Genomic DNA, 263,596 nt, shown 5'->3' with positions numbered 1-263,596 from the left:
AAAATCGAACGTAACCATTCTTCTTCATTACTAAAGGGACAGGAGAATCCCAGAGGCTCTGGATTACGCTGCTGCGAATCATTTTGTTGACCTGTATGATAACGACATGGCGCTCCGGACCAGACACGCGATAAAGTATTTGGAGCAGTGAGTGTTGTGGGCCAGTATTGACGCGGTGCTTCACAGTGAATAATCGTCCTGAAAAAAGGCTGCGCAATTCGAAGGATGAACGAAACTGATGCAGCACACGAAGCAGCTGAATACATTGTTTACGCATGCGGTTGGCGGTAATGGAAGGACTGAAGGCATCCGTAGATATTTCATGGGGGGGGGGGGGGGGGGTAGTGTGGTGAGGGAACTGATTTTGACGTAGAAGGAGGAATCCAGCATTGCATTTTTCAGTGACTCGATGGGCTGGATGGGACCAAGGCATTCATGACGAAACACTGGAAAGGCAAGTGCGTTATGGACAGTATTGAGTGCGCTAGAAGCATTGGCAACGATGAGTGTGGAGGAGCGTAGCAGCAGCGAAGGGCATCTTTTCGAATGACAAAAGCGTGGACTGGCGTGAAGAGGACCGTGATGTTACTGAGAGCGGCACAAGGTCGTATGAGTTCCTCATGTGTCATCAGTGACCTCAGTGTTATCATCAGTGTCATGTTCATCAATATCCTCATGCAGAACCATCTTCGATGCAACAGGAGCAGGCGCCTCAGAACGGGGGAAAAACGACCACGGCACGGGTGCAATCATTAACGGCTTTGGGGCATGAAAGAAAGTCCCACCCCAGAATGACTTCATGAGAACACAAAGACTGCACGGTGAACTCGATGGTGTACTGCACGTATTCCGGCTGTACACATCCCTGAAGGCTGAATTTGCTGCGTTTTGGCCCTGCCAAGAGACACGCTAGAAATAGTCGTGTCTCTTGCATTGTCCTTTTTCTTAAGAAAGCGCAGAATGTAGGGTCCATAATGGAAACTACAGTGGCTCTGTCCGCAAGACTAAGTTGAATAATACCTACGACGAATACATTTGTCATGGTTTGATTGAAGCGCAGTTCTCACCTCAGGAAATGCGGCGTTTAGCTTTCCTTATCTCAGGGCAGTAGACGGCTGGCATAGGTTATCTGTCTGGAAGGAACTCGCGGTTCAGGGGCGTACGTAGCGGTAGGTTGGTTGAACAACGTACTGTGGTGCCCATGGAAAATCTCCAGTTGGCGGTCTGCGACAGCGACAGAAACGCAGTAGAGTGTTTTAGCTGCGCGCTTGCTATCCGCTCCGCTCAGACCGGCATATACTAGCAAATGCCACACAACCGCCTAGCGGGAACGCTATTGCGCTTGCGCACAACGCTCACACCGGCCGCGGAACGAAGACCGCATCCCTCGCTCCGCTACAAAGCCGACTGAGCGAAGCGTGACAGCGTGTCTACTTGACCTCTTCGTCGTTTTGCATCCGAGTTGATAGCGCGTCGCTCGCGTCTCGGCAGGACGCGCTTTTTAAATGTGAAATCTACGCAGTTCCCCGCGGTATCTCAGAGCGTGAAATCTGAGCGGAGCGGAGCGTAAACGGCGCTCTGCTAAAACTGTCTAGTATCATGTCCAGACTCGCCATACGCAGAGCATATTGGACAGTTGTACGATGTGTGCCAACGACTTGCGGCGGAAATGCGCGACCGGGGCAGAGCGCATACTGGAGCTTGCGCAGGACATTGGAAGGAGGGGCAGCTCTGCTATCTAGGTCGAGGTATCGAGATTCTTTCCGCATACGTGCGTGGAGCGTCCCCACGTGGAGCGTCCCCGATGCAATACTGGCAGTACTTCGGAGACCTTCTCATCAAAGACAGTCCGGAGCATTGGCTGAAAACGACGTGTTGGATCTTGCGTAAATGATACTAGAGATAGTTCATGAGCTACTCCGTCCTACAAAAAAAAGTGAACCCAGTTCCACCCAATGTTATATCTGCTGGAACAGCGGAGCTGTGGTTCTCCTGTGTGTCTCTGTGATTTTGTGTGATTTTCTGTGATTATCTGTGGATTTCTATGGGTTTCTGTCGATTTCTGTGATTGTTCGTGAGTTTCTGTGATTATGTTTGTTTTAAAGTAGTTGTCGTGTGATTATGGGTGATGTTTTGACTTCTACTGCTTAATATTCCCTGCTAACTCCCGGTCGAGGAAATCTGTTGCACCGTCGGTCAAAGAGAGCTCTCGGCGCTTACGTCTTTGTTCTGCCTCTTGCTAGGACAATTCAGGGATCATTTTCCCCCACGTACGCTTGACTTGCGTTTCTTTCTTGCGTAGCTCCGGATTAGCCTCCCGCCGCTGCCGTTGCCTTTGCACTTCCCGCCGACGATCCTCGTTGGTAGCGGTCTCCCGGCGTTAACTACTCGCTTGCGCTTCCTTCTTGCGTAGCTCCGGATTAGCCGCCCGCCGCTGCCGTTTCGCTGCCGATTCCCGTGTTCGAAACGTAGAATTCGCCCGGCGACGGCACTACCGCTTTCGGGCGAACTCCCGCAGCAGCTCGCGCCGAGCAGATTCTTAGGGCGCGCGATCCACCTGCCCCTCCCCGTTCGCGCGCTCTTCAGCCGGCGTGGCCTCTGATTGAACTCAGTGCTGGGTCTGGGAACCTGCCCCTGCGTGACACCGGCGGACACCGGCGGACAGTCGGACTGCGCAGCCTCGACCTGTCCACCGGTGTCACGTCGGTAGTCTCGTCCGCACAGACTACCAGATGGGATTCAGAGGAGACGCGCAATCAACGTGATCCCAAGACTACTTTAGTGGGGTTGCGCCATCTAGTTCGGGCGCCTGCAAACGCATTCTTTCACGCACCAAAAATTTTACATCGAAAATTTGTGAACAGCCATCGAACCTTTCTGCAAAATATACGGAATGAACTTCAAACGTTGTCCATGCCACCTGTGCTACCTGTAAATGCTTTTTTGTGCATCCTAATTTTATTATCTTTAGTGTTACAAAAATGAGAGGTAGCAACAGAGCAACATAGCGGCACCTTTGCGGTTGCCGCTTTTCTCGCCCATATTTTCCTCCAGAGTTAGTATACTAACTCTATGGCCGAGCCAATAGCAGCCAATAAGCGGGCGCATGTTACTGCGTGCACATCAGCGACAACATGCGTGGCTTAGGATGGCCTTGCGTTTAACTTTGGCTCCGACTAAGCAAAGAAGTGCTTCGCATTTAAGATGCCTTTATTTATGTAAGCAAGGACGAGTTATCGGGGATCATGGCGATACTCGAGAGTGGCTCGTCGGGCGCAGATAGATGGACGGGGAGTTAAACTTCGCTTCTTTCGAAGCTTGTTGAAGCTTTGACACAAATTGATCCCATCAGCCACTCTGCTTTGGGTTGTTCCCGAGAACTAGCGGGAACCCGGGTCATTATCTATCTATTTCATAATGTGCCTTATTTTACCAGCTTCTGCCACGGAGACATTCATACGCTTATACACAAGTATGCCAGTGTGCATGGTTTGCGAACGCTTCGCCTACGTTCTGTGCGCGTCCACGCAAACCTGGTCCTCCACGGACACAATATTAACGGGGTGACGAAACACTTCTATAAAACTAGTTTTGAATGCTGACCTAGTTTGAATGTGGGCTCCATGGTTTCTGAACCACAGGTTAGCAGCGCCTGAAATGTGACATATCACGTTGTTCAGCTTCGTTGAATCATTCCGTTTCTTGCGGAGGGAAAGCCGATGCAGGCCAATCTTCTACGTCGGTGTCGTCCGTGCCACTGAACACGGCAGGGTCCCGCTAGAGGAATACACCATGCAGATGACGGTTTGAGGCAATAGAGCTCGTCGGGTGCTGTTGTCTAACATGATTGACATGGTTGGTGGTAGTGTGCGGGTGCAGAGGTCCAGGATGCACCAGTTGTGGTTGCCCAGCGCCCCCAGCATTTATAAAGACGTTTATTGGCAAAAGGCATTCACTGCTGGACGTATATCTGCCCGAATACGTTGCGATGACTCGAGCACCTACTACTCGACAACCAGTGTCGATGACACTGGTTCGGATGCTCGTCTCCTTCCTTACAATATTCATTATCACGGTATGTACGAAATGCTTTCAGGACCTAGCTGTGACCAAATATTTACCAGGGCCAACGCGGCCATCTCAAAGGAACCATGCAGAAAGAGGACTGATGAGTGATCGCAGTTAGTACGTTGTGAACGGTAAGTACGGGAGATCTTTTTTTTTGTATGATGCCGTATTCACGATGAGCTTCTATGCTTTCGCACTCAAAAAATTTTGCGTGCACGTACGCATTTATTATCCTTATCTTAACTTGTTTTTTGTGGACTCATTTTGCGCATAGCCAAACTTACAAGCACCGTGAAGCTGTGCACCTATCAGACGTGCGATACTTTTGTTGCTGTATCATGTAATAGAAGAGGTTCATTATTAGTGCCTTCTCGTGCACTCTAACATATGTCCTACTTCCTTCTGACAACATTTAGTAACGCAATAGAGGCTAAATATATCTCGAGTATACTATCTTTGGTAAAAACGAAAATTGTGGTTTCCAACCCGCAGTCATTCGTGCGGAAGTCGCAATGCCAGGAAAAGTAATTATTACACAAGGTGCTTTTAAACGTATTTTCGTTACTGATTAGGCGTCCACCTTTGATGAGTTTGCGCATTCATTCATGCAACGTCGCCATGCCACGAAAAGTTAGGATTAAACAAGGTGCTTTTAAACGTATTTTCGTGACCCAATAGGCGTATACGTTGGACATGTCTGCTACTTTAAGAGACAATTACTTATTTCCGTCGGGCCAACGCCACCCTCAAAACGTCCAATTTTGGCGATGTTTGCGAACATAAAAAAATTACGAGGATCCCACGCACTGTGGGAATCGATGTAAGCGAAGCTTTCTGTGCGGTTTGCTTTCATTGACAATAAGTAGTGGTGATGGTGACGGCGAATGATTAATATTTCTTTGACGTTTAGTGCAATACGAGAGTGGTGAGTTGATGTTAAAAGTTACCTTGCGTGCACAATTTCTGTTTGTCTGCGTAGTACATAGAACACACAGTAAGCACACGCCTGTTTTCTTCAGGCGCTGGTATGCACTATTGTTCGTAACCTCCGAGTAGGTTAGCATTGTCATCGTCTTACTAGTCTCTACTGGTGAATGAGGCAGCCGATGCCTTCACCCGAGCTTACGTTCACCGGGATTTCTCACAGGACGTACCATGGAGAACGGATGAAGTCCCGAAAATAGTACCGTGATATTCTGCAACACTACAGGGTCGACAGGAGAGCTTGCTCGCCACCTCACCCCAGCATAACTAGGGAAGACGCAGTAATCCTCAGGAAACTGCAAACCAACAGCTACGTCCACGGTATTCTAATGCACCGAATCTCACCTACTCAGCATTCATACTTCTGCACGTACTGTGATGTCCCACACATCCTATGCCATATGGTATGGGGATTTGTCGGAAAACATGGCCCCATAGACACCCAAACAGTAATTTAAGAGCACTGCGAGGCCAAGCTATCTGACCCGAACAGGCATGTGAGATGGCCATGGCCCGAGGCTACCAGGAATAAGGTGGCCGCCCACCTAGGGCGCAGACTGCGCTTGCTCAGAATAAAAGCTTATTCTCTCTCTCATTGCCTTACATGGCAGATCGAATCATGACAAAATTGTTACACTTTAATTTAAATACGGGTCTGTACGCGCCAGAACCACGATGTCATTATGAGGCACGCCTAAATGGCGGACTCCAGAATAATTTTGACACCCCTGGGTTCTTAACGTGCACAAAATCTAAGTAAACGAGCGTTTTTGTATTTCGTTCCCGTCGAAATGCAGCTGCCGTGGTCGGAATGGAATACGCAACCTAGAGCAGTGCCATAGCCGCAATGATACCGCGGCGGCCACATAAGTGTTGATTTGACTTGCGACCTATTCCGTAGTGTCGCCTAGACGCTACTGTGCTTTAAGGCGGCGTCTCGTCGGCGCACCATGCGTCAGTTGTCCGTTTCACAAATTTGTATGGTGTGTATTTTTCAGAAATAGCAGAAACGTACCGTACCATACCTTTAACTTCAATATCTCAAGTTGGTCTGCAACCACTCTCGTGTCTAGTAGTAGCGTTTCCTCGCCTTCTCGCGTCATGTTTTCTCTCTCACTCACTCCCCGAATGTATGGGAACTGCGAGCGATGAGTGGCAAGGTTGTATTTCACTCCTTTCACGACAGTGTCAATTCTACTCATTCTAAGCCTCCATTCAATACAGGTAAGCGCTCCGGTTTCCGTAACGCTTTTGCAGGAGGCCACCGATAATTTCAGCTGTCAAGAGGGTATTGTGGCATGGAGCTCCAGAGGGCATTGTGCACATACGACAGGATGCAAAGGTACAAACGAGTTTCTCGCGTCGCCTTTCCTCTCTGCCACGCTCCTTCCATGTATATATACTGTTGCGTCCCGAATCGGCCGGGCGCATTCTTTGATTGTTTCCCATCGAGGCCGGTCCTTTCATCAGCGTCGCCCAGACGGCGACACTTCCCGACACCGACGAGACGAGCAAACAAGCGCCCCAACTCGGCAGTGCGCATTCTTTGGGTACTTCCCCCGATGCCACCCCCTTCATCAGCGGCCGCCTACCTGGTGACGCGGCCCGACACTTGCGCTGACGCCAGAACAAAGAAGCTCACTTAGAAGCGACCAACCACAACCGCCACCCTTCGTTAGAAGCGGGGATTAGCGTGAAGGCCATTCTCCCGACCCTGGCAAAATGACCGTCGGAGGGCAAGAAATTAAGCCACCGACTTTCGTGGAAGGAGTGGGAACTCCCTGTTTGCGGATTGCCTCGTCCTTGCTTCGAAGGTGCAACATTAAAGCAGAGTTCAGTGAACAATACGACCCCTCTGATTGGCCGCATCAAGGTCATCTGGTCATCAAGGTCAAGGAAAACGAATGTTTTATAAGGAGACACCTTCGTGTTCTGATATGTGTTCTGATATGTGCTCAGACATGTAGTGAGCTGAGACTTTCAAAGTGCTCTCCCATGGAGTGGGCTTCCATATTTGGAGCCACTGTAAATATGTAGAATAAACACTTTTTTCTATCGCTCTTACTCCCGGACGTACTCATCCCTCTGGCTGAAGGATCACCGGCCTAAACGCTACCCGAGTCCCAACAAACTGGATGGCAGTGGTGAGAGGAATCATTCATTTATTTCATTTCAGTTTTATTTTCCAAAAAAAAACAAAATACACATTTCTGGCAGGGATACCTGGGCTAAAAGCTGTTTTTTACTGCTTGACTGGGCCCTGGCAACCTAGAAACTTTTAGCAGTGGTGACGAATCCTAACCCCGAGCCGCGAGCAACTGGATGGCCCCGGTGAGATCGACCCTTCAAACAACGACAGTCGCCAGCATCTCGTTCGCGACCAACTGGATGGCAGCGGTGAGATGAATCCTAACCCCGAGCCGCGAGCAACTGGATGGCCCCGGTGAGATCGACCCTTCAAACAACGACAGTCGCCAGCATCTCGTTCGCGACCAACTGGATGGCCGCGGTGAGATGGACCCTGCAGCCAACGTCCGTCAACAACAACTGATTCACGAGCCACTGGATGACAGCGACAAGATGGAGCCTGCAGCCAACGCCAATCGCCAACTGATTTGCGAGCGGCTGGATGAACGCAGCGCATCATGACTGCACGGTACAGGGTGAGTGCCTGGCTTTGCGCTTAAGTCATCGGATCTTTTAGCCTAGACTTTCCACAAACCGATGGAGCGTATACAACTGCCCATTTTGATACTGTGGTTGCTGCGCATCTCAGCAGAAAGCAGCTTTCAGCATAGATCTGAACGAGCTACTAAAGCCAGACCTCATACTTGTGCGGGAGTAATTGGGACGTAGAGACCTACCGGTATTCTTATCAATTAAAGGCGGCCCAGGATTTACGTCTTCTTTGAATAGATGCCATGCGGTGGAGGAGAACTTGGGGACTTGGTGCTACTTTTGTGTATAGGCGTTTGGTTTCTGCTATATTTTCCAGGCTTCAATTTCTCTTGGGAAAACAGAATTGAACCACTGGTAGATTTTTTTACTTGCATTGCATTTTTGCGGGTTTCGCAGCAAGTATTGTGAATAGCTGAGCCAAAGCCTAAAGTAGTGACCATAGACCTCATGAGTTTGACGAGATCTAACCTGTTGCAGTTGTGTGAAGAGCTCGACGTAGAGGTAGAGGATGACAGGTCAGAAGCTGAAATTAGAGCCATTTTAGAATGCAACCGTGATCAGAAATACTTTGAATACTTCGGCAACTTAATTCTAAAAGAACAAGAAAACGAGGAGCGTGAAGAGCGAGAAAGGCAGGAGTATGAACGAATTAAGCAGGAACGAATCAAAATTGCAGAGGAACAAAGTAGGCAGGTACGGAAAGAGATAGATGCTCTCAATCAAGAGATTCAAAGATTAGAGCAGGGTTTTAAAGTGGAGCAGCAGGTATGTCAGGCACCCGCAGAAATATCGCACAGAAAGTGTGAAGAAGTTGCGCGCACGGTTCTACCGATGCTAGGAAGAGAGGCTGATCCCAATGAGCCTAAATGTACGTTCATAGGTGATGCCAGATCCGTAGACCGTGGCGTAGTTGTTGAGAAACCCGTTGATGGGGACCGGATTGAGCGCGACGAGATACTGTGCCAATGGAATGCTAGAGAAGCAGCTAGGCCAGCTGTGGACAATTTGGCACAGTTGTCCAGGGAGTACGTCGCGAAGGTAGCTTTTGCAGAAGTCCGAAGTGGCCCCGATTCGTCAGACAAGAGCACCAGTGTAGAGTCCAATCGGTCAGAAAAGTGCGCTAAAGCACAATGTGGGCAGGGAAATGCAGTTGTGGACAGCTCCAATGAATACGAGCTATGTTTCGCAAAGGAAAATAGCTGCATTGTCCCTAAGTGTTTGAAGCTCTCCGCCAGTCGAGGTAGCACTGAGAGGAATGATTTACCCGCAAATCATTCACACTGTGCGGTTGAGACGGAAATTATGACCGATGATATAAGTGCCGGTCAGCAAGAGATGCGAGCGGAAGGTTTGAAAATGAGCACTAGAAAACGTGCTCGGATGAAGCGGCGTCGCAAAGTTGGGAATGCGGCAGACAGGGCAACGCGGCCGAATAAAGGCGCAAAAACCAGTGGGGAGCGCCGTCAAAGGGTTCGAACGGCGCGTTTGTTCCTTGGAATGTTTCCAGACAGAGCGCGTCCGAACCACCAAAGGAGGAAGAATAGAAAGGGCCGTTCGGCACGAAAGTGGACAAAAGCGAAGGTGGCGCGAAGAGGGCAATTATGTTCCCCCTCGTTGAGTTCTTTTCGAGGTGTGACACAGGAGAGCGAGCTGACAAGGCGACGCAAATTTGTCATGTGCGGCAGTGAAATCGCAGTCCGGTGCGTAGAAGGCACGTTGCTTGTTTGCAAAGTGTCGGCGGTGGGAAGCAAGGAGAATAACCTATGTGTCCTTTTTATTCTCTTGTTAACTCGAAGAGCCCTCAGACCGCGCCCGCCTCGAGTACGGCTTAAAGATATGGCGCCACCCTAGGCTACTCCGAATGAAAGCGACGCAGGTTTTGTGGAAACATCGTTTTGTTTGTTTGTTTCTTTATTTGAGTGTTTGGTTATACGTTTTGAGATCTCCGAGACTAGATGATCAATTCGATATGCAAGTTTCGCGCTTTGTTTAGTTTGTTTAGTTTAGAAACTCAGCAGACAGTCAGTCTTGTTTTTTTGTATGTGAGATACGCTTGCAGTGTCAGGTCCAAGCTATTTGTTTGAAGCCTGTAGTGGCGCGCTTGATTATCACTTCACTTTTTAGAAATGTTCGCGAGTCTTATAGTGTTAGCGTCTAACTTACGCAAGATTTTTTTTGTGTTTCTTTAGTGTGTGTCCTATATGGACAAGAGGAAGAAATAGTTAGTGCGTGATTCGCACGTATTACATGTGAGTTTGTCCACAAAGTTAAAGCGGCTCTGACAGTACATCCATGATGCAAATGTGGCTCTCAATGGCTTGCGATACTACGGATGTAAAACTGTTCAACGCGTTTGTGCTGCGTATGATACTTCATTTATAATTTATTTAGAGCATTTTCGAGTATTCTACCTTTGCTCCCTGCAGAACGAAGATCTGGTTTTGGTGAACTCAGACGTTCATGAGAGCTCGCTTTGGCGGCACAAAATTTTGGGTCCAAATTATTGGGTCAAGTCAAGCCTAGTGGATTGAACGAATTTCGGGGGCTTGAGTGCTATGTGGTGCTTTGTCACTAAGAATGCTCTTCTCTATCGGAAGTTGTGAGCAAGATGTGAATCCTGGTCTAATCTCACAATTGTGGGCTTCAGCGAAGGTTTAGTGATATGATGACTGCTTTGCTGCTATTATTAGATAAGGGCAGGTGCAGTTGATCTGTTCGCTAGACCCGATGGCTCTCGTTGCGAGCAAGGCGCTTTCCTGTGGTTTGTGTGTGTGATTGTGTATTCCCAGGGAGAAGGCCACAACGAGGTTAATGCTGGGACCTCATGCTGGAGTTTGTCATCGGCCATCATTTCAAGAAGAAACCCCGAGTTCACAACTGACCACTGATGCTTCTGCGACCTGACAGCTGGTCACCCTCAGGTCAGATCTTCCGGCGGGGGAGGAGTCTGTTGCGTCCCGAATCGGCCGCGCGCATTCTTTGATTGTTTCCCATCGAGGCAGGCCCTTTCATCAGCGTCGCCCAGACGACGACAGTGCCCGACACCGACGAGACGGGCAACCAAGCGCCTCCACTCGGCAGTGCGCATTCTTTGGGTGCTTCCCCCGATGCCACCCCCTTCATAAGCGGCCGCCTACCTGGCGACGCGGCCCGAGACTTGCAGTGACGCGAGGACAAAGAAGCTCATTTAGAAGCGACCGACCACAACCGCCACCCTTTGTTAGAAGCGGGGATTAGCGTGAAGGCCATTCTCCACTCCCTGGCAAGTTGACCGTCGGAGAGCAAGAAACTAAGCCAGCGACTTTCGTGGAAGGAGTGTGAACTCACTGTTTCCATATTGCCTCTTCCTTGCTTCGAAGGTGCAACATTAGAGGCGGAGTTCAGTAAACAATACGACCGCTCTAATTGGCCGCATCAAGTTCATCTGATTCCCTAGTCGGGTCAACTAGGGAAAACGAATGTTTTATAAGGAGACACGTTGCGTGCAGTTGGGCGTCCTGACGGGTTCTGATATCTGCTCATACATGCAGTGAGCTGAGACTTTCAAAGTGCTCTCCCATGGAGTGGGCTTCCATATTTGGAGCCACTGTAAATATGTAGAAAAAAAAACTTTTTTCTATAGCTCTTACTCCCGGACGTACTCATCCCTCTGACTGAAGGATCACCGGCCTAAACACTACCCGAATCCCAACAATACATTCTGAACCACCCCCGACGCGGCGTGCAAGACAACGCCAGCAACGGCAACGGCGGCCGTAAAGTCGAACGCAGAGCCAAAGAAAACTTCGCTTTAAAAATATTGGCTGCAGACATCTATGCTTTGACTGCATTTCAGTATACACTAGTAAGTGAACTTTAATTAAAAAGGCATTGGGGCACAGCACATTAGAAACCTGATAGAGACAATAAATAATATATACGGTATTTACTCGATCGTAACAAGCACTCAATTTTCATGCCCAGAAATGAAAAATACGGTGCCCGCGATTCTAAAACGCACCCCCATTTTTATACATTACACCATGATTTTTATAACAGGTAGGACAAGAAAAAGAGCGTAATGGTTACTTGTTCTCACTTTGAAAAAGAAAATTTACTGTGTCCAGCTACAGGTGAACGGGAAGCCCTAATCATCGCTGCACGTCGGAGTCCACCTTTATCACTAATAACAGCATCGAGCTTCTCACCTCCGCTTTCGTGGATAGCATGACATTTTAAATACCGCATTTCTTGAACAGACATTCACACCGCCTTCAAACCGGCCAAAAGCTATAGTCATAACTATAGTTTGTAGAATACTAAATTAGAGCCTTACGAACTTGGCGGTGCGGGGCAAAGCTAACTCAGCTCCTGCAGCTGCAGCTGCATATTGTGACCGTAAGGATATGTAATCGTATGTGACCATAAGCTAGCAGAGCAGCTTTTGGCGGCTGCGGCAGCGGTGGCCTAAAGGTACTTCAGCTGCTTTAGTCATGTCATGGCCTGTTTAGAATGTCATGGCCTGTTTCAGATACGTAGATGATTTCCTTCGCTTTCTTAAGCCTGCAGTCGATCGAAGTCGATACTAACAGTGAGGCTGCAGCTCTGGTATTTACGTACGAGGCACCAGAACAGTCCATATGACAGCACTTCGATACAGAAATAAGCATCGGAGAACACACGTGTTGATTTTACAAAATTAATGGTAAGGGGGGGGGGTAATTTTGAGCTTTTACTTTAACCATTTTAAGTTAATAAAGAGAAGAATCGCAGTGACCCGTGTGAAGCAGCCAACCAAGAAATTGTCCCACTACCTTGTGGTACATAGCCTTAACATGCAGTTGCGAAGATTAGAGGACACATGGATACCCTGAAGCCATGCTACAGTAGTTGTTGCACCACATTCACAGGCTTGTAGGTATAGCAGCGCATGAAAAAATAATAGGGGTAAGACACAGCCTTACAGCCTTGTTTTCTGCGCCAAACAAGCTAAAGGGCGTAATGCAGTATACCGCAAGCTAGAAGCGGAAGGACAAAAACTATCCATGGTAGAACACAAGTACGGATTTATACTAAGTGCCGAGGAGGTAAACAAACGAATTACCCTTACATACGGCAAAGAATGCATTGGTGAAAGAGGGAGTTGTGTTAATGAGCGGATTCGTGAACATTGATATGCCTGTCAACAATTGCAGGTGGCAGGTCAGCTTGCGGCGAATTGCAAGTGGTGCTCATGCGCTCCGCTATTTGGTGAGACGAAGGAGCTCGTACGTGGGGGGGGGACAGGGATGTGAGAGAGAATACAGAAGCGCTTTCTATTAACGCGTAAAGAGAAAACTGTGTCATCACGCCATCCGTTATGCAGCTGACTATGCGCAAATTTCTTTCGTTTTTTCGTACATATCTCGAGAGAAACCTATGAACAGTCACCAAATAGCCCTTTTCATCGCGATTTTGATCCCAGCGTCAGTGTAAAGTATAAACCGCATGCAATCGATCTTGCGCGCGACAGCGACGCGATGGAGATGGCTGTCGCGTTCGCTCGTCGCGTACAAGTTGTACCGCACGCGAGCAACGACTTTGAGCGACGTCTCCACGGTGTTGCCGGTATGAGGGCAGCAAATACGCGTCGAAACTGTCGTGACGTCTGCTTTAATAATTTAAGTAGATGTGTTTTACTGTAAAGAGCAGCGTAAATATTTCTAGAGGTCTTGAACTACGTTCTTATCCTCGCACGTATCAAAATTGAGTCGTTTGCTCGTTCCGTATGACAACCGGTAGTACTTGACTGATGTACATCCTGTTCCGGCTTCGCGCTATTGGCTAGTCGCTCATAGCACTTCCGGGCGACGAGCGACGAATTTTAGATTTCCAGAACCAAGCGATCGAGCTACAAGAACGAGCGATCTGTTCGCGCTACGGCCCGTTTCATCGCTCGAAGCGGGCACTCGTCGCCGTCGCGCACAAGATCGCTCTCATGGTGTTTGGGCTTAATCCGCGGTCGCTTAGACCACGCGGGTCGCGTGGTGAGAATTCGCGCTTTTGCTGACTTACCTAGCAGGCACGAAATTGAAGAGCAAAACGCTTTGCAGTAGATGAACACGTTTATCACATATATGTCACAGCTTCACAAAAGCTTCGCCTAACAGAAATTGCAACATGTGCGTTTCCTCTGCATGATGTTTTCCTCTCGAGTTCAATAGTCTTCTTTTCTGCGAATACATCTATCGAAACGTTTTATGAATCTGCTCTCTTTAGGAGACATATTGCGCCCCATGAAAATCTTTGCGAAGGGATCGGGCGCCTGATCAAAGGCGAAGAGGTTCTCAGCATACGTAATCTGATTTTTTTGTGACCCACTGCGGTTGCTCAGTGGCTATGACATTGTGCTGCTGAAGTCGAGGTCACGGGTTTGATGCCGTCCACGGCGGCTCATCCCGATGGCGGCGCAATGCAATACCGCTCCTATACTGTGCATTGGGTGCACGTTAAACAACCCCCAAGTGGTCAAACTTATTCTGGAATGCTCGATTCGACGCCACAAACGAGAAACATTAACGCAGCGCCAAGCGACAGATCCGTCCTGAACCTGGATATCGTAGCCATCTTTGTTTATTTCAACAGTGTTGCCAGCACAAGTTATGGATTCTGGAGTTGACAATATGGCTAGGAGTGGCCTGTATTGGGTAACTTAGTAGGGTTTGGGTGCGAGCTAGTGGTCCCACACCTTCGTGGTGAAGCAGCCCTAGAGACACACAGATGAGAGAACACAAAAAGTGACACGCCTGCGTGGCACACGCAGCACAGTCACAGCGTAAGCTGGTGGAGCGGCTGAAGAGTAGCTCCAATTTCGGCCCCACGCACAACCGGGGCTTCGCGGCAGTCTCTTCGCCTCTTTTTGAGGAGAACGATATGAACTGTCAGCCCGGCGTCGACGGCGAACTGCGGCTTGTAATTCTCTATGCACAGCAGTCTGCTGAGCCCGATTATGCCTGGTTGTAGCCGTGCACATAGCTCTACGATTCACTTCTTCAGCAGCGGTTCGTACCTTGCGAGGAGACGCCATAGCGTGTACCGAAGAGGTATCCAGAATACCTGGCACACACCTCACATCCCTTGACCTGTGGAACAGGTACCTTGTTGTTGTTGATGATGATGATTGTTTATTGGAATCTTCAAAACTGGCTGGTCCCAAATAGTCACCTAGCCTGCTTGAGCATGCAACTGCTATATGCAACTTACATGTCGGGCACGCGGCGTTTGCAGGCGCCTTAACTAGATGGCGCCATCATACTGGCGGAGGCTCGGAATCGCGTTGATTGCGCACCTCGTCTGAATCGCATCTAATTCTCTGCGCCTGCGCGCCTGCCTAGGGCACTTTTATCGGGAATTTTTCCGCTACCTAATAGCAACCGCTTGCTTGGCTCAGTGTTGGAGTATCTGACTCCTGCGCAGCGGGCCTGGATTCGATCCCGTCGGGAACCGGGTACTTTTTTCGCAATTCCGGCGATAGCGGTTATGGTCACTGGAGGAGGCGGCGGCGGCGGACACCATCGCGAACCGAAACGGCTATTTGAATGAGCCCATAACAGCTTACGCTGTAAAACGAAGGCAATATTGGGTCTTTTGAATGCCGCATTTGAATTGCCGACAACATTGCATGTGAGGACTGTGGTCGCGAGGAGACCTTTCAACATGTTCTGTGTTCGACCCAGTGCATACTTAGACAATCGCTCGCGACAGTGATATAGCTCCCGTTCATCACATCTTATTGTCAAAGCAACCACTTTGGAATGCCGGCCCCACGAGTAGTTGCCGCCAGGGCAACGAAGGCATTGCTATGTACTTGCGTACCACACCCCTGCCTAAACGGTTTGTCAAAATGTCGCAGTTTCACCCAGAAGGCGAAGCATCAATCGCGATAGCAAATTAGTAGAGAGCTATATGGAGTAAGGACAGTAGTTTTATAAGCTGTATAAACTTGGACATGCAGCAGCACAAGCAACGCGCAGAACTGTTGTCGACGGCGTCGGGGTTTTGCCCACGTTCGTTCCGAACGCGCTCGGCGTTGGTGACTGTTGACGGTGCGTCTGGGAGCAGCTCGAAGGTTTTCAACGAGATCAGAACGGGACACTCGTCGAGTAGCGTCGGAAGTTTTTACCACCTTCTCGCCTCGCAAAGTTTTTACATAAATACGCATTTGGTGCCGCAGCTAAACGTCGCCTCCCATCCCTGTCTTCCGTACCCCCACGACCTTTCGTGCGATGGAAGAAGTCGCGTTTTCTCTATTTATATGGTGATTGTAAAGGAGGAGAGAGACGCTTAATTCTGCAGCCCTTCAGGAAGCCCGGCGCAGAACCTTTGCTCTCCGCCGTGCGTTCGCTCCTCGTGAAAGCACGCGTCCCTCTCGCGCTTTCAACGCACATACAGCATACTGCACGCGGCGACGACTTCATCGCCGTTGGACGTCATACGGAACCTCACGGTGACGGCGATGGCGACGACGACGCCGACGGCAGAAATCCGCTTTGGATGTCCATATAATTGGTATCGCAATAAGAAGCGGTGTTATTTGTGACCCTGTGCCTCCGCCGTGGGCCTCACTCTCTATTTTTTTTCTTTTCACTCTACTGTTCCGTCGCACAATGACAGGTAGCAAATTGGATTGTCCGCTTTTGTTAACCTTCCTGCCTTTCTTCTTTATTTGTTTTTTTCTCATACGTCGTGAATGCATGAATTCTTATCTTGTACTTGACAGCTCGACAGGGGATCCTGTGCCACCGCCGCCTGTATCACTTTCTATTTTTTTTTGTCTTGTCACACTACCCCTTCTTCACGAATTGTCGGGCAGCTAATTGGATTTTAGGCTGTTGGAAACATTCCTGCCTGTCTTCTTTTTTTTGTCTTTTTCTCATCCGTAGGAAACGTACGAATTGTTATCTTCCACTTGACGGTTCGGCACGTGTATCAAGGTTGTCAAGGTGCGAAAAATACCCTGTTGACTAAGGAGACGTGCTATTGGGCGAGATAATTTTGTACCATGTGGCTATAAAACTTTTTTTCTTTTTTTGGTTCAAGGCGCGCAGACAAGACGTCGCAGGACTGGAACGCTGTCAAATGGCGCGAAAACGATGTCGCGGAGCTATCATACCGATAGTCGTGAAGCGTTTGTGTCACTGGCCTTTTGAGCAGCGCAAGCATCTACGCACATTAGTGGACACGTACAAGGACTTGCAGATCATTGCAATACGGGAGATGCGAACATGAGCAGTAAAGCAGATCGCACCACTTTGTTAGGCTTAGTTCAACCAGAGTAAGCGAAAAGTATAACTGCAATAATTATTATAGTAAAGTACTACTATTACTAAATTACTGCTACTTTTTCTCCATCTCAAAGATCGTTTGAAGCATTGGCAAAGTTACGACGCTTACACACTTAATATCCTTGCACCGCGGAATCTAGTTACTGGCGTAACTGTCTGGTTATTGGTGGAATTAGTTTTATTTTTGCTTGGTATATGATCCGCTACAGGGATACCTGACATGTTAGATGCTTTGCCCGTGCACGTCGTACTTAGTATACATGAACACATCTCGAGGGGCATTCGGTCTTCCAATTGGCAAAGGAGTCCTGCATCTTCCGCAGTGCTGCAGGCTGGCGTAAAAGTGTCGGTAGTGAGATAATCATGGATAGTCATTCTTTCTTTTCATTCGACGTGAACTTTCACGCAGCACTTTTCTAGCGTATTGTAGCTAAAAATGGGAGGAAAAACGCTAGAAATTGGCACTACCAGCTGCCTTATCCCCTGTTATCAGTGGCGTAGCCAGAAATTTTTCGGGGGGTGGCTCAAGTTGCAGCACGGCCTCCTCCTTATAGAAGTTGTCGAGGCATCAAATACATGAATAATAACTGCATTGCCAATGTCATTGTATGTTAGATGGTGCAAACGAATTATTGAACGCTGCGCATTGTCAAGGCAAGTAAAATATGTATTTTTTCATAAAAGAATATATTCGTGTGTCCTAAATATTGTGGCAGAAATAGCTGATATCAATGCTTCCGCGTTTTTTGTCTATTTAACAAGAAGAGAAAATATCACGTGAACTTTAGAACTATATCAGTTCGAAACCAGCAAAGCAGTGCATGCAGCTGATATGAAAATCGTAAAGGCCATACAATGAACAAGTTGATGATAAATATTCTGATGAATCTTTGTCATTCAACAACCTTGTTTACATTTTTGTACATATGCAAGGGCCAGGCAAAAATTTCAATGACGCTGTCCTTCGTTGTAATAGATTGCGAAGGAGCCGCTGTTACCGTTCGTATATTGTAATTGCACCGAAATTATAGTCGCAACAGTGAGTACATATAAAAAGCAGGAGTTCTGCAAAATATACATTATAAATGCGAAGATATAATGTAATATACAGATGCGAAGATAAACGGCAAGAAAGTGTCGCGTGAAACCAAGTTCATTGCTTGTATACACAAAACCTCGCAACAAGATATTTAAATGTGCGTATATGTCTGCAATAAATCTACGTGTCTAAGGAAACGTCACTGCATATAATGCGTCAAACAAGACAAATACACATGTTGCGCAGTCACAGATAGTAAACTTCACACATACGAGTATAAAGACAGACGATGCAGGCAAGAACAAAACTATGACATCAGAAATCGTGATATGCATTTGGGCCATGCTGCGGTCGCGACAGCACATGTGGCTAGACTAATTGACAAAGAAAATTAAATTATGGGGTTTTACGTGCCAAAACCAGTTCTGATTACGAGGCACGCCGTATTGAGGGACTCCGGAAATTTGGACCACCTGGGGTTCTTTAACGTGCACCTAAATCTAAGTACACGGGTGTTTTCGCATTTCGGCCCCATCGAAATGCGGCCGCCGTGGCCGGGATTTGATCCCGCGACCTCGTGCTCAGCAGCCCAACACCATAGCCACTGAGCAACCACGGCGGGTTTGACAAAGAAAGGAGAAATCAATACGAAAATGCGTATTTTAACTGCCTGCACAGCGGCAACAATTATTCTGCACCCAAAATTAAAGAAGGGTATTGCTTCGTTTCAAAAAATAAGTAAAAGCATGTAGCTAAAAAGTAAAGAAAAGGACAAACGAAAGCCACAGATGATGCGGCAAGTTGATTTACCCAACATCCGAGAGCGTTTTTGGGAAACGCCGCGTGTGCCGGGCTTTCAATGAGCAAGGTCGGTCAAAATTGGTTATTGATGTCCCCGTAATTTTTGTAGTCGCATGATAATTTTGATAATCATGCTATTACAGTAAACGGTGAAAATTTCTGTAGTTTAAAAGCTAATGAACAGTCACACGTTTTCATAATTACGAGCTTATATAGGAACGTGAAAGAACAGATATTTTTGTATGCATTATTTTGTGCTGCTTCGCTATCTAAACAATAAACTTCACTCGGCGGGGAAGTTTAGCGAAGCGTTCAGTAACTTCGGACACGTTGATGGCGACGTCTCTGTGGGCGTATAGAAGCGCCAGCATAACCATGCGTTCCTCATACATTGTAGAGCGCAAGTGGTTTTTTAGTACTCTCATGTTTGAAAATCTCTTTGCACTGGCAGTGGCACTGGAAGGGTGACTGGAATCTGCAGCAGTTTGTACACATGTACATATAACCTGCAGTCTCAATGAGAGAGGGCATCTATTCCTGTGCTAAAACCTAAAAACACTTCTTCGATATCGTTTCCTCAGCACCACGCTTGACAAGATAGACAGCCGTCCCCAGATGGTCCCAGCCGACGTCGGAACTAAATGCTTTAAAAGCGCTAGTACGCTTTTTAAAAGAAAAAAGACTTATTGAAAAACTATACAATGTCCGGACTGATACGTTTCTTTTTCCTTTATTTTTAATCCTCTTCTTTTTAATTTTTTCTGCCCTTACCCCATCACCCTGTGCAGAGTAGCCAACCGGACACTTAACCTAGTTAACCTCTCTGCCTTTCACCTCTTATTTTTCTTCCCTCCTTCTATATCGTTGACATACTTCTTTAGGTACCTTGCACAAATAGTAAGCTGTTCGATTCCAGCGATATCCGTCATTTCGTCAGCAAGTGCAGTGAAGCAGCCTGCAGCATTCACTTTTGCATCTAGGCTTTCTTTGATAATTTCACCACAAATTCCGATCATTTGGTTTTGTACATCTAGTTTAAATACGAGGTATTGCTGGGGCAAGTTTCCAAATTGTTCTTCAGATATGTATCTCCACAATAAGCTCGCCTGCGAAGAAGTGCTCTGGAAATACCAGTATTTTCAGCGGGGCTTTGCTTAAATTCATAGGACCAGTGTCCCTATCGCCACGGAGAGCCAGACCTTGCCGCCCACAAAAAAGAACTGTCCCAAATTTGATAGGCTGTTAACTTTCTTCTGTTTTTTTCTTATTTTCCTTTGCATGCCCTGGTCCAGCTGATCGATCACATTGGGCGCGCTTCCTGAAAATGTTTGGAGAAAATTATCAGATGCCAGCTGGCAGCTGACAGTCACGGTGATATTTATTATTTCCGTGTGTGTGGAAGATTGCAAGCGCGTGCTTTCGTTTCTGGAACGGTTTAGATACGCGCGTTCGAGTGCGCGCATGTTGGCCCAAGTTTATAAGAACATTAAACCCACAAAGTTCCAAAATTAAAAATCAGAAGCACGACTTTGGAAATGTCAGTGCACCTTTCGCATCAAAAGTTTATGAGAACTTTATACCCATCAAGTTTCGGAATTAAAATCCATGCGCTCCGTAGATTCCGGGGCCGCTGCAAGTTGACGCGCCCGATGGCTATCGAAAAGCCCTTGAAACTTTGTGCTCGGCTGGGGCTCCTTACATTATGCGACTCCAGGTGCATGGGCGTTGCCACAAAATCCAGCCCGAGTTCTCTATTCTCGCGCCGAAATCTCTTTGCCAGCGTCAAAAATACATTGTAGACAAAATCCAGAATGATTCCCAGCGCCGGTGGTTGTTTTGGTCGGCGGTGCATGACAGATCGAAAACATTTGGGGGGGGGGGGGGGGGGGGCTGAAGCCCCATCAGTCCCCCCGCCTGGCTACGCCCCTGCCTGTTATACACGCAGGCTAAAGCTATATACGATGGCCGAATAGAGGGCGCTCAAAATGTAGAAACTAGGCTATAGACATGGAGCTCGAAAGAAATCTGAATGTAGAAAACCATACGAAAATAGAAGGCGATTTAATTCCTCGATATCGCATTACATGACCCTTTTTCTGTTTGAACATGCTCTACAATATCGTACGTCGCATAGTGCACATAATGTTGCAATGATTAGCAACCGTTTTTAGGAAGTCAGTGAGGATGTTTAGTTGCTTCTTCTGCATTACAACTGATGACTACACATCGCCTTAGCAGTCAATGCATTTCAAAGATAACTTTGTGGGATTGTTAGGTAAGATTTTCCACAACCCGCCGCAGTGGCTTAGTGGTTATGGCGTTGTGCTGCTTAGGCACAAGGTCGCAGGATCAAATCCCGGCCACAGCGGCTGCATTTCGATGAGGGCGAAATGAAAAATGCCTGTGTGGCGTGCATTGGGTGCACATTAAAACCGTTTAACTGGCAAGATAAAAAAGACTTGACCTAGAATGGTTTTATTGCATGAGTTATTCTTTACTTTGCTCAAATACATACCACTTGAAATATAAAACGGTTTACCTAAAAACTAAGCAAAATAGAGTAGGTCAAAATTATTGCTGACCAGATGCTGAAAGGTAAATGTACAGTCCAAAGCTGATCTCTGGCACTTGCTTTGGCAAGGTCAATGTGTGTTCTTGAGATGCAGCTTTATGGAGTTAAGAAATGAGAGCTTACTTAAAAAAAGGGGAAAAAATAGCATTGGCGAGAATATGACCCCCACGTGCGCTAAGAAGATATCGGCGAAGCCTTCCGGTTTTGTGACCAATATATCTGCTGCTGCTCACGCTCGACATTTTAGTGAATACCTCTATTGAGCAAGTACATAAACAAAGGTAAATTGAAAGGCACAGACTAATATTTAGATTGGTCTACTTTTTGCAGATGCTTTTGTGAGGTCAACAATATTGTTGAGCTACCAGTTAAACGGTTAAAGACTCCTGGTGTTCAAAATTATTCCGGAGGCCACCGCTACGGCGGACTTCATAATCCGATCCTAAGGTTGGCACGCAAAACTCAAAATTTTGTTTAATTTTAAGGACTCTCCTCTAGGTATGGTTAGACGAAACCTTATATGGCGCACATTTCAGTGGCAAAAATAAAGCGCAAGGAGACATAGGCATGAGCAGCCAAATAGCTGAAAAAAGCTAGAAGATGTATGACTAACCAATAAGATTCTAAAAATGAAAAGGCCGAATGACCCCCCTCCCCCCCCCCAAAAAAAAACTAGCATAGCACTGGAGGCGCACAGCTAAAGAGACAGCGGGACTGATGGGCACCTAGCTAGTCCTTGCTTTTGGTCTAGGCTAAGCACTACCAAGTGATCCTCAGTATTTTCTCGAATTTATTGATTATTTTTTGATTATTTATTAGCAATTGATTGGCTATTGATTGGATATGGCAAGGTATTGGCCACTTCTTTGGAACAGGCTATGCACTATCAAGTCATCCCCAGCATTTTCTGGAATGTATTGATTATTGATCGATTATTGATTAGCTATTGATTGGCTATCGTAAGGTATTGGCTACGTATTTGGGCTAGGCTAAGCACTACCAAGACATCCCCAGCATTTTCCGGCATTTATTGAATATTGATCGATTATCGATTAGCTATTGATTAAGTAGTGCCAACCATGCTTAGCTAGACTTAGCCAGGCACAGCTTCGCTAGTTCACAGAGGTATGTGTCATTGCGCCTGGACCCTTTCTGCACTACCGCCAGGATCGGCCCACAGTTTTAGTGGACGACTAACGGAATAAAGGCCGGCTTAAACAGCTCCGCTGTTAAAAATGAAAACTTCGGATAACTTGCGGTAACTTCGTAGAAATGAGAGATGTGTGATCATTATTATCATCATGTTCTGCTGGCGAAAATGTCATTAGGTGTATGTCAACTTCTAGATCCCTAGCCATGGGCTAGTTACGATCTGCTGAGTATTAACACTGTGAAAAAACAGACAGGGCGTAACGTAGATGTAGCATAGGATTCTAGATTGTAGAAAAAGAAAACCAAACATAAGCGTCACTGAGAAATGTTGCAGAATATATTTTTTTTTCTAAAGAAACGTGGACATTGGGATTATATTTAACAAAAATATGAAGATTGTTCCAAACAGCAAATCTAGAGTTCCTATGTATATTTTTATTTATTTGGTGTAAGAAATTATCAGTTACCATACCCCGTTAAAATAACGCAAAATATTAAAGCGATAGCAGAAAACAGCGTTCTCATGTGGAATGAAACTGCGTTAAAATTAATTATAAATGACAAGGCCTTAACGTTAGTGCTTGAAACAATGTAATAGATTTAGTATAAGGACCCGAAAGCGTCAATAGTGAAACTTTTGTCTTTTATTGCAGAATAATGATTGAATGAAGATATTAAGAATAAGTACGATTTTCATACAACACGGTATCACAGATGACATTGACTAATAGTAAAAGAAATCAAATGCATTATCGGCGAGTCAGAGTATTCGCGAGAATTTTACGGTATGAAACGAGCTTTGCCAAATTATTGCTGCGTTCATCAATGTGATTTCTCCAATTAAATCCTTCATGCAACATTGTTCCTAGGCAGGTACTGGATATATGCTACACGCTCAAGTATACTGTATAGTTGAATGTGAAGGATATGTTATCTTGTGTATATGCATTCCAAGTGGAATCGAAGACAGGTACTTGGTTTTCTTTATCGTTAACGTTTGGGCAACCCGCCGTCATTGCTCAATGGTTATGGTGTTAAGCTGCTGAGCACGAGGTGGCAAGATCGAACCCCGGCCGTGGCAGCCGGATTTCAATGCGGGATAAATACAAAAAGCACTCGTGTACTTATATTTAGGTGCACATTAAAGAACCCCAGGTGGTCCAAATTAATCTGCAGTCCCTCACTATGGCATGCCTCAAAATCAGATGGTGGTTTTTGCACGTAATACTCCAGAATTTAATTTAATTTGAACGTTTGTGCATTTGTTGGAAATGAACTACTTGTTGACTAACCATTTCCCTCTTAAAGGGGGCTTGAACCAAACCGCGGGCTAGGTTAAAAACACAATCCGCGTATAGCATGCAGTGCTGTGAACATACCAGTCAAATTTTGCCGTCGTGCGCGGCGTGTGGAACTCGCAAGGGCAGCGCGACGTCACTTTTTTTCAAACGCTCTCTTTTCAATTTCAACGGAAGCCTGCACCTCACTCTGGTCGGGCTGCTTTATTTCGTAATATCGCAGATTCTCATACGTGGCTGCTGTTGGTAAATAGATGATCTCAACCAAGAAGGGTGTTCGGATCGGTGCGCTTCTTCCTACTGTTGTTGTGTAGGTTTATTGACGCAGTTTAATAAACCGGCTGAAGTAAGCGAAAACATGCTTTCGAATTTCGATAAGAATAACGCACTTGCGTAAAAAGCCGACCATCGTCTGCCCACGCTCGGGCGCGGCCACCCGCGTAGGAATTAACCTTTGACCGCCCATGCTCATCGGCGTCGCAGCCGTCGGGTTTCACTAATTTCGACTAGTTTTGAGCACTCAAGTAGCCTCGAACAATGCGAAACGTAAGCTCAGACAACACGCACGCTTACCAGCGCGCCCTAATTCCCGGCCGCTCTTGGCTAGGTGCCTTGGCAAATTTCGCTTCGCATTGAGCTATTGATAACACAAAATGCTCAAATTGGATGAGGCTACTATTCGTCGGTCAAGCTGGTGCAAGGCAAAGCCTGTCCGCACCACGTAGCACGGCCAGACTGTAGCATATGAGGGCGAGCGTGCACTAAAGCCCTGTCGTGCACAAATCAAACGCTGCGCATAAGCACTACAGTTGCATGTAGCTGCGGTATGCTACGTAGTGTAGATACCGCGGCCGCCGCTGGGTACCGCGACGAGTCTCCATGGCTGAGTGCACCGCGGCTCGCTGAAGACCGTCTTAAGCGATTTGTCCTCAGATTGGGCTATTTCTAGCCTAATTGCGCTACTTAAATTTTCGTTGGGCTATGTTTTAGACGAGTTGGCTATGTGTCTATTTTTCGGCTGCATTTTTCAGTGAAAGAGAAATCCTAAAAAAAGCATGTTTCAAGATTCGCGGTACATTCGACTAGCTGTTGCTGCAACCTTTTCCTGTTCATTCCCTCATCTGTGTCCATGGCCTGGCGCGATGCACCGGGTCTTGTTCTAGGACCTAATTTCTACGTCCACCTGTTACAAAGGCAGGAGCACCATACGATTATCATCATGTTGGCTAGAAACACTGTAAAGTAAAGCGTCAGATAAGATTGATAATAAAGCTTCAGATAATTTTTAGGTGTAGCAGTGCTACGCTTCACGCCATCTCATCCTATTGCTGGGCAGTATCGAAGATACATGTATCTCTGATACTATCTTAGATACTCTTTGGGCATCTTGTATCTGTATGATGATACGTATTAGTATATGTATTTCCGATACATGAATGTATTGTGTATCTTGAGATACAAGATACTGCTATCGCAACGCCACCATGCGAAACTCTAAACATTGGCTGCACGCTTCTCAAGCTGATGCAGCTGCCACTAAGCCACCTGAATGAAACAAAAGGCAGCGACATTATTTTATGCGTGCTACATAAAAGTGTTTTCTTTTTTTTTTGAGCGTGAAAAAAGCCCGTGAATACACGCAAATTTCCGCGCGACTGGCCGCTCGAGGCACTTTGCGTGTATCTGCGGGCTTCTTTCACGCTCGGAAAAACACTTTTATGTAGCACGTATTGAGCAACAGAAACCCTGCCGTAATTTGTGGTGCGTAGCAAGACACTGCCAAGAAAGAAAAGAAATTTTCTTCCCGAGGCAGGATTCGAACCCGTGTACCCCCGGTCCGAAAGCGAGCGTTGTAACCACTAGGCTATAGAGCCTTCTTTTTCTTTATTGCCTGGCTTTGACACACAACATTTAACAAAAAGAACTGTCACAATAAGGACACACAGATTACAACATACATTAGGGGAAGGCGTATTCAACCACCATCGTGCTGGCTGCGTCTAATTAGAATTCGCACAAATCCACAAGCGGCTCTACTCTTGAGAGCCACTCGGGGGGTTCCGCCAATGCTTTCTGGATTTCAACAAACCAGTCCATGCTCTCCCGAAAATAAATTCGTGCAGGCCGTGCATCCTTATCAACGTAATATCCTGCCATTCTGGACTGCCAAATACAGTGGAGGCTCATAAGCTTAATTAAATCAAAAGGCACCCCATCCTCGTTATCTACGCTTAAGTACCGAATGCTATACGGGTCAAGTGGAAATTCTTTCTGTACTGTTCTCTGTAAGACATCCCAAAAATAAACGCCTTCCCAGCAGTGTAAAAAAACATGATGGATTGTCTCTGGCTGCTTGCAAATTAAAGAGTGTGATCCCCACGGTAAAAACAATTAGTTTCCCTCCAAAAACTTTTTTACCCGTAATGTTCTAGTGTGTAATTTAAAAAAAAAAGAAAGTTTTTGTTCCTGGCGGCACCTGCATTTTTTTAAATCTCTGTAAAACATTACTGCCTGGGCCTCCACTGTACACGGACCTGTACAAGGGCACTGGGAAAACAATGTCACACAAAGCACAATACAGTTCTTTCCGTTTCACACTGAACAGGTAATCGTTCGAAAACCGCGCTGTTAGAAATCTCACACTGGATACAATTTCTTTGTAGAAACCACGAATCCCTCCCGAAAGCTCTTCGATTGAAACAACATACTCGGGCAGCCGTTGGATTAGCTTCATTTGACATACAGTACGCAGGAACAGATCTGTTGCGCCCCGAAAAAACAAGAAGCGGTTTACCAACTGCCGTAAAAAGAGGTGACCCAGTCCCAGCCCCCCGTCTTTTACCCGCCGGAACAAGTTGGTACGGCTGCAGCGCTCCCATTCAGACGCCCGGACAAAGACTGCGAAGATCCTGTGTAGCTTCTGAACGTTTAACCGTGAACAATGCAATACCTGCATTACATACCAAAGCTTACTGATGAAGAAAATGTTGCAAACAATGGCTCTGGCAAAAATCGATAAGTTGGCTCCTTTCCACTTCTCCGCTCTATCCCGAATAATTTTTGTCTGCTCTTTCCAATACTGCTCACTATCACGATAAGCATCGAGCGGGACGCCCAAGTACTTGCCCGACGGCGTCACCCAAAGCACGTTTACGAAGAGGTCTGGCTTCTCTGGCCGCGATTCATGCCAGAGCCCTAGGCACTTGGACCAGTTAACTCCACTGCCGGTGACATGGCTGAATTTACGGACACATTTGACAGCCTCGATTAAACTGCCCTGATCATCGGTGAAAATTGCAACATCATCAGCATATGCCAGCAGTTTCACTTCGGCTCCTTGTAACTTAAATCCTCTAATGCTGTTGCTTTCCAATCTGTATATAACAGGGTTTTAATGTACCAAATAAGATCGGGCTATAGATCCACGCTTGCAGAATGTGCATTTATGCGAACCATATGATTGCATTCGAGCGTCGTCGTCTTCGTCCACAGCTGGCGCGTTCGTCCGCTCGTGCTCTGCGAGGTGAAGAGGTTTTGCGAGCTATGAGAGCGAGAGAGAGACTCAATCACGGAGGGGGTCTCCTGGAACGCAGTGTTGGTGTTGCAAGCTGCGCTATGCAACCCACAGTGACGTCCGTAAGTCCGAGACGCGCAAAAAGAAGATATCATCATGAGTAATAAGATGAAAAGTTCGCGTGCACTTCCGGAAAATGCTGGGCTACGATCGCCCAACTTCGCTGTTTCAAGCGTTGCGCGGCCGAGTGCAAGGTTATTCATGCTGCTCTGCAATTTTCTCATTGCCACTCTTTATCTAATTTATTATTTGAAAAGTCGATTAACTAAGTAATACTAATTATTAGCGACGACAAACATCATTACCTTGGTTCTGTCCAGCTACGTGGCATTTGCATATTTGTAAATCTTGGTGCATGATAGTTGGAACACCCTGTATATTGGAAATCTATAAGTGCACTGAATACAAGCACCAGCAAACGGGCTTACATAACCCCCTGTATGCTGACCGACAACGTCGTGCGATTGAGCGCAACCATTTCTTCGCAGTAATAAAAACTTTCCTGCATGAAACCTGTACATATTATGTCGGCTCATAAGGTATCTGTAAAACACAACAATCTGCTAACGGAAGCGCGTACTATATTAATACAAAAGCATTATATGCGCCATTACGGGTAAATCTGGCATCGTAGTCGGCGGCGTGCCCGAGAGATGGTACCAAAAATGGCCGGCGGCGCAAAGAGTAAGAACACCTCAAGATTGCTCGGATTGACGTCACATTTCTCGGAGATGTTCCTGCATAGCAAGTAAATTAATGGCTTTGAAAAGAAAATCTCGCAAATTTCGGTCAGGGTGGGAATCGGACCCGGGCCTCTGGGGTACGAGACGAGCCCGCTTCTACGACGCCACGGCGGCTCCACGGTTCTAGCTGACTAAAGGTCTGCCTAGTGCGTGCGTCATTGCACACGTCCTGTCGCAGCCATCCAGCTGACTAAAGGGGCGGCCTAGTGCGTGCTTCATTGGGCACGTGACGGCGCAGCTCATTAGTTTTCGGTGGAGGCGGCGCCATGTTATGAGTGTATAAAATGAGCCGGTATCTAGCCTACGTATAGGCAAACACACACACTGAATCAATAGAAAAAACTTTGATGCATGTCGAAAACATCAATCGAAAACATTTCACTAAAAGGACTACAATGCTTTTGCATTTCCACACGTAAACAGTGTTAAGTGTCACTGCTGAACTTTTTTAAACGGGAACATTGATTTACTTGACCTTTTTTTTAATTAGCCTTTCGGCATGCGCCACTAGGTGTGCGTCATTTCATCGCCAATACCACAAATTGGTATTTGCGATTTTGACAAAACGGTGCAGAATCCTTCAATGTAGCTACATATGTTCGGCACTTTTCTGTGTATGCACTTGGGGTCGCCATTCCCTCAGCTGCGAGAAAACGTGGGTTCAAAACCATAGTGCCGTCGACTACCAATTTGGTTAGTCAAATGGGCACAAGCATGCCTCGGTCTGACTATCGGCTTTATCGGTGAACTGTCCTGCGGAAGGAACGGTGCCAGGAAATCCCGTCGAACATTGTCGGCACACCAAAACCCTGAATAAGTCGAGGCCGCTCCCATGGTGGATGTATCCCAAAGAACCTAGTATGCAAGGACACCCTCAGGCTGGGAGAGAAGCACCCCTTTCCAAGCGTTGAGGTGCCGTACGGCTGAACACCAGGGTGTGATGGCACTTGTACGCATTTTACCGGTAGGTACGGCGTGACCACTCTAGTCTGCGTCCGACAGTTGAGGCAGACGTTCTGCACGAAGCCCGTCTGTAGTTGGATAAGAGGCGCCTGTTGCTGGACAAGACTTTACTCTTTCGAGGTGCCAGCCCCGACAAGTAGCCAAGCATGAGGCAGGGGAATACCACTATCCATTAGAAAAACCAATGTATTTCCGGTGGCAATAGCATTCGAACCCAATACCTCCCGCATACGAGGCGGATGCTCTACAACGCGCTGTTGTAGAGCCTCGGCCTACATCATGCCTTCGGCCTCGTTTCATCACTGTGTAGATGTCTCACACTATGCACCTGGATAATATGGTGTTTGGCTTACCGCATAGGTTGAGCTTTGCGCGTCAATATTTTTCTTCTGCATGACGGACAATCGTACGAAGGCTTTTTACTTCGATGTCAAAGTCTGTGCGCTGACAAGTTTTGAAGAAAGATTGCGTGGCGGCTTTTAACGCACCCTTTATGCGTCTTTTAGGCTGGAAAATAAGTCGTCACGATAGCCGTCATCAAGAATTGATGTGAATGTCAGCCCGTTGATATACTGGATGTCACCGGATAACAGATAAGTGGAGTTGTCAGGTGGTCACTTCCCGACGTTTCAAAATCGGACATCCACAGCACCTTTCTGCTACCGGAGCGTGAAAGGCAAGTAAGGTCGAGGCAGCAGAGACATTTTTCTACGCAGATATAGGCGAGGCTTTCTTTTTTTAAGGAGCAACCTTCTTGTTCAGAGGCAAGGGGCAAGAAGTCAGCCCTCATAATAATCTTGGAGCTTCTTCAGAGATATTGGTGAAGAATGAATAAAAGGTCCAGTGATCACACGTACAGGGTTGTACAGTATTCGAAACTCCCTTTAAGCACTTCAAGTCCAGTAAACTTGACGGCGACTCGTAAGCTCCCAGAATTGCAAAAGCGACCTTACACTCCTTCAGAATTAGACACTTATTGATTTTGATATTCAAGGGAAAATGGGTGCCGAACTTATGTATGTTGGGTGATGACGTATGAACAAACTAACCTTGCTACCTTCGCCGTACGCGTGCAGTGTTATTACAGTGACATCAAAAGAGCGCGATAATAAGGAGAAAAGTCGTCCTCCACACTGCTGAATGAGTGTCACAGAAGATACCTTTCTGTCAGTCACCCCACTACAACCAGTACAAGTACAAGTAGATAGTTAGCAGATCGTCGAAAAATGGTGTTTGTTCAAAGTTGTGTTCAAAGGTGTTGCGTTCTATGCTATGACGCTGGTGATGGTGAACTTTATTCGTATAAAAACACTTACTGCACCACGTTTACGTATGCAGCACTTGTAAGCGATTTCAAAACACATACTCACTGAGAGAACGCCCATGATATTGGAGGAAACTTCATGTGAACAATCACTTCAAAAACAAAGCTTGAAGATATATTCTTATTTATACCACAGATCAAATGACCAGACATAGCAGGTTATTCTGTTTATGGGAGCACAATTTGTGCTTTAAAGGAATATCGACATGCAAGTTTCGACATTTCATTTTATTGCAAATCATTCTTTGTGAACTTCAGGTGCTTTGAGTGTATGCATCTAGCCTACTACGTCGTGGTGCTTCGTGGTGTTTTTTCTAACTATAGGTTTATATCAGTTTAGGCATGGGGCATGGAATACATGGATATTAACATGTATCACATGTTTTCGCATCAATGAGATGACATATTTATCATGCCATGGATATCATTACATAAATGGCATAGATGACAATGCCGTCGTTGTCGTTTCTTTAACTGCATAGATATAAGGAAATAAATGACATGCATGCATGCTTGTACTGACATGATGACATGACATGTCATGAATAGCATCAATTCCATGACATGAATTACAATGCATACATGCGTATAACATGTCATCACATCAATGACATCGCATGCTTATCATGGCATGTATTTCATGGCATAAAATGTATGAATGACATGATGCTGGCGTGGTGGTTTATTTACCTCGATATATATATTGTAGTGAAGAAGAACGCTGGGACATAGACAGTAACATTGCCAACAGCATCGCGAGCCGCGGATGCTCGAGCTTTGAGACTGTGCTTGGTGAAGCGCGCTACCCGTCATCGGCCCTTCGTTTATAACCTCCTTTATAATTGGTGGAGGTGCTGGATACCCTTCGACTCTACCATCCTGTAACTCTGCACTCGGACGCTACCTTCCAACATGCCATACACCGACTAACCATCGCTCCCGTCACTACCGCTGGCACTATCCGCCAGCGGGACCCTACCATCTTCAGTGGGACGGAGGACAACGACTTTGAAAAATGGCTTGCGCCCTACGAGCGGGTCAGCACTCATAAGAAATGCGATGACTCGACCAAGCTAACCAACGTCATTTTCTATCTCGCGGGTGTGGCCAATCTCTGGTTCAAGAACCATGAGGCGGATTTCCGAACGTGGTCTACGTTCAAGACGGCGTTTACTGATGTATTTAACCGCCCCGCCGTCAGGAAACTCCGATCCGAGCAGCGTTTGCGCACACGCGCACGGGACACGGCTGAAACATTCACCAGTTACCGAGAGGACGTTGTCTATCTCTTCAAACGCGCCAACGCCACCATGTCGGCAGCGGACCGAATTACCGAAGCGGACCGCAGGCATTGATGATGATACCGTTCAAATGCTGCTGCCTATGTCCCGGCGTACTTCTTCATTACAATGTTCATGTTCATTCTTGTACGATGTTTATTACAACTTCTTCGTTACAATATATATATATATATATATATATATATATATATATATAGAAAATAACTGAGCCTGACCACGTTTAACACTTGAATCCTCTCGAGTGAGGCTAGCTTAGCATGCAGGGCTATTTGAGGATTTATCAGGAATTGCCTGGGATTTCATTGGCTTTACTGAGGTTAGAACTGGTGAAGCTGATGCAGTGCTGACTAATGGCCACGCTCCCTGCTATAGAAGTATTTCACATAAGTGAGAATACCGGGTAGGATTTATAATTCTTGGTCGCACGCTTGGTGGTGCATGACTGAGTGTGATGACTCAGGAACGACGACGATCGCACGCTTGGTCGTGCGTTCGTCGTCATTCGCGCTTCGTCATCCGGTTGTCATCATACCGTCGTCGTCACACATCGTCTTCATTTCATTGTCGTCATGTCATCGTTGTCCCGTTGTGGCGTTGTGGTCGTTATACTATCGGCATTATTTAAGAATCCACACGTCATTGTTGCCATGCCGTAGTCGTCATGCGCCTTTGTTATTCCATCGACGTCATTCCTTATTCCTCATTACGTCGTCACTGCTACTGCGCCATACAATCGTCGTCATTGAGTAGAACTTGTTGCTGGGCGAGTTAGTTGACATCTGAGGAAAGCATGGTTGCGCGAACGGAAAAGAAAGACTTGGTAAGAAAAGTAGGAAACGCCTGACCTATCGTTTCCTACTTTTCTTACCAAGTCTTTCTTTTCCGTTCGAGCAACCATGCTTTCCTCAATCGTCGTCATACTTCCATGTTCATGGACGACATTGACAGGTGAGTGCCACAGGAAAGTGGGACAATATCGGAGTATGTGGTACATAACCGAATCAACGAAAGCCCAGAATTATCACTGTACACTTAAGTGAATGTGCCTTCAGTGAAATGGCTTGTCGCTGCATTACTCGATTGTTATTCGCATTATCGTCCACAGTCATCGTGAGATAGGTTCTGCCGTAATTTTTATAGAAAGTGCGCATTTAAAAGTGTGCATTCACAAAGATAAATGTAGCGAACAAACTAAAATTTAATTAGACACGATAACCCTCCCCTTCAACTTGAAGATAAAGCTATTTGCTCTACAGATAGGAAGCTGTGCAAAGTGATGTGAACTGGCATTTGATAATGGCATGTATGTTAGGCACTGTTGTGTCTGCAATTAAAACACGCCATGATTAGAACAATGTGTCATTTTTTCGTTAACCAACGTCAACCACACATGTGGCTCTGATACTGCTAGCACAGCCTACACGCACAGTGAGGGACAACGGGGGCTGGAGAGAGTAGTCAAGGTATGATAATATAAATCAGTTAAACGGAAACTTTTTTGCGCTGTAACGCTTGTTTTGCACACTTTATCAGCGTACCAAATTTGCTCTCCTATCAAGACTCTGCATCAAATTTGATCTTTAGAATTTTTGAGTGTCAACAAAGTATGTAGGTGGACAGCGACACCTGGTAGTATTGTAAATACATTGCTGAGGCAAATGGATAAAAATTTTGGCGTCTGTTTTCAGTTGCACAACTGCGGCACGCTGATTACCCTTTCGCAAACGCGGTTCGCCGGTGAGCCGAAAGCAATTGCAGGTGACTGGCTGCGTCTGACGTGTCACCTGCATATGCGTTCTCCGCCCGTTACACTTCTTAAAAGGCCACGTTTTTAGCTTTTGTCTAGACGCGTCCGCCGCTGCGTACTTGATTAGCCCTGTTAAGTGATTGGTTTCTAAGCAAAACTACTAAGCAAGATATTCGGCCTATACATCATATAGAAAAAAAATGTCATTGCAAGATTCCTCACCACGGGCGTCAAGTCCATCCGAAGGTGAACACTTAACCTCCAGGGCATCGGTAATCATTGAAGACGGCGTCGTGAAGTCATGTGTCAAGGACGTAGTGATCCCTGATGTTAATTTTGAATCTTTCTTTACCGAAGTTTGGCGAGAACAAGAAGACCTGACTGCTTTGGTAAGTTAGGAGCAGCTTTTGTCTACTTTTTTCGAATGTGTGGTATTCATTGCCAACTCATTCGCTCTTGTCGCTTTCAAAGCATCGGAATAAAACATTGCATTATTTCGATGTGGATTCACTTGCTGCAAACTTCTTGGAAAATATTACTGGCTCGCTTAGGTAAATTCCGTGAAAAGTTCCCTGTTCAGCTTAAACTTACGGAACACTCTTGAGTTTGCATGTTCACTTTATAGGAACGTATTGGGCACTTCGTGAATTGAATACACTGCTCTCATTACACACGCCCCCCCCCCCCCCCCGCTCCCGTTTTTCTACGTTAGCTTTGGCACGGCGGAACCTGCTTAGCATTGACCGACGGACGGGGAAACATGCATTCCCTGGCGTGGTGATGTTGCATTCTCGGATAAGGCTAGCAGTTATAAATGCACGAAATATCCCGACTTCCCCACAAAACACTCAAAAATCTCGAGACTAGATGAGGAGGATGAGGAGAGAAAGAGAGAAGGTAGGCAGGGTAGCCAACCAGAAATGCGTCTGGTTGGCTACCCTTACTCTGGGGGACGGGAAAGAGGGAATAGAAAGATGAGATAGAGAGAGGAGGGGGGGAGGACACGGGGAGCTCGCGTACGCACGTGGAGGGCCTGAGCCATTCAAAGGCGTTCACATAGTCCAGTCGCCCTCAAGAAAGACAACAGTGCCTTCACAGCTTTGTGGGCCGACGAGCGATGGGGACGGTCTTCAAGGAGCACCTGCACTAAAAACGGCCGATCGTCCAGTCGTCGCAATTCGATAGATAGTGTTTGTCTTTCCCACGGAAATTGATCGCAGTTACGCAATAAATGTTTGATGCTCTCTTCGCTGCCGCAGAAGTCGCACGTAGCACTTTCGGTGATTCCAATCAAAGCAAAGTACGCCTTCGTGAAAGCCACTCGCAACCACAGCCGATATAGAAACGATGCCTCACGTCGGTGAATCCCGGGTGGAGGTCGAAGTTAGAGCGAAGGGTTCAGTTCGTGTAGCCTGGTGCGCCTTATATTTGGGGTGTTCCACTCAGTTAAAGATAGCTTGCGTGCCCGGTGACGAAGCTGCCTCGCAGCGTCTGTCCTGGAAAGAGGAATGGGAACGCTGTGTTATTCTTGATGTGACTCTCGTGCAGCTTTGTCTGTGTGATCATTTCCACTGATCCCGCAATGGCCAGGGAGCCACTGGAAAATAATTTCGTGGTCTTTCTGTTTGACGTCTTGGTGCAGTTTGACAAATTCGTACGTTAGCTGTTTGTGAGCTCCACGTCGGAGAATTGCCTGCATACTTTGTAAAGCCCGTCTCAGTCGGAAAACATGGCCCATGTACCAGGATTCTCTGCGTCAATAAATTGAAGTGCACTGTGCAAAGCCGTGAGCTCTGCAGCCGTGGACGTCGTGACATGTGACGTCTTGAATCGCATTGTTACTCCTCTCATTGGTATAAGCACAGCACCGCCAGAACTGGTCGATGTAGTCGATCCGTCCATATAGGCGTGCACTTGGCTACTGTATCTCTCATACAACAGGAGTAAGGTCAATTGTTTTAGTGCACACGGTGATAGATCTGACTTTTTCTGAAGTCCTGGAATTCTGAGTTGTACTTCAGGACGGCACAAACACCATGGAGGAGACACCGGCCTGGCCGCAGCTGCGTACCCCTATGTAATCGAGGCACGATATGCACTGACAGTTGTGCTATATGACGTGTGGGGTCTTTCCACGGTGAGTGCGGCGAGGTGGTGGCAAGGAGTCCGGGCAATGTGCCTGACATGTGCACGCATTGTCAGTGATTGAATAATCTTGAGCAATTGCGATAGTTTCAGCCGTTGACGCACTATGTGGTATTCCAAGGCATATGATAAAAGCTTACGCCTGAATACTCTGAATTGTACACAAATTAGTTTTGCAGGTGTTGGATATAACAGGTAGGCTGTACCGGAGGAACCCAACAAATAACACCCTGTATAGCTATAACATGGATTGTGCGAACCCCCCCCCCCCCCCCCGCACCAGTGCTTTCGTGCAAGGAACTTCAACAGATGATGAATAGCCATCATGTGCTTTTCAAATGGTTGACGTCAGGAGTTCAGGACAGATCTCTGTCAATCACAACTCCCAAGAACATGTGACTCCTGCTGAACGATATTACTTTTCGGTTGACTGATATGCCGTATGCAGACATTGGCTTCCGGGTAAATGCCACCACTGCGCACTTTTCCTACGTCACCTCCAGTCCTTGTTTACGAAGGTAGCATGATGTCGATGAGGCAGCTTTCTGAAGCCGAGCGCGAAGCTGAAGCCGGGTCACCCCCGACGTTCTGATACAGATGTTGTCGGCGTAGATTGAGAGTCGAACGGTTCTTGGCAGGTTCTCGATTAGTCCAATAAGGGTCAGATTAAAGAGCATTGGGCTTAGTACTCCGCCTTGAGGGACTCCGCGGCTACTGTAATACTGGAGTGTCGGGCCATCCCCGGTGAGCACGTAGAATGATCGCATCTGTAGGTAGCTGCGAACCCAGAATATGCTATGTGTGTTATGGCACAGAGTAGTGATTAAATACTTTAGCATCAAACCAATAAAATTTCAGGCCCTGTTTCCACTGCAGGCTCATCGACCTCAATTTGAATTATCCATGTCAAAATAAATATTTCTTTTCTCTAAAGCATTGCCTGATCTTGACCTATGGACCTAACTTTGCTTTCAATTCGTGCAGTCAATGTGCAAGCACTTAGGTAACGTAGTGTACGGCGAAACTATGACCGGAAATCTTCAGAAATGCTGTGGAATACTATATAAAGCACGACAAGTATCTTTGTGTGCGACCACAACGACTGAAAACAATTATTTTACAGCGAAGCTGTTAAGGGCTAGTTCCAACAGGATCGTGTCCGCGTGGAGATAAAGCTATCATCGGTATTTCGGCTCCCATTGCCGGGTTTACATGAATGCGACAGAATGCGACAGTAGCGCATCACGTTTCCTAGCGCATCACGAGTAATGCGATGCGCCAGCGTTTACATGCAGCGCATCACCTCTGGTGCGATGATAGCTGTGTCGCACATCGAAGGCAAACAAACGCTTGCAGACGCATCCGGCGTCTCGCAACGCCGCAGCTCGGCGAAGAAGATCCACAGCAAACTGCATTGGCCATAATTCTTAATGCGATGTGATCGCCGTTTATATGCTCTGCGAAAGTCGACTTAATTACTCGTCTCAATCCACCCCGGTCTGACGCATTACTGCGATGCGCTTTCCTAGCGCATTATCCCCGTTTACATGGATGCGATGCGCTAGAAAGTTAATGTGATGCGATGCGATGCGCCAGTTGTCACGTTCATGTAAACGCGGCTCATGTGCGCGGTGATTTGGCTCCATGTGCGTTGCGGTTTCCCGCCAGCTGTGTCTTAGCACAGGTGTCAAAACGGATGACTAACATGACTGATAGGTCATGACATCAATAACATCACATGCTCGTCAGTTACGTCACGATTAACGATAATAAAATCACCTGTGGCACATACCCGCATTGGTTATGCAGGTAGAAGAGAGGGACAAGGAAGGAAGGAAGAAAGAAAGACAAAGAAATTAAGGGAGGAAGAAAGCAAGGAAGAAGGACAGAAGAAAGAAAGAAAGAAAGAAAGAAAAAGAAAGAAAGAAAGAAAGAAAGAAAGAAAGAAAGAAAGAAAGAAAGAAAGAAAGAAAGAAAGAAATCACGCGTGGTTCATACCCGCGTTGGATATGTGGGCATGAGCCGCCGAGAGCAGGAGTGGTAGAGATCTCGAAGGATCCTGACGCTGCTGTGCATTGTGCCCCGGCTATGAACGCTGTGGCTCACACGCTACTCTATGACGACGGGGCGGACTTGGCGCAGCAAATGCACTACTCGGCCATCGCGCCGGGCGAGATCAAGACGCCGGTGTCCTTGCTCTTTGACGAACATGCCGAAGACGCTCAATATATTCAATAATGCTAATATATAAATTCACTATAGCAATATACACTACAGCAGATCCACCATGACCCGCCGTGGTTGCTCAGTGGCTATGGTGTTGGGCTGCTGAGCACGAGGTCGCGGGATCGAATCCCGGCCACGGCGGCCGCATTTCGATGGGGGCGAAATGCGAAAACACCCGTGTACTTAGATTTAGGTGCACGTTAAAGAACCCCAGGTGGTCCAAATTTCCGGAGTCCCCCACTACGGCGTGCCTCATAATCAGAACTGGTTTTGGCACGTAAAACCCCATAATTTAATTTAATTTTAGATCCACCATGATCCCAGTTTCGCTGGCTTCCACGTTCACAGTAGTGGAAGCGCTCTGAATTTTTTTTTTTATATGGCTCAAGATCCGAGTGTCTTGGTGCAGTCGAAGTGAAAATTTTATGGTGCGTGTGTTTCCCGAGACATCTGATTTTTTTTTAAAGTTTGTGTCTGCAGCCAATTACTTCATACAACGTACGCGAGTTCGAATGGTATACCGAAACAGACGAGAAATCTGATTGCCAGACTACGTTCCCAGGCTGCAGAAGTATTCAGTTTCATGTGAGAAGTGGCGCCTCGTAAAGTTTTAACGCCGATTGAACGACGTCATAGTACTGTCTCCTGACGCAGGCACGTACCCAGGATTCTTTTTCGGGGCAGGGGGGGGGGGGGCATTACAAAACAAGGCCGTAAGCCTGGACATCTATAAGGGTAATGAAGATGGTAGTGCTTGGAAGCGTTTAACTGGACGTCTACTGGCGACGGCGTTCCGGGCGAGATCCTGACACTTTTTTGGAGGTGATAGCCTGACAAGCGTCACCACTTGGTGGCGCAGAAGCGGCTCACGCCATTGGAATGAATGGAAGCAAAAAATACTATGGAGACTTAAAAGAATGAGAAGAAATACTTTAGAAGGGACTATTTATAGGATAACACGAAGGGAAGGTCCCTTCCATTTGAGGGTTGATCTGGTTGCCAACGGACATAAACATGCCGGAGCAAATATTCGCAACTAGATGAGGCATGTTTATGCTGCTGCAAAAATCCGGATACCACTTAGCACATCCTAATCGAATGCGAAGGGGTTCTACCAATGAGACCCGTACGTAACGTACACTTTCCAGAAGCGCTTGAACTTAAAGTGGACGGAAGCATCAACGGGACAGCAGGCGAGTTAAGCGAAATGCGTTTAGAGAATTGGTGCAAAAAATGCACGGCAGAGATTGATCCGACCGGATGCATTAATGGCCTAGGTGTGGTACAAGGTAGATACTAGAGAAGTTTTTAGGAAGATAAAAAAAGTCGCAGTTTCGCCTGAAAGGCGAAGCATCAATTGTGATAGCAAATTTACCGGTAGAGAGCTATACGGAGTAAGGATAGTATTTGTCGGCTGCATAAACTTGGACACATTCGCTTACTAACTAAATTAAGAAGCATTGTGTCAGCGCGCACAAGCAAACGTGAATATATCACACTCGATGACCGCAGACGACCACTGTCAAAAAGCTGGCGTGAGCAAGCGCGCTTGCAGCACCCAGTGAAGGTTCGTGGGGTCTATCGCTTAAACGGAATCTGAGCGGCGAAAGCACAGCGCATGCAAAGAGCCGTGTGGAGATTGCTTTCAAGATACCGTGCGCTCGACAGCCCTTAGCCGCGCAAAGTAGAAGTACGCAGTTGCTGGCAGAGTAGAAGCCGCGCCCCCTCCCTGCTGCGCTGCCTTCCCGCTTTCTTCCTTTCGCGTGGGAGATTGAGTCACCACTTCCCCTTGCGCGCGGTTGCAAAATACGTATTTGGTGCCGCAGCTAAACGTCGCCTTCCCTCCCTCCCTCCAATCTCCCTACGGCCGTTCACACGACGGAAGACGTCCCGTTTGCTCTCCGCCGTGCGTTCGCTCTCCTTGAAAGCGCGCGTCCCTCGCGAGCTTTCACTCGCGCATATCGTCGCCGCACTCGCTCGGCGACGATTTTATCGCCGTTGAACTTTAAGGCCCAACCGCATGCACGCGATATTCAAGCGACAGCGACAAGCGACGCGACAGGAACACCCTTTCGGGCTGTCGTGTCGCGGCGTGGAGCAACCACATGAACGCGACATCGCGAAAAAGAGTAGCGACGGATTTACATTGTTGTGCGAATAAATGTTATCTTGCGTGCGTAAAGAAATCTCAATTTTATCAAAGGTCAATGGTTTATCTAGACCTAGCTAAAATATGCTATCATCCCCAGTGAAAATCCGTCCCATGCATCCCCAGTGGAACTCCGTCCCATGCGCCAGCGTAAGGTGCTGTGGCGCCATCTGTTGAGTAAAACTTAAAACACTTTCTCGGCTCTCGGTGGCGTCTCAGGCCTAACAGCGTCGAAACAAAACAACCGATCTCAATAAGAACGACAAGAGAGCGCCGATACTTAGTCTTTAGCTGGCGATGAGGTGAAGCGATGACTGATTGTACTATTTATTTTTTGCTGTCACAGCAATGAGCAAGTTGCAAGAGCGAATTCAGATCGAAGCGGGCAGTCTGATCGCTGTCCCCAGCGGATGTCGTCGCGCTGACTTCCGGGCGACAAGCGATATTTTCTGGCTGGCCAGAAACCGGCGACACGACCAGCGACAGCAACGGATAGCCCTCCGCGACGGCAAAACCTGTCGCTCGTCGCCGTCGCTTGTCGCTGTCGCTCGAAAATCACGCGCATGCGGTTGGGCCTTTACACGGAACCTGACTGCGAAGTCTACCGCAGAACTGCGCTTGGATTGTCCATATTATTGCTATGTTATTGCTAGATTTATACAAAAATGCTAGAATTAAAAGCATGTATAGCAGACCTGAGTAACTCAAGCAGGCTAGGTGACTATTTATAACCTCCAAGTTTCAACGGAGATCCTTGTAGATGTTTGCTAAGATATTCACGTATGCCTCCTGTACTCCTTGATTACGCAATGCCTCTATGACTGCTGGTATCTCTACTGAATCAAATGCTTTTACATAATCTTTGAAAGCGATATAGAGAGGTTGATTGTACTCCGCAGATTTCTCTATTACCTGATTGATGACATGAATATGATCCATCGTAGAATATCCCTTCCTGAAGCCAGCCTCTTCTCTAGGTTGGCTGAAGTCAAGTGTTGCCCTATCTCCATTTGAAATTACCTTGGTGAATATTTTATGCAACACCGAGAGCAAGCTGATGGGTCTGCAATTCTTCAACGTCCCCCTTTTCATGGATGAGTATAATGTTGGCGTTCTTCCAGCTTTCTGGTACACTTGAAGTCGTGAGGCATTGCGTATAAAGGGCCGCAAGCTTTTCAAGTATGATATCTCCTCCATCCTTGATTAAATCGACTGCTATTCCATCTTCTCTACCAGCTTTTCCCCTGGTCATGTCTTTCAATGCCCTTCTAACTTCATCGCTAGTTATAGAAGGGGCCTCTGTATCCTGTTCATCACTACTTCCAATGAAAGTAGCTTGGCTGCTCTGGGCACTGTACAGGGCAGTATAGAATTCATCCGCTGCTTTTACTATGTCATGGAAATTGCTGATATTACCATGCTTATCTTTCAGTGCATACATTTTGCCTTGTCCTATGCCTAGTTTTCTTCTCACTGATTTCATGCTGCGTCCATATTTTACTGCTTGCTCAATCTTTTCCAACTTATAATTTCGGATATCCCTTACTTTCTTCTTGATGATGAGTTTCGACAGTTCGGCGAATTCTATCTGACCTCTCGAGTTTGACACTTTCGTGTTTTACCGTTTATTTATTAGGTCCTTTGTGGTAGAACGCCCGCCTCGGCTGCGGGAGGCTGTGGGTTCGATTCTCACCGCCGCCGGGCACCCACTGGTTCAAAAGGGTACAAGCGTACCCCGGCCTCGCGTTCGGCTTCCTTCAGGGGTGATACGCTTGGGAAAGGAGCCTGCGCCCTGAATTCCCGTCGAAACCAACGTGAGCACGGAAATCAAGTGGTGTCTGGGCCGCTCCCATGGCGGTCATTTCGGATGTGGCGCCCCAAGCACCTATTGAGGTGGGGGCGCCTTCGGGTTGAGGTCAAACACCCCTTTCCAAGCGTTCAGGTCCCATAATGGCCGAGCACCAGGCCGGGAGCGCGCTTGTACCTATTTAACTGGTAGGTACACGGCGGCAACTCTTGCCTCCCACAGCCGCGGCGGATGCTCGTCTACAAGGGCGTCTGTGGTTGGACAAGAGGCGCCCAGAGACAACAGCTGAAATCTCTATTGGGCCCTCTTTCGAGATGTGGACCCCCACGACAGCCGAGCACCAGGCCAGGGGACATCTCTACCCATGAGAAAAACCGGTGGGTTCCCGGCGGCACCGGGATTTGAACTCGGTACCTCCCGCATACGAGGCGGATGCTCTACCGCTAGGCCATCGCTGCGGTAGAATTACCTACTGGTTGCCTTGGTGCCTTACCTCCCACTTCAATTGCTGCTTCTGAGATCAACCTAGTTACGGTTTCATTCATTACCTCTATGTTGTCTTTATCTTCCTGTTCTAAAGCTGCATATTTGTTTGCGAGCACAAGCCTGAATTGGTATTGTTTTACCCTTACTGCGTCTAGGTTGACCTGTTTCTTCATGGCTAACTTTATTCTTTTTCTCTTCAGATTGAGAGAAATCCTAGACCTCACTAACCTGTCATTTAGGATTTGGAAGCATCTTCATCGATGGATCTTCTTTTTTCAGTTTTTCCTATTTCGCTATGATACAATCATTTAAGAAATCTTTCAGTGCTTCCGAAATTTACGGAAAAATATTTTTGATCTCTTATTTTCACACATTCACAATTTCAGCAATATTTATATCTATACTTGCGAAACAGCACCAACGCTTCCGTTTAGCGAAGATATTAAGCATTAACTACTAGCCCTTACCGCACCTCCTTCTTTCCGTATTCACGTACATTTTTCTTCTTCTTTTTGGTGTAAAATACACTTCAAAGGCAGCGATCTGTCTCATCTTGTCGTCATATATCCTCTTGGGCGTCTCTTCTGCTTACCATAATGATGACGGTCGTATTAGCTGTATTGCACAACTTTTAAACCCGAGGCATTTCTTTGCGTAGTTAGACCCAAGGTCAAACGCAAGGCTGGCTAAGGCCGCGGAAGTTGTCACCGTGCGCGCGCAACGCCCCCCCCCCCCCCCCCCCCTGCACCCTTTCGCTCACCGCATGTGGCTTGGCGCCTTCTTGTTCCAGCTGCCGATACGGTTGTGGGGCCACAAACAGACGTGGCTGGGTTGCGCTATCTGCGCTATGTTACGCCTAGGCCTCTACTTGCAGATACAACAATGTGCCCTCTGAAGTGTCAAGAAGAATAGGAGTGCAAAGGCTGTGTAGAGACGACAGATGTATGCGGCGCATTGCGCACCGAAGTGGCAAGTGCAGCGAGGCAGAAGGCGAAGCGAAGGGATGACCACCCGCCGTATTTGCTTAGTTGCTATGGTGTTGGGCTGCTAAGCACGAGGTCGCGGGATCGAATCCCGGCCACGGCGGCCGCATTTCGATGGGGGCGAAATGTGAAAACACCCGTGTACTTAGATTTAGGCGCACGTTAAAGAACCCCTGGTGGTCCAAATTATTCCGGAGTCCCCCACTACGGTGTGCCTCATAACGAGATCGTGGTTCTGGCTCGTAAAACCCCATAATTTAATTTTAAGTGACCGGACGACCAGACGCGCACGGCCGTGTAGTGCCAGCAAGGACGGAGGCAACGCTCGGTCAAGAAACAGCGCTTCGCCAGGCCACGCGAGAAAGAGAAGCGACGCGCAGCCGAAGAATAGCGACACACAAACCGGACCGCCACCGAACAGCCCGCCTACACCAAGCGGTGCCGATTGCAGGACCGGCATTTGCGGCACTCGGACGCAAGCGGCGATGCAAGTGTTATATATCTCCGGTTGATTTTAACCGAGCGTGATCCCGCATCTGTTTCCTACGTAGACTTTATCGTTAAGCCTGGGTTGTTAACCTCCCTACCTTTCCCCTTTTTTCTGTCTATCTCGCTCTCTCTGGGTTACACGGAGCAAAATTACGAACAGCGCGAGGCGTATGCACACGCAGTGCCACTATACGCACAATGTCCGCTGGCTTGTTATTATCATTTTATTGCTACATGAAATCATTAGTGACGGATGCCATCACAGACGTTTGCCGCATTTCTACGAGCGTTTATTAAATGTAAGGCACAAAATAGCTGTTTTGCGTATTATCCCGGTTTGATAATTGCCCGATAGCATAAAAATATATCATACGTACGTTTATGATTGTCTGTAGATTACGCTCGTAAGACTTCTTTGTAGCCGTTAGCGGAGGAAAAAAGCTTGGCCGCCAACTTGTAAACATTCGCTACGCTAGAATCTAAAAAAAAATAATAAGGAGGAGGAGGAGGAAAATGCGCGTCTATCGACCCCACAATTTCAGCGTTGGAGGTAGCGTCCGTACCACTACAATAAATCGTCTCTTTCTTTCTTTATTGCACGGAAATATGACTAATGTCATGCGAATATTAGTAACACTATGGAGGGTGTTTCATTTTAGCTGCACCAATTTTTTTTAATTGCCTGTGGCAGCTAGCACAATTATAATCCTTGATCTAAACTACTCGATGTGGTGGCCATTACTTCCATGAGAAATCAAAATGAATAATTGAATAATTAGCATAACTATGCTAATTGTATTTTTAAATTAATTATGTTACGGCACATCCTTCAATCTACGAATTATAGCCGCTGAGTTCGCAAGACGTATTTATTTGGAACGAATTCTCAAGGCTGAACCAGTTTTGATATATTAATTTTCGAAGTGCCCGACGAAAAGTGCATTTGTGCTCAAGTTACTTTTGTGCTTAATGCATAAAACAGCGTTTTCCTCGAAAAATTAACTGGAACGCCCATGCATTTCGTCGGACACATTGACAATTAATATCTGGAAACTGTTACAGTCCTGAGAATTCGTGCCAAGTCGATACGCCTTGCGAACTCAGCGGCTATAATTCGTAGATTGAAAGATGTGCCGTAAAGTAAATAATCAAAAAGGTAATTAGAGTAATTATGTCACTTATTCAATTAGGCATTTCGATTTCTCATGGAAGTAATGGCCGCCTCATCGAGTAGTTTAAATCATGAATTATAATTTTGCTGTCTGCCACTGGCAATTTTTTAAAATTTGGTGCAGCTAAAATGAAGCACCCTGTATACATTTAGAAACGCAAACTAAAAACAAACGCGCAGACGCTACACAGGCCAATGAAAGATCAAAAATCGGACAAAGACCAGTATCCACCTACGAAATCCCCCTAGGAACGGGATCGAAGGCTCCAACCACACTACGCGCTTGAGCAGCCTGTTCTCGAAATACACACCTTGTTGACCGAAGTGGCTCGGCATGTCTGTCGATGTAGCGGCTTCTTCATAATGAACAAAGTCCTAATAAGATATTCAAATACTATGGTGTACGGATACTGTCAGATGTGAGAGGAAGTTTTTTTATATATAGGTGTTTGGTAAAATATCAAAAAAAATTAAATGTGCCACGATAAAGGAAAAAATGCATTTTAGTGTCTCAGGTGGGTTGCAAAGTCTACAATTTGCATTCCAGGGCACATAAACTTCTTTTCTGTGAATCCATGCTTTAACTGTGAAGATCGAACTGTGCAGCTTAAAGGGACACTAAAGGCAAATACTGAGTTGACGTGGACTGTTTATATAGCATTCCAGAAACATCGCAAGTTCGCAACGCTTGTTTCGTCCGAAGAAACAATTTAGTTTACGAGAAAATCGCATCTAAATGGTCCGAATAGCTTTATGGCAATTCAAATCTCCCGCCACGCCAACCGGGTAGTGGTGACGTTGCATACGCCATAACGGCCCTTTGCTGCCGTTGGTGAGTCAAATAGCACCCGGTAAATGGCGGTAAGATGCGCCGCTGCAGCTGCTTTTGGTAAAGTGGTGTGGACCGTTCGGGCATCCGGCGACATCACATGGAAGTGGAATTATCTGCTAGTTGCAGTTTGGGCGAGTTTCACGAGCCAACAAAACCAGCGCAGCGTTACGCGATAACGGAACTACTGAAACGCGAAAGCGCAGAGTCGAGTGATAACGAAATCTTTCGACCACCCGCGTCGTTGTGGACGGTGTAATGTCAATGAGTTCATTTTTCTAAAAATGAAATAGAACAGGTCAAGTAGCATTTTCTTTCGTCTTATAATACAGTACAATCATGTTTTATAACGACTGGTTGAGTAAGTACTAGTGACAATTTAACTGAGGAGTGCCTTCGTCATCGGGTAAGTACTTGAATGTCCCGCGGGAGTCGCTAATCGTGCCCTGCATTTACCTCAATGTCTCGGTTACTAAGGCTCTGTTCGCTGTAATATTGCTACACGCGTGTGGTATTTGATTGTTTGAAGGAGGCGCGCGGGCGCCATCACTCGAGAAAAGAGGAAGAAGAACGAGCTGGGCTCGCGCGGTGAATGTAACCGGTCAGCGCTGCAACCGCTGTAGGAATTATAACCTGTAAATAGTTGCTCGTCTTATTGACTCGTCCTTCGCGTAACAATATTGACGCCTTAGAGATACTTGAGCACTAATCCATCACTTTAAATTGACTTAGTATTTGCCTTTAGTGTCCCTTTAAAGAAAAATACTTTAGCTACTCGCGTTAGACACATTCTACGGACACGGAAAAGAACTTCTTGGCCATATAGAGAAAAACACGGCTTTCGATAAATCGGTTCAGGGGAAAGGTTACGTAAATGGGCTACATTTAGCATTTTTCGATCAATGCTAAAAAGAGATTGTATAGTTAATCTGGCTTTTAAAAGTGAGATAGTGTCGGCAATTTCTTTTAGCAAGCCCCATAACAGCGATTCTTGAGCAACGTTTGTCCGGACCAAAAGAAATAAAAGCTGTGAAGTGAGACGTATTCGATTGACCACAAGAAGGAATGGAGGACGGGCGTATATCAAGTAAAATAATCGCATGAGCAATTGTCGCAGCAACAAATGCACAAAACTGAGGCCTCTCTTCTTAAGTAGAAGAAAAAGGTTGCCCCTTCTCATGGTTTCTCATGAGAAACGCGAAATTAAACATGCAATTATTCTATGGAATGCCTGAACTTAAATACAAGAGCAGTGCAAGACCTGCAGAACGTAAAGAAGCTTAAAGCAAGAAATATATTGCTTGTCTGGGCTCTCGCAAGATGGAGACGTCACGTCCGTGCCAGGTTGGCATCTTTTGACGGATAGTGGTTGTCGCAGACGTCAAATGAGGTCCCCTATTATGAAAATTATCGAAAGGCGCACCAAGATATCGCAGCGGAGACTGATTTCAATGAACATTCTAGTACACAGCCAGAGTTAGAGCCCATATGCCTAGCCGAAACCATCTAATTTTATCAAAATTTACACTAGCCATTGCAGTTTCACAGAAACGCAGGGTAGTTTTCGTTGCGTAAGTAATACTGTGCTTATCGGCACAAGAAAACGCAGTTTCATCCGCATTAGCAAGAACTTTATTTCTACATCTCTGTAGCTGTATCCTTCAATGCTTGAGTTACAAAGAAAGCTGAAGCAAAGCGGTTCTAAGTATATAGCTCAGGATCACAGCTTTCTGACGGACGTCTTGACACGCTGTAAAGCACATTCAATTTCCTCCGGAGCGGTCTTTTTCCGGATCTCATGTTTGTTAGGATATTTTTCTGCTATAATTCTGGGAAAATTATATACAATTATATACAAAACAGTAGGTGACCGCTGCGTTCACCAAGTATAAGTTCGCGTTGGCAAAATCGTGCAGTGCTCGTGCCTTCTACAGCGTGTCTCCTATAGCTCGCTTGTTCTACACCAGAAATTACCCACAGGTTTTTTTTGCGTCCTTTAAACGTGCCCCCTAAGACGAAAATCTGGTATCGTCACTTTTGTTATAATAACTGAACGGGAAGCGACTGCGCATCCAGATAACTATGATCTAGTCGACCGCTTGAAAGTTAATGTCTTCCTGTTGTTTACTGCTGGTGTAATGCGGAGGCTCAACATAAAATAATTAATAAAGTTCCTTTTTGTTCTCGCAAACGTCGTCATTTATCCCTTGAATCGCTCAAAACACATCCTTTAGGGATGATTCTTTGCGTTATTTCAATTAACATTCAAGTGGAGACGCATATGTAGTTTGGTGTTGGAAAATTATTCATTGGTATATAGATTAATCATTACGTTTATGTTCCAAGCGAACGCCACGCGCTTCGCCTTGCCGGTCTGCATGGTGACAACGAGTGGCTTCGGCGCGGCATCGCTCGCGTTCTCGATGTTCTCGGGTGTGGGAAGCTTCTTGGGACCAGGATGCGAAATGAGCGCGAAATGCAGGAACTGAAGGCACGCTTATGACAGCTCGTGCTGTCACTTGGAGGACACAAGCGGGTGACTTAACGGCGAAAGTGGAGCAGAATGTGAAGTATGAGTTTTTTATAGCCGTTCCTCACAAAATCGAGCCTCCACCGAAACACGTCATTCAAGAGCGGCGTACGGCAGCTGGCCTCGTCTCTCGCGCTTCTCTCTGGACGCGTTCCTACATCTGAACGACGCCCCTTGCGTCGCCTCCGAGATTACACCAATGCTCGCTGGCCGCGGACATTGGTAGCGCATCGCTAAAGCGTCGGACTGCTGTGACTAAGGAACCCGTGTGAAGTGGGTTGGAATCCGCCCAGCAGCCGATAAATATATTTTAATATTTTCTTTAACACTGAAGAGGGGGTGTCCTAAAGAGGCTTGATACACAGGCACAAAGTGGCTGAAGTAGGTCAGAAATGCTAATCGTATTAATAAAGTCACCAGAGTGTGACTTTATAACCGCGGAATTCCTGGAAATCCGTTGTCTCGCGAATCCGCGACAGCGGGATGTGCGCCTTCTTGTGTACTTGAGCGTTTTGGGAGCAACTAATTCGCACGAGAAGTAAACGTATAAGAGACGTGATTTAGCGACACTGGTAAAATGAGGAGAACAGTCAGAACGTTGACATCCGCAGGGCTGACGCTGGCGGTGCTTTGAATCCTCAATTTCACGGGTTATGCTGGAATGCAGTACTGAGTGTGTCGCTGCACATGACGCTAGTCTGCTTTGAATACTGTCCTTGCGCGGGTACATGGTTCGGTATGTAAATGATTGAACTGCGTAGTGTTGTACCTATTTCATATAATGAATGCACGGTCTTCACTCTTTCACTCTCAGGTAGACAAGGAATGCGAGCCACGGTGGCATCTTACATTGTTTGGTGCAGGATGTCTTCTCCCCCTTCACGTCATGTTTTCTATTGGTCGGAAGCACGCGTTTAGAAGCAACTGCAATTTTCATTTTTTTTCATCGTCGCTGCTCGTGTCTGTTACTAGAAACGTTGTCTCGAAGCCTTCAGATACGCAGTCCTCGTCATCATCGTCACTGAGAAAGCTGTCATCACTTTGCCTTCCCGCGGAAATAAAAAACATGTCCTCAGGTGACTTCATCTATCTAAAGAATAATAAGCATTGACTGAAGAAGGACGAAATGGCCAGTGTCGAGAATTCGGGACATTGATTTTGAGAAATACAGCAGCGCAATGCGATGTTAGTGTGTAGTATTTAAAATAACAGCAAAAGCGAAATAAACTTCATATGTGTGCAGCTGTGTTTGCTTTCATCCTATGCAAACGCTCACTCCTTCAATCTCTTGCAAAGTTTTTTTTTATCATCTGTATAGTTCACAAGCTATGCCGAAATGCAAAAACCAAATCATTTGAGACTTCGACACAGCGATGTTCCCAGGACTTAAGCGGTGTAGGATGCTTGTGGAGGGAAGAACAGTGATGAGAGGTATATAGGGCACATATAAGTATGACACCTATCTAAATACATTTCAGGACGTAAGTTTCCATTTGAGCCGTATTTGTAATTGATACTTGTTTTCAATAATGAATTTATAACAAACTGGTCTATTGACACGTGTTTTTGTGATACACATGCCCACGGTATAAGTACAGCTGATATTGGAATACAATTTCGCCGTTATAAGTGATCGCGGTACGTTTGTGGTTCCCGCTTGGGTCCATGTCCAAGTGCTGCACTGCACTTCATCCTAATTCGACAGCCTTCCGAGCATGTTCATCAAGGTTACGGAGAGTGCGCTAAATTACGCAGTCAGGTCATGTCCCTGATGAACGGCTGCTGGCGTGCCATAATACGAAGTGCCCTTTGTTATAGACGAACTAGAAGTACGACTGCCTTCCAATCATAGTTCTAGTTCGTCTATGATAACGGGCCCTCCGTACGGGGGCAAGGGGAAAACGGCAACTGGGGGGCATCTACCTTCCGACGGAACATGCTACGCCAGCAATCTTCCTGCAGTAAACACCTGAGACTCGACTTCAAACTCTTGCACAATGAGCCAGATAAATAAATGGGTGGCGCGACTAAGGAGTAGAACTTCATGCGAGTGAAAAAACTTTAGGAGATCCCGGGACTCGCAGAAAAAAGTCGCAGGCCTGCGCGGCACACGCAGCACAGTCACAGCGTAAGCTGGCGGACCGGCTCAAGAGTAGCTTCAATTTGGGCACCACGCACAACAGGGTCTTCGCAGCCGTCTGTTCACCTCGTTTTGACGAGGACGATCTGAACTGTGCGCCCGGCGTCGACGACGAGCTGCGGCATGTAATGCTCTCTGCACAGCGGTCTTGCTGAGCTCTATCAAGCCTTAAAACTGCAACTTACGTGTCGGGCGCGCCGCCTTTGCAGGCACCTTAACTAGATGGCGCCACCATACCGGCGGAGGCTCGGCAGCTCGGGAGCGTGTTGATTGCGCGCCTCGTCTGAATCGCATATCGTCGTCTGCGCCTGCGGACGCTGCGTTTGCAGGCATCTTATCTAGATGGCGCTACCATACTGGCGGAGGCTCGAGTCGTCTCCCCCTGCGTGCTTGCCTTATATATGGGTATTTTCCGCCCCCCCCCCCAATAGCAAGCGCTTGCGTGGCTCAGTGGTAGAGTGTTCGGCTCCCACGCAGCGGGCGCGGGCTCGATCCCGGCGGGAATCGGGTACTTCTTTCGCGTTTCTGGCGATAGCGGTTACGCGGCCGCCGGCGGCGGCATCATCGCGACCCGGAAACGGCTATCGGAATGAGCCCATAACAGCTTACGCTGTAAAAGCACTCATCGTTGTGAAGCCAGCCTATACATAGCAAGGTATGCGACAGGTCTAGTCGGTGTTGACCCAAGACGTTTAACAGCATGAACTTGGATAGATGACAGCGAAAGAGACAGACTTAGCCAAGCGCTGACTTCCCCCCCCCCCAACTCAATTTTTATTCCAGAAAGAACGAACATATAAACAGGGTGCACATGCGTGATTTTACACCAGCGCTGACTCATATCTATGACAAAACAAATCGTAACATCAGTTCCCGACACCAGTCATTGTCACTGAGTGGGCGCATCCCAAATATGATGGTTATTTGGCCAATAGGGGTATTGCAGGCTTCCTTGCCACATTGTTCTCTTCGATTACCGCTGCTTCTATTACGAGTCTGGTGTGGCCATGTAAGTGCCTAGCAATAACTGTAGTGTCAAAGAAGAGAGGCCCATACCCTTACTCAAAACATTGTTGTGCCAAGAAGCCATCCCTGCCTTTCTGAGTTTTGTTGATGGTGCTCTTGAAGGCTCACGTTTAGACACCTTCCGGTCTGCCCGACGTATGTTTGCCCATATGAGAGAGGGATATTATATACTACGTTTTTGTTCTTTTTTTAACAAACGGGTCCCCATGCTTGATGTTAGGGTCCTGTTTTTCCGTATTTACAGGACAGGTCAGTCTGCATGACTTGGATAATTTATTGGGAGTGGTACAACTGTGACACCTGATCGCTGACCAATCTTCTTTAATTTAGGCGAAACACTGTGAATGTAAAACATTCGGAAACACTGTGATCGGGTGTCACAGCTGTTTTTTCCGCTCCCAATAAATTATGACCTGAAAATGACCTGAAAATAAACTTTCTCAACGTGCCCAGGAGAGGACGCATTACCCGGCGCATGGTCAGTCAAACCAAGCCTCTCTGCTCGTACAACGAGATCTGCAAACACAATTACCTATCAAGAAGACTCCTGCCTTTGCCGCATTCATCGCTGTGCAGGGCCCAGGCAGTCACTCTCAGACTTCTACAAACAAGCACTTACCCGAGCCCTGCGGCACTGCACACAATGTACCCCGAACGGTTCCCAAGCCCGGACTGCCCCCTGTGTGGCGGTTATGCGGCCTTCGAGCATGTCCTGTGGGGCTGCGCCTCTGCCGGTCCCCCTTTCACCCAAGAGGAAATGACGCTTATTAAAGCCCAATATCAAACCTCCCAAATCCTATCAGTGCAGAGGGCTCGCGAGAGGGCCGTCAGGTTTGACCTGATGGTCCCCTAGTGGGCCTAGCCAGGTGACGTCGAGTTTACTCGCGTCTATCGTGGACCAAATAAAGTTCACTCACTCACTCACTCACTCACTCCTCAACGTGCGTAGAAAAACGGCGCATGCTTACTTCAGCAGATAAATTTACGTTATAACAAAATTATGTGGAAGCAATGCACTTGGTTAAGATAGCTTGAACAGTTTGATGGAATGAAACAATTAATGCTCTGGGGAATAAGTCAACACTTCCTACCTCGTCAGCTATTACTCCCCATCGAGCAGTTCACCACACGAATAAAATAAAGGTGTGCCATGTGTTACCGATTCATTGTCGAACCGGTTATGTGTGCGTGTTCCGAGACCTCTGAAGCAACCGAGTTTCGTCAACTCGGTACCTTCCTGCATAATGGCTCGGGAACCGAAAACTCGGCTCCTATGCCGGGAAAACATTCATGGGCTATAACAAGGAGGGGGTCGGGCACCGGTGCCTTTGTGTCGTACTCTATTTTACTGAAATTCGTTAGGCAAAGTCAGACAAATGTGCTTTTGTTTTGTAAAAATGTGGCGGTATTACTGTGCTTACAGCTCTACCTTGTTCTGTGGCAGGTGGATGCACAGACTGGCGTTCAGTACACCTTTGGGGAGCTGCTGGACGGTTGCCGTCGCGTCGCCGCTGGACTCCGCAGACTTGGGCTGCGCACCGGCGACATTGTCGCTTTCCACTGTGTCAACAGCTACGAATCGATGGTTACCATGTGCGGGACTTTCTTCGCCGGTGGCGTAGCCAATCTGATCAAGACTAATCTCACTCACGGTTAGCGCATATGCTTTGTCTTGCGTTGTCACTGCTGTTCTTCCGCAATGCGAACTGAGAGGGCTCTGTTTTAAAGCGAAGCTCTTAAGGAAAAGCATTCCTTGCCTCTTCCTTCCACTTTTAGAGTCCTGGCAACTGCTGCTTTGCCAAGTATACGACAATTTGGGTCACTGTGTATCTGTTCCACTGGGTTTTTGCCCAAATGGACAACTGTGATCTTTAGCTATGTGTTTCTCGGAGTGTTCCACTGGGTATGTGCCGGAATATACAACTTGGGCACACTGGGTATCCGCAATTGAGTATGTGGCATGCGGCATGTAAACAAGCTCACCAAACCCCCAGAATGGGTATATGCAGCAGGGTAGGTGCCCGAGTAGATAAGCAGAACAATAGGCAAGTAATGAGTCGGCAACGGAAGCAGCCGAGTGTAGAGAGATAAGTGAAGTGAACAGAATGGGACCGGAGCGTGCATTGAGCGAGAAGCGTTCAACTACGCTGAAGAGAAGAAGGAGAAGTGAAGACGCGTCAGTACACATCAAAGAAAGCTTCGCTTGTCACCAATTCCAACATATGCGTGGGATCTGCAGATTTTGTTTTAAAGAATGCTGAATAACAGATTATCTTTTTATTGGAAAAAGTGCCCACTCAACTGTTACGATAGAAAAGTAAAGCCAAGCCTTGTGCGCTGAGAAAACCAACTGTGTTTTTAGTGACCACCGGCAAAAGCCTTCAAGTGTTTTTACGCTGTTCTAACATAACTAGTGTTAAAGAATTATGGAAATTTACCAGTCAGGATTTACAGAAGATTTTCCACATTCGCCGCCGCGGCCGTGAGTGGTGCTGGCTAATACTCCCAGAGCTAATCTTGTATACGCGTAGAGATACGCAACAAAGTTGGCGACAGGATGGCCGCCGCGGTAGGTTAACGGCAAAGCAAAGCAGGCAGAATGAGCAAGATGTGGCTTCGGCACCCATCTGAGGGAAGTTGTATTTTCGCTCGCTCTCGTTTTTCTTTTCCGTCTGATTTCTAAAATTTATTTAAGAATGACAAATAAGTTCACGTATTGCTTTCGCTGGCATCATTGTCGGTTTGCTTTATACGGCTATAACTAAAAAAAAATCACCCCCCCCCCCCCGGTTTTCCTTATTCTTCTCAGTCATGAGCACAAGTAAGAGAGCATTGCAACGTCACTACGAATCTAATACCTCGAAAGGTAGCAGTCACGTCTCGCAGTTTCGGCGACATATCTTCAGGTTAGTGAAAACCAGACCATACTAGCTTCGTGTAGTTTCTTATTACCCGCGCGTTTACGATTAGGTGCGACATTTTCATAATAGCAGGACGCGGTCGGCCGTGTCAATATGTAGGTACTATATGTAAGATACTCTAGTAGTACCTAAGTATTCTTAGGCAAAATTCCGCATTTCCATCCGCTGTTTCCAGGAAACCATTGAAAAAGTGTATTGTTCTGACTTGAACCATTTTCTAGATACCCGGACTTTAAAGTCATTTTGCTGATCGAATCTCTAAGTGAAGCTGTTTCACAGCTATACTTATCAAAGATTGTGCGACAATCAACGGCATCAGACTGGAAGCTACATAAATTTCCCGATATCAGTAAAATCATTTGAAAGAAGTTTCTGGTCAGCCATCAACGCCGCGAGAAGGGCAAGCGTCTCTGGCGAGGAACTAGTTCAGCATAGTTTGCAATTTGTAACGATGGCATAAGCCTCGCTTGCCTTTTACGAGTTCTAGATGGGGATGCTGTAAGTCCTGGATTATGTTCAACGTTGTCACTGAAGAGTTAGAAATGGCAACTCTGAAAAGTAAGTAAACAGCACGTAACAAAAGTGTTGAGGCAGCACAGCAATAAAAAAATTTAAATGTCGCAGTTTCGCCCGAAATGCGAAGTATCCATTGTGATTGCAAATTGTTAGACAGCTATACGACGCAAGGATAGTAGGTGTATCGGCCATATACATTTGTAAATATTCGCTTACTCACTAAATTAACAAGCATAGTGTCACACGTGTACCGGCAAACATGAACACATCTCACTCGATGGCCGTGGGCGCTCGCTATGAAATCGCGGGTATGAGGAAGAGCGGCAGCGGCAGCGAGTGAATTGCCCTTCGTGCTGCTTCCCGCTTCAACTCGAACTAAGCGGCGAGAACAGAGTGCACACGAAGCTATCAGCCCTCGTCGCGTCTAGAATTAGTACCCATCGCCGAGGTCACTGAAGATAGGACCCGCGCGGCAGCGCCATATGTAGCCGCCACCAAAATAGAATCCCCCCCCCCCCCCTCGGTACATTACGCGCTATGAAAGACAGCGCGCTTCTTCCCTTGCGCGCGCAAGATCGAGCCACCATCATCGGCTCCCCCTCGCAGGCTCTCACTCACACCCAAAGTATACGGTGAACGTCCGTGATGTTATCGCAGTTGGACTTTATACAGAATATCACGATAATTTCGACGACAGAATGTCCATATAATTGATATGACAATAAAAAGGAAACACGGTCGTCAGAACGAAAGCTGTAAGCAACCTTACGAGCATACACGCATGAAAATTAGGAATTCGTTTAGCGGCGTTCCTGCGTCGCTGCAGGTCTGCCCATGTTTTTTGTGGAAAGTGTCCCATATAAGCCTATTTTATTCCGTCACGTTAAGCCAAATAAGAAATTATCTAACTGTTTATTCTTTAAAGAACCCGGTGGTCAATATTTATTCTGGACTATTCAGCATTAAACCGGCAAAAGAAAAAAAAAGACGCAGTTTCGCCTGATAGACGAAGCATCCATTCCGATAGCAAACTAGTGGACAACTATGCAAAGGAAGGATAGTAGTTTTGTCGGCAGTATAAACTTGTAAACATAGGCACACTAACTAACTTTAAAAGCATGCTGTCACGCGCGCACAAGCAAACATGAACGCATCTCTCTCGGTGACTGCGGAAACTGGCTGTCAAAACGCAGGAGTGAGTCAGCGCTGCAGCCCCAGCGAGCGAAGTCGGTGCTCGCATCAACGCGATCTTCGCCTCGAAAACACAGGTAAGGCTGACTGCCCCGCCGCAGGTAGTTTTCAAGATACAGCCGCGCGGGCGCATGCTCACGCCGCGGAACGCCCCCCCCCCCCCCCTCTCCTCCCCCCGGAGCCTTCCATACAGGTAGGACCGCGCGGCCTCAGTAAAGCGCGGCCCTCCACCTGCCCACCCTCCCCCGAAGCATTCCGGCCCGGCGGGAGCGGGTGGCCGCAGTTAAGTCCGGCCCCTCCACCTCCCTACCCTCCCGCTGCAGAGTTGTGCGTGACAGGAAGACACGTTTCCTTCCCGCTTCACGCCCTTGTGTGCGCGAGCCGCTATGGGCAGCTCACCGTCGCGTGCTTTCACTCGCACATACAGCGTACGGCGCACTGCGACAATTTATCGCCCTTGGATGTTATACGGAACCTCACGGCGATGACGACGGCAGCGGCAGAAATTCGCCTAGAGTGTCCATATAATTGCTATCGCAACTAAATGAGTTAACATCGACCGCTAAGATAACATTTCTCGATTCGTGAACGCGCCGGCGTTAAAGTGAATGAAGGTCTCGTAAGCCACAAAAAGAAAAAAATGGGCGGCGAATGCACATTGTAATGATTGAACCATGTTCCCGTGATGTCATGACTTTTTGCATCGTCTTCCTATTGTATTGTTTCCCAATAATAAATATTTATATTGCAGTCAAAAGCATGGCCTCCATTTCATAACATTTTGAAATGCTTTGTGCGGTCATAAAATGGGTTAAGAAACGGGAAAGAAATAATTCTCTATTTGTGTGGTCTCTTTTCCGTCCGCCCGTGTCAATTTCTCGCGCTGAAATTTGAATATGAGAAGAAGAAAAAAACAGTTCCATTGAGCGAATATACTACGGTAAGACTTGGTACGAGAGTCTTGCGGTTTAGAGGGGCATCTTCAACAATTTGGGATATCGCCCGCTGGTGGCCGTCTGTAGGTAACGGGTACGGAGCAGTGGCAACGCCGTTTAAAAATGGTCTACAACGCAACATTTCTCCCTGCACTCGAATCGCGTCACGCGGTCCTACCTAACCTCTGGCGAAGTGACAAGTCCGGCTTCATTCGAGAAAATGTTCCGTGTTTTGTGGCCACTGTTACGTGCCAATTGAAACTTTCTAACGATGTGCTTAAGAAGTTGATATCAGTGTATACAGCGTTCATCCAGTTGAATAATTCTACTGTCGCAACCACTGCGACATACACTATCAACATAACATACAGACGAAGCGCAATACCCTTGCTCCATGCAGTGAAGGAAACGCGGAAGCGCGATCCATGAACTACCGCTGCGAAACTCCTTTCGAAAGAAAGAACGAAATCAAGAAAGCAGTCAACACATCGTAGATATTGAAGAAATACATTGAGCAGTAACGAGGTGTGTTCGAGTGACACGTGGTGTCAGCTGGGTATCATGGGGGGTATCATGGTGCGTATGGGTGATGCGTAGATGAAGTGTGGGAAGTATAATTGGGGGCGTAGTGGGAAGCTTCCAAAGTACTGCTATTTGCGTGCCGTAGCTCTGTCATATTATGTTAGTTTATCTTCTCTTGACTACCAGATGTGCTGTCTTTTATACGGTTGGCAGGAATAATGGATGTCTTAGGTGGTAAATGTTGGGGAAATCTCTACGTCCTAGGTACTCCCTTTCGGGCGTCATAATAAGGACAATTTGGGCCTATTTCGGCGCATGTCGGAGCCTTGTCGACTAAAACATTTACTGATAGCGAATAATTGGGCGTAGTATATCAAAGTTCCTACGGGTGAATTGTTGTTTAGCTCAAACACACAATAGACACTTTAGAGGTGTAGGTATACATTGAGATGGCTGAAGAAAATTTTTATCATTGCTGTCTGTTCCTTGAAAACGAGTCTTTTAGCCCTGATAAAAAAATTGGTCGCCGTAAGCAGCAGGCTCAGCAGTCCTCAGCTTTATAATGCGCTTGTACACGGTTTATTATGTAAGCATAGAATCAGCAACTGAAGATATTGTTCTATGTAAGGAAGTGTTAATTTGGCAGCATTAAATGTATACAATGGGTACGGCATTCTACATTCCCAAACCAGACGCAATAGCTGTGGGGTAGCCGTGGGCGCGTGGACGCGACGAGAAGTGCGCATAACGGCTGTGAAGAAGACGCGTCTTTTTGGCGGGAAGACTCTCATGCGAGGCACCGCAGTCTTTATTTATTTTTGTCGAGCACTAATTCGCTAGAATTGCGGTAGTAACACTGCATGATTGCACGAGTTAGCTGACTTAAAAATCACATAAAAAACAAAGCTGTATTTGCCTATTGCCTCAGTGTTTGGCGTGCGTGGTCACGTGATTGTCTGTTTCTCGCCGGATAGGCACGCGGGCAACAATTCAGCAAACCTGCTTAGCACTGCATGTTGGCCGACAAAGTTGCGCCAGTTGGCGCACTTCTATTCTGCGGTATGAAGCAATAAATGACGGCAGAAGACCTGTGCATTTATTCTCGCCTCCTAGGTACATATAAAATGTGCAGAACTGTTTTTAGAATTGCGCATGATATTTAATTCGCTTCTTAATTTTTTTTTATTTCTCAAGTTTGTTCCCCTCCATTTATTGGCCACTTGGTACGCACCGCGGTGAAAGAGCCCGTACTTGGCCAATACCCGATAATAGATAAGTCCTACTGTGACCCAAGAGGTATAGAACCATACAAGTATATGTTGCTTGGCTACCTACGTGGGACTAGCCGGGTGGCGCGGGGTGTCCCCTGCGTCTTCTCTGGACCTCAATAAAGTTATTTCACTTACTCACTCACTGGGGTCACACGGCTATTATACGAGGGACGTTAATTAAGGCTTACATAGACGAAGTAGACAGGACCAGCGCCACTACCAACTGTTTTATTAGCCCTTCAAAAGTCGCCTATATACTGCACATACAAACTCAAATGCATGCGCAGGACCAGAAGACAGCAGAAACATGTTATGTAGAAACAATCCACGATGATTGCCATTGTAAGCAAATAGCCCGAACGAGCGAGCCAGCAACAGTGCCCCTCCTCCTCCCTCTCCTTGCCGCCCATTGAACCTTTTCGCCGCGATCCCGTGGGCGCTGCCATGTTTGATCACATGGTGACGCGTCCATTGCTTGCCTCAACTGCCTCCATTGCCTCCTTGTTTACAATGGAAGTGTATGACGCCGGCGCGGCTTAGAAAACCTCTGTTTTCGGAGATATCGTAGACGGTGACTAGGTGGACGACACGAAGCTTTGATCACAGCTTCAGAGAACATGCAAAAGCGCTTTCGGAGCTGATTAAGCTATGTCCAAACGGCGCAAGCAGCGTACATAGGGCTTGTCCTAAAGGGGGGATAAATATGTATTCCAAGCTATCCAAACTCATGAATTCAATCAGGACTACTGTGTTTTGCTTTGTTCTTTATTCGGAAAATATTTTGAAGCAGTGGTTTGTCAGTTTCTGACTCAGTGAAGTTTCTCGGTGCGGCCACTATCTGATTATTTTCTGCCTAATCGCTCGCGGGTGTGCTCAGTTCCGATAGATTTGTTCTTGCTGCGTACAAGGCTTGAAGCGTAGCTGTTTTGTACATTGTAATACCTTGTAGCAAATATATATTACAGCGAGTAACTCGCTTACTCTTTTGGACCGTCAGGAAACATTCAGCTTCGACCATTCGTGCGCTATCGCTGTAGTCCGTCATTTATTGTGCGTATACAGTGCGCATATACTCAAGTGTGCGCCCATTCACTTATTCTTGATACGTCGGCGATAGAGTGGGCGTAAGTTTTCCTGCCATTTGGGACAGATGTGTATAGATAACGTGCGCGAAACTTACTATGACAGGAAGCGGCGCTACCCCCTTTGTCATTGTTTAACGAATGGTACTCACTCTTGTCGACGTTCTGGGGATGAAGCCCTTTCTTTGAAGGTTAGCGATACAAGGCTGACGGATGAGCAAATTTCTGTATCCTCGAGAAAAGCCGTACATCACGAAGTGCCGGTAACACGTTCGGACAGTTTCAGCCGCGGTCCGCGATATTCACCACACAGATTCATTCTATTCCTTAAGATGCCAGTCACTATTTTTGCAGCCAGCTACTGCACACGTCTTCAATCCACATGATTCAATCTAGCATCATTTGAGCGCAGTGTGTTAGCGAAAACTCAGTTGCATTTCCGACAGCTGATCGCACAGAAGCAAGGTAGAAGCGGTAATGGTTTCGTATTCGTGCGCGGTCGCTGAGGAGAGTTATGGCGCGCCGCCGTGAGCGCTATCTCGTTTCTCTAAAACAAACTGCTCCGCGAAAAGCGTCAATACCCGCAACTCTGTTGCACGAGAGCACGCTCCCTTTCCCTCGGCGCCTTCTTTCGTCTTCCCGGAGTTCCTCCGCGGCAGCCATGGAGAGCGAACGCGTCCACTTCTTGTTCTCTATGACGTGTCGGTGCCAACGCCGTCAACATTCGACAGAGCGCTCGCCTGCGTCTGCGGTGCATTTTTCGTGGTCGAGAATCTGCTACGGATTCTCGCCCACTGCGTCGTGCACCATGGTCTGGCCGCAGCCGCCTGGCCAGCGACACGTGCGACGAATGATGGACAGCCTCCCGTCCTCTTCCCTCCAGTTCGTCCCCGCCAAATGGTTCCCTGAAAGCACGCGCACTTTCCCTCGTCTTCCCGCGGCGAACGAGCGAGCGAGCGAGCTACCGAATCGCAGGGTGCCTCCCCTCTCCTCTCCATCCCGCCACTGGGTTACGCGAGAGCTCAAGCACGATGTTCCTTCCCTCCCTCCACTTTTAACGCGAGAGCGTTAAGGGTCGCGTGTCACAGAAAATCCGGCGTCGGTGTCGGCGTCTGTGTCGGCGTGGGCGCGCTGGCGTCGGTGGCTGAGACAATCATACCGAACCACCCCAACAACGCAGGCCCTCCGCGTGGCGCGAGGCGTTGTGAACAAAAATTGAATTTCTCAAAGTGAAATCCGTCAGAAAATTGTAAAGTACGAGTTAACCACAACCTACAGACAAGATAGCGTCGGATTGTAATTTGAATGTACGAGAAAACACAATTCTATTACGAGGAAACTCAAACACAAACCCCTTTTCCAGCATTTCTACCATAACAACAGCGGAGCGCCAGATGACGATGGCTCTCGCCTCCTCGGCAGCGTAAAATAGCAGCGGTGCGCAGAGGCGAAGGTGGAGAAAAAAAAATCACAGCATATCCACGGGGTGAATGATGATGAGTGGGCGAAGCTCCGGAGGGAATCATCGGATCTCCCGCTTAAGGGGCCGCTAGCACAAACGCGTTAGAGACGTGCAGTACTCTCTAGTAAGGGGGAGCGGCCACAGCGTCTTACGCAGCCATTTACACATGCCGGAACGTGCACCGCGTTTGCCGACGCCATCACATGACTGCTGAGAGAGTATACCCCCCGTATTCATAAACGCTCCTCGACTTGAACTTGACTTGCCACCGCCTTGGGCAGCGCGTTCAAAACGCGTTGAAGGTAAGGCGGAGAGGCCACAGCGTCTTACACCAGCTTCTTACACGGGCCGTAACGCGCTAGCACAAACGCGTTAGAAACGCGCTAGAAACGCGGCCTTTCGTTAATGTTGGGTATTTATTGCCATCGTGGTGCGTGTGTCCATGTCCGCTTCGTGGCGTAGTGGGCTAACGCCGCGCGCTCGGAAGCGAGGGGTCCCTGGTTCGGTTCCGCGCTACGGACATAACTTCGGAATTTTTTTTCTCCTTTTTCTCAGACTGGTTACACACTACTCATTACACACTACTACTACGACGACGGGGACGAACGGGTGCCGCCTTAAGGAGCTTCGCCCCTAAAAGAAAGCTCCAGTTGCCGGGGAGCCTGACAAGCATTCAAGGATCTTTGAATGCTATCACGCCGCACTCTTAAAGGCGAAGCTTAAGCGTCCTCCATTTTTTTCTTTCCCGCCCCTCTTTGCAACTTAGTTGCCTATGCGCACACGCCCTCTTTCTTTCGACGCGTTTTGTCGCATTCCCCAAGTTCGGCCCCCGTCGTACCACCCACCCTCCACGACAACGACCGAAATAGCCAAAAACAGCTATTCGCTTTAACAAAAAGGAAGCAGACAATGGCTTCTTTCGGGTTTCATGTAACAACATCCAACAAGGCGCTTTCTGACATACATGGCTACAGACTTGCCACTTATACACCCATTTCCGTTTTCGTTATGTACTAGACGTATAAAATTTCCTTCGCAATCGCGTTCTTGCTTTTTTCAGTAATCTCTATGTCGGAGAAGCATAGCTCACATTTGCAGAAAACACAATGCACGGGCAAGTGCGCACCTTTATTTCTAGCTGCTAACGCATGCTCCCGTGCACGATCGTTTAAGCATCGGCCAGTTTGTCCAATGTAGGAGCTTCCATGAGGCAGATGTATACGATATACCACACGGAATAATAAAAAAGGTTGTTGATTGAGGAATATCGCATGCTTCTGTTTTGTGGAAAGTCCCACATAGGACAAACTGACCGATGTGTAAACGACCGAGTAAGAGAGGATGCGTTGGCACTTCAAAATTAAAAAAAAGTTTGTGCACTTGCCGAGCATCGCATTTTCTGCAGATGTGAGCCGTGCTTCTCCAACGTGTAGACTATTGGGAAAAGTACGAACACAATCGCGAGGGAAATTTTTGAAGCCTAGCTAGCACATCAATGAAAACGGAAATAGATGTATAAGGGACACGTCTTTAGCCTTGTATCAGTCAGAATGTAAGGCCTAATAATACAGTTGGTAGTGTCACTTGTCTTCTCTGTAGTTCGTCTCTATACGACTTAATTTGCGCCCCTCGTCTGATGGGTATAAAATTTTTACATGTACTTATATATTTGTTGTTCGCAAGCATCATACGTCTCTCGTCCTCGGGACATCGCTGCGTCACGTGACACAAAGTGCATCTGCCTGATTTGGTGTTCGCATTTCGGTATATATATATTGTTACGGTTAAGGTTGAACCGGCTTTATTTAAAGGACGAGGTTGATGGTCAAGTAAAGATGGCGTGCAGAGGCTGCGCCAGCTAACGTCTTTCTCCTCTTCTCCTTGCCCGGCTCATGCCGTAGCAATCCCCAGTTGCCAGACGAAGCCCGCTGGGCAAGTCCAAATCACTCGGAAAGCGTGGGGTGAGACCGCTTAAGACGAGCGACATGTACTAACTGGGTCCGGCTAGACCAACGACCAGCTGACGTCAAGCGTGCCACCACGTATGTCAAGTCACTCAAGCGATCTACAACGACGAATGGGCCCGTGTACTGGGGTAAAAACTTTTCGCATAAGCCACGTTTACGTAGCGGGGTCCACAGCCGCACAAAGTCTCCTTTAGCGTACGAGACAGACTGGTGTCGGCTGTCATAGCGCTCTTTCGATCGGTGTCGCGATGCCACAGTACGAAGACGAGCAATACGCCGGGCTTCTTCGGCAAGAGAAAGCGTCTTGGCAACAGAGTACTCGCTGTGAAAGTCAAACGGTAGTATAGTGTCAATGCAGCTTAGCGGTGGACGTGCGTAAAGGAGATAAAAAGGACTGTAATCGGTCGTCTCATGCTTTGCAGTATTATAAGCATAGGTGATGAAGGGGAGTACGTCATCCCAGTCTCTGTGATCGGAAGATACGTACATGGCCAGCATGTTAGAGTTCTGTTCGTACGTTCTACAAGCCCATTTGTCTGAGGGTGATAAGGCGTTGAATGGCGGAACTGCGAACTGCAGAGACGAAGCAGTTCTTCTACGGCGTCCACAACGAATTGACGACCGCGATCACTAATGATTACACGGGGGGCACCATGCCGAAGAATAACGAAGCGAAGCAAAAACGTTGCAACGGACGCAGCTGTTGAAGATGGTACGGCCGCCGTTTCCGTGTAACGGGTCAGATGGTCGACCCATACGATCACTCATCGGTTGTCGTTAGATGATCGGGGAAATGGGCCCAGAAGATCAATACCCACTTGTTCAAATGGCAGGCGAGCCGACGGCAGAGGTTCAAGAAGACCTGGCGGAGTGGTCGTAGAGCGCTTGTAGCGTTGACATTGTTCGCAACTGGCGACAGTGCTTGACTGTGTCCCGCATGCTGGGCCAGTAAAACGCTCCTGTGTCCGGTTCAGAGTTCTGATGAATCCTAGATGGCCAGAAGTAGCATCGTTGTGCATGGCTCTCACTATGTGCGCTCGCAGACTCTGCGGCACCACCAGAAGGAAGCGTGCGCCTTTAGCCGAATAAGTGGTCTTGTAAAGCAGGCCGTCACGGACACAAAATCGACCGGTGGCTCCAGGACGCGATGCGGCTACAAATAGAGGTTCCAAACTAATATCATTTTCCTGCTCTGCCTTGAAAGTCATCGAGTCTGGGAATGTAGAAGAAATGAGAGCAAAACAGTCATCAAAATTGTCTTCGTCACACTCCGTCGTCATCGTCAGAGGAAGACGGGAGAGACAGTCCGCATCTGCGTGGCGATACCCAGACTTGTAGGAAATAACAAAGTCGTACTCCTGCATTCGAAGAGCCCAACGTGCCAGTCATCCACTCGGGTCACGGAGATTCACCAACCAGCATAACGCGTGGTGGTCGGTAACGACAGTGAACGGGCGTCCGTAGATATAGGGCCGAAATTTGTGGACAGCGAAAACAGCTGCCAAGCATTCTTGCTCGGTGATGGTGTAATTGCGTTCCGCCTTAGTCAAAGAGCGACTAGCATAAGCCACAACGTGTTCAGCTTCTTGATGACGTTGCACTAGTACGGCACCGATGCCGATGCCACTGGAATCAGCGTGCACTTCCGTAGGTGAGGATGCATCGAAGTGACGCAATATGGGCCCTGACGTTAGTAGAAATTTTAGCTGGCGGAACGCGTCGTCGCAAGCCGATGTCCAGTTGAAAGGGACGGCTTTGTGGAGAAGACATGTTCGGAGGTACACCACGTCGGCGAATCTTGGGACGGAGCGACGAAAATATGAACACAAGCCCAAGAAACTCAACTCCCGCACTGACTTCGGTGCTTCGAAGGAGCTGACAGCCTCAATTTTCCGTGGATCTGGCCTCACGCCGTTTTTGTCGACCAGATGCCGAAGTACTAACGTCTCAGTTTCCCCGAAACGAGATTTCTTGGAATTCAGGATCAAGCCGGCTTTTTCGACACAATCCAGAACAAGACTGAGACGGCTGTTATGCTCACTCAAAGTGCTGCCAAAAATCACCACATCATCGAGGTAGCACAAACAAATTTCCCATTTAAGTCCTCGGAGGATAGTGTTCATAAATCGTTCGAATGTTGCTGGCGCGTTGCAAAGGCCGAACGGCATAACGTTAAATTCATAAAGACCGTCTGGTGTCACGAAGGCCGTTTTCTCCTTATCGTCTGGGTGCATGGGTATCTGCCAATACCCTGATCGCAAATCCAGTGATGAAAAGTAGGCAGCGGAATGTAAACAATCAATGACATCAATTCTAGGAAGCGGATACACGTCCTTTTTGGTGACCGAATTCAGTTTCCTGTAATCAACGCAGAACCGCCACGATCCATCCTTCTTCGTTACTAAGATTACTGGTGCTGCCAACGGACTAGAGGACTCTTGAACAACACTTTTCTGTAGCATGTCTTTCACCTGTTCAGCGATAACTGTCCTCTCTGCTGAAGAAACGCGGTAAGGTTTTTGCCGAATGGGGTGCGCAGATCCGGTGTCAATTCTGTGGTGGGAGCGAGAACGCGGGAGTGAAGCCTGCTTGTCGCCTTGTGTGAAATCGAACACAGAAAGATGTGTCCACAAAACTTGTGCGAGAGCGTGGCGCTCATGTGAGGGAAGCGCCTTGCTGATCATCTGTAGGATCTGCTCTTCAGAAGTGCTTCGGTGGGGATCGCTAGTATGAGACTGGTCCTCCTCGCTTAGAACTGTAATGGAGCTGCACGTAATCTCGTCCAATTCAGCGAGCTTCATATCACCCGGGAGAACAGCAGGGACGCAAGAACAATTGAAAGCCCACAAATTTGAGGCACCATTCACTACTCTCACGACAGAGCGTGGCACAAGTACATCTTTCTTTGCGCAGCTCGACGTAAGTGGCTGGACTTGCGCATCAAACGATGAAACGTCGGCAGCAGCGACATTGACATGGACACGTGACAGCGACCAAGGTGGTAGCAGCAAATCATTCGAAACAACACAATAGTTTTTCTCGGGTAAAGATGTGTCGGCAAGGGTGGCGAGAAGCGTGCTATTCAAGGTAATTTCGTCTGTGCCACAGTTAACGGAAGCACCACAATCCTGAAGAAAGTCAATCCCGAAAATAACATCATGAGTGCACGGCGGTAGCACGAGAAATTCTGTTTTAAGATCTTCCCCTCCGAATAAAACACTTGCAACACAGATACCAAGGGGAATAAGGCACTCTACACTGACACCACGAAACGTCACACCATCATTCCACGGGAACATAACTTTCCGACCCAGCCTGTCTTTGAAAGTCACACTCATGACGGAAACGGTAGCACCAGTATCCACTAATGCTGTTGCAGGTATAGCATCCATTAACACACGCACTTTGTTCTTCACCATCATAATAGGCAGAGGAGTATTTCGCAGAGACGCAGACTTTCCGGCGACCTTACCTCCATCGGCCGCGCCGGCTAGTTTCCCGAATGGCGGTGGTGACGTAGTACGTCGACGTGGTGACGGTGAACTGGCGTTGGCGACTGGTTGGGGGCGTCAGGCAGCGGTCTGAAGCTGGGAGCCACTCCGTCTATTATATCGACGGAAGGTATTCCGGGGTGGCGCGCCTGTGGTGTTTGCAGTATCAGGGTCTGTCGGCCAGCAGTTGTCATAACTGACTTGTTCAAAATTAGGCCAAGCTGGTGGTAGGCCATCTGTTGCGGTCTGTCGGCGCCGGTGACAAAAACGAGCAATGTATCCTGAGGCGCCACAGCTGTAACACACAGGCGATGCGGGACCGACGTTGTAAGCCTCGGGGTCAACCCTGGGACGTTGCGAATAATACACGCGATCTGCCGAATGCCGATTCGTGGTGGTAGCTCGACGGGTGCGCTGATCGTGCATCATGTCGTCGGGAGAGGAACGTCGATGCTGTCGCAGCTGTTCGACTCGACAGTCTGCAACGCCTGGCATGGCTGACAATGCCGACACAGCAGATGCATGCTCTTGAAATTGGTTGCAAGCGCAACGAAGCTGTTCGACATCCGCCCCTGTGGTGTGTCGTTCAAGTACTTCGCGGACAATTTGCCTTATAGTTGCCGCAAGGTCAAATTGAAAATTGCAGTTGTCGTTATCGTCAACGTTTGCCACCGTTGTGACATTCGCTAACCTTCCGAACTTTCCGAACAGCGCAGCTTCAAGGCCTCAAATGTGCGGCAATGCTTGATGAGGTCGGCGACCAAGGCGAGACTCTCCTTACCGATTAAATAATTATAAACGTCCTCGGCTATGCCTTTGAGAAGATGTCCAACTTTGTCCTCTTCGGACATTCAAGGATTGACCGTTTTGCAAAGCTTCAGGATCGCCTCTATGTACGTAGTACAGGTCTCACCTGGGACTTCAGTGCGCTGAAGCAATGTCTGCTCCGCCCGCTTCCTTTTCGTCGTGGAATCGCCAGAGCACTCTGTGAGGTCAGTAACGAAGCTGTCCCACGTTGTGAAGGAATATTCATGGTTCTCGAACCACACTAGCGCCGTGTCTGTGAGGAACAGAACGACATTGTCGAGCTGAGCCGTGGAGTTCCAGCTGTTGTACTTGCTCACACGCTTGTAGTGGGTAAGCCATTCCTCCACGTCCTCGCCGAATTTTCCTGAGAAAGGGCGGGCTTCCATCTGATGCATCCAGGTGCCGGTTGTTCGCGCTGGAGCAGCCAGAGAAGGCTGTTGGTTGCCGCTGTGGGACATCGGGATCTTAACTGGTGTCGGAGGCAGTCAAGCGAGGCGTTGGCTTCGGCGTGGCACTTGCTGCAGCAGCTCCGTCGTCTTGGTCGAAATACCCAGAACCTCCACCCTAAAACTCTTACGGTTAATGTTGAACCGGCTTTATTTAAAGGACGAGGTTGATGGTGAAGGAAAGATGGCGTCCAGAGGCTGCGCCAGCTAACGTCTTTCTCCTCTTCTCCTTGCCCGGCTCATGCCGGAGCAAAATCAATAAAAAGGGTGTAATGCATAAATAAAAACATTGGATGACACTAAGGAGGAAGCTTTAGCTTTAGGTCATCTCCAGCTTCGCTATTGAAGTACATTCAAAATGCAGAGATGCTTTTATGAAACAACCACTGGACCAATATTCATGAATTTTGTTGCATTTGAGAGAGAAAGCTATACTCTAGAAGATCTGGGAAGCAGATATTTGATGTAAAACCTCGAATTTGTTGCGAAAGTCTCCAAAAATCAGTAAATAAAAAAAGAAGCAGGAAGTTTACCAATTTGTAACCCTCAACCAAAAACTGATATAATAGTTTTGTCAACTGCATCTGTAAGACCATCTCAAGTATGGTATGGTATGGAGAACTTTATTGAGTCCTGAAGGTCAACCCTGGGTTGACGCGGGCCGCTCCCACGTTGGGACTGTCAGGCCGAGCCCTTCAGCCACATCGCGGGCCTTCTGGACTGCCCGTAATTGGTCAGAGAGTGATTCCCTTCGTAGCATTTGCCGCCACCATTCTTGTTCCTTGTCACAGTCTGCGAAGACCGCAGGGCACTGCCAAAGCATATGGTCAAGAGTAATGATGCCATTGCACTTATTACAATTGGTTTGAATTTCCCTCTCCGGATAGATCCTGTTAATAAAATATGGACTTGGGTATGTCCTTGTCTGTAGCAAACGTAATGTGACCGCTTGGGCTCTGCAAAGTTTACCGTGTGGCTATGGGTATTCCCGTCTGCTTAAATAATAATGTTTCGTGATTTCGTTATATGTTAATAATCGATCCCTGTGTTCCCCATGTGAAGTGTAAGCTGCTCGGTCTTGAAGAGCACGGCTAGAAAGTCCTCGTGCTGCTTCATTTGCCACCTCATTGAGGTTTCTCCGAGTTCCGTCCACCACCCCCAGATGTGCAGGAAACCAGCGAATTTCGATCCTCTCGCTGTTGACCTTGTCTAGTAACTTGGTTGCTATCCGTGTCACATATCCGTTAGTAAAGTTGCGTATGGCTGTTCTAGAGTCACTGTAAATATGTGTCCACCGATTTGCCCGGATGGCTAAGGCGATGGCTACTTGTTCTGCTACTGTTGGGTCCTTTGTATAGACGGTGATGGCATCCCGTATGTTACCTTGAGTGTCTACAACAACGGAGGTATATGCATTTTTATTTTTAACCCAGGCAGCGTCAACGAATACCGCCTGCTGCTTATGTTGATCTATGTCTTGAAGGAGTGCCTTGGCTCTTGCCTTCCGTCTCTCGAGGTTATGTGTCGGGTGCATGTTCCTAGGGAACGGGGTGGTCTTAATTTTTTCTCGTAGTCCCGCTTGCAATTCTGTTAATAATTCTCCTTTGTTGGTTTGGTTGTTACTTTCTACGCCTATTTCTTCAAGTAGCGCCCTTCCAGGTCGTGTCCTCATTAGTCTCTCTTGGTGGGCCACCTGTTGAGCCTCAGCTATCTCTTCTAGTGTGTTATGCAGCCCTAGGCGCAATAATCTATCATTGGCAGTGCTGATGGGAAGTCCTAGTGTAGCCTTTATAAGTCGTCTGATTAAAGCGTTTAGCTTGTTCTTATCAGCCTGTGTCCATTGTAGCATGCCTGCCACGTACGAGAAGTGGCAAAATGCGAATGCATGTACCAATCTTATGGCACTGTCTTCTCCTAGCCCCTTATGCTTATTTGTACTTCTACGCAGAAGTCTAATGACTTCTTCAGACTTCTTAGAGATATGTTGTATCATCCTGCGATTAGATCCATTCGCTTCCAGGAGAAGGCCTAGCACCCTAATAGTCTCCACCTGCCTGATTGGCTCTCCATTCTTGGCGTATATGTCAATGCGGGGTTCTTCCTCTGGGATATATCCTTTCGGCTTGCGCCCACGCTTACTGCTCCGCAGTACCAATAGTTCTGATTTTTTAGCAGAGCAGTTCAGTCCCATACCCTCAAGTATGGTTTCCACCACATAAATGCTTTCCTGTAGTTTGGTCTCTGTTTGTCCCATATTACCTTCAGCACTCCAGATTGTTACATCATCTGCATATATTGCAAAGTGGATACCTTCAATCTGCGCGAGACCTCGAGCCACTTTTGACATTGCCAAATTAAATAACATGGGAGATAGGACAGACCCTTGTGGTGTCCCACGATTCCCAAGTTCCAGGGTTGTCGATTGGAGTTCGCCTAACCTGAGACAAGCAGAACGGCAACCGAGAAAGGCTTTGACTATATTGTGCAATCGCTTACCCAATCCCATCTCCGAGAGGATATCCAATATGGCCTTGTGTTTGATGCGATCAAAGGCTTTTTCTACATCTAGGCCTAGGAGAGCTCTCGTATGTAGCGGGCTAGCAAGAATAAGGTGATGTTTGATTAAAAGCATTGCATCTTGAGTCGAAAGTCCAGGACGGAAACCGATCAGGTTATGCGGAAGAACATTTCTGTTCTCTACATACTTAGTCAGTCTATTAAGTATGACATGCTCCATGGTTTTGCCCAAACATGATGTTAACGATATGGGCCTTAGGTTATCTAGATTGAGATGCTTGCCTGGTTTGGGAATAAGAATTGTGTTAGCAATTCGCCATTCCTTCGGATAATCACCGTTTTTCCAGAGTTCATTAAAATACTCAGTTAAATACGTTATAGAATCATCGTCCAGATTTTTCAAAAGCCTATTGGAAATGCCATCTGGACCAGCAGCGGATCTACTGTTGAGGTCGTACAGGGCTGCGCGAACTTCGCTTTCTGTGAACTCTTGATCCATAAGCTCACAGTCTTCCCCTGTATATTCAGGCTGGTCTGTACTCTCATTGCTATCCTTAAGTGGTAAATACTTAGCTGCGACCCGATCAAGAATGGCCTCGTCCGTTGTGTCCTGACTCTCACGATGGACGAGTCGTGCTACTGCTGTTCTCCTATTAGATTTCGTGTCGTTCTCATGAAGCAAATGTCTAAGTAAGTTCCAATTTCCACCTCGTTTAATTCGACCATCTATGGTATTACAAAGCTCATCCCATTGTTGTTGCTGTAAATATCTGGCGTGTTCCTCAATCTCCCTATTCAACAATGCTATACGCTTCCTGAGTCTCCTGTTCAGCCGTTGCGTTTTCCATCTTTTTAACATAGATTGCTTGGCTTCAATCAAGTGTGCCAGCCTACTGTCCATGATTTCGATATCCTCCTCAGTAGTAATAGCCTTCGTTGCCGCCTTTACATCTTCCCTGAGCTGAGTGGTCCAAGTTTGGAGTGTTTTCTTTTGTCCTGTCTCTGTCTCAGCTCTGCTTTTCCTTGCTTTCCGAAAAAGATCCCAGTCAATGTAGTTAAAGTGCTTTATCTCATTACTGGGTGTTTCCAATACTATTTGTAATATGTAATGGTCACTACCCAGATCAATATTGGAATTATTCCAGCCAGCGTTCGCTAAATTTGATACAAAAGTAAGGTCTGGGGTGGAGTCCCTGCACGTAGATGTACCACACCTAGTGGGATAAGCTGGGTCAGTGATGAGGGAGAGATTAAGATCTGTAGCTAGATGCCAGAGTCCATCCCCTTTCTTAGTATTCCAGCGATATCCCCAGGTTTGATGTGGGGCGTTGAAATCCCCTCCAATAATGAGTGAAGCGTGCTTAGTAACAGCCATAGTCTTATTAAGAAGTGCCCTGAAACTTTGTTTCATGTCGCTAGGGCTGCTGTAAACATTGAGACAAAAGAGGCTTTGCGGTTTGCCTCTATTCCTTTTCAAAATGATTTCCACAAGTAAGTATTCTAATTTGTTTAGTCCAAGGCGCAAATCATGTTCTATGAACGGTATTTTCTTATCTACGAGCGTGGCTAGCCCCCTACCCGGCTCTTTGCCCCTGAATGTCGCTTTGTATCCGGATAGGCTGATCTCATCCGCCAAGGTTTCCTGCAGCATAATTATTTTTGGTTTATCTGGAGATGTTTTTATCAACTGCATGAGAGGTGATTTTTTATGATGAAATCCTCGGCAATTCCATTGCCACACGGTAAAGCTCCCCCTGCTAGCCATTGCTTATAGAACCCGCCTTACTGCTACCCGCTAGAGTACGCTTCGTAGAACTCCCCGACGCACCAGGGAGCGATCTGACGCTCTCTGCTTCTGAGGGTAGGTATTCGTCGTCCTCGCCTTGCGCTTCTACTTTTGAAAGCCTCTTTTCTGTCGTCACTCTCCATTTCCATAATTTATCAACTTTGAAGGTAGTTCTATCTGTGGCATCTCTAAGTTGTTTAATCGCCTCCTTAATCTCTTCCAAAGCAGAGCACACTGTCGTTTCTATTGGGCTTATTGCCCGCTTCTTTGGAGCTGGTGAATTTTCTTCTTCCTGACTGTTGTCATTATTTACCGGTTTGGCTATTGCTACTTTTGTGGAGCTAGACTGCGAGTTCTTGCGAAGTTCTACAACCTGCTTAGTAAGTTCTTCATTTGCCTTTCTCAGATATGTTACTTCTTTGATCAGCTGTTCTATCCTGGCATCATTATCTCCGACCGGCTGCCCCGCACCGCTCTCTGCAGCCCTCACAGTACCTTTCACTTTGTCGGCCCAGGCTGTTCCAGATGTCGTCTTGTCGCCAGGCTTCTGCTTTCCTCCTTCAAAGCGCACCCGCACTTCACGTGATCTGGAGCGGCTTCTGCCCTTCGACGGCGAGCGGCGTCTTGACCGTGTGGGGCTCTTTGAGCGTGAGCGCTCCTTGGTGCCCGTTTGGGCATCCCATTGCCGCTCAGCTGATGTCGCCCTCGATGCAGATCTGTTGCGTTCACGTCGTCGAATTCGCACCACGTATGGAATTTGGTACCGCTCTTGGCAGGTCTTGTCTCCAGTTGGGTGGTCCCCTCCACAGAATTTGCAGTTAGGCACACACGTGTGATTGTCCTCCGGGTTTTGAGTGCCACATCCTCTGCACTGAACCACGTCCGGTGTTGGACATACATCTGATCTATGTCCAATCTTTCCGCAAGCATAGCAGACATCAAACTGCTTCCTATACAGGTAACACCTCACAAGGGTCGACCCATATCTAACATAATTGGGTACCTTGAGCCCATCAAACAAAACAATGACCGAGCCAGTCGATTTAATACGTTTGGCTGCCAATGCCAGTGGGTTAAAGTCATGCACAATGTTCTTCGTTATCGTGGCCTGATTGTCTCTGAGGTCAACTCTCCGAATCACACCTTTACACGTGGTGTGCGGAGCTGTCTCGTAGGCGTTAACTTCATATTCGGTTTCCACTATAATGATTGACTTGATTCGTACATACCTGGCAGCATGACTGGGATCTGGTGTACTGACCACCACGATGTTTTGCGTGAAGTTAGGGCAAACGACATCCTCTAGGGCTTGTTCTGGAGTCAGGCCCGATGCTTCAATAACCGCCACGCCTATCGCTGTGGTGCTAACTTTGCTCAAGTTGAGACCTCCTCGGGGGCGGATGACGATCTTGCTGTGCTCCTGCGGCAACTGGGGCATCCTCGATGCCTTGACAATACGGTTCTTGAACGTAGTGGTTGTAGGTCCCTTGTTCTTGCTGTTGTTGCCTTGCTCTTGCTGGCTCTGCGGCGTTGTTTTCCCATCACCAGAAATCATTCTGGTGGAGCGACATTTTCGGCTTGTCACAATTTGCCAGCCTAGATCTTCCTCATTCTCTTCTAATCCGGTGGCGTCTTCGTCTTCCATGCGCGTTTCCGCCATTGCGGCTCGGTGGGGCCAGTAGGCCTACTTGGGCCTTGCTAGCCGCACACGTTCGATGCACCAAGAAAGGTCATTAAAAGTCCAAAAATGAAAGTCCCACCTTAAAATAAGGTGCCCACCAATTCCTGGTGACTTCACAAATCCAGTGATGTGCTTGAATCCGTGATGGTGGTAAAGACGGCTGCACAAACATTCAAAAACGACAGAGCCGATGTGAGGGACGTCCGCACCTCGGCTTCTTCTTCTTCGCATTCTCACCATCTCAAGTGGACCCATGAATTTACAGCCTACGCCAAATTGTTACTACGTTTTTAAGATTTTTGCAAATGTGTTCCTCCCAAACTAGTGGTGTGTTTGAAAGTGGTGTGCAATACATACAATTTGTCTGATTTAGATTATTTATAAAGTTCAGTGTACATAATTGTGATATTGCTTGTCATCCCTGAGTCAGAGTGTCGACTTTATACCTGAGTGTATTGAAAGTTTGCAATTAAAAAGCGTTTTTTTTAACCTCGACCGCATTAAATGAAAATCAACTTGCTACAGTTACTGAATTTTACCTTTTGCTTTGAAATGCAACACATTTGATCAAAGTCGGTGCAGTGCTTGTCGAGAAAATCAATTTATTCTCCATTCCTATGCATTTAGAGGAGCTTCCGAGCTCAAGCTTTCTGAAAACGTTGTGGCATGATCAGTGCATAAAAATAAATACGACGTGAGATTAAGCACTGCATATGATGAAAATAAACAGTTTTACGCTTCGCACTTTGTGGTGGACAATGTCATTTCCCGCTTCACCAAAGGTTTTCTCCATATGGACTTGTACATGGCTGTTGAAGCTGCATAATTGTTTATCATTCTTTTTCTAATTTGGCTGGTGGCGTAGTTCAATGCAAAATATCGAGAAATTATTTTTCTCGTAGAGACCATGGGCGCTATAACGTAAAATGATTCCAAACTGTTTTGATTCCAAATTCTGCAATCAGCCTCCGCGATTGGTCAAAACATTTTCGGGCCGCTCCCAATTTCGCCTGTCTGTCACGCGACGTCACGAAAACCGCGATAGCTCCCCATCTGATATAACGTGTACACAATGATTATGCATGATTAAACCGCAGAAAAAAAATCATTCCTGATTCGATGTCTTTTCACCATTAGCTCTCTGCTAGTGGTCCAATGTTTTCTGGCTACGCCCACTTCGCCTGTCTGTCACGCGACGTCACAAAACCGCGAAAACTCACCACGTCAAAGTGACGTGTACGCGAAAAAAATGCATTGGTATGCCGAACAAAACTGAACATTTTTCTGAATAGCCACAGACTGCCCCGTTCCGAAAGGAATCAAAGATGGCTGGCCGCCGATCGCTCCGGCCCTCGCTACTCGCACCTGCCGGTGAGCATGTAATTATTTGCGCATGATAAACCTTTTTGCGTGGCAGTAAAACGTTATTGAGCCCTTTCGGCATACATACGACATCGCTCTGTCAACTCTTCCTTGTTGAGGATCCGTTTTAGGGGTATTCTTATCCTTCCGTTGCACGCCACCGCGACTTTCGACCAGCCACCGCAAGGTCAGTAAGGCGAAGTGGACCAATCGGAGAAGCCGGCACCACCGTCTTCATGCGGTTATGTATTTTCACTGTGCTGGCTCGGCCCCATCGAAACCTTCTCCACTGGAGCGTGCTCCTCGCCTCTTGTCAGCCAATTAGATAAGAAAAACCGCTGAGTGTAGACAATGTTATTGGTTTTGAAAGCGAACAAAGGTAACCTCCTATTAACGAGGAGAGAGTTTGATTGGGTTGTTCAGACAACGCTGCAGGTCACCGCCCGATGCTTGCGTCGGTGGTTACGTAAATTTGACGTCAGGGGTTTCGAATCAAAACAGTTTGGAATCATTTTACGTTATAGCGCCCCATATTTCCTTTCGGACTGCATGTTTTGTTTACGGCATTTTAAGGAGGGCCACCAATAGTAGTGAATGCATCGACTCCATGGAATATATGCTAAGTCGCCTTATAGAAACTGTCACTACATAATCCATACAAAATCACTCGAGAAATCGAACAATACGCACAGTATCTGTAAATCAACCAAACTTGACGCTAGATGGGATAAATCACCAGATGTGACGCTTAGCGTAGGCGACAATTATGCGAAGAAGAAGGCTTTGAGTCATAGTAGAAGAGACATCGACAAACTGCTTCAAGAATGAACAGACGCGTTTAATTAACACCACCTGCTATTACTGGAAAGCGAAGGCTTTTCCTAAACTCACATTCCGCAGGTGGTCACCACAGAGTGCCGTGAAAGCTTTGTGAAACTTTAAAATTGCGTGCTTAAAGAGTTTTTAAAACCGTCATCATGTACAAAACACCACATATTATAAAATGCCGGCCCCACACCCGAAGCTCCTCAAAGTCCGAATTCATAAGTTATAACCCAGAGGATACGTGCAATTCGTTATTCTTAACTGTCTCACATGAGAAATGCCTTGCAAGGAAACTGCTGCCAGACGTGCGGAGAAGCACAATATATAAGCAAGCCATCACCGAGGAAAAGGAAATAAAGTAAAGCCAATGCGCACTAACAGAAACAAGGAAGTACAGTAATAAGCTGAAATTGTGTTAGTTCAGCGTTTTTAGATAACATAATGATAGCATCAGTACATGGCTGTGGTTTCTAGACTGGCACAACCATAAGTACCTTAGAATACAATATGAGAACTCTTATTTGTTTGTTCTCTGTGTTAGCAAGATTCAATATACGAAGCATATGCTGAAGAGGAAACCTTCCGTTAATAGCGAAAAAAAGTTCTTTTCAGCATTCACTGAATAAATGTTTTGAAAAAAAGTGGCAGTTTCGCCCGAAAGGCGAAGCATCAATTGCGATAGCAAATTAGTAGACAGTTGAACGAAGTAAGGAAATTGTTTTATCGGCCGTATAAAGTTGCAAATATTCGCTTAGTAACTAAATTAAGCATGGTGTCATGCGCGCACAGGTAAACATAGACACATCTCGGTCGATGACAGCGGAAACTATCAAAACACTGCATTGAGGAAGAGTGGCAGCAGCAGCAGCGAGTGAATTGACCTTCGCGCTGTCTATCGCTTCAACACGAACTTAAAGTCGAAAACACAGTGCATACGAAGCTACCGGCACTCGGTGTGGCGTAGTGTATATAAATCGCAGATCGCTTTGAAGATGAGGCCCGCGTGGGCGCGCACTTTGTCCACGTCGCAGATCGCTTTCAGGATACGGCGCCCGCGCGGCCGCACCGTAAGCAGCAGTCGCCGGAGAAGAACCCCCCTCCTCTCTTGCCTGCCCCCCGAGCCTCGCGCGCCACAGAAGACGGCGACCTACCGCCCCGCCTTCCCGCCTTCCTCCCTCCCTCCCTCCCTCCCTCCCTCGTGCGAGAGAGATTCAGCCACGATCGTCGGCTGACCCTCGCAAGCTGTCACTCGCGCATACTGCGTACGGCGCGCGGCGACGATGTTGTCGTGTTTGGACTTTATACGGAAGATCACGGTTACGGTGATGGCAACGACGACGGCAGAAATGCGCTTGGAATGTCCAAATAATTACTATTGCAATAAAATATAGCACAGGAGGCTGTGCGAAAAGAGTGATTGTACAACACTACAACACAATGGGGGGGGGGCGGGAGGGGGAGAGAAAGGTAGCACCAAAATGACAGAAAACACTGCCACACTATTACATTCATTACCGACCACACTTCACGATTAAATCTCGGGATCAATATTAACAGCTAATAATTTTAAAGCCATTTCTGAACGTTTGTTATTCTTAAGAATTGCAGCAATGCCTTTGCAGCCCATTATGGCAATGGCTTAGCGGCCGACTTTTCAAAATGTTTCTTTTCGGACCTTAGTTCGTCATCAATGCGAAGTTGCACAGTCCTAAGCAATCGTTTCTATATTATAGTGTACCGAGAAGAATCACATACATCATGTTCAACGATCTACTCGAAACGACAGTCATCCTACGTAACATTGTCAGCCATTTTCATGCGGACGGTGATAGGCTTCGTAAAGGCTGTTCATAGCTATAGCCGACAAAGCCGTGTAGCCATGCGTCAGCAAAGCCTAGATGGCATGGGAAGGCAGAGCAAAAAGTACACGTGGTGCACTGGGTTGTTTCGAAAACTTGGGATGCTCCATACGGAGAACTTTAACTTTTCTGCAAGCACGCGAAATATTCCTGTTACATCTGCCCTTGACAACAGTATACATGTAAACGTATTACTGCGTTGTGTATGCAACTGCTAACGCACCACCGTCGTCAGCGATCTCGTTGCCTATGGCGCCTCAGAGACATGTAAAACCCATAAATTGATATGGTACCCTTTTTAGGCCAAAATATGGATCAGCTCTCTGACAAAAGAAACGCAAGTTTTTTTTTCTGGTCCGCTCAGCAGGGCTGCTAGTAGTTACTGCAGCGCTACCTTCGACTAACTGAAAATCGTCAATTTTCGAGGTTGTTTTTGGCTGACGAGACGGCTGCAGTGCTAAGAGCGGCAAGTTCTTGCACATTGGGCGATATCAGTAAATTCAGCGTTGGAATTATGCAGGGCACTTTTTCGAGGCTTTTGAGATACGGCTTGCCTCATACATACGATCACTCGCAGTAGAAATATTTGGGCAGTATAAGTTAATCAAACTCGGGCTCGGAAAGTTTATCTGGCTTTGTCTACATGCATAAACAGCAGAAATTTATTAGACAAAGTAACATACTAAACTCCGGTTACAACGCCATATACTGCACTACATAATATACTGTGCAGCATTTCATTTAGTCCAAATCACTGTGAGCAAAAAAATGTTCACCGCTAAGAAGTTTTTTTTTGATGAGATGTAACGAGATAAGTTTGTATATAGGAAGGTTGCTCTGCATGCGCTTCTAACTGCCACCCATCAAAGAAGCAGCGTTAGGCCTTTCCTGGGTCCCTAAATACTTACGGGAATAGTAGTAGTGGCAGGATGCAACTGTATATTTCCCCCTTGCCAACTACTGCTATTTACTATTTATTTTACTTGTCTTTTCTTTACAGGTGAAGTTCGACCACAGCTAATTGTCGCACAACCAATTTTCGTTGTCTGTGACTTGAAGGACGCAGAGAAGGTCAAAAATGTTTGCGAAGGCATTGCGTCACTGAAGGTAAGGTGTTAGGTTCACCCTTAATTTGGCGTTGTACCCACCGTGGCGGCTTAGTGGTTACAGCGTTGCCCTGCTGAGTCCGATGTCGGGAGTTCGATGTCAGGCCACGGTGACCACATTTTTAGTTTTTGTCTTGCTCTCCGCGCCCCCGTACTCTGGTCGATCGCGACAAGCATGCATGTAGGGCTTCCAACACGCTTCGTTACTGCCACCGACCTAAATGACTAAACTTAAATGCGCACCCTCGTACTTCTGCAAGCAAGATAATCATAGCTTTCTAGCGCAATGGGAGCTTGCTCTGCACCGCTATGCCACTGAGTGTGTGTCTCTAGAGTAACAGGTACGGTGCCACGGTTTGAGATCACCCGTTAAACGAACGACTTCGTCATTCGTCTCAGGAACTTCTTTGTAAAGCATGACGTTTGCGAATATCCCTATGCCAGCGTCCGTTAAATGGCGCGAAGTAGGTAAACGGCTTTCTATATCATCATCATCATCATCATTATTATTATCATCATCATCATCATCTTCTTCTTCAGCCTATATTTATGTCCACTGCAGGACGAAGGCTTCTCCCTGCGATCTCCAATTACCCCTGTTTTGCGCACGGTGATTCCAACATGCGCCTGCGAATTTCATAACTTCATCACTCCACCTAGTTTTCTGCCGTCCTCGACTACGCTTCCCTTCTCTTGGTATCCATTCTGTAACTCTAATGGTCAACCGATTATCCATCCTACACATTACATGGCCGGCCCAGCTCCACTTTTTCCGCTTAATGTCAACTAGAATATCGGCTATCCCTTGTTTGTTCTCTGATCCACACCGCTCTCTTCCTGCCTCTTAACGTTCGGCCTAACATTTTTCGTTCCATTGCTCTTTGTGCGGTCCTTAACTTGTTCTCGAGCTTCTTTGTTAACCTCCACTTATCAATCGCTTACTTAAATCGACGCAATTTCTCCATGGTAGCATTGTGATATTATCACGGTACACTAATGCCACACCACAACGGACCCTATCAATCACGCGGTGTAGAGCGTTCAATTTCTGTCATTAAGAAGCCGTACAAAAAAGGAATGAACAAAAGTGTACATGCCGAGATTTTATATTCGATGCATGAGAAGCAATCGGCCCATCGTAGACCCATGGCAGCTCCGCACTGTGAGACCAGTTTCAATAGATATCTATTGAAGCAGACGCCACTACCTTTTCTCACTCGTGACATCATTCACAAGTAAACATAATTGTTTGCTAGCATAGTATGATTGGCGAAGCCCGCTTAATGTTCTTTTGACCTTGAGAATTTTCATTTCCACATAACTAATTAACATTAACGTACTAATAATTTCAGCAATAAAAAAATTGAGCAAAGTAAAGCCATCTGTGGAGTTCCTGCCCTTCCAGCCGCTATTCTAAATGGATCACTTTGCTGTCTCTTCATTTTCCTAAAATATTTGTTTCGCTTCTGAACCAACTGTAACCATACCCGAGAGGTATCCACGACAACGCGCATTCTTTAAAGCAGAAAGTATGTAAATAATTGTTGTCTCCTTTACACCGCACTGAGAAAGAAGAGAAAAGGCGTCATCGCGAAGTAGGAGAACAATATAACAATACAGTCGAGTGTTCCGACACCAAACGACCTGCGGTACTCAGGTCGTTTCTATCTCACTGCTTAAGCCACTGTGGTGTAAGACACTGGAGTATATATACATATCTTTGAACAAGAGAAAATTCGAAAACATGAAAGCCAGTTATTAAAATCTGTTTTCAGAAGTAACGTGAACGTGTCTTACCTAATCAAAATAAGTTCATATCAACAGTTGTGGACAAAAGGCTCGATAAATTTATTACCTGCGTTTATTTATTTCTGCGTGTCTGTATGAAATCTCTACAGAGGCAAATCTTTCGCTAAGTTATGATTTGTTGGATGATGCAAAAAATCACCGAAATAGTTTCATAATGGTAATTACCAAGCCTATATTGATGCGGTATTTGCCTTTAGAGCACGTAGGCGGATAATATAGCACACAACATATCAAGCGCATTGCAAGGCACCTTTGACGTCGATAACAAACGTATGTAATTTTCTTGCGTCACCGAATACAAATATATAGCATGCGTACTTAACAGTGAAACTGGAAAACAGGCTACCATGACGCTGTCTCTTCCAATATTGTTTAATATAGGCCAAATGAGCGTTAGCCCAAAGTTGGTGAACGGCTGTTTCTTGGCGCATTTTACATGGCACCTGACAACTGTTGCTACATTTGGTCTTATCCTGCCATTAATCGAGACAGTTGTAATTTCGCATAATAACCACAAAGGGTTAATTATTGGAGAGTTTTATATACCCGGATTTTTCTAGATTCAAAATATTTTCTGCCAGAAATGCTTTTACATTTCTCAAAAATAACACTGCTTGCTGACTTTATCTCGGTTAATTCCATGCAGCACCTAAACTTCACTGAGAATTGCTGTGGCAACGTTCTAGACGAATATTCATACTGTTTTTGTTATGGGCAACAACTTTCATCTGGTTGCGCCTGACAAGTTCCCCCTCACCTTTAATTGTTTCTTTAATTCTGGCAGCACAGAAACGCAGTATCGCTTCCGATAACAAATTCAAGTGCAGCTTCAACTTTCCTCTTGGAGACAACGTTGGCTTTTACCAGTAACTTGAAAACGCTGACTGGTTGGTCATAGATCGTACAGCTGACATAGAGGAACGGGTTAATTTGTTTACGAAAGTCATTTCAGGTGACATGCACATATTCATACCTATAAAAATGTTGAAAAGATCCACTTACCCTTACTGGTTTTCTAAACAGCTGAAAACGTCAATAAAGCTGAAAGACCGCGCACACAGAAAAACGGGATGAACAGGACTATATAGGTGAAAACTTGAATTTAGGCGCGGTCGTTGTCTTTGCAAATTTTATTATAACCATAACCACTACAACCCCATTGAACGTGTTGAAGCCAGCATTACATGTAATTCAAAATATTTCTGTAGCTACGTGCGCTCTCACTCTTCTACACAGAGTACCGAAGGTGTATGTCTTGGTGATTAAAATATCGATGTTATCTGGAACACTGCAGAATATTTCTGTTCTGTATTTGCTGTAAAAGATGCCTCTACCTCAAGTAACCTTTCTACTCTGCCTGGTACGCTGTGTAGGCTATCAGTCAATTAAGCCCTTGTTTTGAAGTGTATAAAGCGCCTCAAACATTCCTTCTCCTATGGCGCTGATGGTATCCTTCCCGCACTGCATAAGAGGTAGGAAAACATACTTGTCACGATTCTCACAAGCATCTTCAACAGTTCTCTAAAGTCTAGCGTGTTTCCAAGCGCTTGGACGGTAGTACGCGTGTAGTGCCCGCACACAAATCGGGCGCTAGAAGTGCAGTTACCCGCCTATGTCTATCGTATGCGCGGTGTCAAAAGTGTTTGAATCTGTATTACATTCCCTGCTTTCTCTTAGCGCTAACAACATTTTAATAGATGAATAGCATGGCTTTGTATCAGGGCTCTCCAAAACAATGAATAGTGCGTCATAAATTTCCATTTGCGTGAGTCTTGTAATGAGGACGTCATGCATATGAAACTACATCAAATGCTTTACTTAGGTAAAAGTAAAGAGAGTACATAGACCAGTTAGACTCTCGTAAGTTAGATGGGTTGTAAGTCGCATTGTTACACTCCCTGTGGCCTTTCCAGAAATTGTATTTTAATGTGTGTCTTCCTCTACTAGAGCATGCCTCTGTGGTTTGGGCTGGAAAGTGCACACCTAATTCTGACTTCGTTTCACATGTCCAGAATAAATTTATATCTATATTCTAGCACCGCTTTTGCCATTCCGGCAACAATAGAACAGCCCTCTCTATTATACTTAAACCCACACCTCTAAAATCACGACGTCTTAGATCAATCCTTCGGCTCCTTTATAAATTGATCCATGGCATTATACGTAGCCCCAAGCTTCTTGATCATGTACAACTTTTCGTGCCTAAAAAGGATACCAGGATGCACTCCGTGTTTTGTGTGCGGCCTAGTTGCATTATAGACTGTCCTATGGCTCGACTGCAAAAAACATGTATAAGTATTCTGCCTGTATTGAAATATTTCAGAGTTCCTTCCCTGTATTTTGTATAACCTCCTGAGACCCGAAAACAACTATGGATTTATCACGGTACAAGATGTTTTTTTTTTATTGTTTACTGTTATGTTATTAGCTCGGAAGAGTATAATTTAAATTTATATACCCCGGTTAGATGCCAAAAGCTGCCTCTCCATATACGAGAAAAGAATAGCTATCTCCATGATCTCCTCGTGTTTGCTATGGTAAGAACTGCAAATCGTTGCTTAAACGCAGAGATGAAGATAAATCTACGCGTAGTTCATTGCCATGTTGCTGCCGCGTTCGCTATTTTCACGCAATCTCAGTTATTTCGAAACGCACATTATGGTTGCTTTCGCCGTCTTGGACGACACAGAGGTTTAGATTAATTGAGTCTCAAATTTCTCGAAAGCGGATGACAAGAACATGAGTAAACCGTCTCTTCCAGTTACAAATGCACCGTACTTTATATCCAGAATGAATATTTTGCGCAATCACTTACGAGTGAATTTCTAAAAAACGTTGAAGGCAATGCGCATGCAATGCATTGGACAAGAGGTCTTAGGAGGATATATGTAGACAATCATGTGTATGATAAACTCCTTTTTACGACCGCCTCCTCGTTTTCTCTTTTCCTATTTGTTTCTGTGTCTCACACTGTTTTGTCGACCACATTTGTCCTTGGTGTACATTTTGTCGTGATTATTACACCTAAAAGGCCTCAGCACGAAGGCTCTGTAGCTCTTCCTGGGTACTATAATACACGTACAGTCAGTTGGTTGATTATTATTATTATTATTCTTTCATATGAAATCACACATATACAAAGACCACAAAGAGAAATAGCAAGGAAGCAGTTTGGCAACTGCCACCGAGAGGGGAACAACATCTGTCTGCTTTTTAGTAAAGAGGGGACAAACAAAGTTCGAGATAGATAGACTAGAAGTGAAGAGGACAGGAAAAACAAGATCACAGGCCACAAAGACTAAATTAAAGCAACGACAACGAATAGTGTGCGCTCTTCGTACTCCGTACTTTTCTTACCCAACAAAAACGCTGAAAGTAAGCTGCTCATATTAGACTGCATCGTGGTCTCGTAAACGGGTTTGGAGCTCTGCATACGCGTATATGCAGGAGCCTAGTGTAATGGAACTTGTCGTCGCATTTTTTCTCTATAGGTTCGTGAGTGTATAGGACTCTATGCTCTAAATTTTTCAAAACCATGACGGTTTCCTCTTCGTACAATACATTTATATTTTTATAATTACTATTATCTCAAAATTAGTAGACGTCACCATTACAGGGTCACTACATATCTGTTTTATTTCAATTTCAACAGCAACAAAAAAGACGCAGAGTGCATTATGGTTATGAGGCTGCGTCCGAAATCGAAATGACTTTTTTCTAGAGTGTCATCGTTACCACCGGAGCTTGTGAAGGAACACGAATGCTGTCTGAGCTGATGCAGTCTTCTATGGGAGGCGTCGAAGCGCTCATCAATCCGAACCCCGACGCAGTGTTGGCGATATTCTACTCTAGCGGCTCAACAGGATTCCCGAAGGGCGTGCTGCTTACCCACCGCAACATAATCGCCCAAGTTATATCGTTCCGGTAAGAGCGACATGCATCACCTTTAGCAGATTGTTCTGTCACAAATGACAAATGACAGAACCGGTCATGTTGTTTATGGACGGCTGCAAATTGCCTGTTATAAAGTGGTGTGGTTCTATTGAGCCTCCTGGGTTTGTTAAAGTAAAAAGGGGGGGTTTCTCCCAACTATGGTGCTTTGGTGATGCACTATACGCAATAACGCCTTCTAAACAGAGCACTCACAAGAAACATAGCAATGCTCTTAACTCCCCCCCCCTCTCTCTCTTAGGAAAGTACAAGTTAGCTTTCTACCGAGACTAAAAAGAAAACAGAAAATGTCTGGCTATAGTAATTGACTGTTCAAAAATAGGGAATAAAAAAACCTATTTAAGTAGCACATTCACTGCCCTGGAAACCCAATCCAGAGATGTGTCGACATGAAAGTCATCGAAGTGTTTTTAGACATTTCCTTCCAAAATAGCGAAAGTAACAGCGTTATGAATAGGGATTAAGCCGTCGTAGTTTCGGACACTGTAGGCTAACTTATTTTCCCAGCAAACAGCACGGCGTCGCGGAAATCAGTTACCACAACAGACAGAAAGTCTGTGGTTTGCTTTTCTTTCTGCAAGCAAGCACTGAGCACACTAAGTCCTAACTAAACCTTCTACGCAGCTTCTCGCTGGTGCTATATGGCACACGTCTATGACCTCCTTCTTACTGTGATCCAAATTTTCTCATAGTATGTAGCTGTAACAAGAAATGGTGGGCACCTAAACTACAAGACCGTAGAGGCTTGGGCTAGTCGGTACATACTCGAAAGGGAAAACAGCGCGAAAAAACACGACAAGAAGACAAGAAGGGGGACACACACCAGCGCTAAACATAAACCGACAACCATTTGAAGCTCGCTGTGTTCTTTCGGCGTGTACAATATTAGCACTAGTGATCGTAACGTCAGTGCAATTAGTGACATCCGATTGCGTTACAAAGAAGCAGACTTAAAACACACGGCTTCCCAAGCAGTTGCCGTTTTACTTCTTGTGTGGCAAGAAACAAAATCATAATCTGAGTATGATGCGCTCCAGTGGTAAAGTAATAAACAGATCCTGCGTAAGTACGTATTAGTATTAATTGTCACCGTACGAGATTCAACCGCTTTCGACGCTTGAATGTGGGAACCACCAATGTAATAGCATCGATGTACATGGTCTCCCAGCTATAATGCAACAAGTTAGCAACAAAAAAGAAAGAAAGAAAAGCAACCATCAGCTTGGCTTCATCGGGGACGTAGCCGGTGCGGCATACTTGGACCATTTGTGCGTGCTTCAGAGGGGATATGGGCACCTAGGGCTCAGAAATGACCTAACCAGTTACACAACTTACTTGTATCACCGCATTAGAAAGCTTTCATGCAACAGACTTGGACAAGCGGCTGTAGCCCGAACAGGTGTGTTTATAGTATAGTAATGCAAGTGCAACTGTGCTGTGCCACCTGTGACCGATTGTGATTGTGTATCTGTGCTCCTTTCTTTCTCTATCTCTACTTTCCTGTCACTTTACCTCCCCCTCCCCTCTCTCCCCAGCGTATAGGGTGGCAAACCAGATCTTCCAATCTGGTTAACCTCCCTGCCTTTTCCCTTTCTTCTGTCTCTCTCTCTCTCTTTTCATGCTTAACATATATGTTGCAGCAGTAGGGGGCATTATGTTCTAACTTTCAAATCGTGCTCGTTACGTATTCGTAGTGGGCCCGTTTGTTTTGCAAAGAGTGTTTATGGACTAGGGTACAGAAATGATCCTCCTACTGGTGGCGCCCGAGACTGCCCTGCCCCGCTTGAACCAGCCGCACTCGTACATTGTTGGGACTCTTGCACTTGCCTCAGTATCCTGCGCTTGGTTTCCCTATTGGCAATTCCAGAATCCGTTACTTGGGCTGACAACACTGTCCAAATAAACAACGATGGCTACGACATCCAGGTTCACGGTGGCTCTTTCGCTTGTGCTGCTCTCACGTTTCTCGTTTCTGGCGTCGAATCAAGGAGTTTCATCGAAACCGAAAGAGTGCTTGCTGCCGACCACCTTATTTAGATTGCCTGGTCTCGAAGATTTCAGCGACGAAAGCGGCTAAATAGTTGCGCTGTGCGTGCAAATGCCCGACCTGCCCAGCGAGCCACACTAAATTTATTAAACGACCAAGAGCCTTTCAAGCGAGCCGGAGGTTACAAAAAAGGGAAGTGTTCGTGCGTAGCGGGCCTCCGAAAGATGGAATGACTTGTTCGCGTTGTTGCTCCACTGGTACAGGTGCGATACTGGACTGTTTTCGACATTTATATAGGCCATTCAGCACTGCGACTCGTGTTGCAGTATATACCACACATAACATCCGACAATGTGCTTATAGGCATGTAACGTCTATCGTGCTTTCAGAAGCTTAATAATGATATTCATAGAACGCGGCTAAAAAGTGTGAAGCTATCTGGTCAGTTTGTCTTGGGATAAAAACTAATGAGAGTTTCGTTTCTGAGTCAGCGTGACCTTCCTTTTTATAGTTAGCTGATACGTGTGATAAGGTCATCTGCGTCCGATGAATGGCGCTTGTTCGTGCTCGCAGTACTCAGTGTTCGATGTTGGGCCCGGGCTTGGGAAAACAGCAGAGACTTGCCGTCCGTAGGAATTATCATACCGCGGTGAAACGTGCGCTCTAGGCTGCTGGTTCAATCACAGCAGTGGCACTCGTATTTTGATGCGGGTGAAATGCAAAAACGCTCGTGTACTTAGATTTAGGCACACGTAAAGATCCCATTTACTCTTCGTGTGTACGTTACATGTTCCGTTTTATTTAGGTATTAGTATTTATTGCAAGAATTTATACTTTTCCTAATATTTTACAGCGAAGCTGTCTATGGCTTGGCTTACGTGCATTTCTCATGTCCATCAACAAATCTGCGTGTGCTCTAACTCAGCTCCCAAATTTGAGGCGAAATCGCTTCATTCTATGTATAAGCTTATACGTCTCATTACTTAGATATGCATTTTCAGTAGATTAAATATCAATAGGCACCATTTTCAATATCAGTAGACTCTCAGGTAAATAATAAGGGTTTCTAAATGATTTTCCGCTGTGCGACCCACGTCGGCCATCTGTACGCTCGCACCGCCCTCTTTTTGTCGTCGTTCCAAGCGCTTACGTGTCTAGTTTCCTTCCGCTCTCTCGGCGAGGCGGTCCTGTCGCGCCTGTCTAGTTTCCTCCGGCTCCCCGAGGTGGCGGTAGTCTTCCACGCGATTGTATGCTGCGATCAAAATAAAAGTGTGCCTGTGTTTGTATTTCTTTGGGATGACCACCGTAACCGCTCAAGAAAATTAAAATTTTCTCATACCTTTGACTTAAGTTCTGTCTCGCATGTGTGTCGTGTGCTAAACTGCTTCGCTGGTAATCCGCCTTCACAGCAGTGGAATGGTGCGTGATTTTTACAGCGCAGGTCCTAATGGCCCTTTCCTTGGGCGAGCGTCGGCGGCGGTGTAACCGAGTGAACGAGCACAACAGCGAAAGATGAAAAAAGACGCGAGCCGCGAACGCCGGAGACCAATGAGAGCGGCCCATTCAGTGACGTGCGCGTGGCAAACTGGTTTCATGCGGACCCGCCCGACAGCCCGATGCGTACTCGTGTCTGGTCTCAGCCGTCCGCTAGCTACGGACCGCTAGTTTCGTCTGCTCGCGTCAGCTCTCACTGGCGCTTCTTTGCGATTGTTTTGCAATCTGATTGTATGCGCGACGCGAATTGTGTAGTACTCTCTGGAAGCCAAGTGGCACCAGCGATTACACTGGAACCTTCGACAGGCTAGACCCCCAGATCAGATATACGACGATTGCCGACTCTGCGACATGGGTCTCAAATTCTTTGCCACAATCTCAATATAGCACGAAATGAAAACACGTATAGGGCTGCGTCCAAATTTGGAATTAGGGAGTACCGTAATCATCGGGGAATTTCTTTTCATCCCATACAATATTGACAAACGGAGAAGGGGCAGCCGTCCTCAGCAAACGGGTACAACTCCTCTATTTATTTTTATCCTAACAATAAAAAAGATATGGTTGATGCCTCTTTCATTGAACACGATAGTGAACACGAAAGTGCATGTTTGCTCCGTGAACTCACGGTCCGCTGCTGCGAAAGGCACACGATTTGCGGGTCGGCGACCGTGTTTCAGGTTTGCTTGGCGCCCGGTGCCTTGCTGGCGAGCGGCGTCCTGCTCCGGATTATTTTAACCAGATCAGGTTATTGAGCATGGATCAGCAGAGCCAGGTGCACAAGATATCTCTTGTTTGCTTTCGAGATATAACAGGCGCTGTAGTGGAGGACTTTGGAATATTTTTTAGCAATTCCGGTCATCCAACCAATGCTTTGCACAAGAAATGGTTTTGTACTCCAACCACATTGCAAGGTGGTCGCTCTCAGCAGAGATCTGACCTCCCGGCTCGCGCTGTTACATGAATGCCATAAGCTCTAAACCACCGTGGCGGATATTCACGATGGAAAAACGCAGCTAAATTATTAAATGATTAAGCAGTTACCCGGACATGCTTTCAATTGAATTTTTTTCAGACATGCCGGCCCCTTATTTGAAAAAGCCGACGTATTTCTCTGCACACCAACGATTATGCACATCGGTGGATTCTGGTTCAGCTTTTGCGCTCTCGGGCAAGGTTGCAAGATTGTTCTGGTTCCATCGCCAGAGATTGATGTAATTCTGGCAGCCGTCGAAAAATATAAGGTAGGTACAGCCAAGACATTTTGCACGTGTGAATAATGCAAAAAGAGAAAAAACTACCATAAAAAACACAGCTGTGAAAGCAGTACACTTGGCGCTTGTTGAAGATCAACAACAAGAACATTACTTTTCATTGTACTTTTACTGTTCTTCTGCGCGGTAAAAAGTGTTGTCACAGTGCCTAAAATCATGCAAGAACCCAATTTACCATTTGCAAGGTTGCACGTGTGTGCATGAGGTTGCCTACCCTCTCATTAAAGCTGTAGAATTCATCAATGATGCCCGCTATGTCCTTATGCACTAGAAATCCTACCCTGAATTGTCTCTTATCTGGAAGACCTCTGTAGCACAGGACGTGGCCGTCAGTCAGCACTGTATAAGACTCACCAGTTCTTCTAACCTCACTAAGGCCAAGAATATCCCAGGCACTGCCTAACAATTCCTCAAATAGCCCTTCTAAGCTAGCCTCACTCCAGAGGGTGCGCTTATTGAAGGTTGCCAGGTTCAGTTTAGAGGTGGTGGCCTGTCCGGAGCCAGAGATTTTTAGCAGGTACCCTGTGCCGCGTCGCAGTCTGACCACCGCCTTGGTCAGGTGCTCCGCAGCCGCTGGGGACTGAAGGCCATGGGTTAATTGTAGGAGTGATGCGAGAGGTAGTGGCCGAATACTGCACCAGAGATGCCAAGTCCTGTTCTGGTGAGAGGGTGACTTTGTTGAAGCTTAGTGGGCCGTCCTAATTTGGTTGCACCTAGACTAGTATAGCCCCACTAGCTCTCGGCAATATTCTTTTAATTTTTTGCCGGTGTCAGGTGCCACTCCATGCCTGAAAATATAGTGGACTGGAGGAGGATTCGAACTTATGACCTTCAGATTAGAAGCCGGGTGTAATACCTCTGCTCCAAGTCACCGTGTTTCATAGATTATGAAAAGGCATTTGATTCAGTAGAGATACCAGCCGTCATAGAGGCATTGCGTAATTGAGGAGTACACGAGGCATACGTCAATATCTTGGCCAATATCTACAAGGATTCTACATTTACCTTGGTTCTCCCCAAGAAAAGTAGAAAGTTACCTATCAAGAAAGGCGTCAGGCAAGGAGACACAATCTCTCCATTGCTATTCACTGCATGCTTAGAAGAAGTATTCAAGCTCTTAGGCTGGGAAGGCTTAGGAGTGAGGATAAACAGTGAATATCTCAGCAATCTTCGGTTTGAAGATGTCATTGTCCTATTCAGCAACAATGTGGGTGAATTAAAACAAATGACTGAGGACCTTAAGCGAGAACGTGTAAGAGTGGGGTTGAAAATTAATATGCAGAAGACAAAGATAATCTTCAATAGCTTGGCAAGGCAACAAGAACTCAGGATCGCCAGTCAGCATCTAGAGTATGTAAAGGAGTACGTTTATTTAGGTCAATTGCTCACAGGGGACCCTGATCATGAGAATAAAATTTACAGAAGAATAAAATTGAGTTGGAATGCATACGGCAGGAATTGCCAAATCCTGACTGAGAGCTTACCATTGTCGTTAAAAAGAAAAGTGTACAATCATTACATTCTACCGATGCTAACATATGGGGCAGAAGCTTGGAGGTCAACAAAGAAGCTCAAGAACAAGTTAAGGACAGCACAAAGAGCGATGGAACAAAAAATGTTAGGCCTAACGTTCATAGACAGGAAGAGAGCGGTATGGATGAGAGAGCAAACGGGGATAGTCGATATTCTAGTTGGCATTAAGATGAATAAATGGATCTGGGCAGGTCATGCAGTGCGTAGGATGGATAACCGGTGAACTATTAGAGTTACAGAATGCATACGAAGAGAAGGGAAGCGCAGTCGAGGACGGCAGACAACTAGTAAACTAGTTGGGGTGATGAAGTAGGGAAATTTGCACGTGCAAGTTGGAATCAGCTAGTGCAAGACAGGGGCCATTGGAGATCGTAGGGAGAGAGAGGCCTTGGTCCTGCAATGGACGTAAATATAGGCTGATGATGATGTGTGTGCAAAAAGGCTCTGAATTCCTCTTGCTTCAAAAGAAGGATGATTCCTAATCTGTACCTTCCTAAATATTCTTGTGTGTTCACTTTTTTTTCACCTTGAATCTTAGCGACGGTGATATATTCCATATTCGTCTGTCGCATTGAATTTTATTGCTGTCTATTTTTTTATGTGCCGGCTAAATTATATTCTGTTTATGAAAGCTGCCCAACCATTTCATGGCAAACTTAGAGGGGCGTACCGGAGAGATATTCTATCAATGAACAAAAACACAATTCGCAGAACAACAAATTGCAATTTTCCAAGACATGACGCATGAACAAGAGCGGCCGATGACGAAATCTTGAACAGGTAGCACGATGAAGATCAAGACACTTCTCTTACCCCCGTATTCACAAATGCACCTCGACTCGACCCTCCACTCGAAATGCTCCTTGAGTGAAGGAAAGCTCGAGCGTTTTACTCGAGAATCTCAATGTAGCTTCGCAGCTACCTTGAATCGCTCCTTGAGTACAGTTAGTGCGCAAACATGGCTGCGCTCTGATCTGTCACTTGCCTCGTTGGCTTTTTCGAATGGACGCCAGTTGCCTCCGCAGCTTTTCTTTCGTTAACGACGCTGCTCATTTTCAAGGGCATCGTTTTACGGACCGGTGCAATCCTCTGGAGCGCTTCGACAACGGAGTAATTCTACTGCGGCACCGAGACAGATGAGCCGTCCTGCCAAGAAGACTGCCAGCTATTGTAGTGACCTGTCGTCTTATTACGTGCATGAGCCAGTTGATGACCTGCATACGTGTATTCTTCGTGCGAGTGCACCGAAACTACTATCAGCGCCAGTCCAGTGATGTGTTTCTCGCGGGTGATCATACAAAGCAGCATCAGTTGAAGCGCGGCCCGATACATAACTGCGGCGGACTTCGAACCTATGAAAAGAAAACAACAGCGAAGATTTGTGTCATTACTGTGTGTATTACCGTGTGCTCGATTGCTAGATGCGGGTCTGGCAGCGCGAGCGCCGGCATTCGCCCCACCTGAGCGGTTTGTACACGAGTGCATCACTTACTATGCTATTCCAAGGACGGCGAAGCGCACCGCAGCAAGGCGAGCTTCTCTATAAACGACAAGGTGCGTTCGCTTTTTTTTCTCTATAATTTCATGCAGTTAGTTGCTCTAGGGAAAACAAAAAGTATACTGTAATTCTGCGTGGGACGCGTGCAGTAGCTGCCATTTAAAGTCGTTAGCAATAATTACGAGAGCCTTGCTTCAAAATATTCAGTTTAATTTGCTTATCTTGCTTATGAACATCCAAGCCCAACGAGGAAGTGAGCAACCATGAAATGGTTTTCATGATCATACCTGTACGTATACAGAGGGAATGTAGTGTTTTATTTCAATACAAAACATTGAGTAACAATACAAGAGAGGATAGTTTATTTTTACATCACTATATTTTTAATGTGATAAAAAAAGTTGTAGCAGTTGACCCAGCTTCTAATACAGAAAACGCTAGCAAGTGATAGCAGATGTATGTCATATATCTTTGTTGCGCCCATTCCATCCATTAGTGAGTGCATTATGTTAGTGTCAGATTGCTGTATGTTGTTCTGGCTGTGCAAACGCCAGACCAGCTTAAAACTCTATCTTTGGAAATATGATTGAAGACCAGATCGAGCTCATCAATGTCAAAAAAATCGGCTTCCAGAACACAATAAAAATTTTTAGCGGTTGTATTTACAACGAAAAGTAAACTGAAGAAAACGGATACAGTACCTAAGCTAGTTTTTATGCGCGGTAACATCATTGTATATTTATGACCAACCCCTTTTCTTATGCAGGAACCAGGCTTCCAACACAAGCACGCCGAGCAACTGCCTTTCCAAGTGTCCTGCGCTTGCATTGGTGTGCAAGTGGGGAAGAGCTCCAGTTAATGTGTCCTGCTGCACTGTAGTCGTTGTTGTACTATTCTCGCTAATACCTCAATCACCTTTGTGACATCCTACCTGCTCAAACATCACCGCTAAAGGCATTTTGCATACATCTGCCTTCATAGGCAACTTGCAGCTGAATTTTTCATCCAGCTTTCTTTTCTTAAGCCATGTTTAGTAAAATACTCTGTACCCCTGAATTATTTTTGGTCAATCCAAGTGACAATCTCTCAAACAATACATTAACATTATCCTCGTTCTCTTGTGTTCTGATAGGATTGCAAAAACAGCATGGACTCTGATCCTACAAACGCAGTCAGTAGTACTACTGACAAACATCAATAGATCAGTATTATTAAAGACATAACATAAATATTATTAAAGATAAGTATGAAAAATCAGCCAAGACCAACTACCGGGAAGATCAGTCAAGTACTTCCGCCGCACCTAGGTTTTTTTCTGTTTTTTTTTTTTCAGGGAAGCGAGATGGTGCAATTGCAACAGGCAGGCACCGCATCTATCGATGCTTTCCCGTCAATCACATGCCTTAGCATGAAACACAGACGTTGATTTTTTTTGCATCAGCTGGTCAATTTTCCATCAGCGGCGGGCGTCTGCTACGTGCCCAATATTTTGGTTGCTATTAGCCAACATCGTGATAATTGGGGATATATTAAGTACCACGTCACCGCAAGGTAATACTGCAGTGACTCACCGCACAAAGAACGCGCTTGCCGGCTGTGAATACGGGTACTTTCTCTATATCCTTCAAGCTCGCTTGGCCCGCGCTTACGCGGCTGTTTGAGTAACGCATTCCGAGCGCTTACTTCATTTAGTTATGCGTGGAATGAGCAACGCGAACGTGCTGCAGAGTAAAATAAGCTGGAGATCGCGATGATAACCAGGAGAACGTGGCAGATATGGCTAGCTTATGCTAACGCTTTTACACGCTATCATTTCCGTTCTTTTATTTCATGCATTCGATTTGTTTCTCAAGACTGCCGCCTGCGCTCTGCTGTTTCTGTCTCAAGGCGAAATCCTTAACTGGCTATTGGGAAGCGGAATGTGGCCGTCGGCGGGGCCGCGGTACAAAAAATAAATATAAACCGCGTAACTCTCGCGTCTCGTTCACATACCAAAGTATAGCGTGGAAAGGCACAAATGTGTGACTAAGATGACTGATGGGTCATGGCATTAGTAACTTGACATACTTGCATTCACATCGCGATTAACGACAACAATATGACGTGTGCTGCAAACCCGCATTTTTCGTCCAGAAATCCCTCTGATGGTGTGGGTGTGACGATAAGAACGTGTTCAATGCCAATCTCAATCTCAACGTGTCGACCTTACCTATATATAATGAAGACCTGAGAGGACAGGTAAAGGGTAATAATAGGAATGATAATTTCTGGTTGCTCAGTGGCTATGGTGTTGGGCTGCTGAGCACGAGGTAGCGGGATTGAATCCCGGCCACGGCGGCCGCATTTCAATGGGGGCGAAATGCGAAAACACCCGTGTACTTAGATCTAGGTGCACGTTAAAGAACCTCAGGTGGTCCAAATTTCTGTATTCTTCTACTACGGCGTGTCTCAAAATCAGATCGTGGTTTTGGCACGTAAAACCCCATCATTTAATTAACATCCAAAAATCACAATATGGCTATGAGAGACGCCGTTTTGGAGCTCTCCGGTAATTTCGACCACCTGGGGTTCTTTAACGTGCACCTAAATCTAGGTACACGGGTGTTTGATGCATTTCGCCTCCATCGAAATGTTAGCCGCCGTGGCCGGAAATCGAACCCACGTCCTCGAGCTTAGCAGTCCAATCTACCTAAGCCACTAAGCTACCACGGCGTGTACGTGAAGGGTACGCGAGAAATATACGCGGTAAAGAACAATACAAACCAAAATAAACGAAACGCTAACAGTGCAACATTGTGTACTTACGCCTCATTTCATAATTACAAGCCAACGTCAGAAAACAAACGTGATGCATTACGGATGTGCAACTCGTCTTTCACCTTCTTGTGTTGCAAGAGCGCAAACACTATAAGCGAATTTTAACAGGAAAGTAACTTTATGAATATTTATTATTATTATGACACCAGAACATAAACGTTTCATGTTTTACTGATCGAAGGTAACTATTTTAGGGATATGTAGAATCAATAGCGATATTTGTAGTGCATCAAAGACAGTAACTTTCAAGACGATTTTCCACTCAATATAATGCAAGCACAAACATCGTCACGCGCCATGAATGCTTGTTAGTTTACGTAAAAAATCACACGTTAGGCAATATCTATGATATCATGAGAAGTTACATGTTGGTAATTTCAGAGACGTTTGACAGATTATTTAAACAAGGCTATTGCAGCTATAACTTGTGCATAACAAATGAGTAAATAGCTAGGCCAGTAGGAGCTATATATTCATTTCAATGTAGAAAAATATATATTTGTTCAAATTTTTTATATTTGTTTATCTATTGGCCTAAATGGCTTTTCTTTCGAATGTCTGAATTTGAAACAATCTTCGCTCACGGTGAACCATAACGGACATCGTGCGCGAAGTTTGCATTGAACAGATAGCGTACAGCAAGAATTGTCCGTGTATACGCTATTTCTGAAGCGAAATAGGCCAACAATATTGCGGCGTTAGGGCCGTCTCTGCTCCTTCTCTTGTTCCCCTTACACCTTCTCACTGCGCTCTGTTCATAATAAAGTATTGCCGAGGGTAAAAAAAATCATGAATAAATACATATGCATGTGGCTCTAAACTACTACTGACCGTGAGTGAAAAGCGCGTTGTGGTGAGCGAAGCGGTCACTGCAAGCGCGTATTTCACTTGACTTTGCGAGTAATTTATTTTTTTCGTTACTCTTATTCTTGCAAGCATGGTGCTATTGCCCGCGTACCCGTGCGAATACCATTTTTTTACGTTCTTTCCTTCTGCGGTCTCATTTAGCGCGTTTCTACGCACGCACAGTTACCGCATTACCGTTCCCGAACTGTATCGGCGGAGCTAGTCCATGCTGAGGAGTTTGGCGCGTTAGTTTTTGCATTATCTTGCTGCCCAAGCACAAAGACAACGCTTAAAGATGGGTAAGCTCCATGCAGCACCATACTGTTGAAGTTAAATAGACTTTAAGTGCTTTGCGTGGAAACTGAACGCAAAAAACTACAGCGCGTAGCAGACGATCCTCGCTTCCCGCGCGCTTCGCGAGCGCGAAAAACCCACGGGTCCGGAGCAGCAGCGGCGCGAAGCGGCAGTTCACAGAAAAAGGCCCTCGCCGGAGCCGGTGCTTTGGACACTCCCCTATTATTCTAGGTCACTCTAACGTGGGGACCTCTTTGTATCCGCCATGTTGCACAGTGTAGCCAGACGCGTCCAGTTTTCTCAGCGCCGCTTGCAGTTCATTTGAGTTGCGAATAGGCTAATAGTAAGAATATCAGCACTTGCTCACATCATAGAAAAGCACGTAGCATCAACTATACAATTGAGTAGAACTATTTGCTCAGCTCAATTTGTGTTTGCAAAGAGTGGAATTCTCCTGGAGGAATTTTTAGATTTCATCATTAGCTCAAATGAACAATCATGTGGTTTTAGCGCTGTTTTTAGATCTGACAAGAGCTTTCGACACAACTGAGCCCAAATTAACACCAAAAATAGTTGACACATCAGGCTTCCGGGGACAGTTGAACAAGTTCCTTGTGAATTATTTTTACGACAGGACACAATGCTTCAACGTAGACGATAAATGCAGCGATTCGAAGATAATAAAATGTGGTGTACCTCAGGGAAGTAAACTAGCGCGTATTTTATTGAACACATATGAGACGAATCTTGCTCTAGTGCCATTACCATTAAAGATATTTAGGTAGGCAGATGATACTTTGATCGCACTTAACATTGGTGACTAGGAAACTGGATACAGCAGTTATCAAACAGACGTATCGAAGGTTGCGGAATGGTCTCAAAAAAACTAATTTTATTTCAATCAGACATAGACTAGATTATTATGTTTTAAGGGTGCCCACAGGGTAATAACTGTGAGCAGGAAAATGTTTCTGCGTAGTTCTTCTTTTATGCACTAGTTGAGCTTTAACACACGAGGTCACTGTAAAATTGTTGGGTTTAGTTTTTGACCAATACCTTACCCAGCTGGTGCGACCATATTCTTTGCACTTCTAAAACACTAAGGGCTGTAGCAGCTCAATTTCATAACCTGAGAGGTTAGGCCCCGTTGAATTAGAAACTCTTGATATAGGGGCTGATCACTTATAAGTTTTGCCGATTTTTAAAAATCGCATGTAGTAGATAGGACAGTTCTCGTCCTTGAGCTGGATAGTACGAAGAGGAGGACATTAACAGTAGGAGAAATCGAAATACCTACCCAACCCATTAACAAAAATTCACTAAATAACTTCTCAGTTAATTACTTTACGTCACATAGTTCAGTTTACGAATTGCAGCCGGTTAGTTTGCAAGAAGTATTTACTTGAAAAGAATGTCCAGGGTTGCGCCTGTTTCGGCATACTCTTTCCAAAGTCTGGGACAAAATGCGTGGGCGTTCGAGTTACTTTTGTGCCTCAGTGCATAAAAATGTGTTTTGTTAAAAATTGAGTGAAACTACAGTGCATTTTTACGGCCAGCTTGATGGCCATATCTCCAAACTGGTGACATTCTGAAAATTCATTCCAAGTGAATAAGCCTTCAAAACTAACCATTTACAATTCTGAAAGTGCAATATGTGCTGTAAAATATTTATTAAGTAGTTAACTAGTGATGTTTTGCATTGATTGAATATTTGTTTCGATTTCTTGTCCGATTTCTAGTCCTTAACACAGCTCAAGAACTAGAATTATGTTATCGGCAACAGGCAATTTTTGGAATCACGGAAAACTTATAAATGTTCACGTATAAGGCATTGGCGGAATCGTTATTAATATATGGCATCACGGCGTACTACACTTATTCTGAACGCAAAAGAGCTCAAGCACATGAGCTCAAGCAATGTGCTCAAGCACAAAGAAATTGTAAAAAGCGTAACTTATAGTGCAGCATTAAGCGAAACCAGTGTAGAACAGAGGTGTCAAGTGCAAGGTGTACTACAAATCGATGAGCTTTTTAATTATAGTGCGCTCACGAAGCACATTACTCATCAATATAAGGTGCATATTAAAAGCGTTGCTCCATGAAAAACGCAAAGATTCGTTAAACCACAAGTGTTTACCAACTGTGGTAAATAAGCTTTTTATTACATGTGCCATTGTTACTTAATAACCTCAGTGCCGACCTGTGAAACGTAAGCACAAAACAAAAAATGACGAAAGAAATGAGGAAGTGGTGTATACGTTCAGGCAACTATCAGTAATCTGTGCTTGCCCTTCAATCGTTCGCTGCCTTTGTTCTGTAAATAATGTTAATGTGTTATTGTAGCATTTTAAGACGTTACACATTTATCATGCCTTTTATTTGTCTGTCTTTTTCTTTTTGTAAATAACGACAACGCGTTATCGTGTCGTTACGACATGCTACATATTTACCAGTTTGTTCAATTGTTTTGCAAAGTCAAATAATAATCTGTTATCGTTTTGGTATAAAGCGCTACACATTTGCAACAAGCTACTCTTGTGTGCTTTTTATGTTTGAAAGTGTTTCACCACAGCCTGGTCACCTAACTAGCACTGTTTGCTTGGAGTGACCCCAGGACTCACTATGTGATAAAGAAGGTGAATAAAGTGTATTGTATTGTATCGTATGTGTCGTAAAGCAATAATTCATAGACTTAATTAGTATTAACTTGTTGATTAGCTGAATATGGATTTAGATTTCTCGTATTTATTCCGCCTCTTCGAGTAATCCAACTAAAGGACTACAATTGTGCTATTTGCGACAGGGTATCCTTCACCATTTGGCTTAGTCGCAAACGAATTTACATGCCGTTCCATTGCAGGAGAAAAAGAAAGTCAAATTAAATGTCTTCCTTTCGCTAGCTTCATTTCGAGTATTATCGCTTCAAAGACTGAAGAAATTAAGCAATAGGTAAGAATAAAATAGCGATAATTTTCATGACCAAGTCATGAAAACAGGTGATGGTCTTGAAAACTCACTGTCGTGACAGTCTACGCTGATACTCCCTTTCCCTTGGGCTTACAACAATTGAGCACAAAAAGTACACAGTCGATGTAGCGATAAAAAATACTAAACGTGTTGTCAGACATTTAGACTAACAATTTGCTTATTTTTTCACAACAGCCGACGACGGCCTTTTTGTTTCCAACAATCGTTCACAAGTTGGATCAATCCCCGCTTACGGACCAACTGGACACCAGCAGTCTCACAAAAGTGATTGTCGGTGGCAGTACACTAACCTCGTCCGTTCTGCAAAGTGTCGTTCAGAAGCTTCACCTGCCGGGGATCATACAAGGTTCGTTCCTCTGTATTCGGTGTAAGTAACCCTTACTATAATGAAAACATAAAGAGAAAATAATTGCGGCATTGCGAACAGGTGATTCTTCCAGACCTGAAACTAAGGGCGCTACGACATGCGTCAAATGCATGGCTGGTTCACAGCGATAAATCTCTTTTAACAATAGCGTTCTCAATGTATATTTTATTTCGCGAAAAAATTCCGCTTAGCAATACTGACATAAGAAAGCACATGGGTAGTCCACAACAGAACACGTAAAAAACGCAGGTGCTTTTAAAGGGGGCATGACACGGTCACCCAACAATTTGCGGTTTTCCGCGAGAAATTGCAGCAGAGGGTCTATTATGGCTCTACACGTGTAAAAACTGGGCAGTAAAAGTGCATTTCTGTCCAAAATATGAGCTACTACTCGCCAGCTCTAATCCCCGCCCTCCGGCGCCGACCGCCATATTGCCATGCCATGTGTGACGTCACGTGATATATGGAACAGAGCCATCGTCTGCTACAAAATCAGCCACCGCACCACGTGAGGTCGGAGCAAAGCTGGTGTTTGTTGCAGTATTTGCTCCAGAATATACGATTCCTTGCAAGAGAGCCTCCTCGCATATGGACCCTATTTTGCTACGCCAAACCCGCTCTTCAAGCCATTGAGTGCGTTATGAGACAAGGTCCTTATTATATTTTAGCTCTAGAAATCGCAGAGCTTCTCGACATTGCGACCAAATGCGGCCACCACGTCACCTTTCAGTGGATACCTGCACACTGTGGCGTGATAGGAAATGAACAAGCAGACGCTGAAGCTAAAATAGCTGTAAATAATGCGCCAGAAGTAAGCATCGCGTTCTCACGAACAGACACGAATGCCCTGCTTCGGTGCGTTATGCGGAACTCTACACTTGAGTACTGGACCAATCCTGATCGACGACACAAGAGACTGCACAAATGGGACCCAGAAATGAAGTTCCGCATGCCTCATAAACTGAAGAGGAGCATAACAAGTCTGCTACACCGGATTCGTCTTGGTGTTGCACTCACGAGGCGTTATACACATATCATCGGCTGCAGTGACACTGGTCCCAACTGCGATCACTGCCCAGTGCCAGAAACACTTGAGCACATATTTTACTCATGCCCAGCGTACGCGCGAGAACGGCAGAGCCTCATTTCAACTATTCAGCGAGTAACTAAAAGACCAATGTCGGACGAGATTGTCTTAGGTCCTTGGCCTGACGCCAACAGCGCAGCTGTGGTCATCGAAGCGACGGTAGCCTTCCTTCAAGCCACTGGACTCCATGCACGACTATAGTATGACCTCAACGGGATGGACATGTACATACGCTCCTCCTAATCTTATCATCATCATTCATCGCTCTTTTTATCCCCTCCCCCCTTCCCCAGTGTAGAGTAGCAGGCCAGAGCAAACTAACGCTCAAGCCGACCTCTCTGCCTTTCTTCAAATAAACCTCTCTCTCTCTCTCTGCTCCAGATATCGCGTGCCATGTCTTAGATACTACCAACTTCGCATGAAGAAGCAAGCGACGAACCTTTGCGCAGCAGTAGCAGCGACCACGTAGTGTACGATGCGCATATTGACTTCGACCCCATCGCCACCAGCGCAAGTGACGAAACATAGCCTCCGGGATTTGCGCGTGCCGGCTGGCGCGCGTATATCTTGGAGGCTATGGACAAAGTTAGCGTAGTAAACGTGGTCTCAACATAGATGGCGACATTGGTGTTGCGCGAAATGCTGCCGTTGTTATTCCGCACTGTTGAGTAATTTCATCATATTTCATACGTGCAGCGCCGGTTTGCCTGTCGTTCACGAAGTCTGGCGCTACTTCGCTCAATGCAAATAGTTATGCGCGTAGATTGTTTGCTGGAATACATTCCATGCATGCATATCTCTCGGATCCGTACTTAACAAAACACGATTTTGTTAAGATGCCGCGTGTTCCCACCAGATTTTTTTTTCGCGTGTGTAGTTGCGTGCGGCATATATAAACAAATGCCCGCGCACATGTGTCCGCGGCGCATGTATGTTGCGCGATGTACGCTTTCGCTGAACCTTTTCTTGAACGTGCTTTATTGCTCCCAACATCGGTAAAAAAAAAAATAGCAAGGCTGATGTTTGGCTCTGCCTGCCGGAGGGATCGGTGGGCGAACACGGCCGCCATCGCGTCTGGCCGCAGCGTCAGCTTTTTCGCGGGTATCCCAAACTCGGCGAGCAGGCACAAATCGTCGTTGTAGCTTTCTGATGTGAAGTATTCCGAGAACAAAACAAAAGCGTCAGATGAGCGCCACTCGTTCCTGTCCATATTTATTTATTTATTTATTTATTTATTTATTTATTTATTTATTTATTTATTAAATGCGAAGCATTTCTTGCCGGCGGCTCTGTCTGATGACCCGCGTCCCACACCCCCACAGCGCATGCGCGTCCCCTCCCGCCCCCTCTCTATCCTACGCTCCCCCCTTTCTCTCTAGGAATCCTGTACGGAGCGGCACCTCCGTCCCACACCCCCACAGCGCATGCACGTCCTCTCCCCCTCTCTCTTCTCTCCTACGCTCCCCCTTTCTCTTCTCTACGACTACTCTACGGAGCGGCGCCATGCGCGTCCCCTACCCCTCTCTCCTCTCTCACGCTCCCCCCCCCCTTTTTTCTCCTCTAGGAATCCGGAGCGGCGTGCTCGACAGGTGGTGTGACAGCTGCATACTCCGCTGGGGGCGCCACGGCAGTTCCGCGGTATGAAAATGACGGAGCGCGCGCGCCTCATTCTCTCTCCTGTGCAGCGCCGCAATGAGCGCTCGGGCCGCTGCCGCGAAACCATCTCCCGCTCAAGCTAACCATCTCCCCACTGCTTCGCATCCACACATGGTTCCCTTTAACGGGAGATGGAGTAATTTTTATTTATTTATTTATTTTTCTGTACATCAATAGAAATCAAAGCAAAAGCAAAAAGGCCATACAGCCTGACAGAGGCTTTTGCTCCGAGATACAGTTCTGCACGCAGACAAAATACAGGTAGATAAATACCAACAATATACAATAATTAACATCAGGTAGTCATAACTTTTTCTCCCAAACCTTAGACTTGACGGCCTCTGGCACCCACAGTGCTAGATGGGCACCGCGGTGGCATTGTTTCAGCCGCTGCAAGTTAAACAATTCCAACGGTGAGCTGAACAAAGTAGTAGTTTACCGCATACGCACACAGGTGAACCAAGGTTCTTCGCGGGAATATAGATGCTCGCTCGGCAAGCATGCAGTTTGTGACGTCATGGCTCGCGAGCGTGCCAGTGTTGCTCGACTGTCGTGCTATTCAAGTGTAATGTAAAAAAATGAATTACAAATTACCTGCTGGCCCAAATGCGGTAAACTTTTGCCAATGTGTTCTTGAACACACAGTGGTAAATTACCTCACACACTACTGATTATGATCGAAAATTGGTGTCATGCTCCCGTTAAACATTAAAGGCAACAAATCAGCCTTCCCCTCCCTCCCCCCCCAAAAAAAAAATAATAATCTTTCTGGAGGTTTATTATATGTACTTTCGTCCTCAACTATCGCGCTGTCACTTTCCAATTCTGGTCGTAGTTATTGTTGCACTGTGTGTGACCCGATGGCTACGCTATGTGGACGCCAACCCCTCTACAACGAATACAACTACAACAAATTTGCCTGTACAACGAAGAAATTTCGCCGTTCCCCTGGTAGCTGATATGTTGCTTTGCAACAAACTATAAATAAATAAACGGGGATAGCCGATATTCTAGTTGACATTAAGCAGAAAAAATGGAGCTGGGCAGGCAATGTAATGCGTAAGATGAATAACCGGTGGACAATTAGATTTACAGAATGGATACCAAAAGAAGGGAAGCGCAGTCAAGGACGGCAGAAAACTAGGTGGGGTGATGAAGTTAGGAAATTTGCCGCCGCAAGTTGGAATCAGCTAGCGCAAGACAGAGGTAATTGGAGATCACGGGGAGAGGCCTTCATCCTGCAGTGGACATAAATATACGCTGATGATGATGACAATGATGATAAATAAAGCCGCTCCACTACTGGCCTTTACAGACGCCACTGGGCTGCGCTCTGCGTTTACTGCAGCGGTATAGCGCTGCAGTAAACAGCGTGCTAACACAGTAAACGAGCGTGCTAGTCAGCGAGTGTCAGAGTGTCACTGCACTGCTTCAGAAAGCGCTCAATTCGTATGCTGCTTCTTGTCACACTGCAGCGGGAGCGACGGCTGAAGAATGAGTGTCGCCGTAATGACGACGTCATAATTCATAATGACGACATCATTCATAGATCGCATCGGACGCCTCACGACGTCTTCAAAATCACATATAGAGGGGTATGTAGGCGATTTCTAAACGATAACGGCAATGACAAAGCAACTGTAACTAATCCAAGACTTTCGACGGCAAGGGAGGCGAGGCGATAGCGGCATTCGATGGTGTGCAGCTCTTTACCTTGCGTCGCCCCCGAGGTTTGCCACGGAACACCCGAGAACCTTGGTGCAGTAAGGCCGGCAGCAGTCGCACATTTCGTCACACGAAGTGTGCACAAAAATTTACCGACCTATTTCACTAACCTTCTCTATAATTCATAGTTAAACAAATGATTTATTCAGCAGAACGTACTCAGCTTGCTCTATTGTGAGCGGTACGGTGCGCGACCTTTACACGAAAGTGACCTGTAGAATGAAGGATATTGCAAGTCCTGAGCACTTCTTTATGAAAGTGTGTGACTGTATACGGTATCGTACTTACAGAGCTTAATAAGATGCCCGATTGCATGCGCGCGTAGCTGTGACAGAATATTTTCTATCAAATAACCCTGCAGCGAGTTTCATTGGCCCGTACAAATGAAGTATTCAAAGATTTAAATTCCCGGGTTTTACATGGCAAAACCACGATCTGATTATGAGGCACGCCCGTAGTGGGTGACTCTGGAGTAATTTTGACCACCTGGGGTTCTTTAACGTGCCCCCAATACACGGGACATAATCATTTTCGCATTTCGCCCCCATTGAAATGTGGCTGCTACGGCCGGGATTTGATACCGCGGCCTCCTGCTTAGGAGCGCCATATGGCCGCTAAGCCAGCGCGCCGGGTACGGACGAAGCTTACAAAGATTCCACGCTTCGCAATTAAGGTGCCCTCAATTTACCACATGACACGAATGAAAAGAACTCGTGCGACAAAAAAAAATGCGCGACTTCATTCCGCGGACAGTTCTGCGCTTGTCTATTCTTTGCCAATTACTCGGAAAATACGCGGAATTCTATAGGTGGGTCCTGGAGTTCCGCCTTCTGGAGGGCACTGTTGCAATGAATGACAGAGCAATAAGCAATACCACGTGCCAGGCTTCAGCGATAACTATGTCGCATTTCCGATCGTGGAAGCGCAACCGCAACTATAGCAACACGCGCGCCAATCGGCCTTTTTCACTTTACATGCTGCCCTCTACCGCAAGCAGCTGGAAACGTCTTGGAAGGGTCCTGGGGCTTTCGCCGGTTGATTAGTGAACCTGCGCCCATCGGTTGTGCGTTTCGTGGATCGCGAATAATTATTAATGGCTTCTCCGGGCCTGCATGTCCCTCCTGGAAGGCATGTAGCACTCACCAACTATATATATATATATATATATATATATATATATATATATATATATACAGGGGGTTTCAGCGAACACTGTCAAAAAATTCTAAAAGTAGTTTTTTTGAAAAAAATAGGAATTATCTTAAGGAGAAAGCTTTCAGGTTCGGCAGACGTCAGAAATTATGAGAAACATGCTAATTACATAGTTAATTAACTAAAATTGTCTAACCAACGTTTTAATTAGCGACGTTTGGCGGTTATTGCTAATGGCGAGTTTGTAGCTACGGAAATGACGATGCCATATAAGTTTTTAAAGCTGAGAAAAAGTAACTCTGTAAAGCCCTGCAGCCCGCGAAAATCAAGTATTTTTTCCCGCATGAAACCGAAACGCGGCGAACATGGTGCGCCGGAAATCTAGTGCAAACGTAACGTCCGCTGATGACGTGTTGCGGTGACTGTGGCGCCCAATTCGAAATGTCTGTGGTGATTCCCCAGGCTAGGGAGCCTCAACGCTCAGCTTAGACCACTGGCTGGCGTTATCTTTTCTTTCGTTGGTAGGGGCAAGAAAGAGGCTAGCCAACACCAACTACACGATCACCCGCTTTGGGAGCCCTGGTAGGCGTTGCCGGCAGGTTTGCTTTTTTTTTCTTTGTCTCGACCACTTCTGACGTCGCTATCTGACGAGCTAGATGTAAGGCGTCGCCATCCGTACATTTACCCGTTAGGTTCATCTGCTGTTCTTTTATAATCGCTGCGTGTTAGGAAGCGCATGAGACAAAGGAAAGGTTCGTTTGCGGAGCAAGGAAGACGTTCGCGGCAGTGGCTGCATGCTGTTAGTTCTTGTGGCTTGTAGCGCCAGTTTTACAAACGCGTTGACGTTTCCCGATAAAGTGCGTGTTTTCGGGGTTCGCGTGCGACATAGCCATTGCATTACCACTGGACTACCATTGCACTACCATAGCACTACCATTGCATTAGTAGTCCATTGGAGGATCAAGGTTTCAACGCCGCTGCGTTAATATTGTACAAATGGTCGCGCCAGCGCAACTCCAGTGCTCCGTTGCCGAGGAAGTGGACATTTTGTTGGCCTATGTGAGGGCGCAAAAGGACGCGGAGCTGGCATCGATGCTGTGTGCTGCCCAACATCCTGGCTGTCGTGTGCAAGCTCGCCCCAGTTTTGTATAATAATAATAATAATAATAATAATAATAATAATAATAATAATAATAATAATAATAATACTTTATTGACATTTGGTACAGAAACAAATACAAAATTGGCCTGCCAAAGCCTCATTGGGCTTGAAGGGCAGAGCCGACAGAAAGCAGACAACAGGAATTCATTTACCTAGGACCACTCTAGTGCAGATACATTTTTTTTCCTTTCGCGCATACATGCAGACATTAGACGCGCGTGTACAGCAGTGCATGAAGAAGAAAAAACACTGATGGTAATACATATAACGTCACCCAGCCTTACATGAGTTGACCATTCGTACATGCAATGGCAAAAAAACAATAATAGATCACCATCATATTTTCGAGGAAAAGAAAAAATTTCTAATGCCTTTAATACATCAACAGCTATGCGCAGCCTGAAATACATGGTTACCTTAAGGTTTTTGATACCGCAGCGGCATTAAACGAAGGAAAAGAATAGATATCACGGAAGAGTTAGAGATGAATGCGACGAAGCAGTTGCTTCAGCTTGAATTTTGTTTTTGCATGAAAGACACTCGGGGGTAGTTGATTAAAGCAAGACGGTATAAAGTAGCTACGAGTGCGCTTACCATATCTGGTGGAGCAGCGAATCACCCGAAAACGGTTTTTAGGTCGAAGGCAGCGTGTAGGGACGTAAGGAACTTTATACTTGTTAGACCAGAAATGCCTCAGGACAGCCGTCTCAGTCAGAAGGGCATCAAAGTTAGAGCATCGTAATGATTTAAAAAGGTCTGTTCCTGAGGGCAGTCTTAAATCATAACTAATCACTTTCAAAATTGAGAGAAGGATAGAGTTAATTCTATTTTTCCAACGATTCGCGCAGTGACCGAACGTCGTAATACCATACCGAAGAACACTATAACCTAAGGCTTGCAGTATCATTTTGCGAACTGATAGTGGCGTATAGTATCTGATAGTGTATAATGTACGAGACACTGCCCGGAGCCTTGAACAAACATACGCCAGGTGAGAATTCCAGGTGAAGTCACTGTCAAGAAGTACACCAAGGTATTTAACAGATGAAACATATGGAACAGGTGTACAAGAACACGGAGAACAAGATGAACAGTGAGCCAGCAATGGGACGCTTAAACTAACTTTTTTTAGTGGATTATGGAAACAAATGAGCTGTGTTTTAGAGACGTTTACATTAATCACATTATTGGCAAACCAGTTCATCAAGTTTATCGTAGAATCTTGCAGAAGGGAAACTGCTTCTGGGAAACGGGAATGCCGAGACAAAATGACAGTGTCGTCAGCGTATTGAAATATGCAAGTAGATACAGCCGCGGCGAGATCATTGACATATAAGTTGAAAAGAAGTGGACTTAATATTGATCCCTGGGGCACTCCGGCTTTTATAGAGGTTATATTGCTGCGGTACTGTCCTATGGATACTAACTGTGTTCTATTGTCTAAAAAATTAGCAAGTAATTTTAAAAAAGGCCCACGAAATCCGATCAATGAGAGTTTTGTTAATAATAAACTATGACACACACTATCAAAAGCTTTCCTAACATCCACGAATAGAGCACAGACAACCTGGTTGGCTTCGAAAGCAGAATTTATAAGGTCTGCAATATCTTCTAGGAGGTCCTGTGTGCCTTTACCTGGTATAAAACCATATTGCGCATTTGATATAACGTTATTAGCATCAAGGTACGTGAACATAGCTTGCAAGATATGTTTTTCCAGTATTTGAGAGATGCAAGGTAAAATGGAGATAGGACGGTAATTTTCATGCTTGTTTCGTGCAGCTCCTTTGAACAGCGGTATCACTAGGGCCTTTTTTCATTTCTTCTGGGATAAATCCAGTGTCGAGAATATGGTTGAGCAATGTTAATAACACACACTTAATAGCATTAAAGTTTCTGCGTAACTCATCTACTGAAATTCCGTCAATGCCAGGTGATTTATTACATTTTAGATTAAAAAGGATAGATTTGAGATCACATTCTGAAATAGAAGGAAGATGCGCAGATTTGCATGCGCTATATTTTAGGGTGCATACTTCGGGGTGTGGTTTAGCAACACCGGAGACACGTGAAAAGAAAGTATTAAATTCATTCGCAACACTGATTCCATCATCTGGAAAGTGTGAGAGAAGCGACAACTGGTGGCCATCGCGTTTAGATACGCCTCTTAATTCATTTATTAGAGACCACGTCTTTTTCATGTTCGAGTGAGCTTCGCTAAATTTCCCACGTAGGTGATTTCGCTTGGCCAACCGGATCATGGCGTTCACTCGATTCCTACATAGTTTAAATTTTTGTAGCAACTCAGGGTGGTTGGGAGCCCGTTTCGCTTGGGTCCACAAAAGGTCTTTTTCCTTGATTGCAGCTGATATTTGTGGCGACAACCATTTGTTCTCTTCACGGCGTAATCGTATCTTAACACAGCGGGTACATTTTTTCCTGTAGTTATCTAGTATCTGAACAAAAGAATCGTATAAATTAGCTGGGGAGACAGTGCATAATACAGAGTGCCAGTCATGCTTTGCAATACAGTCGTCAAAAAGCCTTGGATGAACAATGTAAATTTCTTTTTTTGTACTGTCTCCTTTTTGAGGATTCGAACAGTTCACAAGACTGCAACAGATAAAATAATGATCAGCGACCTTGGTTTCAACGACAGCTGCCTGTGTTATAAGATTAGAACAACGGACATTAATGTGGTCGATGCACGATTTCACCAGTCTTCCAGATAGAAATTCTTCACGTGTCGGTAGATGTATAGCCCCTTCCAAACCCCATTTCGATAGAACGTCGAGATAATCAGCAACTAGTGGCACGGCAGGGCGAAGGGTATCGATATTGATGTCGCCCAGCACAAGCACGTTGTCGTCAAAAGAATGGGATGATAGCGCTGCATCAAGTTCTGATAAGAACAATCGGACATTGCAGCATGGGGGCCGGTAGAGCGACAATACAGTTGCCGATAGCTCAGCAGCGCATAGGCGCAAAGCGACCACTTCTGCTTGCGAGAAGGAAAGCGTTAACCTTGATACCGACCATGCATCTTTTACAAATACAGCCACACCCCCTCCTCTGCGCAGTGAGCGCGTGTATGAAAACAGTTGATAACCGGGAATGGAATATGACGAAATGCAATCAGCGGAAGTATTAATTTCGGTCAGCACAAATATGTCACAAATAGACACGAAGGAAGAGATCAGTGCACAGAAATGATTCCAGTGTTTCCGGATGCTGCGGATATTAACATGGATAGCTGTGAATGCATTATTAGAACTCGAAATGAAGTGATGGGCTTCTGAAAAGCTACCAAATGAGGGTGTGTTAGAAATGCCCATATTTAGACAAGTTTCTCGAGATCCATTAGAGTATCAATGCGGACGAGAGGAGAGCCTTCCGCCTTTCTCGCCAGCACCTTTCCGTCGCGTGTCCAGACAAATTTATATTCTTTTTCCCTTCCTCTCATGCGAGCTTGACGAAACAAATCCCGATTGGCACGAGTCAAATTATCGTTGAAATACAGGCGAGGATTCGGAACCATGCCATCCAACACAAGTTTTGGGAGACCTTTGCGAGCATCCAGCCATTTTTGTTTGATTGCAACTGTGTGTGCTTGAACAATGATTGCCGGAATGCTATCCATGCGAGCTGGCAGCCTGTGAACAACTGCGACGTCCGAAGGCTGAAATTCTATCCCTAGCTTCCCTGCCACTTTGCCAAGTATTGACATGAGGTTCTCGTTGCGCTCGACGGGCAAACCATGTATCTCAAAGTTGCATCTTCTGGTAAATTGTTCAAGGGCATTGATCTCGGTGTTCATAGAGTGGATAGTTGCAGCCTGAGCAGAAACAGTTGTGGACAGTGACTCGCAATGAGCACGAAGTTCACCAAGTTCAGCTTGGTTATCTGATACAGCGTAGAGAACGGAGTCGTACTTCGTGGAGAGAAATTCGATAGACTTTTGTACTTCTCCTACAGTCTCAGCCAGCCTTTCTGCCGTGGATTTAAACACTAGCAACTCCTCTACTTTAACCACAAGCGCTCCGACTGTTGTTGTAAGCTGATCCAGTTTTTGGCTTACTGATGTCAATTGATGGGAGAACGAAGCATCACTTGTCGCCGCTCCAGATTGTTTGCAAGCCTGGCACGACCAAGCTTCACGCCTCTCAATTGACATCTTAGTGTAGGTGCCCTCAGTAACCGCGGAACAATTTTTGCCAAGGTGATACCCTCGCTTGCACAACATACACGTCAGAAATTTGCCATCCGTTGGCAGCAACTGGGAGCACAAGGCACAAATATTTGACATCTCGGTGCAGTCAGCGGCAAACAAAGAGTTTGTAAGAAAAATAGAAACAGGTCAATACGATGAGCTCACCTGCCGATTAGAAGAATAAGAAGTGGTTAGCAGCAGGTCACGGTTTGCCGCTGACTGCACAAGGGTGTGGCAGAAGCAGGATTTAAGTACACCACAGTCGACGCCAGGAGGACGAAGGCTTCAGCATCGGTGACTTCGACGGTAAGGGGGGTGACGGCACACAGCTTGAGGCGTCCACGACAGCAGCCCAGCGCATGCGTAGACGCGTATTCCGAGGCAAAAGTTGGCTCCGTATGTGGACGATCCACCCACGCACTGATACGAAGGTGACGGGGTATCCTGCCGATTAGAAGAATAAGAAGTGGTTAGCAGCAGGTCACGGTTTGCCGCTGACTGCACAAGGGTGTGGCAGAAGCAGGATTTAAGTACACCACAGTCGACGCCAGGAGGACGAAGGCTTCAGCATCGGTGACTTCGACGGTAAAGGGGGTGGCGGCACACAGCTTGAGGCGTCCACGACAGCAGCCCAGCGCATGCGTAGACGCGTATTCCGAGGCAAAAGTTGGCTCCGTATGTGGACGATCCACCCACGCACTGATACGAAGGTGACGGGGTATCCTGCCGATTAGAAGAATAAGAAGTGGTTAGCAGCAGGTCACGGTTTGCCGCTGACTGCCAAAATATCGCCAAAATCGATATTTAATCGGTTTAGGACCACTGGATCAGTCCATGCACAGAAAAGGAAGCGACCAGCCAGTGCTACCGATGATTTTGACAGCGATGTACTGACATACGTCGCTGTCAGGCCGGAAGCAAGCGTCAGGGAAATTGCCAGCGCATATGGAGCGAGCCCAGCTTCAGTTTGGAGGTCACCTTCAAGACACAGCTACCACCCATATCATGTGTGTCTTCACCAAGAGCTCACACCAAGCGACTTTCAAAAACGGCTTGATTTTTGCAAATGGTGCCTTATTCAATGCGACGAAGATCCGGAATTTCTAAACAGAGTGCTTTGGACCGACGAGGCCCAATTTTGTAGGGATTTGAATGTCAATTTGCACAACGCACATTATTGGTGCGATCAGAATCCCGACTGGCTTCGTGAGCATAAGCACCAGGAGGTGGTCAGTGAACGTATGGTGCGGCATTTATAACGGCCGTATTGTTTGTCCTTACATCATCGACGGAAACCTTACTGAAAAGAAGTACACCGAGTGCGTTTTAAAGGGCGTCGTCTCCGAGTTTGCCTCAGAGTTACCACTGGCTGCGCTGAAAAAAAAAATGTGGTTCCAGCACTACGGAGCCCCTCCGCATTTTTCTTCACCGGCTCGTAAATTCATTGACGAGTCCTTTCCCAACCAGTGGATTGGACGTGGTGGAAGGCCACCCTGGCCGCCTAGGTCACCTGATTTGTCACCCTTGAACTTCTTTCTCTGGGGATATGTTAAAAATGAGGTTTTCAAGAAGGAACCAGCCAACATCGAGGATATGAAGCAACGTGTGAGAATCTCCCTCGACAACATTTCCAGACAGATGCTTTTATCTAATGTGAACTCCATGAAAGAGCGCCTTCGTCTGTGCAACGCAATGGACGGAAAACAATTTGAGCGCATCATGTAAATATTCTGTGTTGTCGTCCAAAATGATATTACTCTCGTGGAGTGTCCGAATAGGCCTACAACCAAATGAAAGATTGAAATAAACTATATTTGTTCATTAATGTTTGTTACATTACTCAAAACTGCTAAACATAGCATGAAGTCCTAATCCTAGGCCAGTACTTACAACAAATGGGAGGGTAGCTGGTACGAAACAACGTCGCGCTACCATGCCAAGAAGTTTCCAGCTACGGATCCCTCGTTTATTTTAGCTGTCAAGCCCATACCACGTAAAAATAACTCCTGTCACAATATCAGCACCGCTGAAAAAAACTCTGCACTGTCACAAAAGCGAGGCTTTATTCTTTCAACGAAGCTAGCGTAATGTGAATGGAAATTAAAGGACTGCTTCCGGAGGAAACTGCACTGGCAGAGCACCAGGCCAGAGCCCAACAGCATCTTAAAATCGACAACTGCGTAGTTGGCGATGGCTAGACTCTTTCTTGCGTCTGCCAACGAAAGAAAAAATAACGCCAGCCGGGGTCTAAGCTGCGGGAAAAAATACTTGATTTTCACGGGCTGCAGGGCTTTACAGAGTGACTTTTTCTTTGCTTTAAAAACTGATACGGCATCGTCGTCTCAGTGGCCACAAATTCGCCATTGGCAATAACCGCCAAACGTCGCTAATTAAAAAGTTCGTTAGACAATATTAGTTAATTAACTATGTAATTCGCATGTTTCTCATAATTTCTGACGTCCGCCGAACCTGAAAGCTTGCTCCTTAAAAGAATCCCTATTTTTCTCGAAAAACCTACCTTTAGGATTTTTTGAAAGTGTTCGCTGGAACACCCGGTATATATTTATGTAAGATGAGCAGGCCTGAGTGTGTTGTTTTGTTAACAGTGCGGCCAATAAAGGCACGGTGAGTTCCGTCTGCCGAATCGGCTGCTTTACAGTTTGTTGTCGCTGACTTCTGCAGTCGCTTCTTGCTTTTTTTTAATTCTTTTTACACATTCTTTAGACATTTCGCATAAATACCAAGTCTTCGAGCGCGCAGCCTTCCGCGTCTTATTGAGCGAAGCGGTGCACTTGTTTACATGCATCAACATCTACAGCCTCAGATCGCTGTTAGCTCTGGACATTGTGGAGACGGCGCATCTTTGACATGAAATAATGTCAAAACAAAGAATAAAACAGACGTATCTGCGCATATGAGCCTGAGCCACGTTGTTTCACCGTGAGACGAGCCAGTATAGAGCGGCTGAGCCACTCAACGGCAACTGTGACCCAATTACATATATCAGGCTGTTAATTTATTACTCATTCTCGCTTTTCTTTAACTCCATCATACTTGTAGTTTGCGCGCGTCATAAGGCATTATTAGAGAAAACTGTGCTCGCATACGCGCTCATTTAGAGGGCGTGTTGTACACCGCGCGGAAAACGCGGATGCTATCGCTGACACCGTTGGTATGCCTGAGCGAGGCAGTTGTTTATGCTGCTGTACCGAATGTACCGTCTCGTGTTTCACGTTTGACGCAGAGGTAAACAGTCCATATCAGGAATTAAGAAATGTATTAGCATGGGAACACGTACAAACCCATGGATCCATACCTGCCGTGGTTGCTTAGGCGCTATGGGGTTGGGATGCTAAGCGGGAGGTCGCGGGATCGAATCCCGGCCACGGCGGCCGCATTTCGATGGAGGCGAAATGCGGAAACACCCGTGTACTAGGATTTAGGGGCATGTTAAAAAACCCCAGGTGGTCCAAATTATTCCGGAGTCCCCTACTGCGGCGTGCCTAATAATCAGATTGGTTTTCGCGCGTAAAACCCCAAAATTTATTTTATGTTAACCCATCCACCTACGTTGCGAAAGCGACCGGCATGCAGCCTACAGGAACGGTGCTGTACGCGCTGTTGGCACAGTGGGCACGGCGCTGTGTCGCCGCTTATTGTGTACGCCCGTGCGAAGGGAAGAGTAGTTTGTTTCAAATTGCTAAGGCCAGAACTGAACTATAGAAGCCGTTTCCTTCGTCCTAACTTGCTTACTTTTCAGTTCAGGTCCGCCGGAAGCGGGTGCACGAACTTGACGGCGCCAGGCCTAGCCTTAGCATAACAGGATCAATATTGGCTCAAACTTCATGCGCATGGCTTGAGAAGCTTGTGAATTTTAACTTCGTAGGCATGTTTAACTCACTTCCAGAGAGATTAATTATATATACAAGCGAAGGAGTGGCGGCTATCGCGTTGTCAGTTCGACGGCCAATCGCGCGGGGTTCGGTCGAACGATGGTCGGCACGCTGATTTAATTGGTGCCGTCGACGAGAAAGCCTATCACAGTATACGACAACTTAAGCCCGTCGCTTGCGTGTTGTAGGCATGGTATAAAATGGTCTCAGTGCTGTGCCGAATAGTCGGCCTATACGTTGGCGTGAGCGTCTTGTCGGTCTGGTATCGACTGTTACGGTGCCTTAAATAAATACGTGAAGTCAAGCACACGCTGCCACTGTAAGGACAAAAGCTGCAAGAAGACTTCGTAAGCAACGTGATGTGTTTAAGTGTCGTCCAACTATAACGCAGGGGTTTATCGATGAATTTGTCATTATAGTCATCAATGCAAGGCGGCAATCACGTGGTTTCCTGGGCAGTCCGGACGAAGCCCTCGCCGCTTTCTGTTTTAAAGTGGTGTCGCAGTCTTACGCTACGCACGTCTTCGGCATGCACCGACTTCGAGCTACCAGTGGAGTTTCAATGCGGCACACGGCACGAGTGTTTGCATTAGTGCGCGTGTCCGCTTTTTTTTCGAAGGACTTACCCCGAGATACAGTGGCTAGATACTAGCCATTGCATCTCGTGGCTCGGGTACAGTGGCTATATTCTATCCACTGTACCCGAGATGGGGCCGCGTGGCCGCGCGCGCGACCCTTCCAGAACGTTTTGCAACTAATCCGCCGTGAGAAAAGCGGAATCGCTCCAAGGAGACAAAACGCGACCGTCTATGTTCAAGCTTGGCGCTGCTTTCGCCGGCGGAATCTTGAGCTTGCCTCATCTATGTGATTTTGGCCATGCATAAGTGTTTGTGGTTCTCGCTTTTCAAAAGAAGGTTTCAATACTTCGAATCCGCTGCATTCGGTTTTTGGAATGCGAGGACCCGGAAATTCAACTCTTATGCATAAAACAGACACGCACTCAGGGAAAGTACGTTAAATTGTTTGAAATTAGCAAAAAATATCTTTAGTGGCGGATGTCTGTTTCCACGATAAACGAGTTTTCTTTTTTTTTCCTTGCAATAAAAGGGGGGTAGGGCCCCCGGTAAAGTGATTAATGTGACTAAGTTATCTTTTCGACTACTGCGTGGCTTGTGAACTATTTCCGCGTTGCAGCAGAATGTATTCACATACTTAACCAATGACCCAATGTTTGCTGTAGCTAAACGATACCTAATAAACAGCTGAGAAGTTGTGAGCAGTTATAGCAAACAAAGAAATGATGCGTTAGAATACCTAAACTCTTGGGTGCGTCTTTTCGTCCAGAAAAGTATTTTGTATAAAGTGCGCAGGAACGTTAGGTTTAGGGTTTGACGCTTGAAAGACTTCGTTTGCGGGATGAAATAAATGTGCACAAAAATTTGCTCAAAATAAACACCTCGCACGGGCGTTTAAGGACGCTCCAAAATTGCTCATTCACACCAGCCATGCGGTGAATAAACATTCTCTAGGAAGCTTTAATCACTGATTTGTAATAATTAAAATATAGCTGAGGCGAAATTTATCATGGAGCCCTTCGTTATTGGTGCTTCTGAATCTTGCATGTACACAGAGCTCGAGGAACCTACATACCTTCATAACCACGTCCTCCATTCTGAATTAGCTTCCTTGAATGTGCGCTGTGGAAACTAGCGCCGCCTTGTTTGCACTCTGTTGTGTCAACGCATCACGAGGATATATACAGTGAAAGCTACAGCTCTAGACCATTGTTGTCCAATATTTGGGAATATATAATGTGTAGTCAGAAGCCCAGTTGGTATTTAAATTGTGATTAGAGAAGGAAAAAATCACTGCCCTAGCGCTCCCTACAGATGGTTAACCAATGAACCTAAAACGTGTGGCCCAGGTGCTTATTGCTTGGTTGATTCCGACGGTTCATTAACGGCTTTCTCATTTATTGGATTGGTTATTGGTTACGTCTTCGTGTTTCTTAATGATGTTACACACACGTTCGGCTGGAACGGAGAGAACGACGTCACTGACGGTCTGCTCGCACTCCTCCGTTGTCGCTTGCGTTTGATGTCTTGCCCGCCATTGCCGTTTGCGATTTTTCAAAATTAGTATGCTTCAAAATTAAATCTGTCCGTCACGTAAGACAATGAACGGATCATATCCACGTAAACGCGGGCTCCTCATTACGACGACAGAAGAGAAATGAAATTCTACGCTGGAATGATGAGCGGGCAAGAGAGCCAGCTGTTGAAGACGACGAACGCGGGAGCAGTGTCACGAGAGCGTTCGCGCGGTTGCGCTGAGGGGCGCCAACGAGCCAGCTATGGAAGAAGAAGACGACGCTCGAGCCATTGCTGATGATGATAGTTTATGCGCACTTCGGGCTGACCGATTTTGGTTTCGCCTAGCCATACACAACGTCGTCGTGAAAAGTATATGCTGAAGACTTGTTGAGAATACGCGTCGCTCTGGAAAGAAAGACAGGGAAAGTCTGTCAGATAGAAAGTAAAGTTAGAGTAGCCTTGCATGCTGCTACAGACAAATATGTCTAAAGATAAATAAAAGAAGAAAATAATGTAGTTGAAATAAATAATAAACGGCGGAATTAATCCCACGGGGACTGTTAACGGTTATGTGATTAGAATTCAAGCAATGTAGCGACACACCGTATTGATGAAGTCATGCTTATTTATGACCTAGCTGTAATGGTCATTCCGAGAGTTTCCCTCTTACAGCTATATACGATAGTCACTGCCTCCGCTATCAGCCACATTTTTGTGACACTCGCTTGCGAAAGTCGCCAATGAGCCCGATAGCGTGACGACGACGACGCAGTGTCGATGGTGGAAATACGAAGACGGTATGGGGGTATGACGGCGACAGCTTGACGACAACGAGATGACAATTCATAAATGACGACGATAGTTTAACGAGGACAGCGTGATGACGCCGATATGAAGATAATGGGATGACTACCAGTTCAGGACGACAACAGCGTGAAGACGACGGTATGACGACAACCGGATGACAAAGCTGGAATGACGATGACGCAATTACGATGATGGCATGACAACGGCGGCGTAATCACCATAAAATGACGACAGCATATAATTACGATAGAATGAACATGACAGAATGACCTTAATTTAAGAACGAAGGCAGTGTAATTACGACGACAATTGAGACAATGGGTTGACGTTCCTGAATTGACGAGGGTGTTCAAACGACAGCATGGTGACGATGGCACAAAGACAACGATATGATGACGATGGTAGGAAGAGAGCCGGATGACGACGAAGTTGAAATAAAGACAATGTAACGACCACCACGGCATCACGATGAAGCTATGACAACGAATGCATGAAGACTATGACGATGACGGCATGACCGACTGCACGACGAGAATCGGACGACAAAGCTGGAATGACGACGATACAACAACAACGACGACATCACGACCACATACCTAGTGGCTCAAGATATAGGGCAACTCAGGCTACTGTGTCGGCGTAGGAGGCATGACGAAGACGGCACGACGAGAGTTAAATAACGAAGCTTGAATGATGGCAATCGAATGACCATGACGACATCCCAACCATGAGCATGACGACAATGATATGACGACGACTGTCATGACGATGGCTTGATAGATAGATAGATAGATAGATAGATAGATAGATAGATAGATAGATAGATAGATAGATAGATAGATAGATAGATAGATGCTGAAGTAGGCTGAGAATGCTAATCGCATTAAAATGATCGTGCCTGTCTTTGCAGCTTATGGTATGACAGAACTAACCGGGGGCGCCGCCTCTTCGACACCACAACTTGATGACCTCAAGAGCGTGGGCCGGCCACTACCGTTCATCGAGATCAAAGTAAGTAAAATATTCCCACATGCATAGCTACCTTTAGCGTGAGGTCATGCTAAAAATCCTGAAAACTTTGTCGCACCCAAGGCTCCGGTGTCGTGTTTGCGAATGTAGAGTCGCGCGTTTCGAGTGTGAATGCTCATGCGCCTTGCGTGCAGAGAGATTGGCCCGGCCGCAATTGAAGAGCATACCTCATAGGGCTCGCCTGCGCACGACGCGCATGCTCCAAGCGCGAAATACCCTGTCCATGTGCGTCAACGTGGCGCGAGGATTGATCAACGCCAGACGCGGGTGCCCTCTGTGGTTCTACTGGCAGTAATGGTGCCGGCATACAGGTCGCGAAATGTATAACGCAAAGTGTGCCAAAACATGCTTGATCAGAATGCTTAATCAGAATGTTTTAAAAAAAGCAGAAAAGAATTTTAAATCAAAATACTGCCAAATAAACCAACAATTCAGTTTGAGATAGTTTTGGCAGACTAAAACAGCAAATGTTTAGTTTTTTTTCGATTTTACAATATATTAGTTGGTTCTTTGTGACCCTTAATGGTCCAATGCTTCTGGCACAAGAAATGGCAGGCCTGTGCAAGGCTTCGCGCAACTATTAGGTCGTACGGAATGACGTTGCTCACTTGAGCATGCCGGGTTCGTCCGAGATTTTGTCAGTAAGCATTTCTATGCCTACCCAACGAGGAAACTCATCCGTCCGTCTGTCACGCGTAAGGCAAATAGCTACAAAGAAATTAATGCAAAAGGAAATAAATTCGAAAACAAAAAAGTCGCAGTTTTGCCCGAAAGGTGAAGCATCGATTGAAATAGCAAATTAGTGGACAACTATACGAAGTAAGGATAGTAGTGTTATCGGCCGTGTAAACTTGGTAACACAGGCATACAAACTAAATTAACAAGCATGGTATCACGCACGCACAAGCAAATATGAACGCATCTCACTCGATGACCGCAGAAACTCACTGTCAGAATGCTGTAGTGAGTAAGCGTGCTAACTTTACACCCGCCGCAGTGGCTTAGAGGATATGGTGTTGCACTGCTAAGCACGAGGTCGCGGTGTTAAATCCCGACCGCGGCGACCTCATTTCGACGGGCAAAGACACCCGTGTTCATACGTGCAAAGACACCCGTGTTCCGTGCATTGGGGACACGTTAAAGATCCCCTGGTGGTTAAAATTAATCCGGAGCCCCCCCCCCCCCCCCCGACTACGTCGTGCCTCGTAATCAAATCGTGGTTTTGGCACTAACACCCCAGATTTCAAATATCCATTCAATTCAATCAACTTTACCTTGTCTAACATTCCATACACGCGTTATTGCTCCCGTGCTTCATATGGATATAGTGACCGCTTGTATATACGCCTGCCCTTTGTACCAATGGGCACGTATCATTGTTTTGTAACCGTCCCTGCATATGAATGCCGCAGAACAAAAGTTACATCCATTCAGCTCTTCCTAAATGCTGTGATGCAGGATCCCCACTTCTGAGATTCATGCACATGATTTTATCAATTCTCTTGCTGAACAGTGAATGAACTGCTGAGGAGAACCCCCGGACAACCCGATTTCTTGCGTTGTGTTTAGCTTGACAAAACGCCACTTGGCGGCAGCATTCAGTATTAAAACCCCTAAAGCTTTCTCGGAGGCTATGACGGGTATTACCCGCCGTGGTTGCTCAGTGGCTATGGTGTTGGGCTGCTGAGCACGAGGTCGCGGGATCGAATCCCGGCCATGGCGGCCGCATTTCGATGGGGGCGAAATGCGAAAACACCCGTGTACTTAGATTTAGGTGCACGTTAAAGAACCCCAGGTGGTCGAAATTTCCGGAGTCCCCCACTACGGCGTGCCTCATAATCAGATAGTGGCTTTGGCACGTAAAACCCCATAATTTAATTTCAATTTTATGACGGGTATCCTATAGATCGCTGACGCCGGTGTTCGTTTAGAATGCTGCAGAGGTTCTGGAGAGCGGTTATGACTTAAAATTATCCCTTTCTTAATCCTAAGGGTTAACACCTTGGTTAATCCTAAGGGTTAATCCTCCCTACCAAGAAGACAATATATATAGATTACTGTGAATGAGAGTGTTCGACATGATGCAGAAGCGAAATGGGAACCCATCACCGATTTTCTTGCTGCCGTATGCATCTGCCCAACTGCAGAAGGCTCATTTTGTAACGCTTCATTCTTTATTCCTTATTTAATTCGTCGAGCTAAGATGCAGGTACCTCTGACAACCACCACGTCCTGGCTTACGCAAAAAGGCAAGACTAATGGGAATTTAAATGATTAGAAAATATGGTCCGAGGTGTGTGAATTCGTAAATAGAAGCTTACAGTTGTCAGCGTCTTTTAAAATTCCTTAAATATATCCACAAAGTCGCTAAATCTTCAAGTTCGTTTTTAATACTGTATATCTAGAAACAAGTCCCCAGAATTGCCTGCACTGGCTGGCCAGGACTCACCGTAAGTGAAATGACGGGAACTGCGGCTGTTCTCCTAGTCAAAGTGCTCTCGGCGGCCCGGTATCGGCGCCAGTGAACACACCGTGCCGCGTCTAGGGGTACTATTATAGAAACTTTTAAAATTGTACCACGTTGTCAAATTCTGTCATGTTGGTGTTTTGAATCTACCAGAAAGGCCATAATAGACCTGTGCACCAATCACAGCTGGCGAGATAAGCTGGCAACGCAACGAAGTGCAGACGCTAGGAAAAAAAACGGTGACGGTACCGCATCTCCGGAAGTACTATGCTCTAAACAAGGTGTTAAAGTCAAACGTGGTAATGCCCAAATTGGCTATAACGAATTAATAGATATATAACAAAGTCAAAGCGGCTCCCCTTCAACATGGTTATAGCAAAGTTTTACAGTATTCTGTAGTTGTTTTCTGATGTGACGACACTCGCGGCCATGCAGCAAAATTGACTAAGCAGCCGCGATTGGTTTGTCTATTTGATATAACCAGTGAAATCAGGCTACGTGACTGGAACGCCACACTCATGTCGCAGATTCAGGCTACTAGTGTATGCCATGTGGGATTATGCATTGCAAAGAACATTCAGGTCTACGATTTATTCACTCCGCGCACTCTGCGCCAAAGCGAAGCCGTGTCCTGTTGTCAGCCAGACATCCTTAGCGTGGAAGGATCACCATCGGTACGCAAAGTTGATGATAAAGACATTCATTTCTGAATGGCTGTTAGGGCCGCAACTCTGCACCAAAGGTATCTATAGCCGTGTCCATCTGTTACAAGAAACGAAGGCTGAAGCCTAGATTGTAGTAGTTCAGACTTCCGCAAAGCATGCAAAGACTATCGCTGATGTCTAAAAGATGGAGCAGAAATAGAGCACTATAGCGAGTTGAAGCAGCTTAAACGTGAGCTCGGCGATCTCGAACAATATTGTCGCAGGTAAAACATTCAAATTCATGGTCTCAAAGTAAAAACTGCCTGCTGACCGTAGTTAGCAATCTGGCTGGACAATAATGCTTGTAGCGGTTTCTGATAGAAGCAAAGCTCTACACAGGATTTATTCAAAGCCAGATAAAGTTCCTCCGGCGTTGGTTCGCTCCAGCTCACATCGCACAGCTGATAGCGGACAGATGGCTTCCTAAGACAGCTATACCTTCGCAAAACGTACATAAATGTGTACATTCAGCAAAAATTCGCAGTCTCGCCCGAAAGGCAAAGCATCGATTGTGATAGCAAATTAGTGAACAGCTATACGAAGTAAGGATAGTAGTTTTATTGGCCGTATCAACTTGTAAACATAGGCATACTAACTAAATTAACAAGCACGGTGTCATGCGCGCACAAGCAAACCGGAACACATCTCACTCGATGACCACGGAAACTCGCTGTCAAAACGCTGGAGTGAGGAAACGCGGCAGCAGCAGCGAGCGAATTGACATGCGGGCTGCGTCTCGCATCAACGGGAACTAAGCAGCGTAAACACAGCGCAGGGCGGACTCTGTCCCCACCACAGATGGCTTTCAAGATACAGCGGACCGGGTAGACCTGCGTGGCGTAGAACGTCCCCCATCCCCAACCTTGCGGAGACGAGCGGCCACTCGGGCCGCCCGAAGTAGAAGCCCCCCCCCCCCCCCACTTCCCTATCCTCTCTCAGGAGCGTTGCGCGCGACTGGAAGACGACGCGCTTCCTTCCCTATTCCCTCCCTTGTTTGCGGGAGATTGAGCCGCGATCGTCGGCTCACCCTTGCACGCTTTCACTAGCACATACAACTTAAGGCGCGCGGAAAAGATTTTAGCGCCCTTGGACTTTATATAAAACTTCCCGGTGACGGCGACAGCAGAAACGCACCTGGAGTGTCGCTAGTTTTAGAGCACATTTTATACACGAGTATTGTAGCACATATGAATCTGTATTCCCTATTTAATCCCTCTCAACATGGCTTTAGAAAGAATTTGTCTTGCGTAACACAACTAATTGAATTCACGCATATTACCAGTGCTATGGATAAACGATTTTCTATAGATTGTATATTTTTAGACTTCAGGAAGGCATTCGATACTGTGTCCCACTCTTTGTTGATTGAGAAACTTAATACCTACGGTATTAATGCACAAGTTATTGCATGGATTGCCGATTACTTAAGACTGCGCAAACAATACGTAGTTTTTAATGTTTCTGAGTCATCAAGAGTAGAGGTCACTTCTGGCGTCCCTCAGGGCTCAGTTCTGGGTCCACTTTTGTTTCTTTTATTCATCAATGATATCGGTGAAGGAATCCTGTCGCATTTGAGACTATACGCTGATGATTGCGTCTTGTATAGGCCTATTAGTTGTGAAGGTGATTGCCGAATATTACAATGTGATCTAAGCCGCATTGCTCAGCGGTGTTGTAAATGGAACATGAATTTGAATCTAGATAAGACGGTTATCATGTCATTTAGTAAGAAGAAAAACCATGTTTGTTTCAGTATACCTTAGATAACATTGCATTGTCACGGGTGTCCTTATATAAATACCTAGGAGTTTATTTTACCACTGATTTAAAATGGCATCGTCACGTTGATCATATAATAGCAAACGCAGGCAAGGTATTAGGGTTTATACGGCGCAACGCTAAAAACTTCAGTATGGCTACTAAAGAGCTACTCTTCAAGACGTTCGTCAGGTCTGGCTTAAAATATGCATGCGAGGTATGGGACCCACCGATGCTTGGTGACAAGGAACGCATTGAAAGAATACAACATTTAGCTGCAAGATTTGTTACTGGAAATTATAGTTTTGCTTTTAGCGCCACACAAGCAAAGAATAATTTACAATGGAAATCTCTTGACAATCGCAGAAAAAAACTTCGTTTAAAGCTTTTTCATAGTATCTTTCATTCAACAATTGGCATAGACGGGCAACGGTACATACTTGAACCTCATTATGCATCAGCTCGAGGTGACCACACTCATAAAGTACGAGAAATATTTTGCCACGCAGAACTATTCAGGATGTCTTTTTTTCTTAGAACTATACGGGAGTGGAATAGGCTACCATCGTCAATAGTTGATGTAATATCCAATGATACATTTTATGCCTTGTTGAACTGATGCGGCATTACTTATGTTCCTTTTTTTCTCTCTGCATGCGTATAGTGACTGTTATTCTTTGAACATTATGCTTACGTTATGTACCATATTGTGTACTTGTAAGTAATGGAGCGTGAATCCGCTTGATATGTATTTCCCCCCACTGTAATGCCTGCAAAGGTGCTGTGGATATTGCATAAATAAATGAAAATAAATAAATAAATAATTGCTATCGCAATAAAACTAGGGCAGACCGTAGCACTGCTAACTCTATAAGTTTTGTGATCATTGTGACATCTTGACAGCTGCGTGCGCGTGTGTCATGTATGTTCTTGCGACACTTTCATTTTTAAATGTAACGCTTCTATACCTCGTATCCCGTGGCAAGCAGTTATTGTTAACGAGTATGCTGTGCTCACGCACCCGGTCATTAAGCTATTCGTTAACAATAGCTCTGGAGGCCACTTAGCTTTCAATTGTAAGGGCTGTGGTGGCACAACGACAGTACGAAGTTTTTGTGTGGAGCATCACGTTCACTAGAGGCTTTATAATAGAAACCGTTCTTAACGCTATTACTTCGGACAAATGCGTGAGCATGCCTACGATTTCCTTGTCCCCGGAGGAGCCAAAGTTTTTAGATGGTTTTCTTTAGGGATCCTTTTCACAGCTGTGTTTGTTTCTGCTTAGCAGGCCGTTTTTTTTATTATTTAACCTGTTGTTGAGCTTTTGCCCCATGTCGTCTAGTATTTTTTTTAATTTGTTGTGCTGACGTAGCCGCATCTTTCTCCATGTGCATTTAGTGTAACACATGTCATTGCTTATAAGGCTTTTTCTTGTTGTTTGCTCCTTGAAGGTGCTTTTTGACCGGGCTACTGACTTTTTTTTTGTGAATAATTGTGCTCTTGGCTTCATCCAGGCCAGGGTATCTCACTGATATTAAACTTTTCCTTCTTTTTGTTTTCGTTGGTGCGCGCGCCTGCGTTAGAACATGGTGTGCGAAATTATTTGTGTTAGGCGTGCGTTGCATTTAGCTGTGCGAAAGCTCTTCCCTCTAGTTTTGATTTGTGCATTTTTGATTAGAACATGCAGTCGCGGGTTGTGTAAAGAAAAATAATGACCTTTTTTCTGTGATAGCTGCGTCCTATAACTATGCTAGGTGAGCCTTCTCCAATAAAGTAAGAAGTCTGTGCTTGTGTCAGTCGCTTCGAATATATCAATTAGAGAGAATAAATCAATAATAAGCATAATACGGGGCATTATATGTAGAAATAATAAGAAGCAAAACTTCGAAAAATAAGCATGATACAAAGCATTTATTGTTTCCCATTGAATATTTCGGTCCAATAACACACATTATTATACAAAAGTATTTTAAATTACAATTCAACACAGATAAGCACTCCAGAACAAAAGAATAAGACCTAAGCATATAATCGTTATGCACTTGAAACGCATTCGATTGCCTTCATGGAAAAAATACAAAAACAATGGGTACAACATGGTAGTCACAAAAAAGAATGTAGATGAGGTAATTCTAGAACGTTACTATAGAAGAGCCATAGGGATTATTCACCGAGCCTGATGCTGAAAGTGATTCACCGGTATCGACGTACTTTACTGAAGGGAGACTAGCTGTCATTCCTGGCGTTGTCTACTGGTGCATTATAGGTCACTGAAACTTCACGATTAGTTGCATCTGCGTGTGGATTCATTAGCAGTGTTTCCGGCTATACTAGCAATGATGTAATACTCTTGATTCGGAGCTCCGAGGTGTTGCCTCTTGATTGATGCCTCCCATTGTGAGTGTTTGAGATAGGATGGAACTGCCCTAGGTGCTCTTGCGCCGGCTTTTTGGCGCTAGGGCAAAGCGGCAAAATTATTTCTTCTGCACAAACTCAATCTGTTGTGACACGCAGGACATGATTAAAAAAAGGAAAGCGGTCAAAGCGGTCATTCAACTGATATCAATGCCGCTTAGCTTACTGCATGCGTATACATGCTGGCTCTATTCATGCAGTCACGTATCTTCCCACCAGAACGTTCCCCGGCACAATGGGCGCGAAAATAAAAGGACAACGGATAATGCGGCTTTTATTCGTTTACTAGTGTTATCAGACAGAGCTGGTCTTGCAATGTCCGTCTTATAGACGCACTATTTTTCGGGACTAAACCTCTCGAAGAGATGACATCTTCTAAACGTACTGTTCGGTCTTAAAAAGCGATCAAGGCAAACCATCTATATATGAACACGACGTGTTAATTCAAAATTGTGCTACCTGAGACGCGACATTCAAAGCAATGTGGTAGTGTTTGACAGCAATAGGCCGCTTTGATTTAGCGTGTTTACCGTAATAGAGGGCTTACCGTAATAGCGGGTCGAAATGCGCATGCGCAGAACGCTAAATGACCCATACTGTTTAGCGTACGCACGCTATTTCTCAGATTTAACGTTACTTTCTTTGGGTGGTTTGCGTAGTTTACGTAAAAGATGGCGGCGGTCCCGGCCGCCCGCTTCGAACTGAATTTGGCGTTGTTTTTATAGAACTCACTTCGTTCGTCGCAAATGAGTGTGGAAAGGGCTTTTGCTTAGTCTCAGGCCGCTTCGACAACATAGTATTATGCATAACCTTTAGGAATTTTGGAGATCGCTTCTAGTTTCGAACGCGCTTAAACCTAACGACAGAAATCTCCTAAAGCCCCTCAATCTTACCAAAGTAGTGCCATTCTTAGATATTGCCGCCACCGCGCTCGCCGCGGCCTTTCCTCCTCGCCTCCTTCTGTCGTCCCAGCCTCCTCCGCTCCACCACTGGCCAATCCGTGTCACGTGGAATCTCGTGTTGCGCTTTTGTATATTTTTTTTTCTTTCCAGCGCGCTCCGACCGCCATGCTAGGACCTGTGCGACGAAAATGCTGTACGCGCAACGCATCAAACGTGTTAGGGACAAGAGCTTCATTGTTATTGCATGCTGCTGCGCCTTCCATGGCCGTAACCGACAAGACGAGAGCAAAATGCTTTTTTGTTTACCATCCGGCGAGCGCAAAAGCTTGCTGCACACTTGGTAATGAGCCGTTTCGTATCGTCGCGTTGCTGCTGCCAAAACAGCATTATCAAGGCTAGTTACCGACTGACGAAGCAAAATCTCGCCTCAAAAACTGCTCCGCAGGGCGCGATCGGAGATTTCCGCGGATCTTCTCTGGCAGCGCGTTAACCGTCGCCTGGTATGGCAGGGCCAACATGGGCGGCGCCACTGTCGAGATCGCGCTGGCCACGCCGAGCGGTACCGTGAAATGGAAGAGGAGGGAAGTGGTTGGCGCTGCTTTACATTGAGAGGGGCTTTGATATTTCCGAGATACGAGCGCTACCTCGTAATCGGGAAATAGGCGCGAGGACGGCATACAGCCTATGAGATCGAAAAATTTCAGAGGCTATGGTAGAAAGCTTGTACTGCTTGTCTGTTTCGCAGCAGATCGGTAGACATGGGAAGTACAAATAGGACGCGCTCCTGGCTTCCATTGCGCTGCCTCTCGCACTTTCCGGACGCATGCACACACAGATAGAATTACTTACTAGGTGCCCTATGTTTGCGAAATTCAAAGCGGAATGAAATAGCGTCCCGCACATAAACTGCGCTACCACGCTATACTAAAACTATCTTTCCGCAAAGTTCGTTTGCGGAACGGTAACGCTATTTCCCTTAACCCCGCTATTACGCTAACGTTAAACTAAAGCTGTCTAATAACGTTGTTTTATCCCTTTTGGCAGGTGGTGCATCCCGAGAGTCGTCAAACTCTTGGTCCGAACGAGCAAGGGGAGATATGCGTGCGAGGACCAAACTGTTTCAAGGGATACTTCAAGAACGACATAAAGACTTCAGAAGCTTATGAGAACGGCTTTGTTCGCACTGGTACTATGCCCTTTACATTTCGTTATTGTGTTTCACTCCAATCAGTAGCTAGCTTAAATTGTTTCATGGCAAAGAATTCGAAGGATAAAAAAAAGAGTAACACAGCAAACGTAGGTATTTCAGCTGCACGTTGTATCAATAATTACTGTTAGAAAAATAAATACATATACAAAGACTGGTTCTTTTGTACAGCCCACAAAGTCTTAATAACATAAAAAAGTGGATAGACACGCACAGGTTACTTCTACACTTTCACTCTTAGTTTAAAAACACATGCTTTAAGGATGAAGTGATCTTGCACACAACTAGATATGAAGTCTGCAGACTCCTCAAGCAGGGAAATTTAACTGTTCCAAATGTATATTACCAAGCCAACAAGTGCTCAACCAGGGTTAACGCCACATGGTATAGTGGGTCCTCCAATGAAATCTTAGCGCTTTTACGCTCTAGAGGATTAGTATAGCCAGAATCCTTCAATTCCTTTGTACTGGTCATGAAACTCCCCGCCGAAGTTTGACTTAGGGACAGAAACGGCCGTAAGGGGCGCAACCACTGATTGACGTGTGTCAATCAAGAAATTAGAAGGGAAAATCTGTACGATAACACAAAGAGCAGTGCCTTGCTATTTGAGGGTCGAGCCGGTTGCCTAAGGACGAAAACATATCGGAACAAATATTCGGAACTAGATGAGACATGTGTATGCTGCAGTAAAGATCCAGAGACCACTCAGCGCATCCTAATGGAATGCGACGGGATCCACCCAGCGAGAACCGTAGGTAACGTGCAACTCCCAGAAGCGCTTGGGTTTAAAGTGGAAGGAAACATAAACAGATCAGCCGTAGAGATCAGCAAGAGACGATTAGAGTACTGGTGGAAAAAAAGCAGGGAAAAGATGGATACGACCTGATCTCTTAAAATCATAGGCAGTGGTACAAGGTAAATTTTTGAAAAATAAAAATAATGAGAGGTATACAAAAATGCTAGATAAAGAACATGTATAGTATACCTGATTAAATCAAGCAGGCTAGGTGACTATTTGTCGCCGCCCCATTTCAAAGGGGGTGTCAATAAATCATCATCATCATCATCATCATCGTGTGTCGGCTGTGCAATCAGCTTATTGAGGCTGCGGCTGCTGATTGAATCCCGTGCCCGTGTACGATTTGATAGTTAATGGCGAAATGGCCGGTATCAAGTAATGCCGAAAACCCGGGGGGTGGTAGTAGTGTCTCTATGGCGTTACGCTGCTCAGCGAGAAGTTGCGGGTTGCATCCCAACCTAGGTGGCCGTTTTAAGGTGAGGGTGAAATGCGAAAGCGCTTGTGTAGTTAAATGTTTGTGTGCGTAAACGATCCCAGTTCATAAAAATGTTGAGTCTCCCACTATGGGCATTCCTCATAATTTAAATTGTGGTTCTGCCACGTAATACCTCTGAATTTATATTTGAAGCGGTCTGCGCTGGATGCATGAAAGAAGACGAAGAGGGTGGCTGGGGTAGAAGTGAAGAGGAAGAAGTGAGATTAAATGGCGGACGACACCCGTCTCACTGAGATTATGTCTTTTATATAGCCGTTTTAGTTATAGGAACGCTACATTTTGGCGCAGCCGATAGCTTCTGAAGACCAGACATGTGGGTGACGTTTTTCGTCGACCAGGCGTCATCGGAGTCTGTTGTTTTCACCCGATACCAAGTGCACGGTGAGCCAGCGACGGACCTTCCTCGCGAAGTTAGTTCTACCGGGCTGATCAACGTGGTGCTGCAAGAAGCTGCAATCAGCCGCGAAGCCTTGGTGCAAACAGGATCGGTGACAGTGAACCTACAGCTCCAGACACTGAGCGAACTCGTTCTGGAACCCATACGCCGCGGCACCCTCAAAGAGAAAACTCCCGCCGAGAAGGTGAGCCTGGTCTTGGCTGTTATAGGAGAACTGCAAAGGCAAACGATGCAACAAAGTGAAATAATGAGAACTTTTGTCCAAACGCTTCATCAAGAGAAATCAGCACGATATATTGTAGAGCCAGATGTTTTTGAAGGAGACTCGCAAAGTGTGCACTACTGGCTGTGGTTTTTTGAGTACGCCTGTGACAAGAATATGTGGCGCTCCGACCACACCAAGATTTTGAATAGGCGCCGTTATTTGAGCGCTATCGCCAGAAAGTGGTATGATGTGCACCTAATTGATCATGAACCAACATGTTGGGAACTGTGGAAAAGCAACTTTTTAGCTGCTTTCCAAGGCAACGAGGTAGAAAGATGGGATGCTGCACTGCGGTTCAGATATACATGTGGCTCTCTGCTTGAGTACTGTATTGAGAAGCGTCGCCTATTGTATTCTGCAGAACCGAAGCTAGCGTCTCGTGCAGTTGTAGCTTTGGTAACGCAAGGGTTGTGTATCGAAATCCGTAGTCAAGTCCAGCTGAAAGGTCTAAGAACATTTGATGACCTTCTGAGCTTTCTACATACCACAGTGTCAACAGTTCCATTGAGAAGACAACCAGGCGGCAGAACAGAACAACTTGATTCTCATAACCTGAGGGAACATCTAGAGTCATTGCCGTCATCCGAGCGTGAAGAAAGCTTGATAAGCAAACACCTGGGAAGCGTCGATCATGACTGTGATGATGGTGAAGGACCATTTACTGTAGTTCACGACGGACTACTTCCACATAAACTGACTGCGGTGAATCAAAATCCCCAAAAAAGAGCTACTGTGAGACCGTGTGTTTGGTGTCGTCAAGCTTACTGTATGCTCCCATTAAGGTAGATGGCATTGAAGTGAAGGCCCTTGTTGACAGTGGGGCTTCTGTCTCAATTATCAACAAGAGTCGAGTGGACGCCGGTCGTTTGCATGCTGGTAGAACGTTGCGTGTCCAAGCCTACGATGGGTCAGTGACCATGCATAGCGAATGGATAACACTGGCTATTGAATTCCAAGGACATTCTATTACCAGTGACGTATTGGCAATTCCCAATGTCACCTATGATTTTCTTTTGTCCCGCCCAGACATGAAGAAACTGAAGATAAACCTCTATTGGGACGACAAAGTAATGGCCGAAGACAATATAAAAACAGAAGATCCTGGTGAAGAAACTAGCGTATCAACGCTGATTTTCAACGAGGAAGACATCAAGACTAAGCACCCAGAGCTTATATGCAAGGGCAGCTATCCTCCAGCGATGAAATCACATGTCGTTCCTTTTGAGCTCGCAGATAAAACAGTGGTTCGTAGAGCCCCCTATAATATGTCCAGAGATAAAAAGGTGTGGCTGAAAAAGGAGTTGCAAGAAATGTTGGACGCAGGTATCATCCGGCCTTCTGTGTCCCCATTTGCTTCTCCTATAACCATAGCACCAAAAGAAGACGGAACGTTCCGCCTTTGTACAGACTACCGTGCTCTCAATCATCAAACGGAATTGATACCTTATCCAATGCCGAGAATCGATGACATCATTGACGAAACTGGTGGTTGCCATTGTTTTTCACGAATAGATCTCTGCAAGGGCTTTTGGCAGATTCCACTAAGTGAAGAGACGAAAAAGTACACCGCGTTCATAACCCCATTTGACTTGTTTGAGTACAACTGCCTACCATTTGGTTGGAAAAACTCCCCTGCGTGGTTTCAGAAGATTATGACCGACATTCTGAAACCTTACTTGGGCACATTTTGCAATGTATACATTGACGACATCATCATCTACTCAAAGACCAAGGAGGAGCACCATAGCCATCTTTCAAAAGTTCTTCACGCTCTAAGCCTTGCCCAACTCAAAGTCAACTTAAAGAAAAGTGCATTCTTTCAAGAAAAAGTGGTATTTCTTGGCAGGTGTTCGACGGACACACTAAAAGCACTAAGCAAGAATCGGTAGAAAGAATTTCCAAGTTGGTAAAGCCTTATGAAGTGCACTCCCTACGTGTTTTTCTTGGCCTAGCAGGACACTTCCGGGTGTTTATCAAAGACTATGCCCTGAGAACAAGGTGTCTGACACGTTTAACCCAGAAGGACATGCCTTTTCAATGGGACAGAGGAGTGCGAAAGTGCCTATTGTGAGCTGGTAAAACTAATATCGTCGGACCCGATCTTGCGAATACCGAATTTTTCTCTGCCTTTCGTACTGAGCACAGACGCGTCCCACTATGCAACCGGTGCAGTCCTATATCAGAAATCCTCAGCCCAAGCTGATCAAACGAAACACCACGTTGTGGGGTATTATAGTTATACTCTGAAGCCTGCTGAGATCAATTACTCCACCACAAAAAAGGAAGCTCTGGCCGTCTTAAAAGCTGTTGAGTATTTTCGTACTTACCTGGAAGGTGCAAAATTCAAGCTATTCACTGACCATCAAGCACTGACTCAACTTCTGAGCATGGCACAACCAAGAGGCCGCATTGCCACATGGGTCAACTATCTGCAACAGTTTGATTTCATAATCTCGCACCGTCCTGGCCCGCTTCTCACTGATGCTGATGCACTATCTAGATTACTTGTACACGAATCAAGCGAAAATCCAGAAGTAATCAATCATACTAAGCTTTGGGAAGGTACCGAAGATCTCCAGTTCATCAAAGGAAAGTATCATGTACCACCAACTATGGTTCAAAGGATTCTTCATTTGTACCACGACACTCCTGGATCGGGCGGACATGATGGCTTCTGGCGCACATATAAGAAATTGCTCATGAGATTCACATGGCCGGGCATGAAAAACGACGTCAGCCATTACATACGCACATGCCACCTCTGCGAGGTTAACAAAGTTAAATTCAAGCAGTCGACAGACGTTATGACAAACCCCGAATATTCAAGCGTCCCATTCGAAGTAATACATTTGGATTTCGCGGAGCTCAAGAAGAAGGGGGAAGGAGTCAAGCGAACGCAAGCTTTCCTGCTTTCCATAGATGAGTGCACAAGGATGATCGCAGCTAAAGCTGGTAAAGAAGATGCAAACAGCGTTATCGATCTCCTCAAGGCTGAATATTTTAAGCACACAAAGACGATAGTCTGCGACAATGGGCCGGCTTTCCGGAGTGCGAAGTTATCAAAGTGGGCAGAAGAGCACGGGATAACAATCAAGTATTCCTCTCCGTACCACCCGGCAGCAAACGGCCTAGCGGAACGAGCCATACGAGACGTCAAGCAGTTTCTGAAGATGTATCCAGACTTTGCAGGTGGCTGGAAGTGCTGCCTCGAGGCCGCTGTGAAACATCACAACAGATCGTACACCACTGGTTTAGGCTGCAGTCCTCATTTTGCCACTTCGGGAACAGCTCCCATATTTCCTGCCGATCGTGAGCTAGGCCTCATAGAAAACCTCCAACTCAATGAAGTCAAGAAAACTGCAAAAGAACAGGAGGTCTACAAGCGCCGCATGAAGAGAAACTTTGACAAGAGACACAACAGCGAGATACCGGACATACAACCTGGAGACTATGTCCTTATAAGGAAAGGAACTGTACCTTCTAACGCCAAATTTTACGGACCATTTGAAGTGGTTAAGACCGCATCCCAGCATGGAATATTGAAGAGCGTCTGGTACACTGGAGCGTCCGGTCAAACGGAGTGCGCTTCCATTGGGAACACATTCAAGTATTACACCAGGAGGTGTAATCAAAAGAAGTCCGGAAGAGTGAAGCGGTCTGCGCTGGATGCATGAAAGAAGACGAAGAGGGTGGCTGGGGGAGAAGTGAAGAGGAAGAAGTGAGATTAAATGGCGGACGACACCCGTCTCACTGAGATTATGTCTTTTATTTAGCCGTTTTAGTTATAGGAACGCTACAATATTTATACGGCATGGGACCCTTTTTTATGTGATGTCACAGTTGTAAACCGAGTGTTCGCTCTTGGCCCTTCTTGGACAGCTCGTCAATGGGCAAAGTTTTGCTCATAGCGAAACGATTGGGTCCATGCGCAGACCGTAAGCTAGTGCTCACCGCTATCACTTTGTGCACGATTCTCTGAGTAGTGCGAACTAGGGAAAACACGAATTGTTGGTGTTGTACTACTGCATGCATAACGTGAAGCGAAAACAAAGCTTTACATTTATACCAGTGAACTGCATCACTACGCGCCACGATTTAAAGCATTTATTATTCATCAATGATCAAAATGACAAGAACGACTACCAATGTTAAAAAAACAATTAGTTTAGGCCTGGAGCAAATCAAGAAATTTATAACAAGTTCTTTCTTTTTTCTTTATTGATGTATTTAGGACAATATAAAAATTGTCCTAGGGGGCACAGCTAAAGTCAAAAACATTGCCTGACTGCGCCGTGCCACCCATGCAGCAGCTGCAGCAGTATGACAGTGCAGAACATCTTTAAAGACATGTGAAAATGAAATATTATACTTATAATAAACAGATTGATCGCCCAATTCAAAAATGGAAAAGAAAAAAATGAAAGTCAAGTACAACTTTATACATCTTATAAGCATTTGAAGCGGATAAATAAAATGAGAAGAATGACACACAGTAGTAAATCAAGATCAAGCAAAAATTTAGGTAATCAAATCAATATTACGCAATTAGCGTAATCAATAAAGGCAATTTTTAACAAAAGTGCAAGACAATAAGACAGATAGACGTAGAACACCATGGCGCAAGCGCTGACTCATAGCTAAGTTTTACAGCGGAGCTGTTATACGCTAGTTTCCAGCGGGTCGCTGCATGCATAGACTGAGCGCGCAGACCAAAAATTATCGTCATCAGCAGTGGCTCGAGCGCCATCGTCTTCTTCTACAGCTGGCTGGTTGGCGGTCCTCGGCGCAACCACGCGAACACGCTCATGCCACTACTCGCGAGCTCGTAGTCATCTTCTTACACAGTTTGCTCCGTTGTGAAAAAAATTCAGTGCCGCGTATTGTGCGGACCGAAGAAGAACAGCATGTCTACGAAGAATGAAGGCGCAAGCAGAAGCGAGAATGGGCGCGAAGGCGGCGAGATGCTGCTAACGCCGAGTTATGTCCATGTCCATCGTAATTGTGGGTGATTTCAACGTAGACCTGTATCGGCCAGACGGAAAGTGGTTCTTGGCGTTTCTGTTGAAAAGTTTCGGCATTCAGTGTGTTAAATACGCTTTTCGGAGATAGGGGAAACTGGAACAGTGGTTATTTAGGTAAAAGTAAGACGGGGAGACTGGAATGTGGCGTCTCGCTCAGCGCGTAGCCGTCCGTCTTCTGTCCTTTCTTCCCGAGCCTACCCACGCATATATATGGGAGGGGGTTCACTCCGGGTTCAAGTTACACCGCTGCCGAAACCACCAGCCGGCTCTACTCGCACAGAAGTGGCGTCATCTATGAGTGCCTCGCACATCAGGAGTACGCACAAGTGCTATACAAACATCGGTGGGCCCAGCATACGTCATTGGTCCTGCATATACTTGACGTTCGCGAAGAACCTTTCCAGCGTCGTTACGCAACCTATGGCCGTCTACCATAGCGACCACACAGCTACAGTCACCTTAGTGACAAAATATTAAAAACGGTAGAAAATGGCAATTCATGCGGTATGTGTCTTTCTTTAAATCAATATATAGTTCATCACCATACATAGAGCTCCGCTGGTCATCCACCTCGACAGAGCTGACTGGCACTGAAATGTTTATTCATACACAACAAAATATTATATATACGCACAGTATCAAATCAAGATAATTTACAAATAAGTGTACAAGCAAAAGTACATGTCACCAGCTAGTACTCTCCTCACAATGAGGTGTCAAGGTATGCCAGTTCTCCTTGCGAGAGCGATATCGAGGCTTGACCAATGGAGTCAGTACCTTTGCGTGGGATGTCAGCTGCTTCGACTGTCACCCTCCTGTTTTGATCACTGTGCTTAAATACTATTCACATGTCAGTGTCTTCTTGCACTGTTGTTACAACTTACAATTATACCAATTCACCAACCTTTTCATTCAATTGAGATAAAGACTGAGACGGTATTTCATGCTTCACCAGGTAAGCATGCAGGACGCGCATCAATTATTCTTATAACTGCTTTAGCTACGCGTGTTGGGAGATCGTGTTGCAGCTATAAACCTTCTCCATTTTACGACGTTCTGATGGAAACGAGCAATATCCGTAGCATCGAAGTGTTTTTCGCAAACCCGAATGAACAGTGAGGTAAATGAAAAGCACTAACTTCTCGACGCGGTTTGCAACTCTTGCATTTTTCTCACTGTTTAACATTCGAAGAAAAGCTAAGAGCGGGATCTAGACGTTGCGAATGTAGCACAAAGCAGTCGATCACACAGCACCTTGTGGGCATCACCGTTGCTGTTTAGTGCCCCGGAATGCGCTAATTAAACCATTTCGGTGACTGCGGCGGATCACGAGCACAAAATCACCTAGAATGGCGACTGCTGCTACGCTAGCACCAGCGGCTGCTACCCGGCTACGCTGCCCTTCGATATATGCCAGCTAGCGCTTCAGGCAGCAAGTCAGCCTCTACTATAGCGTTACGCGGTACACCAGAGTATCGAATCAAGACGTTTTTCGTTGCGGTTCTCGTTTCAGTCCAGTCAAAACAGTTCAATTGCGGTTCAACTACGGAATGAAAAAAAAACGGTGAAAACAGGTTCGAACCGGTTCATGTTCATTTACCGAAGAATATTTATAGAAAAAAGGATAAATTTATTTTCTACAAGGAGTTGACGTCGCTGTTAAGTTGCAAGGAAAGATTACGGGTGTTGTTCTTCAGCCCACACGTACTTAGTAGTTACAAATTATGAAATGCAGATCCAACACCAATGCTGGAATCTATGTGAAGCGTACCTTTATTGAGAGAGAGGCGGATTTATTGAAGAAACGCAGAGTTCCCCAGCCTGCTCAGTCATACTGAGGACAAGCAACAAGTGTGCGCGGGACTGTCCCAGGTAATTTGCAGGTATCACGGACTGTCGAGTCCACGCGTCGGGTGCGATGAAAATACATTGTCGCAAACAACACCTAGTCGTACCCTGTGAAGGCGGTTCGCATGGCCACGTTGGATGCCACATGGCGTCGAAAATGCCCCATTGGGATCGAGCCTATACATTACACTTGTGGAGATTTTCTTGTGCCCAATGTGTCACTGTCACTTTCCGCATAACCTCGCTGAAAAAAGTTCTGCGGTCCAGACTTGCGAATAGCGTAGGGACTACCTTGCCGCACGAATACGGGTCCTAGATTCACAAAAGGTTCGTGCGCTAGAAATGTTTGGAAGAAAAAAAGTCTGCCGGTCCTAATGCTTGACATATTAGCGAAGAGGGTTAGCCAATGGGAAAAGCACTTACTAACGAAATGCTTTGTGAATTCGTCCCCCGGATCCTGTCCAGCCGGAATAGGCACGAGCGGCCAAAGTTTGCTCAAGGATAGTAATCACAGGCACAGCTCTAACTGCAGTGTGGCTGTCACTCTTTTCCAAAGGGAAGAATTCTTGTCATAGGCGACTAGACACATCAAAATATCGCTGTTCAAGGTAGAACATCGGAAAGCGAGACATCTTCCACCTCGAGTACAGGAGTGCACTGCATTTACCCAGCACCGACGCAATATTATAAGCAGGCTACCTGCAGCCCTCCCTCCCGCAAGTTAACAGCAATTGAGGAGGTCAAGAGAGAGAACCCCAGCACAGAAAAGAGATTCTGGACTTTCGTAGAATCCATTTGTGAGACCTTTTTGTCCACACAATTTTAAATTGCCCTATACTACTTTGCCTTCCGACTTCCATGTCTACCCAGATTCTCACAGGTTGTACCCGTTTATTATAAATAAAACATTTGTCCAAAGAAAGCTTCGATTTAGAAATCACGTTGCGCAAGTACATGACACAAGCAATACGTCATTTCTATTGTACCTGCTTCAACTTACATACAAGTGCGATCAAAAGCCACCACCCAGCTAGGAAGCTCTTCTGTATTTCAACAATCATACATAGGTCTCCGGCCAAAAGATAGCTATTTGACAGTCACCAATTTCACACACTTACGAGTGTATACTCCCCACAAACTGACATGCTTGCCCCCTGACGCGATACGTTGAAAAGCGTACTCATGATGCGGCCTCTTCTAAAATCACAGGAAGATGGTGTTTAGCGTAGTCAAGCAAATGAGGTAGCATAGTGGATCCACAAGTGCAGGTAATGCATGAATGAAATGCTCCAGATAAGGTGGCCAGCTTGAACCGAAAACCATTATTTTTTTCTTTTCGGTTTCACTCCTGAGCGAAAAAGATGGTAACGTTCCGGTTCAGCTCCAGTTCAAGCAAAAATTACGTTATTTTTTCGGTTTTTTCTTCAGTTCCAGTTCGATACTCTGTTTTATGCTTACAAACCAGGAAGTCTTTCTAGCGACCGGTTGCAAGTGTCATGTTGATTCTCAGAGATGGTTTTTTGTATGATCTCGATACAGAATATCCCCTCAGGGTGCTAATCTGGAGATTTACGTGCATGAGAGCCAGGGCTTTCCAACAAAGCAAGTAATATCTTTGCACCTTTAAATTACATAGAGCTCTTCAAAATCACTACATCGGCAATGTGATTGCGCCTTTATGCAAGCGTTAGGCAGGCGTCGTTATATAACGTGTAAACTAACATGATCTTCTATAGTAATAATTTTATTAAGATCAAATTCAGCTTCTCTCAGAGGACATTGAGTAAGGGATCATTTTAAAACGTGTTTAATAATTACAGCAAGGCCCAAAACACATACAACACAAAGTATACAGGGCACATTTCTCGGAGTTAACTCCTAAAGGTGCCTGTCAGAAAACCGAAATAACGGGCGAAATTAGACCAAACCATGCGTACGTATACCTGCATCTGTGTGAGCTTTCTATGAGCGTTTAGAATGAAAAATACTTCAACCTCCTCATTCACACTTCATCTCATAATAGTGCAAGCCGCCAAAGTAATCGTGAAGTTTATTATTCAAATGCAACGCCCTGTTGAATCATTACCACTCCGAGAAAAAAAGCGTCATACAAAGCACAAAATAACTTTAATGAAATCGGAGGCATGACGGGATCCTGTCTGATCAAGTAAGACCATGGGAAATTAATAGACAAAGCGAAGACTAAGTTAAAATGTGCGTAAAAGAAGTTTCTCATTCCCTTGATTTGTTCATGGGTAACTTGATTGTGAGTAAAAAACGGAAACGTTTTTTAAAGAAATTTTGCATGGTCTGCACAGTGTCTATTATTTGCCACAGTAGAACTTCGTGTACTAGTCAAAGAAACAGTGAAAGAAGACACACACTAAGTACAATTACAAAAGAAAATCAGGAACAGGCATAATGGAATTTTATGCTTTTTCTAAGCGCAGGTGATATCGGCTACTACTCTGCCGACGGCCGCATCTTCATCTGCGGCCGCTTGAAAGAGCTCATCAAATGCATGGACCAGCAAGTGGCTCCCGCTGAACTGGAAGAGCTTCTGGCTGCAGACCCAGACGTGCTACAGGTGATCGTGGTTGGAGTGCCACACCCGCAGTACGGAGAGGCCCCTCGGGCATTCGTGGTGCCCCGGCGCCGCCTTCCTGGGCCCGACGAAGAGGCGCGCGAGGCCGACAGGCTAAAGAATCTTGTTGCTGGTATGTATTCCCATCACTCCAAGAGTTTGAACACGCATACGCGGATGAAATGACACGACTAATAGCGACGCCAGACGGGCAAACTTATGACACTTTGAGCTTGTGCTTAAAGTGTCACAAATTTGGTAGCGCGCTGCTAGATGAGGAAGGAAACAGTCATGTGTTGGGTTTTGTTGGCAGAGAAGGAATGATTGCTTTCATAAGCAGGGAGGCTTATAACATTTTAAATCACAGAAGAAGACTGGTTAAGGAGTTGGCGCCGACCGTCCAATGAGCAATATCTCGCATTAGGATTGAAAACTGAGCTATTTGGTATGCGTCCATCTTTTTGTTCGTGCAGCGCTCACGAGAACAAGGACTAAGAGAATAAATGCGCGGGACATGCGCTTCCATGCAACTTTTTTAAGTATTCTGAGCGAGTTACCACCACTTTTCCGCATAGGGTGTTTCTAGCCTCTTATTGTGGACCGATCCCGGAGATTGTGTGGCTTAAAAATGCAGGCCGATATGTGTCCCCGGGACCACTGGTCGCCGTGAAGCTCCGCATATATATATATATATATATATTTCGGCCCGCATTTTTAAGCCACTTAATCTCTGGGATGGGTCCACGACAAGATGCTAGAAACATACCCTATACGGAAAAATGGCGGTAACGCACTCAGAATACTTTTAAAAAGTTGCATGTAAGCTCATGTCCCGCGCATTTTTTCTCTTAGTCCTCGTTCTCGTGAGCGCTGCATATATATATATATATATATATATATATATATATATGTGTGTGTGTGTGTGTGTGTGTGTGTGAACGAGAAGAAAGGGAACCGAGGGGCCCGATTTTCTTTCATAAGCATATCATCAGAAGCCAACAAACACTAACCCCAAGGACAACATAGGGAAATTACTTGTACTTATGAAAAAACAACTCTCCGCAGGTGGGGAACGAACCCACGTCTTCGCATTACGCGTGCGATGCTCTCACCATTGAGCTACCGCGGAACCGTTTTGCCATCCACTTTCTGGGGTATTTATGTTTTAGAACTAGAACTAACCCTGGGAGTGTTAGCCAGCGTCACCACTCACAAACCATAAGGCGGATATGGAACATCCTTTCTGCCGCAGGCGTCACGAGCACGTGATCTTTTTGGGTGATGGCAACTGGTCAATAAACCCACATACGCTACCTACAGGCATCATTGTTGCCGGATTGGAACCCTCGTTATGTAGTGAACGAGAATAAAGGGAACCAAGGGGCCCGATTTAAAATCACAAGCCAACAAACTATATATATATATATATATATATATATATATATATATATATATATATATATATATATACAGGGTGTCCCAGCTATCACGCAGCACGGTTTAAAAACAGAGGCACGCCGTTACGCGAAGCAAACCTAGTGCGTATTGCTTCCGGTACAGTGGAGTAGCCGCCAATAATTTTTTCGTTACTAAGATTTAATTAGGTAATTGCAAATAATTATCTAAGTCGAGAAGTACTGTCCTAATTATCAAAGTGTCAATGATAAAATTGTAGAGCAACATGGAAAACTCCCAATACAGCTTTCTGTTGCTCAATACGTGCTACATAAAAGTGTTTTTCCTAACGTGAAAGAAGCCAGCGAATGCCCGCGAAGTGCCTCGAGCAGCCATGTCGCTTGGCAATTCAAGATGCGTGAAGGTGCCTAGCTATGAGGTGCAAGCAAGGGCTATGAGGTGCGCAGATGCCACGCTGCACTTGCGCAGCGGGAACTCATGCGGCACTACGCACGGCACTCTCGAGAACTGGTTCTGAAGGGGGAGCCAAATAAAAAAATGGGTACCGGTCCGAGACAGTGGCCTTGGTAAACTGGGTGGTAATGCAGTTCCACTCAAGGCAAAAGCTGGGGAAGTGCGAAGCAGTGATTCGCTGGTGTTCCGCTTGTTTTTTTTTTTCTTTTTGTTAAACTTGTATTATCCTGTGTTTACCTTGTGTTTAGGAATCGATCCGTTTTGACACCTGTGCTAAGGCACAACTGGTGGGAACGCACACGGAGCCAAAGTCTTTTCTGATGAGAGTTGGAAGCGATTTTAACGAATTTCTGTTAATAATTCAATTATTCATGAATATTCCTATCTTTTAAATTATTATGAATAATGGTAGTTTATTTTGAACCGGTTTTGATCAATTCTGCACTTGTTTTAACCCTGTTTCTGCGCGTGACCATGACATGAGATCACATTACACACCGACAGCCCGGGCCTCTAAAGTGCTTCGCACTTAAATAGTCCTACTCAACACATATGTCACTTATAAGTAGTCATCTCGTACCCTGAGCATCGAGAAGTGTGAACAGTAGATACTTAGAGCCCATGCTAGTTCTGAAGCATTATGCATCGCAGTTCATTGTAATTGCACATGTGGAATTGGTTGAATGACGGCCGACTGCTTTGCAAGCTTACACCTTCCATGCAGGGGACGCGGATGCGAAGCCCCTGCCGACTGCTATTCGCCGGATGCAAATATGCTGTTTTTTTTTACTTGGTTTGCTGTTTAACCGCTATAGCTCTTCACGGCACTTCATTCAGCATTCAGCATTGTCGCGGATGTCATAAACATGGTTCCATAGAACAGGAAGCAGCGAGAAGGAAAGCTTTCATTCGTACTCATTCATGATTGCATCCCGGATTTGCAACGTATGACCAAAATTTTGCTTAAGTAGAGGCTGTTCCACATATGTGAAACACAGATTGTTTTCTTGTAATAGTCAAGAATTGATTTTTTTTTATTTTCAGCCAATTTTGCCAACCACAAGCACCTGTACGGTGGTGTACAGTTCATGGACAGCATACCGCTGACTGGAAACCAAAAGAATTCGCGAAGTTCCCTCAAGGAGCTGTACATTCAGCAGAACAGATGCGCCAACCAGAGATGTTTGGATGCCTGAAACATGTCGTTTCCGTGTCATAATTTATTCTGTGTTGTGTGGCACAATTTGTACATTTGCGCAATAAAGATATAAATAAAGTCCGACCTCACTCCTAAAGATATAGCGCACTTTTCCCCGCAAAACTGCCATTGAAAAGCAGGAAGCCAGGCAGTGCTGGTCACATTGTTATGTATGTATGTATGTATGTATGTATGTATGTATGTATGTATGTATGTATGTATGTATGTATGTATGTATGTATGTATGTATGTATGTATGTATGTATGTATGTGTGTGTTTATGTGTGTGTGTGTGGGGGGGGAGGGTACGGGCCGCATCTAACCTCTTTCACTTAACTCTGCAGGGAAAGAAAAATCCTCTAGAATTTATCTGGTGCTACGTTGAATCGAACCTGCGTCACACGGATGTCTGAAGCACGGCAGCCCTAAAGTCCCTATATAAGAAAAGTACCGCCATCTACTCTTTCCTCCGCCGTCTCCTCTCCTAAAGCGCTTGTTTCTTTCCGTTTTGCTTTCGAAAGCAAGTCGACGGTGGCGCACCTAGAAAGTCCACGTTGAAGATTTCAGGCCGGGCGCGCGCCGCCGCCGCCGCCGGCGACTGCGGCTGCGCAGAGGACTTTCAACATGGCTCTGAGGCGGAAAAACAAAAACAAAATATAAAGAAGTGAAAAGCGCGCGCTATCATCATCCAATCGAAGATGCAGGAGAGAGAGAAGCGGCGTTGATCAAAGGATGGCGGTACTTTTCTTATATAGGGATTTTAAGCAGTCCGACACTTCAGCGCGGCACCACGAATGGGCGCGGTCAGCGACCGAACAATTCCCAGCGTTCGCACGCACCGGCGTTAGTTTGTATGGGTGTTCTGTGCCAGCGTGCCGTGTATGTCAAAGTCCACCCGAAGAGTTCGCAATGACAGTGCTAGATGGCGCAGTGTGTCCAGCGGGACACGCGAACGAGGACCCCGGTTGGACTGCACGCCTCATGCATGATGCGTTTCGTCTGTGACAATACGATGTGTAGCTACATTGCCTACCGACAGAAACCAACCGCTAGTTTGGCTTTCGAACGACGCACAGCCCTCACCGCGGATGGCTGTTTAAACTAAATATAAATGATAAAACTGTATAAACTAAAATGTGCCAATTGCCCTTGCTGTTGCAGTTCTTTTAACTTACATAATAATAAAATCAAATAACGTTTTTTACGGCAAAGATATTGAAGCGCTGTCCTTTACCTCATCTGAGTTTGTCAAATTCTTCGGACACGGCGAGACGGCGACGACCGATGGCTGCACTGCACTGCACAGCTGGTTTAACCGGTCATGCAAGTTGAGGGTGTTGTTGAGTGTTGTGCGCGCATTCCTTGGCTTTGGCGACGATTTCCGCTTTCACGGGAAGACCCACCATTGGTAACTATATGGAACCATATTCGCACTTGCGGTGTGTCAAGGAACTACTTATGCAGACGAGCTCGGATCCGACGATGAGACGGCTATGTCGAGGAATCGCAAGACTTGTGTGGTTCTGTGGTGTACGCCAGGACCCGACTTCACAAAAACTTCTTAAGCTATAATTTTTCGTAAGAAATAATTTTAGCCAATCCGGATTCCAGACATCCGGATTGGCTAAAATTCTTTCTTACTAACTTTTTGAGAAAAACACTGTTTTATGCATTGAAGCACAAAGTTAACTAGAACGCCCATGCATTTCGTCAGACATTTTGAAAATTAATATCTCGAAACTAGTTCAGTCCTGAAAATTCGTTGCAAGTGGATACGCCTTGCAAACTCAGCGGCTATAATTTGTAGATTGAAAGATGTCCCGTAAAATAATTATTTATAAAAGTTAATTAGCGTAAGTATGGTAATTATTCAATTAGGCGTTTTCATTTCTCGTGGAAGTAATGGCCGCCTCATCGAGAAGGATTATAATTGTGCTAGCTGCCACAGGAAATTTTTTAAAATTTGGTGCAGCTAAAATGAACACCCTGTAGATATATTATCAGACCATAAATTTAGTTACAAATTGAGTTAATTAAATGTCCCGAATAATTAGAAATAATTACAAATTACGGAGATGACCGGGGACGAAATTCAAAATAAATCAGGAAAAATAGAAAACAAATAGTACAGTACAAAAATTCATGGGTGTCCTTATATATACAGGGTGTCCCAGCTATCACGCAGCACGATTTAAAAAAAGAGGAATGGCGTTACGCGAAGCACATCTAGTGCGTATTGTTTCCAGTGCTGTGGAGTAGCCGCCAGTAATTTTTTTGTTGCTGAGATTTAATTAGCTAATTGTAATTAATTATTTAACTCGAGAAGTACTACCCTAATTATCAAAGTGTCAATGAGAAAATTGTAGAGCAGCATGAAAAACTCCTGATACAGCTTTGTGTTTCTCAGTACGCGCTACATAAAGGTGTTTTTCCGAGCGTGATAGTAGCCCGCGAATACACGCAAAGTGCATCGAGCGACTAGTCGTGCGGCAATTCTGCGTGTATTCGCGGGCTCCTTTCACGCTCGGAAAAACACATTTATGTGGCACGTCTTGAGCAACAGAAAGCTGTATCAGTACTTTTTCATGTCGCTCTACAATTTTCTTATTGACACTTTGATAATTAGGGCAGTACTTCTCGAGTTAGATAATTACTTACAATTAGCTAATAAATCTCAGCAACGAAAAAATTACTGGCGGCTACTCCACTGCACTGGAAACAATACAAACTAGGTTTGCTTCACGTAACGCCGTTCATCTTTTCTTAAATCCAATACAACTAGGTTTGCTTCGCGTAACGCCGTTCATCTTTTCTTAAATCGTGCTGGGTGATAGCTGGGACACCCTCTATATATATATACAGGGTGTTTCAGCGAACACTTTCAAAATTTGTTTAAGGTTGCCTGTGGCAGATAGTCCAATTCTAGCTAATGTGCTGGTCTACTCGAAGAGGCGCACATCATTTGCACAAAAAATTGAAATGCATGATTGACTAATTAAGTTTTAACTAATTACCTGATGGCCCATATTGCAGTTTAGAAATTGTAGCCGTGGAGTTGGTAAGGCGGATCCACTTGGAATTAATTCTCAGGATGGTGTGTGATAAGATGGCTCGCCAGCTTAGGCAGCGTCAGCAGTTACAGCGCCGCTGTGGCACTAGCGATGCGGTCTATAAAAGCCGTGTCTTCATGATAAGAAATGTTCTTTTGGGTGTTGCTTGTTGAAGGTGAATGGCGCTTTCCTTTCCGCCTCGTCGCGACGCAAACATGGTGTCAGAAGTGGCGCCCGCCGATCTGAGGCAACACGGCTACCGGACGTCAGACTAGCCCTGAAACGAGGACGCAGCGGGCCCACTGAACAGTGCCAGACGCCGTACAAGCCAACAGGTACCTTACAAGGATAGACCAAGTAAGATGGCTTTGTTTCAAACTGCTTCACCCGAGCCCTTCGGCTTCGCAACACCCAACGACTGGCCTCCCTGGAAGCAGCGATTTCTTCGCTTCCGAACTGCGTCTGGACTAGACGGGAAGCCAGAAGAGAGTGAAGTAGATGCATTGGTCTATCTAATGGGACCTCAGGCCGAGGATATCTTCAAAACGTTCAAACTTGAACCTGACGACGAGAAAAAGTTTGAGGTCGTACTGCAGGAGTACGAGGCCTACTTCGTTCCTCGTCGGAACTTCATTTATGAAAGGGTTATGTTCATAACACCCGAACGCAACAAGACGGCGAATCCGTCGAGGATTTCGTTACCGCACTGCACACGCTTGCTTCCACGCGCGACTACGGGGAGCTGCGAGAAGATTTAATTCGAGATCGTCTCGTGGTGGGCCTGCAAGATCGTAAAATCTCGAGAGCTCGGCAACTCGATCCGGACCTAAAACTACAGAAAGCATTGTTGGTGGCACGACAGCATGAGACCGTCAACCAACAGCAGGCAGAGCTTCACCACGTGCGCGAACAGGAAGTCCACCAAATACAGTCCCAGAGGGGTACGCGACAAGTGGGGAAGAACGTGCCTCCGCCTGAAAGTGGAAGCAACGTTCCCAAACCATGTGGCTGGTGCGGAAGAAACAGGCACAATCGAGCGTCCTGTCCAGCGAAAGATGCAGTCTGCAGAAAGTGCGACAAAAGAGGACACTTCGAGGCGGTTTGCCGATCAACCAGAGCAGTCAAGAAAGTCGAAGACCGGACCGAGGAACCAGGCTTCCTCGGAGTCGCGTCCCATTCATCCGCTTACAGGTGGGAAGTTCCCGTACTTGTTGAATCTTCGAATGTTGTACTTAAAATAGATACGGGCGCAGACGAAACGGTCATTCCGGCGGAGCTCTTGAATCGCATCTTTCCCGCGATAACACTTCAACCAGCAAGGCGCCGGCTTCAGGGACCTGATGGCAAATCCCTTGCCATATCTGGTATGGCTGTCATGAATATGACGTTTGCGGGAACGAACAGCCGCGAAGACGTGTACGTACTCCAAGGCCTCCGAACCCCTCTTCTTGGGAAACCAGCGATAGAAAGGCTCTGCGTACTACCACAAATCAACGTAATAAAGAAACTAGACCCTGAATATGAGCTTCCACAAGTGTTCCAGGGACTGGGGCCTTCAAAGAAGTGTATGACCTCAAGTTGAACCCTGAAGCAAAGCCTTTCGCTCTGTCGTCCCCACGCAGAGTCCCCCTGCCTTCGTTCGAAAAAACAAGCCAAGAGCTCGAGCGGATGCAAGCACTAGGCGCCATTTCTCCTGTCACCGAGATTACTACATGGTGCTCACCTATGGTTGTCGTTCTTAAACCCTCTGGTGCTGTTTGAATCTGTGTTGACTTCACGGAGCTCAACAGATATGTTCTACAAGAATGGCATCCCATCCCGGCCGTCGAGTACACCATCGGAATGCTGGGGAGCGAGCACGTTTTCGAAACTCGACGGGAACTCGGGTTTCTGGCAGATACAGCTGAGTGAAGGGAGCAAGGAATTCTCAATTTTTATCACGCCGTTCGGACGATTTTATTTCAACCAACTTGAAATAAAATCTTCAACCGACGGAATATCGTCGGCCCCCAAACATTTTCAAAGACGAATGGGACAGGTTCTTTCAGGGCAGGTGGGAGTCGTCTGCCACATGGACGATGTGTTTATTTGGGGTGCCACGCAGGTGCAGCATGACGAGCGGCTTCGGGCAGTGATGAACCGCCTCCGCACAGCGGGCATTACTTTGAACAGGGTTAAGTGCGAGTTCAGTGTCACCCAGATTTCATTTTTGGGACATACAATCGGGAACAACGCAGTGAGTCCTGATAAGCAAAAGCTTGACGCGGTGAAAGAAATGCCACATCCGACGTCCAAGACAGAGTTACGGCGCGTGATGGGCATGGCAAATTACCTGGCCCGCTTTGTGCCCCGCATGGCGGAAATCCTTCAGCCTCTTTCTTTCATGATGAGCTCAAGACAGGATTTTGTGTGGGGTCCCGAGCAAGAAGCCGCCTTAAAGAACTGGAAAACTCTTCTTTTATCGGACCCTGTTATGGGAATCTACGATTCAAACATGGAAACAGTGGTGACAGCAGACGCCTCATCGTACGGTCTTGGAGCTGCCCTGCACCAAAGGCCAAAAGAAGGTCAGTTCAAAGTGATTCCTTATGCTTCCAGAACTCTTACAACCACCGAGCGGCGATACGCCCAAATTCAAAAAGGACTTGCCCTCGTGTGGGCTAGTGAAAAGTTCCGTGATTATCTCGTAGGTAAGCACTTTAGCCTCGAGACAGATCACAAACCACTCGTGTCTTTGTTTGGGTCAAAAAGAATTGACGAATTAACACCGAGGCTACAAAGAATGAGCATGCGTCTGATGCGCTACACGTATGACATTGTGTATGTTCCAGGCGGGGACCTGACGGACGCGCTTTCTCGGTCACCTCTTCCACAAACGGAATTCATGGAACTGGAGGGCGAGATCCAGGGCTATCTGCGATTGGTGGCTTCGTCAGTCCCGGTAACAGCGCCGACTTTACAGTTTATCGCCCAGGAGCAAGAGCAAGATCCGATATGTCAAGCTCTTATAAATCTGTGTACAAAAGGCTGGCCAAGCCGTCGAGACGTTGGGTTTGACCTGAAGCGTTACTGGAATGAGAGGCAAAGCATTGCCCTTGTTGAAAACCTGCTCATGTGCGGCTCTCGGATAGTGATCCCATCGACACTACGGTAGCCCGTCCTTAAAATAATTCACGAGGGACACTTCGAAATCGAGAAGTGCCGGGCACGTTCCAAGAGCTCAGTTTGGTGGCCAAGTATCGACGCGGACATTGAACGACTTGTTAAGAACTGCCACAGCTGCCTCAAGCAGAGCACCAACCGAAAGATGCCCCTACAACATACCAAGTTTCCAAATAGGCCATGGCAGCGCATTGCGATGGATTTATTCTTTCTTGAGGGAAAATGGTGGGTGATCGTCACGGATTATTTTTCACGATAACCGGAGCTCGTACCGCTGAATAACCTGACTTCATCAGCAGTAATAAACCACTGCAAATCTATTTTCGCCAAACACGGGATTCCAGAAGTAGTTGTTTCCGATAATGGGCCGCAGTTCTCAAGAGCCTTCAGCGCTGAATTTTCAAAGTTTGCAACAGAGTGCAACTTTCAACACGTGACGCCTAGCCCTCATTATCATCAGAGCGACAGAATGACAGAGTCCGCTGTGAAAATTATCAAGGGCTCCTTAAAGAAAACTGCTGACACTTATAAAACTCTTCTGGCCTACAGGACAAGCCCACTGAAGAACGGATACAGCCCCGCCGAGCTGCTCATGGGGAGACGACTGCGCACGGCCCTGCCCACGTCCAGCGAAAGCCTTCAGCCTCGGATGCCAGACTTCCAAGAACTGGCAGCTTTCGAGAAGTCGCAGCGTCAGCGCCAGAAGAGGGACTACGACCGACGCCACGGAGTGCGCGATCTGCTCGAGCTGTCCGAAGGAACAGACGTATGGATCGTAGACCTCCCAAGAGAAGGAGTCGTTGAGAAAGCACCGACGAGACCAGATCGTACTGGGTCGACTCCGGGGAAACTTCTCTACGCAGAAAGTGCCATCTCATCCCGCTGCCTCCGACCAGTTTAGAAGACGGCCGAGGAACAACGCAAATGACAGCGGAATCGCCAGAAATATGCAGCGATGAAAGAAGCAGAGCGCAGCAGTGTAACGATCCCTGTCACAATCACACACGAAGCGGAAGGTGTTTGGTTCCTCCAGAACGATTTCAAGCTTCGTAACAAGAGTGGCTTCAAAAAAAAAGAGGGAGATGTGTGATAAGATAGCTCGCCAGCTTAGGCAGTGTCAGCAGTTACAGCGCCGCTGTGGCACTAGCGACGCGGTCTATAAAAGCCGCTGCTTCCTGATAATAAATGTTCTTTTGGGTGTTGGGCTTGTTGAAGGTGAATGACGCTATTCTTTCCGCCTCGTCGCGAAGCAAACAGATGGCACCAGTTTTGAGAAATTAATTCCCGAACTTTGCGGAGAAATGCATTGGCGTTCCAGTTAATTTTGTGCTTCAATGCATGAAGCGATGTTTTGTTAAGAAACTTACTTCAACGGCAATGCATTTCTCCGCAAAGTTCGCGACTTAATTTCTAGAAACTGGTGTCATCCCGAGAATTCGTTCCAAGTGGATCCGCCTTGCGAACTCCACGGCTACAATTTGTCAATTGCAATATGGGCCATCAGGTAATTAGTTAAAACGTAATTAGTGAACGTTTTAATTATTCGATTGAGCACTTCAATTTCTTGTGCAAATAATGTCCGCCTCTTCGAGTAGACCAGCTCATGAACTAGAATTGTGCTATCTGCCACAGGCAACCTGTAAGAACTTTTGAAAGTGTTCACTGAAACACCCGGTATATATATACATATATAACAACGAGAAGAAAGAGAATTGAGGGGCCCCATTTGTATTCTCATATCATAAGAAGCCATCAAACAATGACACCAAGGACAACATAGGGGAAATTACTTGTAAATACTAATTGAATGAAAGAAATGATAAATTAATGGCAATGACAATGGATGAAAAAACAACTGGCCGCAGGTTGAGAACGATCCCACGTCTTCGCATTACGCGTGCGATGCTCTACCATTGAGCTGCCGCGGCGCCGTTTTCCCATCCACTTTCTGGGGTATTTATGTTTTACAATTAGAACTAAAACTGGGAGTGTCAGCCAGTGCCACCACTCAATGTTGTCCTTGGTATCATTGTTTGTTGGCTTCTAGTGATAGGATTAATAAAAATCGGGCCCTCCATTCCCTTTTTTTCTCGTTCTTTCCATAACGAGGGCTTGAATCCGGCAACATTGATCCCTTCAGGTAGCATATGTGTGTTTATTAACCGGTTGCCTTCATCCCAAAAGATCACGTACTCGTGGTGCCTGCGGCAGAAAGGATGTTCCACATCCGCTGCCTAGGTTTCTGAGTGGTGGCGCTGGCTGACACTCCCAGGTTTAGTTCTAGTTGTAAAACATTAATGCCCTAGAAAGTGGATGGGAAAATGGCGCCGCTGTAGCTCAATGGTAAGAGCATCGCACGCGTAATGCGAAGACGTAGGATCATTCCCCACCTACGGCCAGATGTTTTTCATCCATTTTCATTTCCATTAATTTATCATTTCTTTAATTCAATTAGTATGTACAAGTAAATTCCCCTATGTTGTATTTGGTGTCATTGTTTGTTAGGTTCTTATGATAGGATTAGTTAAAATCGGGCCCTCGATTCCCTTTCTTCTCGTTCATTTATATATATATATATATATATATATATATATATATATATATTGCGAGACAGCTGTTCAACCTCGACGGTTTATTATGCAGGCCGCGCGCTGAAGCGAATGGCGTTGACCATGATGATGAGTATATGCAGATGAAGAAGATGAAGGGGTAATATAATGCTCACACAATTACCCCCGCGCATGGAAGCGGACAACCTGGCCGCTGGCTATGGCGGCGAACGCCGCATGAAAGGCTTTAAACGTGAAACATGCACAATCTCTGTGGCACGGCAGCGGCCGTCCAAAGGCGTAACAACGGGCGCGACACGATAGTTCACTGGCGAAGTCTGTTCCTGAACTGTGTAAGGCCCGACAAAACGGGACTGAAATTTCTCGCATAAACCAGGAACGCGAACTGGAGTCCACAGCAACACTTCGTCTCCAGGCTGGAAGGAAACGACACGGTGGGATGCATCATAGCGAGTTTTGCGGTCTTGTTGACTGGCGTCGGTGTTGAGGCGGGCGTGTTGGCGACACTGGGTAATTCGCGAAACAAATTGCTCACACGTTGATGTGGACGATGGCACGGGGACGACAAAGAAAGAGACGTCGAGGACAGTGATTGGTTGACGACAATACACAAGGAAAAAGGGCGAGTACCGCGTTGTGCGTTGGACGGCCGTGTTGTAAGCGAAGGTGACGAATGAGAGAATAACATCCCAATTGGTGTGATCAGGGTTGATGTACATTGAAATCATGTCGGACAGCGTACGATGAAAGCGCTCTGTGAGGCCATTAGTTTGAGGGTGGCAGCTGGAAGTTGTTTCATGGATGGTATTGGACGCACGGAGAACATCGTCGAGAAGTTTAGACAGAAAGGTCCTGCCGCGGTCACTCAAAAGAATACGTGGGGCTCCGTGTCGTAAAAAGATGGTTTCCAAGAAAAAGGATGCAACCTCCGCTGCGGAACCGGAAGGTAGTGCGGCTGTTTCAGCGTACCGTGTCAAGTGGTCTACAGCTGTGACAATCCATCGTTTACCGCCAGCCGATAAGGGTAGTGGACCATACAAGTCGATACCAACTACTGCGAAAGGAGCTTCAGGACACCGGACAGGTTGTAGCAGTCCAGCCGGAGGTGAGGTCAGTCGTTTGCGGTGTGGGCAGATCGAACAGGAAGCCACGTATTTTGCTACGCTTGTTGCAAGTCCAGGCCAAGAGAAGCGGCTGCGAATTCGCTCATAGGTTTTATGAAAACCAAAGTGACCGGCAGTGGGATCGTCATGAAAGGTCTCCAGTACCTGGGTCCGAAGTGATCGGGGAACTACAGGGACCCAACGGTGTCCTTCGGGATGAAACACGTACAGGTATAGCACCGAATTTTGAATCTTGTGGTTCTTCAACTGCCGACGGAGTCGAGCGTTAGGTGTGCGAGAGGATCCCCGAATACGTTCCATAACGGAGTGGCAGTAGGGGTCACTACGTTGGCAAGTTGCAAACGTATGAGAATGGCTAGGTGGGAGCCGGTCGAGAGCTGCGAGTGAAGGAAATGCAGGAGAGACGTCCGCCGGGTTGCTCACGGAAGGTGGTAAGCAGGCAGTGTTTGAAGACGGTGGTAGGGGACAACGAGAGAGAGCATCGGCATCCTGGTGTTTCTTTCCAGACTTGTAGGTGACGTCGAAGTCGTATTCTTGTAAACGAAGTATCCAACGGCCGAGACGGCCCGTTAAATTTTTTACCGTCGCCAACCAGCACAAGGCGTGGTGATCAGTAACGACCGTAAAGTGGCGGCCGTGCAGATAAGGCCGGAATTCGTGGACGGACCAAACAACGGCAAGACACTCTTGCTCGGTAATCGTATAATTTTTCTCTGCAGGTGTTAGCGTGCGACTTGCGTATGCGACCACACGTTCTTCGGAAGTTTGCTGACGTTGCAGAAGAACAGCGCCGATACCATGGCCGCTGGCGTCAGTATGTAGAAGAGTGGGTGCGGTGTTGTCGAAATGACAAAGCACAGGTTCGGACGTGATGGCACGCTTGAGGGCGTCAAAAGCAGTTTGGCATTCGTCCGACCATACATAGGGAGCTCCAGAAGGAAGTAGTTGATGGAGCGGCGCTGCAATGGTGGCAAAGTTACGTATGAAGCGCCGGAAATACGAGGCTAGGCCAAGGAAGCTACGCAAGTCTTTGGCGCGTTGAGGCCTGGGGAAGCGCAGGACAACGGTAATCTTATCGGGGTCAGGTCGAATGCCCTCCTTGCTGACAAGGTGTCCGAGTACTTTAATGGTTTTGCTGGCGAAGTGGCACTTTTTTGTATTCAGCTGAAGGCCAGCAGCAGAGAGGCATGTCAAGACTTCGTCGAGGCGCTGCAAGTGCTGATGGAAGGTCGACGAAAATATGACGATGTCGTCAAGGTAGCATAAGCAAGTCTTCCACTTTAGGCCCCGTAGTACGGTGTCAATCATCCGCTCAAATGTGGCGGGAGCATTACACATGCCGAAAGGCATTACGTTAAATTCGTAAAGCCCATCGGGAGTGGCAAAGGCAGTTTTTTCCTTGTCTTCTTCGGGGGATCTGCCAGTATCCGGAGCGTAGATCAAGGCTGGTGAAATACTCCGCGCCTTGTAATGAATCTAACGCATCATCGATTCGGGGAAGTGGATATACATCTTTGCGGGTGATTTTGTTCAAGGCACGGTAGTCTACGCAAAATCGCACTGAGCCGTCTTTCTTACGCACCAAAACGACAGGTGACGACCAAGGGCTTGAGGAAGGGCGGATGATGCTTCGTTTCAGCATGTCGGCAACCTGGGTATCGATGATCTGGCGTTCGGCGGAAGAAACACGATATGGCCGCCGGCGCACGATGGAAGTTCCATCTGTGTGTATGCGATGAGCCGTTGCAGAAGTCTGTCCCAGAAGAGGAGAGTGCACGTCGAAGGAGTCTTTATGCTTGGATAACAACGCCAGTAACTCTTCCGTCTGCTGTGGCGTTAGATCAGTGCTGATTGCACTAGCGAGAACAGAAACAGGGGCTGGCTCTATAGCGGTAGGTGCCCGTGAAACAGCAGTAGTCGAGGTAAGCACACAGACAGGCTGAGTGTCCAAGACGCAAATGACAACAGCGCCTTTAGGAAGAAGTACTGGCTCAGTGGTTGTGTTGAGTACAGCCAAAGTGGCCGTACCGTTGGTGAAGCGAACAAGGCTAGGTGCCAGAGCAATCCCTTTGGAAAGGCAACGAGCTGATGGTACAACTAAAACGTCACCATCGGCGATGTCAGAGTTAACTACAAGAAGTTGTTCGCGGCCAGGAGGCACCATACAATCGTCAGCAGTTCGTAAGCGAAGGCGCGGGTCGGGCACGTCGTCGGAATTGTCGGTCTCGGTCAAGTTAACGAGGCGTTGACGGCACGAAATAAAAGCGGACGCGGAAGAGAGAAAGTCCCACCCTAGTATAAGCATGTGAGCACAGGAAGTCAACACTGCGAACTGAATATGGTGGCGAATCCCGTCAATCGAAACTCGAACTGTGCATTGCGCCGATGGCCGAATCACAACATTATTTGCGCCATGTAGAATAGCTCCATTGTAAGGTGTAGTAACCTTGCGTAGACGAGAGCACAAGTCAGCGTGAATAACAGAAATAGCTGCGCCCGTATCAATCAATGCAGGAACGGGTACACCTTCTACACACACTAATAAAGTATTGGCCGGGCACACTGGAGGAATTGTAGTCTGTGCGGGCCATGCAGCTTTCCCTCCAAAAACTGCACCATCTAGTTTTCCGATCGGTAGTCAGGAGTGCGGGAGGCCTGTAGCAGAGGGGATGTCGAGCGTCGGAGAGGGGAAGGCGAGCGGCGGCGCCCTTGACGGTAGTTGCGAGGCTCTTCGGGATTTGGAGGCGGAGTAAGTAAGCGTTGGGAAAGCCGGCGCTGGTAGGCACTTGGGAGAGGCAATGGGTCTCGCTCGTAAACATCGTAACCACGGCGTTCGTCCTGTTGTCGTCTGCGACAAAAGAAGAAGATGAAGAAGATGAAGGGGTAATATAATGCTCACAATATATATATATATATATATATATATATATATATATATTAAAATGGGGGTGTTGGTCTTCAAGCAGGCCTCGATGTGGCGTTACAGAAGGCTATCCGAAAGGCAGGTCTGGTTACCGGCGAGCGCGAGCTAGAGCGTCAACAACAACCACACTCATCGTCGTCTTCTTTCCCCAGACATCGAAGCGCGGTCAATCGCCTTCAGTACAATTACCCCCCGCGGAATAAGGAGCCATCCTGGCGACCTAGGGGCAAGAAAACACAGGGGGATCGTAGCACTGCTTGAGTCTGGACACGTGGACAATTTCTTGGCCACGACGACGATGGTCAGAAGACGGTTCTAACGGCTCGATGAGATAGTTCACCGGAGATGTTTGTTGAAGTACACGATATGGTCCCTGGTACTTGGAGACCAGCTTCGTTGAAAGGCCAGGTGTAGTGGATGGGACACGCAGCCAGACTAGCGAGCCAGGAGCATAGCACGTAGGAGTAGCGGAGGCATCGTGGTGTTCCTTCTGGCGCCACTGGTCTTGTGATATGAATGAACGTGCAAGTTGGCGGCATTCTTCAGCGTATGTAGCTGCTTGAGATAGAGTCGTGGACTCGGAGGCGTCGGGTCGGTATAAAAGAATAGTGTCCATGGTACAAGAAGGTTCGCGTCCGTGAAGGAGAAAGAAAGGGGAGAATCCAGTGGTGCTTTGAATGGCGGTGTTATAAGCGTACGTAACAAAAGGTTGCACTCGGTCCCAATTGGAGTGATCTGACGAGACGTACATAGCAAGCATGTCGCCCAGGGTGCGGTTAAAACGTTCTGTCATCCCGTTGGTCTGTGGGTGATAGGCACTGGTGGTGCGGTGAACGACACGGCATTCACGAAGCAATGCTGCGATAACGTCGGAGAGGAACACACGACCACGGTCACTCAGCAACTCTCGAGGAGCTCCATGACGAAGGACGAGATTGTGAAGAATGAAAGTGGCAACGTCTTTTGCTGTGGACGACGGAAGAGGTGAAGTTTCGGCATACTGTGTGAGGTGATCGACAGCAACGATTATCCAACGGTTACCGTCTGGTGTACTGGGAAGGGGACCGTAGATGTCAATGCCGACGCGGTCAAATGGTCGGGCGGGGCATGGCAGAGGTAATAAGGGGCCAGCGGCGTGTTGAGGAGGAGTCTTGCGTCGCTGGCACGTGGAACATGACCGAACATACTGGCCAACATAACGGTACATGCCACGCCAGTAGTACCGAAGCCTAATACGTGAATACGTCTTCAGGAAACCTGCGTGGCCACATTGTGGGTCGTCGTGGAAAGTGGAGCAGATTTCGGAGCGCAGGTGGCGGGGAATGACGAGGAGCCACTTACGGCCGCCGGGGGTGTAATTCCGGCGGTACAGCACGTTTTCCCGAGTGGTGAAGTGTTCAGCCTGCCGACGCAATGTCCGAGAAGTGGGAGCAGAAGTCCGGCCAGACTGAAAGTCTAGAATGGAAGCCACCCACGGGTCCTTGCGCTGCTCAGATGGCATGTCAGAGATGGCAAGAGCGCTGGTATCGTAGGTAGTATTTGTGAAGCAGACAGGGTCGGGAGGCAAGGGTGAACGGGAGAGGGCGTCTGCATCCGAATGTTTCCGACCAGAGCGATACACGACGCGGATGTCGTATTCCTGGAGGCGCAATGCCCATCGAGCGAGGCGACCACTTGGATCTTTCAGTGACGACAACCAGCACAGGGCGTGGTGGTCGGTCACTACGTCAAATGGGCGCCCGTACACGTAAGGACGAAATTTCTCAATGGCCCAAATTATGGCAAGACATTCTTTTTCAGTCACCGAATAGTTGCCTTCGGCTTTGTTGAGAGTTCGGCTTGCATAGGCAACGACGTACTCTTCAAACCCATCTTTCCGTTGAGCAAGAATAGCGCCGAGGCCGACACCGCTGGCGTCCATGTGGATCTCAGTGGGTGCAGAGGGGTCGAAGTGTCGCAGTATATAGGAGGCGACGTAAGGAGACGGCGCAATTCGTTGAAAGCGTCGTCGCAAGCAGGAGACCAAGCCGAAAGGTTATGACTGCCAGCGAGGAGCTTGGTCAAAGGGTTGATGATCATAGCGAAATTGCGGATAAAGCGTCGGAAATAAGAACATAGGCCGATAAAGCTGCGGAGATCTTTCATGGTACTTGGTTTGGGAAACGCGGAAACGGCTGTAAGTTTGGCAGGGTCGGGGAGAATACCGTCCTTCGAAACAACATGACCTAGAATCGTAAGCTTTCGAGCGGCGAAGTGGCATTTCTTCAAGTTCAGTTGCAGTCCTGCAGCTGAGAGGCAAGCGAGAACTTGTTCGAGGCGAGTTAGATGGGACGCAAAATCGGAGGAAAAGACCACAATGTCGTCTAAATAACAAAGGCAAATATGCCACTTGAGGCCTCGAAGGATCGTGTCCATCATGCGCTCGAAAGTAGCAGGCGCGTTGCAGAGGCCGAAGGGCATGACTGTGAACTCATACAGGCCATCGGGCGTCACAAAAGCCGTTTTTTCGCGATCGGCCTCTGCCATCGGCACCTGCCAGTATCCCGAGCGCAGATCTAAGGACGAGAAGAATTCTGCTCCCTGTAGGCAGTCCAGGGCATCGTCGATGCGTGGTAGAGGGTACACATCCTTGCGGGTTATTCGATTAAGACGGCGGTAATCCACGCAGAACCGGATGGATCCGTCCTTTTTCTTTACCAGCACAACTGGAGAGGCCCAGGGACTGCTGGAGGGCTGGATTATTCCACGTTTCAGCATATCGTCTACCTGCTCATCGATGACACGGCGTTGTGCAGTCGACACACGATATGGGCGCTGGCGCAATGGTGCTTGTTGACCGGTATCGATCCGACGAACAACTGCTGATGTTCGACCTAAGGAAGACTGGTTGTGGTCGAAGGAGGCTCGAAAACGCTGCAGGAGTTGCACAATCAAGTTGTGCTGCGCAGGTGTGAGGGCGGAATCGACGGCATTTAAGAATATGTCGTCAGGATCGTCGGTGTCAGCGGCAGGAGCGATGGCACAAATCGGTAGTGATGCCTTATCGCCAAGCATTGCATCCTCGAAAAGGCAGTCAAAAGTCTCGAAGCTTCCCAGACACTCGCCGCGTAGTAGAAGTGACGGACATTCAGATACATTGCACACGTAGATAGCCGCAGAACCATTGCAGAAGTTGATGACAGCCCACGGGAGGAGGAGGTTTCGGCGCCGAGCAGGAGCTGCAGATGGCGAAAACAAAACAGGTGAGTTGGCGGCGGCAGGCGAAAACACCGGTACCAGAACGACGGACAAAGGGGCGATGTGGACGTCAGCCGCGGCAAACACTTTAGGGGGAGCGTGGTCATCGAGGTCAGGGCACGGCGTCGACAATGTGAGTTCGGCACGCGCGCAGTCCACGAGGGCTTGATGAGTAGACAGAAAATCCCATCCTAGGATTACGTCGTAGGATGATCGGGGCAGGACGACAAACTTAACGGCATACATAACATTTTGAATAATTACACGGGCTGTGCACTGAGCGGTAGGCTTGACGTGATGCGAGGTCGCCGTACGCAGGGAAACATCGGTAAGCGGGGTGGTCACTTTTCTCAGATCGCGGCACAATTTTTCGCTAATTACAGAAACAAGAGCTCCTGTGTCGACAAGTGCACGTACGGCGATACCTTCTACCAATAAATCAATTTCGTTAGGCGGGTAAAAATGAGGTCTTGGAGAGTTCGATGACGGCGCAGTTCTTGCCTCGGGAACTGCGGCTGTTAGTTTTCCTCTCGTGCGGGGCTAGGTCGGCGAAGCATCGGGGAGATGGATCGGCGACGGGGAGAAGATGACCGGCGTGAGTCATACGGGCGGCGTGTAGAAAACGGGTCGGCGACGGGAGAAGGAACTCGTGGTGAGTGCTGAGCACCTTGATAGGTTGACGAAGCCACACCATGTTGAGAGCGGAAGCTGCGACGGTGACAGTGGCGGGCTATATGGCCCGCAAGACCACATGCGAAGCATATGGGCCGGTTATCAATGGTACGCCACGGATTCACAACAGATGGTCCGGTGGGCGCAGAAGGATGGGGCACCGGGCGTGAGGGTGGCGGCGACGTGTAGAAGGACCCGGTGGCACGGTAGGCGCCAGAAAGAGATGGGGCCTGTGGTCTGGCAAGAGCGGCAGCGTAAGTTAATGGCGTAGGGACAGGCAACGCCGGCGGGGCAGTTGGTAGTGCCTGGGCGACTTGCGTCTCAATGAAATGACGAAGAGGTGGATCTAAAGATGACGGCGCTGGCTCAGGTGTGTGGGCGACAAGGGAAAGTTGACGTGCAACTTCCTCGCGGATGAACTGCTTTATGTGTGGCAGCAAAACGGTGTGATCGGCAGTGGCGTCGCTGGCAAGGGTGGAAATGTCTGCTGTATCTTGAGCAGCACGGCGCGTCGACGCACGCTGCTTTCGCAGCTCGTCGTAAGTCTGGCAGAGTTGTATCACGTCGGCTACCGTCTGGGGGTTCCTAGCGACAAGCATCTGAAATGCGTCGTCGTCGACTCCTTTCATGATTTGCTTTATTTTTTCTCCTTCAGTGAGAGATGGGTCGACGCGCTTGCACAGGGAGAGAACATCTTCGATGTAGCTTGTAAACGTCTCCTCCCTGCGTTGGACTCGACTGCGCAAGCGCTGTTCCGCGCGAAGCCGGCGCACGGCGGGACGACCGAAGACCTCCGCGACGGCTGCCGTAAAGGTCGACCAGCTCGTTATTTCGGTTTCATGGTTTTTGAACCAGAGGCCGGCTACATTAGTGATGTAAAAGTGAACGTTCGTGAGCTTGGCGCGGTCATCCCATTTGTTACTAGAGCTCACTCGTTCGTACTCGGCGATCCAATCCTCGACGTCCTGGTCGTCGGTGCCGCTAAATACAGGTGGGTCCCGTTGTCGGGGCACGCCAGCACAGTGGATTGTCGTTGGCACGGGAGCAGCTTGCGATGGGCCAGGATCAGTCATGGTGAAAGCTGATGGTAGCGTACGGCTGCGAAGTTCCAGGATGGACAGTACCCAGCACCTCCACCACTTAAAATGGGGGTGTTGGTCTTCAAGCAGGCCTCGATGTGGCGTTACAGAAGGCTCTCCGAAAGGCAGGTCTGGTTACCGGCGAGCGCGAGCTAGAGCATCAACAACAACCACACTCATCGTCGTCTTCTTTCCCCAGACATCGAAGCGCGGTCAATCGCCTTCAGTACAATATATATATATATATATATATATATATAGTGTGTGTGTGTGTGCAGTGACGTTATGGCGGGTTCCGGTAGTTGAACAGGAACTTGTAGGGTGAGGACGCACGTACGAAAAAAAACGATACTTTATTTCCTACGTTGCGGCCGGGGTCCGGCCTTCGTCAGGGAATATATATATATATATATATATATATATATATATATAAACGACGTTATAACATCATTGCTGTACTGCAGGCCGCTATTGGGGCCATTCCTTCATATCCGGAATTTCTGGCCGTGGAATCGCTAGGCAAATAGGTAGACAAATAAAGACATACGTAGAAAATGAACATCGCCTCATTCCGTTTACATATGAAACAGATGAGGCTTATTTTTACCGCAAAATAGGCGCATCCGGCCTCGTCACTGTAGTTTATGTAACATCACGTTGCTTTTGTTCCCAGGTTTCAACTGTGTACCACACTATTAAAGTCCATACGCCTGTTTCAAAATGAAGATGCCCAAAAACTCCTGTCTTTTCTGAGCACTTAACTATAAATTGACCTGCGCTCGTTTCCAGGAGATGTGACTGCAGCTGGCCCGTGAAGCGGCAAGCGAAAGCTGCTGCAATGTGAATATTTTGCCCGACTGCGGTATGTAATTATTGAAACGTAATATATTCGGACACTGAATGCTTCGCTATCTATAGCTACGGTAAAGCACAGCCTGAATGATGAGTCATGGTTAAAGGAGTGTTAGCTAACTTGTGCATGCGAATATGTTGGCTTGCGTATGTTTTAATTAGCGACCACAATGGCACCACGTCAGCTTATGGTTTCATCGCGGTTGCGTTTCCGGTACGTTATACTAAAGTACTACAGTAATACGCATCCTAAGTTACCGGTTTGCGCTTACGTTTGATGTTAGTAAGGTCCTTTGCGCTAATCAGAAATCGGTACGGTTCTTTCTTCTGTATTAGAAAACATTCTCTGAATACAATACGTACTTAATGTTTTGTGGCATTCATGAAGAACGGTTTCGCAAAACATCACCCAACCTTCTTGAGAAATATTGGTTGAGAAAAATAGCGATTGATGATTAAACTACAAGATTGCCACAGAAAGCGCGTAAATCCGGCGACAAAGAAGCCACAGATATAGACAGATTTGGTATGTCCAGCTGCCACTATGTAAGTGCAGCACGCTTTTGACTTTGGGCTGAGACAAAGATCCCTGTGAAGAGGAAAAAGTGGTTGCAGCTTCTCAAATGTATGCGTATTTCGTTTTACCAGGTATCATAGGTGTTCCGCTACCAGTATAACTGTTAAGGGCACGTAAGACAGATTTGGTGGCGTATGTTGTATATGTAGGTATGATCATGTATCTATGTACCAGGTCTGTTAGAAAAGTAATCCGACCTTTGGCCGAAGAAGAAAAAGCTGGCATAACTGGAGCGTTCGAAACCTAATCACCCTCAAAGTACCCTTGGGAATCACCCTTGGGACTCCACACACTTCTCCCAGCGGTGCTGCCATTGTTGGAAGCATTTCGAGAAGGCCTCTTTCGGAATGGAGTTTAGCTGAGCTGTCCTTGCAGCCATAATGTCCTCGCTTGTCTGAAATCACGCTCCTTTCAATGGCCTCTTGATTTTGAGAAACAGCCAGAAGTCGCAGGGGGTCATATCAGGAGAGTAAGGAGCCTGTTGATCTACAGGAGCCTGGTTTTTCGCCAAAAAAGACTGAATCAAATGCGAAGAAAGTGCAGGAGCATTGTCGTGATAGATGCGCCAATTTCCTGTAGACCACAACTCCGGTCTCTTGCGCCGCACAGCATCAAGTAGGCGACGGAGGACATCCCTGTACTACTCTTTGGCGATTTGATCCTGTGGTGCGTACTCGTGGCGTACCACACCGCGTGAGTCAAAGAAAGCAGTCAGCATCACTTTGACGTTGCTGCGCACTTGGCGGGCTTTCTTTGGTCTTGGTGACTTGGAATTCTTCCACTGTGACGACTGGGATTTGCTTTCCGGGTCGTACCCGTACACCCAAGACTCGTCACCAGTGATTATGGTGTTAAAGAAGTCGGGGTCACGGTTTGTGGAATCCAGCATGTCCTGTGAGACTTCAGTACGAAGTTGCTTTTGCTCCACCGTGAGCAGCTTCGGCACGAATTTCGCCGCAACTCTCTTCATGGCCAAATCTTCGGTCATAATGGAATTTGCAGAAAAAGTGCTGATGCCCACCTCTTCCGCAATTTCTCGGATAGTCAAAGGACGGTGCCGCATCACCACAGCGTTCATTTCGGCAATGACCTGGTCATTTCGGCATGTTGATAGCCCACCGGAGCGTGGCTCGATCTCCACCAATGTGCGGCCGTCTTTAAACCGGTTGTACCACTCCTTAATCTGTGTGCTGCTCAAAGCATCGTTACCGAAAGCCGTCTGAATCTTCCGAATGGTTTTCACTTAGCTGTCGCCCAGTTTCTGACAAAATTGATACAGTAGCGGTGCTCCAGTCGCTCCGTCATTTTCCTTGCAATAAAAAAACCGACGAGAGCACTGCGCACTATCTCACTCAAACGCTGCGTCCGAGCGACTGACGCTATGGGCAGACGGGAAAAAATTCGCGGCATGCGCACGAAGGTTCAAGGTCGGCTGATGCAAGCGCACTTGTTTCGTATCCGTCTGGTGCTCGCAAAAAAATAAGGTCGGATACTTTTCTAATAGACATCTTATGTATGTATGTATGTATGTATGTATGTATGTATGTATGTATGCATGTATGTATGTGTGTGTGTATGTATGTATGTATGTGTGTGTGTGTATGTATGTATGTATACATTTGTTTCTGTATGATGTATAAGCCGGAATCTATTGTTTTAGCAGTTCTGTTTAGAAAACAATCAGAGAAATGGGATAAACTAATACGCTACAGGAGACGCCTTTGGATACGAGTTCCGAAAGCGTGATCTTATGTATGCATGCATGTATGTATGCATGTATGTATGTATGTATGTATGTATGTATGATCATCCAAGGATATCAGTATCATGATGCTTTTGTTTTGCTTAGGGGATAGCGTTGTCATACCGTTGTCGTCCATGCCGTTCCGTTGCAGTAGTGGTGCTCGTTACCTCCGTTGCTGCTATCGCCAAAGTCGTCCTTGTAAACAACTGTTGCCGTCTGATCACACACTGATTTTGGGCGCAATTTTGAGGCGTTCATTTCATTGGCTGTACTATTTTGTAAAAAAAGAAAAAAAGAAAAAAAGCGCATGTAAAACATTTTTCTTGGCATGCACAAAGATAACTGCAGTGAAAAAAGTAAAATGCAATAGGACACAAAACCGCTTCGGTTTCAATCAATGCTCACTTATTTGCCCTAATAGTTGGGAAGCTTTGCAAAGGAATATTCCCTGGAATTTAAAAATTATAACATAGGCACAATTATGTCTGCAAATGAAGGACACCAATATTAGGACACTTTATTCTTCTATTAATAGACGTGAACTGCACATGTGGGTTTGATATATCTTTTGCAGCCTGTGCGCGGGCCCGCGGACAAAGGTGGATGTACAGCGGTGATGGTAGGTTAGTATAGATCACTGTGAAAGCAAGGGTTCTGCAATGTAGCGCTTGTTTTGTACGCTTTATCAGTGTACCTCATTGTCTCTCCTATTGAGACTGTGCATCAAATTTATCTTTTTGAATTTTTGAAAGTCAGCAAAGTATGAATGTAGACAGGGACAGCCGGTAATTTTGTAGATACATAGTTCGTGCAAATTCATCAGACTTTTGGCTTGCTTGTGCAGCTGTACAACTGCGGCACGCTCATTACCTTAATGCAAACTAGGTTGGCCGGTGCGTCTAGAGCAATTGAAGGTAATTAGCTGCCTGTGACGTGTCACCTGCATATGGTGTTTAACGCCCGTTGCAGCTCTTAAAAGATCACGCTTTCGGAACTCGTATCCAAAGGCGTCTCCTGTAGCGTATTAGTTTATCCCATTTCTCTGATTGTTTTCTAAACAGAACTGCTAAAACAATAGATTCCGGCTTATACATCATACAGAAACAAATGTCACTGCAAGCTTCTTCCCCAAGGGCGTCAAGTTCATACGAAGGGGAACACTTAAGCTCCAGGGTATCCGTGATCATTGAAGACGGCGTCGTGAAGTCATGTGTCAAAGACGCAGTCATCCCTGATGTCAACTTTGAATCTTTTTTCACCGGCGTATGGGGAGAACATGAAGACCTGGCGGCGCTGGTAAGTTAGAAGCGATTTTTACTTAATTCTTTCGACTGTCCGGCAAGCAATGCCAGCTAATTTGCTGTTATTGTTGGTTTATGTTCACTATGTAGGAATGCCATTCTTGCACTTCGTGTATTTTATACTCTTCTCGCAATCTTTATGCCACGTACCCCTGGGTGGGTTAACTTTTGCACGGATGAATCTGCTTAGGATTCACAGACTTTGAAACGAAGGGAAAGTATACAGTTTCTGAAGCTGTAGAGTTCCATTCTCTGGTTAGGATACGAATGTTATCAATGCACGAAATATCCCGACATCGCCACAGACCACTCAAATAGCTCAAAACTGAACCAGGCAATGCACATCACGGCAGTGGCTAATCATCAGGTACTTAGCCATCACACCAACAAATTTTGAGGCCTTCATTGGGCTGTAAGCTTCTCAACCTCAATTTTAATAATTCTTTGGTACATCAGAATTTCTTTTTCTTTTTTTTGGGTAAAGCAGTGTCTGATCTTGACCTAGGGACCTAACTTAGCTTTCAATTCCAACAGTCAATTTGCAAGCACATAAGTAACGTAATACACTGCAAAACAATAACAGGAAATCTAAAAATAATGGAGAGCAATCATATTAAAGCACGAGTATTTGTGTGAGAATGCAACTAATTATAACAATTACTTTTACAAAAGGGTCTCTCGATCTGAGCGACTCCGTACAGTCTAACTGAAAAGTTTATGAGATGCGGATTTTGATTGTCAAATATTTTGTGTGTCCATCCAGTCAAATAATGTAACATAATGGTGGTCGAATATGCTATACCAATACCGACTTGAAATCCCATTACCAGGCTGCACTCCGACGTTGCTGAAATATACAGGTTCAAGTGAAAACTGGAGCCTCATAAACTTTCGACGCCGGTAGTACGTCGTTAATGCACTATTACCTGAAGCGACAGAAAAGCTTAATCATACGAAAGGATTAGATACAGTTGAATATCAACTGCCCTTTACTTGTAGGAAGGGACATGAGAGCTGGAAATAACACGCATTTCGAGAAAAATAAAACCAGCATATTTTCTTTTTTTGTCATAAAAGTCGAAAATGAAAGAGTCCATGGCTCCCCATTAATGTGAAGCGCATTTAAGTAGATCATAAGAAACTTGGAATGCATTGATGTACTTTTTGAGTAAAACATTCATGCCACCGTCAAGAAGGGGACCGAGATGGATAGTACAGTGTGGTATAAAAGTTAACAGCATGGATAAGGTGCCTCAGACAGGCTGGTCTACATTTCCATAGGTGGGCCGATCTTCCTAAAAGGCGGCTTTGTCATCCTCAGCAGGTTAGTTAACATACCTGTCGAGGATGACAAGGCCACCTTCTACAAATATAGGCCCATCTATCGAAACATAGGCCAGCCTTTCTGAGACACCTTATCCCTGTTTGTAACTTGTGTACCACATTCATGTCACAGATTATTTCACCAAGTTTTGGCAGGTATTTTTGTGTGTGTGTGTTTGATGGAGTGCTGCGTGTAATTGATTTTTTTTTTACTCGGAGACAACTTCGATATGCGTCCCTTGTCGCACGATACAGGATCCGACACTTTTCGGGTCAAGAACTGCAGGAGAATAGTCGTGGTCTTATTGTTCATGATCGTCCGAAGAATCTGACTTCAAAATCAGCGGTTCATGCCATGCCTAGCCACTCCATTTACCCCTATCTTCATCGAATGCGAAGCTGCACGTTAGCTGAGAGACTGACAATTCTGTGCAGAATCCTTCAATAGCTATACGCTCTGCCTGCGTTTCCTTGCATCAAATCAAGCATTTAACAATGTTGTTTCGTCTGACTTCGCCCATATAACAAAGTACTACCTTCGTCCGTCAGGGACCGAGACTGAGCCCATTAAAAAAATGTGTTTAACATTGAAATATTTTGTGCAGCACCCCTTCGAAATAGTCTCCCTTGCAGTCTATACACAGCTTTCGGCGCTTCATGAGGTCTTGTAAACAGTTGGGAAACACTTCTTTTGGCAGGGCTGTCAGCTCCTTTGTCGTGGCGTCTTGAATGGCCTCCACGCTCCCCATCCAGCGACCTTTTAGGGCTCTCATCACACGAGGAAACAGGAAAAGATTGCCTGGGGAGAGGTCAGGGGAGTATGGCGGATGGGGAGGTATGCTGTGATTGAAGAGAAATTTTGTCACGCTGAGAGCAGTGTGCGGCCTTGCGTTATCGTGGAGAAGACCCCATTGTCCAGATGACCATAAGTCAGGGCGACGGAGTCGCAGTGCATCATGCATGTGTTGGAGCACGCGGATATAAGTCTCCGTATTCACCGTCTGCCGTTGTGGGACGAACTCGTGGTGTATGACACCTCTGGCATCGAAAAAAACTATCAGCGTCGTCTTTGTTTTGGTCTTCTGTCGCCGCACCTTTCTCGACGCCGGAGAGCTTGTGGATCGCCATTCGTCGCTCTGCCTCTTTGTTTGAGGATCGTATTGAAAACACCATATTTGGTCTTCAGCAATGATGCTGTCGACGAATGCAGCATCCTTCTCTGCCTCGGAGAGCAAATCAGCGCTCAGTGATGCCCGCGTGTCTTTCTGGTTCTGTGTGAGGGAGTGCAGAACAATTCTAGCATTCAGCTTTCGTTTCCCTAAGTTCTCACGCAAAATTTTGTGGCATGTTGTCTTACTAATGTCGAGAGCATCCGATAGCATGTGGACTGTAATGGTGCGGTCTTGCTGTACGACATCCCTGATCCGAGCCACGGCGTTGTCATTCCGTGAGGTCGCAGGGCGCCCCTGCCTTGTGTCGTCTTCCGCCGACGTTATCCCCGAAACGAACCTCTTGTGCCACTCGAAAACTCGCGCCCGCGATAATTTCTCGTTGCCGTAAGCGTCACGAAGGAGCTCATACATGTGTGTGGCTGTCATGCCAAGCTTCACACAGAATTTTATGTTTACACGCTGTTCGAGGTGGACGTCCATCTCTCCACATTCGCTCACACTAAAATGCGCAGATTACTAGTGACAACGTATTTTTCTAAATGTAGTGCCATATGGCGGCTGCCACATCAATTAACATAAATAGCTCAGGTTAGCCCGAAAAGAAGGCGCTACACATACGCACCAACATTTGTTTTGGTGAATCATTTCTAGAGAAGAAAATAAATCAGTCTCGAAACTTTACAGACAAAGGTTGTAGTTTCATCTGATTTCACACCTCCCACTTCGCCTTCCTTCCACTTCACGTTCTGAAATAATTCCACCAGCAGTTCTCTTCAAAGGAAATTCGTGGGCCGGAACATTCATATCGAGACGGATCACCAGCGAAGCTGTTTAGGCTGCATACATGGGTTGCATACGTATTTTTCATACGGAACCACACTACGCGGACACAAGCCCCCGCCGCGGTCACCGCACCTGCAATACATCTGCCGCAATCTCTGCTGCAGCCGCTCTCGCACCTCCGACGCGCTTGACGTTATTGACCCTTTTCACGGAGCAGTTTGCTCCAGAGCTACAAGATGGCGCTTTCGGCGGCGCGCCGCACGCTGCCTCAGCGAAAGCACACGAATACGAAGCCATTACTGCGTCAGCCGTACTACTGTGCAATCAGCGGTCGGAAATGCAACTGGCAGTTTGCTAACGCACTCTGCTCAGTTCATGCTGCAAAATGTGAAATGATAGAGGAAAGATGTGTGTGGTAGTTGGCTGCAAAAATAGTGACTCGATTATTAAAAAATGAAATCCATTTGTGTGGCCGCTGCTGCAGAAGGACTGCCTGTGTGGCCGGCCCTTCGCGATGCACGGCTTTCCTCGAGGATAAAATAAAAAGACCACTTATCCGCCAGTTCTGGGGCGCTATAACATAAAATTATTCCAAACTCCTGACGTGAAATTTACGTAACCACCGACGCAAGCATCGAGCGGTGACCCGCAGCGTTGTCTGAGCAACCCAATCAAACACTCTCCTAGTTTATAGGAGGTCACCTTTGTTCGCTTTCAAAACCAATAACATTGTCTACACTCAGCGGTTTTTCTTATCTAATTGGCTGACAAGAGGCGAGGAGCACGCTATAGTAAAGAGGGTTTCGATGGGGCCGAGCATGCACAGTGAAAATAGATAACCGCATTAAGAGGGTGGTGCCGGCATCTCCGAATGGTCCGCTTCGCCTTATTTAGCTTCTGGTGACTGGTCGAAAATCGCGGCGGCGTGCAACGGAAGGATAAGAATGCCGCAAAAACGGATCCTCACAGAGCGATGTCGTATGCATGCCGAAAGGGCTCGATAACGTTTTACTGCCACGCAAAAAAGTTTATCATGCGCAAATAAATACATGCTCACCGGCAGGTGCGAGTAGCGAGGGCCTGAGCGATCGGCGGGCAGCCATGTTCTATTCTTTTCGGAACGGGGCAGTCTGTGGCTATTCAGAAAAAATTTCAGTTTTGTTCGGCATATTAATGCATTTTTTTCGCGTACACGTCACTTTGACGTGATGATTTTTCGCGGTTTTGTGAGGTCGCGTGACAGACAGGCGAAGTGGGCGTATCCAGAAAACATTGGACCAATAGCAGAGGGCTAATGTAGAAAAGGCGTCGACTCAGGAATGATTATTTTTTTGTGCGGTTTAATCATGCACAATCAGTGTCTACACATTATATCAGATTGGGAGGGGAGCTATCACGGTTTTCGTGACGTCGCGTGGCAGACAGGCGAAGTTGGGAGTGGCCCGAAAATGTTTTGACCAATCGTGGAGGCTGATTGCAGAAACTGGAATCAAAACAGTTTGGAATCAGTTTACGTTATAGCGCCCCTGTATTGCTAAATTCCAAAGAAAGAATTTCAACCACGGAACGTCGGAAATTAAGGGTGAGGACCGCTCGTTACAAAAAGAAGTAGCGTCACTTACTGGCATAGTAAGTTTCTCGCACGTTATTTACACCCATCCACCCCTACTCACACGCAAACTTACGCCCACTCCATCGCAAGCGTATCAGGAATAAGTGAATGGATGCACACTTCAATCAATGCGCCAAAGCATGAGTCACGGCGACTACACCAACAACACACGAATGTTAGAAGCTGAACATTTCGTGACAGTCCACAAAGTAAGCGAGGGGCTAGCTATAATACGTCTTCGATACAAGCTATCACAAAGTACAGAACATTTACATTCCAAGCCTTGTGTGCAGCAAGAACAAATTATCTATCGCAATTGAGCACACCCGCGTGCGATTAGGCTGAAAATAAACAATCAGATGGTGACTGCACTGAGGAACTTTACTCAGTCAAACAGCTGCTTCAAAATGTTTACCAAATAAACAATGAGGCGTAAAATACAACGATCCTGGTTTAATGCATAAGCGGAAAGTGTGGACACCTTGGAATACATTTCTAGCCCCGCTGTAGTATAAGCACTTTATAAGCTGCGCGCGCCGTTTGGACAAGGCGTAATGAGCTCTGCAAGCACTTAGATGTCCTCTAAAACTGTTGCCAAAGCTTCATGCCGTCCACGCAGTCACCGTCTACGATATCCGTCAAAACGGAGGTTTCTTGCGCCGCACCAGCGCCATGCGCCTGCATTCTAAACACGGAGGCAGCTGAGGCAAGCAATGGACGCGTCACCGCGTGATTAAACATGGCAGCGCCCACGTACGGGATCGCCGGGAAAAGGGTCAATAACCACAGAAGCGCAGGTCACATGAACAGGCGCCGTCGCCACCACCGCTGCTGCACCCGCGCCGGCGCCTCTGACGCGCGGGACGCTATAGACCTTTTCATCGGGCGAGGAGGAAAGGGCGCGCGACGAGCCTTTCATCCTCTCTAGCTTGTGCGAGCCGGCGCGACGCGGCTTGAATGTGTTGCCGGTCACGCGTTGCGGAACGGTTTGGAGGTGCTTTAGCTAGTTCTCAGTGCAATGTACGGGATGTAAGTTCTTACGAGGTCATCGAACAACCACTGTGTAGCCTTTAAGTGCAGCAATAGCTACAGTATCTGGAAATTTCTTTTGGATGTGCAAAAATGTGATGCGCATCATCAGCCGCTGTGTGTGTATGTTTGTGAATTATGTTGGATGTATCGGAATACGAATAAATGTTGTAAAACTTTTCCATCAGCCACCAGCATCGTTCTCACACATATTAAGTCTAGTACACTTCAAATCACTATGTCTACGTTAGCCTCCTGCAACAGGTCGAAGGCTTTGCTCAACACAGCGAGCACTGCGGTTGGCAAACCAACATCATACACACGCTTCGTGCTTCGATCGGCATTGCCATTTTGCCCTGTAAGGCATAATATACAAAGGGGATCGCATAAAGAGAACCCAACAGCTACTTGGAAGGACACAATTTCCGTAAGATGGGTGAATGCGTCGTAGATGACTGAACTTACGAGACTAAAAAAAGAACAAAAATGAAAAAAAAACACAAAGAAAGGTTCATATGTCCGCCTTTTGCGGCAAAATAAAACAGAACGCGGGATAATGACGCAATAAGACTTCGCATGGTCGTGCCGCATGCTCGGACCACTTGGACCATACGCTATAGGGAATCTATAACACAGCATTTAGTACTGCCTCGGAAGGTCGCGCAGTCTGCAGCTGGTTGTTCGACCACTCGAAAAGTGTGATTCACACTGTACGGTATGTGGTTATTATTAACCAAACTATTTTATTTGTGGGTGGAAACCTTGCCCCGCAAACAAGGCAGTTGCCCAATGTATCTATAGATAACAACTCGAACGCTTGTCAAAGTAAACGGCACAACTTAATCGCCAGCAGAACGGTACCCATGCTGTTAGGATCGTCAAATGTTTCGTAAGTACTCGTCGCAGCTAAACCAGAGCTTATAATTACAGTGCTGAGAATGTAGCAGTATGGTAACATTTGTGAGACTAATTTTCAGAAATACCTAACTCATATCCGAGGCTGATTGTAAGCTCAAACAAACGCGCGCACCTCGCGCTGGGTGCTCCATCCGCCCTAACGTCAGTAGAAATTCCAGCCCCGCTTAATTATTTCAGACTTAAATTCCTTCACTATGCCTCACAGGACCATACCCCACGTAGAAGACGCCATTTCATGCTAAATAGACCGCGAGAGTACGAAAAAATCCACCAAAAACTGCTGCCGGTGTTATACCATAGCATACAACACGGGCGTTCGCCCAAGCCAGCATTCCAACTGCCCATAGATGGCGTCACTGCCTACGCAATGGCGGCGCCCATGAAAAAACGGTCTATAGCCACAGAAGCGCAGGCCAAGTGCACAGGCGCCGTCGCCACACTCTTTCCGGCTCTCCCCATATCCGTCTCATTGCTGCAGCGCTCTCGCCACGCTCTTTCCCCTCTCCCCTACCCGTCTCCATTACTGCCCACGCGCCGTGATACGGACGTAAGCCGACCAGGGTACCCCCTCTTGCAAGGCGCCAGTCTCCATTCCTGTCCATGCACCGTGATACGCACGTAAGCCGCCGAGAGTACCCTCCTGGGAACGCATGCGGGTAATGCATAAGGGGCTAGAGGTAAGCAGCTTCGCTGTAATAGGCTTCGCTTTGATTCTCCCATCAATTAAAGAAACCTCCGTAGAAATTTCTCAGTTATTGGGAAGTTTCTCAATTTCTCTACGCAGTCGTCTAGCCGTGTCATGCCGTGCATTCGATGCACTCCTAGAGTGCATCACTCCTTCAGAAAAATAATTCGACATCAAATGGATCATTTCAATATGTTAAAGGAAAGCTAAATAAATATATTACGCTGTATTAGGGAAATTACACTTCAGTAACGACAAAGGAGATATTTTTTTCTTTCTCAGGAGCATCCGTCAGGCAGAAAAGAAGCAAGAAAGGTTTAACAAAAATTAACGATGGGTGGGGATTCCTTGTGTGGGTTGGTGCTGATGCGATGGATGTAGGCAACATTTGCATGGTTCCAATAAAATGTTTTATTGCGATAGCAATTATATGGACACTCCCGGCGCATTTCGGCCGTCGTCGCCGTGAGGTTCCCTGTAAAGCCCAATGGCGATAACGTCATCGCCACGCGCCGTATGCTACATGGGCGCGTGAAAGCGCGCGAGGGGAGCCGCCGATTGCGGCTCAATCTGGCGCGTGCGAGGGAGGAAGGTGGAGAGCAAACGCGAAGTCTTCCGTCGCGAGAAAGGCTGTGGTGGGGATGGGAGAGAGGGGGGCGGGCGGAGTTGTGCTCCGCCCCCAAGTGCGTATTTCGCGACCGGGCGCTAGGCGAACTAGCTATCGCCGCTCAATCTCGCCCGCGGAAGGAGGAAAACGCGGAGGCAGCGCGAAATGGGGGAGGCGCGGCTTCTACTCCGCCATCAACTGCGTACTTTGAGCGGTCGCGCGCACCGTATCTGGAAAGCGATCTGCAGACGGCTCATAGCTTTGTGAGCGCTGTGTTTACGTCGCTCAGTTTGCGTTGAAGTGATAGACAGCATAAAGGTCACTTCGCTCGCTGATGCCGCTCTTGCTCAAGCCAGGGTTTTGACAGCGAGTGTCCGTGGTCCTCGAGTGTGATATGTTCGTGTTGGCGTGTGCGCGATGACACCATGCTTGTTAATTCATTAGTAAGCGAATGTTTCCAACCTCACTGCGACGGCGACGACGACGGTGACGGCAGAAATACGCCTGGAGTGTCCATATAATTGCTAGTAAAATAGTGAAACGTGCCTCCTTAATAGTGCGATAAGAGGGATCACTGCAAGCAGTGCGAGCGCTATACTGAGACGACGTGGTGCCACGTGATCCAACTTTCAACACAAAAACGACAACACCGCTAGCCCTTCCACTAGAGGCGCTCGAGCCCAATACCCGCACTCTCTTTGTGTTTAAATGTATTACTTAAAAAGTGTTATTATTTTGCTTCGTTTCCCACGAATAAACGGTGTCGCATAGTGGAACACTGTACATCTGTTTTAAAATTAGAGAGCAAAACAGCCGTCAAACTCCCGTGACCCGTGAAGCTGACCTGCGCTCATATCCATGTGGTATGAGCGCAGCACGTGTCTAATAGCAGCTGCTGCAGCAAAGCTATTATTTTGGCCGACTTCAGTACGTATAGAGCTGTGCAAACATTGTATTTTCTATGCTTCGCTATATCACCCCGGTAAAGCACAGCCTGAAATGAGAGCCTCGGAAAATGAAGGAGCATTGTAGTTTTAGCGGTTCCGATGCCTACAAAAAAATGTCATAGAATTGTAGAAGTTCTTTACAGATTTATATGGTTCGAAGGAAACACACAGCGTTGAGTTTGTCCTCAAGGTGTGGGCTAATATTGGCAAATATAAATCTGAGAAACACGATTGGCACTAAAGACCATTTCCAATTCCGCTTTTCCTTCGTCTTACTTTTGTTAGAGCTAGATGCGTTTGTTAAATCACTAAACGTAGACCAAGTAGTTGAGCTACATAAAACTCGACTTGAACTGCTGAGGTGACGTACATATTGGTACTGCGCCACCGAGCATGTTTACAGCACATGACACTCCGGGGATCATTGGCAGCCGTCTTGTAAACAGAGCTATCTGTCGCTGAAGTTCATATAGGAGCAAGATCATTTAAGCAAGCGGAAATGGGGCGCTCTTACGCAAGTAAATAAATAGCGTTCTCACCATTATGCGCACTTCCGTGGCGTACGTATATACGCTAATATAGGGACGCATTCTGCGACGATCACTTTCGGCAATACTATCGCTTGGGCCGCGCCTTGGCTATCAGGTGTGCTGAGGAGCTTCTCAGTTGATGAGCTGATCAGGTCTGCTAATGATGAACCAGCCAATCAGCGCGCGCCTAATGGCAAAGGCGTGGCCAAGGCGATAGTATCGCCGAAGTGGATAATTGCAGAATACGTCCCATGGTTGATAAACATTACTCCCGCATATCGCGCTTCTGTCTGGGCATCGTATCGCCAATAAACGGTTGAAGAAGCTTTGGCTTCCTCTCCGCTTTTTTGAATTGTAAGCTTAACCCGCCGTGCTTGCTCAGTGGCTATGGTGTTGCGCTGCTGAGCACGAGGTCGCGGGATCGAATCCCGGCCACGGCGGCCGCATTTCAATGGGGGCGAAATGCGAAAACACCCGTGTACCTAGATTTAGGTGCACGTTAAAGAACCCCAGGTGGTCCAAATTTCCGGAGTCTCCCACTACGGCATGCCTTATAATCAGATCGTGGTTTTGGCACGTAAAACTGCATAATTTAATTTTAATTGTATAAGCTTAAATGCATAGCCTGCCTAATTTCTCAGGTCATTTGTGTCTGCATAAAAATGGTTCGCTGCATGTTCATGGATAATACAACGTCGATCCAAATAGGTCATAAAGCTTCAGGCGAAAAGCGGTTCAGAACAAATTGTCACCGAAATCAGCAAGGGTGGTTATGGGAGCAGCGATTGAAGCGCGATGGTGTGAGCAGGGAACAAACATTGGAAACGAAGAAAGCGTTTAATTAAAACCATACAGTTTGATTAATTCAACGAAAATCAAATTCCTAATCAATTTTATACATGTGTGGCGAGAAAAGAAAATACAATTACATTTCACTTTATCATTATCAATAGTAGTAGTAGTAAAACTTTATTATAATGTTACGCGAAGGACGAGTCAGTAAGACGAGCCACTATTTACAGGTTATATTCACAACAGCGGTTGCAGCGCTGACTGGTTCGATTCACAGCGCGAGTCCCAGCTCGTTCTTCCTCCTCTCAGTTTCTCGAGTGATGGCACCCGCGCGCCTCGTTTAAACAATCAAATACCACACGCGTGTAGCATAATCCACCGGCGGCAGAAGCGACGTCCCGGAGCGTCTAAATGTCATCACTGTGAGGGTGATACTGCTTCAGTCGTGTATCGTGCACGATATCGCTGGACTAGGAAGCAGATGGGGCGTCAGGGGCGATCTCGTAGGTCACGGGAGTCACGGCACGAAGCACTCGTATGTGCCTGTGTAACGAGAGAGCAGTTTTTCTGTCAGGCCGGCCTGACGCGACGGAGACCATAGAAGCACCAAAGAACCAGGCGGGAAGTGCACGTCTCGGTGTTGCCGGTCGTACGAACACCTTTGACTCTCTTGGGAGTTCAGAAGGTGGTCACGGGCAATTTCCCTTGCGTGGGCAGCGCGGGCGACGGCATCAAGTGCATATTCACTGGTCGGTGCCGTGTGAACAGAGAGGGTTGTGTCGAGGGGAACTGCTGGTTCTCGACGGAACAGAAGGAAAAATGGGGAATAACTGGCTGTGTCGTGGCGCGAGGAATTATACGCAAACGTGACAAACTGTAAAGCGAGGTCCCAGTCTCTGTGGTCTGAAGAGACATACTTCGCGAGCCTGTCTGTTAGAGTGCGACGCTCCGTGAGGCCATTTGTTTGCGGATGGTATGACGTGGATAGCTTGTGCCTCGTAGCACAGGACTGCAGGATGTCCGCGATAACTTTTGATAGGAATGTCCAGCCACAGTCTGTGATAAGTTGTCGCGGAGCTCCATGTAATAAAATCACGTCGCGTAGAAGAAAATTGGTGACATCTCTAGCGCAGCTTGTATAGGGAGCGCTCGGCTGATGGCGTACACTCTAAGAAAAAAAGGACGAAATGGGGTATCGAGTTTAGTCCTTTTGGGGAGTAACTGACTTGCCACAACCATTCGTCCTTTTGGGGAGGAACTGCGAGGGGATGAACTGTTACTACCCATGCGGTTACTTCATCAAGGGGACTAACAGTTGCTCTTTTTCCGATGCCCCTCAAGGGAGTAACGGTAATTTTTGCCGATGCTCCGCAAGGATGCAATTGACGAAATTAGCCATTTACACGCTGATAAGAAAAAAAAGCTATTGAGGTGACAAAAGAAAAACGTTTCCGCAGCAGGATTCGAACTCACGTCCCTTCGCTCACAAGCCGAGCACCCTACCCACTATACCACACCAGCTTTTTTTTTTACTATACCACAGCAGCTCTTTTTTTTCTTTATTGCATGGAAATATTAGTAGTTATATGCGAAAATTAGTTGTGTTACATAAATACATACATGAAAAACAAATTCACACACACTAGGCAGTCCAATTAAAGTTCAAAAATCGGGTAAACAAACACAAGCGTCCCGATACGAAATCCATTCAGGAACGGGGACAAAGGTTGCAACCACACTCCGCACTTGAGCAGCCTCTTCTCGAAAGACAGACCTTGTCGAGCGGGGTGGTTCGGCATGTCTGTCGATCATTCGGCTTCTCCATAATGAATACAGTCCTAATAACATAAACAATTCATATGGTGCATTACTGATTGTCTTTTTGAAAGGAAGGAACCGTAACACCTTACGGTATACCACAGCAGCTCGCTTGACGAGAGAGGATACTGAGACAAGGTTATGGATCTAAACGCAGGTGTGCCAATGCAAGAGACTCGGCATTTTGTGTATGCTATCTGGAGAGAGCCTAACGCTGTGTATTTGCAACCATGCGATTGCAAAAAGAAAGTTGCCCGATTACGCGATGAGACATTACGCGGTGTACGTACATACGTGCAGCGAGCGTATACACGGGGCACGCAAGACGACAGAGAAGACAAACTTATCTGTCACTTAGCGTGCCCAGTTTGAGCTACATATCGCTTCACTTAAGTTCGTAAACACCTTGGAACGATTGGAACTTAGGTACTATTGACCAAGAACATGTGGCAGTCCATCGATGAGTTGCGCGTTTAATGCGTATCGTTCACTTATGGCTTGCACATGACTTCCATGTGTCCTACACTCCACATTTTAAATTTCACACAATTTTCTCAAGAAGAGACAAAGTGCTGCTTTGCATGTAGTTCAATAGACAGTGCACGAATTTCAAAATATTCACGATGTATAGACAATACGGTTTTCGGCGCACCACTCCACGACACGGACGAAAGCAGCGAAGTGCATGGGGAGTAACTATTGCCGTTCGTCCTGCCGTTGCTCTCTTTTCGACCAGGGACTAAACACTTACTCCCCAAAATTTGCACACGACACGCACACTCCTGCCGTTAGTCTTTTGAGGGACGAAAGCGCCCTTTTTAGGACTAACAGCCCAGTTACTCCCGTTTTCCCCGGGATTTTTCTTAGAGTGTAGCGCGTGGCGTAATATGTGGCCACAGCGATCCACCTGTTCCCAGAGGTAGAAAGAGGAAAAGGACCAAGTAAGCCTAAACCAACCCGAAAGAATGCCTCCGCGGAAATGTCGAGTGGTTGAAGGTACCCAGCAGGGAGCTTCGATGGTGTCTTGCATTGCTGGCATTTCTCAAACGCAGCTACGCATCTTCGAACGGAGCGAGCAAGCCCTGGCCAAAAGAAGCGTCGGCGGATCCGGTCGTAGGTACGTGACACACCGAGGTGACCGACAGTGGAGAGGTCGTGAAGTTCGTGGAGAACAGCCGAGCGAAGGTGTTTAGGGATCACAAGGAGTAATGCTTGCCCGTCGGGGTGAACCTTGTGGCGGTATAGTACGCCATCTTGAAGTGTGAATAAACGAAGGGAACTGTCGGCAAGTGACGATTCCAGACGGTCAATGATGATACGCAAGGACGGGTCACGGCGCTGCTCGTCGGCAACATGGAGCAGTGGAAAAACCGAGAGAACGCAGGCGTCGGTGTCAGTATCAGACGTAAAGGTCGGGTCTTCGACTGGGTAGCGAGAGAGGCAATCTGCATCCTGGTGTTGGCGTCCTGACTTGTACGTCACTGTGTAGGGATATTCTTGTAGTCGGAGGGCCCAACGACCGAGCCAGCCAGTAGGATCCTTGAGCGACGAAAGTCAACAGAGCGCATGATGGTCTGTGATTACTGAGAAGAGCTTGCCATGTAAATATGGGCGGAATTTTCAAACAGCCCCGACGAGAGCACGACATTCGCGCTCGATAATCGGATAGTTGCGCTCTGCAGTTGTCAGGAGCCGGCTAGCGTAGGCTATAACGCGGTCGTGTCCGTGTTGGCGTCGCGCTAAGATAGCGCCGATCCCATAATCACTGGCATCGGTTCGGACCTCTGTAGGAGCGGATGGCTCAAAGTGGGCCAAGATCGGTGGATTGGTGAGAATCGCGATGAGGCGAGAAAATGCGGCAGCCTGAGGAGAACCCCACGCAAAAGGCACGTCTTTCTTCAGAAGTTCAGTAAGTGGTCGAGCGATTGCTGCGAAATCTTTCACGAAACGTCTGAAATAAGAACAGAGCCCCACAAAACTCCAGACGTCTTTGACAGACTGAGGTACAGGAAAAACCGTTACTGCTCAAACTTTCTCCGGGTCGGGTTGTACTCCGGAAGTATCGACGAGATGGCCTAGCACTGCAATCTGTCGGCACGCGAAGTGGCACTTCGATGAGTTTAATTGGAGCCCAGCCTTGTGGAAGACGTCACGCATAGCTGCGACGCGCTCAAGGTGCATCTCAAATGTAGGAGAAAACACAAGGATGGCGTCGAGGTAACAAAGGCAAGTCGACCATTTGAAACCTTGAAGCACAGAGTCCATCATCCGTTCACACGTGGCCGGGGCATTGCATAAACCGAACGGCATAACCTTAAATTGGTAGAGGCCATCTGGAGTGACGAAATCTATCTTTTCTTGGTCTTGCTCATCAACGGAAATCTGCCAATAACCGGATAGAAGGTCGATGGACGAAAAATATTTGGCACCGTGAAGACAATCAAGAGTGTCGTCGATTCGTGGTAAAGGGTAAACATCCTTTTGAGTGATTCGGCTTAGGTGGCGGTAATCAACGCAGAAACGCCACGTCCTGTCTTTTGTTTTGACGAGCACGACCGGCGACGCCCAAGGACTCGACGAGGGCTCAACAATGCCTTTGGCGAGCATCTTGTTTACTTCCTGCTGAATAACTTGCCGCTCTGCCATGGACACGCGTACGGTCGGCGGTGAATAGGAACAGCATCACCAGTGTTTATCGGATGCTTAACAAGGGACGTCTGACCAAGTGGTAAATTGCCAGTCTCAAATACGTCGCGGTACCAAAGCAAAAAGCGATGTAGGGCGGCTGCTTGGTCAGGTGCAAGGTCCTGAGCGACCATGGGACGTAATGGGCCGTCGAGATTCAAGGCATCATGCGGGTAATCAGGAGAATCTGGAGACGCGTCGGCGTCAAAAGCAGTGACGTGGTCGTTTGTCCCTGATCGGAGCGTGGCCACCACTATGCCTTCAGGTAACACTTGCTTCGTCAAGCCAAAATTGATAATGGGGAGACACATCCGATTAGCGGCAAGGGTAACGACGGAGTGTGGCACAGAGATGTCGAGCGCCAGGAGGAGATCACGAATAGGTGCAACGACATAGTCGCCATCCGGCACGGTTGCCCTTGAGGCCAATTTGACGAAGGTTAGGGCTTTTGGGGGCAAAAGAACAAGCGCTGTATAGCAGAGGATGTGCGGTTGTTCGGGGCGAACGTCTGAAAGTAGAGGAAGCTCAAGGCACAGCGTAGCGGTGGAACAGTCGATGAGGGCAAAATGCGTCGTCAGAATGTCGAGCCCGCAGATTACGTCATGAAGGGAACTGGTCAGCACGGTGAACAGGACTGGAACTTGGCAGCCAGCAATTCCTATTCGAGCAGTGCACATACCCCTGACGGCAACAGTGGCGCCATTGGCGACGCGTACGGCTCGAGTGATGGCAGGCGTTAGAACCTTTTTTGAGGTGACGACATAGGCTAGCGCTCATTATGGGCACTTGGGCTCCAGTATCAATCAATGCCGTCAACGGGACACCATCTACGTCTATTTCAATTAGGTTCGTGTTCGTGAGGAGCGCCAACAGAGGATTTAAACAGGACGAACGTGATGCAGCACTACCTCCATGGCTCCATGGTCATAGCCTAGCTTTTCGTCCGGCGGTTTGGAGAGGAAGAGCGGCAAGGTTGGGGTGACGGGGAGCGACGGCGTTGAGGCGACGGCGATTGCCCGGAGGTGCGGCTGTCAGGGGCATCAGCAGTAAGGTACAGACGGCGAGGTGAGTAACGGCGAGCGTCGGCGTATGAGCGAGGAACAGGGAATGAGCTCCAGTGCGGCGGCATCCAGGTGGTGTTGCAGTGGCAGGATACATGACCAACTCGGTGGCAGCGGAAGCAGATCGGTTTGTCGTCTGGGGTTCGCCATTCAGCAGGATTGCGTGGTCCGGGAGCGAAATACAGGTCATTTCAGGTTGTGGACATGGGAATGAGTGCCGAATCAGGTCGGGAGACACAGCAGGCGGTAGGGATGCCAAGGTTTGCAATTTCTTGCCCACAAGTGCTTGAATTACGGAAATAGTGGGGGCCGCTTGGTCAAAGGTACCGTCTAGGGGTCGTGGATGAACGGGGGCCGGACTCACCGCTTCAGTCTCACGGCGAATGATACGCGTGACGTTCTCTTGAAATGGTCGTGTGGCGGTAAGAGCGGAGCATGAGGACTTGGCAGGGGTGTTTGGGAGCCGGGAAAACTGTGGGACAACGCGGCGGTTTTTGGCTAACTCAAAGCGGCGGCATTCTTTGACGATGGCGTCGACAGTAGAAACGTCGTTATAGACGAGCAAATTGAAGGCGTCGTCCGCGATGCCTTTTAGGATATGGCCCACCTCGTAAACCTCGGTCATGTGCTCGTCGACATTCCGCCAAAACGCGAGCACTTCCTGTATGTAGGAGACATACGATTCGGTCGACGACTGGACACGGGTAGCAAGCTCCTTTCACGCAGCCTGTTGGCGGCCTGACGGGTTGCCAAATAGGTCGCGAAGCCTCTCTTTGAAAATGTCCCAGCTGGAGAGCTCGACCTCATGGGTGCGAAAGCAGACATGCGGTGTCCCGTCCAGATAAAATATCACATTGGCAAGCATTATGGTAGGGTCCCAGTGGTGGCTTCGGCTAATACGCTCGTACATGCTGAGCCAGTCGTCGACGTCAACGCTATTTTGGGCGGAGAATGTCCCAGGATCAGGGAGACTAGGAACCGTAACGTACGGTATGGTTGGCGCCGCAGGTGTAGGTGGCAACGGGGTGTTTCCATCGGAAGCCATTGCTGAGATGACGACGGTGTGGCCGCTTCGGAGCTCCGTGGTGAGAACGGGGAACGTTCCACCTCCACCACAATGTTACGCGAAGGACGAGTCAGTAAGACGAGCAACTATTTACAGGTTATATTTACAACAGCGGTTGCAGCGCTGACCGGTTAGATTCACAGCGCGAGCCCAGCTCGTTCTTCCTCTTCATTTCTCGAGAGATGGCGCCCGCGTGCCTCGTTCAAACAATCAAATACCACACGCGTGTAGCCATATATTGGACCCATGGACTTGACCATTATCCGAAGACTGCGACAGCCAACCAGAGCTCCTCTGCAATCTTCAATGATGGCTAAAGTCTGCGGTCCCCTTTGATTGCCTGGTGAACGCCGTACACGCACCACTTGTTACCCATTTCTCTTTTTCATTTTTTCTTGTCTTTCTCCTTCCTTCTCCCCCAGTGTAAGGTAGCAAACCAGGCACAACCTGGTTTGACCTTCCTGCGTTTCTTTTTCTTTCTCTATATCGTAATGTCACATGCATCCTAAGGAGCTGCAGTCTGCTTGCATTTGAGTATATACAGGGTGTTTCAGCGAACACTTTCAAAATTTATTTAAGGTTGCCTGTGGCAGATAGCGCAATTCTAGTTAATGAGCTGGCCTACTCGAAGAGGCGGACATTACTTGCACAAAAATTGAAATGCATAATCGGCTAATTTACAAAAATTCACTAATTAAGTTTTAAACTAATTTCATAATGGCCCATATTGCAATTTACAAATTGTAGCCGTGGAGTTCATAAGGCGGATCCACTTAGAAATAATTCTCAGGATGACACCAGTTTCGAGATATTAATTCCCGAACTTTGCGGAGAAATGCATTGGCGTTCCAGTTAGTTTTGTGCTTCAATGCATAAAGCAACGTTTTTTTAAGAACTTAACTGGAACGAAAATGCATTTCTCCGCTAAGTTCGGGAATTTATATCTCGAAACTGGTGTCATCTCGAGAATTCGTTCCAAGTGGATCCGCCTTGCGAACTCCACGGCTACAATTTGTAAATTGCAATATGGGCCATCAGGTAATTAGTTAAAACTTAATTAGTGAATTTCTGTTAATTATTCGATTATGCATTTCAATTTCTCGCAAGTAGTCTCCGCCTCTTCGAGTAGACCAGCTCATGAACTAGAATTGTGCTATCTGCCGCAGGCAGCCGTTGAGAATTTTTGAAAGTGTTCGCTGAAACACCCTGTATATATATATTGTCACGAGCTCTTGGCTTGCACCATGGCTGCCGCGCAGACAACAAGGGAAAAGAAGAGGAGAACGACGGGAGCCAAGCTGCTTCGGGACCGCGCTCGAAACGCTCTCATCAACCAGATTCATCTGGTTCGACATTAAACACCTCGTGTGTAACATTTGGTGGAGCTGTGCTGGGTAACTCCCACGACCTACAACGGAGCCATCAGCACAAGAACTACGCCGAAGCTGTCGCCTCGCCGGACTTTCACCTTCGCGCGCAATCATGGCCACCGAGCAAAACACCCTCACCAGCAGTGCCTGGGCGAGCCCAGTCCCTATCCAGCACTACCGAGAGCCACGCACGTTCTCGCGAAGGCAAAGGAAAATGTGGATGAGTGGCTAACCCATTACGAAAGGGTAAGCCAATACAATAATTGGAACGCTGCCAGTCAGCTTAGGAACGTTGTTTTCTTCTTGGCCGGCACGGCGTTGGTATGGTACGACAACCACGCGGACATGCTAACTACGTGGACGCGTTTCGTTGAGGAGATCAAGAAGTGTTTCGGCGGCTCGGACGCAAAGAAGAAACGTGCGGAATTTACGTTAGCCCAGAGAGCTCAAGTGCCTGGCGAGATTTGCACTACCTATATTGAAGAAATTTTGAAGTTCTGCCGAACCGTCAACCCTCAAATGACAGAGGAAGATAAAGTGGGGCACCTCTTAAAAGGAATAGCGGAAGACGTGTACAACTTCCTCATTGGTAAAGAGAGCTTGAGTACCGTATCAGAACTGATACGGCACTGCCGTACGTTCGAGGCACTGAAGACTCGCCGAATTACACCAAAGTTTGGACGGCTGGCCAACGTAACGACCGTAGCAAGTGTTGAGACGAGTCCTCCGCACCCAGAGCTTTCGTCCGCCATTCGCCAGATAGTCCGCGAGGAGCTCCGGCGGCATGACGAACAGGTACGTTATGCGGCGCAACGTTGCAGCTTCCCCGTTTTCCGAGACGCTCTTTGGGAACTGCCGTACGCAAAGAGTACTTTTTGCAATTGTGTGGTGCCAATGTTGAGTGCCGGACGGGAGAACTCAGTGTCGACACCGGCGTTTCGCCTGTTCTCTTTGAAGGTGCAGCTTGCCCTGAGAGTGTGTTTTGCGTGTCTGATGATACAGTTGTGCCCGCCTTATCCGCGATGCGTATTGCCGTCGCCTGTTCGGCTACTTGGAACCACTCGGTGAACGTTGCGGATCTTAACGGCTCCAGAGGCGAACCACATTACGACACGACCGAACCACCACGCAATGATTCGCCCCCTCAACGTTATGATCCACGCCCACGCAACTTTCGTCCACGAAGAACTGCTGCTACCTACGACTTTCAAGGGGAAGAGCCTCGTTACCCTTAACCGATGTCTTCGGCAGAATACTTGAATCCGCGTCCTGAAGTTCGCCCTTTGCCAGTGTGCTACTTCTGCGGCGTGCCTGGCCACATTGCTAGGTACTGTAGCCGACGCCGAGCATCGAACTACGGACCGTCAGTGCCGACTATGCGGCCTAGCGGTCGTACACTGCGTACTCAGTGGCCAGATGACTCCACTTCAGGAAGCCACTTCCGAGTGGACCGACGCACCGCCCAGGAGACCTACGTTGGAGAAGCAAGAACCCGCAACCGCAACCGCTCCCCTGCCTCCGACCGTACTCCCACGCCACCACCAGCCTTCCGAGCCTCCCGGTCACCATCCCCGCGGCCGCGATTCACATCACCGTCGCCTCGGCGCCGTTTCGTGTCGCCTTCGCCGGGAAACTAGCCAGCGCGGCCGATGGAGGTGAGGTCGCTGGACAATGTGCGCTGCCGACTCAACTGCCTCCAACTATTTTCATGCTTAAAAATAAGGTTCATGTACTGATTGATGGCGTGTCTACAATGGCTTTAGTCGACACGGGAGCAACTGTCTCGGTCATGAGTGTGGAGTTTAAAGGCCTTCTGGGACGCAAAGTTATGTTTCGTTGGGACCAGTGCACAAGTTTCCGTGGAGTCAGTGATGAATCATTATACCCGGTTGGTGTGCGTAATGTGGATGTGTCTTTGGGTGGGAGAGTTTTTAATGCAGAGTTTACTGTTCTTCCTCGCTCCTCGCATGACGTGATTCTGGGGATTGGCTTTTTGCAATCGTGTGGTGCCAATGTTCACTGCCGGACGGGAGAACTCAGTGTCGACACCGGCGTTTCGCCTGTTCTCTTTGAAGGTGCACCTTGCCCGGAGAGTGTGTTTTGCGTGTCTCATGATACAGTTGTGCCCGCCTTATCCGCGATGCGTATTGCCGTCGCCCGTTCATCGCTAACTCCTATCTCGTTCGATGCTGCAGTGGAACCTGTACATCGAAACTGCCTCAAGAAAAACGTGTTAGTTCCGCACTGCGTGGTCTCAGTGACCAATGGATGCGCGGGGCTGTGGGCGCTAAACTGTTCCACTGAAGCGGCAGTGCTACCTCAAGGCCTAAAGATTGCCACGTTTCAGGAAGACTCGCCTATATCCGTGGCAGTACTTACAGAGCAACCCGATGGAGAAGCAACCAGTGTCTCGAGCCCCGGGAGCTCGAAGATACTTTCCATGATTGATAAATCACTCAGTGACCATGAGCGTCGAGTGTTGATGGCCCTACTTACGAAACACACATTGGTGTTCGACTTTGCGCAGCACGATGGCCCGCCATCGATTCCTGCGTCCAGAACTCGTCACCGCATCAACACAGGAGACGCCCAGCCAATCCGACAAAAACCCTATCGTGTGTCCCTGTCAGAACGCAAGATAATAAGCGATCAAGACCATGAAATGCTACGCAAAGGCGTCATTCGAGAATCATCTAGTCCTTGGGCAGCCCCCTTGATATTGGTGAAGAAGAAAGACGGTACGTGGCCGTTCTGCGTTGATTATCGTCGCCTAAACACCGCTACTAAGAAAGATGTATATCCGCTCCCACGAATTGACGAGGCCATCGACTGCCTCTTTGCGGCATCTTACTTTTCCTCCATTGATTTACGGTCAGGTTACTGGCAAATTCCTATGCACGAGGACGAGAGAGAAAAGACAGCATTTGTAACGCCCGACGGACTATTTGAGTTTAACGTGATGCCTTTCGGGTTGTGTAACGCGCCCGCAACGTTCGAAAGGTTTATGGACACGATATTACGCGGCTTGAAATGGTAAGTTTGCATGTGCTACTTAGACGACGTTGTGATCTTCGGGCGAACGTTTAGTGAGCACAACAAGCGTTTGGACTTGGTCCTGAACTGCTTGGAGAAAGCGGGTCTTGTGCTCAATTCAAGAAAATGCCGCTTTGGGGAACGACAAACTCTTGTGCTAGGACATCTCGTCGCTAAACAAGGCATCCGACCAGATCCACATAAGACTGCGGCCGTAGAAGCATTTAAGGTACCCGACTCTGTCAAGCAATTAAAAAGTTTTTTGGGCTTGTGCTCCTACTTTCGCCGATTCATTCCCCGGTTTGCTGACATGCCTCATCTCCTAACACGCCTTCTCCAAAAAGGCGTTCCCTTTGAGTGGACTGCAGATTGCGACTCATCGTTTCGCCAGTTGAAGGTCCTGGTGTCGTCCTAACCAATTCGTCGCCACTTTGATCCTTCTTCACCCATCGAGATTCACACCAATGCCAGTGGCGTAGGCATCGGTGCTGTGCTAGTTCAGTGTATTGGCGACAGTGAGCACGTGATCTTGTACGCTAGCCGTTCCTTGAGCCGATCCGAGCGCAACTACACAGTGACCGTACAAGAGTGTCTGGCGGTCATCTTCGCAGCAGTAGCGCACCCAGGATCTCTGTCAGGGGGGGTTGACAGTTTGCCAATACCACCTAAACAGCACTAATTTCAATTTCTTCACGGGAAATTGTCAAAAAAATTCGCTTTTTGCGAGTGTGCAGACGATTGCGCGTCTTACATCTTAGTTGCAGTACTCAAATGCGTAAGGAAAGAAAAGGGGTTAAACAAAAGCGGGGGTTAAGTCGGCCTCAGGGGGGGGGGGGGGTTACAACCCCCGAATCCCCCCCCGTCGGTGCGCCACTGCTTCGCAGTGCAACGATTTCGTTCATATCTCTACGGGCACCCCTTTACTGTGATAACAGATCATCATTCGCTATGCTGGCTTGTGAATCTGCGGGATCCCTCAGGACGTCTAGCGCGCTGGGCCCTCCGCCTACAAGTATACGACTTCGTTATTTGCTATAAAAGTGGCCGGCGACATGCTGACGCTGATTGTCTCTCTCGGATGCCACTTCCAACAACTGAATGCGATGTGGACAACTTTGATGAATACATCGCTTTTGTGTCCCCGGAATTTCCGGATATGGGTACCGTCATATCCGAGCGGCACAAGGACGAGAGCTTACAACCGCTCTTCGCGGCAGCACAGGAGTCGCCTGCAGGAAGTCGCTTTCGCCTACGCGATGGTGGTGCGCTGTATAAGAAGAGCTACTCGACCACCGGTTCACGCTACCTTTTAGTTGTCCCCAAGAACCTTCGCAGCCAAGTATTATACGCCATGCACGATGACCCATCTTCCGGTCATCTTGGTTCCACACATACGCTCTACCGGGCTCAAGATCGTTTTTACTGGCCTAAGATGCGGAAGGATATCGAGCGGTACGTCGCCAGCTGCTCTCAATGCCAGCGCTACAAGCGTCCTCCACAAGCGCCACACGGCCTGCTTCAACCAGTTTCCCCTTCTAGCGTCCCCTTTGAGCAAGTTGGTATAGATCTTCTGGGCCCTTTCCCGCGATCCTCCAACGGCAATCGTTGGGTATATCGTTTGCGTAGATCACCTTACCCGCTATTGTGAGACCGCCGCGTTGCCATCCGCCAGAGCTACAGAAGTTTCTATCTTCTTGCTGGCTCACGTTATACTCCGACATGGACCTCCTCGCATAGTAATCAGCGATCGTGGGTGACAATTTACCGCGGACGTAGTTGAAGAAACACTTCGTCTTTGTTCATGTAGCTTCCGCCATTCTACGCCCTACCATCCACAAAATAATGGTCTGGCCGAGCGCACAAACAGAACGCTTGCCAACATGCTGTCTATGTGCATCGATTCGGCACACACGAATTGGGACAGTATCTTGCCTTTCATTACCTATGCCTTCAATACCGCGAGACACGAGACTACTGGTTACTCACCATGTTTCCTTCTTTATGCTCGTCCGCCGCGCTACACCCTCGCCACCATATCGCCCTACTTCGCTCATGTCAACGAGTCAATTGATCAGATACTCTGTCGAGCAGAAGAAGCGCGACGACTCGCTAGGCTACGCACCCTGGCATCGCAGGACCGGTCCAAGATACGCTATGACGGGCGTCACCGCCACGTTCACTTCGATCCTGGTGACCTTGTGTGGTTCTGGACGCCGTTGCGGAAGCGTGGCTTGTGCCAGAAGTTTATCGCCCATTACGTCGGCCCCTACGTTATTCTGGAGTGCCCGTTATTCTGGAGTACCTGGAGTGAATTATCGTACTGCGCGTCTCACGAGCAGGGACGACGCTCGGCCCAGGCTGAAGTGACACACGTCGCGCGTCTGAGGCGTTACAAGCCACGAGATGAGTGACTCGCCCGGTGGGCTTCGTCTGCCAGCGGGGAAATGTCACGAGCTCTTGCCTTGAACCACGGCTGCCGCGCAGACAACCAGGGAAAAGAAGAGGAGAACGACATGAGCCAAGCCGCTTCCGGACCGCGCTCGAAACGCTCTCATCAACCAGATTCATCTGGTTCGACATTAAACACCTCGTGTGTAACAATATATATATATATATATATATATATATATATAACCTTTATTTTACATGAAAGCATTTTAAGGAGCGATGGTCGGGGCCCCCTAGTCAAGGGCCCCACTGGCCTCTGCCGCCTGCCTGACGTGGTTAATTAAGGACTTTGGTCCGGTCCAGTGGGAACGGGCGAGCTGTGCCTCCCACTGCTCTATTTTGCTATTGTTAGTTGGCCTACGAGGATGCTTAGTGCAATCCCAGGTTACAGTTATTAAGGTGGGTAAAAAATTATCGTGTTTTACGTGCCAAAACAACGATTTGATTATGAGGCACGCCGTAGTGAGGGACTCCGGAAGTTTGGGCCACCTGGGGTCCTTTAACGTGCACCCAAATTTAAGTACACGGGCGTTTTCGCATTTTGCCCCCTTCGAAATGCGGCCGCCGTGGCCGGGATTCGATCCCGCGACCTTGTGCTCAGCAGCCCAACACCATGGCTACTGAGCAACCACGGCGGGTGGGTTAGGGTGGGTATGCCACCGCACCAAGGGCACTTGGCCCTATATAGCGAGTGGGATACATCGTGTTTAGCATTTTTAGATGGGCGAATACCCCGGTCGGTATTTTGCGCATATCTGCGGCCTCTTCCCCGCTAAGTTGTGGGTGAGGTGGCGGCTATTTTCTGCGGACTCCGCGCTGATGAGCAAAGATGGCTTTGACATTTACATTGATGGAATTTTGTGAAGGATAGCGTGAGGGGTTGGGGTTCGAAGAGGACGCCATCGCTCGGTTAGTAGACCCTCGAGCTAACGCGTTAGCCTGTCCGTTCCCCTGTACCCCCCCTTGTCCCGGGTACCAGAGTAGGCGATGGCGGTGGTTGAACGATTTGGGGATTATCGCGAGGCTAGCCGCGGACACGTGCCCCTTGAGAAACATACAACATGTCTCCCGGGAGTCAGTGACCACGATGGAGTCCCTTTTCGAACGCTCCGCGTGAGCGAGGGCAATCGCCACTTCTAACATTTCGGCCGAGGCGCGGGAGCCCGCCGTGGCCGACGCGGTTATTTAATTCCTGCTGGCAGATCACGTTCACGACTGCCAGGGCGTACCTCCTTTGGTAGCGCTGCCCGGTCGCTTCTGCATACGCGGCTGCGTCCGTGTAGTACGTATTGTACCTAACGTTATTGGAGTACATCGATTGAATATGTTGTGCGCGTGCTTTGCGCATTTCCTTGTTGTACTGGGGATGCATGTTTTTTGGGAATTGGAGCTGCTGTAATTGTGGATCTCACCGAAGGAGGGAGAGGTACGGCCTCTTTGGTGAGATAAATGGGGTATGCTGGGATATTGAGTCGAGCCAGTATTGCCCTACCAGTTTTTGTGAAGCTGAGGCACTCCCTCTGTCGCATCAGAGTGGCCTGCCTTAGTTCGTCGAAAGTATTGTGTACTCCCAAAGCTAGCACGCGCTCCGTGGAGGTACATTTAGGCAGGCCTAGAGCCGCCTTGAAAGCTATTCGAATTATCGTGTTAGCCTGCCTTACCCCTTCTTTGTTCAGGATTTGATACGGCAACCCATATCTGATTCGACTAATCACTAAGTCCTGTACGACCCTTAGGGTATCGTTTTCTTGCATTCCCGTCTTTCTATACGTCACTCGACGTACCATTTCGGCTATGTTGTGGGTTGCGGATTTGAGGGTTTTGAGCGTCTGTGCTGCTCTTCCGTCGCTCTGAAGCCACAAACCAAGGACCCGCATAGTGGGTACCTCTCGGACCGTTTGGCCCTCAACCACAATGATAATAGACCATCTGGATTTGTGGACGTTAGCGTGTATCCGGATGACCTCGAATTTTTCGGGTGCGCACTTCAGCCCTCTCGTTTGGGTAGAGAGAGAGAGAGAGAGTAGATTTTAATGAAGAGAAGGGAGGAGAGGTCGGCCTGGAGAGCGTGTCTCTAGCCTGCTACTCCTCACTGGGGTAAGGGGAAGTGGGTGATACAGAGAGAGGTAGGTGACAGGTGATTATGATATCGTACAAGGAGCTACTATTTACACACGTTGTCCAATACGCGGTTGTGCACTTTTCACACACTACACGCAGGAGTAGTGTTGTCCGCACAGAACGTCATCGCACAAACACATTTCGCGCACTGCACACTGCACAGGTCCTAGAGACGACCGTCTAAGCCCGTCTCACACATAAAGTTCAAAAGTGATCTTATGGTGCGCTGGGCATGATCAACGCTTCTCCATGCGCCTAAAATCTTGGCTTCCGAAAAGGGGCGGGAGTCCAAAGAGTCAACACTACGTTTTAGTGTCCTTCGCTCGGTCGCATATTGAGGGCACACGCAAAGTATGTGTTCTATTGTCTCGGGAGTGTGACAGACGCTACAATCAGGGTCCCGTTCTCGTCCAATCTTGTGAAGGTATTTGCGAGTGTACGCCACACCAAGCCGTAATCGATGGATTAGTGTTTCCTGGCCTCTCCGCATCCGAAGTGGAAGTCGGAATCGCAAGCCGGCGTCAAGTCTATAGAGGCGCTCTTGCCGATGTTCGGGGTTGTCCCATTGTCGCTCCATAGACGTTTTGATGGAGTTGTGTAGCAAGGCGTTGATGTCATAACGGCAAAAGGGAAGTTTTATAATCTTCCCGTCAGTGTGCGCAATTTTTGCTTCCGCGTCAACCTGCTCATTTCCGGCTATTCCACAGTGGCTGGGAATCCACTGCAGTGCAATGGTATGTCCGGATTGAGACGCCTCGGTGAGCAGAGCCATGATGTCGTAGATTAGAGGGCTATATGCGCTTCTGGGATTCATATAATTGCTTATGAGTTGCAGCGCCGGTTTTGAGTCGCAGAACACTGTCCAGTTAGCGAGGTTTTTGTTGTAGTATGCAGCGGACTGCTTCTCGAATGCCGGTCAACTCAGCTGCTGTAGACGATGTTTTGTGTCCTATCTTGAACCGCTGCGTAATCCCCATTGCAGGTACCGTGTAAGCTGCCGCGGAAGAGGTCTGTGTAACAGAACCATCTGCAAAAACATGTTCGGTATATCCGTACTTGTAAGCAATGTAGGATAACGCGAAATGTTTGAGACCCGCAAGTGGCATTTTCGACTTTTTCGTTATTCCGGGGATTGAGATTTTCACCGTCGGCTTTGCCATCGTCCAGAGTGGAGCTTCCGGTATGCCATGTGGTGCGAAGTCCGACGGCAGTAGATCCCGTTGCGACAATACGGCTCCTGAGTAGGCGGCGTCAGGCCGTATACTTGTGACATTTGTCAGTGGATGATTCCTATGCCTTGTCAGTAGCCTTAAATGCACTCGCATTGGCTCATGTTGCAGATACACTCGAGCTGGGCATGCGCGTGCCTCTGCAATAGTGCCCCATGTGGAAGTACATCGTGGTAACCCTAGGCAAATTCTTAGTGCGCGAGCCTGAGCTCCTTCAAGTGTGCGGAGGGCAGATGAACTAATCCGAGAAAGTACAGGTGCGCTGTAGCGGAGGTATCCAACAAAAAGTGCCTGGTAGAGCTGCAGAAGAGATGATTGGGATGGCCCCCACTATTTTCCAGACATATGTCGAATGATTTGTGCAAAGCTGTCCAGCTTTTTTCTCAATGCAGAGATGTGTTTCGACCAAGATAAGTCACGGTCGATGGTGACTCCGAGAAACTTATAGTGGGTTACCGAAGGTATAATCTTGCCATCAATCATGACGGGGTAGCAGGCCATTGACTTCCGGGTAAATGCCATGGCTGCACTCTTAGTCGGTGAGCGCTGAAGTCCACGACTATTTAGGTATTGCGACGTTATTGACACTGCACGCTGTAGCTTCGTTTGTACTTGTAAGCGCGTTAAGCTCGTGGTCCATATACAGATGTCATCTGCGTACACAGAGACCGAGACTGCGCCTGTGAGTTCTTTGACGAGTCCAACGAGAACAACATTAAATAAGGTTGGGCTCAGTACACCTCCTTGAGGCACCCCACGGTAGACAGGATGGTTCCTTGTATGACCGTCTAGAGTTGTCATAAATATCGTTCTCTCTCGAAGATAGCTGGCTATCCACTGATGCATACGGCCACCAATGTCATATTCTTCAAGGGCATTTAAAATTGCATCATGTAGAACATTGTCAAATGCACCCTTGATATCCAGAAAGACAGCAGCCGTCAATCGACGGCGACGTTTCTGATGTTCAACAGTCGTTACTAGATCAATAACGCTGTCGATTGACGACCTACCCTTTCGGAAACCTGTCATAGCGTCTGGATATATATTACGCTTCTCCAAAAACCATTCTAGGCGCATCAAAACCATCCGTTCCATGGTTTTTCCTATACAACTGGCAAGCGCCACTGGTCTGTAGGAAAGCATATCATGGGGTGACTTGCCTGGCTTCAATAATGCCACGATCTTGCTTGTCTTCCAATGTGCAGGTACAGTTCCCGAGGCCCAAGAGAGATTATATAAAGCCAGAAGCTCTTCAGTCGCTCGAGGGCCCAGATGGCGTGGGATAGAATAGGTAATGCCATCAGGCCCTGGCGGACTTGAGTGTATTGAAGAAGAGATCGCAGCACGTAGCTCTTGCAGCGTGAATGGAAGGTCGAGACGATCGTCCACTGTTGGGGGAGCGCACCTGAACAGCATAGATACCACTGTTGTAGAGCCGGAGAGATGTAAGCAGAAATCTTCCGCGATCTCCTTCTCACTGCGCATCTGATTGATAGCCAGAGCTCGGAAGGGACGTCGTTGTTGTGGAGTAGATGGCAAGGCTCGTACAACATGCCATATCGTGGACAATGGTTTTCTTGGGTCCAGGCTGCTGCAAAAGGACCTCCAACGCTGTCTGTCGAGCTTTTCCAAGCGTCTTTGAATTTTCTTTTGCACACGACGTGACGTCCTCAAGTCAGATATCAATTTAGTTCGCCTGTATTTCCTCTCGGCGCGACGACGGACTGCCCGCAGATGCTCATATACAACATCAACGGATGTTCTGGAATGTGATGTTGCGACGATGTCTGTTGTTGCGTGCATTGCTGCTGTAATTCGCTCTTCGATCTCTTGCGGAGAAGTTATACAGCCGCAGGAGTCTTCCAGTTTGTTTTGAAAAGCATCCCAGTCAGTGCGTTGTGCATGACGATTAGGGAGTCTCGTGAACCATCTCAATTGTACATAAGTAGGTAGGTGATCACTGCCGTACGTTTCAGCATCTGTGCACCAGGCAGCAGAAGACGAAAGGCATCGTGAAGCGATAGCTAAATCGAGGCAGCTGCTGTACGTTGTGCCTCGCAAATATGTTGGTGAGCCGTCGTTGAGGATGTCAAGACCATTGCTGTTTGTGAAGTCAAGAAGCTGTCTTCCTCGAGTGTTTATGGCCCAGCTACCCCAAAGATGGTGGTGTGCGTTGAAGTCACCTACGATAACATGAGGTCCTTGGCTGGAGTCAAGAACAAGTTTCAGGTGTGCAGCGTCAAATCTTCCCCTGGGAGAAATATAGCCACCGATGACCGAGATAGTGCGGCGCTTAAGCTTCAGTGTTATAGAAACGTACTCGTTGTTGTTGTGCACCGGAATTTGGTTTAGCGAGTACGTGAGGTCACATCGCACGCATAGCAAGACTTTGCTAGGATTTCCACTTGTCTCAGACGCGAATTGTTCGTAACCAGACAGTCTAAATTTCGAAGTCATATTCGGCTCGCATATCACAATAACTGGAAATCGATACTTGAGCAGTCTCTGTTTAAAATCTCCGAGGCGACCTCGTAGACCTCGTGCGTTCCATTGAAATATCACGGAATGGCTGATCCTGTCTTGCAGTGACAGCATTGAAGTTGATGATGCCGTGGTTCTTGCTATCCTTTATATAGCAGCAAGCACCGGTTCGAGTGCGTCGAGAATTTGCACCACCGCATTGGCAACGGGCGTCTTAACTCCCATAAGCAGCATTCGCAAGAAACGAACCAATTGTGTAAGCATTGCCTTGATTTGACCATCCGAAGACGAAGCTTCGCGTTCATGCTGGCGTTCCGGCTGCACTTCTGCACTCCGAGACGGCAGGGCAGGCCATATAGTAGTGTCCTTGGTGTTCAGAAGAGTAGACGTAGCTACAGGTCCTGACGATTGAGGAATAACAGGAGCGCGCGTCGACTTTTCATGAGGCACCGGTTGTCCTGTTGTCGATGCTGATCTCCTCCTGCGATTACGGGAGCGCCTCTGGTGGCGGTGTATCTTGGTAGCCGCTTCTCTGTGTGTAGAGCGATCTCGCACCATTTTCCTTAGCACGGACATTTCAGTCTTTAATTTTGGACACTCCTTCGACGTTGCCTTGTGCGGCCCATCGCAGTTAGTGCATTTCAAGTCAGAGCCATTACACGTCGACTCATCATGATCACCACCACAGCGGGGACATGTCATCCTGTTTGCGCACACAGCACTTACGTGCCCGATTTTCTGACATTTATGGCACTGTAATGGCCTTGGGACGTATGGACGGACAGGATGTCTCACATATCCCACTTTCACATGTGATGGTAAGTTGTCTCCCTCAAAAATGAGCTTTATGCACTTCGACCGTCCAAAACGGTGTATGTCTGTGATATGGACAGTTGAGGATATTAGCGTTGGGAGATCACCATTATCAATATCTGTATCCACATCGTAGATCACACCAGCCGTGGTACTGCCTCCCTGTACGATGAATGAGCGGACAAGGATATTTCCCAGCTGAGTTACAGCCTTTAAAGTGTCAAGGATGCTTCGTGTAGAGACATCAACAGTAAGGATGTTTTTTCTGCTATTAATACGGACCTCTCTGATTTGCCCTGGAGCCAGCTTCTCGAGATAGGCAGTGAGAGTTTGCCTATTGAGGGAATTGAGGTTGCCAGTAGCAGCGATGGGGATGTAGGCGATTGTATACGTTTGCTGTGAGGGCGGCTTATTGTAGTTGAGCTCACTCACGCTTGAAGTCCTGGGAAGTTTCCTCTTCAACCGGCGCTTTGTGGCCACTGTATATCCACCGTCGGATTCCATGTCGTCCACGTCAGAGCCGCTCGATGACCCTGGCAGAGTCATGTGCAGATGGTCGGACGCAGCAGACCGACGTTCAGCTTGGAGGCCAGCCCCCAACCGTGGTGGCAGAGGGGGCGGAACGTCCGTCATTGCGTTCGATACTGTACCCGCCACGGAGGCGTCGGTAGGCACAAAGTTAAATGAAAAACCAGAGCGAAGCAGGAACAGCAGCTGATCAAGAACTCGTCTTCCTCGTTTGGGTAAATTTCTACAGCGCTAATACCGCGATTTGGAGTGTGTATTCTTTATCCACTACGGAACTTCTGCTCGCCAATAGCGTGATGTCGTCCGCGTATAGAGCGTGTAACCTAGGTCAGGGATTCGATCCAGATCGCGCGCGAAGCGACACATCACCATGTTGAAGAGCAGAGGAGATATTATCGCACTTTGAGGGGTTCCTTTGCTGGGCATTTTAAAATTCTGCAATGTGATTTGGCCAATACCATAGTCCCTCAATACTATGCCAATACTGATGCTCGCTTCGCGGTTGGAAAGAAACGCCTTTATCTAATTGTAGGTGCGCTCACCCCAACCCGCGAGTTCGAATTCCTCGAGTATTGCTTCGAGAGAGACGTTGTCAAAGGCTCCTTTGAGGTATAGTGCTAGGAATAGTATCTCGTCACCGTACGGTATATTAGTTACAATTTTGGTCCTAAGTAGTAGGAACGCGTATTGACACGATAAACCTGGGCGAAATCCTGTCATGCAGTGTGGGAACCAGCTCCGCTCTTCCAGGTATCGCTGTAGTCTGCTGTGGATCACCCTCTCATAGAGCTTATACCCAGGCAGGACGTGAGCGATACCGGGCGGAGTGTATCAATCGACGGATTCTTTTTGGTTTGGGGATCATGATTATTTTAGCCAATTTCCATTCTTGGTGCAAGTCTCCCTTGGCCCACTACTCGTATTGAAAATCTTTGTTATTTTCGCTAGGGCCACCGAATCCATGTTTCGAATCATTGACTTTGTGATCGTGTCTGGGCCCAGTGCCGAGTTTTAACTGCGACTTGTGCCGCTTCGTACACTTGCGCTTACGTAATTTCTTCGTCTAATTTAGCGTTTGCCTCTCCCGCGTATGGTCTTGTCGTGTAGGGCGATCCCGCAGCGGGTGAGGGTCTTATGTATTTGTTCTGAAGGACGTCGACTAGTTCTTGGTCTGTATCATCGAAGTTGTCTGCTATAATTTGGAGCTTCTTGTTATTCTCAGTACATGTGCTCATTGGGTCTAGCATGCTCCGGAGTATTCGCCACGTACTGGTCGTTCCCAGAGTCCCTGATAGGTTTCCGCAGAACGTCGCCCACTCGTTTTTAGCTAGCTCGTTGGCGTGGCCTTGGGCTTGTTCTGCCAAAAGAGTGATGTGTTGTTTCAGGTGTTTGTTTAGGCGTTGTCTTTCCGACCTCTTGACGAGTTTCCGCCTCTCTTCCATTAGGCTGACTAGGTGAGAGTCTATCACCGGCGCCTCCACTGTGCGCTCAATGGCTTTGGTGGTGTCCCCGGGCACTTGTTGAAGGAATTTATTCCTTTCCCGCATGTTGGTCAGGGTGGTATCCGACTCCTCCTGCGCCCTCTGGAGTTCTCTATAATGAGGCCAGTCGGTTAACTTGGTGGTTCGTATTGTTCTCCGTATTTTGGGTGTGAAAAGCTCTATTCTGTTTACATCGTGATCGCTTTCCTGGTTTTCGTCGAGAGAAAGCCATTGTACGTCTCTGACGTAATTGTAAATGCTCGGTCCGGCGCCGTGTCTCTGCTGACGCTGTCACCCGTGCGCGTCGGTTTGCCAATTTGATTGATTGGCCGTAAACACAAGGCCCTGGCGGCGCGCTTGGGCGATGCGCGCCGCCAGGGCGCATCGCCCAAGCCTTTGGGCGATGTTTTCGCGTATCCCCATAGTCTATGGGGTGCGTTAAAGTTCCCCACTATCACCGCCTTATCCCTGGTGCCCGTTAAATATTTTGTTGCCTAAAGGGAATAAAAGGTTATAGAAGAAACAAATAAATTAAAAATATGAAATAAGTACAGGGTAGCCAGCCGGTATTTACACTGGCTAACATCCTTGTCTTTCTTTCCCTTTCTTTCCCTCTCCCTCTTACTGCCTAGAGAATTTGTGGTAGATCGCCCCTATGCTTTTGGGGGGACTGTACAAATTTCTGATTATTGTGTGTGCCTTACTTCGTTTATTAGGCATCACACTAATAACTATGGAGTGAGTATCTCCCGCAATTTGTGGAAGTGTTAATAATTGAGTGTGTACAGACTTGCTCACCATCGGGGCGACCTTCAAATTTTGGGGATAGCTCAGGGTGTAGTATCCCTGCATTTTGGCCGGCTTGGCTCCAACCTCCTGCAGACATATCACGTCCGGAGCGATTTCTAATTCTTTGATAAACTGTCGGAGCGCTGCCGCTTTCCTGGAGAAGGAGCGGCAGTTCTGTTGCCAGATGTCCAATTGCTCTAAATTTGTTATTGGTTGTGGTTTCTTAGTGTGATTAGCCAAGCTGCCCACTCTTGCTTTATGCCCGTAACGTTTCCGCGTCCGAGCCGTTGGATTCTGTTATGCAGTGGCTTATTTTAGCTTTTGCCGAACCCGCTCCAATCGCAATTGCGCGTTTTTTGGTCGGAACAGCCTTCGTGACTGCCTTAAGTTGTTCTGCCACCAATACCTTATGTTTTTCAAGATCATTCATGCATACCTCATTAAATTCCAATAGCTTTTGATTGACTAACGTCATCATTTCGTGCATCATTATTTTTAGGTTTTCCGTTATCATTGTTTGGATTTGCGCTGCTGTTGTCTACATGTTATTTGAGAATGGGGTTGTTGGAGAAGGCTCGGAGCCCGAGGTATACCTGCAACCGCGTTCGTTTCGGCTATTTCTTTAGTCTAACGCGGCATTTCCAGCAGTTGTATTTTGTTATTCAGTAGTGCCTCTAACTCTGACATTTTCTTCTCTAGTGATTTTCGTTTGCGTTCTTCTTCTAAGAGCTGTTCTCTAAGTCGTGCGTTTCCCTTTTGCATTTTGTAAATGCGTTTATCATTTTCACCAGTGTTTTGTTTTGGAGCTGTGGGAGAAACAGCCCGCAGGCAGTTCATCTGCTGTTTTTTGGGCAGTGGCGAATTCGACCGCTGCGAAGCCCTGGAGCAGGAGGGGTCCCTCGCGGAGGTATTAATTGCTCTTCGCTGTGCTTCCGTGTGGCGATCTGGATCTCGATCGGCGTCGGTAGAAGTCCTCCGCCTCCATCGACTCAAACCAGCGCCCCGGTGTCTTTTTGGTCTTTTGTTCCGACAGCTCCCGCGATTGAGACTGGCGAGTCGTCTTCCCGCGCTTGGCGGCAATCAGTTTGTTTGGGCGCCGACGCGTCTCGTGCCCCAGCGCCCTGCACACGGCTAATGTCACTTCACAGCCGTGTCCTTGTGGGGGTGGATTTTCGAGTCCGCAGCCCCGGCACATGTTCTTCGGGTTTGGACACACGTCCGAGTGGTGTCCCTCTTGCATGCACTCGCGGCACAATTGGACTGTCGGTCTGTACTCCGTACACATAAGTTCATCTGCATTATTTGAAAACTGTATACTGTTGGTTTCTCTGTTTTAGCAAACATATTGTGATCACTACAGTATCTTCATGTTTTCTTATGCTAAAATATTACAAACAACTGGTCAACAATATCACAAACGCTGGTTGAGCAATATAGCGATTCAGACTACACTATGAAATTGCCAGCGGAATTCTGGCACATAAGCGCAGTGATGAAGTAGTGGATACGGCTGTGGGAGTTGTTCTAACAGCTAGCTGCCACTATGTAAGTGTAACACGTAGTTCAATCCGAGTCGAGACAAACGACGCTTGTGAAGACTCAGAATTGGTTGGAGCTTCCTAAAGATATGCATACTTCTTATTCCCACTATGGCTGTTCCATCAATATAGCTGCCAAGGGCATTTAGATGGAATTTCAGGGTGCAAGCTCTAGAGCGTAATTACCAAGAATGCCATCGTCCTGCTGTTTTCTTAACAGAGGGAATGTTCTTGTAGCGCCGTTGATGATCATGATGATGGGGATGCTATATCAGTTGACGGACTGCAAGTGACAGCGCTAGTCGACACTGGTGCCGATTATTCGATAATGAGTCAAGCTCTAGCCGTTCGCCTTAAGAAAGTAAAAACTCCCTGGACCGGACCTCATATAAGGACTGCGGGCGGCCAACTGCTCACGCCTGCTGGTAGCTGTACGGCGAGAGTCACCATAGGAGGTTCGTCCTTCGTGGCAACTTTCGTCGTTCTTGCACCATGCTGTAAAGATTTAATCATAGGCATGGATTTTCTACGGGAATACGACGCCATAATCAACATCCTGGACCGCTTGGTTACGTTTCACAGGACTCCGGATTTAATTCCGTGCTTATCGCCGAAACGCAACGCCTGTCGTCTAATCGAAAACGACGTGATCGTCCCACCTCGGTCATGTATCCTTGTTTCGGTCGCATGTGACGTACCGTTTGATTGTGAAGGAGTTGCAGACCAAGTAACCCCCTTGTTATTTACTCACGGTATCGCCGTTGCACGAGGAATCGTAAATGTCACCGATGGGCGCACGAACCTGTTGTTGACCAATTTTAGCACAGAGCGACGGCACCTACCAAAGGGCACGGCTGTCGCCTATTTTGACGATGTCGCTGATGTTCATGGGTGCTTTTCAGTACTAGAAGAAGCGCATGCGCAAGACCCAGCACCTGTGCTTGACGTTAACACTACTTTACCGCAACGTGAGCGAGAACGACTTCTTGCGCTACTGGCCGAGTTCCTCGACTGCTTTGCGACGACGTCAAGAGTCGGTCGAACGCCCCTAACCAAGCACCGCATAATCACAGAGGACGAAGCGAGACCGATTCACCAAAACCCTTATCGTGTGGCCCCAAAAGAACGTGAAGCGATACAGCAGCAGGTAAACCAAATGCTTGAAGACGATGTGATTCAGCCTTCCAAGAGCCCCTGGGCATCACCTGTAGTTTTGGTAAAGAAGAAGGACGGCAGCCTACGTTTTTGTGTGGATTATCGAAAGCTAAATCAGGTGACAAAAAAAGACGTGTATCCGCTTCCCCGTATAGACGATTCACTTGATAGGCTTCGAAACGCTCGTTATTTCTCTTCCATGGACTTAAAAAGCGGGTATTGGCAAATTGAAGTAGACCCGAGAGACCGTGAGAAAACCGCTTTTGTCACACCAGATGGACTATACGAATTTAAGGTCTTGCCTTTCGGCTTGTGCTCTGCACCTGCTACTTTTCAACGGCTTATGGATACCGTGCTTACGGGGATGAAGTGGAAAACCTGCTTAGTCTATCTTGACGACGTCATAGTGTTTTCCGCAACGTACCTTGAACGGCTCGAAGCCGTTCTGCAGTCTATACGGTCCGCCGGCCTCACCATAAAGCCTGAGAAATGCCACTTTTCCTTTGAGGAGCTAGAGTTCCTTGGCCATGTCGTCAGCCACGCGGGAGTCCGCCCGGATCCTAAAAAAAATTGCCGCTGTCGCACAGTTCCCTGTTCCTTCAGATAAAAAGGCTGTCAGGCGCTTTCTCGGCCTCTGCGCATATTATCGGCGGTTTATTGCAGACTTTGCTCGCATTGCGTCGCCGTTAACTCGCCTCACGAGAGATGACGTTGCGTTTGTATGGGGTGACGAACAGCAAGCTGCTTTTCATGATTTGCGGAACCGGTTACAAACGCCCCCTGTGCTTGCCCACTTTGACGAGACAGCTCCGACAATGCTTCACACTGATGCCAGCAATGTTGGTCTCGGAGCTGTGCTTGTGCAGTGCCAGGAGGACACAGAAAGAGTGATCGCTTATGCAAGCAGAACGCTGTCACGCGCAGAAGTAAATTACTCTACAACTGAGAAAGAGTGCCTCGCCGTGGTATGGGCGGTTACAAAATTTCGCCCTTATTTGTACGGTCGCCACTTCGACGTTATCAGCGACCATCATTCGCTTTGCTGGCTCACAGATCTGAAAGATCCTTCCGGGCGATTAGCACGTTGGAGCCTGAGACTGCAAGAGTTTGATATGACGGTCCTGCACAAGTCACGGAAACGGCATACCGACGCTGACTGCCTGTCTCGGTCACCCATTGAGTCAGCTCCTTCGACCGATGAAGAGGAAACAGCATTCCTCGGTCTTCTCGACACGTCTACCATCGCACAACAACAACGTGACGACCCTGAGTTGCTTGACCTGATTAATTTCTTGGACGGACGAACTAGGACAGCACCTAAAGCTTTCGCAAGAGGATTGTCATCATTTTGCTTAAGGAACAAAGTCTTATACAAAATGAACTTCTCATCGAGCGGATCAAGCTATTTGCTCGTCGTTCCTACTGCTCTTCGTAGTGAAGTACTGGAAGCATGCCACAACGAGGTCACTTCTGGGCATCTAGGATATACGCGGACACTGAACAGAGTGCGACAAAGATATTATTGGCCAGGACTGCCCGTTGCCGTGAAACATCACGTTCGGACCTGCCTAGAGTGCCAGCGGCGCAAGTCACCTCCAACGAAACCAGCCGGTTTGCTACAACCCGTTCAGGTACCGCAAACACCATTTGACCAGATCGGAATGGACCTCTTGGGTCCGCTTCCTACCTCTACTATTGGTAACCGCTGGGTTATTGTAGCAACTGACTATCTCACTCGCTACGCCGAAACAAAAGCTATCCAGAGAGGCACAGCAGCAGAGGTGGCCCGATTTTTCATAGAGAATGTTGTGCTGAGACATGGCGCACCAACCATCGTCATAACAGACCGAGGCTCCGCATTCACAGCCGCGCTTTTAGATAACGTCCTGATGCTCAGTGGCACAAGTCACCGAAAGACAACAGCCTACCATCCACAAACAAACGGACTAACAGAGCGCCTGAACAAAACACTCGAAGACATGCTTTCCATGTACGTGAATATAGAGCACAACGATTGGGACGAGATTCTGCCTTTTATCACGTTTGCTTATAACACGGCTAAACAAGAAACTACACGGATGACTCCATTCAGCCTTGTACACGGACGTGAAGTAAGGACGATGCTCGACGCCATGCAACCACACGAACCTGACGACATTGACACGGATGCCGATGCGTTTACGCAACGTGCAGAAGAAGCCAGGCAGCTCGCACGCGTGCGAATACACCAGCAGCAAGCATACGATGCAGGTCGCTATAATGCCCATCATAGGCCTGTAACTTATGAAACCGATGAAAGAGTATGGGTCTGGACGCCTATACGAAAACGGGGACTATCTGAGAAGCTTCTGAGGCGATATTTCGGACCCTATAAAGTGCTGCGTCGGCTAAGTGACGTCACATACGAGGTCGTTCCAGATAGCCCTCACTGCACAAGGCGCCGCCTACACCGTTCTGAACTTGTGCACGTAGTGCGCATGAAGCCCTACGTCAGCGAGTGACTGTACGAGGGACTTTCGTTTTCACCAAGCGAACTTTATTGTCTAGCATCGAGGCGATGCTCTTTTGGAGAGAGAGCAAATGACGCGTACTCTATCTATAGACGTTTAAAGGACGATGACAGTATATGCATTAACTGACTCTGAGTAGTAGGACAGGGTGTTCGAAGACGAAGAAGATGTCTTTGTGCTGGTGATTCTGAAGCTGCTCCGCCGTCTTGTTCAACGTGTGGTCTCTTGTTCGCGTTGACCCGTGACAATATATATATATATATATATGTATATATATATATATAGTAGGGGATATGGGATAAGAATAGGGCGGTTTGAGAGAGAGGGAGAGTGAACTTTATTGAGAACCAGCAGTTAAGTCGGCTGGGCCTTAGCCTCCCACGATGGGACGTCGAGGTCTAGCCGCGTCGTCGCTTCGTAGGCCTGCTGGGTATTCAGGAGTTGCTTGTCGACATAAGAGCTGCGCAGGGCGGCGTGCCATCTCGACGAGAGGGTCATGGGATTAAGGTCCGGGTATTGATGTTTGCACCCCCATAGCATGTGGGGGAGTGTTTCTGGTTGAGTTTTACAGATATTGCACGTGTGATTTGTGCAGATGTCGGGATATACACTGTAAAAAATTTCCGTAATTTTACAGCAAAAACCTACGTAAAATTTACGTAGACCATTCTGTTTTATGAAAAACGGCGGGATTCTACGTAAAAAAGACGGACGTGAGCTCCGTTATGAAAAACGGCGGGATTCTACGTAAAAAAGACGGACGTGAGCTCCGTTTTTGAAATACGGAGAGCCGTCCGTAATTTCATGAGGAGGGCAACTGAACATGTTACTAGTGAAAAATGAACACGCAAAGAATATAACGAAAAGACACTGTCTACTCTCACTGCCAGTTCACCATAGATAACGCTGTTTGAACATTATTCGCGTGCGAGCATAGTAAACACACAAAAAGAAGCAGGTAGGGTTTGAGCGGTGGCGCTGCTTACCACCCCTTCGTCGCGCCTACACGCTGCGTTGGATTCCTCCAGCACAAACAACTGTACGAGTACTCGCTAATGGCGGACGGTGGAGGTGGTGTTCCTGTCGCATTTGTGATTTCACACTAAATAGGAAGGAATCGGCGCTGGATTGTTACACAAGTAAGTGATTTAAGTGTCCTTTTTTCGTTGTTGGTGCACGTCGCGCGTGCGAAATGCTCCGCGATGGCCGGTGATGGGCTCAATTGTGTTGTGTGAGCACGCTTTTAACGAGATTCCTTGGCCATGAGGATTGACAAAGCGACATTGCGAGTCTGTGATAAAGGGGTGTTTCATTTGTTGTGTTGAATGCATACTCACTACAACTGAGACGTGTAGGCAATATTAGCGGCGTTGACGCCTCTAGTAGCTCCTTTGTCGTCTAATGTGGCCGCTGGTTTACGGACGTTAGCATTCCAGTTAGTACTGTGTTGTGCTGTGTGCTCGGCGTTCCAAAATTAAGTGAAGGCGTTGTACCCGTTATCTCTCTCGACGTGGTGCAACGTTATGTTACCAATATTCGGTGACGCATTGCATCACAGTGAAATTTTTAGCCATTATTATAAGCTTCGGACGCAGTGCCTTGGCTGGGCGTGCATAATCGCAGTGTTCACGCCCGGGATTGAAAGATTGCTCATGTATGAAGACCTCATTGAGCATGTTCGATGTGCATGCCCCTTCATTACAATCAAATGACGGTGGAGCGTGCTTACTGCCATAACCTTGTGCCACTTGCAGTGGTAGGGAACACGGGTGTCACACGGTGCCCTTTCGTTTGTTGTAGAGCCCGAGCAATCGTGCACGATCGCAATTGAAAGTTGTCCGCGTGATACCCGTTAAGAGTCATTGCAAAGGAAACGGATTATTTTCTACCTGGCAATCTGTATTCGTTTTTTTTTTACAGCTACCAGGTTGACGATTAACGTTCTGACGCAGTACGTCAGCATATCACGTATTCTGGGAGGGAGGATTGCCGCTTAATTTCTGCCCATATGCGGCCGTAATTGTAAAACAAATGCATGCGAAAAGTAATTTTTAACTTAACCTTGACATAGAATAGTGGTGGCCAAACGTGCATTACGGACGTTCCAAAGTTATATATATTCCTAACAAGTGTAAAAACAAACCAAACTATATGTCAACACTGATGTTGAAGGGAGGTTCACACTTACTGTCTCGAGTTGCATAGCCTAATTTTCAGCTTACACGCATCACTGCAATAATTCTAAAATGCGTGCATGTGTTGTAAGTTATGCAGGGCAAAATTTTTGTCAGCTCATTTTTCTAATAGAAAGTGCTTCATAAAGTTTTTTTGCAAAAAGTTAAACGAGGCCCTTAGCACTTTATAAAATACTGTGAGCTATCTCACAGCAATAACAATAACTCAGTGACGAGCTTATATGCAATAGTGTAATTGTATATAAAGATGTTTGTGCTTTGCTTTGGATGACCGGTCAGAAAGTAACTGATATCAGTATTTCATTTGCAGCTGTTGCACCAGTGAAGGATGTCTGTGTGCTGCCTTGCATTCAGTTTCTCAGTCATGGGGGCCTGCTTGCAACACCAGTGGCAAAGCAGTCTTGCATTGTGCTATTTGTTCTGGTAAGCTGTGCCATTCTATCATATATCAGTCATGCATATGCAGTCCTAATGGACATTGATTGCAAATGTTGGTTGAATGACAATGCCTATACAAGTATAATAATTATTGCAGATGCATCCAAAAGATAAATGATGTTTTGTTCTTCCTGGGGCAACCAATTGGTTCAGCATGAGGACGTCGACTTGAAAGTGGGATTGTTTCATACTTGTCTCGGTTGCACATGAGTTGTGTTCAAAAAACGCTAATAGCACCAGATTTCGGGATATGAGGCAACAGATAAAACATGCACCAATAAAAATTCTTCGTTTAGTTTGCCTCTATGAGTATGCAAAAACACCTGCATACTGACCTCTAACACTGTCATGCATGGGCTCCATGGTAACTAAGTGTAGCCACAGTTAAGCTCACTGTTAGCCACTGCTCAGCTTACTATAATAGGTGAAGATGCCTCGACGGATTTGCGTGTGACATTGGAAGGTATCATAACAAGGTAAAATATAGCTTCAGCACACAGCTGTGTCACGTGGTCAGATGACCAAAATATATGAATATTTTGAAGGGAATGAACAGCACTACTGCCAGAATGAAGTGAAGGTGAAGGGCACAGCAACACATTCCCTTTATCCTGTCTATGGCACCATTCAGTTCCTTCCTATACATGCACCAACCAGCCCAGTTCAGAACGCTCTAGCAGTTCATCTGAAATACCTTAATTTGTCTAGAAGATTAAGTGTATACACACTAGTGTATACACTGTGGGGGCTATTCTGCGAGTTTTGTATGTTTTGAACATGTGCCATGAGGATTCTTCATTGCTCAAAACTTGATATACAACTGCACAAAGCAGCATCAATAGCTACGTTGCTTCCCCATCTTGTGTCGAGGGTCTGTGCGTGTTTCCTAAGATAGTCCTTGTGTCGTCGTCCTGTTTGTCCTACATAATTGCTGCTGCAGGGCAGTAGGATGTTGTAAACAGCACCAACTGCACTTCCTATGATCTCCAGCACATACTTCTTGATGCAGACTTCTCGTCTTGACCTGGTCCGGTTGACATTTTCGTACCTGACCAGTTTGTTGGCCCTGAAAATAAAAAGGTAGTTCCAACTCTCCCTAGCAATTTGCTTGAATTGACAGCTTCCTTTGTATTGTATAGCAGTGATAGGCCTTGGCTTCCTTGAAGTACTCCGATTGAAGACTTCACCTATGTTCAGCTCCGTTAAATGCTTCTTGGCAACGCATGGCGAAAGGCAGTGCGAACACACTGTTAAAAGCAACCATACTTGGGTCTTGACGCTCCCCTCCACTTCGTGGTAGTGCCCTTGTGTTCCTGTAGCAACAACACGGTTCAGTGTTCAAGTGCGCTAATAGAAAAGGCCAAGACACTTGAGTGTGGGGCATAGATCCAGCACGATGCTCACCACAAAAAACCTTCAAGCCAGATATTGGAGCTTGCCTTCCAGCAGTTTTACTTCCATGAGCACACCTGGCACTGTGGAGGAGACATTAAAAAATGGCTGAACTTCTTGAGTAGCCTTGCTTGGCAACTTCTCACAGACAAAAACACTGTCAGGTAACCGTAAAACACTAGCTATTGTGGGCACCAGTGTAGTAAAGTTATTCATTGGCAACTTTCTCCTCTATATTAGGTCAAGTAAGGCTACTAAATGGGTAGAGTGATTTTCTTCCTGTCTTCTCTGCAGTGCTAGATCAGTTCACTTACGGGGAAAAACTACCACTAGACAGTGATCTTCCATTTCTGGACCGCAGGGTTTTCTTTGGTTAGTGTTATGTATGCTGGAGCTATGCCCAATGTTAGGAGGAGGGTATTCTGCCTTCCGCATCGGCACACTCTTTCGCTGTGAAGCTCATCACAGGAACACCAAAAGGCGTCCTCAAGAAATCGAGGCATCACCAAGTGGAGGAGAGCTTCTGAACCCATGTCTAACATTTCCTTAAAGTGTGGTGGCCACTGTTATATCATATTCACAAGGTCAGTCATAGTGTCAAAGAGACTGTTGGGAAAGCTGGAACTTTCCTTTTATTTTTCACGTCGAGCAATCTGGGTACATTGTGTGAAAAGGGTGACTCGGACCGAGCCTTGACGCAAAGTGTAGCAAAAGGCAGAACAGCAGTTCAACTGTGCGGTTGTTGTTTACATTATCCCGCTATCCAGCAGCTGCAACTACGCAGGACAACAAGCCTAGTATATATATGTTTGTCTGTAAACAAAATTCTTTGCCTGCATTCATGTTGTCTAGCCTTCTCCCGTCTTTTCGTGCTGTCCCCAAGTAATCGCATAGGTACACTCTTACATAACTTGCAATTATAAGATTCATGCTTGGGAATATAATCGGAAACTGTGCCATATGGATGACATAATTCATTACACGTGGTGTTAAAGTGGCTGTGCAGTCTGGGTAGGGGCTTCAAATCTGCTTGTTATAGCAATTCATAAGTTGCTTCCAAAACTTGAGATACAAAGATTCAAGCTATGTCTGTGAAAACAGTGCATCATGTTACAAGGAACTGTTAGAACACTCATGGGAAATAGCTCGGTATTGCGAGAGGTTGTAGAAACTTGCTTCAACTTGCTTTCTACAGAATTTTATAAAGATGCTTTTTTAACTCCCGCATCTGTCGTGTTGTCTCATCACAAAACTGTAAACAAATATGAGTATTACGCCTTGAGTTTCAGTAAAGATTACATGAATATGATTAATCCTTTCCGATGCTATGCACACAATTCAATACACCAAGATAGTGCATTAATAGCAATGGCATTGATTAAAGTAAGGAGATTTAAAATGTGTCCCGTACATATTCAAACTCTTCTAATTGAAATAGTGCTGCATGTTTGAATTACACAGGCAAATTGTTTTAGTAAAGGAAGTATGAAGGTAGATGGTTGAGTACTTTGCTTGGTGTATGTAATTGTATGTATGTCACTTCTTTCATCGTTTTTCACAGTGTGTTGCACCAGTCATAATTTTCGAATGGCTGGATAGGTGCTATTCAAGCCTGGTAGACATGAAATAGTTGATGTTTGCAAATCTGATGTACTTGCACTGAGTTTTTGCATGGAGTGCACATTCCATAAACTTGACAAACTCACTAAAGAACTGAAAACTCCTAATCTATTGTACTTCTGTAAGCATTTTATGAATATGAAGATGTAAGAAATGCGATGAATCTAAGTTTTCAATCAACACAACTAATTGGCATGTGAAAGGGTTAAGGAAAGAGGCTCCTTGAAACAATTTCTCGAAACATCGCAACATACCACCTGAGGGTCTCCAACCTTAACCTCTTACTACTGTTTTGCAAATCACAATATTGACTGAATGCAATATTTTTCTGACCAGTCTTTCATGTAATGTAAAGAAAGTTAACACGCCTAGTCTTACATGAAGATAAATTCGAAATCATTTATTTATAGCACTCACTTAGCAGCAGTTCTGAACTTTTCTTTATCAGTATAGTACTTGTGATTCACCTTTGTATTGCTGAGTACAGGTAGAGATATGGTTAGTTGTTTACTAGAAAGGATCCCGAATTTTCTACCTTCTGATTGTAGCTTAGACCGTCACTTGTACTTCACAAGGAGTGGACTGTGGTAGCTAGGAAATATAGTTTTCCTGAGAATTTGCATGCATGCAATTTTGATTCTGTCTGCTAGCATGTTTGTATTACAGCATGAATTTCATAGATTAGAGGCTCCATGAAGGTACATTCTGTCGTTGAATGTCTATGAGATGGTTAAGCAGGTTGACTGTATCTAGTTACAACTCCTCATGTCCTGTGGCAGTTACGTTTGTGTGGTTTGGTGCTGTCAGTGTAAGCTTAACATTTCTTTCCTTCTCCCAGGAAGTACACAAGCATTGAGGAGCCATTTGACCTGCCACTACACTGATACGGTATTTGGTAGGTTCTATTACAGGTTTTCTTTCGTGTAGTAGTACCTGCTATAATTCTGTATAACGTGTTCAGACCTTTAGTCAGCAGGCTGTTTGACAACAGGTGTTTACAAATGAATAACTAACAAGATTTTCAAGATCATTAGTGATGCAATCGTTGCACACTGCTGCATTTTTCTGCAAATTAATTGATGAGCCATCCAGCAGGTGCTGCTCTCCTGCCTTAATGCACAAACCTTCAAATACTGTTAACCCTATATCACAAGTGTACAGCAAATGGAGATGACTGTTCACAGTGACAAGTTCATAATGTTTACTTACATGCAAAAGGGAGTCAAACGTCAGGTACACATTGAAGTTTTCCAAAACTAGTTCATCATCATAGTGCATAAATGAAGAAGTAATCTTAGCGCAATAAAAAATACACAGGCACAAGAAAGGGAGACAAAGACAAGCGCTTGGTGACTCAGAAGTGTGTGACATATATGTTCCAACCAATTATTATTTTCTAAATTTTCTTCTACTGATCCAGGATTCCTGTGACTACTTGCCTTAGGTAACATACTCTGTTGCCTTCTTGCCCTAGAAAACATAACTAGTGCCTTCTTGCAGCCCTTTAAACTGGCAACATCTTCACCACCGACAGTATAGCATGTTCAGATAAATTCAACTAGACATGCCTGGTGACCACTTAATTTTGGTGAACAAATTTATTTTGTGCCCGAGCCTGATGACAATGAAATCAATGATATCTTCTATTTTGTTGTAGCGCAAGCTGAACGACAAGGACAACAGAAAGGCAAATTTGACGCACTGCCAGCGTTAACGTTCAACAACAGATTCGTTTCCAGTTCTCATCAATATATATACCCTGAAAACGTCATACAACACGTGTAAAAGCTCGGTAAACATGAACTAAAAAAAACGGGAACCACACGCATGCAGTTTTTTAGCCACATAGATTGACAGACATGTAGACGTTTAACGCGAACAAAGATCGCATCATCTTCCACCTGCTTCTACTCATGATAACTGTTTTTTTTAATCTAGGTTTGCGCTTGCATCTTTGGCAATGAAGGGCAAGAAAACCATCAGCAGCCAGGTATTTACTTTGTTATTGTGTTCTCGTAGCCTGTCATTTATACATCTACCAGTTTGACCAATGTAGGACCGTCCACACTCAAAGGAATGTCGTATAAAACACACGTGATGCAATCAATGAATTTGTTTTTATGTTCATTTTCGCTTGCAGTATCCGCAATTCTTTCTGGCGTTGTCTTCCTACACAGGCTCTCCAATTTATTAGGAGCTGAAAAAACTATGTTGATATCAGACCTTCCAACAATCTTTATTCTGTGGGAGAAACTATGTATGTAGGGGATGACAGCAACCTTTCTTTTCTTTATGTCGGTGTTTGTACCATTCACTTGCTCGGAACCTTTTTTCACTTGGCTCGGGTAACCAGCGCCGCTTAAACGTGAGACTTGCCATCTGAAGCTATTGTGCATTAGGTGCCGGCATGGCTTCTTGAGCGCTTCACTGAAACACACCTTCATGATTCTCCCTCTTCAAGTTTTGTATGCATGGAATGAAATGGTAAAAGTGGCTTACTTGCCCTAGGTTCTTAACCCCAGTAGGTTTTGTTATCGGTGAGCACAAAAGTAATGTGAAGGAATCCAAACTTCCCGTCACATGGCTATCCTGCACCTAATGCACGATTGCTTCGAACGGCAAGTCTAACGTTTAAGCGGCTTTGTTCACCCGAGCCACGTGCTCATGTCAGTCGCAGCAGACTGCTTAAAAAGGCACAGCAAAAAGGTTCTGAGCAGGTATATGGTACAAGTACCGATATAAAGAAAAAGATTGCTGCCATGCCCTACATACATAGTTTCTCCCACAGATTAAAGATTGCTGGAAGGAGTGACATCAATGTTGTTTTTTCGACGCCTACTAAATTAATGAGCCTGTGTGGGAAGTCAAGGCCAGAAAGAATTTTGGATACTGCATGCGAGAAGGAACATAAAAGCAAATTCATTGATTATATCGCGTGTGTTGTATACCGCATTCCTCTTGAGTGTGGAGGGTCCTACATTGGCCAAACTGTTAGATGTATAAATGACAGGCTATGAGAACACAATAACAAATTAAATACCCTGGCTGCTGACGGTTTTCTTGCCCTTCATTGCCAAAGATAAGTGCAAACCTAGATTCAAAAAAGCAGTCATCATGAATAGAAGCAGGTGCAAGATAATGCGCTGAACTATAGACACTAGAAACATATCAACATTTGGTGACGCATGCATCAGTAAGCCTTCAATTTCATTATCCTCGAAAGAGCTTGATTATCTTTGTTCGCGTTAAACGTGTACATGTGTCAATCTGTGTGGCTAAAAAAACTGCATGCGTGTGGTTCCTGGTTTTCTTTAGTTCATGTTTACCGTGCCTTCACACGTGTTGTTTGACGTTTTGAGGGTATATATAGTGACGAGAACAGGAAATAAATCTGATGTTGGAAGTTAACACTGTGTGCATGTCAAATGTGCCTTTCTGTTGTACCTGTTGTTCAGCCTTGCGCTGCAATAAAATAAAAGATGCCATACAAACAAGCCCCTACAGCTACCCTCATTGTTAGTTTCGCCAGAAAAAGAATTGTCTTTGAAAATAAAATATAGAAGCACCTGTTCAGTTGGAAGCATTTTTTTCTGGATTCTGCCAAATCCGTATTTTGATTAATCCCAAAGAAAAAGTGTTGTGGCTATGGCTCTAAGAATATTTTGGCACAGACTGCAGGCAAATAGCATGAATTCCAACTAATTACCACGGAGTATCCCTGCTACGATATAAAGTAAAACTTTGAAAACACATCATTGCATATGTTTTAAGTTCAGTGTGTTTTTCTCTGCATCTATTAACAGCACGGAATTTGGCCATCCTGTTGCCATTGAAGTCGCAGACATTTGGGCAAATAGCTCTGCCCTCGTTGACTCTCAAAATCCACGAGAAGCGCTCATATTTGGACATTGCTTTAGTTTGAGCTTTACTTTAAAATTTCTTTAGGAGAGGCGGAATTCCCAAATTAAGCACGTCACCCAAGTAATGCTGTCTGGAACGACATGTTGCATTATTTGTGTGGTTCTGGGGTTGCCAGTCAAGGAATGGACAGAATAAACGGTACTGCCTGTAGCTGCCACATATGGGGTCCATGTGTACTTGTTGCAGGTTCATTTACGTCACGAAAGTGCTACAGGTTACTTCGAAAAGCACAGACTGACAAAACGGCAAATTTTTGGGGGAACACAGCGACTTATGTGGATTGACGTTGGGTGGTGTGTCTATAATTATAACTTTTTAAGGGGGTGGAGATAGTATGTTGACGCACTGACGACCATAACTTTCAATTATCATTGCTTAAGTAAAAAGTATATTGCATATTGATACTTTCATGACAAAAACCAACCAAATCTGAAAGAGGCTGAAAGGCACACATGTTGTATTGCAAGGCATGCTTTCTTCATATTGTTGCTAATTTATAAGCTGGTCATCTGGACAGTACCTCTGGCTTGGTTGTTTTGCATCGGAATTGTACAACATGAGTGGTTTGAGCTCGTTTTAAGAGTGCTTCATTGTTTTGGGAAAACAGTGAAATCTGCAAGGTTTTCTATTAGAGCAGTGAAAGTTGAAAGCCATGGTCCGCAGTATGGTGGGGGTCGTGGTAGCTCTACCTACATGCAGAAAATGTAATCTCTGACTGTCAATGTGCACGTGAGAGTTTTGCCTGTTCCAAGTGAGCCATCAATTAACTTGGGTAGATTTCATCTGAAGTTTTTCATGTTATAAGGCTAGGAACATATACCAACAAGGCAGAGTATGACATTTTTTTTAGAGCACTGGTAGTTACATTTGTGACTTGGAAATCATTTATTGATAATGTATCTGACTATAAACGGTGATGATGGTGGTACAGTAAACCTTGTTACAAGAGGCACCCAAGGGACTCGGGAAACATGTCTCTTGTAACCAAAATTCTAAAAACACTGAGGAGTCGGACTAGACCACTTTATTATACATGAGCACCAAAGTGTGTTTAAACTCATCTTTGATGCGAACAGAGCTGTCTCATGGAAACATGGCTATGGCTCCGGAGTTTGATTACCGGCACACAAAGCGACCAGTACCGTATACGCTGTGACAGAAATCCAACTCAATGGTACTCTGTCACAGAGTCGGTGTGGGAGCGCGACGATTATAGAAGCATAATGGCAGAAAATTCAGTGAAATTGGTAGTCTCAACCATGTGATGAATGACAGCCGGCTGCGGAACGAAACAAAATAGAGCCAAGGGAGTGAAAATTGCAGCGCATACCGGTTAGTACGACGTTAGCCGCATTACGTGAGCGTGTCTGGGTTGTGTCTCTTGTAAATAGTGAAGAATTTGCTCCAGGGACATAAAAAAAGTTGTCCTTAGTAACCGAGTGTCTCTTGTAACCATGTCTCTTGTATGCAATGTTGTTAACATGGCGAACATAGGAAAACCAACCAAACCATTTTGAAATGTCTCTCATAACCGAGTGTCTCTTGTAACGAGATTTTACTACTAACAAAGAGTCTTAATTGATTGTTTTTTTTTCCTTTTCAGGCAAAGGCAGGAGGCATCTGCAAGCAACCAATCATTCCGATTCTCAACCAATCCTTCTAGTCAGCCCATTTCTAGTGTCTTATCTTGCAAGTTTTTTTCAGTAAAGCACAATAAACACGCAGTTTCGTTCAGATTCAGGTGGCTTGTTGCTTTTTGGGCACGAATTTGTATGTATGCTTTGTACACGTCATGTACAGAACTCAAATGCAACATGGCAACACTGACACGAAGATGAAGCGGTGTAGAAGACAGTTACACAAGGAGGAAACGTGCACACACAGCATGTTCAGTGTGGTGTATGTCCACTTATGTGCATTGATTTCTGCCCCATTTCAAGCTATATCTGATGCGAGTTAGCCATGTTGTAATGTACAACTTGGTATAACTTGTTTCAATAAAACAAACAATTTTCTCATTTGCTGGTGATATACACCCGCATCATCATTTACAAAACAAATTTTGCACCTGTTGATACGAAGCAAGATAAAGCTGAACAAGTTCGTACGAATTCATGGTACAGGCACGCAAGCATAGAAGACATGGACACAAGAAGAACAAAAAAAAAGGCGTTTCTGTCTTCCTTTCTGTTCTTTTTGTGTGTTTTATGTGCATACTTTTCCTCACTACGGTCTGTCCGTTTTTAATTAGGAAAGTACGGTGCTCAATTTACAGAATTTCCGTTCTACGGAGCTCACCGTTTTGTATTTGGAAAATACAGACAATTCCGTGATCAGAACTACGGAAATAACCATTTTTCATTCGACGGAAATCACCGTTTTCCATTCGACGGAACTCTCCGTTTTCCATTCGACGGAAATCACCGTTTTCCATTTGACGGAACTCTCCGTTTTCCATTCAACGAAAAAAAATTTTACAGACTATCCGTTTGACGGAAACGCTGTTTTTCATTTACGGAAAAGTGTCCGGCAACGTTTTACCTTCAACTTTCACCGTAAACTGAAGAAATTTTTTTTACAGTGTACGATGTGATAGCGTGTGAGGCAGGGGTATGTATTGGTCTGTAACAGGCGAAGGGTGGTTGAATGTGCTCTGTTTAACTTGCGGTGAGGGGTGGGAAAGATTCTTCTTGTGAGGTAAAATTACTTCACAAGGCCGTTGTATCGTGTAAGGCGGTCGCGTCCTGTGGGTGCACATGCGCCGTCTCCGCACGGTTGACTAGTTCTCGTGCTACGGAGTGTGTAACCTCGTTGAGGTTGGTGAGGTGCCGGTGGACACCGCCGGCGTGTGCTGGGATCCAGACGAGGGTGATTTGATTTTCAGATGAATGCGGGGCTTGATGTAAGATACGGAGGGATTGTTGAGAAATACGACCCTTGATGTGGTTGTTGATTGCAGTGTGAGAATCGCTCACTATGGTGTAACAGGCTGGGTCAAGAGTGGCCAGGGCTATGGCCACTTCCTCGGCCATCTCAGCATTTTGGGTAACGATGCTGGCAGCATGTTGGAACAAGTCACCTGCTGTGGTAACCACCGCAAAGCGACGTCCTTCTTGGTATTCAGCTGCGTCGACGAAGGTGACACCCGCGGTGTTGGCATAATTAAGCTTTGATGAGGGAGGTAGCTCGTGCCTTCCTGCGTTCTTTGTTGTGATCTGGGTAGATGTTTTTTGGAATAGGGTCTGCGTATATCCATTTCTGAATGTCGCGTGGTATTGGGTGTTTGTCTCCATGTTGAACATGGTAGGTGATATCAAGCTTGGTTATAATGCTGCGGCCTGTTTCCGTGAGGGTAAGCCGCTCCAGTTGCGATTGACGTTGCGCTTCAATTAACTCGTCTAGAGTGCTGTGGATACCTAATTGTGGTAGAAGTTCCGTGCTGCTGTGGTTGGATAGTCCTAAGGCTTGCTTATAGGCTCCTCGGATGAAAACGTCCACTTTAGTCTTTTCAGCTTTGTACAATTTGAGAAAGGGCGCAACGTAAGTAATGTGACAAATGATAAAATATTGGACAAGACGGATGAGGCCTTCTTTCTTCATACCCCTTCGTCGGTTGGAAACTCGTTTCAGCAGTCTGGATGTATTAGCCATCTGTCGAAGGATCTTGGAGATAGCCATAGATAGCCGGGTTCTATGGTCATGAGAGTACGTTTATTTATAACTGCTCTGTTCTCGTTTTGTGTTGAAGCATCACGGTGCCGACGTGGACGCGGCCCGCCTCGGCCTGAAAAGACCGGGCTTCAGGACTCTAATAAAGTTTTGTGAATGAATGAATGAATGAATGAATGAATGAATGAATGAATGAATGAATGAATCTTCGTTATCTTCGATGTTGTTGCCGTGTTCTCCCTTCTCCCTGATAATTGCGTACCGATCATGGTTCTCATTTGAGGAGCTGTCAACATTTTTTAGAGAAACTGCGCAAATATTTTTAAGCGTGCATAGAGATAATTTAGTTATCAAGCTGAAATTTAATTAGGCACGACAACCTTCCAGAACCACTCAACGGAGGGATCCAACCCTGACTATTCTGAAGCTGTGGATAGTAATTTGCCCTGGCATTTGTAAATGACATTGAGGCACCCTTCAGTCTGCAAGGCAAAGACAGTGATCGGGACAATTTATCGTTCTTCGGTTAAACAACCTTAGCAGCAAATGCGGCTCTGATATCCCTGGAACAGCTTGCGCACAGGTGGAGGAACAATGGTGACTGGACAGCAGTGAAGGCAAGCTAACATTAGATCAGTTAGAAAGTTTTCTAAGTGTAATATTTCGTCATTCCACGCGACATTGAAAATTCGAAGCGGCGGAAGCCCCGTTAGGACTCGTTGGCTTAGCGCGTGAGCCACCACGTCCCCAGTTGTTAATACCCGGATCGCCCCTACCGAGCGTAAACGATGGCTTCATCAGAAGCCAAGAATCTCCAAATAACCCCCCCCCCCATTCCTAATAACGGGGACACAAGAATTTCCGAAGCGGGGACTAGCAAAAGCCAAGGGATCGCCGCCCACAACCAGGCGACGGACGTCAGGCAGTTAGTTCTGTCGCAGTGACTGCGATAGGCTGTCAAGCAAAACGACAGTTGAGAGGCTTCCAACAACAAGAATAAAATTAACAGAGAGCCATCAGCTGGCCGCGCGAAAGGAGACGGGCAAAACGGCGAGACGGGCACTGGTCGTCGCAACATGCGCCCGGCGAGGGGGAAGCATCTACCACCACTACCGAAGAATGACATCAAAATAATACTGAAACGACACAAGGGACTAATGATCAAGGAATACCTGAAAAAAGAAATACCACAAGCGATTATTCGCGCTACCTGGACGAGAATCCAAGAAACTGGACGGAACCAACGAAAAATTACTGGAGAGGATTTTATACTGCGAATCCGAGAGGGGACGAATATCATCATTGTATCCACACCATCATTGGAGGGGGCGGACTTCAGTTGTCAAATAACATGCATGGAGCTCCGAGGCAAACAACACCTCTTCAACGTGTACGTATCGGATCCAGATGATAGCTACAAAGTGGTGGTGCTCGGATTCCCAGCACACACAGATCAGCAGATCTCCAGCAACACCTGCGAGTCAGGGCGCACGGAGTGACTATCGAAAGGGCCCGTATGCTTGGAAGTTCAAACACCACTCTCCTCACCTTCTCGGGAGGCACGCACCCCAAATGCGTGTGCTACATGGGAGTAGAGATGCGGTGTACGGAGTACAGACCGACAGTCCAAATGTGCCTGGAGTGCATGCAAGAGGGACACCACTCGGACGTGTGTCCGAACCCCAAGAACATGTGCCGGGGCTGCGGACTCCAAAATCCATCCCCACAAGGACACGAATGTGAAGTGCAGTTCGCCGTGTGCAGCGCGGTGGGGCACGACACGCATCGGTGCCCAAATAAACTGATTGCCGCCAAGCGCGGGAAGACGACTCGCCAGTCACGATCGCGGGAGGGCTCGGAGCAGAAGACCAAAAAGATACCGGGGCGCTGGTTTGAGTCGATGGAGGCGGAGGACTTCTACCGACGCCGATCGAGATCGCCACACGGGAGCACAGCGAAGAGCAATACCCCCTCGAGGGACGTCTCCAGCTCCAGGGCTTCGGAGCGGTCGAATTCGCAACTGCCTAAAAAAACAGCAGGTGAGCTGGGTGAGGTTTGTTTCTCCCAGTGCTTCAAAACAGAACACTGGCGAAAATGATAAATGCATTCAGAAAATTCAAAAGGAAGACGCGTGACTTAGCGAACAGCTCTTAGAAAAAAAACGCAAACAAAAATCCCTAGAGAAGCAAATGTCAGAGTTAGAGGCGCGACTAAATAACAAAATGCAACAGCTGTAAATGCCGCGTCAGACTAAAGAAATAGCCGAGACGAACGCGGCGGCAGATATAACCTCGGACTCCGCGCCGTCTCCGACAACCCCATTCTCAAATAACGCGCAAACAGCAGCGCAAATCCAAACAATGATAACGAAAAACCTAAAAATATTCATACACTAAATGATGACGTTAGTCAATCAAAATCAAATGGAATATCAGCAGCTATGCACGAACGATACTGAAAAACATCAGGTATTGGTGGCAGAACAACTTAAGGCAGCCACGAAGGCTGTTCCGACCAAAAAACGCGCAATTGCGATTGGAGCGGGTTCGGCAAAAGCTAAAATAAGCCACTGCATAACAGAATCCGAAAGCTCGGACACGTAAACGTCACGGGCATAAAGCAAGAGTGGGCAACTTGGCTAATCACACTAAGAAACCACAACGATTAACAAATTCAGAACAATTGGACATCTGGCAATGGAACTGCTGCTCCTTCTTCAGGAAAACGGCAGCGCTCGGACAGTTTATCAAAAACTTAGAAATCGCTCCAGAGGTGATATGTCGGCAGGAGGTCGGAACCACGCCGACCAAAATGTAGGGATACTACACCCTAAGTGATCCCTAAAATTCGAAGGTCGCCACGCTGGTGAGCAAGTCTATAAACACTCAAGTATTAAGACTTCAACAAATTCATGGAGATACTCATTACATCTATGTTATCAGTGCGATGCAAAAGAATCGAAGTAAGGTACACACAATAATCAAAACTTGTACAGTCCCCCCAAAGCAAAGGGACGATCTACAATAAATTCTCTCTGCTACTAAAGATTTAACGGGCACCAGGGATAAGGCGGTGATAGTGGGGGACTTTAACGCACCCCATATACTATGGCGATACGCGAAACCATCGCCCAAAGGGTTCCTACTCGAGTGCGCCGCCACGGCCTTGTGTTTACGGCCAATAAATCAAATTACCAAACCGACGCGCACGAGTGACAGCGTCAGCAGAGACACGGCGCCCGACCGAGCATTTCCAATTAACGTCAGATACGTACAATGGGTATCTCTCGACGAAAACCTGGGAAGCGATCACGATATAATCAGAATAGCGCTTTTCACATCCAAAATACGGAGAACAATACGAACCACCAAATTACCTACGGCCTCATTATAGAGAACTCCAGAGGGCGCTGGAGGAGTCGGATACCACCCCGACCAATATGCGGGAAAAGAATAAATTCCTTCAACAAGTGCCCGGGGACACCACCAAAGCCATTGAGCGCACAGCGGAGGCGCCGGTGATAGACTCTCACCAAGTCAGCCTAATGGAAGAGAGGCGGAAACTCGTCAAGAGGTCAGAAAGACAACGCCTAAACAAACACCTGAAACACCGCATCACTCTCTTGCCAGAAAAAGCCCAAGGCCACGCCAACGAGCTAGAACGAGTGGGCGACGTTCTGCGGAAACCCATCAGGGACTCTGGGAACGACCAGTACGTGGCGAATACTCCGGAGCATGCTAGACCCAAGTAGCACATGTACTGAGAATAACAAGAAGCTCCAAATTATAGCCGACAACTTCGAGGGTACAGACCAAGAACTAGTCGACGTCCTTCAGAACAAATACATAGGACCCTCACCCGCAGCGGGATGGCCCTACACGACGAGACCATACGCGGGAGAGGCAAACGCTAAATTAGACGAAGAAATAACGTACGCGCAAGTGTACGAAGCGGCACAAGCCGCAGTTAAAACTCGGCACTGGGCCCAGACACGATCACAAAGTCAATGATTCGAAACATGGATTTTGTGGGCCCTAGCGAAAATAACAAAGATTTTCAATAACCAGTACTGGGCCAAGGGAGACTTGCACCAAAAATGGAAATTGGCTAAAATAATCATGATCCCCAAACCGAAAAGAATTCCTCGATCGACACCCTCCAGCCGGTATCGCTCACGTCCTGCCTCGGTAAGCTCTATGAGAGGGTGATCAGATCAGGGTGTAGCAGACTACAGCGATACCTGGAAGAGCGGAGCTGGTTCCCAGGCTCCATGACAGGATTTCGCACAGGTTTATCGTATCAAGACGCCTTCCTCCTACTTAGGACCGAAATTCTAACTAATATACCGTACGGTGACGAGAGACTAGTCCTAGCACTAGACCTCAAAGTAGCCTTTGACAACGTCTCTCACGAAGCAATACTCGAGAGAGAGAGAGAGAGAAAGCACTTTATTTGCACCCGTCAGAGAGTATGGGTGATCGGGGTGAGACGCAGCTCCTCCTTTCACCGCCTACCTCCCCCCTAGACGTCGGCCGGAATCAGTTGGCTTCCGGCGGCGGCCTGGGCTGATGGCTTGTTTTTGGGCATGTTCTTCCCGGCTATGAAGGGAGGATTCCCATGACTCTTGGTTCCCATGTAGACCGTTTAGCGCTGGGCAAGCCCAGAGCATGTGATTTAGGGTCGCTATGCCTTCACAGTTTTTGCATTTCGAAGAGTGCACCTCAGGATGCCATTTATGTAGGATATACGGGTTTGGGAAGGTACCCGTCTGCAGTTTTCGCCAGATTACTTCTTCCTTCTTTGTGAGAGATCTATGGGGGGGGGGGGAGGAAAAGTTCTCCTGCCCATTCTATAGTGTTGTAGAATTTCTCTGTAAGTGGTTAAGTCTCGCTTTTTGGACAGGGAGTAGTATGCCTGCGCTGGGGCCCTGTGTGTAAGTCCTCGGGCGACCTCGTTGGCGATCTCGTTCCCTGTGAGTCCACTATGAGCGGGCGCCCATATTATTCTAATTAGGTCATTGGGTACGTTCTCCTTGCCTGCTTGCAGAATTTTGGCGGCCTCTTTGGACACCTTACCAGTGTCATAGGCTTTGATTGCAGTTTTTAAATCGGTGATGATTATTCTGGTTGATGGGTTTGTGATTGCCAGGGCAATCGCCGCCATCTCTGCCTCCTCTGGTGAAGAGTGTCTCACGCTACAGCTCGAGATTAGCTCACCTTTGTCGCTCACTACCACTGCAGCGTAGTGCCCTTCTGGGTACTCTGCCGCATCGGTGTACACTACTCCTTGTTTTTGGAGGAGGCAGCTTTGGAGTCTTTGGACTCTGCTTCTCCTGCGTTCGTCGTTGTATATTGGGTGCATGTTTCTTGGGATGGGGGGTATTCTTAACCTGTTCGCAATTTCTTTGGGGATGGCGGTTATCCCCTCTCGCGATTCTGGATTCCGGTAGCCCAGTTTCCTAAGAATGGATCGGCCCGTTTTGCTGCCGGTTAGTCTGACATATTGTGCCGTGAGTTTCGCCTCGCACATTTCATCTAGGGTGTTTGAGACTCCTAGGTTGAGGATCGTCTCGGTTGATGTGCACGCTGGTAAACCTAGGGCGATTTTGACACCTTTCCTGATGAGGATGTCTACCTTGTCTCTCTCTGCTTTAGTTGTTTTTAAGTACGGGATAGCGTAGGTGATTCTGCTAATGATGAAAGAGTGGACAAGTCTAAGTAGGTTTGCCTCCTTCATCCCCGCGTTTTTGTTTGCTATCCTCTTGAGGAGCCTGCAAGTTTGGTTGGTCGTGGCTTCTAGTCTGTTTATTGTTTCAGTGTTTCTCCCATTTTCTTGTATCCACATACCCAGTATCCTGATCTTGTCCACCCTTGGGACCGGGGTGTTGTTGACCAGGAGCTGGATATTGACGTGCTGCTTGCTCATGATTAGCATCTCCGATTTTTCCGGCGAGCATTTTAGCCCTATGGGTCTCAGATAGCTTTCCGTTTCCCAGATTGCCCTTTGTAGGGTGTCTTCTATTTGGCTATCGCTCCCCCCTCTGTCGACCCAAAGAGTGAGGTCATCAGCGTAGAGAGTGTGGCAGAGGCCCTCTAGCTTTCTGAGTCTTTCTGGCAGCCCGATCATTGCAATGTTAAAAAGGGTAGGGGATAGCACCGATCCCTGTGGTGTTCCCTTGTTGCCCAGCCTAATGTTGTCTCTGATTGTGCCCCCGATTTCTATGTTCACTGTTCGGTCCGTGAGGAAGCTTTTAATAGAGTTGTATAGCTTGCTGCCTACATTCAGGTGATTGAGGTGTGACAGGATCGCTTGATGTTTTACGTTGTCAAACGCTTTGCTGACGTCCAGTCCCACTATGACTCTCGAGTCGCTAGTCTTCCTTTCCAATACTTGTTCTTTGAGTTGTAGCATGACGTCGTTTGTGGATAGTTGTTGTCTGAATCCAACCATGCTGTCTGGATAGAGTTCCTTACTTTCCAAGTATCCGTTGAGCCTGTTCTGTATGACGTGCTCCGTGAGCTTGCCTGCACAGGAGGTTAACGATATTGGCCTAAGGTTCTCTAGTTTGAGTTCTTTCTCTGGTTTGGGGATGAGGACTAGCTTTGCTTTCTTCCATTCCCCGGGTATCTCCCCCCCGCTCCCAACATTTTTGCATGAATGCCGTTAGTTGTTGGAGGGAGTTGTCATCGAGGTTTCTAAGCATCTTGTTGTTGACCCCATCTGGGCCAGCCGCGGTTTTTCCTCTGAGCTTGTTTAAGGCAGCTTGGACCTCTCTTATAGTGATTGGTTGGTCGAGCTCCTCGTTGCTTTCGCCACTATAGTGGGGGAATGTTTCGGTGTTTGTTTCCCCTATGTACCTCTCTTTTATCGGGTTGATCATATCCTCCTCCGACCCCTGGAAATTGTGTGTTAGTATTTGCATTTTTTTCCTGGTCTCAGCTTTGGTGTTGTCTGGGTCCAGGAGGTGTCTCAGTAGTTTCCAGGAGGTGACGGAGCTTAATTGCTCGTCTAGTCTATCGCAAATGTCATTCCAGTGTTGTCTGTTTAGTGTTTGGGCATGGCTCTCAATTTCCTTGTTGAGAGCTGCTATTCTTCTTCTCAGGTTACGGTTGCCCCTTTTTTGTGCGAGCTCGGTTTCTGCCTTTTTTTTCTTTTGCCACAGTTGTCTCATGTGGCTATCAACCCAGTCTTGTTCCTCATCTAATTCTATTTCCTCCTCAGCCTCTTTGCACGCCTGCTTGATGCCATTGGTCCATTCAGCTATGTCGGTGATCTCCCCACAACCCCCTCCGTTGTCGCGGAAGGACTGCCAATTGATGGATTTGAGTGTTTTCCTCACACGTTTGATTTTGACTCCATTTTGGACAACCATCTCTACAATTCTGTGATCACTGCCTAGGTTTTCGTTCGTGTTGTGCCATGTAGCCTCAACGTCCGCTCCGATCATGGCCAGGTCGGGGGTGGTGTCGTATGACACGCTGTTCCCCTGCCTCGTCGGTGCGAGTGGATCGTTGAGGAGTATTAAATTGCACTGTATCATGGCGTCCCATAATTCCCTCCCCTTTATTTTGGAGTGGTTATATCCCCATGCTTGGTGTGGTGCATTAAAATCTCCTACTATTACAAGACGCCGCTGCCCTTGTGCCAGTGATTGCGCTTTGGCAAAGAGCTCCCTGAAGCCACAGTCTCTTCTTAGTTTAGGGGAGCTGTAGACGTTCAGGACTAGCAGGCCGCGTTCTTTCCTCCTTTGTGGTATAATTTCCGTTAACACGTAGTCAATCTGCGTGCATCCTACATCATGCTGCATGACGGTGATATTTCTCTTCACCAGAGTAGCAGTCTGAGTGTTTGGCGACCGGCCTGGGTACGTTTTGTATCCGCTCAGTTTAGCGTTTTTTCCACACTCTTGCAGCGCGATGATGTCGGGACCATCGCGTCCCGCAAGGTAGGCTTGTAGAACGTTTCTTTTTTTGTGAAGCCCCTACAGTTCCAATGCCATATTGTGTTTGCCCTAGTGTTGAATCTGGCCATGATTCAACCTCAGAAGGATTTGCTTTTGCTGTTCTGCCAGTTGCTCCATTCTAGTTCCCATTGGGGTGACTAGTTGGCTGAGCTGGGCTGAGAGTTGGTCTATCCTCTCCGCGTTACACTGGGTAGCTATGGCCACCTGTTGTACTACCTCTTTGAGTTGCTGCATGTCTACCTCAAGTTTGTCTACCCTGCCTTCGGCCTTCTCAAGGCCTGAATCGATCTTTTTAACTCGCTTTTTCTTTGGCGGTGCAGCCGCCTCTATCTCGGTTTCGGATGACTTATCGTCTATGGCCTCCTGATGCGCTTCCGGTTGTCCGAGTTGAGCTTTGAGCTCATTGTTCTCCCTTTGCAGCTCGATAACGTGATTACGGAGCTCCTGCATCTGAGCTTGTGTTTGCTCCTGGTAAAGCTTCCATTGCTCCTGTTGCTGTTTCATCATTTCGTGTTGTTGCTTCATTTGTTCTTTGAGCTCCCTCACTATGTCTGAGTCATGGGAATTCCCCACTTCCCAGCCTACCTTTTTGGTGGGTGGTGCCACTTGCTTCTTGGGTAGGGTGGTGGTGGCCTGCTGTGCCCCTTGCTTCTTGGGCGGGGTAGTGGTGGCCTGCTGTGGTAGCCTTGGGAAGGATGTGGACCGGAGTCGCTCCTTGCTCGGGGCCCGCGTCTTGCTCTCGTCCCGCCTGCTCCGATGTTCTGATAGCTTCTCCTCCTCCTCCTGTTGCTGGAGCTTCTCCCATTGGCGTTTCTTAACGATGTATGGGGTTCTGAAGATCTCCTTGCAGGTTTTGTCGCCGGTTAGGTGAGGCTGGCCGCACAGCTTGCAGGTGGGGTTGCAGTCGTGTCCCTCGGTTGGGTTGGGGATGCCGCAGCCCCTGCACTTCTCCTCCTTGCTCTCGCACACATCGGATCGGTGTCCCAGGTCTCCGCACTTATAGCATACGTCGTACTTTTTCTTGTACAAGTAACAGTTCAGGATGGCACCTAGGCATTTGATTGTCCTCGGTACCTCCTTGGTGGTGAATGTGAGCATGATGGTCTTGCTCTGTCCTAGTCGTCTGATCTCCAGTACCTTGGGATTCTCCTCATGTTCTGCTATCCCCTGCTTGATCTTTTGCAGTGAGGTGTTGAGTCCTATTCCTTGGATGACTCCTCTCGAGAAGTCGTCGGGTACTGCCAGGTGAACGGTCATCTCGTGCACTTTCCCTTCAATGTCCAGGTGTGTAAGGCGTAGGAGCTTGTCTCTTGCCTCCGTGCTGGGGGTGAAGAAGACAAAAATTCCTTGCTTCTCGTTCTTGACGAGCTGGCACGCCTTGTTCCATTCAATCTTCGCAGTTACATGTATGGCTTCGGTCAGTGTAGGTCCATCGAACTGTTTGACTACCATGCCTCCCTTGGGGCGGAAAATGATTCTCCAGCCATTCTCGGGAAGCTTGACTTGGTTCGAGGCGATCGATTTCTCCGCTTGCTGTTTGCCGTCACGCTTCGGTGATGGGGTGTCAATCACTTTCACCTCTTCTGAGGCGAGCTTGGCTTTCCGTGCCCATTTCTCCTCGAGGTTGCATTTGTTGAGTACTGTGATCCAATCCGTGGCATCGAGTTCGTCCTTTTCGGCGCTGCGACCTTGCACGGTGATATTCATACCGCCTGTTGACTGCCGCACGGCTGACGTGGCGGCACCGGGGGCCTTGGTAAGCCTTAGCCCTCGTTAGGCCTATTGGCCGGCGTTAGGGTTGGTGCGTCGGCACCACGGCTGGCAGACTTTTGGCTCTCAAATGGCGAAAAATCCACTTACAGACAAAACGCTGGTGTCCGCAGAGTCCTCTCAACTTCCGATTGACGATTTCAACCAGCTCTGGTCGATCCGACAACATTTGCCGCTAGAAATCACTGCAGGAAGACAGAGCCGACGTGGCACACGTCCGCTCGCCACGGCCCCCTAGCGGCCTCCCGCAATACTCGAGGAATTTGAACTCGCGGGTGGTGGTGAGCGCACTTACAATTACACAAGGGCGTTTCTTTCCAAACACGAGGCGAGCATCAATATAGACGAGGGAAACGAAAGTTTTCCCGTATGGCAGTAGCGCCTAATGCTCCCCTATAGGACGGGAGGAAGTGTCGAAGGTCGTCGCTTGGCTAGCGCGCGACCGTGTTCTCTACGGCGCGAGTGCTCGTGCGCGTTGTTTTCGCGACGGCGAGCGCGACCTCATCAACGCAGTACTGCTGTGTTGTTCATTGCCACAACAGCCTCGAAAACACCAAAGGTGTAAAGCCGCCCGTGAAGGTCAACAGAATTCTGGGGAAGTCGTAGGATTAGGACAAACGACAATCATGGGTAACTGCAGTGCGCCGAGTCAAGTAAGTCACGTACTTTCGCATTCTCGTGCAATATCACGGCCGCTCGATAAAAACGCAGTAGTAATATGCCTGTATTGAGCGCATGGGCGTTTGTTTTGTGTTGCGTAGTTGAATAGTACAGTGACATCCGCCGTGTTAGCTTAGCTGTAAATGCATACGTGTTGCGCCGCTAAGCTCGAATACGCGAGCTCAATTCCAGGCCATGGCGGCCGCATTTCGATGGGGGCGAAATGCAAGAACACACTTGTTACCGTGTACTTTGATTTTTGTGGACGTTAAAGAACCCCCGGTGGTCAAAATTATTCCTCAGACCCTCTATTACAGCATGCCTCAATGATATCGTGGTTTTGGCACGTAAAACCCCCGAATTAATTGATTGCACTGTTCATTCACTAGCGATCGGTAAGGACGAGCTCAAGAAAATTATACCCCTTTTCCAAACGCTGCAAATTAAATTGCTAGTTGCGCAAGCAACAAAAGGGTCCGCGCGCTACTTGTCTTTTGTGGGGTCATCGCGTGCGTCGGTAAGCGGCAGATGGGAAAGCCGCCGCCCGAGACGCGCGCGTTTTGTTTGTGGCTTGGCCATGCTTTCTGGGTTCCTAATATCTAAGCATGCTTTAAAGTAATTGCCACCTTGCACATTTTTTCTGTTTCACTCTTCCTGCCAAGAACCTTCGTTTCGTCTTGTAGCCGGTCATTTGTGTGAGCTTACTTTAGCTGCGGCGGGGAATTCGCCCAAAGAGAAATTAGATTTGCTTTGAGGAGGCATGTAATTATTGCGCTCATGCCATGGTCCCAAGGTAATCACCGGTTACCGAGATCTGGGTTCATTTCGCGGAGCAGTTTGTACGAGCAATTTCTCTTGAGCAGTGAAAAGATACCTTGCTTACTAATGCAATTACTTGCCATGTCTCGAATATCTGCATTGAATAAGGTATGATATACATTAACTATTTATACAGCATGACAGGTATTATGCGCATGTGTAGCACTTACACCGTTAATTAATTTTATTGGATTATTGGTGCCTAATGCATGTGTTCTTTCTGTTCCGACAGTGCGGATGCCACTCCCTGGGAGCCAAAATGAGAGCAGCCGTGTGTGCACGCGCAGCGACCAATGAACCCAACCGCAAGCGTCACCGTCGCTGCACTGCTCTGCAAGCATACATGACCGCTTTGTGACTGCATCATGCAGAAATAAAAGTGACTAGATGACTGAACTCAGTGTGTACCTCTACCTCAATGTCGTATACGATCTTGTCGGACACCTGCAGCACGCACTTGGCTTTCACTGTCACATCACCGCCCACAATTTGTTCAACGCCGTACATGTGTGGAGGCAGACGCTCCCCTTTCTTGAGGTTGCCGCCACGAAAAAAGCTGTCGGCGTCGGCAACCTTCTTGAAACCACATTTCAGTCTTTGCATCGCTCTTCAGCAAGCAGGCGATCTGCCGCCGTAGAAAACAGAGCGCCGTGAGCTCGAGCAGCGAAAGAAAGCACGGGTGAAACAATGTAAAGAAAGCGGAGACTGCACCACGGCGCGACCACGCTGCTTGACATTTCCTCATTGGGGGCGCTGTCAGGAGGCGCAGTAGCACCTTCTGGCGATCGTTTTCTCGTCTATTGGCCAAATCACATCGCAGATATTTAAGATGCCTAGCAAAGGAACCCTTAAAGGAGCCATAATATCTCATCTGCTCTTCAACATGCCGATGTGTCGCCTCGCGCGCGATCTGGATCGGATACCCGATCTAGGTTACACGCTCTACACCGACGATATCACGCTGTGGTTGAGCAGAGGTTCCCTAGGGGATAAAGAATACACGCTCCAAACTGCGGTATTAGCGGTGGAGAAATTTTCGCGAACGAGTGGGCTGAAGTGCGCGCCCGAAAAATCCGAGGTCATCCGGATACACGTGAAAGGCCATAAATCCAGAGGGTCGATTATAACATTGTGGTTGAGGGCCAAACCGTCCGAGAGGTAACCACTATGCGGATCCTGGGTTTGTGGCTCCAGAGCGACGGAAGAGCAGCACACACGCTCAAAACCCTCAAATCCGCAACCCACAACATAGCCCAAATGATACGTCGAGTGACGTATAGACAGGTGGGAATGCGAGAAAACGATACCCTGAGGCTCGTACAGGCATTAGTGATTAGTCGAATCACATATGGGTTGCCGTATCAAATCCTGAACAAAGAAGGGGAAAGGCAGGCTAACACGATAATTCGAACAGCTTTCAAGGCGGCTCTGGGCCTGCCTAAATGTACCTCTATGGAGCGCATGATAGCTTTTGGAGTACACAATACTTTCGACGAACGGAGGCAGGCCACTCTGATGCGACAGAGGGAGCGCCTCAGCTTCACAAAAACTGGTAGGGCAATATTGGCTCGACTCAATATCCCAGCATACCCCATTTATCTCACCGAAGAGGCCATACCTCTCCCTCCGTCGGTGAGATCCACAATTACAGTAGCTCCAATTCAGAAAAACATGCATCCCGAGTAGAACAAGGAAAGGCGCAAAGCACGCGCACAACATATTCAATCGATGTACTCCAATAACCTTAGGTACAATACGTACTACACGGACGCAGCCGCGTATGCAGAAGCGACCGGGCAGCGCTACCAAAGGAGGTACGTCCTGGCAGTCGTGAACGTCATCTGCCAGCAACTAATAACCGCGTCGGCCACGGCGGGCTCCCCCACCTCGGCCGAAGTGTTAGCAGTGGCGATCGCCCTCGCCCACGCGGAGCATTCGGAAAGGGGCTCGGTCGTGGTCACTGACGCCCGGGAGACATGTTGCATGTTTCTCAAGGGGCACGCGAGTGCGGCTAGCCTCGCGATAATCCCCAAATAGTTCAACCACCACCACCGCCTACGGTGGTGCCCGGGACAAGTGGGGGTACAGGGGAACGAACAGGCTAACGCATTAGCTCGAGGGTCTACTAACCGAGCGGTGGCGTCTACTAACCCCAACCCCTCAGACTATCCTTAACAAAATCGTTTGAATTTAAATGTCAAAAATATTCTTGCTCATCAGCGCGGAGTCCGCAGAAAATAGACGCCGCCTCACCCACAACTTAGCGGGGAAGAGGCCGCCGATTGGCGCAAAATACAGACCGGGGTATTCGCCCATCTAAAAATGCTAAACGCCATGTATCCCACTCGCTACAGGGCTAAGTTCCCTTGGTGCGGTGGCATCCCACCCTAATACTTATAACCTGGGAGTGCACTAAGCATCCTCGTAGGCCAACTAAGAATATAATACATGGGAGTAGTAGGAGGCTCAGCTCGCCCGTTCCGACTTGGCAGGACAAAAGTCCTTAATTAGCTAGGTCAGGCAGGCGGAAGAGGCCAGCGGGGCCCTGGACGGAGGGGCTCCGACCAGCCCTCCTAAAGATGTTTTTCTGTCAAATAGAAAGTTTTCTGCTGCGTGTTTTGCAGGTTTGGACCATCGTACCTAACTGTCTCTCTTATTGTGAGTGCGCGTCGAAACGACATTTGCTTACTTTTTGTTGGTGATAAAAGTATGTAAGTACAAGGGCAGTGACCGCCGACAGCTGCGCAGGTGCGCTGCTGACGTGAGTGTAATAGGATGTTCACGTGATATCCTGCTCTGCAGATGTAGCACGCTAGTTTCTTTCTCGTAAACTATGTTCGGTTTGGCCGAAATGGATTTTAGGTAATCGACTGCGTCTGACGTGACGTCGTGCATGCATTCTCTATCTATTCTAATTCAATTGTGGCAGTGGACGCATGCGGAGCTTTCACATAAACGTGTATCCTGCATCGAAGTCCGGTTCACTGTTGGGTTCCTAAACAAAAGTGCTGTACTAGATCTTGGCGCACGCTTAGTACTAAAGAAAAATGGCATGTCATTCATCGTCACACCAGCTGTCAAGTTCATCCATAGGCACAAACTTGAGCTCCAGGGCATCCGTGATTATTCAGGACGGCATCGTGAAGTCATGTGTCAAGGGCGCAGTCATCCCTGATGTAAACTTTGAATGCTTCTTCAGTGATATTTGGCACGATCATGAAGACCTGACTGCGCTGGTAAGTTAGGAGCGGATTTTAACTCGTTCTTTCGACCGTCCCGGAAACGTTAGGAACTTATTTGCTGCTATTGTCGGATTCAAAGCAACGGAATCGGATATGACATATTTCTGATGTGCGCTTCGGTTGCTGCGAACTCGGAGGGAGCAGATATTGTGGTCTCACTGAGTGTATATATTGACACCTATACATGTTTATCTTTCACCGGTGGCCGCTTTCCACCGGCTAACACATGTTAAACGTTATCGCTCGGCGCAGGACGCGCCTGCATCGGAAGTTTGTAGAACGTTATCGATGCTTCTTTCAGTTGCCTGTTTTCACCTACGCTTATGTTATCTGATTGTATGACCGACGCCAATTGTCTAGAACTTTTTGGAAGACACTGCGGGTACCAGGGAATAATCTGGAACATTCGATGACTCATGTATAAAAGCCGGCGCATTTCACCGCTGATCAGATTTCGACGATCGCCGACTGCGTTCGCCGCTTTCGTTGTGCTTCGAGTGTAGCTGGCTTTTGTGGGCACAGGTTTGCCCAATAAAGAATCAGTTTCGTCATAAACAGTTTTACGACTGTTTACTTCAACGTCACTACTACGTGACATTTTGGTGGAGGTGCTAGTCCGTTCATGCACCGAACGCCCCCGCAAAGCCGCGACCCAAGCCCGAAACCGGAGGACTAGACCAACGTCGCCAAGGACCAGCGAGCTAACCGTTGGCAGCAAGGACTTCTGCCGGAGTACGGACTTCTTCCCGAAAAGACCACTGCAATCAAGGCCAAGTCAACGACCAGAATGGCAGCACCAGCGTCCCCCATCCTGCTGCAACAACCTCGGGAGCCACCGACCTTTCGTGGATCATCGGCTGAAGACCCTGAAACCTGGATGGAGACATATGAGAGGACCGCGACGTTCAACAAATGGAGCGACGACGACAAGCTGCGCCATGTTTATGTTTCATTGGATGACGGTGCTCGGACCAGGTTTGAGAACAGAGAGACCACCCTGGTGATGTGGGAGATATTTCGTGAGAACTTCGTGAGGACCTTCACGAATATCGTGCGAAGGGAAAGGTCCGAAGTTTTATTAGAAACCAGAGTGCAATTGCCGAACGAGAACATCGCGTTCTTCACGGAGGAGATGACTCGCCTCTTCCGCCACGCCGACCCCGATATGTCTGAGGAAAAGAAAGTTCGGTTCTTGATGCGGGGCGTCAAAGAGCATCTATTTACCGGGTTGATGCGCAACCCGCCCAAGACTGTGGCATAATTTGTTTCGGAGGCCACAACGATCGAGAAGACGCTTGAAATGCGAGCCAGGCAATACAACCGCCGTGCACTGACAAACTACGCCGAAGCTCAAGCACTAGGCGCTGACGACCTGCGCGAGACGATCAGAGCGGTTGTACGGGAACAGCTGCAGAAATTATTCCCAAGGTCGCAGCCTCAGGTGACTTCGATCGCTGACATAGTTAAAGAAGAGGTTCAGCGATCACTGGAAGTGCCAGAAGTTCCGGCATCGCCTCAACCACAGCCGCAAGCGATGACCTACGCCACCGTCGCCCGTCGTCAAGGCCCCCCTCCGCGCTCGCGCCAGGACCCCGTAACGCCGCAGTTCCGTCGTCCACCGCTGCCGCCGCCAGCACGCCCGCCCGTCGCCCAGCGCAACTACCAGAGGAAGACGGACATTTGGCGCGCCCCTGACCACCCGCCCGCTCTGCTATCACTGCGGGGAAGTCGGCCATGTCTACCGCCGATGCCCATACCGCGAGATGGGCCTACGAGGGTTCGCCGTCAACGCGCCACGTCCACAGCTTGGCGAGCGACCACGCGACATCGCTGACTACCTCGCCGGAGCCCAGTGACAACCACGACGACCCTCACGCTCGCCGTCACCAGGACGTTACCTGTCGCCGCAGCGCCGACCATACACTGGCCCAGCCCGGGGCCGGTCCGTGAGCCCCTATCCGGGAAACTAAAGGCAACAACCGATGGAGGTGCGGTTGCTGTATGACGCAATTCCGAAGATCCTCCGCCACCGACGAAGAAGATTCGCGAATCATCACGACGAATTATCAGCACGCCGCCTGGCAAGAGCCTTGACGACAACACTTCGCCGCCGAAAGAAGACCTGCCGACGCGACGTAGCAGCAGTGGAGCAAGCCGACGCAGCAGTGATCCGACGCCACGACTTAACCGCAACGCCAGACGACGGTCTACCGAATTAGACGTGCTAATCGATGGTCATAACGTCACCGCTCTCGTCGACACTGGAGCCGACTATTCCGTCTTCAGTGGCCCGTTCGCCGCCAAGTTGAAGAAGGTGAAAACAGCCTGGCAAGGACCCGATATCCGGATAGCGGGAGGCCACCTAATAACGCCGACTGGAATCTGCACAACGCGAGTCACGGTAAACAACCGCACTTACCCGGCGAGCTTCGTAATCCGGCAGTACTGCTCCAGGGATGTTATCCTAGGCCTGGACTTTCTAAATTAACACGGTGCAGTCATCTACTTAAGGTCCAAGTCGATAACGCTTTCAACGCACAACGCAATATCGCCGGATACAAGCATAAGTTACCATGCCTTGAATGTGCTTGAAGAACAAGTCACCGTTCCGCCTCGCTCCAGCGTAATGATTTCCGCCGGTACCGAAGTGCCTGCAGACATGGAAGTCGTCATCGAGGGCGATCATCATTTACTGCTCGACCGTGAAATTTGCGTCGCTAGAGGCATAGCTGAGCTACGTGCAGGGAAAGCAAAGGTGATGCTCATGAACTTCAGCCCCGAATACAAGCACATTAACAAAGTCACCACGGTCGCCTACATCGACGAAATAGTACAAGCCAGCAGTACTTTCGCCTTCACGGATTCCACTGCACCTGCAACGACGACTATAGTACCTGAACCAACTTTCGACGTCAATCAGAACCTTCCCAGGCATAAGAAAGAACAACTAAAAGCTCTACTCCGGCAATACAAGGAATGCTTCTCGTCATCGTCAAAAGTTCGACAACCCCCTGTCGCCAAGCACCGCTTCATAACCGACGAAAATGTCCGCCCACTCCGTCAGAGCCCGTACCGAGTTTCGGCGCGCGAACGCGAAGCCATAAGGCAACAAGTCGACGAAATGCTACGCGACGACATCATCCAGCCGTCCAAGGGTCCGTGGGCGTCCCCCGTGGTATTAGTGAAGAAGAAGGATGGAACCCTACGTTTCTGCGTCGATTATCGTCGCCTCAACAAGATCACGAAGAAGGACGCATACCCCCTCCCACGGATTGACGACGCCTTGGATTGACTCTACAACGTAAAGTATTTTTCGTCGATGGATCTCAAAACCGGCTACTGGCAAATCAAAGTCGACGAGTGGGACCGGGAGAAGACTGCCATTATAACACCAGACCGACTGTTCGAGTTCAAGGTCATACCGTTTGGTCTTTGCTCGGCACCTGCGGCTATCCAACGCGTCATGGATACAGTACTGGCAGGCTTGAAGTGGCAGACTTGCCTCGCCTATTTGGACGACGTCGTTGTGTTTGCCTCAAGCTTCGAAGAACACCTGCGGTGCCTTGAAACAGTTCTTCAAGCAATCAAAACCTTCGGACTCACGTTAAAGCCAGAAAAGTGCCGCTTCGCATATGAGGAGCTCTTGTTTTTGGGCCACGTCACCAACAAGTCTGGAGTGCGCCCCGACCCTCAGAAAGCTGCGGCCATCTCCAACTTTCCTCCACCCGCTGACAAGAAGGCAGTGCGTAGATTTCTTGGACGGTGCGCCTGTTACAGGCGCTTCGTCAAGAATTTTTCACGGATCCCTGAGCCACTGACGTATCTCACGAAGGACGACGTCGAGATCAAGTGGGAGACGCCGCAAGTCGAAGTATTTGAAGAACTGAAGCGACGCCTGAAATCGCCGCCAATACTTGCGCATTTCGACGAAAACGCCGATACCGAAGTCCACACTGGTGCAAGCAGCGTAGGACTCGGCGCCGTGCTTGTGCAGTGCACTGACGGACTAGAAAGGGTTGTAAGTTAGGCTAGCCGGTCGCTATCGAAGGCGGAAGCAAATTATTCCACAACAGAAAAGGAGTGCCTCGCCCTCATCTGGGCTACATCAAAGTTTCGCCCCTACCTCTATGGCAGGCCCTTTAAAGTTGTGAGCGACTTGTGTTGGCTAGCTAACTTGAAGGATCCTTCAGGTCGCCTCGCACGATGGAGTCTGAGACTTCAAGCATTCGACATCACCGTCGTTTACAAGTCCGGGCGAAAACACTGACGCTGACTGCTTGTCTCGCGCCCCCGTCGAACCGCCGCCATAGGACGACCAGGATGACGACACTTTCTTAGGACTGATCAGTGCCGACGAATTCGCCGAACAACAGTGAGCCGACCCGGAATAAGGAGCCTTGTAGACTACCTGGAAGGCAAGACCGTCATTGTGCCCAAGGTGTTCAGGCGAGGATTGGCGTCGTTTTTCTTGCAAAACGACATTCTCCTAAAGAAGAACTTTTCGCCTCTCCGAGCCAACTACCTCCTCGTGGTACCCTCAGCATTGCGTCCAGAGGTTCCGCGAGCTCTCCATGACGACCCAACGGCAGGACACCTCGGTTTTTCCCGCACGCTCGCGAGGATACAAGAAAAATACTACTGGCCTCGCCTCTCTGCCGACGTCGCCCATTACGTAAGGACATGCCGAGACTGTCAGCGACGCAAAACACCGCCGAAACGACCAGCTGGACTTCTACAGCCGATCGAACCACCTCGTCGACCGTTGCAGCAGATCGGGATGGACTTACTGGGGCCTTTTCCGACGTCGACGTCCGGGAATAAGTGGATCGTCGTAGCTACGGACTACCTCATCCGCTACGCAGAAACTAAAGCCTTGCCCAAAGGCAGTGCCGCCGAGGTAGCCTGATTCTTCGTTGAGAACATCCTCCTGCGTCACGGTGCCCCAGAAGTCCTCATCACCGACAGAGGCACGGCCTTTACGGCAGAACTAACTCAAGCCATCTTGCGATATAGCCAGACAAGCCATCGCCGGACCACCGCCTACCACCCGCAGACGAATGGCCTCACCGAGCGCCTAAATAAGACCATCGCCGACATGCTGGCAATGTACGTCGACGTCGAACACAAGACGTGGGATGCCATCCTACCATACGTGACCTCGCATACAACACGGCCGTGCAAGAAACGACGCACATGGCGCCGTTCAACCTCGTCTACGGAAGGAACCCGACAACGACGCTTGACGCCATGCTACCGGACGTCACCGACGAAGACAATCTCGACGTTGCCACCTATTTGCAGCGGGCCGAAGAAGGTCGACAGATCGCCCGATTGCGCATCAAGAACCAGCAGAGGACCGACAGCCGACACTACAATCTACGACGACGCTACGTCGAGTACCAGCCCGGCGACCGTGTTTGGGTGTGGACTCCGATACGCCGACGAGGACTTAGCGAGAAACTGTTACGTCGCTATTTCGGACCATATAAGATCATCCGACGTATTGTCGCACTGGACTATGAGGTCCTGCCAGACGGTATTTCGCAATCACAGCGGCGCCGCGCACGACCTCAAGTCATCCACGTGGAGCGTCTTAAGCCTTTCTACGCCCGCCGACGAACTTAGGCACTTTGTTACTTTGTTATTTTTTTTTCTTTATTACGCGTGGTTTTGTTTTCGCTTTCACATTTGTTTGTAGCATCGGGACGATGCTTTTTAAGGGGAGGGTATTGGCACGTATGCATGTTTATCTTTCACCGGTGGGCCGCTATCCACCGGCTAACAAATGTTAAACGTTATCGCTCGGCGCAGGACGCGCCTGTATCGGAAGTTTCTAGAACGTTATCGATGCTTCTTTCCGTGGCCTGTTTTCACCTACACTTATGTTATCTGATTGTATGACCGACGCCAAATGTCTAGAACTTTCTCGAAGACACTGCGGGTACCAGGGATTAATCTGCAACATTCGATGGTTCATGTATAAAAGCCTGCGCGTTTCACCGCTGATCAGATTTCGACGATCGCCGACGGTGTTCGCCGCTTTCGTTGTGCTTCGAGTGTAGCGTGCTTTTGTGGGCACACGTTCGCCCAATAAAGAATCAGTTTCGTCATAAACAATGTTAGGACTGTTTACTTCAGCGTCACTACTACGTGACATATATATATATATATATATATATATATATATTATGCGATGAGTGTTTTTCTTTTTTTGTCTTCTTTTTTTATCACAATATGAAAGAACTACGCACAGGTGCACAGTGTGAAAAAAAATTATCGGGCTGAATTTGTTACAAATCAGCTGCCAAACGAGTCCTTACACACGAGTCCAGATGAATATAGAATACTGCACATATTACTGCGTCGCTAGTTAAACGACCAAAAGAAGTTTACTGTGTCCATTCTGCCTCTTACGCCGACAAGTCAACTCGCCATCCTAAGCTTCATCCTCCCGCATACGTCAAGGAAAAAATAACCTTCTCCACCAGTGCCACTGTCAATCGAACTCGTGGCTTGCACTAATGTGTAGCGGAACGCTAACTTGCGTGGTTCCTGCATCCTCAAACGCATAGCGCGTCTGAAATGGTGGCGTCAGTGCATGTCCTTTGGGAGCACTAGCAACCAATTCTGTAGTGAATTAGGTTAAAGTTTTTCTCGAACAGATGGCTTTGCCCACAATGAGCACCTGCTGCCGTTCCAGTAGATGCATTCAGAGGCGGAGGAGTCGCTCAACTCTGCAGCTTATCTTGCGACAGCTTTAATAATAAATCTTAACTGCGAGTTCAGTACTTCTCCAGCTTCAGTCTCTGGTGTTCTTGTCTAGTTTTCCCGCACCGTTGAAACTCAGGATCAATCAATTTCCAACAGCCGTGGTTTCCATCCTGCGTACGACTACATTTGGTGATATTCAGTATTAAATGCCTTACAACAAAACAAGCAATGTACGCGTACTGCACTGTAGTTTATTAATGATGATTCCCTAGGTGCACATTAAATTGTTTTTTTGTGTGTGGTCTGAACAACTTTTCTTTTCGATATCAAGTCTGGAAATTTGGGCGCAATCCGGAGCGTTCAGGTGGGTTACTTGAAGAGGCAAACATAGCCTGCATGATAAATTATAATGCTATAGAATGTATTCCTGAATTTCACCCAATAACCTTTATATTACTTGCTCTAGGGCAAATGTTTATATTAAATAGTTGAATCCGAGCAGTAGTGAGTTCGTGTCAGTCAAGGATTCTTCCTTAGAATAAAGCAGCTTTGCTGAAATCAGCAAAAATTGCGTTTGCGTTTTACTTAAGATTGTTCCGAATTGCTATAGAGTACTTTATTTGTCAAAGTGCTAAATATAACGCGAATAAATTTTGTAGAACCCTTAAACGACGGTTTTCTCAAAAGTGGTGCTAGACGGAAGGTTCTTGGTGCGAAGACATGATTTCTCTAATGCTTGGCTTCAATTTCGCAACTTCAACATGTGCCCAAAATCAAGTAATTACAAGTTCATCAGGGAATCTTGAATTGGATACATGTACATCGCCATCTGACGGTGACGTAACGTCCGCCTCTTGAGGTAATCCACGTGAACGAGTGCTGGTTTTGCCCAGTGGCTAAGACACTCGGCTTCGGAGCGTGGGGTTGAACCTCACTTTTTCCTTTTGAATTTATTCTGTTTATTTATATATTGATTTCTTTATAGGGATTGCCGAGGCGCAGTTAAAACGTAGGTGAGAGCTTGCGCGCATAACCCCGGGAAATCAAGGATGACGTGGCGTCGTGGTGATGTCCTCTCCCCTCACGCAGCACCTGGCGTGCTAGCGCCCCCCGGGTGTTCTCTTTCGTCCGCTCAGATCCGTCAAGGTGTGCTCGTGACTTGGCGTCGCAGCCAAATTGCAATTTAGGCGCAGTTTTTCGTTTGCCCAGACGACAGACGCCAGCTTTTTCGCTCAATAAAGGCTCCCTTGGATGCTACACAAAGCGCAGTTATTGTTCGAGTATGTAGTACGTGGGCTCGCTCCATTTAATAAATATAGAAAAGCAAAGTAGCTACCAGCAAGCTTTAAAATAAAGTTCTTCATACCATACCATACAGCAAGCTTTCAATTTGCATGCAGGCCACAACTCCTAATAAACCTCTTCTCGTAATTTCCTTTATAAGTAACTAATTGGAAAATCCTGCCTCATTTCATCGTGTAAAAGTAAATTCCCATGAGGGATATAAAAATGTCAGGCGACATCTATTTACTTCCAGCACAGCGCCATCCGCGATCTTGCCAAAGGTACGGCCAAACAAAACTGCTCACCCGACAGCCTAGCTATAGTATACACGCATAGCTACTGCGTTCACCCTTGTTCTGTGGTGTGGCTATAGTCGGGTACAACTTTAAAAGGCAGCGGCATTTGCCCCTTAAAGGTGGATGCACACGAGCCTCCACTAATGTGTGCGCACTCTAGACTAACGTCATGATCCGGACAGCCGGTGAACCCGCCGACGGAGAACATGGCAGCCCGTGCTTCGAACTGGGCTGAGTCGCGTGAGCGAGACTATTTCTTTAGTCGCGGAGGTAATCAGTAGCCGACCTTTGGTCATCTGGGCGAGGCCTCTCCTGCCTTCTTAGGTTGTACCTGATTATAGTATCCTCCAACTGCTGTTTCGCTGCTATACGCAAAGCAAGGGGTTCGTGCTACAGTCCGCAATCAGATATAGGCTTGTTTTTTCGACAATCGGCATAAGAAAATCCACGAATTAAATAAAATCTGCATGTTAAGTAGTAGCTACCTTCTGGTGGGGACGGCGAGAGACACGAGAAAATGACTGTACTTGCGGTGCGTGTTCGCTTGTGGCGGTGTTCCTAGACCTGTTCTTACGGCACCAGCTGAGCTGCTTCTTTTTCTTTATATTATGAGAACCGGGATGTACAAAAGTTATTCGTCTTGCGGCACTCTGCCGTCGGTGGCTGCACCAACAGCCCGGGAAAGAGTCCTGCTATCGACAGCCCTGCGACATAGACGTAGATACAAAAAGCTTGTGCTTGGGTGATGTGCATTCACCGCACGAGTTAGCGGGGCCTAAAGAACACCATTCGGTATTAGCTCTACACAGATAAGACGTCTTGGCCACCTGGTTTGCTAGGGTGTGTGTTGGTTTCGCTGCCGTAAACTACGCGATACTGCGCATCCTGCCTTCCTATACGCTACGGGCTTGGTATAAAGGTGCCGTTTATGGCCGCTTGGCGCATCTGTTTTGTGTCTGCTCGGTTCACTTTCCTGACGAAAAGCTGACGGAGGTCAACCCGCACACAAAACAGCGCTTCGGATAGGAAAGAAAGGTGAGCAGCAGAAAGCGATAGGGTGCGCGTGTCGATTTCGTAACTTGAGCAGCGATTGTTCCGCTATGGCAAGTGTAACAATACTGCACAAAACATGACGGTTTACGTATCCTGTGTTTTTCATGCACATTAATGAGCCGCATTCGAGTACTTGTGACCGCGAAAACACGAAGCAGCATATGACATGCAGGCACAGGAACTGGGCGGCGAACGCGTAACTGCTTCAATTGATTTTTTTTTTCTTTCGCGCATAGTTGGGGGGCTTGAACTGGTATAATCCTGTGATGCGCACACTCAGCTACAAGAGAAGCATGTTCGGTTCCTAACGAAGTTCGTGCCCCCTTCAGCGATGTCAGAGGGGGATACGCCAATTATTGTGCGTCCTCTATTGACCGTGAGGGAGAAAGTAACAAAGCGTCTGTAACAGGCAGCCCACGTGATTTAGTGTGTAATTATTCGATTTCGTGCCCACTGCACTAGCCCACTAATGCGTATGTTGCTGATTGTGTAAGTTTTCCGTGTGAATTTATCATATACGGGCTATGGTGCTTAACTTGCTTTGTCTCTAAGTCTTACGCAAACACAGAGACGCTGGGCCTTTCATGCGACTGCGTGCGGCGTGTGAAAACATAGAAAAGCACTTTATTTAACTCATCTCGATCGTGGGGTTCTAAGAGCATACCACAATCGAGGTCACAAGCAAGATAAAAATGCCGCACAAAGTATGCGGTGGGAGCTAGGAACACATACATGTTACTCTCCATTTAAAAAGCAAAGTAGAACGTACAGGATGTCGTCTAGTCTCTTTCGACATTGCTTCAAGCCCACACACAAAAAAAAATTGTATGAGTACGCTGAACACATAGAAAACGCGTGACCAACTGCACGAAGTTACAACTGCAGTGAAGCAGATGACGTTGCAGCTCCGTTGAAGCAGACAACGCTGCGCGGTGCGGTCGTTATTTTTTTTTCTGTGGCATAATTCTCTCATTTTAAATATGATCGTGTGAGAGGAGACGCACCTACAGGCCTCCCAAGCTGACAAGACGGCTGCACCGTTTTCGGAAACTGCCATCGCAGGCGACTAACGACCGCAAACGCGCTGTGGCCTGGTGTCGCCCGCGCCGTTCTCCCAGTCCCCAGGCAGCGCTCGCACGATCAACATCCTCGTAATAAAAATTAGGTGGCCTCCTAGACACGCCGCAAAGTCTCGTCTACGTGCGAGTGCCTATTATATTATTTATTACTTTTAGGTGAATGCACTGCTGTTTTATACACAGCGCACTAAGAGATTGTTGAGCGTTCCAGGTTTCATAGCAGCTAAAAAAAAACACCGCATATCCACGGGGTGAATGATGATGAGTGGACGAAGCTCCGGAGGGAATCATCGGTAAACCGTGAATCTTCCGTGTAATTCGCCCAGTCTCGCCGCACTAAATCGAACGATTGACTTCCACCAATGACACGCGCCATATGTGACGTCATTCCTATTTTATAACAGCGCCCTTCATTATAATTGCACCATCTCCCGCTTAAGGGGACGCTAGCACAAACGCGTTAGAAACGTGCAGTACCCTCTAGTAAGGGGGAGAGGCCACAGCGTCTTACGCAGCCGTTTACACATGCCGGAACGTGCACCGCGTTTGCCAACGCCATCACATGACTGCTGAGAGAGTATAACCCCCGTATTCATAAACGCTCCTCGACTTGAACTTGACTTGCCACCGCCTTCAACGCGTCTCGAACGCGCTGCCCAAGGCGGTGGCAAGTCAAGTTCAAGTCGAGGAGCGTTTATGAATACGGGGGTAAGGCGGAGAGGCCACAGCGTCTTACACCAGCTTCTTACATGGACCGTAACGCGCTAGCACAAACGCGTTAGAAACGCGCAGTCTTTCGTTAATGTTGGGTATTTATTGTCATCGTCGTGCGTGTGTCTATGTGCGCTTCGTGGCGTAGTGCGGAAATGCGGAAGAATATTGGTCTGAGGAAAACAAACGTGTTAAAAGTACTACCGATAAATGGGGTGGCCATAACCTTTCAGTATTTGCAAGAGCTTCCGTTTGCAATATTTTTTTAATTGCCAAAGTGTTTTACGTGTTGCAAGTGATGACCATGACCAGAAGTTCGGTTCAAAAATTCCACCGAGTATTCGCGACTTTTATATGGGGATCGCAGTGGGAGCGCACCAGCCGGTGCAATTTGTTTCATAAGGTGAAAAATGGGGGACTAGGGCTCTCGCATCTTTTCTTCAAGCAGTTGGTGAGCAGATTCTTCTTTGTGCGGGATCAAACTGATGTATTTTTGAGAACTGTGATCCAAGCACGATTACAGAATTATCTATCTGATTTTGTTGTATCATCGTTTTCTTTGAAAGCAGGACCGCTTAGTTCTTATTTGCGTGAAGTGGTAATGTCTATACGCTTGCTCAAGGCAAGGTTTTCATATGAATACTTGTCTGATGTTACGAAAAAGCGTTTGTATTGTGATATTCTTGATGTATTCTTACCAACACCTGTCTATCGAGCTGTCTACAAGCTAGGTCCTGAACGCGATGTGTTAAAGCGTGTTAAAAAAATGCCGATCAGGCCCTCAGTTAAAACATTCTTTTTTCAAATACATACCGACACTCTCCCTGTCAAGCCATGGTTACAAAGTAAAGGTCTGTTTGTACCTTGGTCAGTAAATTGTTTAATCTGCAGGAAACCGGAAACAATAGAACATATTTTTCTAGACTGCCACGATGCCGTATTCCTGTGGGATGTCTTGCAAAGAACTCTTAAAAAAGAATTGCCATTAAGCCCTTTTGGACTCCGGTTTCTTCCATGTGCGGATACAGGGGAAGTGCCGAGTGATATGCTAATGTTGCTTTGTATGCATAGCGTATGGAAGACCAGGATGGATGTTAGGCATGCCCATATACAAATTCACTCAGCAAGACACTATTTTGTTGAGAGTGTTATCTACACCCGAGACTTGTTCAGAGCCCAATGTGAACCCCCAGAATGGCTACCTGTATTGGATCAATTGGCTTCTGTGAAACATTTTTAAGCCACATACACCAGCCGAGCTGTGGCTGGTGTATTTACAATATGTACATGTGTATCTGATCAATTTTGTTTGTGTTTGTGAAATGGCATTAAATAAAAAAAAAAAAAGCTTCGTGGCGTAGTGGTTAGCGCCGCGCGTTCGGAAGCGAGCGGTCCCTGGTTCGATTCCGCGCTACTGACACAGCTTTTGGAATTTTTTTTTCTCATAAAAGTAGACGTGGCTACCTACTACTACGACGACGACTACTATGACGACGACGACTACTACTACTACTACTACTACATACTACAGAGGAGGGACAGACCCACACCCTAAGGAGCTTCGCCCCTAAAAACAAATTTGGCAAACAGATTGAAAAGCACCTGAAGAGTTGTTGCGGCACACATTTTGCTTTAAATATTTTCCGACGAAGTGAAAATGAAGGAAACTTCGGGAAGACAGCAGGATGATTACAAAAAAAATATTTTGATTCATACTCAAGAAAATTAAAAAAGTGCTCTGACACCTTGGTATATGCGTGCAGATGGAGCAGTTTCCAAGTGCAGACAGCTCAACAAAGTCCATCAGAGCAGAGCTTGTCATATGAGAAAAAAAAATGTCATTGTGAATACGATGTTGGTGCACATCGTTCTGCACGTCTAAAGAATACCTCACCAAAGGCATAGATATTCACAAGGCACGTGCGCTCTAACCTCAAGGAGGAGGGAGGTTGAATAGACGGAAAGACAGGGAGGTCAGCCAGTTCTCAGACCGGCAGGCTACCCTGTGCTGGGGACAGGGTGTAAGGGGAATAAAAGATAATAGAAAAGAGATGTTAGAGAAAAAGAAAGAGCAAAAAAAAATAAGAAATCGGTAGTATCCCCTCCCCGCTCGAGGAAAGGGGGGTAAGCGAAGATTGTGTGTTTCTTCGGTGTTGCTCCGAAGGAATTGCACTGATGAGTACCCCGTTGTGCTCGAACCACAACCGGTAACACGCACTGCAGCTGGCTCCGAAGTTCTGGTTGAGAAATTCACCTTGAAACCTGGCCGTCGCAGCGGGGAAGTTGGCGTTAGCTTTGCCGAGGCGTGCACCACCATTGTCGGGTTTCTGGAGGACAAGATGACGCTGACGTTTGGCCTCAACATCGCACTCCCTTAACTCAGGGTCCGCGGCTGTTCACTGACGTTCCGCCTGGGCTTTGGAAGCCCTCACGCTAGAATCGGCACGTCCACGACGAACCGTTTCCCGAACGCGTTCATTCTGAAAGGATTTCCATGAAATTTCTTCAAAATTAAATCCGTCCGTTACGTACGAGAATGAATGGCTCATACCCCCTTAAGCAATGGCTCATACCCCCGTAAACGCGGCCTCCCTATTACAACTACAGAAGAGAAGTGAAATTCTACGCTAGAACGATTAGCGGCAACGCAGCCAGCTGTGGAAGCAGACGACGACGACGAACGCGGGATCAGTGGCACGAGCGCGTGAGCCGAGCACGAGCCACCTGTGCAGCTCTGAGAGCACCTGTTGTTTTTAGTCTTACATCGCCGGCGCAGGCTAGCGTATACAAGCTTCGCTTGAAAGGAAAGGAGAATGCGGCACTGCTTAAAGTCTGTCTCTAAGACGAGTTCTCCGCAAGAAGCGCAACAACGCTTTCAAACTCTTCTGTGCTGAGGATGGTCTCGGCCCGTGTCCCAGGACGTTTTCCGCCGACAATGGGCGTTTGTCAAGTCTATCTAACACTTCTAACCTCAATCTGTCGCTGTTTCATGATTAGGCAGCATGGTGTTGAAGCACATATGTGCGTTCGTTTACCGTACTCCCATTTGGCATTTAATTAGCATGTGTTCTTTCGTTTTTCTTTGTTTTTTTTCGCTGCGGCATTGAGATTCCATGCCATCAAGTGCACCTAACCACGCGTTTGTAGGCTTGCTCATATTATTGCGCTATGTTTAATGCCGGAGCATCTGTAAACAACAAAGTCCTCAATACTTACGAACGCCGGAAGCGCAAGAGTAGTGCGAACATTAAGCAGTGCACGGAACACAAGTGAGATAGAACACGCGCGACGCCCTGTTGTGCGAAAACTGGATAATGCCAACTGCTAACGGCACGAAACACGGTACAAATAACTCCTGACCCTCAACTTGCCGATCACGTTTGGCCTTTGTTTTCACAGGGCACAGGGCACAGGGCATTTTATTTCTTTTCACAAATAAAATGAAATGAAATGAAATGCACGCGCAGCCTGACTCTCACTATTTCAGTTCACACGCTCGAAGGGAGAATCCAACGCGAATGGAGTAACCACAGCGCATATTAGTTGCATGCATGGAGCTTTATCGGCTTCAACCAGCAGTCCTAATACGAGTTTTCACAAGAGGCGCATTTTCTAGTGGACGCAACGAGTATGGTGGGATATAATGCAATTCAATGTTGTTTTAGAGGTTTTAGTTCAAAATTCTATAATGTTTGCGCAATTGTTTGAGTACTTAGCTAAGGTTCGAAGAGCGCGCCACCGCGAAAGAAGGAACGCCAATGATTTCGGTTTGAAATCCATACGCCTCTTGATAATGCCGTCCTGACTAATAACCCAGGGTACAAAAACCACTGGCCGCGGCTTCGTTGAATCGCGGGAGGGGTGGGGGGGGGGGCATAGTGAAGTTCCCTCTTCAACACGGCGACGATCGCGGCGCCGCACTATATAGGGCCGCTCAACATACAGGCGCTTCCCAAGTGATCCTCGGGAAAGATGGCAGACATCACCAGTGTTGCCGAATCGCTATATATTTTAACGCGAGAGCGTTAAATGTCCCGTGTCGCAGAAAATCCGGCGTCGGCGTTGGCGCCGGCGTCCGCGGTCGAAAATATCATTCCGAACCACCCCGACCACGCAAGCCCTCCGCGTGGCGCAGAGGCATTTGTGAACTAATTGAATTTATCAATGTATGATGCGTCAGAAAAATCGTAAACTACGACTTAAACACAACCTACACACGTGATTGCGTCGGATTGTAATTTGAATATCCGGAAAAACATAATTCTCTTACGCGAAAACTCAAACACAAGCCCCTCTTTCAGCATTTCTACCACGCATACAGCGGCGCGCGCCGGTTGTTTCCTTGCAAAAACACCATCCAGATGGCGCTCGCCTCCTCGGCAGACGCGCGCGGAGGCAAAGTTGGAGGGAAAAAAATGCGGCCAGCTTGACACTAGCGGTGCCAAGTCAAGAAACAGCGGAGCCAGGCGACGTTCCTTACCAACTAGTTGATGTAGGCTTAACTTTGCTTTTTCTAGGCAAGGTTGGGCTATCAGGGCAAGGTTTGGCTATCAGTGCAAGGCTAGGCTATCGTGGCAAGGCTGGGCGTTGACGCTTGGCTTGATTCTCGCGTTCTCGGTATTCTGGGTCGGCTCGGCAACGTCGCCTATCGGCGGCTTTGTTGGCGAGGTGGGCTGGAGCGGCACGAAGACGGCGATTGCTTTCCCGCGTGGCTTGAAGGCGCTTCTCTCGTCGAGCAGCCTCTCCTTCCGGCTTCAAGGTGCGCTAATTTCGAGCCATATCTCGATAGAGCGGAGAAATGCCCGGGCGCCGCTGTGCGCACACTTTCATTAGCGTGGTCACGTGAATTTTCTGAGCATGCGCTTGGCGCAGCTATGACGTCAATGTCCAGGCTCCTCTCTCGCGATAGGAGGAGTGCGCGAGCGAGGAGGAGCGAGAATCAGGGCCGCGCGCTCCTTCTCGCTCAACCAGTTTTACCCCCGTATTCTTAAACACGCCTTCACTCAGCGCTTCTCCTCGACTCAGCCAAGTCGAGGCGACGAGCGTTCCTTCACTCAAGGCGCCGTTGCATTTCATGAACACTACTTCCCTTTTCCTCCGCCAAGGAACGCCTTGAAAATGAGCCCTTGACTCGAGTGAAGTGCACCGACCGAGAAAAGCGTCTGATATCGAGACTATTCTTAAATGCGCTTAGCAAAAGCCCAATTATTTAAGACACATATGTGTTTCCTTTAATTTGGCTTCGTTATCAAATGACAACACGGCGCAATGCACAAATTTTGCTCGGCAGCGCTGCCACTGTTAGCGTTCGACTGATAGATCAAGCGGGAGCTGTGTTTGAGGTCTGGCAACGATCGCACCCCAGCAGCTGAGCATGGCGCATGGCTGAGAAATAGGAAAGTTTGCGCCCGCACTTGTCTGCTGCTCATTGTTTCCTTGTGCTTAATTTGCGGTTCACGCTGCAGTTGTTAATCGTGGTTATTATGGATGATTTTGTCCGTGTGTGTACTGTGATCGAGCCGGATTGACTTCGAAGGTTGCAACGCATGGAACGGCCGATGAACAGCTTTGTTTAACTTCAAGACCATGTGCTGCTGAAAGCTTTCTGAAAGCAACAGGACAAAAAATAAGGGTGAGTGAGCAGTTTCTGCATGGAAGCATATTACGCTGTTGCGGTTCTCGTGAAGTTGCCGCCGCGCTATCAATAAAACGTGGCCGATGTATCCAAGCATGACTGGCTCCAGTTGCTCATGCTGCGGGCATTAGCACCCGAAGCAGACTATTCGAGGCAGCATAAGATTGCGCGAGACGTTCCTTTTTTTTGCATTGGAGCTTGTGGGAGATTCGGCGCGACAATCTGTTATCGGTTCAGTTGTTTAAACATAAATGCACAAGGCACGGCCTCCACGACTGTGTCCGATGATCATTCCACTATCGCGTAGGAAATATTTCAGTAGAGAAGAAGCAGTTGTAGTATACATGTGGCAGAATGCATATCGTTGTGTGCGTAGCTCCAGCAGTTTTAAGGAAACAAACGTTTTTCAGTCCTGTACTTTATTTTAGAAGCCGTGGTGGTTAGTCGGTTTGTTCAAATTGTAGCACATATCGTCAGTGAACCAGCACTGGTGCCTGCATTTCCAGTGCTGCTTCACTTCCCATATACGCTCCGCAATCTTTTATTCTTCCGAAAATTCACTTCTCAGTAGTTCATTACCAGCATTAGTGTTTGTTCGTCTTACGTTTTTCAATGTGCTATGTCGTAGCATCTCCTGCAGGTTCCATAAACTGCTTTCAAGTTCACGCAACGCCCACATTTTTTTTTTTAGCTGTGCTATGTCTTTTCGTTTCAGTTGCTTAGCTGCACTGAACTTGGTGTGCGAACGCGCTATGTACATATCATTTTTGGTATTCTGCTGCAGGGTGTGGGCCTTGGAAAGACCAGCTGATGGAAAAAAAATCAACGTCTGTGTTGCACGGTAAGACATGCAACTTACGTGAAAGCATCGATAGATACGGTGTCTGCCTGTGGAAATGCACCATCTCGCTTCCCTGAAAGAACTTAGGTGCTGCGGAAGTACTTGACTGATCAGCCCGGCAGTTAGTCTGTGCTTATTTTTCATACTTATCCTTAATAATATTGATGTTATGTCTGGCCACATTGAGAAAATGGTGAAATGCACGCCGTGTTATTTAAAACAGCAAGCATGAAACAGCTATGCAGTAATGAAATCAAACTCATATTTCATTCCTCTTCAACAGTCATATATTATTGTTTTGAAGAGCATAGTCATGATTATGATGTGCGAAGTCATGAGTTGCTCATAAAGTGTTACGGCTGAGACATGAGCTTTCTTACTGCCCACAATTTGTAATGCAGCACTTTATTATTTAGTGGAATGTTGAAGCTAGTTTTGCATGAGCAAGTGTGCATCCAGAAATATACCATAATTTTAATGCTTGTTCTTAGCTTTGCGAAACTCATGGTAGTAATGCGCTCTATATTGTATTTTTCAGCAACGCCATTGTGACAGTCTGCATCACCATTTGGCCTGTTGTGGGATCCCACAAGACACGCTCTGTTCCTCTGTCAATTACTGAACTTCTGCAAGCCCCATGGAAGCCAACTGTGATCCGCATCGAATGGAACAAATTCATTGTTCCGGCCTTCATAATTCATGTTTAAGCTGAAGTTAGAAACGGAGCTGAAACAGCGTATATTCTGTAAGAATTTACCACTGCATACCGTCGGGTGGCCACACCCGACGGTATGCTACTGTCTAGAACACTGCTAGTCTACTGTCTAGAACACGGATGGCGTTTTATTCTAGAATAGCTTTGTCAGTAGTGCTACTGCTTGTGTTTGTAGGATCAGAGTCCACGCTCTTTTCGCAATCCTATCAGAACACAAAAAGACGAGGATAATTTTAATTTATTGTTTCAGAGATTGACACTTGGACTGACAAGAAATTATTCAGTGATACAGACTGCTTTATTAAATATGGCTTAAGAAAAGAAACCTGGATGAAAAATACAGACTTAAGCTGCAAGGTGCCTATGAAGGCAGATTTATGAAAAATGCCTTTAGTGGTGATGTTTGAGCTGTTAGGATGTCAGAAAGGAAATAGTTGTTTTAGCCAAAATAGTGCGACAACGACTACAGTGCAGCAGTACACATTAACTGGAGCTCCACTCTTCTCCCCTTGCACACCAACGCAAGCGCAGCACCCTTGAAAAGGCAGTTGCTCTGCGTGGTTGCGTTGGCAGCCCGGTTCCTGCATAAGAGAAGGGGTTGGTTATAAACATACAATGATGTTAACGCACATAAAAACTAGCTTAGGTACAGTATTCGTTTTCATCAGTTTACTTTTCGAAGTAAATACATACACTACATATTTTCATTGTGTTCAGGAAGCCGATTTTTTTTACATTGATAAGCTCGGACTGTTTTCATTTATATTTTCAAAGATACAGTTTTAGGCTGGTTTGGCGTTTGCACAACCAGACCGACATACACCAATCTAACACTTACATAATGCACTCACTAATAGCTGGAATGTGCGCATCAAATATATGTGACATATATCTGCTACCACTTGCTAGCGTTTTCTGTATTAGGAGCTGAGTCAACTGCTACAGCTTTTTTATTACAATAAAGATAATGCGATGTACAAAAACTATTCTCTGTTGTATTGTTATTCAATGTTTTGTATTGGAATAAAATAATACATTCCCTCTGTATACGTGCAGGTATAATTATGAAAACCATTTCATGGTTGCTCACTTCCTCGTTGAGCTTGGATATTCATAAGCATAAGCTAATTAAACTAAATATTTTGAAGCAAGGATCACGTAATTATTGCTAACGACTGTAAATAACAGCTACTGTCAGACGTCCCCACGCAAGAAACAGTATACTTTTTGGTTTTCCTATAGCAACTAACTGCATGAAATTATAAAGAAACAGAAAAGTGAACGCACCTGGTCGTATTTGGAGAAGCTCGCCTTGCTGTGGTACGCTACGCCGTCCTTGGAATAGCGTAGTAAATGATGCACACGAGTACAAACCGCTCAGGCGGAGCGAATTCCGGCGCTCGCGCGGCCAGACCAGCATCCAGCAATCGAGCACACAGGCACCCACTAACGGCAGGAATCTTCGCAGTTGTTTTCTTTTCATAGGTTCGAAGTGCGCCGCAGTTATGTATCGTGCAGCGTTTCAAATGGGGCTGCTTTGTATGATCCCCCGCGAGAAACACGGAACTGGCGCTGATAGTAGTTTCGGAGCACTCGCACGAAGTATACACGTATGCAGGTCATCAACTGGCTCATGTACGGAATAAGACGACAGGTCACTGCACTAGCTGGCAGTCTTCTTGGCAGGATGGCCGATCTGTCTCGGTGCCACAGTAGAATTACTCCATTGCCGAAGCGCTCCAGAGAATTGCACCAGTCCGTAAAACGATGCCCTTGAAGATGCGCAGCATCGTTAACGAAAGAAAAGCTGCGGAGGCAACTGGCGTCCAACTGAAATAGCCGACGAGGCGAGCGACAGATCACGACGCAGCTATGTTTGCGCACTAACTTCAGTCAAGGAGCGATTCATGGTAGCTGCGGGGCTACCTTGAGATTCTCGAGTAAAACGCTCAAGGTTCCCTTCACTCAAGGCGCGTTTCGAGTGGAGGGCGATTTGTGAAATGAAAAACCGCCCTCAAGGAGCATTTCGAGTGGAGGGTCGAATCGAGGTGCGTTTGTGAATACGGGGGTTAGCGTTGCACACCGGAATTTTGCCAAGCTGAAACAGCTCCGCTGTTAAAAGAAAGCTGCATTTGCCGGGAAACGTGCCAAGCAATGAGGGATCTTTGAACGGTATCGCGTTCTGCTCTTAAAGGCGAAACTTAAAGCGTTCCCTAAATTTTTCAATATCCCCTACAGAATGACTCTTGCTCAGAAAGACTAAATGAATCGATATTACCTGGATTATCAGACAAGAAATAGTTTACCACGGCCATAAAGTTAATATATTGACTGTAGAGGGAAATCTCGACGAGCAAAGTGGTAGCCGCAAAAGCGTCGCCATCTTGCTACCTCTCATTTTTGTAACGCTAAAAATCTTCATAATGTGATGCAAAATCAGGCATTTATCCTAGCACGCACATATGCACAACGTGTGAAGTTCATTTCAAATATTTTTTTTCAGAAATATCCGATAGCTATGTATAACACTTTGAAGTAAACTTCGTGGTGCGCGAAAGATTGCGTTTGCAGGCGCCTGAACTAGATGGCGTCATCGCACAGAAGGAGCTTCTGGATCCACTTGATTGCGCATCTCGTCGTCGGCACATGCGTGCCCGCGCAGAGTAGCAACTTGGCGGCGCCCTAGCGGTCACCGATTTCAATGCATGGTTGCTACGAGGAGCTCTTGCTTTTGAGATAGTTATATTAACTCTGGAATCGCAGCTTCGGAATTCGCAGTCGCAAAAGAATCAATAATCACAAGAAAATCTATAGATGGCACTGAAGCTACGCAAAAAAACTAGGGTTCCGCTATATATACAACCCCGCGAATCGAGGCACCCTAACAAATACCTTACGCTACCGTTAATTTCTGTAGTGAACTAGTGCCTCAAATAAATCATATGTGTATTTTGCCGCACGTTTGAGGAGTCTTATCTCCAATTTATTGCTAATTACAAAATTTATTCGAAATGAACATGCCTTGCGATCGCATCAGCCTTGATTTATCAATTGCAGCGTGCACCCAATAGTAATTATTGAAAAGGTATTTATAAAAATATAATTGGCGAAGTGTACAATGTGTACAGCGTCACTCATGCAATCATTGTCCGTCTCGTCTGGTAATCTACCTCAGAATTTGAAATTGTGCTACCTGCTACAGACAATTACAAAAATTCAATCAAAGCGTCAAAAAAGCAAAACTCTGTATAAGGTACATGCACGTATTCACTTTTAGGCGAGGCTTAATGGAAGACAGTTGGTCGAAAAAGAAAATAAAAATCTCTCAGGTTTAACTTGTCAAAAACGACGACCTGGTTATGGGGCATGCTGTAGTGGGGGACATCTGAAAATTTTTCACCACCCTGCGGATTTTTAGCGTGCACCTAAATAGAAGTACACGAGCGCTTTTCCATATCACCCCTATGGAAACCGCCGACGCCGGCGCTGAACCCATGACCTCATGTTCAGCAGCGCAATGTAATAGCCACTGCGCTACCGTGGCGGTTAATTCAGTTGGTCGAAATTCATCCTGAGTCGTCCACTGTACAGCTTCCTAGAGACCATAGCACACGTGTAGTTATGTAGTGTGTGACACTTAAATGAATTAATTGCAACGTTCCAGGCTTGCACTCCTGTTAAGCACACTGCCTCTGGTGTAACAGGTTGCATGTCTCCTCTTCGTATCCCTGTGATGCCTAGCAGCATGGCTTCATCAAAGCGATGAAAGAACAGAAATAGCGTGTTCTAGACAGCAACTCCCCATTAACATAAAGCCCTTGAAGCAAAAATAGCTGTGGCTCTGCTATCGAAACCACAACGTGTTATAGAAATGCGATAACATTGTCACTTCCTTGTCGAGGCCGAGTAATGGTGTGGAATATTTCACATTGGCCAAGCCACGCACAATGTTCTACTCATAAAGTGCTTGAGGCGAAGAAAGGAAAGCATAGAAATGTATAAATTTGAGTGCTGCGTTTTGAGCCACTATTACAGTCGAACGCTGTAATTATAATAATAAAATAAATACTGTTAAAAGCATCTTAACTAGCACATGATGCACGACTGAATTCATATTTTTAAGTTCTTTTATAGTTTTTTTCCTCTATGCCATAGGGCAGCCCACTTCAAAAAAAATCGATAATAACAACCCGCAATACAGAAATTAACGCAATAGAGCAAATTTTTAATTGATATGCGGAAAGGGGAAATGATGAAATAAAGGCGAGAAAGCGAGGCATAGATAAGAGTCGCAATATACCGTAATGCAAGGCGAGAAAGTTCCTTTGAATGCATTTAACGCCCTCTTTTGGGGCAGACTGTTATTGAAAATACATTTTTTCTGTTGTGTTGTCTGCCTGCCTCATAGGTCGACGCCCAGTTGGACAAAACATGCACATTCGGAGAGCTGCTCGACGCCAGCCGACGAGTGGCTGCAGGTCTGCGTAGGCTCGGGCTGCGCGCAGGGGACGTGGTCGCATTTCATGGCTCAAATAGTTGCGAGCTGGTGTTGGCCATGTGCGGGACATTTTTCTCCGGTGGCACTGGAACGCTCTGCAAATGCAGCCTTACCAGAGGTCTGTTTCTCCGTTGTTACGCAATAATGCAGTGTGTGTGTTTCTTTTTTTTTTTTTGTAGTAGTAGTACTGTTTTGTCTTTCTACTGCGAATACTACTTTTTAAAAAGCCTGCAATGTTTACTAGAATTACGCCCGCACAAATACATTAATTGCTGAGACAGATATTACTTGGAAGAAAAGCCCAAGGAACCTATGCAATTATTAATCTGATTACATTAATTAACCCTTTTTCCCAAACTTTAAGGCACATGTTCATTGTTGCAAAGTTCAACGCTATCGTCAGAACAGCCTTGTTCCACGATAGTACCTTTCCAAACGTTAATGTCAATCAAAATAACTGCCGTCGAATCATTCGTTAATTTTAATTGATCGCGCAAGCGGAACTGCAAAGTGCTGCTCGCGGGGGAACCCCTCTGTGACGTGTAGTGGGGTACGTTAAAATGAAGCGCCGCTATTGGCCACGAGATAGAGTGTAGTCACCGCCTTGCCTGGCGGGCACTAGCTTAAGACATACTGGTGGGCTGTGGGCTAGTTGGTTAATCATGATGCAATATGGCAGCGCACTTTGGTACACGGACGTAACACTGAACAAACACGAGCACTGTACTGCAACTATCGGTTTATTGCTGGGTGCCCATACATAAATACACGTTCCAACGAATGCGTCGACCACTTCATCGAAAAGAACGATAAAGTTTTGACCACTCATACGAGCTAACAGCCATCGTGCTGCACGAAACGTCATGCTTGACAAGCCTTCACACTGCACCAAAAATAAGAAAGAAGAACAAAAAAGCGGAGAAGGAAGGCGAGTGAACCGTGCCCTCCGACATTGACGTGTTCTGAGGTGATCTTATCGGTTTTTAACAAGTGCACTGACGTCAGCGTGCAAAAAGCGAAGACAAGCACGCTGAAGCTCTGCAATCAGTTCAAGCGACACGCACTTAAGACAACCATTGGCGCAGGCAGCAAATTAAGCTTAGATTTTTTTTCTGTGCAAAAACCCACAAGCCTGAGTGCCCATTGAGAGTAATAGTTTCCGAGACTGGCACATGGCGAAAGAAGCTAGCAAGTTTCTTACAAGATAAACTGAGTATTTTACCAATTTATGACCCTTACCGTGTTAAGAACTCTGAAAAGGTAATTAGCTTTCTGAAACAGCATTCTTACCAGGGATTTTTAGCCTTCTCTGTCGAAATTAAAAATCTATACTGTAGCATTCCGCATGATGACTTGATGACTAGTGTCAGTGACTTGATTACAAGCATGGGGTGACTAGGTTTCAAAACGAATCCGGCCTTCATTGTAGCCAATTTTTAGAGTTGCTTTCTGTATACCCTAGGTCCTCTTTCACACAATGGGACAATGAAATTTATTTTCAGAAGAATGGTGTTTGTATTGGCTCCAGTATAGCTCCCGTTCTGAGTGATCTCTACCTTTCTGTACGAGACAAAAAACTTAAATAGAGCCTTGACAGTCAGAATGTTGCCGATGTCTGTAGGTACGTCGATGATTATTTAGTTTTCCTACAATATGACGAAGCAGGTTTTGCAAATGCCGTCTCTAAAGCTCTCGCTGTGTTTTATGTTTGCCGCAATCCTCTCGTTGGGACACATGAGTTCCCCAGGGATAAGTTTATCAATTTTTTAGACCTTGGCTTGTATTGCTATGCCAACCATGTCTGCTGGTGTTACGAAGCAAGGGGAAATTAGCGTGTCCTTCCATTCCGTTCGGCCCATTCGAAGCTAGTGAAGAGAGCGATAGCGCGCTCATGCTTTCGTATCGCGCTTGTGAATCCTTGTGAACACCGATGTGCCGGCAGCTCCTTCAACCAGGCACGCCATCTTGAGAATTCTAAGTATCCTTCGACCCTTCTTGCCTCAGTTGCGGAAACTCGGCTGAAGCGTTCCAGGAGCGCTCACGTAGCCGCGGTACATGACGCACGCACACGCATTCAAAGACCGGTGGTCATTACCTACGTGCACACTGTTTCGCACAACCTTCGTAAAATAGGTCGAAATGTTGGTGTCGACGTGGTATTCTCAGCGCCAGTGCGGTTGTCCGCACTCTGCAAAAAAAAAGTAAACACAAAGAAAAAACCAACGAATGTCTGTGCCATCAAGCACAAGCCAACATACGTCACCTGCACAGAGCGGGTTGTTTATTCGATTACGCTGCAGTATCATACGGTGTACGTTGGCCAGTCAGGTAGACGTCTGAACTCAGGGCTCACAGAGAATAATTACCACTGCTATAGAAAAGATACCGGCCACCTTGCCTTCCATTGTAGGAATCGCGGCTGCGAGCCGAAACTGAAAGAGAGGCAAGTCGTGCGCAGGAAAAGGAACAAGTTGACACGTCAAATTATAGAAGCAGTTGAGATTTCAAAGCGGAAGTAAAAATGCATCATGCAGTTTCCCCTCGGTCGCATTATATGACAAAGAAGAAAGGTTTTTATGCATTTGAAAGCGGCAATGTCAGAGGGTACGGTTCACTCGCCTTCCTTCTCCGCTTTTTTGTTCTTATTTCTTATTTTTGGTGCAGTGTGAAGGCTTGTCATGCATGACGTTTCGTGCAGCACGATGGCTGTTAGTTCGTATGAGTGGTCAAAACTCTATCTTTCTCTTCGCTGAAGTGGTCGACGCATGCGTTGCAACGTGTATTTATGCATGGGCACCGAGCAATAAACCGATAGTTGCAGTACAGCGCTCGTGTTTGTTCACTGTGTTACATCCTTGTATCGAAGTGCGCTGCCATATTACATCCGGACACTAGCTGAACCGCGCATTGTGCAGATGGCGCGCCGCGTCGTCTGCTAGCCAGTGCACTACGTGTTTACATGCTCACGTACGCCTGCATATTGTCTAAAGACAGCTTATACCGTGGTTGTAGCGCCGTCTAAATGCTGGTATGCATTTTTCGCCGCTGTGCAGAAGCATTTGGCCCTGCCCTGTAGTCCTTGCGCTGTAATAAGATCAGTGACTGCACGTGTCGAGCACGAGAAATGTAATCGTCCCACCCTCTGTTAACCACGATCATTTCAATTTTGTAGCCGCTTTGCGTTTTGACCCGATCAGACAAAGCATTTTGTGTCGTTCTCGGCAGCTAAGGCGTTCGAAGCAAGATGAGTGCAGCGCTTTAGCTGCCTTTCGTCGTGGTGTTTAGGTGATTCTAAAATCTCTGTGACCACGGAACATGAAGTGCAGTGATCAGTCAGCCGTAGAAAAGATAGTATCCTGAGCACTCATGTCGTATGGCGGGATACACTCTTACGCATGATAAGCATGATGGTTGCTTAGTGCTTACACGACCAGCCATATTTGGGCCAGAGGTGTCTTTATATTATATGGTTCATATCTCCCTAGAGAGAAGTAATTTTGCCTCGGTTGTGAATTGTAGCATTTTCGTACTTTGATTCTCTGTTACAAAAGGAAAGCCAAAATAGAGAATCACATAAGCACCATGTGTGATATGGTATTCGTTAGACGTAGACATTCATTACGCTGTTATTATTATACGCTATTTAGTACGGCCATCGTGCTAACGCGCTTTCACTCACAGTGATACAGCCTGTCTACTGAACTGAATAACTGCATTGGAATTCACAGAAAAAAAAGCGGGGAAGTCGTGTGCACGTTAACAGTTATAACCCTCTATATGGTGCCATACATTGAGAAAATAACTGAAAAATATTATTGCAGGCTCATTGCGCTTACTATCTAGTTGTAAACCATTTCACAAAAGATGAATTCATTTGTTTCAGAAGTAAACGATAAATTGGTATGTTACCTTTGGTAATATCGTAGCATAATGTAGCCTGCAAATCTACGCTCGGCACTGTAACTATGTGTGCGCGGAACGTGTACCGATGGTCGTTTGTAGCAAACTCCGCCATTCAACTATAAAAATTCATGAAGAACCAACTCTGGTTTCTATCGAAGAATGACTTTAGCATGCTTTCAGAGGTATATTTATTTATGCCACTATGTTGCACTGTGTGTCAGTGGGATATTATGGGTTTTATAGGTAAAGTATTATGGGTGAATTATTTATTCATTTAGTGTGTAGACGCTACACGGGGTTCCACATTGTTTCTTGAGGAAGCGCTGCTCGTAGTAGTACCACAGTTGTTTCCCGCATACGGGTCTTGTTAGACGTTGTATTATACTGTGCTATGTTCGGGGTCGGCGAACGAAAACGGTTAGACAGTCACGCAAACTCGGGGTAAGCTCCCATAGAAATATAAACGTATTAAAATATACTGGAATGCATTGATTCAGAGATGAACTAGTCAATTTGGAACATTTGAGAAAAACTTTGAGCGCGAGAAATACTGACGCACCATTTTGACAAGAGGTCACACAGACAAATGTGCCTAGTTCTCGTGTGAGAAGCTGTGCTTTTAAAAACATTTGTGATTGCATTTCTGAGTCATGCCATCTCTTACAACATTACAGAATGCCTGTAGTTAAGAGACAGCTAGAACTGCAAAAAAAGCAAGAAACTTATGGCCTCTCACAAAACATGTCCAAATGTTACGAACCATCGCGCCATGTCACGAACGCGAATTCGAATAATTCACGTGCATAAGGAACGCCAAAGCCTTCAAATGATGACCATGCATCTGTTTTTTTTTCTTTGTTGCTTCTTTTGTACGTAATTTTAGTGTTCATGTAGCTAGGACCGCCACAAAAAGAGGAGGAGGAGGAATGAACGTGTATTGTTAGAAACAGCGAGAAAGTTTTCTTTCTTCGCCCTAGGTGGGCGGCTCTCTCAGTCCAGAAAGCCGTTGGCTAATGCCGCAGCCCGGGCCCGGTCCACCAGACTTCGCTGATCTTCCAGGCTCTGTGCCGTTAACATTGCCTCCCACGTTTCTTGGCTTGTATCGGTTCTGAGGCATCGTCTTGACTGTTTTTCTCGCGGTGTGGGCACACCAACACCATGTGTTGGAGGGTGTCTGGTACATTATAATATCGGCATAGGTATGAGAATTTAGTGGGGTGCATCGGGTGCATGATAATTCCTTGGACATATGTATTCGTTAGTAGTCTGCGGAGGGCAGTGGCTTCTTCCTTGCTTAATTTTGTATGTGGTAAAGGATATTCTCTTCTTTCGAGTCAGTAATGTTGCAGTATTATGGCGTAGTTGATGGCAATGTCCTCCACCCTCGTCGATTTCCGGATCTCATGCGGCAGGTAATCCCGGCTGGTATGCTCTCGGGAGACAGCATGTGCTGCTTCGTTTCCTGCCAGGTGTTCGTGGCCTGGGGTCCATACGACGTAGGTTTCGGGTAGTTCTTGGTGTCTTGATAGCTCTTTTAGAATTTTCACAGCTGTGGCATAGATTCGGCCTTTTTGTAAGTTTCTACATGCCGTTTGCGAGTCGCTCAAGATGATTGCTGTTTTCTTGCATGTGGCGATGCCGAGGATGATGGCCACTTCCTCCGCCGTTTCTGGATTTCTGGCCGGTATGGTGGCAGCGACTAGCTCATTCCCTTTGTTGTTGGTCACGGTAATTGCGTAGGCTCTTCTACCTGGGTATTTTGCCGCATCTGTATATCTCGTGTTGGGGTTCCTTGAGTATGTCTTGCTTAGCGCTTGAACTCTTGCTTGTCTTCTGTCTTTGCGGTGTGTTGCATGCATGTATCGAGGTATTGGAGCGACTGAGATAGAGTCACGGAGAAGTGGCGGCAATCGGGCTTTCACGTCTGAGTCTGCTATAAAGTTTTCGCTGTATGCGAGTTTGCGAAGTACTGCTCTTCCTGTTTGAGTCAGCTTAAGTCGTTCCAGCTGGCTGGCGCTGTGCGCTTCACTCATTTCTTCCCAAGTGTTATGGAGGCCAAGTTTGAGTAGTGTCGTGGTTGAGGTCGTACTGGGAAGTCCTAGTGCGCTCTTGATTGCCTTTCTGATGACGATGTTGAGTTTTTCAATTTCAGCTTTCTTGAGAACTAGATACGGGGTGCCATATGTGATCCGGCTTATAAGGAGTGCTTGGATAATTTGGACGGTTTCTTTCTCTTTAAGTCCTCTTCTTTGAGTTGTTATACGCCTAATAAGATGAGTTACTTGTGTTAGGGTCTTCCGAAGCTTCGGAAGTGTGCAAAAGTGTACAAAAGGCCACAAAAAGAGTTAGCAAAACAAACAACCAATACCAATATATATTCTTGATGGTAAATTCGCAGGCACTGCTCTCAGGAGGAGAAAGCCTGCACTAGCATCATTGAAAGCAAAATATGTTACCGAACGGCCTCTTTGCACGTTAGTAAAAAGCTACCAGCCTGTGCGTCTAGGAGGCTGCGTAGAACACGATGTGTTACCAAACGGTAGTGCCGCACCATAGTGGTTTAACGCCTTACAAAACATTTTTAAAACAAAAGAGTGCTAGATTAGCAGAAAATGCAGCATCAGTCGAGCTGCCAACAAAGTAGGCTGAACGCCAACGAAGTAGGCAGAACGCAAGCGGAACACGCACACAAAAAGCACCAACATAGTGTTGAAACATTATCTGTGGTAAAACAGGAATATTCTCCTCGTTTTGTGCAAAAATGTCATACAGGAGGGCAATGTATTGTCAATTCATCACAGTGAGCGTGTTTTATTACATTACAATACGCTGAAATTGCCATTAGCGAAGTGCCGTAGAATATGTTCGTTTCATCTGCGTGCCCCCAACATCCTATCCCCACCCACACTTACACGGCGATGGTGCCGCAACCTACAGCTAGAACTCGCCACGCATACCACGGCTAAAGCGGTCCGTCTCGCCCCTGCTGCTAAAGTGACCATGCGTTCAATCGGGAGCTGCGCAACGCGCCAGTCGGTACCAGCCAGTGGGAAGGAGGAATCGCAACGGCAACTAACACCTCCTCGGCAGCACGGCAGTTTCGTTTAACGCCACTCTTTTACGTTCCAGATTTGTTCGATGGTGAGTTGTCGTTTCGCTGTGCCACTTGCGTGTAATCATGAACATGTAAGAAGTAAATTGGCGCGAGATATTTTGGTTCACGTGGTCATTTTAATATGTAGAAACAAAGCTAGACTGCCGGTGAATAGGCGTTTAAAAACAGCTTTGTAGGTAGAGCACTGCATCTTAGTCACATTGGGACGTCTAGGAAGTTAATCATTTTCGGTGCGTCCGTGTGTGTAATATATATGAAAGATGCGAGAAACAAAGAAATGTTAAAGAAGGTATCAGAGTGCTTCTATCTAGCAATAAACACCGTAATCCTTTATTATACAGGTGTCCTTTGTATACTATACACATTCTTTATGGAAAGGATATACGCGTAGTGAACGTGGCGTCCTTGCAGAAGTGTTCTTAAGCAAGGTGCCCGCAGCTTGCCTCTCTCTAATAACATGAGCACCAGAAAAGTAATAGAAATCAGAAATGCATCAGAAATGCAGTAATTATCTGTTTCATTAGAACCTGTAGGGTGGTTGTCTATAAGGAAAACTTGGAGGCAGTCACATTTTAACGCACGCACCCTTTTTTTTAATTCCACTAAGTCAAAATATGTGTCATCATATTTCAATGCGCCATCTCGGCGATATCGAAACGTAGCGCGCCTCGCTGCTAAGCCAGACGGAAACGCCTTATGACAAAGTGTGTGACGAAGTTCGAATGAATGAATGTCGTGTCAAATATCGATGCGGCATTCGCTGCACTGGCAAAATGCGCCCTACCGGTATCTATTGCGACAATTTCAACATTTGTCGCACTTTTCGTAACGGGCATTTCCACAATAATAGTTCGATTATTTGAGGATGACCGCATTCTCCTTTGTGATATTTATGAAGCATACGATCACGGAGCCCACAGGAGAGCCCTCAATAATATTCTTGCACTATGTAACTGAACTTAGAAAAACAGTCCTTCTTCGCATCACTACAAAACTTAACCCCCTTAAATTCAGTTCATTGGCTCTAGACCTTTAACTGAGGTGGGTGACTATCAGTACTTATTTTGACAAGAAACTTAATCTGAAACATCCATATTGCTAATACAGGTTCTTCTCCGCTTCGGAAACTGTGCTTCTTACGTCACAAGCGTAAAGCTGCACCACCGCACGTAAGGTGTGTGACTTATACGAGAATTTGATCAGGCCTAAACTTGAGGATGCCTGCATTATATGGGACCCATACGCAAATCCTAATGTCAACTCACTTGAAGAAAGTCAAACAAGGGCTGTGTGATTTATTTTTTCTCTATATGCTCACCAGTTCTCTGTTTCGTCAGTTGTAGAATCTGATCACGTTACTTCATCACAATCCCGGAAAATTCTACGCCTCTGCCGGGGAAGTTTACGCGTGCTGAAGCCACACGCCTGCAACGCATCATCCCGGAAACCGCAGTGACACCAGCCCGCCGCACCATGATGCGCCTCCAGACCTGGCAATCAGCCACTTGCCGCTCCTGTCCAGGGAACCAGCTGCTGGATCAGAATCATATACTCTGGGGTTGCTCGGCGAGAGAGCCGAGCACCGGAGAAGAGTGATAGCCACCCTCCCCCCCTAACTCTGAGGCCTCAGGATTTGGACGCCTGGCGCCTTCCCCCTGTTCCCGCCGAGAGACGGCGCCTCATATTCCAGTCGTTACTTCAATTTTTCCAAGAGTCAAAAATGATGAATAATATTTGAACGAACCTCCTACTTTATCCCTCCCCCCGCCCTGGTGGATCCACTTCCTGGGGGCGGAAACTTTTTATGATTACTTTAATAAACGTTCGAACAACAACAACAGTTGTCGCTGAAATTATGAATAAATGCAGAGCTTTGATTCCATCGTTGTTCCCGCCGTGTTGGCTTAGCGGCTATGGTGTTTCACGGCCAAGCACGAAGACGCAGGATCAAATCCCGGCTGCGGCGACCGCATGTCGATGGGGGTGAAATGTAATAACGCCGTATGCCGTGCATTGGGCGCATGTTAAAGATCCCCAGGTGGTCAAAATCGGTCAGGAGTTTCCCACAGTGATGTGCCTCATGATGAGATCGTGGTTTCAATTGTCTTGTGAAACCCTGCAATTTCAATTTAATTCTCTGGTCATGGGAATGGCAACAGCGAACGTGAAGACTTGTGCTTGCATTATGTTATTTTTTATTTATAAAATGCTTCTTCTCCTAATTGTGCATGGATTCAGAACGTGCAAGCACATTCAATTGCAAGCAAATGCGAGTCAAATGAGAATAAAAAGTGACGCCAGCGAAAACCAGGGCAATGCTAAGGGTTTCAGGAGGAAATTCAACAGGATCTTTTGGAAAGACAATAAAATC

General features: G+C 47.0%; 2 protein-coding genes, 1 long non-coding RNA gene and 1 other non-coding gene across 4 annotated transcripts; 3 read left to right on the top strand and 1 right to left on the bottom strand.

Annotated features, from left to right (window-relative positions):
- Window positions 1-50,077: 50,077 nt before the first annotated feature.
- Window positions 50,078-142,915, top strand: LOC119442442 (probable 4-coumarate--CoA ligase 1). The gene is made up of 11 exons (XM_049661679.1): window positions 50,078-50,099; window positions 51,773-51,777; window positions 52,973-53,180; window positions 79,170-79,276; window positions 84,806-85,008; window positions 93,588-93,651; window positions 99,941-100,112; window positions 118,829-118,929; window positions 128,238-128,379; window positions 139,677-139,943; window positions 142,724-142,915. Exons 1-11 carry the CDS (start codon window positions 50,078-50,080, stop codon window positions 142,873-142,875), a joined length of 1,443 nt encoding a protein of 480 aa, XP_049517636.1. The 3' UTR covers window positions 142,876-142,915.
- Window positions 140,868-140,939, bottom strand: Trnat-cgu (transfer RNA threonine (anticodon CGU)). Its single transcript has one exon. It is a non-coding gene; the product is annotated as a tRNA-Thr (tRNA).
- A 5,152-nt stretch (window positions 142,916-148,067) lies between the features above and the next one.
- LOC125943170 (serine/arginine repetitive matrix protein 1-like) lies at window positions 148,068-185,203 on the top strand. Its single transcript, XM_049661676.1, has 4 exons — window positions 148,068-148,494; window positions 148,759-148,920; window positions 149,640-149,855; window positions 184,998-185,203. Exons 1-4 carry the CDS (start codon window positions 148,203-148,205, stop codon window positions 185,201-185,203), a joined length of 876 nt encoding a protein of 291 aa, XP_049517633.1. The 5' UTR covers window positions 148,068-148,202.
- Window positions 185,204-204,675: 19,472 nt separating this feature from the next.
- Window positions 204,676-215,228, top strand: LOC125942257 (uncharacterized). The gene is made up of 4 exons (XR_007464939.1): window positions 204,676-204,834; window positions 206,201-206,313; window positions 210,179-210,235; window positions 214,865-215,228. It is a non-coding gene; the product is annotated as an uncharacterized LOC125942257 (long non-coding RNA).
- The last annotated feature ends 48,368 nt before the right edge of the window (window positions 215,229-263,596 follow it).

Source organism: Dermacentor silvarum, chromosome 1 (assembly GCF_013339745.2).
Source record: "Dermacentor silvarum isolate Dsil-2018 chromosome 1, BIME_Dsil_1.4, whole genome shotgun sequence".
Lineage (NCBI taxonomy): Eukaryota > Metazoa > Arthropoda > Arachnida > Ixodida > Ixodidae > Dermacentor > Dermacentor silvarum.
The sequence above is the reverse complement of the archived record's forward strand: the minus strand, read 5'-3'. Positions and strand labels throughout refer to the sequence as shown.

Excerpts from the sequence above, each read along its gene's own strand:
- LOC119442442 (XM_049661679.1), top strand. The coding sequence starts at position 50,078 with ATGTTCATCAAGGTTACGGAGA. Across the intron at positions 79,277-84,805 it reads AAGGCATTGCGTCACTGAAG|AGTGTCATCGTTACCACCGG; the intron begins GTAAGGTGTTAG and ends ACTTTTTTCTAG. Across the intron at positions 128,380-139,676 it reads GAACGGCTTTGTTCGCACTG|GTGATATCGGCTACTACTCT; the intron begins GTACTATGCCCT and ends TTCTAAGCGCAG.
- LOC125943170 (XM_049661676.1), top strand. The coding sequence starts at position 148,203 with ATGCCACATCCGACGTCCAAGACAGAGTTACGGCGCGTGATGGGCATG. Across the intron at positions 148,495-148,758 it reads GCACCAAAGGCCAAAAGAAG|GCGGGGACCTGACGGACGCG; the intron begins GTCAGTTCAAAG and ends TGTATGTTCCAG. Across the intron at positions 149,856-184,997 it reads AGCTGTCCGAAGGAACAGAC|GAAGCCACTTCCGAGTGGAC; the intron begins GTATGGATCGTA and ends ACTCCACTTCAG.